Source organism: Manduca sexta, chromosome 1 (assembly GCF_014839805.1).
Source record: "Manduca sexta isolate Smith_Timp_Sample1 chromosome 1, JHU_Msex_v1.0, whole genome shotgun sequence".
NCBI classification, from domain to species: Eukaryota; Metazoa; Arthropoda; class Insecta; order Lepidoptera; family Sphingidae; genus Manduca; species Manduca sexta.
In genome coordinates, this window is record NC_051115.1 from 5370696 (window position 1) to 5609000 (window position 238305).

The 238305-nt window shown below is 37.5% G+C and overlaps 11 protein-coding genes and 2 long non-coding RNA genes across 15 annotated transcripts in view; 6 read left to right on the forward strand and 7 right to left on the reverse strand.

Annotated features, from left to right (window-relative positions):
• Window positions 1-539: 539 nt before the first annotated feature.
• On the reverse strand, window positions 540-12522 carry LOC115452393 (zinc finger protein 2 homolog). Its single transcript, XM_030180907.2, has 11 exons — window positions 12306-12522; window positions 10302-10436; window positions 8987-9661; window positions 8253-8380; window positions 6914-6988; window positions 6385-6514; window positions 5067-5267; window positions 3707-3832; window positions 3110-3211; window positions 2409-2504; window positions 540-2233 (listed from the first exon to the last, which is right to left on the reverse strand). The coding sequence occupies exons 1-11, from the start codon at window positions 12423-12425 to the stop codon at window positions 2180-2182; spliced, it is 1842 nt and encodes a 613-aa protein (XP_030036767.1). The 5' UTR covers window positions 12426-12522; the 3' UTR covers window positions 540-2179.
• A 2187-nt stretch (window positions 12523-14709) lies between these two features.
• Window positions 14710-23816, reverse strand: LOC115452395 (gastrula zinc finger protein XlCGF26.1). 2 transcript variants are annotated; one of them, XM_030180910.2, is made up of 11 exons: window positions 23615-23816; window positions 23318-23443; window positions 22548-23051; window positions 21331-21458; window positions 20709-20783; window positions 20333-20462; window positions 18331-18534; window positions 17427-17543; window positions 16417-16518; window positions 15744-15839; window positions 14710-14927 (listed from the first exon to the last, which is right to left on the reverse strand). In XM_030180910.2, exons 2-11 carry the CDS (start codon window positions 23318-23320, stop codon window positions 14850-14852), a joined length of 1437 nt encoding a protein of 478 aa, XP_030036770.1. In that variant the 5' UTR covers window positions 23321-23443; window positions 23615-23816; the 3' UTR covers window positions 14710-14849. The 2 variants fall into 2 exon arrangements, with proteins under 2 accessions (XP_030036770.1, XP_030036769.1); XM_030180909.2 differs by having other exon boundaries at window positions 23610-23816.
• A 5029-nt stretch (window positions 23817-28845) lies between these two features.
• On the reverse strand, window positions 28846-136486 carry LOC115452390 (igLON family member 5). Its single transcript, XM_037436390.1, has 12 exons — window positions 136285-136486; window positions 128059-128090; window positions 46061-46166; window positions 39789-39878; window positions 38891-39018; window positions 35079-35273; window positions 34604-34745; window positions 33439-33536; window positions 32491-32612; window positions 31284-31464; window positions 30709-30876; window positions 28846-29899 (listed from the first exon to the last, which is right to left on the reverse strand). Exons 3-12 carry the CDS (start codon window positions 46122-46124, stop codon window positions 29726-29728), a joined length of 1362 nt encoding a protein of 453 aa, XP_037292287.1. The 5' UTR covers window positions 46125-46166; window positions 128059-128090; window positions 136285-136486; the 3' UTR covers window positions 28846-29725.
• Window positions 83080-84167, forward strand: LOC115452840. Its single transcript, XR_003939520.1, has 2 exons — window positions 83080-83121; window positions 83943-84167. It is a non-coding gene; the product is annotated as an uncharacterized LOC115452840 (long non-coding RNA).
• On the reverse strand, window positions 86072-87108 carry LOC115452833 (small proline-rich protein 2H). Its single transcript, XM_037436570.1, has 2 exons — window positions 87000-87108; window positions 86072-86643 (listed from the first exon to the last, which is right to left on the reverse strand). Exons 1-2 carry the CDS (start codon window positions 87025-87027, stop codon window positions 86195-86197), a joined length of 477 nt encoding a protein of 158 aa, XP_037292467.1. The 5' UTR covers window positions 87028-87108; the 3' UTR covers window positions 86072-86194.
• LOC115452839 (36.4 kDa proline-rich protein) lies at window positions 88370-93157 on the forward strand. The gene is made up of 3 exons (XM_030181448.2): window positions 88370-88466; window positions 89560-89706; window positions 91182-93157. The coding sequence occupies exons 1-3, from the start codon at window positions 88409-88411 to the stop codon at window positions 91799-91801; spliced, it is 825 nt and encodes a 274-aa protein (XP_030037308.2). The 5' UTR covers window positions 88370-88408; the 3' UTR covers window positions 91802-93157.
• Window positions 97797-102989, forward strand: LOC115452838 (pollen-specific leucine-rich repeat extensin-like protein 3). The gene is made up of 4 exons (XM_030181447.1): window positions 97797-97904; window positions 99501-99803; window positions 100799-101079; window positions 102511-102989. Exons 1-4 carry the CDS (start codon window positions 97874-97876, stop codon window positions 102925-102927), a joined length of 1032 nt encoding a protein of 343 aa, XP_030037307.1. The 5' UTR covers window positions 97797-97873; the 3' UTR covers window positions 102928-102989.
• On the reverse strand, window positions 104856-107004 carry LOC115452837 (elastin). The gene is made up of 2 exons (XM_030181446.1): window positions 106909-107004; window positions 104856-106721 (listed from the first exon to the last, which is right to left on the reverse strand). The coding sequence occupies exons 1-2, from the start codon at window positions 106934-106936 to the stop codon at window positions 105835-105837; spliced, it is 915 nt and encodes a 304-aa protein (XP_030037306.1). The 5' UTR covers window positions 106937-107004; the 3' UTR covers window positions 104856-105834.
• On the forward strand, window positions 107226-111613 carry LOC115452836. Its single transcript, XR_003939518.1, has 2 exons — window positions 107226-107342; window positions 111407-111613. It is a non-coding gene; the product is annotated as an uncharacterized LOC115452836 (long non-coding RNA).
• On the forward strand, window positions 113299-116243 carry LOC115452835. The gene is made up of 3 exons (XM_030181445.2): window positions 113299-113455; window positions 115535-115654; window positions 116024-116243. The coding sequence occupies exons 1-3, from the start codon at window positions 113428-113430 to the stop codon at window positions 116179-116181; spliced, it is 306 nt and encodes a 101-aa protein (XP_030037305.1). The 5' UTR covers window positions 113299-113427; the 3' UTR covers window positions 116182-116243.
• A 20477-nt stretch (window positions 136487-156963) lies between the features above and the next one.
• LOC115451560 (cytoplasmic aconitate hydratase) lies at window positions 156964-211869 on the reverse strand. The gene is made up of 22 exons (XM_037439947.1): window positions 211729-211869; window positions 208298-208393; window positions 198369-198535; window positions 197693-197838; window positions 196570-196639; window positions 195947-196009; window positions 193923-194049; window positions 192457-192587; window positions 190521-190692; window positions 190068-190168; window positions 188947-189063; window positions 166932-167094; window positions 166161-166261; window positions 164942-165061; window positions 163930-164086; window positions 162937-163043; window positions 162713-162841; window positions 162111-162247; window positions 160422-160595; window positions 159172-159268; window positions 158506-158688; window positions 156964-157269 (listed from the first exon to the last, which is right to left on the reverse strand). The coding sequence occupies exons 1-22, from the start codon at window positions 211733-211735 to the stop codon at window positions 157159-157161; spliced, it is 2676 nt and encodes an 891-aa protein (XP_037295844.1). The 5' UTR covers window positions 211736-211869; the 3' UTR covers window positions 156964-157158.
• Window positions 211870-213278: 1409 nt separating this feature from the next.
• LOC115454354 (ran GTPase-activating protein 1) lies at window positions 213279-229416 on the forward strand. Of its 2 annotated transcripts, XM_037447445.1 has the most exons (13): window positions 213279-213530; window positions 214147-214334; window positions 216104-216238; window positions 219326-219478; window positions 220049-220218; window positions 220889-220991; window positions 223953-224064; window positions 225436-225531; window positions 225947-226081; window positions 226512-226621; window positions 227516-227704; window positions 228370-228479; window positions 229317-229416. In XM_037447445.1, exons 1-13 carry the CDS (start codon window positions 213419-213421, stop codon window positions 229396-229398), a joined length of 1695 nt encoding a protein of 564 aa, XP_037303342.1. In that variant the 5' UTR covers window positions 213279-213418; the 3' UTR covers window positions 229399-229416. The 2 variants fall into 2 exon arrangements, with proteins under 2 accessions (XP_037303342.1, XP_037303339.1); XM_037447442.1 differs by lacking the exons at window positions 213279-213530; window positions 214147-214334; window positions 216104-216238 and adding an exon at window positions 217475-218119.
• Window positions 229417-235912: 6496 nt separating this feature from the next.
• LOC115454456 overlaps window positions 235913-238305 on the reverse strand; it is a 10154-nt gene continuing 7761 nt past the window's right edge. The window contains exon 3 of the mRNA XM_037445827.1: window positions 235913-237151. Coding sequence (XP_037301724.1) covers window positions 236397-237151 — 755 coding nt within the window. The 3' untranslated portion in view covers window positions 235913-236396. The remainder of the gene's footprint in view (window positions 237152-238305) is intronic.

Sequence of the window (238305 nt, forward strand, 5' to 3'; positions counted from 1 at the left end):
CAGATCATTCACTCGTTCGGTCAGATCATTAACTCGTTCGGTCAGATCATTCACTCGTTCGGTCAGACCATTACTCGTTTGGTCAGATCATTCTTTCGTTCGGACAAATCATTCACTAATTCTGTCAGATCATTGTCTCGTTCGGTCAGATCATTCTCTCGTTCGGTCAGATCATTCACTCGTACGGTCAGATCATTCACTCAATCGGTTTGATCATTCATTCGTTCGGTCAGACCATTTGTATTCTTCAGTCATTCGGCCATATCGTTCGGTCACACACTTGCGCAGTTAAATGAAAAGGGTCTGGGGAAGTTTTACTAGACCTTGGGTATCAAATCCAGGACATGCCGGGTTAATCTCAAACTAAAACAAACAGTCGAAGTGAACAGCCATACCAGAAAAATAAGTAACCACGTCACATGATAACATATGAAAGAAACTTCTTGTACTAGAACATTAACTTTAAAACGAAAAACCTAAAGTGGCGCCATCAAACATTTAATTCATTTTTCTCCTCCGATCATTAATAAAACGAAACAGTTTGATAATAATTTATTCGTCACATTTTATCGAATCTATACAATATAGGCCATATATCTACAATAATTAGCTTACTAAAATCATTCTGTACTGTACACGAGTAAACAGCTCGTCTGATACGACCATAAACTTCAACATACAGAACATTGTATTACAAACTGCGCGACACTCCACTACACTCCTCATGGGATATAAGTAGTCTTATATACCTTGTAATATTTACAATAGGGTACCGGACTCATTTTTGTTTTTTACTAGTATCAAATATTTACATAATATAAATTATAACACAGAAGGAATTATTAAAATCCGGTAAAAAATCAACAAGTTATAAGTCTTTGAATTTTGGCGGAAGGGGTAATTAACAAGAAACAGAAAAGAGACGAAATACCCACATGTGACGTCATCGGGAATTACGACGCGTGCGAAAAAAAGAGATGAAGCGATATCCCCACATCGCGCCCACTACTGCACATTACAATATTTTAAATATCAATTACTCGCTCATCTTTTAACCAATTTTTATGCAGTTTTCGCAGGAGTGCTTCATTTTCGTATTATTAACCATTACATATAGAATAATGTACAAAATCAAGCATAGGCCGGTCCCCTATTTTCATCGGCAATGTTTCCGATGTCAGGAATAGGGTGAAGTAGAAGAAAAATGTAAAGCTGACCCCAGCATCATGTGAGAAGTAGTCAGGAAGAGATTTTGCTATAAGGGAAGTGGACAATTAATATTTCCAACTCCTCCCTATCTATTTGATTATCGTTGCGGGATAATGACAAGTGTTCCCTGAGACAGGTTCACCGCTCGGTGTCAAATGCCACTGCTGATATGCGTGCCACTGCTGGTCCTTACAGGAGTTGTAGTGTGAGGGCGGGAATGTCTATCCAGGAAGAGAGGGTTCTTAGTGGAATAGCAATTCGCGGGAATTGTGATTGTGATTCGAAAGAATGTGCGGACATTCCTTGTTTAACATCGCCCTACGTTTGTTACCCTGGCAAGGGTCGGCTTGTACAAACACCGACGTAGTGTGAGCGCTGTAGTCGCTCACAATCTGAACATGAAGCAAGCTGAGGGGAACTAACGGGGCACGAACCTCGACTCTCGGGCACTGGGAGGATGAGACATCAACAATAGGGGACCGGACTTTTGTTCTTTATTATTATCAAATATTTACGTTATATAAATTATAACACAGAAAGAATTCTTTAAATCCGGTAAAAAATCAACAAGTTATAAGACTTTCAATTTCGGTAGGAGTAAGTAACAAGAAACAGAAAAGAGGCGCAATACCCACGTGTGACGTCATCGGGCATTACGACGCGTGCGAAAGAAAGAGATGAGGCGATATCCCCATTTCGGCTCATAGTAATATTTTTTAATATGAATTACTGGCTCATTTTTTAACCAATTTTAATGCAGTTTTCGCAGGAGGGTTTCTTTTTCGTATTATTAACCATTACATATAGAATAATGTACAAAATCAAACACAGGACGGTCCCCTATTATGGATGCGTAGTCGTAGCGAAATAACAATGTAACTGTAGCGTCGCACTCTCAAGACATTCTGGCGATACGTACACGAGGACTCCACATCCGAAACCTTTACAGATAGGTCACAAAATATTAACTTCAAATAACGCCATTTCTATTTCTTGAATTCTTCATTTTGCCGCCAGTGTGCATCTGAAAATGAAATTTTATTTTTAATAATTACTAATATATACTGTCCCACTGCTGGGCCTCTTCTACTACTGAGAGGGATTAGGCCTTAGTCCACCACGCTGTAGTGCGGGCAAATTTCACATACCCTCAAAATCCCGATAGAGAACTTCTCAGGTACTTAGTACTTTGTACTCACATATTCGTGTCCACGTAAGGCCGAAGGTCCTTTGAACGTCTTGGGACAATATTTACACGCGTAGGGACGCTCGTTCGAGTGCACACGAGAGTGGGACTGCGAACAAAATTGTACCATGCCATTAATAATATAATAATATCAGCCCTGTATTATATACTTGCTCACTGCTGAGCACGGGCCTCCTCTACTACTGAGAGGGATTAGGCCTTACTCCACCACGCTGTAGTGCGGATTGGTAGACTTCACACACCTTCGAAATTCCTATAGAGAACTTCTCAGATGTGCAGGTTTCCTAACGATGTTTTCCTTCACCGTTAAAGCGAACGATAAATTTACAAAGAATACGCACATGATTTTTGAAAAGCCAGAGGTGTGTGCCCTTGGGATTTGAACCTGCGGACATTCGTCTCGGCAGTCCGTTCCACAACCAACTAGGCTATCGCCGCTTATTCAATTCAATTTATTGTACTCCATGCTTGTTAAAATATAGGTTTTACAAATTAAGGAAAATACATAATCGTTGACCCTGCAGGGCACGGCAACATAGAAGAGAGGAAGAAACCGACTTCAAAATAAAGGAGGAAGTTCTTAATGTGACTGTTTTTTTTTATATTTTTTTATGTTTCTACTGTTTATAGGTATCGCTTACTATCAGGCGAACGGCAAGCTCGTCTCGTCATTCAAAGCAATAAATATCTCACCCTCAGCAGCTTAGACATGGTGAAGCTTTTTGGACACTGCGGGCACTGGTATGGTCTCTCTCCCGTGTGGATCCTCTGGTGGTACACTAGCCGGGACTTATTCTGGAAACATTACATTGATTTGCTGCCATTTTCAATTAAGACCCTCACGCGAGCAAAGGGCCTTGAGCATTCGTTTCATTCATCAATATATATGATATATAGATTTGGCGTTCCGAACACTCACTCAATTGAACTGCAATCCATTCAAACTGACTTTAGTATGTCAATATTGATAGTTATTTAAAGCGCTTTTACACTGCATGTCTTAAAATCACATATTTCCATCAGGACACAGCAGTTTTTGTCATTTACAAATAATTTATTTTGAATGGTTTGATAGTTAGCGTCTTTCCCAATATCTCGCATATCTTATTAACCTGTGTATGTCAATTTATGTGTCAGAATGTGTCAATGTATGTCAGTATATGTCAATGTGTATGTCAGGATATGTCAGTGTATGTCAGTGTGTCTATGTGTATGTCAGTATGTCTACGTGTATGTCAGTATATGTCAATGTGTTTGTCAGTGTATAATATTTGCTAGTGTTGTACATACCGGTACCGTCTTCCCACATATCTCGCACACCCAGGGCGGTGCCGCGTCGCCCCGAAGCGTGCTCTCCGCGTGCATGCGGCGGTAGTGGGCGCTGTACAACGACTCGCTGCGGAAAATCTTACTGCACTGCAATAATGCGTATATATATTTTAGGCAACCCCACTGCACATGACGGTAAGGGGCCGTTCAAGTATTACGTAACGCAATACTGGGGGGAGGGGGGTCTTGTAAAACGTTACGATGCGTTACAGGGGCGGGGGGTCGTACAAAGCGTTATGTAACATTGGTTTTATTATTTTAAAACAATAACAAAGGTATTTTAGCCAATATTTGGTATTTTGCGTAAAATAATTGTCAATTTTCTAAAAAAAAATCACTTTAGAGTTACATAACTTTTGGAGGGGGGCAGGGGCGTACAGGAAAACGTTACGGCGCGTAACATGGGGGGGGGGGGAAGTGGGGGTCTCAAAAATCTTCAAAAATTGCGGTACGTAATACTTGAACGGACCTTAAGCGGAGTAGGGTCCACACAGTGTTACTGACGAGAGATGATTACCCCTCCCCAGTCGACACAAGCCGTACTGTTTGTAACCGGATACACAGGGTATGCAACTGATGTGGGCCACTATATGTTAGAAAGTGATATTTACATTACATTCCTTAACTAAAAATCATCCATGAATAATGAATATTTACACCTTAAATATCCGTTTCTTTTTTTTTATATTTCTGTTATTTTGTACTAATATGGAGTGGACATGAGTGTGTTTCTAACTGTAAGTATGATGTTGCTGCGACGAATTCTCTTAGAGTAGTAGTGACATTAGAGTGTGTAAAATTTAAATTATTTTTTATTGATAATATTTATTATGTGCAAAACTTACACTTTTTATTTGACATCTATGGTTAAAATTACTTTTGTTAGAGTGTTGCTGTCAATAAGACATATATATGGTTTCATTTATTAACGCAATGTCAAAATGATTACTGGTGGTAGGTCTCTCATATGTGAGAGTCTGTCTGGCTAAGTACCACCGTAATGTCTATTTCTGTCGCCAGCAGTGTGTAGTCACTGTTGTGTTCCGATTTCAAGGACATTGTAGCCAATGTAACTACTGGACATAATAAGACTCAACATCTCATGTCTCAGGATGGCGAGCGCAGTGGAATACCAAACTTTGTAATTTAAGGTGTTGGTGTTTCTACTGTTTATAGGTATCGCTTACCATCAGGCGAACGGCAAGCTCGTCTCGTCATTCAAAGAAATAAAAAGAAATCGTGTATACCCAGACATTTATCCCAAAAAGAGACGCAAACGGAGCTACGAATGATAATTGTATGTGTATAAAAACATACGCACCTTAGTGCAAGAGTAATATTTGTCGACGCCCCGATGTTTTTCAAGCAAATGGTCCTTCAACAAGAGCCTGGTGGGGAAAGCCTGGCCGCAGAGCGAGCAGCACGGCTGTGCGCAGGCGCGGGCGGAGGCGTGGACGCGGAGTGCGATGGGGTTCGTGAACCGGGCGCCGCACCTGCACGCGCAGTCCGACGGGAACTGCAGCTGCGGGGCGACAACAACTAGATATAGTCGATTGGAAGGCTAATTGACTTGAGAGACATTATGTTCCGAAAAATTTAATTAGGTTATAAAATAATTGTTGGAAGACTAATTGACTATTTTGTATCGTCAATTTTTAAGTAGGGTATAAAAACATAGAAAAAAACGTTGATTTAAAATATGTATGAAACTTAGTGTTGCAAAAGTGGGTGCAAAGTATAAAGACGTATCTGCAAAATGATTTACAGGAGAGCGCATAAAAACAAACAACGTGATGTTTGATTTATTTTTCAGTAGAATTTACTGTAACTTTTATCAGTATGTTTATACTGTCGTTTATTTTATAAGTTTTTATATCAACGGTCCCCAAGAACAAAGTCTCATCTGCAAAATGCTCTAGTTGCAGTATGAAGGTTTTAAGTTAAGTGAAAATATAATCAATAATTCATTGCAAAACTATTGATTGTTATCAAAAAATAATGCAATTTTTAATTTGAGATGAGAAATTGATATTTATATTTTCACTTAACTTACCTTCATACTGCAACTAGAGTATTTTGCAGATGAGACTTTGTTCTTGGGGACCGTCGAATTAAATATTTTTATTTTATTTTACTACATATTGCAATTATTCGTATCTTCATCGTATTTTAAATTAAGCCATATGAGTCGACTATACTTAGTCATGTATACGTAGAATTTGATCTCATTTTTAATGATGTTTGCTTTTATTTATAACTAGCTGACCCGACAGACGTTGTCCCGTCTTAACTATGAATTTGCAGCGCGCATTCTGTAAATCGTTGACAGTTATTTCAAACAATTGACAGTTATATAAAATTAATATTTTTAAGTTAAGTTTTCTTAAATTTTCTAATTTTCCGCGTAATTTTTTGAATTTTTTCTTTCATAAGAACCTTCTCCTGGCAATAACAAACACAACAACAAAAAAATAGTGAAATCGGTCCAGCCCTTCACGCGTGATGGCGTGACCAAGGGAAATAGGGATTCATTTTTATATATATAGATAATAATGCTGAATGCCTCAAATATTTTAACATGTAAAACATGACAACCTATTATCAATATATTTTATATAAGCAAAAACTTCACGACTTACGTCACGATGAGCCCTCTTCTTGTGCCCGTTGAGTCCAAACTCGCCGATGAACGGCTCACCGCAGAGGTCGCACCACACCAACTCCGCGGGGTGGTGGATGCGCATGTGCGTGAGGTACGTCGACAACTTCCTGCGAAATACACTGCGTTTGCAGGAACAGTGTCTCTGGTCTGTCACATATTTAGTTCATAACGCTTAAATAAGATAATCATTACATTGAAATAAAACTATTTTACTCTGTTACTGCCTATATTTTGTCCATGACATTTATGAAAAGAATTTACTTTTTTTTGTATAATTGTAAAATTTAGATATTATAAGTTTCACTTGCGGATGACCAACACTTCAGTCCCCCCGTGACCACGAAGGCTGCAGACTTCGAAACGTCGTAATAAAAAACACGATAAAATCCGAAAATTACATTCATTTGGATATCTAACATAAGGAAGCTTAAAAAAATATATAAACGACCTCAATGACCCCTCCTTCACCACGTATCTTCCCTAGATTAGAATTGGCTGATACTCACTCGTAACATTTTCCACAATCTTTGCATTCGTGCAAGTAACCACGGTGCATCTTGAAGTGCTCTTTAGCATTGTAACTGAAACAATGAAATTTTAAATAAACTGTGGATAGAGTTGTAGTCTGTACACTTATGTTAATGATACAGTATCATCGGTACGTAAATTTTGTTGTGTAGCTGTTTGTTATCCCAAAATAAATAAATAACGTCACGGGTTTCGGGTTTGAATTCCTAGTCGGGCAGTGATTTTGGCTTTATCTGCTCATTAGCCCTGAGTTCGCATTTATTTTATCGGTGCTCGGCATAGTGGCTACACTGCACCTCATATTAAGCGAAGTGAAGCCCAATGTGACTTCACTGCACCTGATGTTAAGCGTAGTGAAGCCCAAAGTGACTTCACTACACCTCATATTGAGCGAAGTGAAGCCCAATGTGACTTCACTGCACCTGATGTTAAGCGAAGTGAAACCCAAAGTGGCTTCACTGCACCTGATGTTAAGCTAAGTGAAGCCCAAAGTAGCTTCAATGCACCTGATGTTAAGCTAAGTGAAGCCCAAAGTAGCTTCAATGCACCTGATGTTAAGCGAAGTGAAACCCAAAGTGGCTTCACTGCACCTGATGTTAAGCGAAGTGAAACCCAAAGTGGCTTCACTGCACCTGATGTTAAGCTAAGTGAAGCCCAAAGTAGCTTCAATGCACCTGATGTTAAGCTAAGTGAAGCCCAAAGTAGGTTCACTGCACCTGATGTTAAGCGAAGTGAATCACGAAGAAAGTGCCGACCGGCCAAAGATACAAGCATCCCCGGACGGTCGGCACGGTCATGCTTGCATAAGTGTTTCTTCACGCTCTTCTTGAAGTACCCCAAGTTATAGGAAGGAACACGTATTTCTGTTCGATATAGCGATAATATACATACACAGGATGATCCCGAATCACTTACATGAGCCACTATGGGTATTAAAACCTTGTGTGCGGTCGCAATCCGGGCGGATATAATATATCCTACCTAACTAGTGAAAGGCTAGTAGGTTAGCTAGGTTAGGGCTCATGTCCTCGCCGGTGAGGATCGCGACGCGTTTTCCTTCTATTTCCCCCTACCTGCCAGCCCGAGCTGGTTACTTCGGTTTGTACCTTGTTTTCATTATAAATTTTATCCATAATTTAAAATGTCCATAGTTATATAAGTAATTTTAATAGTTGTTTAGAAATAATTATAATTATTCTTATGCTTTGTTTTGACGTATCATGAGTGCAACTTTGTTCGCCTACGTGATAAATAAAGTATTTTATTTTATTTTTATTTTACCCCCAGCATATCTTGGCTGGTATGCTCAATACTCACGTAGTCCTGGACACGTATTTGCACTGTCTGCACACGAACTTCAATCTGTGGCTCTTGAGGTGTTGGTTGAGGCCGCGCTTGTCCTTGTATCTGTATTGGCAGAACTCGCAAGTCACGTCGCCGCGGCTCTAGGGAAAAATATTTATTAATGAAACTTCATAATTTCAGCCGAGAATCGTCCACCGCTGGATATAGGCCTCATTGAGCGCCACAGGGACCGGTTCTCGCGCCCTCATCCATCGGACTACGGCGATCCTCACCAGTCGTCGGTCCATCTCGTGGGGGACCTGCTTAATGAAACTTAATACAATGTTTTGACTTTGGTACTAAATGCAATACGTATTCATAATTTTCGTATAAGTTTTCGCCTTTTTTGTAACATTTTTCATAATTGCTCCGCTGCTGTCTTAGCGTGATGTTATATAGCCATTGATAAATGGGCTATCCAACACTAAAAGAATTTCACATCGATTAGCGACCAACGTATTAACTAGCGGACCTCGTCCCCCACCCCTCCCCGTCACACCAATTAACTATCGGGCTCGGATTCGAATCCCATGCCAGACAAAGAAATATACTTTCTTTTCAGTATAAATCGGGAGTTTGGAATATGTGTTCGATGTGGCGATAGGCTCGACCCCTATCACATCATGGGACGGTACATAGGTGAAAGTGTGCCCTGAATACACCTTTACCTATCCCTTCGATAAAGTCGTATTGAAAAATATACTTACAGGATCATGCTGAGCTTTGAAATGTTTTTTCAAATTATCTTCATCGATAAATCCTTTGTAACAATACTGGCATTTGAACGGGCTATTTAAATAATTGTGACTACTTTTCCTTTCTAATAAATCGTTCAGTTGTTGTTCTTTAGTCAGAATAACTATTTCAACATCGTACATGCTTTCGAAATTAGTCATATTTTCCTTAGTTTCAAAATACTTTCCTTTTATCTTGTTGACTTTCGCTGCTCTTTTAAATTTTGATTTCTTAACATCTACATCTTTTTCAATTTTACACTTTTTATCTTTTTCTATATTATGTTTAGCTTTTTTTATTTTAGATTCTATGTCGTTTTCATTAAACACTTCTGTATTGGCTTCAACCCCATTTTCATTAAAATCTTCTGTTTTAGTTTCAATCAACTGTTTGTCAAATTGAATTTCTTCATTCTTCACATTATCTATATACAATTGGTGACAACCGTTCAAAGAATACTCATTGACCTTCATAGAAGAATCTAAACATTCAAAACCATTCTTAATATTTTCCACCTCATTAATATCTAAGCTTTTTCTGATGTCTTTTATTTTTACATCTGTTTGAGGGTATGTTGTAATTTTGGTTATAGTTTGAGAATATTTTCTGCATACTTTTAGGTTTTTGGAGATTGAATTTGATGTGATCTGGAATTAGAACTTTTATTCTTAAATTTAATGTGAGTATGAACAATATAGTTTATGTGGTGCAATACATATAACAATTGTACATTTGATGGCTCCAATGTAAAGTATCGTAACTGGAAAAATAGCGATATTAACTTTTTTAACGTTTCGTTATCAAGGTCAAGGTTTACCGATGGTAGGTCTCTCATATGTGAGAGTCCGTCTGGGTAGGTACCACCGCAATTTCTATTTCTACCGCGAACCAACAGTGTGTAGTCACTGTTGTGATACGATTTAACGGATATTGTAGCCAGTGTAACTACTGGACATAATAAGACTTAACATCTCATGTCTCAGGATGGCGAGCGCAGTGGAATAACAAACAATACTTTGTAATACGAGGAGTTGGATGGTGTTTCTGTGTATGGGCGGTCGTATCGCTTACCATCAAGACTTACGAACGACAAGCTCGTCTCTTCTTTCAAAGTATTAAAAAAAAAACATTAAAAACCATTTACTAAAAAAATCACAAGGGGAGTTTGGGTTTTGAACCTGCAAACAAGTCTCGGCAGTCCGTTTCGCTCCAAACTAGGTTATCGGCAGTTTCTTGCATATACATAATAAAAAAGAAAGAATTATATTGCTTTTATTAAGAACTTACCGCATGCTGTTTTTCCTTAATATTATCTAGTATTATTTGCGCTTTTAGGCACTGGTTCTTGAATTCAGTGAGTTTAAGTAGCATAGTACAGCATACAGCACAGAGATTTTGTGGCATATTGTCACAAGGCAACACCTGGAATAAATAAAGAGATCATTATCATCATCCTCAGCCGCTGGATGTCCACTGCTGAACATGGGCCTCCCCCAAAGATTTCCAGATCGCCCTTTTGGAAGCAGCCCGCATCCAGCGATCTCCTGCGACTCTTATGAGGTCATCTGTTCACCGCGTGGGTGGACGTCCGACACTGCGCTTGCCAGTTCGTGGCCTCCACTCCAGAACCTTCTTGCCCCAATTCTTCTTTCTCTATGTGATCGAATTAGTAATGAAGATCCGTAGAAGAACGAAAGTCACCGACATATCCCATCGGATTAGCAAGCTAAAGTGGCAGTGGGCACATAGTTCGCAGAAATGATGGCAGACGGGGCAAGAATAAAGAGATCATTACTTATCAAATAGTATTAATTGGACTGAGTTATATAAAGACATTAAACAGTATAGGTAGTTATAGACCAGACGTCAGGACCAAATTTGTACTCCAAAACTGTACTAACTACTGTTTAAAACACTTGGAAATTGTTATATCTTACAACTAGATTATTGTATGTATAAAAACAATAGTGTGAATTATTTAATAATAATGTTTGAAAATCATTCATATTATATATAAAAGAAATAAATATTTACACAAAAAAATAAAAATATATCTAAGTACTATGAAAAGGTAATGAAAATAATTTATAATATGTATATGAATTTGTCAGATTTTTCTGTACTATAAAATTATTTAAAATTTGTTAGTTACACATATTTTTTGTGTTACATATAAATCGATCTTGGCATGTTTTGCTGAACAGTAAAGTACAACATTTGGATTAGTTGCATGTTACATATATATCTTATTTTTGGATAATTTGTGGGTACATTTTGGCACAACTGGCACCGATTATTAAATTGTACAAGTTAATATTAGTTATCGAGGATAGAAATACAATAAAACTAAGAAACAAATTTAGAGAGTGTATAACAATATTTCTACGGATTCTTTCTCCACTGAGACGTGCAATTTCCAAATCTATATTCATTTTGACATATTTATTAAAACATACACAGCTTATTCTCCTAACTGATGCAATCATAAACTCGGTGAGTTTTTCCATGCATCATATCATCAACAGTAATTGTATTTTTTATGATTGTTATGTACAGGGTTAATTAAGAATCATTGTTTATTTATTTATCGTATATGTATCGGTATACAGTACAACCAGTGTCAATCAGAGCTGGTGGTCAATTAGACTTAATAAATGAGACCATATACTTGTCTTTTTAAAAAGTTAATTAATAGATGTAAAAATATATATAAGTCTGAAACAAACTAATATTAATAAAAAGTACTTTAAATTTTATATACCCTAAGGCCACTATATAAAAAGAGTTTGTCAGAGCAGCATTATCCTTTCAGCCAAAAAAACGGACCAAACTGCAAAATTATTAATACAAAACTATAACAAGCATTTAAGTGAAAATATTCACTATTTATGGATGAGTTTTGGAATAGTAGCAGAGGTAAAGTCGAATAAGTGATTTAGTTTAGCAAAAAAGTTTAGTTTAGTAAAAATTAACCTGTTTTATACAAAAATATATGTTAAGTTCAATGTAGCCTGTTTTAAGCTTGGGTAAGAAACTGAACTTTATAGAGAGGTTCAAATATCAAGCTAAAGCTTAAAAATAATCCTGGAATTGTGTCTGAGTTAATGTTATCCAGATCGTGACAGAACAAATGCTATAATGGGATGTGTAAAGAAAATATGTGGTATCTTGAGGAAGAAAAGTATTTTTAAGGCATACTCAAATAGCAGAGGAAGTGCAAGTTTTGCGACAACGTTAATTTAACAAGGAGTTTAAGTTATGTACTGCGAAAAGTTCTCGTTATTTACTTACCTTATCTCCTATTAGCTGGTTGTATATATCAGCAAGTTGATATTCGTAGATATTGTACAGGCGACCGGAGCCGAGACAGGCGCGGCAAATTAACTCACAAAACTCTTTACATTCATTCATTTTTATGGAAAATGTTGGTCAAATGTATATTGTTTCGTCGATATATTTTGTTTATTTTGAAAAAAAGAGAAAAGAAATTGTTGTTTATCGTTTGTCTTTGTCTAAAATTATTTATAAATAGTGACATTTATAGGCAAAGAAACATGAATTAGAGAACCAAAATAATTTACCTATTTTTCTTAGTTCTTTCTTTTTTTAACGAACTTTTAGTATTTTATGTAATAAAATTATAATAAATATTGAATTTATATATAATCTTAAAAAGAAATCATAGCATTTAATATTAATCGGTTAGTCGATTATTGTTGTCTATAGATAAAAGGCCATTATTGTGTGAATTATTCTTTGCAATAGATATTTTTTTTTGGCGGGAAAAGATATTTTAGGCTACATTCATAATAGTCATTTTGCAAGTTGCATATTTATTTTAATGCAAATCGTTGATATCGGATGAATTGAAAATAATTTATTTCTATTTAAATACCTTTGTATTTAACCTAAAGGCTCGTAGGTATAGGAATCCTGTGGGACAGTGACTCAAAATGTACCTAATTGATACTTAGATTATTATATAATTTATAGATACTGAAATATTATGCTTTTTCTATAATATGTGTAAACACCTAAATACACGAGAACTTAGTTGGGAATGCAACGGACTGCCGAGAGTAATGCCCGCACCTTCGATTTCGAAGTAGTGTTCATTATTAACAATTATCGCTCGATTAAACGGTGAAGAAAACCTCGTGTAGTAACTTATAGAAATAAGAATTCTACAATAAAATTTCGAGAAATGTGAAGTCTGCAAGTGCCAACCCGCACTCAACATAGTGGGCTAAGACCTAAACCCTCTCAGTAGAGGAAGCCTATGCTCCGCAGTGGGTTATTAGGTCAATATCATAATCCATTAGAATGTTATGTAAGCAGAACTTTCGTATTTTTTAACTCATCCGTCCCTTTTGGCAGCAAAAGTAAGGTAAGTTCTTACCACCCTCTCATGCTTACGTACAGAGGTTACCTATTGTGCAGAGTGTGCGTCGCACACGGGCGCAGTGTGTTAGGGGGCGCCAGAAACCTTCAAAGAGACATGCGTCGCTCGTGACACTGGCGCTCTGAAACAACCTGCAGCCGCGCTAAGGCCGGCGAGCGGCTTCTTTACTTTACACAATAACTTTTGATTTAATATTATCAAAATTAAAGATTACATTGTCTCCTAGGGGGCGTTAAGGAATTTTTTGCACACAGGCGGCACATGAGCTAGAGCCGCTTCTGCTTACGTAAGTACAAGAACGCCGCCAGTCAATGGCCTAGGGCAGGGCAAGTTGATATGGAGAACAAGAAAAGTATGAATTGTAGGTAAAGTTCAGAGCACATGTACCTCACTCCCCGTCCCCGCTTTAACTGAACTAAACTGGTGAGTTTATTCGAGTTTACGGGAATGATTAATCAAGCAAGTCAAATCAAAGATTTAGGACTTGGTTGCTTTACATTTGGAAACTTTTATAGAATCTCTGGGGGGAGCTGCCCCTACCTTCACCCATTTGGCGACGCGCTTGCGTAAGTATAGGAATTACAAAATCTGTTCAAACTTTATTGTTGTTCATTAATTTAGAAATAAACCACATTGAATAAACATTGCCGACATAAGCATCATTTAGACCCCCCCCCCCCGCGCCCCTAATGTCATCGAAAATAAGCAAAGCACAGACTTCTAAACTCCCCTTTGGCACTTATGGAATTCTCAAACGTATCTACATGCTTACAGGGCTGGCATTATATTTATTCTGTAGAAATAAAACTACAATAATATAATATTCTATATTTAATAAATATAGAATATTATATTATTGTAGTAAACATACCATATTTACATTTTCTTACATCATGGTTAGTTTTATTCTAAGCATGTACCTTTGGCGCCGAAACAAGAATTGCTTATGTAATTTTTTTTATTATTATAGTCTGACCAGAAAAATAAAAAACCTCGCTATATAGCGGTACAATCAGGAACTTAATTTCTTGTGCTAACATTAAAATATAATATTATGTCTCCACTGGTTCTGTAGCCTCAACAAGGGGTCGTTCATGTATTATGTAATACGTTTTCTGTAATATTCACAATTATTTTAAGTAACAAACCGGAAAGTGGCTAAAATACCTTTGTTATTGATTTAAAATAAAAAAAATAACAATGTTACAATAAGCTCAATTTTATAGCGACTTCAAAAAAAGGTAGCAAACAAAAATTTGTTTTCCGACGACGACGACAAATTAACAATGTTGAAATAGGTCATTATTTTATTAAGAGAGCGTAATGTATAAAGTGTGTGACAACCAGTGTGTGCAATGAGTTTTTCTTACAGAAGTGTTAAAATTGGGCAGTAAGCATATGGCACGTCAGTTTTAGATACTCTTGGATATATTTTAATTCCAAAAAGTAGTATCTATTACGTATGGAACTTTCTTTTTCCGCCGCACTGGAGGCTTGATTCCTGTGTGTACCTGGGGAAATAAAGATTTCGATTTTTAACCGACTTCAAAAAAAGGAGGTTCTCAATTCGACTGAATTTTTTTGTTTTCTCAGAACTATTGACTGGCTGAACTGATTGTGATGATTATTTTTTTTTTAAAACTGGTACTTCCCCTGTTCCATATAAATTTAATTGATGTTGGACCCTTGGCTTCGGAGATACATCAGAAAACTCTTAAAATGATGTCGTCAATGTATACTGATTTCTACTAACACCGAAAAGTAAAAATAGAATTTTATTAACAAAAAATTATACCGCCTTAAAAAAACAACGAAAAACAAAAAAAAAATCCATTACCTATATACTGGTTATCATTTTTGGTTTTTAGTGCTTTTGGAAGGCGGTATAATTTTTTATTTAAAAGTTTTATTAAATGTATCAATCCAAATTAGAGTCAACAACATTTTTGGTGCAAGGGGCACCCTGTCCTTCCCAAATTACAATAAAAATAACTGAATGACAATGGGAACTATCAACCACAAAGTTTTTATTATAGCTTAGCATATGCAAATAACCTCACGGTATTTATTAAAAACAAAAAAAAACAATATTATGTAGTAGGTACCTACTTATGCAGATGCACTTCCCCTAAAAGTAATGTTGGCGGCGACCATGACCTTAAGATGCAGTTTTTAACTTGAGAGCGTCTCAGCTGATCACGCTTGACAGCGAGATTGAGTTGCTCTTTTAGACCGCTATACTCGAGTTACCGCCACACTCGTCATATTTTTCACACAAGTTACTTTGTAAATGTAAAAATTGATCATTAAGGGAGAAATATACTTACATATTGATGACCGCTGAGCGCTGCGGGACCTTTGAACGTTTTCGGACACAACTTGCACGCGAATGGACGCTCTGTTGAGTGCACGCGCATGTGAGCCTGCGACAAATAATGTTTTTTTTTTCTTAAGGCCACTGATTGAGCAAACGCCTTTGAGAATTCATTCCATACATTGATATATAAGAAATATTTACTACGTACTAGATATGGCGTTCCGAACATTCCTTGTGTTCAATTGAATTGAACTGCAATCTATTAAACCTGACTTTAGTATGGTCAATATTGACAGCTTGTGGTTGTGTACGGAGTGGCGCTCATGATATAAGAACTCGAGTCTAAATGTAAACTTCGATATGAATAAAACATATTATTAGAATTATTTGTTGTTCAAGTGAATAAATAGGTTATAACAGTGACGTTTTGCCATTTTAGTTCAGTTGAACAAATAGTTTATATGGACGTTCGTGTCTATAGAATATACGTCCCCACATCCCATCACCTTTCCTCAACCCTTTCTCTATTCACCACATATAAGGGGCCGTTTAAGTATTACGTAGCGCAATTTCTGAAGAGTTTTGACTCCCCGACCCCCCACATGTAACGCGCCGTAACGTTTTACAAGTCCCCCCTCTCCCCAAATTGCATTACGTAATACTTGAAAGGCCCCTTAGAGTACCTTCATAAAGGCCCTTTTGATGAAGCTCTTCGGACAGTGAGGGCACGCGAACGGCCTCTCTCCGGTGTGCGTCCGTTGATGATATCGTAGCTCACACTTATTCTGCGGACAAAGGTCTAGGTCACATGAAAAGGCCAGGGTCGCACAAAGGTCAAGGTCATCCAGAAAGGTCAAGGTCACACGAAAAGGTCAAGCTCACAAACTCAATTATGATAGACAGGGTTACAAAGTTATTTTTTCACTTTTTAATATACACTGTGATTTTATAGTCGTTTCGGAAACGAAAATTTTAAATTCTGTATCAATAATAGAGTTTAAAAAAATACCAATGTAATATTTTGTTAAAAACATTAAAATTAATGTTTACGTATAATAAATAAGAACTCGTGGTAATGCAACTAAATCTCACGTACTACGATCACTTGTCGCGACCTTACTATCATTATCAAACTCGAACGAATGAATAATAATATCAAGAACTATATATTTTTAATTACCACCTACAATTAATTCACTTTTTTTGATCCTACAAATTGTTCTAGTTAACCACAATTTAGATCCAAAACGACTATAAAATCACGGTGTATAAGAATTCATGCTCCAAGGTCAAGGTCAAAGTAATATACACAAATAAATTACACTATAATAATCTCTACCATGTTTTATAAGATACAATATTAAATAATATCAGAGTCTCCTCTACTACTGAGAGGGATAAGGTCTTAGTCCACCACGCTGTAGTGCGGGCAGACTTCACACATCCTCGAAAATTCCTATAGAGAACTTCTCAGGTATGCAGGTTTCCTCACGCTGTTTTCCTTCACCGTTAAAGCGATAATTCACAAATACACTCATAATTTTAGAAAAGTCCGAGGTGCGTTTGGGTTTTGAACCTGCGGACATTCGTCTCGATAGTCCGTTTCACACCCAACTAGGCTATCACCAATTCGTGTATAAGATACACCCTTTCAAATAACTCAAGGTCACATCTCAAGGTCAAGGTCACTCACCGGCAGCGCCTTCCCGCACAGTTCGCACATGAACTGCTTCCTCTTGCGGCTGGAGTCGGCATGCACTCGCCTGTAGTGCGCACTGTACAGGTTCTGACGCGGGAATGTTTTGTTGCACTACGAGTAATAATTAAATATCAGTGGCGATCCATATAATTTGATTCATACCGCCTTCCTTTCGTAATTTGAGAGACTTTCCCGCCTTTACACCCACTACAACTCCTGTAAGGATTAGCAGTGGCATTTGACACCGCGCGGTGAAGCTCGCCGAGTCTCAGGGAACACTTGTCATTATCCCGCAACGAAATTAATCAAATAGATAGGGAGGAGTTGGAAATATTAATTGTCCACTTCCCTCCATAGCAATGTGGGTGACAAAATCATGATCTAAGGAGGTGTTTTAACCTCAAGGGACATTTACAACTAGATAAGCTAGTTATAAAGCACCACGGATAAAAATAAAAGTAATTGAAAGTAAATGAAAAATCTAATTATCGTTACAACGATTTCTAGGCTGCATTTTGGCATATTATTAGCACGTGTAAGTTGTGTCGGCTTCCCATTCGGAAATGTTTTACCTCCGCCACTGTTGAATATACGAATATATTTTTTTATTCAAATATTGCTACGTGCAGCAGTGGGCGTGGAGTGGGGATATCGCTCCATCTTTTTCTTTCACACGCGTCGTAGTGCCTGGTGACGTCACAATGCAAATATTTCGTTTTTTCTAGTTTTTGACATTCATCCTTACTACTTAATGGCTTATAACATGTGGATTTTTATCCAGATTTCAATAATATCTGTTTTAGAAAATACGACGTACATATATTATAAAAGTTTAAATAAAAATATGTCATGTACCCTATACAACGACACCGAGGAAGTAGAATACAAAATTCCTTACCTTAACACAAGGAAAGTTACCAACAACAGTTGTCGGTCTGTGTGTCGTCAGGTGATCTTTCAATAATAATCTAGTTGTAAAGCCCTCTCCACAGTGGACGCAGCTCGCGATTTCGCAATCCGCGTCTGCGTGCCGCCTTAGAGCTTCTGTTGTCATGAATTGCGTGTTGCATTTGGAGCAGGTCGTGTTGGGTGGGTATTTGAGCTAGAAATAAAATTGACAACATTTCAGAATTAAAATGTGCCTAAAACAAAATTACCGTTTCTTATTTTTTCTACTCTGAGTACGATTATGAATTTTTAATACTTAATTTCGAAGAAAAAAATTAATAACCAAAAATGCTTGACTTCACACGTACGATTGAATGAAATAGTTCCTTGGTCCACCTTACTATTTATTTTAAAAAACTAAGACACCGACGTATGTCCATATCAAATGTCAAAATTACAATAGATACGTTACAACTGTCACTTTCAAAGACAGAGAGAAACAAAAAAAAACTGTCACTTCACTTCTTTTTTACTGCAAAGCAAAGATCACTACGCCTTGAGCCGTAGATGTGACGTCATTAATGCTTACGTCGTTTTAAAATAAAACAAAATCAAAGTGAAAATATCTGAGTTTTGAAAAAAGAAAAAATATTGGTCTCATAATTTTAGATCTAGTTTCATAAAATATAAACATTTGAGTGTGTTGAACAAATGAAATATTCCCAATTTTGATCCTTTACGTGCACAGGAAAGAGACTCCACTACACCTGATGGTAAGTTTGGTCCAATAGTGTCGACTGACGAGAGATGATTACCCCTCAGTCGACACAATTATGTTGGCACCGGATATACACTGATCCCGGAACGCGACACACGTGAGCCACTATAAGTTTTAACAGCTTGTGTACGGTCGCTATCCGGGCTGATATAAAATATACCATCATATCTTGTTAAAAAGTATCGTGCCGTCGATTATATTGTATTGCCATTGCTTTATTTACCGCTCAATAGTCATAGATAATACTAGACCTATAACAAATGACCGCAACTTTTCCTACTTTCAACTTTGACATTGGCAAAATCATCGTCTGCCAATGATGGAGCCACAATCTAAAGGTGCCTTTCCATGCTTGCCAAGGCTTGACAAGCGTCCACAAACACAAGCGTGCAAAGAGGGTGTTTGGCTTGGCTTGCGTGAGCTTGTGGACGCTTGTATCCGATCCGGTCTAGTGTCGGTTTTTGGACACAGATCAAAGGGCGCTTGCGGCAAGCGCTTGCGACGCGTTCACATGTTGGCGCGCGCTTAGTAGCCGTTGTGATCTCCTGGTACGATTTCTATGAATCTTTATCATCCACCATCTTCGTGGTCGTCGGGGTTTCCTTGCTTTTGTTTTATTTTGCTATTATTTAAAATAAAAGTACGTTAAACCAAACGTAATAGCCGATACAAGTTCGGTGTCCGTCATGCTTGGATGTATGTAGCACACTGACGCATTCACAAGCGTGTAACCGACTTCCAAATGCCAAGCGAGATTTGTGGACGCTTGTGCCTTGTGGATGCTTGTCAAGCCTTGGCAAGCATGGAAATGCACCTTAAAAATTGAATTGAATTGATTCCCAAACATTTTGAGTTAACAATCACCATGGTTACACGATTTACTATCCAAAAGGCGCGATGTTCACTCCGTATTATAGTATCAAATACGCTTACAGTTCTTTTTATTTTATTGCCTTGAATGACGAGACGAGCTTGCCGTTCGGATGGTAAGCGATACCTATAAACAGTAGAAACACCAACACCTTGAATAACTAAGTGTTCGGTATTCCACTGCGCTCGCTATCCTGAGACATTAGTTAAGCCTTATGTCCAGTAGTTACACTGGCTACAATGTTCAAACCGGAACACAACAGTGACTACATACTTGGCGGCAGAAATAGACATTGCGGTGGTACCTACCCAGAAAGACACTCATATGGGAGACCTACCAGTCAAATTAAATAAAATAACTCACCTCTTTATGCGCCTGTTTCTTGTGCCCGTTGAGTCCAAAATTGGAGACGAAGGACTCCCCGCAGAGCTCGCACCAGATAAGGGCTGATGGATGGACCACGCGCATGTGGGTTAGGTAGGTAGACTGCTTCCTACGATATGGTTTTATATTGGTAGAATATTTTGTCTAAGCGACACTTGCAAAGCAATCATACCTATGGTTGCCAACTGTACTATAATATATAGTATTGTATTGTATTTGGGGTCTGCGTACTATATACTATTCAAGAAATATATAGTACGCAGGCCCCAAATACAATAAAATAACCGATTAGCAGGGTGGAACTGTGAACAAAAGCATACCATAAACCTTACAGATTAAAGTTGAAAGTACTCACTCATAAGTTTTCCCACAATGATCACATCTATACAACTGTCCTCCGTGCATTTTGAAATGTTCCATTGCTTTTGAACTGTAAATTCAATGCTTAGAATGTAATAAACACGACACGACTCTAGTTTTATTGTGATTGGTTGATGAACTAACACGTGACGCATTGTTCTCTCGGCCAATCACAAACATCGAAGTTAAACGACATCGACTTACTCATTTTTAATTAATTTCTTATTCTTATATACTAGCGACCCGCCCCGGCTTCGCACGGGTGCAATGCTGATACTAAATACACTACAGAAAAACTGTGAACGTTGTATATAAAAACATAGCGGCCCGCTCTGGCTTCGCACGGGTATAACAAAATAACAGAATTTCTCCACTATTTAATGGATGTTATTATACATATAAACCTTCCTCTTGAATCACTCTATCTATTAAAAAACCGCATCAAAATCCGTTGCGTAGTTTTAAAGATTTAAGCTTATAAAGGGACATAGGGACAGAGAAAGCGACTTTGTTTTATACTATGTAGTGATGATATTATATTACCTACTTATGCAGATACACCTTCCTAATAATCTTGGTGTCGCTTATGCTTTAGAACCGCCGATATAAATACTCACGTGTTCTTACAGACGTGGTTGCATTGCCTGCATGTGAACTTAAGTCGATGACTTTTTAGATGTCGGTTGAGATCCCGTTTGTCTTTGTACCGGATTTTACACACATCGCATACGGCAGCGCCTCGACTCTGGCAAGAGAAGGCGTGAGGGCAATAGCGTGTTTTTTATTAAAATGGCGTCAGGACAAGAACGGTATATATAGGCGGTGGAAAGGTTAATTGACGTAAGCAACATTTTTTTCGAAAAAATTTAAATAGCTTAAAAAATGTAGAATAAAGTGCTGTTTTTAAATATGTATGAAACTAACATACACATATACACAACATCACGCATTTATCACCGAAGGGGTATGTAGACGCGCAACCTAGGCACCTATTTTCGCCAATAGTGCTCTGTCTCAGGATGTGATACGAGCCTATCGCCATATCGGGCACAAATTCCAGACTCCGGGCTGATATTGAGCAGAAAAACCCAAATATCATTTTGGCCGTCTCAGGATTCGAACCTGAGAGTGCTGTCATACCGCGCATGCAGTACAATTACGCCACCGAGGCAGTCATGAAACTTAGGGTTGCAAAAAATGTCGTTTAAGTCAATTACCCTTTCAACCGACGATATGTATCATTAAAAGCATTACTTTTCAAAGTGGAGGGCGCTATCCGTAGGAAGAGCGAAGGACCAGCGTGATTTCATCAATTGCTATGGCTCGGGAACACTACCTACTTTTATTATGATATGTTTTTTTCTGTACCCCAGACAACATAGGTATTTATTAGGCTTTTTTGTGAGGGCCTGCGAGGTCACGCAGAGCCCCCATATTGTAAAAAAAAATGCCATTAAAAAGTACATGAAGGGACGGGGGTACAAATAATGGATATATAACTTTCGAGAATTAGCGTGCCTCCAAAAAGAAATGACATAAAAGGCCTGGGTATATTTTTCATGTACTGTTAATCAATTAATGTGTAAAAATGTAACAAAAAACCTTATATCAAACTTTCGCATTTAATATTTAATATAAGAAGAATTGAATTCAAGCGATGGACAATTAAACAGGCCTATACCATAATGTAATTGTAGTACTGGCTGGTAAGTTTTTGTTTAATGTTTTTTTTTAGTGAAATGTCAGTTTATAAATAAATGGATTTCAAGTGAACCAACTGAATATTATTTCCTGTTTTTCTAATATTCTACAGTAATAACTATAAATTTCTCACCACATCATGCCATGACAAATTATGTTTTGTCAAATTTGCTTCATCCATAAACCCTTTGAAGCAATCTCCACATCTGTATGGGTAATTAAACCCATCTCTCCTCTCCTTAATATCTTGAACCTGCTCCTCTTTACTCAATACTTTAATATCACAGTCAAATATCCTTTGAAAGTTGGTCATGTTTTCTTTAGTTTCAAAATATCGTCCTTTTTGCTTAAACCTTACGGGTTCATCATTTTTTTCTTTTTCCTCTGATTCCATTTTTAAAATTCTTTTACTTTTTTTAATTTTTTCTTTATGTTTCTTTTTCTTTACTTTTGGTGGATCTACTATGTCCGTATTGATTTCTAGTTTTATTTCTTCTTCAGGTATTACATCTGTCTCAGTTTTGACTGACGGACTGTCAGTTTTGCAGTCAAGCATGACCTCTAGTATGCTAGGTTCAGGCTCAGGGTATTCTGTGATGTACATTTCCGATTTTTTATATGGATGTGTTTGATTTACCTGGAATTTTATTTTATATATGGGAGGAAATGAATAAAATAATGAACCTAGTAATAATGATTTGCTAACAGTGGAATATATTTAATATCTGCCCTAGTGGGTAATGTGTGTCACATTCCGGGTTCAGCCTGTGTACTCTAAGATGCTGAATTGTGTTGACTGGTGTAATCATCTCTCATCAGCCAACACTATTTGGATTCCACAGCGCTTACCATTAGGTGTAGTGAGGTCACTATGCTACGCCTGTACTATAAAAGTTATATTACCATATTATGTCCCGTTGCACTTTCTAGTAAAATCTTTGTATCTCTGCATCTATTTCTAAAAGCTGCATATTTGAGGAGTAAAGTTGAGCATATGTAGCAAAGACTTGAAGATGTGTCTGGGGGTATCTGGAAAGAAAAAATGAATTAGTTTTTTTTTTAAACTGCAAAGCATCGTTTACACTATAACCTTGCGATATTTGATGTTAAAATCCAATGATACTTTGTAATAATTTATTTAAATTTGCTAGGCTTTTGTTGCTATTAAATATACGATTCAATTAAAAATACGAACCGTACATCCAATAAGAAGTTGGTACGCCTCAACAAGATGATATTCCTGCATATTATATAGTTTCTGTGTGCCAAGGCATCCAAGGCAAATAGGCCGATCTTTTCTTATTGTATTCTCCATTATTTAATTTATTATTTAGATAAAAATGGGCAATATTTACAATCCAATAACATTGGAACTTTGTTTTTAAATCGGGGTTTAGGGATGCGCAATTTTTGTTGATGTCAGTTGTCACTTGCTTAGTCGATTATTAGGATCGATTCTCAATATTCTTATCCATATTTACATGGTTTGTGATAAGAATATTGTTTCGCATTGTAAAATATATTATATTATTCAATATAATGAATTAACATTAACTCCGTAAAATATTAATTTTAATTAGACTGGATGAATAATTTGCCGTTTTCGTATTTTTATAAAATAGCGGGAATTACGAAAGTAATGTGGCTATCGGGTAACGCCGAATGTTACAACAACGCAGTCTTTTAATACATGTTTTCTAAAAATTGGATTTATATTAGAATTACTTTTGGGATTAGTTATAACTTATAATAATTGAATAAAACCCAATTTATAATAAACTTACACGTTTATTTACTACTTACAGGATTCACTTTTATTTTTGTTTTTCAAATAAAAAGGCATTATTTCTACAGCCCATCGAATTTTTACATTTTTTCACTCGAACTATTTTAAATATATTTTCCTAAAAAAAGTTACGTCTAGTTTTCGTAAAAGATTCAAATTATGGCCGATTATTTCTTAAAACTCATTCGTATTTTGAGAAACAACATCTATATGTGTTGGGACGGGGCAGAAAAACTGAAAAAAAATATTTTTTTTTTTATTGATTTACCATTAGCTTTTTATTTATTATAAGATTTAACAAAAATACTTTGGCAGTGATAGTATTTTGCAGGTCTAAGAACGACGAGAGTAATAATTCGAATATTACATCGAATATCAAATTATTATTTCTCAGCTTTATAGTCAGTTTCATAATTAAGGGAATTGCAAAATTAAATTCTACCTATTACAAATAAAAAGGACCGTTAATATGAATCTCCTTGGAAGAATTTAATGTGCAATTCAATTATCTATTCTTTTTTATATTATGGCTTTCACCGTTTGTCTTTCGGTAGTTTCACCAATAACGGTTATCAAATAAAAAGCGACTAAAAAACATGTCGCCATTTTTTTTTTAATTAACATAAATATTTAATTATAGTAATAAAAATAGCAATGGAAATCGGTCTATAGCAGAATCCACTGTAGAACATCTATAAGTACTGGGTAAGGTAGGTATGTTTAAAATACGCGGGAACCCGTTTCTGTCATCTAATAATGGTATTTTAAAATATTTCAAATTGTAGTAAGGTATTGTTGTTTCTCAAAATACGTCATTTATATTACATTAGAACTAACGGGGGAAAATATAAAAGAACAGATAATTTCAGAGATTTAAAATGTTTTGAGGTAAATTTTGGATTCCAACACGATTTTTAATAACAGAAATTAAATACAATTCTTATACTTTGTACAAATTCTTTGTTGAATAGTTCTTGAATAGTTATTGTGAGAATATAAATACGCCTAATGTAGCCATTTTATAATGATACTGAGTATATTTAAGAAGTGGGTAAAGAACTTTTGTAAATAGTACATAACTCAATGTAAAATTGAAATTAATAAAAAAGAATGTTCGTTTAAATACAAAATTACCGCTCAAAATTATCAAGTTTTAAATATAGATTTACTGAATTAAATATTGAGCTTTTAAGCCGCATACAAAAAATGTTGCCAATCCACGAATCCAAAAACTACCTCAATCAAACAAACGTTTCAAAAATACATTATAGAAATATCAGACGATTCTTACATTATTATCTTTGTATATAAATAAAATAGTATTCGTATAAAATAATTACAAAAGTTTTACAAAAATCTTATAGATGCGATACTGATGTGTGTATTATTGCTTATAAATTTCTTTTTTTAAATTAATATTGCACCTAAAGTTGGCGACGATTGATTCAAATTTAGAACATTTTCGTTCCGTGAAGTTTTTGATTAAGATTTTCGATTACTTGAGTTTCCGAAGATATCAGCAATTATTTTAAATTTAAATTCGTCATTGAAGTTGTGTAATAAATATAAAACCATACTACTATATTATATTACCAGATGAATGTAGCATTTGTATTTTGTTATTAATGGCAAGACGCATACATTCGAGACTTCTAGTGACGGCTCTGAGGTAAATTAAAAAACACGCTTGTATTTGCAAAATTATAAGATAAATGGACACGTCAACTTTAAAACTTTCCGATTTAGACAATCACTAATAATTACCTTTTACATTTTTGCATATCGTTGAAAATTGAATACTTCATAACATAGAGCAAACAGTATTTCAAATTGGCTCCACTCATTCAAATTTGAATCAATCGTGCCTAAAACAAATAGAAATAAGTAGAAAACGCCTTAACTAAACATTTAGGTAGGTACAAGGTTATTATTCTAGATAGCTGTATCACTAACACACATTATTGCTTAATATTAAATACCTACGTAATAAATTCATTTATACGGATGTTTTAAAAAAGTAATGACTAGTGTACCAAAGGTACGTTACATGGCAATACTAAACGTCTAATAAATGGCGCCAATTATTTGAATTTCGAAAGTGGTGGGGTAACACATCAATTAACTTTTTTATTGATTACTAACTTTTACTTTTCAGATGAACAGAGTACACAGATTAAAAACCCAAACACACCTCTTACTTTTCTAAAGTTATGTGTGAAAGAAAACTGAAGAAACCTGCATACCTGAGAAGTTCTCTATAGGAATTTCGAGGGTGTGTGAAGTGCGCCCATACTAGGGCAGCGTAGTGGACTAAGGCCTAATCCCTCTGGGTAATAGAGGAGGCCCGTGCCCAACACTGGAACAGTATACAATACTGGGCTATATTTATATGCGACACTACCACCCATTACAACCAATAGAAACACCACACGAATTTTGAAAATTAAATCACTCCACATTTTACTAAGCTCATTAAACTGAGATTATATGTTAGTTCTCATATGCCCAGTAATCTATACATATTATAAAACAAAGTCCTCCAAATCTGTCTGTCTGTTTCTCAAAATATACTAAACGGATTTATGTAAAATTGTTACTAAAAAATTTCATTTCTCGAGCAAGGTTTAGGTTAAAAGTACATTACGGTTTTTGTAAATTGACTGAAATATAACGATTACTGTTGAAGAGGTTGTAAAAACTGTCGTGGGTCGGGATTTACGCGGGAAAACTTTGTGGCACATTGATTTTCACGGGAAAACCCGCGTTTACAGATAGTTATTAATACATTTCTTATATAAAATATGAATGTATGTAAGGATGTTTTATCAATGAAGCCCCATATTTTCAAACTCGCTACTACTCGCAAGGGAATCAAAACCTAAAGGGTACTTCCAGTCGACCTAGAATCTTGAAACTTGGCATGAAGCAGTGTTTTATAGCACATATAAAGAACAAATTCCAAAAACCTCTTTTTTATAACTTTGTCTTTAATTTATGCTTCTCCAGCTTTCCATATTGTAATGTTATGGATTTCATTTTGCAATAAAAATACCATAACTATGACTCGATTGTCGTGATGGGTGATCTTTTACTTATATACCTACAGGTTTGCATGGAACCCTCGGTGCGCGAGTCCTCCTCGCACTTGGCCGGTTTTAAAAGAACTTGTATATTGTGTTACCCCACAATACTTCCAAAAGACATAATTCTTCACGCTTGATAGTCTACGTTCAAAATCAGCTGGAGATTAAGAAAATCTCTGTAATATTAAGACCACAATATTTATTAACCGATTGACGTAGAAAACAAAAGAATTTTCAGGAAATTTGGATCACCACACGTAATAGTTTGGTCAGGAAAGGAAATGTGGTAACTAAACTAGGAATTAACGTTACGATATCTTATTACAGATTTTTTCTGCTATAAATGTAATATTCATATAGGGGCCGTTCAAGTATTACGTAACCCAGTTTAGGGGGGGGGGGGGTGTCTTGTAAAACGTTACGATGCGTTACAGGGGCGGGAGGGGGGTCTCCAAAAAGCGTTATGTAACATTGTTTTTTTTTAATTTTAAAACAATAAAAAAGGTATTTTGCGTAAAATAATTGTGAATATTAGAAAAAAACTTTACGAGTTACATAACTTTTGGAGCGAGGATGGGGGGTTAAAAAATCTTCAAAAATTGCGTTACGTAATACTTGAACGGCCCCTTAAGAAAAAAATAGTCTTAAATCTGCTGGAAAACCTATTACACAGGGTCATTTTGACATTGAGTTCCTAAATGAAACCACATAATGGTCTTCACCTTTGCTGACATTTTGTCAAAAATTATCGGGTATTCTTACGAAATATCCTCGTTTTAGTTTTTTGATTTTTTCATCATTTTGTAGTTTAATACGAATATGGCTAGCAGTGAGTGTATTTCTGACTGAATGTATGATGTTGCCGCTGTAATGAATTATCCTAGAGTAGTAGTAGTGGCATTAGGGCGCATAAAATTTAAATTACTTTCTGTTAATATTTATTTTGTTGGAAACTTACACTTTTTTATTTTACATCTACGACTCAAGCAACTTATTGTAGTGTTATTTCCAAGTATATAAGTATGTGGTTTCATTCAGTAACGCGATGTCAAGATGACCCTGTATAAATGTGTCCCCAATATTGTAACATTTCTAACCTTTCCTGATATATTGTATAACGTGTGGTGATATTACCAAAACAATCTGTTACAAAGCGAACGGAGACGCTCCTATATTGTACATGAACCAAATTATTCTAGTAAGTTTAAGGAAAATAATTCTGCAGCAATGTGTATGAGGTATCGTTCGAGGCAGATGACATTTTAAATAATATCAAATGTTAGTCGAAAACAACACGGTTTTACTCACGTATAAAAAGTAGTCGGAATCGCCGATCAGTTTCGACCTATTAAGTTAATATCAAATGTGTTTGATGCTTTTTATGTTTGCGAATGTTTGATATCGAAATAAAATGTCGGATTTTATTGTGTTTTTTAAAATTTACTACCGTTTTGATTGAGGTCGGATGATCAACACCTCAGTCCTCGTGACCATGAAGGCTGCAGTCTTCGAAACGTCGGGGGAAAATTATAATATACAAAACTGGGATAAAATCCGAAAAAAATGTTTTATTACGTTTATAATAAATTATGACGCAGTATGAAGGAAGGTTAAATTTTATGTTCAATACCTAAATATAGTCACATTATATGATAAAGCAACGTAAAAGATCTTCCAAGAAGTCATATTTAAACTGTAATGGTATGAAATAATTTTTAGTATTGGGAATAGGGTATATTCCTACGTTTGATTTTGTATATTTTCTATATGTTACAGCAAATAACACAAAAAATGGAGCCCCGTCTGTTAAAACTGCATCAAAATTGGTTAAGAAATAAGCCAGTAATTCATATTTCAAATAATGCAATGTGCGTGGTGGGGATATCGCTCCATCTCATTCTTTCACGCGCGCATAATTTCCGATGACGTCACTTGTGCATATTGCGCTTCTTTTCAAGTTTCTTGACACACCTTCTACCGAAGCTCAAAAGCTTATAACTTGTTGATTTTTAACCGGATGTTAATAATTCTTTTTGTTTAGAATTAATATGATATAAATTTTTATAAAAGAACAAAATGAGTCAAATAGCCCATAACGGCTATTTTCATCATTACTTAGAAACATTAAGACTTCATAGAGGACTCTAACATAGGGAATCGTCAACCTATTCAAACTACGCGACGTCATTTGTTATTTATTTTTGAATGATATTCGATAAAATCTATTTATGTCCAGTAAAGCTTTGTAATACTAATATTTCAGAACATCTGCCTCGAACAATCAACATGTCATATCAGCTAGGGAAACAGTCTATAAACGCTGTCACAACACTTCAAAAGCTTATAATAAAACATCATTGGTGTTACAATCGTTTTACGATTAAATTACCAAATGGTAGTATGGTAGAAAGTTTTTCGAATGGCAACACAAGTAAGCTATTATTAAATTTGGAACGCTGGTTGGCTGTGAAGGCGGGAGACGACGGCATAAATAGCTAGAACACAGGTGAGGGACGTCAGTTGGATTTTGGGCGCGGCGGAGAACATTGGGGTGAGCTCGTCCGCGTGCGCCGAGTGTGGGCCGCCTAGCGTGTGGAACTGGAAGATATCGCTGACCTGTGAACAAGAGGCGTAGGTTATAACTCACAAACAGTGATGTAACATTATCGCGATATGATATTAATTTAGTATTAAAATCAGTAACAGTGGCCGTCATTTTAAATTTCTTTGTTTTAAGGCCTTTCAATATTGATATCTGAGCGTGTTTGTCTTCACAAAAGACATTCTGACTTTGGATTCGTCATATTAATCAATTTTGAATTATATCAATTTTGAAGTCAATGCGCCCTAATACAAAAACATTCAAAATGGCGCAATTTTTTTATTTTTCATTGGATCTGTCCTTTGTGACCATTGGCACATTGATATATCGATTTTGAAGCCAATTGGCCTTAAAACAAAGAAATTCAAAATGGCGGCCGCCTTTGTCAATTCTAACACGTGTTTTACATAATTTAGGTACCATTGATCCATGATGAAAAAATAAATAATATCAAAATTCGTCATCATCATCAGCCTATATCTTTGTCCACTGCTGGAGATAGGTCTCCTCCAATATGCACCATTTCACCCTGTCTTCGACCTGTCGCATCCAGTTCTTACCAGCGACAGCAGATCGTCACTCCACCTCGCTGGAGGGCGTCCTACACTACGTTCGCAAAAAAAAACAATTTTTCAATATTCGTACTAAAATAATTTTAATAATAATAATAATATCAGCCCTGTATTATATACTGTCCCACTGTTGGGCACGGGCCTCCTCTACTACTGAGAGGCAATAGGCCTTAGTCCACCACGCTGGCCAAGTGCGGTAAAATAATTTTAAGGTGTAAAATTGTATTTAATTGTATTTTCGCTCCACCCACCTCATTCCACCCGTATCTGTTCTTGGCCTGCACGATGGCCTCGTACACAGCGGCGGGCTGCAGCCCACGCAGCTCGTGCGCCACGCGGTGCGTCAGCGCGCCGCGCGACTCCGGCGGCGGCAGCACCACGTCGTGCCACCGCCCCGGCTGCTGGAACGTCTCGTTCATCTGCGATGGAGGGGAAATTTAGGCCCGTATCCACTGGTATTAAGGTGGTACTTATGGTGCAGGCAACCAAAACAATTCGGTGAGTCTTTGAGGATCGTAGGTACGGAAGAGACAACTGCCCGCAGGATACGGCTTAACATACGTTCGAATTCTGCCTAGCTTGGGATGAAGAGCGCAGCGCTATCAGATCAATTGTCGGAGACTTCTCGCTGGTAGCTGTAGTCGCTTCCATAGTTACGAGAAATTAGACTATGAAGGTTACAGTCTTCGAAATATCAGCCGAAAATTAAAATATATAAAAACCGCGTTAAAATTCGTAAAATAGTCAAAAATATGTTTTATGAAGATATTTTTTATTTAGAATGCCCTTTTGCCATCATCTGTGCAATTTCAGCTGAATATCTCACCGCCAACTGCCGGTACAGCAGCCGCAGCTCGTCCAGCGGCGGGTAGCTGTCCACGGCGAAGGCCAGCGTGTAGACGGTGTTGGAGCGCGCTAGCGGAGGCGAGGTAAAGCGCGCAGGCCCGGGCCGGCCTGACACCTCCACGTGCTGCCGCGCGCGACCCAGGCTGTTGTCCGCCACGCAGCTGCAAACAAGACAATTTAAATCATTTAAAGACTCCAAGTCCACGATAGCTAGTTGGGAATGGAGCGGTCTGTCTAGACAGATGTCTGGCGGATCAAAACCAAGCAACGACTCCTCGAAGTAAGAGCGTCGCTGCTGATATCACACTTAAGAAAGAAATTGAGTGTCATCTATTGGTACGGCCCAATGGTCGTAGGACATCTTGACTGCGACCAGTTCCGAGTTCCGACTAATGATTTCTACCTAGCCGAATTTCAGCCACGGCGACCAATCTCAAAGTGATCAAGTGTGGGCGCAATATACAGGTGCACTCTCTGTTCCTTCTTATAGTTCGATGAGACGGCTTGACATGACCGGAGAGAGATCAGGCGCAGGACCAACGGCTTTACGTGCATGAGGCACGGGGGTATCACCGCCTACTTCCTGACTCCGAGCTGGGACTGATCAATTTTTAAGATGGAAAAACCCAGTCCCTTTTTTGACCGAAATCCTATCTCAGGACCTCAGCGCGGTCATACTCGTAGAACTACGCCACCAAGGCAGTCCAATTAATATAAAGGGAAGTATAGCTAACTCGATAAGTGTGTAGGTTGAAGTAGCAATGGGCTGGCTATATATGTTGCAGAACAGATAACCGCTTGAATAAGCGTATTCTGGAATGGAGACTTCGTCTTGGCAAACGTAGCGTGGGACGCCCTCGGCCAGATGGCGGGACGAATTACACAAGAGGGCAGCGACTGGATGCATAAAGCAGCAGACCGGGCTCTGGCGTACCTTGGGAGAGGCTTATGTAGCGACAGCGTCGCACATGGTATCACGTAGGTGCTTGGCTGAGTATTAACTCACGTACGACACGTACCACATCAGTATATAAGCACCATTTGTACATAGAATAAACCAAATACCAGCTCGTGTTTCTTACGAGTGTCTCATTCCGTCTTGCTACTCAATTAATGGCAAAGCTTATGTCCAGCAGTGGACTGCGAAGGGCTGATGACGATGATAGTCAATCCAATATGTCCCTTACCTGTAATTGCCGAAGTCTTCAGGCTGCACATTGGCTATGAGCAGCGTGTGGTTGTTCCCCCGGGCCGACATGGTGACGCGCTCCGACGCGCTCAGAGGAAACGAGTTCTGGTACCACGATACCTTGGAAAACATATACTATGTATAAGCGATACAATATTAATTAACGTGATTTTATGGGTTGTATTAATACAAATCTTATTTTTGAGTATGTTCTTAAGTGGAAATTTAACGTATTGAATTATACAATAAAAAAAACTTGAGCTTTCACTTGAGCGCCTGTAGTCAGCTGAGACAGCGCTTCTTAAAACAAACTCGCTGTCAAAAAGTTGTGACTTGACATATCACATGAATTGTATTTTTAACAACCAGATTCTTAGCAGTAAATCACAATCTAGTCTATAAGACTAATAAGCAATACAATTCTAAGTTAATTTTCCAGGCTTTAAGCTTACTACAACTAAGAATAATGTTCTAGGCACTTTTTTAGAGTCTGGTAACATAAAAATAAACTCTTTGTTATATATAATTAGGACTAACACTATTATTTGATAATTTTAATTGTTTTTAATACGTGTTTATTAAACAGAGACCATCTTAAGATGTTGATTTTAACCTAATAGCGTCTTAGTTGATATCGCACCTCAGAGCGAAACTGAGGACGCCATATCGTATTGGATTGGATCTATTAAAAATTGATATTTTATAAACTAGACAATGCTCGCAAATGCGCGTGCGTGAAATATTTTTCTTGATATAAATAAAATAGTTTTATTGACAAATCTTTGGTATTTAAATTATCAAGGATCAATCTCTGCTTGAGTATTTCGAAGATACGCGAATTCGCTCACACTTGGTCAGCGTGGACTAAGGCCTAAGCCTTCTTAGTCGAGATGTCCCGAGACCAATAGGACAGTATATGATACAGGGCTGATATTATATTTGTTACCTCTGCTGGGGGATCTGCAAGCACAGTACAAAGAAGCTCAGCTCTGAATCCTTCTCCGGTGTGCACCCAGGACCTCTCCACTGTGATCTCTGGCGGGTCTGGAAAAGTATGGAATATAATTTTTTTTTTTTTTTTTAAATAGTGTAGTAGTTAATACTTAGCGGCGATAGCCTAGTTGGGTGTGGAACGGACTGCCGAGACGAATATCCGCAGGTTCAAATCACAAGGGCACACACCTCTGACTTCTAAAAAAAATCATGTGTGTATTCTTTGTGAATTTATCGTTCGCTTTAACGGTGAAGGAAAACATCGTGAGGAAACCTGCACATCTGAGAAGTTCTCTATAGGAATTTCGAGGGTGTGTGAAGTCTACCAATCCGCACTACGGCGTGGTGGACTAAGGCCTAATCCCTCTCAGTAGTAGAGGAGGCCCGTGCTCAGCAGTGGGCAAGTATATAATACAGGGCTGATATTATTATTATTATTAATACTTAAACTCTAGCTCTTGGTATAAAATACAATTTTTTTCATAAAATAAGGGAGTATCTGTAGCCGAACTAGGAAGAGCCTGTTTTTTGTTCTTCAGCGATTTTTCCTGGATATATTTATCTAATAGTGACAAATTTAATAACTATTTCATTATAAAAACTCACTTGTGTACAAGTTAAATTGGAGTGTATGTGGGGTAAAATCTTTGGTGGTAGACATCTTTGTGATCCAATGTTTTGTGTTTATCAACAGTTTATGGGCAGGTGAGACGCAAACAATGAGAATAGAGTTTGAGAAAAATCAAAAAAAAATTGATATTACTAATAGAGTTTTAGTTCGGACCCAACGAATTCGCCTCAATTTTTCCCAACGGTGTTGAAATCTCTTTTTGGGAAATCAGTTCAACGGTTCATCAGGACATCGTCAGACAGAATTACTTTCGAATTAATTAGATGTAAATATACTCACATAACGGTGAAGAAAAACATCGTGAGGAAACCTGCACATCTGAGAAGTTCTCTATAGGAATTTTGAAGGTGTGTGAAGTCTACCAATCCGCACTAGACAAGCGTGGTGGACTAAGACCTAATCCCTCTCAGTAGTAGAGGAGGCCCGTGCTCAGCAGTGAGCAAGTATATAATACAGGGATGATATTATTATATATTATTATACTCACAAAGCACTTGCAGCTGAAACTCCGTCACCACCGGGGGGCCGACCCCATTGTCAACAGTACACGCGTACACTCCGCTGTGGTGCCGCTCCAGGCGGGAGAGCTGGAGCTGAGGACCTTCGCCCAGCCGCGTACTGCTGTCATTCTGGAAGTAAAGCTTCTTGGCATTTATTGGATGCTATTGGGCATGTTGGAGAGGAAGGATGGGCGAGATATGTACGTGATGCATAGAGAATGAAGACGAAAGACAAAAGAGTAGTTGACTTTTCTTAAATAGATTTGAAAATGATATTCATCCAAATCTATCGAAAAGAATTTTCAAAGCAATAATAAATGAGAAAATTTAATAATGAATTATTCACTATCAATAGACCTAGTAGTAAATATTATGATTTACCCTAATACTAATAGTATAGCGTACCTTATCGAAATCAGATAACACACAACACTACCGCCATCTATTATTAAAAACACTAACCAGTTTGTGCCAAGTGACAGACGGCACGGGATTGCCGGCCGCGCGACATTCGAGCACAGTGGCGCCGCCGCGGCGCGCGGTTGCATGCCGAGATTCGGGGGACGCGCGAACACTTGGAGGCACGAGCACCTCTACCGTATGCACTTGGTCTCTTGCCACTCGATCTGATATTTGACAGACGTAATCTCCTGCATCCTGGAAGAAAGAGTTTTTATATTAAGCATTTTATACGAGCATGTTTTTATTACATAGATACGTTGTCCGAGCTCAATACTGGCAAGACGAAAGCAAGGTAATTGCCCGACATTCACTTATTCAACCTCCAAACAATGTCGCGGCTAGTCGGCTTACTAACTTTTTGTATTTATATAATTAAAATGCCTTCCTGTGATTTTAGACGATGTACAAATTATACTCCAATTGTGAATGAACAAACGTGTCACTTCATACGTTAGTCAAAGTGTACACTATTTAACTTATTTTTTAACTAATAAATGCATTTCATTCGACTGTCGTGGCGACGGGGCGGTTGACCCTCGGGCCCACTCGGGATCACTCGGGCCATATCAATGCGAGCTGCTAGGGCTGTACATGTGACTATAGTAAATACTGCGCTGTTTTTATATGCAATTTTGTTAGTGTATGACGCGTCTATTTGTAAATCGTCATTGGATCCCACTGCACCTTATGGTAAGTGGAGTTGACTCTAATAGAATGTCGAATGACAAGACATGATAACCCCTCGGCAGTCGACACAATTATGCCGGCATGTTGGAAACGTATACACAGGCTGATCCCGGAACGCGACACAATTACGCGGGTCACTATGGCGGGTTTTAAAGTTAAAGTTAAAGTTACGCAACAAACATGTATGATGGAATTATTCCTTTCAAAAAGTTCTAAAAAATCACTACATAGTATAAATATATTATAGAACAAAGTCCTCCTTCGCATCGATCTGCCTGTCTAAACGCAATTAACTTAACATTTTATTTATTTATTTGAAGTACTTCTACTATAAGTTTATAGTCATTATTAAACAAATACTTTGTATATTTGTTTCGAAAAATAAGCGCTGATAGCCTAGTTGCTTGTGGAACGGACTGCCGAGACGAATGTCCGCAGGTGCAAGTCCCAAGGGCACACACCTCTGACTTTTCTAAAAAAAATTGTGTGTATTCTTTGCGAATTATCGCTTGCTTTAACGGTGAAGGAAAACATCGTGAGGAAACCTGCATACCTGAGAAGTTCTCTATAGGAATTTCGAGGGTGTGTGAAGTCTACCAATCCGCACTACAGCGTGGTGGACTAAGGCCTAATCCCTCTCAGTAGTAGAGGAGGCCCGTGCCCAACAATGCTACAGTATATAATACAGGGCTGATGATGATGAAACAAATACTTTGTATATTTGTTTTGAAAAGTTAAAATTGATGAAGGCGAAGGAAGATAGAGAAGTATGCCAAAATCGTGCAAAGATGCAATACATATCCTGCCTACCCCTATGGAATAGAGGCGTGATACTATGTGTGTATTTTGTCACAACACAATGAATTATAAAAACTGTAAAGTCTATAATGGTATTTAACTTTTAAAAAGGAACCTCATTTCTGTTTCAAATAAAGTAGTCAGATCCGAAAATTTATTTTAAAAGGATAATGCTTCCAATTGCCATAATAACATTAGGTGGGGGCAGGGAGGGATTTGGCGCGCGTTGTGGGGGTCATGACCGCTCTAAGTCTAGTTTTAGTTCACAAGTCTTTTAATTATGAGTTATATAAAGCACTATTTTGTTGCTAGTAAGATATATGTTATATCCATTCGGATAGCGACCACTGTACACAAGATAAACCTCGCCATAATGGCTCACGTAAGTGTGTCGCGTTCCGAAAACAGCCTGTGTATATCCAGTTCCAACAGGCCGGCACAATTGTGTCGACTGTCGAGGGGTGACCATCTCTCGTCATTTCTATTGCACAGTTTCAAGGTGTTGGTTTTTCTACTGTTTATTAGTCGTATCGCTTACAATCAGACGAACGGCGGGCAGGTTCGTCATTTAAAGCAATAAAAAAAGGCTTGGAGGCAGTTATAAATCAGTTTATTTGTATTTTAAGCATAAATATTAGTTTTAATGTAAATTAGGTTGCTGTCCCTCTTAATGAGTGGTGATTTGAGATATGAGAGCATAGTTGGAATAGGTTAGATTAGGTTATAGCCAGTATAAATTAGCACATTTCATATTAATTTTACTAATCTTTGAAATTAACCTAGAGCGTTTGTTTATAATATACTAGCTTTTAACTACGAGTCCGCCCGCAAAAAAAGTATTTCTCGGTAACACTCAAGAGTAATATTATTGAAAAAAATTACCAATTAGTGAAAAAAAAATATGTAAAGTGCCACGCAGTTTGTATTGTTGTGTTTCACATCCTCCACTACAACTCCTGTAAGCCAGGATCAGAAGTAGCACGCATTTTATGACACCGAGCGATGAAGCTCGGCGAGTCTTAGGGAAAACTAATATGTCATTATCCCGCAACGAAATTAATCAAATAAAAAGATAGGGAGTTGGAAATGTCCTCTTCCCTCCATAGCAATGCGGGTGACAAAATAATGATCTAAGGAGGCGTTTTAACCTCAAGGATAGGGACGTTTACAACTAGATAAGCTAGTTATAAAGCACCACGGATAAAATTAAAAGAAAGAGTTCTATAACATCACACTCAACAAAAGTAAAAAAGTGGACACAAGAGTTTTATTATAACATTTCTTGCTTGAATTGTCTTAATATCTATAACAAATGACCCCCAAAACCACCCAACGCCGTCCCATCGTATAAAATTTTTCTAAGCCGTCAGAAATGCTAAACACCACCCTAAAAGCTAATTGTCCGTTGACTTACGGTAATGGCGGAGTGCTCGTTATTTTTTATAACCTCAAATACCAAGATTTCGCGCCTTTTTCATGTACGTTTGGCGGGAATTTTGTAATTTTATAACACGCTAGAATTTATGTGGGAACTTGGTAACGTTATGTGGTGTTTTAAAGTTATTTGGTGTTATTGCTTGACTAGGATAAACAATCATTCGTTGTTCGTTGAAATATGGAAATTATTTCTTGTACATACAATGCGGAAAGTGGGTGAACCCAATGACGTTTTACAAATAGACGCGTCATAGACTAACAAAATTGTATATAAAAACAGCGCACTATTTACTATAGTCACATACCTGTACAGCCCTAGCAGCTCGCATTGATACGGCCCGAGCGTCGACTGCCGTGAACATCTAGTTTATTGATCTCTGGTCACCATGACAGTCGAATAAAATGCATTTATTAGTTAAAAATAAGTTAGTAAGCGGACTAGCCGTGACAGTGGTTGGAGGTTGATTTAGTGAATGTCGGGTAATTACCTTGCTTTCGTCTTGCCAATATTTAGCTGGGACAACGTATCTATGTAATAAAAACATCTTAAGGTGCACCAGCTCCGCCTCTGCCTACCACTTCGGAAAAAAAGACGGGAGTGTACATTCTATACATATAAAACTAAGTCTCCAATGATCGATTTTCTCAAAATTTACTAAACGGATTTTTGTACGGTTTACTAAAAGATAGTGCCATTCTTGATGAAGGTTCAGGTTAATAGTACATTACGGTTTTATGTAAATTGAAATATAACGATTAATATTGAAGAGGTCGCGTGTTTGTAAAAAATCTCGTGGGTTTTACGCGGGATAAATGTTTGACACACTGATTTTAACGAGAAGCCACGGGCATGGCTATATAAGGTTACAAATAGTTTGCAGTTTACGTACCTGCGGCCCGACGTCTGTGATCTGCAAGTTGTAACCATCAACCAGCCTGAATCTCTCGTCCCTCGTCACCATGAGGCTCGCAGCCGTGAGCACTGCAGGACCTCTCCTCCACAGCAACACCAGCGAACCTGCACAATGAATTAGCAATGAGTTTATGATTTGTTCTTTCGAAATTGAACTAGTTTTTGGATTTTATTTGGGTTTTTTATAATTTTCTATCGATTTTTCGAAGATTGTAGCTTGCGTGGTCGCGGAGCGGACTGTGATTTTATTTATTTATTGAACCAACAAAGTGAACATCATTACAGTCATAAAAAACAATACTCCAAGTTACATATGGTAGATGCCACCTCAATTATAGGTACAAATGACAAGCTTATACAGACAGCAGCCAAAAAATAAATATAATAAAATTGAGCCAAGATTAAGAAAGAAATAATACACCATAATTGTTACTGTTAAGCTTAAAGTACAATTACATATTCTGTTCCTACCATAATTTTAGATAAAATAAATTTAATTAGTCACATCGAATACAAGGTGAGTAGGCCTTACCGATTATCAATTTCAAGTTGATTTTAAAACTGTAAAGACTATTCGAAAATATATCAATTTAATTTTCGTCGTGCACCTACATGTTACAGTTATAATTTATTTTAAAAGGATAAATAAAAACACAAAGCAATAACTAAAGCTATTTAGAAGCCATGGTAAAATAGCTACATTATTACTATATTATCTTATGGCTTGGATAAGGTGACAGAAAGAGATGCATACTTATTCACGCATTAGAAATTTATAAGGTTGTCGCCAGTTGACGCCACTTATTTATTCTAGTAATATCTCATATGCGCGGTGACCTTCCCACGCGTATGAGATTCAACACCAATGAACTTACCCAGGTTCTGCACCTGACATGGCAGCAGCAGTGTGTCTCCAACAACAGTCCTGAACGAATGTCCCCGAGACAGGAATCTAGGGCCGTCATCTGTAACAAACAAGGATGATGAAAATCTTTTAATTATTTTTTGTTAACAAGCGCTAATACCTGGCATTGATATTGTTTTTTTTTTGTATTACGAGAATTTCCCGCCCTCACACCCACTACAACTCCTGGAGGATCAGCAGTGGCACGCATGACATCGAGCGGTGAAGCTCGCCGAGTCTCAGGGAACACTTGTCATTATCCCGCAACGAAATTAATCAAATACAAAGATAAGGAGGAGTTGGAAATATTAATTGTCCACTTCCCTCCATAGCAATGCGGGTGACAAAATCATGGTCTAAGGAGGCGTTGTAACCTCAAGGATAGGGACGTTTACAACTAGATAAGCTAGTTATAAAGCACCACGGATAAAATTAAAAGAAAGAGTCCTATCACATTATTTTTTTTTTGTATTAGTCCGGAGTCTGGAATTGCGCTAGAGAGGCGATAGGCTCGCCCCCTATCACATCATGGGAAAGAACACATGAGTCGAAGAGTATTCCATGATTGCGCCTCTGCCTACCCACTTAGGAAAAAGGCGAAATATTCACCATGGCCGAATTCATTCTGCGAGGATCATCAATCTAAACATTAATAAATAAGTTTTAAAATTTGTGAATACGGCTGTCAGTTTATGGAATACAAAACTAAAGTCGGTTTTAAAGTAATATTTTTTACTTTATTCCGATCCACATTTCTCTGTCAGATGCATGCAGAAGTTTTTGAGAGATGGTATTGTTTGAAAAACTTGGTGAAACTCAGCCCGTTCTTTAGCTGGCTTATTCAATTTTTTTAATACTAGCTTCCGCCCGCAACTTCGCCCGCGTGGATTTCGGACTTCAAAAATGGAGGAGGTGCTCAATTTGTCGGGATATTTTTTTAATGTATGGTGGTATGCAGGTGGTGCGATTGTCCGGTTACTGTTTGATGATGGGATCCTGGTGAAATCGAAGGAACTCCTCTAATATTAAAGGCAAACCTATAACGACTTCGGTATTTTATATAGCATAGCTGTTGTCCGCGACTTCGTCCGCATTTCCGTCGTTTTTCGTAAAAAAAAGTAGCCTATGTCCTTCCTCACGGTTCAGTGGTTTTGATGTAACAGAAAGATTAACTTTCGTATTTTAGTAGGGAAATATAATATGTCAATCTACAATACTGTTGAAAATATCGCAATACGGAACCGCACAATATTATTGTTAATAGCTGTGCCCGCGACTCTGTCAGCGTGTAATTTCTTGCTTTTAATTCTTAAAATTCTTCTTGATACTTCTTCTTGATTATACATAAGGTACACTCTAGGTGCCAAGCAAGCCGCCTGCCTGTGCGTTCGCGACCTTATATATATACAAAAATAATCCTTATAGCATGATTCAGTATTCACGCGTGATGGCTTATTATTAGCGTATTTCATGTATAACTTTGGTGTTTCTATACCGATTTCTATGATTCTTTTTTATGGAGTATTTAATAATGTTAACTTTTTTAATTAGGGATGACTGAGAGTGTTATAAACGTAAGAGTAGACAAATATAATGAGAAAGCTTCGAACTGCTAAGCTATCGGGAGTTACACGTGTTATTGTGAGTCAACCATAAAAGATAGACATATGCTGTCGTGGGATATTTTTTACATAATTTTAAGGAGATCATTTCCGTCATACATGATTTCTGTGTAGCTTTAACCATTAAGGTTGCACACGCGACGGAAGCTTAAAAAATGGAGTAACTTCTCCCGTTTTCCCAACATTTCCCTTCACTGCTCTGCTCCTATTAATTGTAGCGTGATGAAAAGTATACTATAACCAGCACAGGAGTATGACAAATAATTGTACCAAGTTTCGTTAAAATCCGTCGAGTAGTTTTTGTTTCTATAACGGTTATACAGACAGACAGACAGACAGACAGACAGACAAAAATTTTACTAATTGCATTTTTGGCATCAGTATCGATCCCTAATCACCCCCTGATAGTTATTTTGGAAATATATTTCATGTACAGAATTGACCTCTCTACAGATTTATTATAAGTATAGATATAGATAGAAGATAGATATAGATAGATAGATAATATGTTTTTATTGCTTTGAATGATGAGACGAGCTTGCCGTTCGCCTGATGGTAAGCGATACGATCGGGAAACAGTAGAAACACTAACACCTTGAATTACAAAGTGTTTGGTATTCCACTGCACTCGCCATCCTGAGACATGAGATGTTAAGTCTCATTATGTCCAGTAGTTACACTGGCTACAATGTCCTTTAAACCGGAACACAACAGTGACTACTTGGCGGCAGAAATAGACATTGCGGTGGTACCTACTCAGACGGACTCTCACATATGAGAGACCTAGCACCAGTAAGTATGCACACGTTATATTGTCAATCTTTATGAAATATTGTCCGTTGCTCCGCCCGAGTGAAAGAGTTTTCCGGGATAAAAGTCCCGCTATATATTTTCCTGGGATAGGAAAAGGTCTATCGTAGTTTTTGAGTTTATCATTCAGACAGGCAAACAGATGTGGCGGGGGATATTTTTTTAATTTTAAGAGAAACAATTCTGTCATACTTGATTGTTGAGACTGGCAAGAGATGATTACCTCTCGGTAGTCGACAATATTATGCCGGTTTGTTCGAACCGGATACACAGACTGATCTCAAACCGCATTACATGGCATTTCTTTAGTAAATTTTTCAATTCGAATACTGGCAACACTCTTATCTGTAGTTTGTACAAATCTCAACCACCTTATTTTTTTCCGCCCCAAGTTTAATCTACAAAGAAATATCTTTATTAATAAATTAATAGAAGCAGAATCAAATTTTCCTAAATCAGTACCAGAATTATTGAAGAAGATATTTTATCGACCAATGTTCCAGTACGTGCGATCTACGATCGAAGAATTGTAATTTTTAGTTTAAAATTAGAAAACTTGCAACATGAATAATTCTAAGAAATTGTATTTTATGTAAGACAGGCTCAATGGACTTGTTTTCAGAGCCGTAATAAATAAATAAAAAAAAATAGTTCGTGCAAGAACGTGTCGCCGCCATGTTTGATTTGTAGTTCAACTAGATTTTCATACTTACACTTTTATATATGTATAACACTATATTTAATATGAATATATTTTTTAGGCTTGTTTCGTGTAACCAAAACCAAGATAAAATGGGGGACAGATGAATCATTCACAGTTTGTGGCATGATTTCCAAATGAAATATAAATAATGTTCAGATCGTTAGTGGTACTATATACTTGACAGTGTTGTTTAAGGCGATACCTCAAGGTCCATTTTCATACATTTTGTTTCGGCTTTAATCTGGGTAACTAAACAAGTATTGGCAAGTAAAGAATTTAAATTCACGTCTAGTTAGTGATTAGTTCTCGCAGTTGAAAGAAAAACGTAAAAATAATTAATAATCATGGATATTTCGGCCTTTAAAATTTAATATGACGAAATTTTAAAGGCAGAAATATCCATGATCCATGATTTTACATTTTTCTTTCAACTGCGAGAACTAATCACTAACTAGACGTGAATTTAAATTCTTTACTTGCCAATACTTGTTTAGTTACCCAGATTAAAGCCGAAACAAAATGTATGAAAATGGACCTTGAGGTATCGCCTTAAAAGTCCTTATTTTCTCCCATAAACATTTATTAGTTTAAGGACCTCCAACGAAGGATACACGGCATATAATAAATACAATGTCGTAGCATTTGTACAATTAGCAATGTGACGTGCCTCTTCAATTATACAGCACGCAAATTATATATTGGTACAGCGGCAAAAATAATAATATTAGTTATTAATATTATTTAGATATATAAGTAGAAACTTAAAACAGACATGTTATGCAAAAGAGCGTCATATTCTTCACTACATAGTATAAAACAAAGTCGCTTTCTCTGTCCCTATGTGTGCTTAAAAATTTAAGACTACGCAACGGATTTTGATGCGATTTTTTTAATAGATAGAGTGATTCAAGAGGAAGGTTTATATGTACAATAATAACATCCATTAAATAGTGAAGAAATACTGTTATTTTGTTATGTTATACCCGTGCGAAGCCAGAGCGGGCCGCTATGTTTTTATATACAACGTTCACAGTTTTTCTGTAGTGTATTTAGTATCAGCATTGCACCCGTGCGAAGCCGGGGCGGGTCGCTAGTCAGTAATAAAGTTTTAAATCAAATCAGTAATTTTAGCGTTGCCAACATTTTAGTCTATTTTATTTACTGCTTACAACTGTACTTTTACACATAACTCATCCACTACAGAAAACAAACGAAGTCAGCCGCGCGCAGTTCCGCCCCGGAGACGGTAAATTACTTGCGCCCCGGCGGGATGTAGGGGGTTGCGGAGGGAGCTGGTTCGTTTCCGACTGTGCCGCGATAATTGCTTATTGTTGTTTTATTGTACGGATTCGGTTAGCCACGCGAAATGTGCCATTTTCCACGCTTTTTTTTGGACAAGTGTGGTGTCAAATTATGCATACATAGACCAGAGTTTATATTTTTTTCCATAGACTCTTTTCAAGGTTCTTATGTCAAGTTAAGCTTTGTTTATTAAAGTTCAATACATTAAATGTATGTATACTGGTGATAGCCTAGTTGGTTGTGGAACGGACTGCCGAGACGAATGTCCGCAGGTTCAAACATACCTTTGAGTTTTCTAAAATTATGTGTGTATTTATAAATGAACGCTTGCTTTCGGTGAAGGAAAACATCGTGAGGAAACCTGCATACCTGAGAAGTTCTGAATAAGAAATTCGAGGGTGTGTAGTCTACCAATCCGCACTACAGCGTGTTGGACTAAGACCTAATCCCTCAGTAGTAGAGGAGGCCCGTGCAATAGTGGGACAGTATATACAGGGCTGATATTATTAACTTCCTATGTTTAAAAATCACGAGTTTTTAGTAAAAGAATTTAATTTGATCCGAATGCAGTTAATTATTATTTTCTGTTCCTCCATTACCGATAGGAAACCGCCATCTTGACTTAATGTAAACATATGGCCGCCACAAAATGGCGGGGGCTTACAGTTATGATTTACTAGACGTTTCTTTCATTTTGTGTTTGGATATCTAGTTATTAAAGTTTGGGAGTTTTGATAGTTTGGTATTGTTTGTCGAATAAATATATCGTGGGTATTACGAGATTTATTTACGGATATTCACAATAAACGATTATATTGTGAGTTCTTTTTTTAATTTATTTATTTTATTATGGCTCTGGAAACAAGTCCATTGAGCCCATCTTCCATAATTATATTGTGAGTATTAGGTAGTATTGCCAGACGTCCTGTATTTAACGAGACGTCCCGTATTTTAGGCACATTTTAAAACGTCCTGGCGGAACAGACTCTGTCCCGTAAATCGATCGATCTACGATTGACAAATACTCACGCACGCAACGTTCGCTTTTTCACATACATATCAATACGACTCGGTTTTTAATTATGATTATAATTGTATTGATTGTTACTAATATGTTAAAACGAATATTATGTTATAACTAATTCGATCCTCGGTAAATATAAAAAATAAATAAAAATGTCACAAAATAATTTTGTCTCTTATTTGTCCCGGGTAAAAAACTGAAGTCCCGTATTTTTTGCCCATTTAAGCATCTGTCCCTTATACACTCAAAAAAAAAACTGGCAACCCTAAGAGATTTTCAATAAACGATCAAAGTACCTTTTTCTATCGGGAATGTTGAACAATCAAAACAAACTTTTTTGCCATATTTACAAATTAAATATTTTGATTGGTGTATTCTCGGGGTTAAAAGCGATGATAGCCTAGTTGATTGTGGAACGCACTACCGAGACGAATGTCCGCAGATTCAGAACCCAAACACAACTCTGACATTTATAAATTATGTGTGTATTCTTTGTGAATTATCGCTTGCTTTAACGAAGGAAAACATCGTAAGGAAACCTGCATACCTTGAGAAATTCTCTATTAGGAATTTTCGAGGGTGTGTGAAGTCTATCAATCCGCACTAGGCCAGCGTGGTGGACTAAGGCCTATTCCCTCTCAGTAGTAGAGGCCCGTGCCCAACAGTAGGACAATATATAATACAGGGCTGATATTATTCTCGGGATCGAATCTTTCCATGTGCCCAAAGCAAAGGTAACATCCAACGTTTTAAATTTATGGCTGACGTATTATGGCACTTACTCCTGTTGTTCTGCGCCTTCGCGGCCGCCAACACAGCCGCCAGGAGCAGCCACCAGCACTCCATGGTCGCTCAGCCAGCGCACCAGCTCGCGTCACACCGCCGCATCTGTAGACAAGAGCTGGAGTCAGAAAAGTTCTTTGGTGTTTTCAGAGTATTAGGCACGGATAGTAATAATCATAATCATATGTTAGCATATACATAGACTGCCTCGGTGGCGTAGTTGTATTGCATGTCCGGTACAATAGCGCTCTGAGGTCCTGGGTTCGAATCCCGGGTCGGGCAAAGTGATATTTGGGTTTTTCTGCTCAGTATCAGCCCGGAGTCTGGAATTTGTGCCCGATATGGCGATAGGCTCGCCCTCTATCACATCATGGGACGGAATATACTTGGCGAAAAGTGGGTGCCCTAGTGGCGCCTCTGCATACCCCTTCGGGGATAAAATGCGTGATGTTATGTATGTATGTATGTTAGCATAAAAATATTTTTGTGAGGGTATTTGGGACATATTTTGCTATAACAGACTGGGGCAGGTGGTGGTTGACAGACGTCCTGGTCGGTTGGTTGGTGAGATATTTATGAAAGTGTTTCTAAAAGTGTATTTGTTATTTTTTTTACCAAAGTCGCTTCAGTATCGTAATACATAATAATCATCATAACCATAACCATAATAATCATAATCAGTTATTTGTTAAAAAGGAAAAACATAAAATAATAATGCAAAAGTCAAAGAGAGATATATATTTTTTTTTGGGTATCGGACCTCTCAGCCAACACCGGGAGAATCGACTTAGTGACTGCAGGGTCCTGGAGAAAAGTTGGGAGGGGACAGCTGGGAAGGAAGTGTAGGGGAAAGAAAAGGAGACCTCTTAGGATGGGAGGAGGGGATAAGCCTAGGAATTGTTCTCGAGCCCTTATAGGCCTCAATGTGTACTTACAACCATGAGGTATACACACTGAACTATGTGCCTAGGGCCGCGACAAATGTCCCCTTTGAGAGCATGAGGTGTGTAGACCGAGTACACAGGAACTGCCTCGGGGGGAAGATAAATATAAGGTACAATAGTAAATTAGGTGTTAATATATTCAAAATAGCTTTTCTCTGATGCTCCACCCGTATGAAAAATATTTTTTTAAGACAAAAAGGGGCCTATAATACTCAGAAATAAAGCAGCTTCCTATTAGTGAAAAAATAATCAAAATCGGTTCAGTAGTTCCTGAGATTAGCGCGTTCTAACAAACTCTTCAGCTTTATACAGGTTCATGTTGACTTTGCTTTACTAAATGAAACCACATACTCGTCTTCACCTTTGCTGACATTGTACCAAAAATCATCCAATAATAATTAACATTTTCACGAAAAATCCTGGTTTTAGTTTTCAGATTTTTTGATCATTTTGTAGTTTAATGCGAATATGGCTTGTGAGTGTATTTCTGACTGAAAGTATGTTGTTGCATCTGCAACGAATTCTCTTAGAGTAGTAGTAGTGGCAATAAGGCGCGTAAAATTAAAACAACTTTTTGTTAGTATTTATTTTGTTCGAAACTTACATTTTTTATTTTACATCTATGGCTCAAGTAACTTATTGTAGTGTTATTTCCAAGTAGATAAGTACGTGGTTTCATTTAGTAACGCGATGTACAAATTACCCTATATAATAGTATAGGATATAAAAAATATATATGTTTTATCTTTTTAAATATTTTTTCATTTACAATTTCCGAGAAACAAAACGAAAATCGAATGCAATACACGTTCAGCCAAATCAATATCTACTCACGAAATATCCCTAGGCATTAGCAAATTAAAAAAAAAACAATGCATCATACTTGTCCAATAGAAGTCATAAATTTTCAATAGGTTAGCGCTATAATTGGCGGGCACCCTAGCTCCGCTCGATTGATTCCAAGGGTGGTTAAGGGGAAGAATGAATTGTAAGTAGAATTGGGATGTGCGTAATGCCTGCTCAGGATAAAGGCAGTTTGCTTTTGTACATTATTTTATATGTAACAGAAAATAATACGAAAAAGATTTTCTGCGAAGTCAGAATTCAAATTGGTTGAAAAATAAGCCTCTTATTCATATGAAATGGGTGTAAATGTTGAGTCGTGGTTTATCGTGCTGTCTTTTTCTCATGCACGCAGCATTATGGCCGGTGACAGTCAGTGACGTCACAGTTTGCTATTACTGTCATTTGCCAGCTACACTTTCCACCAAATTTCAATATAACTTATTATTGCGTGGATTTTGAGAAATTTCTTTCCGTTAGATGACATGCATGTATTTAAAAAGAAGTATTCAATTACCCTATTGTTTTTTATGGAATGACGAGACGAGTTTACCACTGTCCTTATGGTAAGCGATATGACCGTCACTAAGCAGTAACATACGGAAATTTGTATTACAAACTGCGCGATACTCCATTACGTTCCTCATCAGACATAAGATGTTACCCAGATTTTTTTATTATAATATAAAGAATAATGTATGATACAACCATTATGTTTCTGTAGAATTACGTAATTAGCGTACCGTTGTTTTTGACTATTACTTTTCTTTGAAACATTTCAGTATTGCATGTGATATTTAACGAGCCTTGAGTTTTTATCTAAATTTATGTGTCGAATAAATCTTTATTTCTTTCACTCTGCTTTCTTATTATTTTCATTTAAATTATAAAAAGATTAGATTCTACATAATAATTTCTTATGTTTACGCGAATGTTAGACATTGAAATAAAACTGTTTTACGGATTCTATCGCGGTTTTTATATAATAATTTTCGTTTCAAAGACATTACAGCCTCTGTGGTCACGGAGCGGACTGCGTAGCCTGCAGTCTTCAAAACTATTTTAATTGTACCAAACATAACTAAAAATTCCCGCCATTTTTATATTCGCTTTAACAGTCAATTCCGCACGGTTGCGTCGCCGAATGAAGGGAGCAGGGGTCGCACGCACTGTTTGTCTGACAAACATATTAAATTCCTCGGAATTTAACATGACTTGCTTTCATTTAACATTACTTCTAACTATGGCAGACGTCAGCTTGTTGCCAAAAGACATTAGGAGGCGTTTTAATTGATGCAACTGGGGTTCTCTATTGGTTCTTCTTTTTAACAGATATGAAATAAAGTATATGTACCTGTAAAATGTTATACATTATTTAGATTTTTTTTATTACTTTGATTGACGAGACGAGCTTGCCGTTCACCTGATGGTAAGCGATACGACCGATAAGCAAAAGAAACATCATCACCTTGAATTACAAAGTATTGTTTGGTATTCCACTGCGCTCATCATCCTGAGACATGAGATGTTTTCTAAAGTTATGTGTGTATTGTTTGTGAATTATCGCTCGCTATGGTGAAGGAAAACATCTTGAGGAAACCTGCATACTTGACAAGTTCCTTATAGCAATTTTGAGGGTGTGTATAGTCTACCCGCACTACAGCGTGGTTGACTAAGGCCTAATCCCTCTCAGTAGAGGAGGCCCAGCAGTGGGGCAGTATATACAGGGCTGATATTATAATATATTATTTACATTGTACACATTGCAGCTAACTTCACATTCGTCAACAAGTTTAGGGACGGTTCCTTGCAGCTATCTCAGTGCAACAAGATACTTTGAGGCCGACCCGTATGCGGCGAAAGCCACTGCGGGACGGCCTATATACATATACCTATATAACAGCGCTGATATCTTATATATATAAAAATGAATCCCTATTTCGCTTGGTCATGCCGTCACGCGTGAACGGCTGGACCGATTTCACAATTTTTTTGTTGTGTTTATTATTGTCAGGAGAAGGTTCTTATGAAAGAAAAAATTCAAAAAATTGCGCGGAAAATTAAAAAAGTTAAGAAAACTTAACGAAAATATTAATTTTATATAACTGTCAATTGTTTGAAATAACTGTCAGCAATTGACAATGCGCGCTGCAAAATCATAGTTAAGACGGGACAACGTCTGTCGGGTCAGATAGTTATAATATAAATGTCTACCTGAAATCTAACTCAAATTTGAGGTTGATTTATTGATTCGCCTCTTAATATTTAATACACATAATTAGTTTTTCAACCTTTTCCAACCCTCAGTTTACGAATGCACTCAGAGGGGGCGGTAAACGCGCTCCCGCGGTTAAACAGATTAAATTGGAGGCAAAAGTTACTGTCGGATCAAATTGGGGACGAAAAGAATTATTGACATTGAAAAATAAATAGGTATTAATGGTTTTTGGTCCCTTAGTTGTTTTTTTCTCGCCCCTTTGGCTTTTCATAGCTTCTGCTCGCGGGTCCGCGCGCCATTCATTACATCACGCCTTTGTCCCCGCAGTGATAAGCAGAGAAGAAGCTAGTGTACCTATTTTCTCATTGTATATCGTCCTATGATATAGAGGGCGAGGATATCGCCATATATAATTATAATAATATCAGCCTTGTATTATATACTGTCGTTCTGCCGCACGGACCTCCTCTACTGAGAGAGATTAGACCTTAGTCCACCACGCTGTAGTGCGGGCAGACTTCACACACCCTCAAAATTCTTAGAGAATTTCGCAGATATGCAAGTTGACTCGCGATGTTTTACTTCACCGTTAAAACAAGAGGTAATTCACAAAGTATACATAACTTTAGAAAAGTCAAAGATGAGTGAGTACACTTAGTTCCTTTTTTTTTACCTGCGATCTTTCTCCTCGGCAGTACGTTTCATTCACAACTAAGCTATCTCCGCCTATTGCCATATCGGGCACTAATTCCAGATTTACGGATAATACTAAATACATAAATTCAATATGCCCACCATTTCCGGGATAAAGATTGAGTTATGTAGATTGTAACGATTTTTCAAAATCAGTCAAATAGTTTAAAAGTAATAAAAAATAATAATAATAATAATAATCTTTTAAATTCAAAATTTACTAATAGCAAGTAAATTATGCATGCTGTAGTTTACTGTAAGCAGAGACACCTAGCTATCTTCTGCCGTTATACTGCTATATGTGAAAATAATGTAATGTGTGTTCTCTGTTGTGAACTCTCAAAATAAATATATAAGTAGTTTTTGACTTCAGTTATAAACATACAAAAAATATTATTATGTATTGTTTTGTATTCTACTGCGCTCGCCATCCTGAGACGTGAGATGTTAATATCTAAAGGCGCTGTGACATCTTGTGATGGAAATTTCAAATAAGACAGCGACTTATTACCAACTAGCTTTTGCTCGCGGTTTCGTCCGCATGAAGGAGTGTTCCGGGATAAAAGTCCCGCTATATATTTTCCCGGGATAGTAGCTTATAACCTCCCCAGTGTCTTATACTATCTCCATTCCAAATTTTGTTTTCTTATACCACGTCTGATGTCACGTCCCGTTCCGGATAAAAAGTATCCTATGTCCGTTTCCTGGTTCTAAGCTACCTCTCCACCAATTTTCAGCCAAATCGGTTCATCCGTTCTAGAGTTATAAATAGTGTAACTAACATCACTTTACATACTATACTGCTTAATGTATTTGATTATTAGGAACTACAATACTTTTGAGTAATATAGGTTACTTTTGTCCTAGAATATGTTATGTTTTGTCACTTCTTATTATGTTTTATCCTTTTTTGTCTGTTTTAAGTTTTTACTTATATATCTAAATAATATTAATAACATTTTTTTTTGCCGCTGTACCAATAAGTATATAAATTTGCATGCTGTGGTCTCCTATAATTGAAGAGGCACGTCACATTGCTAATTGTAAAAATGCTACGACGTTGTTTTTATTATATGCCGTGTATCCTTCGTTGGGGGTCCTCAAATAAAGAAATAATATAAAGAGGACTTTGAACCGTTAATCTTTTTTACGTAAGCAGAGTTTCGAACAAAAGCTATCTCGTACACAAGTTCGGTTGGGTAGCAATGTCTATTTCTACCACCAAGTAGTGCATGCACTTTTTTTGAACACATTCATTCTATATATTATTTGATAGATCGCATGTATTAACGCATAAAGACAGATGAGACAAAAAACATCTTAACAACTTGTGGGGAAATATATCGGTCATTAAATAAAACATTTTTATACGATTGCAGATAATATAATAAATAAAAATACAAATGTAAAAACAACAATAATATTCAGATTCTCTTTGTCCTTTTTTGAATATTTGAATGCATTGTAGCCAGTATAACTACTGGTCATAATAAGACTTAACATCTCATGGCTCAGACGAGCGCAGTGGAATACCAAACAATACTTTGTAATTCAAGGTGTTGGTGTTTCTACTGTTTATCGGTCGTATCGCTTACCATCAGGCGGACGGCAAGCTCGTCTCGTCATTTAAAGCAATAAAAAAAAAATTAAACCGGCCAGCCTGCCTCAAAAGTATGACTAACCTCTTCCCCATAAACTATTTTGTTATGTAGATTCATTTTTTCTGAGTGATAGGCACCAGTACCAAACTTGTTCGTCTCATTAAAAAGATACCATTTCTACAAATACTCTAACAATAAAAACACATTTACCCTTGGACATGGTATCCTTGATAAGTCGGATACGTGCCATGCGCGTGGCGGACGCGTGTCGGCCACGTGGACGGGAAGTGTCAGAGATATTTCATGTTAAATTGTTAGGGACACGACGATCGGGCGGGGTGTTTTACAAATTTTTAATTAAACTTTGAAATCTGGCTGTTGGATAGATGTGTTCTGATGTCATGTTTTTTAACCGACTTTAATAATAATAATACATTTATTTTAGAATAGTATACACCCATAGTGTTAGTAAAAAAGGAGGTTCTCAATTCGACTGTTTTATGTTTGTTACCTCAGAACTTTTGACTGGGTGAACTGATTTTGACGATTCGTTTTTATTTAGAAACTGGTGCTTCTTGTGGTCTTATATTATTTTATTGTTGCTACATGACTTAAGAAATATTTCAGAAAACTCTTAATATTATGTCAACTATAATGTTATCAACGTATACTGATTTGTACTAACATAAAATGTACAAAAACAATGTTTAATTTTAATTAGTCATCAACTCCAAAATTGTTAACCAATATATGTAATGTTAAATTATTTTTAGTTTTTTAATTTCTTTACATGGCTGAGGAAGTGATGAATAAGCAAATGATGAATAATATCAGCCCTCTATTATATACTGTCCTACTCCTGCATCGGCCTCCACTACTATTGAGAGGAATTAGGCCTTAGTCCACCACGCTGGCCCAGTGCGGATTGGTAGACTTCACACACCCTCGAAAATTCCTATAGAGAATTCCTCAGGTGTACAGGTTTCCTCACTATGTTTTCCTTGACCGTTAAAGCAAGCGATAATTCACAAAAAAAACACACATAATTTTCTTAGAAAAGTCAGAGATGTGTGCCTTTGCGATTTGAACATGCGGACATTCGTCTCGGCAGTCCGTTCCACAACCAACTAGGCTATCGCCGCTTCAAAATGATGAATAATAAAATTTATTAGTCTCGTACTCCGAATGACAATCCAATATTCCTTCAAGGATAAATGCTTCATGTGTACTTCCAGCGTAAAAGAAGTAACTTAGGAGTATTGTTAAACAAATTCCAATAACGTCAAAATTCCACACCCAATAACAAGCAGCGGCTTATCACTACGAATGGCCTTTGATCCCCCGTCGCCATATTGGCATAATGTCAAACACATTCGCCCCTCATTTGAACTGTGATCTTTATGCTGTTCCCACGATGAGTAAAATTGTATGCAGTATGTCGTTTGAGTGAAATTTTGGGGTAGATCATAAAAATGTTTTATTTGGTTGTTTGTAGTGACCTACTGGTGGTAGGTCATGTGAGAGTCCGCCTGGATACGTACCACGGCAATGTCTATTTCTACCGCAACAGTGTGTAGGTACTGTTACAGTACCTACACACTGTTGTGTTGCCGTTTGCAGGACATTGTAGCCAGTGTAATTACTAGACATAATAAGACATGAACATCTCATGTCTCAGGATGGCGAGCGCAGTGGAATAACAAACAATGCTTTATAATGCAAGGTGCTGGTGTTTCTACTGATTGTGAGCGGTCGTATCGCTTACCATCAAGCGAACGGCAAGCTCGTCTCGTCATTCAAAGCAATAAACAAGGAAATCACTTTCACTCTCTAACTCGGTGACGAATTTGTATTGTAGTATGATTGTCGTAATAATGTCTGTATATCAGAGCATTCAATTCTGTTGGATGCAATGATAAATACGAGTGTTTTTTATTGTTGCACAGTGGCAACCCTGGCTGTATAGTTTATTTGTCGTTGATTTGTATCTTCCTTTTCCTCTTCCATGAGTGGCTGATGTAGTTTGGGTGCCTTTAATTAAAAACTAGCAGTATAGTGTAGTATAAGTGTTTTATTTACAGTAGAAGACACCAGCAAACAAACTTTTACAACAAATTCCATGTTTTCAATTTCATTTTTCAAAGTTTTTACGTGATGCGTGTGGAAACTACAAACATACAGCCTAACAAACTTTTTAAAGACTATTGTTTTGACTTCTGTTGCCACATAAAAACATATTAGTTTTACTTTAATATCTATAGTGTACGAAAAAAGTCCCCTTTTCTGTCTGTATGTTATAGATTTTCTCAAAATCTACTGAACGGATTTTTATGAAATTTCGTATGGAGATAGTTTAAGACACTGGGAAGGTTATAGGGTTCCTATCCTGGGGAAATATATAGCGGAACTTTTATCCCCTTCACGCAAGCGAAGCCGCTAGCACAAGCTAGTTTTATTTTAAAGAACCTTCTAAACTACAAAAATCATCCTTAAATTAAATGTCCTCATTAAAACAAATTCTTTTATACCTTTTCAACATCACAAGTTTTTAAGTTTTGTGGTTCTAATTAGAAGCATTTTAATTTCGTCACCCCTCGTGCGAAGGGCGATTTCTTTACACCCCTCAGAGTTTCTATTATTGCGTACGTCATGCAATTCAGGGCTTTATTTTGCTAGATGGGCTTCTAGTTGGAGCATTTGCATCTATTTCCACCATGCTGTGTGCAATGTTTTAATCTGTTTTTTTTTTGTGTAGAGACTTTCCGCCCTCACACACCCACTACAACTCCTGTGAGGATCATCAGTGGCACGCATGACACCGAGCGGTGAAGCTCGCCGAGTCTCAGGGAACACTTGTCATTATCCCGCAACGAAATAAATCAAATAGATAGGAAGGTAAAGTTTTTATTGTGTAGTCTATAATGTGTAATATCAAATGTAGAAATATTTCATCAAACAATATCGTCTTTGCTGATATTTCAGAGCAAAATTGAGATGCATATTAATACAGCGACAAGTAAACAGCGAAATAAACAAAAACACAAACTTGTTATCATTTACAACCACCGCCACACGCATCCAGCGAACAATTACCTCGTCGCGTCAATCGCAAAAAAGGGTTGCTAGTTCCCACGGGTCGATTTAATTGTAGAAAGGATTATGAGAAACGACAATAGCTATTTACTGTCAAACAAATTAGCATACAATTGAGGATTATTTTGGGGTCAACACCATCCCACGGGCCAATTAATCCGATTACCAGAGGGTAATATTATTGATTTTTTCATGTAAATGACACATATTCGCAGAGGCGGCGGAATGCGTGGTCGACGTGGGTTATTGCCTACGCCATCGCATTCCTAGGGCCCTCGCACGAAGGAAGTACATTTTTTTTGTGAGACTTTCCCGCCCTCACACCCACTACAACTCCTGTGAGGATCAGCAGTAGCACGCATGACACCGAGCGGTGAAGCGTCGAGTCTCAGGGAACACTCGTCATTATCCCCCAACGGAATTAATCAAATAGATAGGAAGGAGTTGGAAATATTAATATAAAAATAATATATGTACAGAAAATATTCTAATATGCGCATTAAAAATATACAAATAAGATGTAGAAGCAATATGAAGTATTTTACATTGATGTTTTGCTATTTCACGGTAGATTATATAACCATAACATAAGCGTAAAAATTTTGCATGACAATCTTCCCAATGTCCGCTTTATATGTTAGAACTCTTTGCTAATAATGAAATAAAAAAAAAGGGAAAAATGATTGGATATTTGTTACAAATAAACGCCAACACCGGCCACCGAGCGAACTTAGTAAACGTAGTGCGTTCGGCTAATTTCGGACGGTTTTTCGGTGTGTTGCGAGGAGTCTCGGTAATATTTTTTTTTCGCATAAAATATTTAAGCGGTACCGGCATTTCATACATGAAACTGGTTATTAATGCTACTTTATGTGATAATTTAATCATCTTCCAATTCTTACTGTGTAAGCTTAAAAATAGATGATAATATCAGTATAGAAATTTAAAACCCTTAGAAAAGATCGGACCTTCGCGGGGTAAGTTCGGACATCGTTCTAATAACGCTTCTAATTCTAGTATGATAAGGTCCACAAAATCAAGCAGAAGCCTCAAAAATGTTAATAAGAGCGAAATCCACCTTTTTCGTTTCAATGCACATAGCGCACCCGTTCTTGATCGTAGCATCAACTGTGGTATATAAGGCGGGGCAAAAAGAGACAGCGTAATTCTGTCAGATCCAGAGGACGATATAACTCTGGCAATACGTAGAAAGCACGAGCTGCTTAAAAAGCTCAAACACTCAACACGACCGCTGCTCCGTCCTCGCCGTCGAGGACCTCGCCGCGTCCCCCGTCCTCCTGACCCTTCTGATAATTCCGGCCCGGACGCCGATGTAACCATGTTAGATTGTTAGGTCGTTCTTTCGCACCTCTCGCGTTTCCATAAACGTTGATGTCCCCAAAACATCTTCTCTCAGTGGCCGTCCTGAGCCGAGGTCGTGACCCTTTAGAGGGTCGCCCTCAGCATGGTCACTTAAGGGCTCGCAGTGCCTAAAGCACGCACCCGTAAGACCGGTGTGTTTGTATAAGCCGGCCCTTGCCAGGCTAACAAACGTAAGACAGTAAAAAAAAAAAAAAAGACAGCGTAACCGCCTATGTAGCTTAAACTAAAAAATAAACATAGATTCGTGGTATTTTTTTGTTATACGATCTTACCCGAACGCACCTGCAATAATATAAATTAAATTTACGTATAAAAATAATTTTAAGTGTTATAATTGTCATAATATCACGCAATGTCAACATTATAATGGATTAGATCGTAAAGTGTAAACAGAGGAATAAAAATAAGTGGTTTATGATTTAATATAATTAGGGTAAATGCCTGTTAGACATTTACTGTTGGAAATACCCCATTTACTCTATTATACATTATCTATAAGTATTATAAAACAAAGTCCCCAAAACCTGTCAGTATGTGATCGATTTTCTCAAAATCTACTGAACGGATTTTTGTACGGTTTTACGAAAACATAGTGCAATTCTTCAGGAAGGTTAAAAGTACATTACGGTTTTAATTAAATTGACTGAAATATAACGATTACATCCGAAACTATATAATTAGAATTATCTCCGACTAAAAGCTATTTTGATTATATTTAGGGTAAAATTGTATGTTGACCAGTGATATTACTGAAAGCTTAATCCTGCGAAATGACTCCCGATAAGTTCCTTAGCACTATGTTTAATGGATTTCCAGTTATAACTGTATACCACGCGTCTGACATTTAAAATGAGAGTCGCAAAACTGCTGGTGCATAGAGTGGAAGAATCGCCACTATGATATGTGCAATATTTATATGTTTAAAATTATTCTATAATATATACATAATATTATTATTTTTATTCATATGCATTTAATAAAATTATTTGTTTCACTATATATAGATGCTCCTACCTTATTTAACTCTAAGCTACCCTAAGGTCGACTGGTAAAAAATACCTCTGGCATTAAGTCTGCCTATATACTTTTCTGTATAAATAAATATATAGTACTTAAACATAGTCATACTAAATTCTAAAATTTTACCCCTAAAACTCATTCACAATTACCGTAATTCATTAAAACGTACATCAAACTCACACCTTTAAAAAGTGAAAATTACTATTATTTAACTGATAAAACCTAGTTATACCCCAAATTGAATTCTATACACTTATAATAAAGTTACAATTTTATTTCCAGCTCAATGTCTTTGAAACCTAACCTTTATCAGAGAGTTATGGGGTATGTTCCCGAACAGATAGTGGACATCACGCGATTAGTTTAATGGCGGGAAAACACGTCATTGGGGTAGAATCGTTAAATATTTATAAAACGGGGTACATTGAAAAGCAAATAATGGGTCAGATCGATATGTTTTTATCTGACTGCTTTAATGACGTGGTTGTATTGCATGCGCTAAGACAGCGCTTTATATCAGGTTCAAATTCCGAGTCGTGAAAGATTATTTGATTTTGCTATTCAGTCCGTAGTATTGAATTCGTGTCCGATATGGCTTGCGACTTATCGTATCATGAGATGGTGAAAAGCAGGTGCCTTGGTTACGTACGTCTTTGGGGATATATGCGGGAATTCTGGGTGTATTTTATATAATAAATTAGAAATTGGTTGCTGGTGCTAGTATATTTATATCCACTCAAATAATGAGCACTATATACTAGGTTTAAAATCCGCCATAGTGGCACACTTAAGTTGTGACGTTGGCTTTTCAAACGACCAAAACCTGAGTTCGCCTCCTTACCATAAAGGCTGCAAAGTCCCCGAAACATCGGAAGAAAATTGTAATATAAAAACTGCCATAAAATCTAAAAAAAGAGATTTATTTCGATATTTGACATTCGCGTAAACATAAGAAATAATGCTTTTTTGGATCATCAAACTTAACAAGTGCGCGTTAGTTACTTGTGTGTGTTAAAACGACACAAAATTAAAAAAAATGATACTTTTTATTATTTTACCTTCCTCGTAACCTCTTTTAATTGTTTTAACTTAATTTAGTGCTTTCATGATAACATTGTAATAACGCCATCTAGCGGCGCGATTTGAAACGTCAGATAAACTGACGTAGATTTATTGCACCAACGTCAGATCAGATAAGAAGCGGTTATTATGGAATATTTAATTTTAGACACTTTTAGTGCGAAAAATGGTTGAAGTGGAGCTAGCAATTATATTTTAATGCATGTTTTCATTAAATAGAACTTGTATTGTAAAAACCTTTTATGTAATACTTTACAAGGAACTTGAATAAATGAATAGGGGTGAATAGAAATGCGATATTAATAGAGAAAAAAATGTAAATGTTGAACTAACTTCACATATAAATTGACATTTATTGCTCGGTTAGTGATTTTTTTACAAAGTTTGACTACAAGTAAGTTACATTATATAATAGAAATTTCTTCGATGTATTTTTATAATTTTAATAGTTATTAACAAAGACGTTAAACTATATAGTTAGTTATAGACCGAACACCAGGACAAAATTTTTGCTCCAAAAGTTATTAAACAAAGAATACACACATGATTTTCAGAAAAGTCAGAGGTATGCTTGGGTTTTGAACCTGCGGACATTCGTCTTGGCAGTCCGTTCCACACCCAACTAGGCTATCGCCGCTTCCAAAAGTTAAGTATTACTAATCTATATATCTTCTATACTTATAATAAATCTGTAGAGAGGTCAATTCTGTACATGAAATATATTTCCAAAATAACTATCAGGGGGTGATTAGGGATCGATACTGATGCCAAAAATGCAATTAGTAAAATTTTTGTCTGTCTGTCTGTCTGTCTGTCTGTCTGTCTGTCTGTATAACCGTTATAGAAACAAAAACTACTCGACGGATTTTAATGAAACTTGGTACAATTATTTGTCATACTCCTGTGCTGGTTATAGTATACTTTTCATCACGCTACAATTAATAGGAGCAGAGCAGTGAAGGGAAATGTTGGGAAAACGGGAGAAGTTACTCCATTTTTTAAGCTTCCGGCGCGTGTGCAACCTTAATGGTTAAAGCTACACAGAAATCATGTATGACGGAAATGTTCTCCTTAAAATTATGTAAAAAATATCCCACGATAGCATATGTCTATCTTCTATGGTTGACTCACAATAACACGTGTAACTCCCGATAGCTTAGCAGTTCGAAGCTTTCTCATTATATTTGTCTACTCTTACGTTTATAACACTCTCAGTCATCCCTAATTAAAAAAGTTGACATTATTAAATATTCCATAAAAAAGAATCATAGAAATCGGTATAGAAACACCAAAGTTATACATGAAATACGCTAATAATAAGCCATAATGCGTGAATACTGAATCATGCTATAAGGATTATTTTTGTATATGTATAAGGTCGCGAACGCACAGGCAGGCGGCTTACTTGGCACCTAGAGGCTAGCGAATCACCTAGCGAGTAGCTTCGTAAAACGAACATTCTCGAACGTTCGCGACCGGCTCCATTTTTGAAGTCCGAAATCCACGCGGGCGAAGCTGCGAGCGGAAGCTAGTTGGTAATAAGTCGCTGTCTTATTTAAAATGTCCGTGTGACAAGAACAGTGTCCTTAGATATTAATACAAAATAGCAAATTTACATAATATAATCCCAATATAATGTTATTATGCGCATTAAAAATGTGCAAGTCACGATACGGTAATAAAGTATTTTACATTGATGTTTTGCTATTTCTCTGTAGATTGAGTAACCATCACAAGAGTGCAAAATTTTTGGATGACTTGTCTTGCCGATGTCCCCTCCATATATTTTTAGAACTATGATTATTAATAAAAATATCAGTTAATGGGTATTTACCTCCTGCATGTTCACTTACCCCACTTTACCATTTATCTTTCATATAAAGCGTTATGTAACATTGTTTTTTTACTCTTAAAACAATAACAAAGGTATTTTATCGACTTTCTGGTATTTTGCGTAAAATAATTGTAAATATTTATTAACGTTACGTAATACTTGAACGGCCCCTAAGTGAAACAAAACAATTGGGGTAATTTTACTTATTTTGTATACTAAATGATGAATCGCATATCTACCTAAAAACAATCTAAATAAATAAAACTATATTCTACTAATATTATAAATGCGAAAGTTTGTGAGGATGGATGACCTGTGTGAAGTTAGCAAGTGAGTTTAAAATATATATTTTTTTATATTGCCAAAGGATTGTACTAGGTTAGTACCGGATTGTACCGTTTTTTATTTTGTTTGTACCTTATAGGGCTAGGAGATATGGTGTACTGAAAGTTTTGTCAATCAACGCCTTGAGTATAGTAACATAAACTCGCGGCATTTGCAAACCAAGCATCATTTTAATGATTTTATAACTGAATGTAATGAAGGAATACGTCTCTCAGTGGTAAAATACCTCTCTAACATGGTACAATCCGAAATGAGGGAGTACAACCGGCGGAAATGCACGAAATTCGTAGAAAATTATTATTTATAAATAAAGTACGGCCATTTTCAAATAAATAATCATTGTGATGATTTTATAGCTGAAAATGATTGACGAATACATCTTTCAGAGGTACAATCCCTCTCTAGCAGACGACAATCTGAAATGAGGTAGTACAAACGACGGAAATGCACGAAATTCGTAGAAAATTATTATTTATAAATAAAGTACGGCCATTTTCAAATAAATAATCATTGTGATTATTTTATAGCTGAATATGATGGACAAATACGTCTGTCAGAGGTACAATCCCTCTCTAATAGAGTACAATCCAAAATGAGGGAGTACAAACGACGGAAATGCACGAAATTCGTAGAAAATTATGATTTTTTTCCAAGTACGGCCATTTTGAAAAAAATCACCCTTGTGATGATTTTATCGCTGAATGTGATGGATGAATATGTCTTACAGAGGTACAATCCCTCTCTAACAGAGTACAATACGAAATGAGGGAGAAAATTTATAAATAATAATTTTGTACCAATTTCGTGCATTTCAGTCGTTTGTACTACCTCATTTTGGATTGTACTCTATTAGAGAGGGATTGTACCTCTGACAGACGTATTTGTCCATCATATCCAGCTCTAAAATAATCACAATGATTATTTATTTGAAAATGGCCGTACTTTATTTATAAATAATAATTTTCTACGAAATTCGTGCATTTCCGTCGTTTGCACTCCCTCATTTCGGGTTGTACTCTATTAGAGAGGGATTGTACCTCTGAAAGAGGTATTCGTCAATCATTTTCAGCTATAAAATCATCACAATGATTATTTATTTGAAAATGGCCGTACTTTATTTATAAATAATAATTTTCTACGAATTTCGTGCATTTCCGTCGTTTGTACTCCCTCATTTCGGATTGTACTCTGTTAGAGAGGGATTGTACCTCTGTAAGACATATTCATCCATCACATTCAGCGATAAAATCATCACAAGGGTGATTTTTTTCAAAATGGCCGTACTTGGAAAGAAATCATAATTTTCTACGAATTTCATGCATTTCCGTCGTTTGTACTACCTCATTTCAGATTGTCGTCTGTTAGAGAGGGATTGTACCTCTGAAAGAGGTATTCGTCAATCATTTTCAGCTATAAAATCATTACAATGATTATTTATTTGAAAATGGCCGTACTTTATTTATAAATAATAATTTTCTACCAATTTCGTGCATTTCCGTCGTTTGTACTCCCTCATTTCGGATTGTACTCTGTTAGAGAGGGATTGTACCTCTGAAAGACATATTCATCCATCACATTCAGCGATAAAATCATCACAAGGGTGATTTTTTTCAAAATGGCCGTACTTGGAAAAAAATCATAATTTTCTACGAATTTCGTACATTTCCGTCGTTTGTACTCCCTCATTTCGGATTGTACTCTGTTAGAGAGGGATTGTACCTCTGAAGGACATATTCATCCATCACATTCAGCGATAAAATCATCACAAGGGTGATTTTTTTCAAAATGGCCGTACTTGGAAAAAAATCATAATTTTCTACGAATTTCGTGCATTTCCGTCGTTTGTACTCCCTCATTTTGGATTGTACTCTATTAGAGAGGGATTGTACCTCTGACAGACGTATTTGTCCATCATATCCAGCTCTAAAATAATCACAATGATTATTTATTTGAAAATGGCCGTACTTTATTTATAAATAATAATTTTCTACCAATTTCGTGCATTTCCGTCGTTTGTACTCCCTCATTTCGGATTGTACTCTGTTAGAGAGGGATTGTACCTCTGAAAGACATATTCATCCATCACATTCAGCGATAAAATCATCACAAGGGTGATTTTTTTCAAAATGGCCGTACTTGGAAAAAAATCATAATTTTCTACGAATTTCGTGCATTTCCGTCGTTTGTACTCCCTCATTTTGGATTGTACTCTATTAGAGAGGGATTGTACCTCTGACAGACGTATTTGTCCATCATATCCAGCTATAAAATAATCACAATGATTATTTATTTGAAAATGGCCGTACTTTATTTATAAATAATAATTTTCTACGAAATTCGTGCATTTCCGTCGTTTGCACTCCCTCATTTCGGGTTGTACTCTGTTAGAGAGGGATTGTACCTCTGAAAGAGGTATTCGTCAATCATTTTCAGCTATAAAATCATCACAATGATTATTTATTTGAAAATGGCCGTACTTTATTTATAAATAATAATTTTCTACGAATTTCGTGCATTTCCGTCGTTTGTACTCCCTCATTTCGGATTGTACTCTGTTAGAGAGGGATTGTACCTCTGAAAGAGGTATTCGTTAATCATTTTCAGCTATAAAATCATCACAATGATTATTTATTTGAAAATGGCCGTGCTTTATTTATAAATAATAATTTTCTACGAATTTCGTGCATTTCCGTCGTTTGTACTCCCTCATTTCGGATTGTACTCTGTTAGAGAGGGATTGTACCTCTGAAGGACATATTCATCCATCACATTCAGCGATCAAATCATCACAAGGGTGATTTTTTTCAAAATGGCCGTACTTGGAAAAAAATCATAATTTTCTACGAATTTCGTGCATTTCTGTCGTTTGTACTCCCTCATTTTGGATTGTACTCTATTAGAGAGGGATTGTACCTCTGACAGACGTATTTGTCCATCATATCCAGCTATAAAATAATCACAATGATTATTTATTTGAAAATGGCCGTACTTTATTTATAAATAATAATTTTCTACGAATTTCGTGCATTTCCGTCGTTTGTACTACCTCATTTCAGATTGTCGTCTGCTAGAGAGGGATTGTACCTCTGAAAGAGGTATTTGTCAATCATTTTCAGCTATAAAATCATCACAATGATTATTTATTTGAAAATGGCCGTACTTTATTTATAAATAATAATTTTCTACCAATTTCGTGCATTTCCGTCGTTTGTACTCCCTCATTTCGGATTGTACTCTGTTAGAGAGGGATTGTACCTCTGAAAGACATATTCATCCATCACATTCAGCGATAAAATCATCACAAGGGTGATTTTTTTCAAAATGGCCGTACTTGGAAAAAAATCATAATTTTCTACGAATTTCGTGCATTTCCGTCGTTTGTACTCCCTCATTTCGGATTGTACTCTGTTAGAGAGGGATTGTACCTCTGAAAGACGTATTCGTTAATCATTTTCAGCTATAAAATCATCACAATGATTATTTATTTGAAAATGGCCGTGCTTTATTTATAAATAATAATTTTCTACGAATTTCGTGCATTTCCGTCGTTTGTACTCCCTCATTTCGGATTGTACTCTGTTAGAGAGAGATTGTACCTCTGTAAGACATATTCATCCATCACATTCAGCGATAAAATCATCACAAGGGTGATTTTTTTCAAAATGGCCGTACTTGGAAAAAAATCATAATTTTCTACGAATTTCGTACATTTCCGTCGTTTGTACTCCCTCATTTCGGATTGTACTCTGTTAGAGAGGGATTGTACCTCTGAAGGACATATTCATCCATCACATTCAGCGATAAAATCATCACAAGGGTGATTTTTTTCAAAATGGCCGTACTTGGAAAAAAATCATAATTTTCTACGAATTTCGTGCATTTCCGTCGTTTGTACTCCCTCATTTTGGATTGTACTCTATTAGAGAGGGATTGTACCTCTGACAGACGTATTTGTCCATCATATCCAGCTATAAAATAATCACAATGATTATTTATTTGAAAATGGCCGTACTTTATTTATAAATAATAATTTTCTACGAATTTCGTGCATTTCCGTCGTTTGTACTACCTCATTTCGGATTGTCGTCTGTTAGAGAGGGATTGTACCTCTGAAAGAGGTATTCGTCAATCATTTTCAGCTATAAAATCATCACAATGATTATTTATTTGAAAATGGCCGTACTTTATTTATAAATAATAATTTTCTACGAATTTCGTGCATTTCCGTCGTTTGTACTCCCTCATTTCGGATTGTACTCTGTTAGAGAGGGATTGTACCTCTGAAAGAGGTATTCGTCAATCATTTTCAGCTATAAAATCATCACAATGATTATTTATTTGAAAATGGCCGTACTTTATTTATAAATAATAATTTTCTACCAATTTCGTGCATTTCCGTCGTTTGTACTCCCTCATTTCGGATTGTACTCTGTTAGAGAGGGATTGTACCTCTGAAAGAGGTATTCGTCAATCATTTTCAGCTATAAAATCATCACAATGATTATTTATTTGAAAATGGCCGTACTTTATTTATAAATAATAATTTTCTACCAATTTCGTGCATTTCCGTCGTTTGTACTACCCTCATTTCGTATTTTACTCTGTTAGAGAGGGATTGTACCTCTGAAAGAGGTATTCATCCATCACATTCAGCTATAAAATCATCAGAATGATTATTTATTTGAAAATGGCCGTACTTGGAAAGAAATCATAATTTTCTACGAATTTCGTGCATTTCCGCCGGTTGTACTCCCTCATTTCGGATTGTACTCTGTTAGAGAGGGATTGTACCTCTGAAAGAGGTATTCGTCAATCATTTTCAGCTATAAAATAATCACAATGATTATTTATTTGAAAATGGCCGTACTTTATTTATAAATAATAATTTTCTACCAATTTCGTGCATTTCCGTCGTTTGTACTCCCTCATTTCGGATTGTACTCTGTTAGAGAGGGATTGTACCTCTGAAAGACATATTCATCCATCACATTCAGCGATAAAATCATCACAATGTTTATTTATTTCAAAATGGCCGTACTTGGAAAAATCATAATTTTCTACCAATTTCGTGCATTTCCGTCGTTTGTACTCCCTCATTTCGGGTTGTACTCTGTTAGAGAGGGATTGTACCTCTGAAAGAGGTATTCGTCAATCATTTTCAGCTATAAAATCATCACAATGATTATTTATTTGAAAATGGCCGTGCTTTATTTATAAATAATAATTTTCTACGAATTTCGTGCATTTCCGTCGTTTGTACTCCCTCATTTCGGATTGTACTCTGTTAGAGAGGGATTGTACCTCTGAAGGACATATTCATCCATCACATTCAGCTATAAAATCATCAGAATGATTATTTATTTGAAAATGGCCGTACTTGGAAAGAAATCATAATTTTCTACGAATTTCGTGCATTTCCGCCGGTTGTACTCCCTCATTTCGGATTGTACTCTGTTAGAGAGGGATTGTACCTCTGAAAGAGGTATTCGTCAATCATTTTCAGCTATAAAATCATCACAATGATTATTTATTTGAAAATGGCCGTGCTTTATTTATAAATAATAATTTTCTACGAATTTCGTGCATTTCCGTCGTTTGTACTCCCTCATTTCGGATTGTACTCTGTTAGAGAGGGATTGTACCTCTGAAGGACATATTCATCCATCACATTCAGCGATCAAATCATCACAAGGGTGATTTTTTTCAAAATGGCCGTACTTGGAAAAAAATCATAATTTTCTACGAATTTCGTGCATTTCCGTCGTTTGTACTACCTCATTTCGGATTGTCGTCTGTTAGAGAGGGATTGTACCTCTGAAAGAGGTATTCGTCAATCATTTTCAGCTATAAAATCATCACAATGATTATTTATTTGAAAATGGCCGTACTTTATTTATAAATAATAATTTTCTACGAAATTCGTGCATTTCCGTCGTTTGCACTCCCTCATTTCGGGTTGTACTCTGTTAGAGAGGGATTGTACCTCTGAAAGAGGTATTCGTCAATCATTTTCAGCTATAAAATCATCACAATGATTATTTATTTGAAAATGGCCGTACTTTATTTATAAATAATAATTTTCTACGAATTTCGTGCATTTCCGTCGTTTGTACTCACCTCATTTCGGATTGTACTCTGTTAGAGAGGGATTGTACCTCTGTAAAGACATATTCATCCATCATTCAGCGATAAAATCATCACAAGGGTGATTTTTTTCAAAATGGCCGTACTTGGAAAAAAATCATAATTTTCTACGAATTTCGTGCATTTCAGTCGTTTGTACTCCCTCATTTCGGATTGTACCATGTTACAGAGATATTTTACCACTGAGAGATGTATTCCTTCATTATATTCAGTTATAAAATCATTAAAATGATGCTTGGTTTGCAAATGCCGCGAGTTTATGTTACTATACTCAAGGCGTTGATTGACAAAACTTTCAGTACACCATATCTCCTAGCCCTACAAGGTACAAACAAAATAAAAAACGGTACAATCCGGTACTAACCTAGTACAATCCTTTGGCAATATAAAAAAAATTATATATTAAACTCACTTGCTAACTTCACACAGGTGGATGGATGTATGTTTGTTCCTCGTTCACGAAAAAACTACTGAACGGATTGGGATGAAACTTTACAGTAATATTGGTTATACATCAGAATAACACATAGGCTACGATTTATAATGATTTTGTGTAATGTAGTAATAATATTACGATACATATCAAGTAAGTAAAAAAAAAAAGCTAATAGGTTTATAAGTTTAACAAAACACCGTCGCCAAATTTTACAATTTCTGCTCACCCTCAGTGACAAGGGTGATATATCACCGGACTTCAATAGACCAACCTAATAATAAAATTCCGTCTTAGAACTTAGACAATAAATCCACTTGACTTTAGAAAGCGTTCGAGGGAGCAAATTCTTTAGAAACTTTTAAATGTTTGAATCTTGCTTTAGGGCGACGTCAGTTTGTAAAATAATTTGTATTGAAGTATGTCGCGCTAAAGAGTGGGCTAAGCATACATTATAAAAGGTGAAACAGATTGTTGATGGTAGAATATATTATATATCCGCCCGAATAGTGACCGTACACAAGGAGTTAAAACCCGCCATAGTGGCCCACGGTTGTCGCGTTCCGGGATCAGTGTATATTCGGTTCCAGCAGGCCGACATAATTGTGTCGACTGCCGAGGGGTAATCATCTCTCGTCAGTCGACATTCTATTGGACCCCACTTACCATCAGGTGCAGTGGGGTCACTTTGCCTTGCACACATAAAAAAGATATAACTATAATTTGATAAATAAAAATAAACGTGTATTTACATGTCTGTAGGTTTAAATCACAAGGGTACACACCTCTGACTTTTAAAAATCATATGTGTATTCTTTGTGAATTATCGCTTGCTTTAACGGTGAAGGAAAAAATCGTGAGGAAACCTGCATACCTGAGAAGTTCTCTACAGGAAATTTGAGAATGTGTGAAGTCTACCCGCACTACAGCGTGGTGGACTAAGGCCTAATCCCTCTTAGTAGTAGAGGAGGTCCGTGCAGCAGTAGGACAGTATATAATACAAGGCTGATATTATTATTTTTCTGTTTATATATGTCCCGTATGGACTGCTAAACAATTTTAATAAAATTAAGTACTCTTAACCCGGCGCATTTTGTGAATTCTTGTGCCGATCAGACCACCAGTCATCTGGTTATAAATATATAAGTACATATCATTAGTGCTTGGCACGGAGCCGGGTGATTAGAGCTGGTCTTCAAGATCCAAGCTGTCTGAGAAATTTTGAGTAAAACATTTATTTACATCACAAACTATATAAAAATAAAATACTGTAATATTTTTTAACATAGACACGTAGGAACTAATTCGCTATTAGCCAATAATAATATAAAAATACATTAGGTACATACTCACAGCAAATATATAGTCTTAAATCGTCATTTAATATTTGAAACGTGTAAATTGTTATTTAATAAAAAAAATGTCCACAATAAAACAGTTTAATTCATACTAACACTTTCAATACCATTAAAAATACAATCACATAACACTTTTCACTTTGTATGTTTCTTTGGTAAAATTTGTATATGATAAATTATAGATAAACATTCAGACACTTTACCCCGTAAAAATAGTCCTTTGACAATAACATGTAAAATTATATTGGAACAAATAAGCTCAGAACAAAAAACACGTTTATTATTTTATAACGTCAATTACAATTCCTATTTTATATTCACTATTCGAGATCGCTACGTACTTATTACCCCGTAACAGGGGTATAATCGACCGTCCACACGGACAGACAAACTACTACTAAGCGAGGTTACTAGGGGAGAAAATGAATTAGCAGAGCGGATTTCATAAAAAAATATGGGGTAAAAACTGCGAAGGGGTAACTCACTTTTTATCGGTTAAGGTTCGATTTATAAATACGTAAGTTTGTAGATGTTTCTGTTATAGGACCTTTTAGGTCTAATAAAATTTAAAAATATAAATATCTTATAATAGCGGCGATAGCCTAGTAGGGTGTGGAACGGACTGCCAAGACGAATGTCCGCAGGTTCAAAACTCAAACACACCTCTGACTTTTCTAAAATCATGTGTGTATCCTTTGTGAATTTATCGTTCGCTTTAACGGTGAAGGAAAACATCGTGAGGAAACCTGCGCATCTGAGAAGTTCTCTATAGGAATTTCGAAGGTGTGTGAAGTCTACCAATCCGCACTAGGCCAGCGTGGTGGACTAAGGCCTAATCCCTCTCAGTAGTAGAGGAGGCCCGTGCTCAGCAGTGTGTCAGTGTATAATACAGGGCTGATATTATTATTATTATTATACAAATATCTTAGGTGAAGTCGTTTCCCCCCACCTGCCAGCCTGAGCTGGTTATTTCGGTTTGTACTACCTTGTCTTTATTATAAATTTTATTTCTAATTTAAAATGTCCATAGTTATATAAGTAATTTTAATAGTTGTTTAGAAATAATAATAATTATTCTTATTCATTGTTTTGACGTATTATAAGTGCAACTTTGTTCGCCTACGTGATAAATAAAGTATATTATTTTATTTTTATTTTATTTTTAAAACAAGTGCTCAATAATAAATCATTCTTTGGACTTATCCGTATTATTCACGTATAGTATTTTCATTGTTCTTACTAAAGTCGGTGTCTGTTAATGCATCAACTGCCGAACAGATTTGAGTGAAATTTAGCATATAGAGACTTTCCCGCCTTCACACCCATCACTACAAAACTAACCAGGATCAGCAGTGGCACCATCGACATATATATATACTACGTAATAGATTTGGCGTTCCCAACATTCACTGTGTTCAACTGAATTGAACTGTCATCCATTCAAACTGATTTTAGTGTGGTCAATATTGATGCTTGTGGTTGTGTACGGAGTGGCGCTCATAATATAAAAACGCGAGTCTAAGTGTAAACCTGCATTTGAATAAAAAATATTAGCTAAATAAGTAAAATTATTTGTTGTTCAAGGGAATAAATAGGTTATAACAGTGACTTTTTGGTTGCTATTTTGTTCAGATTTTGAACAAATAGTTTATATGGTTGTATCTATAGAATATACGTCAATGAGTGGCACGAAATTGCCACCAATCGGTAAAGCTCGACGAGTCTCAGGGAACACTAATCTGTTTTTATCCCGCAACGAAATTATTGAAATAGAAAGATAGGGAAGAGTTGGAAACATTAATTGTCCACTTGTCTAATAGCAATGCGGGAGACAAAATAATGAACTAAGGAGACATTTTAACCTCAAGTATAAGGACGGTATCATATCCTGTATTTAATTTCGGTTACTTTTTGTCCGGGGAGCGCAAAGTGGAGCTTTTACAAAGGTCATTACGTCGAAGCCTTGACGAACATTTTGTAATAAATATCAATAAAAAATTATCCAACCTTAATATCAATAAACAATCATGATTAATGTTACACCGAACATGGGGTAGAAATGTTGATACCCCTGAGGAATTCGCGCCCCTGAGGTAATGGGTTTGTTGGTAAAATCTACGGGGTAAATTTTTTGGGGTAAAAATGTTTTTGTTCTACCGACGTACGCGTATTCATACGTACTTTAATGTTGGTAGTTCTCTCATATGTGAGAGTCCGACTGAGTAGGTACCGCCGCAATGTCTAGTTCTGCCGCCAAGCAGCAGTGTGTTGTTACTGTTGTGTTCCGATTTGAAGAACATTGTAGCCAGTGTAACTACTGGACATAATAATTAACATCTCATGTCTCAGACGAGCGCAGTTGTATACCAAACACTTCGTAATTCAAGGTGTTGGTGTTTCTGCTGTTTATAGGTATCGCTGGCAAGCTCGTATCGTCATTCAAAGCAATAAAAAAATATTCATTTTTTGTTACAGAGAAAACATGAACCATAAAGATGTACTAGACTACTTTTCCATTCTATCATACGGTCCACGCAAAGCCGCGAGCCGAACTAGTGTGTAATGTAGGGTAAATATTACCTGATATTGATGTGAGGGAAGATATCAATCATCAGGTAATACGCAATGAGTGCGCACAATTTGTCGGTACATGATTGATTGCCCCATTATTCTCTGATTAAAAATGGCGTATTTATCATGGGGTAACGGAGAAATATACATGCTTTGCTTTAATTAAAATACAAATTTATATATAATAGAACAAAGTCTCCAAAAGCTGTATGTATATGATCGATTTTCCCAAAATCTACTGAACGGATTTTTGCTAAGGTGTTTTTATTACATAGATACGTTGTCCGAGCCCAACACTGGCAAGACGAAAGCAAGCTAATTGCCCGACATTCACTTAGTCAACCTTCAACCACTGTCGCGGCTAGTCGGCTTACTAACTTTTTGTATTTTTATAAATGTGTTTTTAGACGATGTACAAATTATACTCCAACTGTGAATGAAAAAAACGTTTCATTTCATACGTTAGTAATAAGTATGCACTATTTAACTTATTTTTTAACTAATAAATGCATTTTAATCGACTGTCATGGCGACGGGGCGGTCGACGCTCGGACCCGTTCGGGCACACTCGGGCCCACTCGGGCCGTATCAATGCGAGCCGCTAGGGCTGTGACTATAGTAAATAATGCGCTGTTTTTATGTGCAATTTTGTTAGTGTATGACGCGTCTATTTGTAAAACGTGATTTTTGTACGAATTTTACTGAAAGATAGTGCAATGCCTGAGGAACGTTTAGGTAAGAACATTACGGTTTTATGTAAATTTATTGAAATATAATGATTACTGTTGGTTTCCGCATCTGTCTGCCTGAACACGATAAACTCAAAATCTAAACGTATTTCGATGAAACTTGGTATGGAGATTGAGACCCTAGTAAGGATATAGGGTTTTTATCCCTGAACTATATATCGGGACTTTTATCACGGAAAACTCTTGCACGCAGGCGAAGCCGCGAGCAAAAGCTAGCTATAAATTTATAAATTTATTTAAAACTAGCTTTTGCCCGCGGCTCCGCCCGCGTTATAAAGTTTTTCAGGCTAAAGTTTTCCGTTATAAAAGTAGTAGTTTCCCGGGAGCCTCTCAAACTGTCTCCATACCAAATTTCATCTTAATACGTTGGGTAGTTTTTGAGTTTAACACGTTCAGGCAGACAGATGCAGCGGGGACTTTGTTTTATAATATATTTTTAGAACTTTTAAGAGGAATAATCCCGTCATACATCATTGTTGCATAACTTTAATCGTTTACGCAGCGCACGCAACGGAAGCTCTCAAAACTAATAATTTTTCCCCGTTTTTGCAACATGTTTCATTACTGCTCCGCTCCTATTAGTCATAGCGTGATGATATATAGCCTATAGCACTCCAGGAACAAAGTGCTATCCAACACAAAAATATTTTTTTCAGTTCGATCTGATAGTTCCTGAGATTAGCCATTTCTGATCCGCTCCTATTGGTCATAGCGTGATGATACATACCCCATAGTACTCCACGAACAAAGAACTATCCAACACAAAAATATTTTTTCAGTTTGAACCGGTAGTTCCTGAGATTAGCCATTACTGCTCCGCTCCTATTGGTCATAGCGTGATGATATATAGCCTATAGCACTACACTAATAAAGAGCTATCCAACACAAAAAGAATTTTTCAGTTCGAACCGGTAGTTCCTGAGATTAGTCATTACTGCTCCGCTCCTATTGGTCATAGCGTGATGATATATAGCCTATAGCACTACAGTAATAAAGAGCTATCCAACACAAAAATAATTTTCCAGTTCGAACCGGTAGTTCCTGAGATTAGTCATTACTGCTCCGCTCCTATTGGTCATAGCGTGATGATATATAGCCTATAGTACTCCACAAACAAAGGGCTATCCAATGCAAAAAGAATTTTTCAATTTGGACTGGTAGTTCCTGAGATTAGCGCGTTCAAACAGACAAACAAACAAACTCTTCAGCTTTATATAATAGTATAGATATCGTATACAAAATGTTTTTAAATCGTATATTTGAAATATAAAATGCGAAATATAGTATTTTAACTAAAAACACCAACTCTTTGAATTACAATTTGGTATTCCACTGCGCTCGCTAGCCTGAGACATGATATGTTAAGTCTTATTATGTCCAGTTACACTCGCTATAACAGCTACATCAAAATAAACCGACTAAATGTCTCAAGTTTGAAGTAACCGAATAGTAATGTAATTCAAAGTTGTTATTTACCGACTCATCAGGCCGTCTCATTTATAAAAACGGTCATTTAAATGTTTGGGTTCTCTAGAACTGGTTTAATTAAAAAGTTCGCGTCAATTAGATAGCGCAGTGGCTCTCAAACTTTGAGGTCATATTCCATCTATACATATAAAAATGAATCCCTATTTCCCTTGGTCACGCCATCACGCGTGAACGGCTGGACTGATTTCACTATTTTTTTTGTTGTGTTTGTTATGGTCAGGAGAAGGTTCTTATGAATGAAAAAGATCAAAAAAATGCGCGGAATATTAGAAAATTAAAAAAACAACGAAAATATTAATTTTATATAACTGTCAATTATTTGAAATAACTGTCAGCGATTGACAGAATGTGCGCTGCAAATTCATAGTTAGAACGGGACAACGTCTGTCGGGTCAGCTGGTCAATAGTAAAATCGGTAATTTCGGTAGACATCGGCTTATGTGTGGCCCTGGTATCGCCGAGTCCATGAGCAGCTTACCATTAGGGCGGGGTGCTAGCTGGTCTGCCTATTCTTCTTCTTGCGTGGATGTCCTCAATGCTGGGTCGTGACCTCCTACACGGATCATTTTATTCCGGACTATACTGCGCTAATGGTGCCGGTTCTCTGTAACGTGGATTGCTTCGTACATGTTGCTGTCAAGAGCGGAGCGGATTTGGTCCGACCAGTGCATCGGGTTTTGCCATCGAGACCTTTTACCCTGCCTATAATGGCACATAAAAAAATGAGTACACACAGTGCGCCCGAACACATAGTGTAAGCAATGTCATAGATTTCTCTGAAACGAAATGAAATGATTTATTTGAACCTGTCAAATGTTATACATAATTTAGATTCCGTTAATATTAACTCTACCTGTTCGTGCAGTTCTCGCCAGAGAACGGGCAAGGACTCTGGTGCTGCTCTTTTCAAAATCAGTTTAAGCTAAAAATACATGATAAGGAGAGGAGAAAAAATACAATTGGTTTATTATTTTTGAGAGCAGTTCATTTATATGCTCGTAAAATTAAAGTTAATTAATAAGACTATTTAAAGTTTAGTACATTTTACTTTACTAATAACAAGACCAATTTAGTCTTGGACGTGAGGACTTTAATCTAAATTAACGTACATTTAAACCAAGTCCGTGGGGTATAAACGGTTCTGTATGCAAACGTATGTGAAGCCGCAATATCCTGAGGGATTAAATCCTGAAATAACGAATCCTTTGAACCACTTTAAACTAATAAATAAAAACTGAATTTGTTGGTATATTCTAGATGTTTGGGTTAGGTTAAGAACAGCATTTTACACGGGATTGACAACTCATTTCGTCAGCTAAGTTAGATCTCAAGAGAATGAAAATCCTAGCCGAATTTCGGCTACGGCGGCTAATTTCAACGAAGATCAGCCACGCAGGAGATATTATAGTACACGAGTGTGCAATACACAAGCATTCTCTGTTCCTTCTCATAGTCCGGTGAGACATGACCGGAGAGAGATCAGCAGGACCAATGGCTTTAAATGCTTAGATCTCAAGTATTAGATAACGAAATTATTACCGGGTACAATTCCAGACTCAGACCTGGGCCCTTATTCTGTATGATAGTGTAAACGCGTAACGCGGCCGTGTCATGTTATCTTCGAGAATTGTGCGTGGAATGGTATTCTGTAAGCCAAATTTCTATAGTCCTAAACGTGATGCGTTGTGTTACGTGCTTGTTACGGACTGTTTAAATAACGTGCGGGATAGAGAATAAGGCCCCTGATACTAACCGAGCAACGTGGCGCGCTCTGGGGAGGCCTATGTTCAGCAGTGGACAGTTGTAGGCTGATGAGATACTGTGTAGAAAAACCCAATATTAGTTCACTGAACCATGACTGAAAACATCAACAAGGTATTTGTACCGCGAGATACAACTAAGAACGAACCAATGAAATAACTGTGTATTAATTGGCGTAGCTACGTATTTTATTAGGGGCGGGAGGGGGGTGGAGTTAACTAGCGGTAGCAAAATATCTATGCCCATATGTCACACTAACAGCGTTATATAAAATTAATAAATGTTGTTTAGCGCCATCTAGTGAAAAATTGTTGAACTCAGCAACTGTAAATGTGACAGCGGCCATTTTTTCCGATTAGTACAATACAACGTCGTTGCAACCTAAGAAGTTCTCTATAAAAATTTTGAGGTTATGTGAAAGCCTAATCCCTCTCAGTAGTAGAGGACGGCCGCATCCAGTAGTGGGACAATATATAGCACAGGGATGATATGATATACTCGTTATTCATGGAAAATTTTAGCACAATATTAGCAGAGGTAAATAAGAACGCGATTTCATTAATGAAATGTTAAATCCGCCATATTGTCTATGGAAAATAAACGAGTGATCATAGACAAAGTTTGGGAACCGCCGAGCAGAACGGACTGTAAATGAAGTATAACCACCATTCACTATTTCGTTTGAAAAGTTTATTATAAAACTTTCATGAATAAATGGGAAATATTTTATGAAAAGACACAAAAGAAATATTTTTGGAAGATTTTAATGGTATTTAAAACGGGCATGTTTAAGAGTCTAGTTTACGGGGTAAGTCTATTTACAGGTCATTGCATAAATTAAACCTAGTGGCGAGACTCCGCTTCGGATAAATTCCGATAAATATATTTTTGGATCCAATAACGTTTTACAAACAGACGCGTCATAGACTAACAAAATTGCACATAAAAACAGCGCAGTATTTACTATAGTCACATGTACCGCCCTAGCAGCTCGCATTGATACGGCCCGAGTGGGCCCGAGTGTGCCCGAGTGGGCCCGAGCATCGACCGCCGCCTCGCCTTGACAGTCGAGTAAAATGCATTTATTAGTTAAAAAAATAAGTTAAATAGTGTATACTTATTTCTAACATATGAAATGAAACGTTTTTTTCATTCACAGTTGGAGTATAATTTGTACATTGTCTAAAAACACAGGAAGGTATTTTATTTATATAAATACCAAAGTTAGTAAGCCGACTACCCGCGACAGTGATTGGAGGTTGACTAAGTGAATGTCGGGCAATTACCTGCCTTGCTTTCGTCTTGCCAGTATTGAGCTCGGACAACGTATCTATGTAATAAAAACATCTTAGTATGGATCATTCCCAAGAAGTCGAAAACAACTAATATTTACCGGCATTAGTTAGTTATTTCTTATTAAGTTACATTAATACTATTTTCTTGTTTGATTTTAACTATACACTACTCAATAGTTCTAATTTTATCTTAGTCCCCATTTAAGTAATTAAGTCCCCATTTAAGTAATTAACTAGTATATGAGCGCGAAAGAAACACAATCGAGTTTCATGTTTGTATATTTTATATTTTTTTATTGTTTATGATTGTAATCTGTTTTGTGTCTTAATTATCATATAAATGTTTATTTTAAATAAATAAACATTTTGTGCGCGCAGACTCCTCGAATTGTTCCGACTATGGTGTCAGGGAAGATGTGTCATGTTTTGTCGGTTGCTGCGTCGGAAGGGTTTTAGTAAAAACATATTTTGATATCGTGAAGTGAGTGACCCGCGAATGCGGACGTACGGGGCGAAATGGTAGTTAAATTTAGTCCAAGGTCTTTAAAAAAAGATTTAAGCAAATTAAACCATATACTCGTCATTACCTCTGCAATACTAAACCAAAGATCGTCAATGAATGGCGAATATTTTCACTAAAAATCTCAGTTTTACTTTTCTGATCTTACGAATATGGCGTTTGCGTGAGTGTATTACTGAAATTGTGAAGTCGATGCGACGAATTCTCTAAGAGTAGTGGCATTAGGGCGTGTAAAATTAAAATTATTTTTTATTGATATACTAGTTGTCCCGTCTTAACTATGAATTTGCAGCGCGCATTCTGTCAATCGCTGACAGTTATTTCAAACAATTGACAGTTATATAAAATTAATATTTTGTTCGAAACTTACATTTTTTTATTTTATATCGACCACCACAGACGTTAACCATAAACAAAAGAGTGGCAAATATACGGTAGTGTAAAGTTATTTTTTTAAATTTAATTTATTTCTAATGCGTGTTATAAAACTATCATCTTTCTACACTTCTTCTCCATAATAATATCAGCCCTGTATTATATACTTGCCCACTGCTGAGCACGGGCCTCCTCTACTACTGAGAGGGATTAGGCCTTAGTCCACCACGCTGGCCTAGTGCGGATTGGTAGACTTCACACACCTTCGAAATTCCTATAGAGAACTTCTCAGATGTGCAGGTTTCCTCACGATGTTTTCCTTCACCGTTAAAGCGAACGATAAATTCACAAAGAACTTCTTCTCCATATTCTACTAATTTTATAAATGCGAAAGTTTGTGAAGATGGATGTATGGATGTAGGTATGTATATTTGTTCCTCTTTCATGAAAAAACTACGGAACGGATTTGGATGAAACTTTACAGTAATATTGGTTATACATCAGAATAACACATAGGCTACAATTTGGAATGATTCTGTGTAATGGGTGGGTTATGTAGCGTGTTTGCAAGACGATCGCTGGACAAAAAGAATGACGACATGGACCGGGCCAGGCAAACGCTACAGAGGAAGACCGCTTACGAGGTGGCAAGATGAGATTATCAGGACAGCGGGTCATGATTGGATACAGAAAGCTCAGATTAGAGAGCGCTGGAAATCTTTGGGGGAGGCTTTTACCCGTGGCCCCTCCACGGAAAACCCATAATAAATAAAAAATTTAATACTAAGCGTAACCTAACTTAATAAATCATAAATATTAGTAAATAAGTTATAATTTAAAAACTGTATATTAGGTAATAATAGCTTAAGTTAAAACAAAAATTCTTAACTGTTCTTATCTTTTCTAGGAATAAAAAGCTTTTTTATTTCTATTTTATTTATCTGTGTAATTTGGTCATAATATAACGATACATATCAAGTTAATCGGAAAAAAATTGCTAATAAATCGTTTTTCTTTCTAAACTATAACTGTGGAAATTTCATACTTCATCCGTGTTATTTTCGTTAAAAAGGTACAAAGTATTTGTTTCACGTAGTAATAAGAAATTGTTAAGTAATCTTGAAAAACCAGCGGGTGATCCTCTGAAGGTTGGAAGCGATTGGACCACCAACCTGGCTAAACATAGTGCCCCGAAGCAAGGTTATAATGATAGTCCATATATATAAAAATGAATCCCATTTCCCTTGGTCACGCCACGCGTGAACGACTGGACCGAATTCACTATTTTTTTTTTGCTGTGTTTGTTATTGTCAGGAGAAGGTTCTTATGAAAGAAAATATTCAAAAAATTGCTAATTGAAAATTTAAGAAAACTTAGTGATGGTATTAATTTTATATAACTGTCAATTTTTTTAACATCTTATGTCTGAAGATGGCGAGCGCAGTGGAATACTAAACAATACTTTGTAACTCAAGGTGTTGGTGTTTCTACTGTATATGCAGTATTCAGGCGAACGGCAAGCTCGTCTCGTCAGTCATACAAAGCAATAAAAAAAAATACAACGATGCACTCATGGTACAATTTTGAAAGCTGCATGTCTGATATAAAATCACGAATGCTCAAACATATAACAGAAGAAAGGTGGTAGGATATATTTTTATCCGCTCAGACAGCGACCGTACTTCCTTCCTTCCTTGCGTCGATTAACCTCAATGCTGAGGGTCGTGACCTTGCTGAAGAACTTTTGTTCGGACTATGTTTCGCCACCTTGTCCTATCTTCGGCGGCGCGAACGGCTCCGCAAACTGTGGTGTCTAACGTGGACCGGAACTGGTCATACCAACGCATTGGGTTTCTGCCCCGGGGTCGTTTGCCAGCCACCTTGCCAGTCAGCAGCAATTTTTCAAAATTGTCTCCACTTTTCCTGGCAATGTGGCCGAAGTATTCTAAACTTACACAAGCGACCATACACAAGGTGTTAAAAACCACCATAGTGGCACACGTGAGTCGCGTGATCTATGTATATCCTGTTCCAACATAATTGTGTCGACTGAGGGGTAATCATCTCTCGTCAGTCGACGTTCTATTGGACCTACTTACCATCAGGTACAGTCGGGTCATTTACCATGAACATATAGTAGAATATCCTTTATTCCCGTTTTGTAAATTTCTTGCCAGCCCGAGCTAGTTTCTTTGTTTACCTTATAATCTTTCATTTATTTTATGTTCAATATAAATTGTCTTTAGGTAAATAAGCTACTTTATATAAGTAATAATTAAGTATTCTCATGTACCTTGACTTATAAACGCAACTATGTTCGCCTGCGTGATGAATAAAGCATTTTATTTTATTTTAAGTCACATACATTTTGATCTAGTTGGCTCTGACATCCCAACTTTCGAACAAGATAAATACAGAATCGTTAACAGCAATCAGTCAATGTCTGTAAAATGCTGACGCTACTATTTAGATAGTGCTAGCCTTGCTGATAGATCTTTAGTGACGTAGTAGATTAGACATATAAGAACTTGTGGTACAATTAGTGTACACCGCCATCTCGTCGACATCAATGGAACTACGTGGAGATGGTATTGAAAAAATTGTAATGATAACGCACAACAATCACGCTAGATGGCGAGAGACGATACTGACTTGCGATAGCAGAGTTAGCGCGACGCGTAGCATGTATACCACCTTATTCTAAACACAGCAGCGATAGCCTAGTTGGTTGTGGAACGGACTGCCGAGACGAATGTTCGCAGGTTCAAATCCCAAGGACAAACACGTCTGACTTATCTAAAAAAAAAATATGTGTGTATTCTTTGTGAATTATCGCTTGCTTTAACGGTGAAGGAAAACATCGCGAGGAAACCTGCATACCTGAGAAATTCTCTATAGGAAATTTGAGGGTGTGTGAAGTCTACCAATCCGCACTAGGCCAGCGTGGTGGACTAAGGCCTAATCCCTCTCAGTAGTAGAGGAGGCCCGTGCCCAACAGTGGGACAGTATATAATACAGGGCTGATATTATTTATTCTAAACAGATTTTCAGGTTTTGACAACCATAATCGTTGATATCTCATTCTCTCCCAGTGACCGACCGCTTAACAACAAAATGAAAGTTTTGACAGATGCACAAATAATTTAGAGAAGAATATAAACTATATTTCATTAACGGATGTAGCAAAAAAGGTGTCCACGCGTTCGAAATTGCGATCACTTTTAAATATTTAATTTATATGTGTCGCATTCCAGGATCTGTGTATATCCGGTTCCAACATAATTGTGTCGACTGAGGGGTAATCGTCTCTCATCAGTCGACATTCTATTGGAACGTACTCCATATACCATCAGGTAAGGGTCACTTTCCTTTCATGTATAAAAAAACGAAAGTTCGAGTAAATGTTTGGATATTTGTTAATGTAAACGCGGGAATTTCTGAACGGATTGTTTTGGCGCACGGGTAAACGATGTTCTGGAATAATACGGGCTACTTATACTGTTAATATTTATTAAAATTAAACTACTTTTCGGATTCTATCGCGGTTTATTATATTTTAGTTTTCTCCCGACGTTTCGAAGACTTCAAGACACTGTGAGCCCATTCTGTGTAGATAAAATTTAAAAAAAGTTGTATAGTTGTAAAATGTAGGTAGATATTGTAACTTTGACTTTGCGGATGAAGAACACCTCAGTCCCCCCCGTGACCACGAAGGCTGCAAAGTCTTCGAAACATCGGGAGAAAACTAAAATATAAAAAATACCACGATAGAATCCTAAAAGTAGTTTAATTTTAATGTCTAACATTCGCGTAATCATAAGAAATCATTATGTTAATATTTAGTTTAAGAATTTTTGCTGTGCAACTATAAAAAAATCATAGTAAGTTATCTTATTGTTATAGGAAAGTTCTTCCACGTACTGATCGTTGAAACTTCGCAATCACACAGCAAATCCGATTTGAAGGACTTTGCAAAACTTTTCCACACGTCTGGTCTCCGTAGTTCGTAAACAGCGTTGAAACAGATTGATTTTGCAATCCTCTTAATAAAAAATCGTTGGAATTCAATCGTATTTGGTTTTTAAACTATGGTTATAGTAGGGTCCATTTTTTATTGCTTTGAATGACGAGACGAGCTTGCCGTTCGCCTGATGGTAAAGGATACGACCGATAAACAAAAGAAACTCCAACACCTTGAATTACAAAGTGTTTGGTATTCCACTGCGCTCGCCATCCTGAGACATGAGATGTTAAGTATCATCATGTCCAGTAGTTAGCGGCTACAATGTCCTTCAAACCGAAACACAACAGTGACTACACATTTATGTAAAATTAGTGTCGGCTTTCAAGACGGACCATAAAGAATTTTGTTTTTAATTTACGATAAAAAATATAATAATAACATATTAAATATATATAAATAGAAAAAAAGTTGTGTAAATTTATCACGATAAATCTAAATGAATGATAATCAGTTACCACTGCGTCTGATGGTAAGTGGAGTGGGGTCCAATAGAATGTCGACTGACGAGAGATGATTACCCCTCAGTCGACACAATTATGCCGGCCTGTTGTTACTGGTTATACACAGGCTGATCCCGTAACGCGACACTTTGGCCACTATGGCGGGTTTTAACACCTTGTGTGCGATCGCTATCCGGACGGATATAAAACATATACTACCACTAGCAAAATTATATTAGCCACGTTGGTGTTGTGGCAGCTCTTATGGCTCATACTTTGATAGTATTAAAAAAAACAACGGCCACGTTTAAATTTAACAATGCACTATACAAGGCTTATTCAACCAATAAGATACCGATAAAGATTTGTAGCGACGCGAAGGTAAACGCCACTGTAGAGGAACAGATGGTTGCGTTCCTCTACGGACGGGGAAGATCTCCAGTCAGGCAGATGTTTGTGACCGGCCGCGGCACCTCCGACGGTCCCTATTCGGAGATAGTATATATACTGCGCGTTTCTAGTATTATATATCAGACTATGACTGCACGTCGCGAAAATTCTGCTATCGCTAGTCAGAATCATTTATCGCCATCTAGTCTGATTATTGAGCATTATTTCCTAATTTTGACAATATTAATCTTACAGTTCCAGAGATTTTGACTAGATGGCGTTATGTACACTAATTGTACCACATACTAAAACAATGTGGATTGTGTAAGCGTACATTGTAACAAGCAAGACTGAGTGCTTTCTGTAGCAAGATTAGTTTATAAGTAGGTGAGAGTTAATTTTTAATACATTTGACGGTGAATTTTGGAATATGTCTGTGTTGGAAATGTTAATATTATGTGAGTATTTTTAAAATAAAATTAAATACTTTATTTATCACGTAGGCGAACAAAGTTGCACTTATGATACGTCAAAACAAAGCATAAGGATAATTATTATTATTTCTAAACAACTATTCAAATTACTTATATAACTATGGACATTTTAAATTAGGGAAAAATTTAAAATAAAGACAAGGTACAAACCTAAGTAACCAGCTCGGGCTGGTAAGTAGGGGGAAATAGAAGGGTAACGCGTCGCGATCCTCACCGGCGAGGACATGAGCCCTAACCTAGCTAACCTACCAGCCTTTCACTAGCTAGCGAGCACTAGCTTTCTTTTGCGTTTTATACAAAATAAGACAGGGGAGGGAAAAGCAACTAAATTTAGACCGAAGTGATTACTTACTAGATTTTATGAGGGATTACTAAGGGTTCATACTGTAGGGGTATGATTGCTAGTGGTAGGATATATTTTATATCCGCCCGATAGCGACCATCTCTGACGCGAACGAAGCCGCGAGCAAAAACTATAAAATATTTATTCTATTAAATATTTCAAGAGGTAAAAAAAGTAGTCATCAAGACCCAGACTAGAGGAGGGAGATAACCCCCCTTTTCCCTCTTTTAGGTCTGCCTTTGAATATAAAAAACGAATAACATAGTACAAGTCTATTTTCCATCATCATCAGCCATATAAAGACCACTGAACAAAGGCCTCTTCCAAAGTTTTCCAGACGGACCTGTCGAAAGCGGCCTGCATCTATCGTGTTCCTGCGACCTCTATCTTCCATCTTACTACATACTTTTTTGTTGGTTTTTAATTGGCATTTTGTTTACAGTGTCCCTGATGGCTCTCGTGCAGTGTGCCCCACCGGAGGAATGTGATAGGAACAACCCATTCTCGTCTGTACTTGGATTTCCACTGCAGTTCCCCATGAATATGTTGAACGGTGTCATGAAGAATCAATAAAGATATAAATTAATTTTTCCAATCGGCTTTGTAATTTATGCAGGTTCATTTTGACGTGTTAATAAATGAAATTATATTTGTCCATAAAACAATACTATCCTAAGTTAATTTAATAATCGATGTTAAAAATATAACACTCGTATTCATAAACGTTATTTATCTAAGGACGGAGCATTGCTGTGATAACAAGTCTGTTTCTCAGCGTTGTTTATCTGATAGCCAACTAGATTCAAATCGTATCTCAATATCAACCAATCACAACGGCCCTATGTCTACGCACTCCGAAGGCTGTCATGCCGTCAGCACTGAGAAACAGACTTGTTATCACAGCAATGCCCCGTCCTTAGATAAATACGTTTATGAATATGGGCTTAAGTTTCAAACAAAATAAATTTAATTATGAAACAATTTACGGATTTTATCGCGGTTTTCATATTATTTTTTCCCGACGTTTCGAAGACTGTAGTTTTCATGGTCACGAATTTTAATAGGGAAGATGGTTAGAAGCTTGCATAAGTGTAGGATCCTGTTCTACATTTAATTAAATCAGAACCCAAAAGACCGGCTGCCAGACTTCAAGACACTGTGAGCTCATTGTGAATAAATCGGACCGTCAACAATTAAATTTAAAAAACAAAATTGTATAATTGTAAAATGTTGGTAAATATTGTAACTTTGATTTTTCGGATGAGCAACACTGCATCCGCAGTGACTACGAGTGAGCCGGGAGAAACTTATAATATAAAAAACCGTAATAACATCGGTACCTCCGCCCCTGAATACCCAAAGCGATATTATATAAATAATGTATTAACAATTGATTTCAATACACCTGTGGATCACTTTTGTGAATTGTGGTGGCAAACAAATATGTCCGCGTTCTCCAAAATAATGTTCAGGAATCATATGGTCCGCGACATAAGCGTAAATATAAATACATTTGTTGCCCCCGAGACAGTTCTTGTGCGCTTGATCTTCACACCTCGTGCCCGCACGGGGGACATTTGTCGCTCTAGGCACATAGTTCAGTGTGTACGCCTCATGGTTACCAGTACACATTGAGGCCTATAAGAAAGGACTGCACATACTTAGGAAGGGTCCTGTCCACCCATCCATTCTTCTCTAAATTCCCTCTTTTCCCAGTTGTACCCCACAACTACTATAATTGTGCTTGTATAAAAAAATATTGTCGGATACATCACGGTCACAAGCTGTAATTATTTTTATTGATTAAATAAACAAGCAGTCCGCCTTATAGCAGTGCCGGATTTAAATTTTTTATGAGTGTAGGCCATTTTATTTCCGCCGCCCCATATAGGTAGGTTTATATATGTAGGTTTCTAAAATACTTAATTATTTTCCATTTGTTTGTATTTTGGAAGGCACTAAAGTTAAATAAACGAATGATTAATTCAATCGAGTGAGCGTCCTCTGAAATCTGCCGCCCCTAAGAGGCTGCCGCCCATAGCCCGCGGCCCATACGGCCTATTTACAAATCCAGGACTGCTTTATAATAAGCAGCACCTGTCGCCAATAAAATTTCGCAGTACTTGAGGCATAGCCAAGCCCACCTACGGACTAAGAGCTTGTTTTCAGCTGAATCGGCGTTGTACAATCAAGAAAAATTTGGTTAGAAAAAATCCGTCGCATATTGTAACTTAGATATTATTTTAGCTGATGTTAATATACTGCCGTGTTAAGCGTAGAAGCGGTATGTCAGGGAAACCTTATTTCGAGATAATCTAAGTTTTGTAAATATAGTCTTGTATGTAAAACTGAGACGGAGAAATTATTTTAAGGTTTTTAACAAGTTCTAAACAAGATACCGTAATTTAGGTACGTTCATTGGATGTGTATTTCTTTAAGTTATCTGACAACATGAAAACCTGGAAATTACTTAATGTTTTTATAATATGTAAATCTTACAAATGCATATTTTGCCCTAAAAATGCTCGAACCTAGATTAAAGGAGAAAATAAATATAAAAAAAAAACAAAATCCAAATAAATAATTTATTTCCAATTAATTACAGACGAATACCACAATTTCCGAAACAAAAATTTTCGATATAAATTTAACTCCTCTGTGTCCGAAGCCACAATTGAAATTATTCTTCAGATTTCAATTTAATAGCATGGCTGGCAAGGTGCCACGCAAGGGGGGCATGGTGGTAAGCATGGGGGGCATGGTGGTAGACACGGGGGGCATGGTGGCAAACATGGGGGGCATGGTGGTAGACACGGGGGGCATGGTGGCAGACAAGGGGGCATGGTGGTAAACACGGGGGCATGGTGGCAGACAAGGGGGGCATGGTGGTAAACAGGGGGGGCATGGTGGCAAACATGGGGGGCATGGTGGTAGACACGGGGGGCATGGCGGCAGACAAGGATCACACGGTATACATGCTGGCGTATAGACAGTGGCGGGGCATGCGCATGGTGTCGGCTGGCATGGAACGCAGATCTGTGGAGGGCAGACGCAGGGTTGCCCCTCCCTGCCTATACAAACAGTGCTGCCATCAGCGGTGTTGTAGCAGCGCCATGGTGCTGCAGCTGCGAAGCTGATCAGTGCTGGAAATTAGAACAGATGTTGTATTCCGATTAGAAGGACATTGTAGCCAGACTTCTGACGATAATGTACTAGATCTAGCGGATATAGACTCTCTACAAAGCATATTCAATGTATGTATTTGTGAATAAATAAAAAGGAATTATAAAAGTTTTTACTGGCAGTAGTCAGTGTAACTACTGGACATAATAATTAACATCTCATGTCCCAGACGTGCGCAGTGGAATACCAAACACTGTGTAATTCAAGGTGTTGGTGTTTCTACTGTTTATCGGTATCGCTTACCATCGGAACGGCAAGCTCGTCTCGTCATTCAAAGCAATAAAAAAAATTAGAAATCATTATTAATAACACTCACCCAAAGTCAGAACTATTTGTCGCCACATTTTTGCCGCTAATGCAGCCTTACATTGAGTTAGGCACTTATATACCAAACTTTAGTCTAATTTACGCTCAGTGAAGAAGTTAAACGTAACAAATTGATGTTTTAGATTTCTTATGTTTACGCGAATTAAAAAAAGCGGCGATGGCTTAGTTGGGAGTGCGACGGAGTGCCTAGACGGATATTCGCAGGTTCAAAACCCAAAAGCATCTGACTTGTAAAGTTATGTGTGTTGTCCAGCCCATGAAAGCAAAGTCTTCGAAACGTCAGGAGAAAATAATAAATAACCACGATAATATCCGTCAAGTTTTATTTCAATGTATTTTTTTACACAACTTTGAAAGAAAACATCGTGAAACCGCATGCATGAGAAGTTGCCTATAGGAATTTTGAGGGTGTGTGAAGTCTGCCCGCACTAGGCCACTAGACTAAATTTCTCAGTAGTAGAGGAGGCCCATGCCTAGCAGAGGGACAGTATATAATACAGGGCTGATATTATGATTATACAGGGTCATTTTGACATCGCGTTACTAAATGAATCCACATACTTATCTACTTGGAAATAACACTTTACAACAAGTTACTTGAGCCGTAGATGTAAAATCAAAAAGTGTAAGTTACGAACAAAATAAATATTAATAAAAAGCAATTTTAATTTTACGCGCCCTAAAGCCACTACTACTACTCTAAGAGAAATTGTTGCAGTGGCAACATCATACTTTCTGTCAGAAATACACCCAGGAATATGCCATATTCACATTAAACTACAAAATGATCAAGAGAACTGAAAACTAAAACCAGGATTTTTCGTGAAAATATTAGTAATTAATGGATGATTTCTGGTACAACATCAGTAAAGATGAATACGATTATGTGGTTTCTGTATACTAGATATTCCTCGCGGTTTCGCCCGCGTGAAAGAGTTTTCTGGGACAAAGGTCCTGCTATATATTTTCCAGAGAAAATAGCCCATGTCCTCCCCAAGATCACAAATTATCTCCATAGCAAATTTCATTGAAATCTGTTAGATAGTTTTTGAGTTTATGGCATTCAGACAGGCAGGTATGTATATTAGAATTACAATGACGTAAGTGCAAAAAAAAAACATTAAATTGACTTTATAATCCAAAAGATTTCAAAAGTGCCAAAATACGCGGCCGGTCGGACTCAACATTTGCTTGACTTGAGATCTTCCCTTTCCTTAGAGGAAGAATAGTTTCCTTCAGTCACAACTATACGTAGTTACAATATAAAATCAATATCCAATGTTATTTAAATTGATTGTGTAAGTGGAACAAATTAAATTAAAATGAAGAGACGTTATTTTCACATTAAATCAAACGTGAATTATTGAAAACATTATTTTTGTATATAAATGGTGGGAAATGGTCTCAAACCCAGAAGGGACCGAGATGGGGCGACTAACGGCATTGGGTATAATAGGTAACTATAAATTTAACCATCATGATAATTAATCATCATTTAATCAGTATGATAATGAATCGTTAATTTAACCATCATGATAATTAATGATAATTTAACCAGTATGATAATAAATCATCACGATCATTAAACTAGATTAGTCACTATAATATTACAACTATTCAAAATAATTCTCTATTATTATATGGATACACTATTTGAAAAAACATTGTTTTTTTAATAATGCACTCTTTGTAAAAATATGTATTTATTTATATAAAGTACAGTGATAAAAAAATGAGAAATAATCTTAGTGATACTAATCAGTATGATAGTAATAATTATATCAGCCCTATATACAGAGTTCTCTATATTAATTTTAAGAGTGTGTGAAGTCTGCCAATCCGCACTAGGCCAACGTGGTAGATTAAGGCCTAAACTCTCAGTAGAGTAGGCCCGTGCAGCAGTGGGACAGTATATACACGTATTATTTAAAGAGTTCTAATATTATATAGAGCGGATTGGAAAGATTATCATACAAAAAATTTGCGCTCATGCGATGGTTACTCAATCTACGGAGAAATAGCAAAACTTCAATGTAAAATACTTTATATTTTTTCCATATCGTGATGCTCATTTTTAATTCGTATATTAGCATATTTTCTATAATAATATATATAAAAATAATATGAGCCCTGTATTATATATCTACTGTTCCACTGCTGGGTACCGGCCTTCTCTACTACTGAGAGGGAATAGGCCTTAGTCCACCACGCTGGCCTAGTGCGGATTGGTAAACTTCACACACCCTCGAAAATTCCCAATAGAGAATTTCTCAGGTATGCAGGTTTCCTCACGATGTTTTCCTTCACCGTTAAAGCAAGTGATAATTCACAAAGAATACACACATAATTTTTTAGAAAAGTCAGAGGTGTGTGCCCTTGGGATTTGAACCTGCGGACATTCGTCTCGGCAGTCCGTTCCACAACCAACTAGGCTATCGCCGCTTATATAAATTTTCTATAACCTTACTACAAATAAATTTTTGAGCGCAAATTTGGTCCTGATTGTTTATAACTATGCTGTTTAATGTCTTTGATTGTTTCTTTTACAGCATTGATAGCCACAGCGGCATCGGCGCCGGCGCCTCAGTACATGCCATGCATGCCGTGCCCGGAACCTTCGCCGTGCATGCCGTACCCACCAGGGCCTCCACCACCATGCCCCCCACCACCACCCTGTAATCCCTGCATGCCGGCGAGTGAGTTCATTTTTTAATATTCAAACAGTTCATAATGATTTTTTATGTTTACGCGAATGTTAGACATTAAAATTAAACTACTTTTCGGATCGTTTCGCGGTTTTTTATAAGTTAGTTTTCTCCCGACGATGACACTGTGCTCATTCTGCGTAGATCGGTCCACCAAAAGCTAAAATTTCATTATTAATTATATAATTGTAAAATGTAGGTAGATATTGTAACTTTCACTTTGCGGATGAACAACACCTCAGTCCTCCCCGTGACCATGAAGGCTGCAAAGTCTTCGAAACGTCGGAAGAAAACTAAAATATAAAAAAACCGCGATAGAATCCGAAAAGTAGTTTAATTTTAATGAATAGTCCATGATTGATTTTTTTTTTGGAGTACTGCCATGGTTATCTCCGGGGGTACCCTGCGAACGGTGTACAAGCGATCCCCCGGATTAGCAACCACGGCAGTCCCTGTGAGGAGTTGGTGGGCCCGTTATCACCGAGGGTGCCAGCGGACAGGACGCTGGCGACCCACGGCTATCCGGTCTCAGGGCCCGGGAGGGAGAAGGGAGGGGATGGAAGGATCGAAGAGAAAAGGAAGGAGAAGGAGGTTTTTTAGGGAGGTTGGAAGGGAGAGGAAGGGGAAATATTCGCGAACTCTTATAATCCTCAATGTGTATTTAGCAACCATGAGGTATACACACTGAATTGTGTGCCTAGGGTCGCGGCAAACGTGCTCCCATGCATGGGCGTACTTTTGGTGTGGAGACTCAGCGCACAAGAATTGCCTTTGGGTCCATGAATGATTGTACTTTTACACATTGGCACACGTCTCGTACATTTTCATTTATACAATTCCAGAGAAAAAGTTTAATACTTCGCTAATCACCAAGTTTACGCGAATAAGCGTCGTAGTAGATTTGTTTAATTTAATTATGACGAATTTCACGTGACCTACTATTCAACTACATTTGAAACTAAAGAAAAATTATGTTTATAATAAACACAGGTTTTATTTATTTTTGAAGTCTCACAACAGATTTTAATATGTATTTGATATGTTTAGTAGAGGTGATTAAACTGTTTCATACATTTCAATGTGGAAACGAGCTTGCTGCTCGTGTGATAATAAACGACTATCCTTAACATTAGGTAGCAACCATGGGCGCCGCCAAAATTACTTTTAGTTAGGTGCATTGCATCTATGCATTATACTACATAGTATATAAGTTAATTTTTTTTTTCAAATATAAATTCCACGAGTATTTGAACATGCTTTACCATAACAAAACCTCTGTGGTTGATAATTCTCATTGTCATTTTGATTGTTTTAGACAGGGGGTGCACGTGCTCTCCCTTGCACTCTCCTTCCGACATGCCCATGGTAGCAACGCCATCCGAATTTGAATTCTAAAGCACGACTATTGCTGCGCGCGTCGTAGTGAAGTATTGACAACTATAATCAAACTTAAACCCTTTTTCCAGCTCCCTGCGGCGATGGTCCAGTTCGTGTGATGGTGCAACGCAACTGCATTCCTGAACGACTTACGCAAGTCGGCTTCCAAGAGGTCAAAGTGCCAGGAGGGAGCATCTACTTCGCTCCATCCCCCGACGTGGTCATCCAGCCGCCCGCGATCCTCCTCCGACCACCGCGACAGCCGCCCATCACGCCCCCAGCGATAACCGTTCAACCCCCGCCAATGCTTCCCCTAACCCCACGGCCGATTGTGGTCAGGCCTCCTCCACTACCATGTATAACTCCGCCTCCAGTTCTGGCCAGGCCTAATCCCTTACCACCTATCCAGCCCGCAGCTGTAGTGGTCAGGCCTCCGAAACCAGCTCCTATTCAGCCCCCACCGGTTACTGTTACCCAGCCAACTCCTCAGCCGTTGAATCCACCTCCAATTATGGTCAGGCAGAGGTTACTCCCCAATTTACAAGGACCGACGATCTGTGTGTCAACTTCAGCCATCCAGGGTGGAAGGCAACCCATTCTCCCACCCTGTGTGCCCCCTTGTCTACCACCCTGTGTGCCTCCCTGTCTGGCCCCCTGTCTGCCACCCTGTCTGCCCCCTTGTTCGCCCCTGCCTTCCACCCTGCCCTGAACCTTGTATGGCCTACTAACTCACACAGATAGAAGTTGCTAATTAGAATTAGACCATCTTGGTGGGTATTATATTTGTAAGTTTTATTTACGTAAGTTGTAATGTAAGCCGTGACTATAACTACGAAGTTACGCTAACAAATTCTCAGTTAGTCACTTGAATAAAACTTGCGAATATAAGAACTGCCTAAAATAAGACCTATAAGAGAAACCGCCTTCCTAATAACACATCCGCCATTTACAACTTTGTCTTGCTTCATATGACGAATGTCTAAACGTAAACTAAATAAATAACGATGTATAGAACTTTGCTGTTTACTAGGAAGATTTGGAAACTTGTATAAAGAAGATATAACTTGATAAAACCTCGATAAGTAGTATAAATATGATGTCGATGAACAGTGGCGGTCCTAAACGACGCCAAGCTCCAAGCGAAAGCAAAAAGAAACAGACGCGAGGCCCGGGCAGAGTAAAAAAACGTTCCCCTGTTTTAACAGTTTCGACGGTAAGAACGTAAAAAAGGTCCTGCGAGGCACCACGCGAGGCCTCTATAAGCGCGAAGCCACGGGCGGTTTCCCGGTTCGCCTCCCCCAAAGGCCGCCTCTGTCGATCAACATTCCTTGTGTGGTCAGCATGCGTAACTCACTGTACGTACATTCGTTAAATACGAGGAATAACGACCTAAACGTTTACCATATGGTTCTCTTTGGAACCAAACATACCAACAAGCTTTGTAATGATAGAAACACAACAGCACGAATGGAGGGCACTAGCTTGAACTTGGTATTCTATGTTAAGAAAAATGTCCTTATGTAATAACTAAGTAAACAGAAAGAGGAAGACACTATAAGATCACTTAAAACTCTAATCGTAAAGAGAAAAGAACTGATGGAGTTATTGTCTTCTAGATGTTCAAAGCTGAAGCCATCGTTTGAAAACCACCAGCCATATTCACAAACAGTACTATCGGGACTTACAGTGTTTGAACTCCGTGTCCACAATTCTTTGACTATTCCAGTAATGTCAGAATATATCTACTCCAACTATGGCCCCTATCACACATGCATTGCAATTTTCATAGGGAAAGAACTGAACAGACTTCATTGTAGTACTATTAGGTAATGTTTGTGAACATGGTCGTCTTATCAGAGGTTATTTGAGTCCTTGTCTTCAGAAAGGCGTTTCGTACGGCCTCTGTAAGGTCAAACTTCTTGGTTCTCATATTATGCTTGATTAGCGACTTCTTTATTCCCAGATCTCTCAACGAAATACTAGTTATAGGTACCCGTATAATTCATACCTCAGTGTGCATGTACAAATGTGTATATATAAATATATTTAATAAAATTATAATGTGTATTGTGTTATTTTGTTTGTTTTATTACCCCTGTGTTTTTAGTCCCTTCCGTGACCACAAAGTGTCTGTGTCTCGTGGCTGCAAAGTCTTCGAAACGTCGGGAGAAAACTAAAATAGTTAAAACCGCGATAAGATTCGTAAAAAAGTTTAATTTTAATGTTTTATTTACACTTTGATTTGAAAAGGCATCTAATAGTTATATGTTATGTTTACTGATATTAGTGAATCATACTATGCTATTAATTTTATGTTAGTTTGTAAGCATTGGAGTGAAAAACGCTGTTAAGCCTAATTAATAAAAATAAAATATATTAGCCTAGTTGGGAGTGAAACGGACTGCCGAGATGTCCGACGGTTCAAATTCTAAAGGCACAGACCTTTGACTTTTCTAAAATTATGTTTGTATTCTTTGTGAATTATCAGTTGCTTTAACGGTGAAGGAAAACATCGTGTATACTTGAGAAGTTCTCTATAGGAATTTTGAGGGTGTGTGCAATCTACCAATCCGCATTACAGCGTGGTGAACTAAAGCCTAATCCTTCTCAGGAGGCCCGTGCACCAGTGGGACAGTATATAATACAAGACTGATATTATAAAGTTATTTCTTTATAGATCACAATAACATAAGTTACTTTTATAAGATTTATTATAGAAGTTAATTACACACGAAAACCTTACTAATGCAAATTTTGTATACCAGTGACAGTAAAGTACTTATATTTACTCAGTTACAACCGTGTTCACAAACAATACTATGAGGACGCAGTGCGCCTGAACACTGTCGGCTGTCATAGTTATCTGTGGCTATGTTCAGCTTTGTTTATCGACAGCCGACTGGAGTGAAGTTGTGTCAATATTAGCCAATCACAGCGCCATGTGTACGCACTGCGACTATCGTGACGAAAGTACAGACTTATTATCACAGCATTGCTCCGTACTTAGCTAAGTAACGTTTGTGAATACGGACTTTAGATATTACGTAAATGAAACTTATTCAACGAGACCCGTCTTTTACAGAATACTTCGCCAAAATCATATAAGCGGCCGTTCAAATATTACGTTACGCAATTTTTTAAGAATTTTGACCCTCCACCCCCCACAATGTAACGCGCCGTAACGTTTTCCTGTACGCCCCCGCACCCCCTCCAAAAGTTATGTAACTCTAAAATTACATTTTTTTCGCAAAGTACCGGAATATCTATAAAATAACTTTGTTATGGTTTTAAAATAAAAAATCTTTTGTTATATAAGACGTTGTACGAAAATCTTGATTTAGACTTCTAAGCTATCCGCCAAAAAGCGGCGATAGCCTAGTTGGGTGTGGAACGGACTGCCGAGACGAATGTCCGCAGGTTCAAATTCCAAGGGCACACACCTCTGACTTTTCTAAAAAATCATGTGTGTATTCTTTGTGAATTTATCGTTCGCTTTAACGGTGAAGGAAAACATCGTGAGGAAACCTGTAGGAAGTTCTCTATAGGAATTTCAAAGGTGTGTGAAGTCTACCAATCCGCACTAGGCCAGCGTGGTGGACTAAGGCCTAATCCCTCTCAGTAGTAGAGGAGGCCCGTGCTTAGCAGTGGGCAAGCATATAATACAGGGCTGATATTATTATTATTAAGCTATCCGCCATACAACTGACGAATATACTGATTGTCTGTCGTTCAACTTATATCTTTTAGTTGTGCTACATATTTCTGTACGTGCGGATGTATTTTATTCTGTTTTTAATTGTGAAGACGATTTCGAATAATTTTAGACACGATTTTAACTTTAGTGAAAACTACTTTTTTTTATAAGCATTTTGACTATTAAAAGACTTTTAAAAGTCAAAATGCTAATAAATAACTTACTTACGACAACTTCAACACAAAATTATTAGCTATTCTTACAATAAGAGAGGTTAGAAATAATAATAATACTAGCAGGCAGATGTTCTTTTGTTCCCTAATGGTCCCTTGGGTATTTGGGTATTAAAGAGAGTACAAAAAAAGTATTATGAACCTTATAAACACACGTTCTGATGACGTTGCAATGGACATTGCTTAACATTGAATTTCTTAACATTTTCGCTTATAACTTTTTATTTATAGTTCTACGACAAAAGTTACTGCACCAAAGTTGTAGAGAATTTAATTTGCAACAAAAATGTTTATACATTTTTTTATCAGATAAATAGTTTAAGAGATACATCGTAAAACCATTTCAACCCCTATTTTCAAGATGGCGGCCGTGGGACAAGGGTGGCGACCCCACAAACTTGGTTTTAGCTTTAGACTGACCCCCCCTACACTCCAAAAAAATAAAATGCGTCCTCTAAAAAACGCAACCTCAAATGTAACTTTTCAATGGACTAACTGTGTCGCGCAAATTTTGCTATCGCAAGCTAGTATCCTGTATCGCCATCTAGCGTGATTGCTGTACGTTATCACTGCGATTATGTCAATACTACATATCATCTTGCAGTTCCGTTGATGTTGACGAAATGGCGTTATATATTAATTGTGCCACCACATATTATAGTGCACGTGTGTGCAATACACAAGAACTCTGTTCCTTCTCATAGTCCGGTGAGACGACATGACCGGAGAGAGATCGGCAAGACCAACGGCTGTACGTGCACGAAGCACGGGGGTACACACCGTAAACTCCTTCCGAGCTTCTGTTGCATATGTTGTACTGCAGTTAATTTCAAAAATATCCAACGACTATGAAATGAAAATTTTCTATCATCTTATGAACATATCCCTTTATTCATAAACGTTATTTATCTAGGGACGGAGCATTGCTGTGATAACAAGTCTGTTTCATCAGCTTTGTTTATCTGACAGCCAACTAGATTCAAGTTGTATCTCAATATTAGCCAATCACAACGGCCCTATGTCTACGCACTGCGAAGGCTGCCATGCCGTAAGCACTGAGAAACAGATTTGGTATTACAGCAATGCTCCGTCCTTAGATAAATAACGTCTATGAATAAGGGGGTTAATATATAATTTAAAGAGTGAAGATTAGTTTTCAGGCAGTGTTTGTGTAATGCGCACACACTTGTGCACTATATCTCCTGCGTACTTGGTTGATCTCCGCGAAGATTGGTCACTGCGGCCGAAATTCGACTAGGAGGGATCCAATATGGGGCAGGCTTCCAGACTCCGAATTGATTCTATGGCAATTAACATGCTCGTAATTGATTAATTAGCATACGTTGAAGATGCGAGGTAGAATATAAGCTACGTTGGTGACTTATCAGACCGATTGTGATGAATCCGGATTGATGATAATATAATAATATAATAATAACAGCCCTGTATTATATACTGTCCCGCTGTTGGGCACGGGCCTCCTCTACTACTGAGAGGGTCCACCACGCTGGCCTAGTGTGGGTTGGTAGACTTCATACCCTCGAAAATTCCTAATAGAGACTTTATCAGGTATGCAGGTTTCCTCACGATGTTTTCCTTCACCGTTAAGCAAGTGATAATTTACTAAGAATACACACATAATTTTTTAGAAGAGTCAGAGGTGTGTGCCCTTGGGATTTGAACCTGCGCACTTTCGTCTCGGCAGTCCGTTCCACACCCTACTAGGCTATCGCCGCGTTACTGATTGGTACTGAATAGAAAAACCTATTATTTGTGCAACCAAGGATTCGCGAGTCTTCTAATACCCCTGTGGCGAAGGGTGAATTATTTGAAAGGGAATTCGACATAGAATATAAAAACAATAAGTATAAATGTGGTTTGCAGATGGTTGTAATGATAATTAGATTTTTTTTAGATTTAGAAATGGAAGACAGCAGGAATTGGATTATATGGAACTTTCGCCACTTATAGCCTTCTGGATTAATTAAAAGATATTACGCTGTTACCAAATAACAGATGAGCCCTCTCATACGGCACTAAGTTTTTTTGCTAGTGGTAGGATATATTTTATATCCGCCAGTACCGACCGTACACAAGATGTTAAAACCCGCCATACTGACCTAGTAGTCGTTCAAGTATTACGTAACGCAATTTTTGAAGTTTTTTGATCCCCCATACCAATTCCAAAAGTTATGTAACTCTAAAGTTACAATTCTTTCTGATATTCACTATTATTTTACGCGAACTACCAGAAAGTCGCTAAAATACCTTTACTATCCATTTAAAATAAAAAAAAACAATGTTACGTAACGCTTTGTACGTCCCCAATCCCCTCCCGCACCTGTAACGCATCGTAACATTTTAAAAGACTCCCCAAATTGCGTTACGTAATACTTGAACGGCCCCTACGTGTGTCGCGTTCTGGGATCAGTGTATATCCGGTTCCAACATAATTGTGTCCACTGAGGGGTAATCATCTCTCGTCAGTCGACATTCTATTGGACAGCTCCACTTACCATCAGATGCGGCGCACACTTTGCAGTACACGTATAAGAAAAATTACATCTGCAACAGATTGATTTTTCACAGTTTCACAAATAATTTGCTGACAATCCGCAACCAAAAGCATTAATTGACGCAAATCAACTCCGTAAAATATAGGAATAATATTTCAAATAATTACTCAACTATATCAAAACTTTAATTGTTTTCATTTAGCAATTAGTGATATTTAAAAACAAAAGTTATTCACGGATAGCAATTTTAATTTTGTTTTGATTTTTTCAATGGCAATACTAAATATTGCTAGATATATAAAACGCGGGTAAATTTACGATTACTAGACGTCTGGAAGATGGCGAAGGGCAAAGTCATATGGATATCTGGTAACGTATAATATAATTTAATAGCATTTTACGAAAAATAAGTAATAAATAAAAAGAAAATTGGTAGACTTAAATATCAACATCATCAGCCCTGTATCACTTAATACTGTCTCACTGCTGCACGGGCCACCTCTACTACTGAGAGGGATTAGGCCTTAGTCCACCACGCTGGCCTAGTGCGGATTGGTAGACTTCACATACTCTCAAAATTCCTTACGATTTTTTCCTTCACCGTTACAGCAATAATTCACATACTGAAGGGACTAAGATTCTGCGTAGATCGGACCACCAACAGCTAAAAAAATTATTAGTTGTATAATTGTAAAATGTAGGTAGATACTGTAACTTTGACTTTACGGATGACGAAAAACTCAGTTCCCCCCGTGTCCATGAAGGCTGTAAAGTCTTCGAAACGTCGGGAGAAAACTAAAATAATTAAAACCGCGATAAAATCCGAAAAATAGTTTAATTTTAATGTCTAACTTTCGCGTAAACATAAAAATCATTTAAAAAACTATTAAGTCACTACATAGTACAAAACAAAGTCGCTTTCTCTGTCCCTATGTCCCTTTGTATGCTTAAATCTTTAAAACTACGCAACGGATTTTGATGCGTTTTTTTTTTAATAGATAGAGTGATTCAAGAGGAAGGTTTATATGTATAATAACATCCATTAAATAGTGGAGAAATATTGCACCCGTGCGAAGCCGGGGCGGGTCGCTAGTATTTTATAAAATACAATTAATTTGACAGCCATCGTCACAAATTAACATGAAAATACTCGTAGAACTACTGTTTAACTGTCGGTAAAATTTTGTCCGTTCTATCCTCGACGAGTTAATTTACATAGGACTGGTTCAAATTTAAGTTAAAAACTATAGTTTTCGTTTGTTTTGAGACATTACGACGAATGTAATGCTTGGATATTGTTATTCAACATGTCCGTTGTTGTTACGTTGAAATTTTATTTGAATAGACAAAGATTTTTAAGAATATAAACTACTATCTGACCCGAAAGACGTTGTCCCGTCTTAACTATGAACTTGCAGCGCGCATTCTGTCAATCGCTGACAGTTATTTCAAACAATTGACAGTAATATAACATAAATATGTTCGTTAAGTTTTCTTAAATTATCTAATTTGCCGCGCAATTTTTTAAATTTTTTCTTTCATAAGAACCTTCTCCTCACAACAACAAAAATTAGTGAAATCGGTCCAGCCGTTCACGCGTGATGGCGTGACCAAGCAAAATAGGGATTAATTTTTATATATTTACATATTCAACCATTTCTTTTAGTTCCTAAAACATGATTCATTAGTAGGGTAGGTCCATTTCTATCAATGAGACAGTATTTTTTTTTATACTGGCACAAAAAAGTGTCCTCACTGCCTGATGGTAAGTGGGGTCCAATAGTGTCGACTGACGAGAGATGATTACCTCTCAGTCGACACAATTATGTTGGAACCGGATATACATTGATCCCAGAACGCGACACACTTGAGCCACTATGGCGGGTATTAATATCTTGTGTACGGTCGCTATCTGGGCGGATTCTACACCAGCAAAAAATATAATACAGAATCTATTTATTTCAGTTCTCATCTTGGGCACGGCGTTCGCGCAGCCCCTGCCAAATCCGCAATACCCATTCGAACCCTGCCTGCCCCCGTGCCCATCCTACGACCCGTGCGCCCCCTGTGATCCCTGTGCACCCTGCGACCCCTGCGCCCCTTGCGACCCCTGTGATCCCTGCGTTCCGTACAACCCCTGCGTGGACCCCTGCCCGCCGCCATGCCCGTCTCCCTGCGACCCATGCCCGGACCCCAGTGTGGTGCAAGTTGGACCCTGCAATCCTTGTGGGCCGGCTGTGAATTATATGTACGGGCAAGCGCCAGCAGGTATGTCTTACAGGAATGGTATTATTTTATTCCCATTGACGTATATTCTATAGACATGAACGTCGATATAAAATATTTGTTCAAAATCTGAACTAAAATGGCAAGACGTCACTGTTATAACCTGTTCACTTGAACAAATAATTTTAATTATTTGACTAATATTTGTTATTCAAATCCAGGTTAATACTTAGACTCTAGTTGAGTGCTCCGTACACAACCACAAGCTGACAATATTGACCATACTAATGTCAGTTTGAATGGATTGCAGTTCATTTCAGTTGAACACAGTTAATGTTCGGAACGTCAAATCTAGTACGTAGTACATATATATATCGATGTTTTTTCCCTTGTACGGGATAACAAATTGAATCAACATTTCGTCAGCCAATTTGTCTGGAATATTGGCCCATTACCAGTCTACACTTACTGTATTCAAGAAACCCTCATGCTGACGCTACTGAGTTGTTCCAATAGCTTCGTTTTCATAGATAAATAGGTGATATTTTGAATCTCTTACGTAAACCATTCCAACTGCTCCCTATCTTTGTATTTGATTAATTTCGTTGCGGGATAATGACAAATTATTTTTCCTGACATTCGCCGAGCTTCACTGCTCGGTGTCATGCGTGCCACTGCTGATCCTGGCTTACAGGAGTTGATTGGCGAGTGTGAGGGTGATAAAGTCTCTTACCTATACGGCTATCGAAGCTGTCCATCGAAAAAAACGCCTGTAGTTGCAAAAAGACGAAACGAATTTACCTCCACAGACGGAATACGGCTCCCTGACCTTAGTATTAAGTTATATAATACTACGTGAGATTAAGAAAGCCATCATGAGGATTTGAATTAAAGTTGCTCAATTGAAGAGGTTATAATCATGTAAAATAATAATACTGTTACATTGCTATTTAAGGATAAAAATCAATGCAGCTTAACATCTTTCTACATCACAAATCGAAAATACCAACGCAATAATCCTGAATTTTTCTCTCAAGGTTCCATAATCGTGAAACCTGGCCAGCTGAACTTCCCTCCACCGCAGCCGATACTGGTGAAACCGGGCAGGATCAACCTCCCCCCTCCTGCAGCAGTCTGGGTGCGTCCAGCAGTGATCCAGCCCCCCACGCCTCCTCCGATCATGGTCCGACCTCCGCCAATAAATCCTCCGACGCCTCCACCGTTCTACGTGAGGGTACCGCCTGTGAGGCCACCGATTCCTCCTCCTATTGTGGTTAGGCCACCACCCGTGTGTGTGCCAAGACCTCCTCCACTCAGGGTAAGTTCTTTACACTTTATCCCCGAACGATTAGAGAAAGATGCAGTAGAGTATTTGGCTTATTTTATAACTTTCATAAGATATGTACGTCATATAAATTCTGAAACAAGAAATCATTGATGCAAAAGCCACAAGTTATAAGCCATTGAAGTTTGTTAGTAGAGGTGTCTAATGCAGAAAAGAAACGAAATCGTTGCATGTGACGTCGGCGGACATTACGATGCCTGTGAAAGAAAGAGATGGAGAGATATCCCCATTTCTGCACTAAGCAATATTTAAAATTTGAATTACTACCTCATTTCTTATCCAAATTTAATCCTGTTTTCACAGAAGGACTTCATATTAAAAAAAATCTTAAAAATCAAACATAGTCAAATAACCTATTAATTTAGACTTCGCCGTGGTCCCCAGGCTATTGGGCACAAATCCCAGGACTAAAAGATACTGAGCAGGAACACTCAATATCTCTTTGCTCTACCTCAAGATTGAATGCGAGACAACATGTTACTCACAACGCAATGTAAATTGTATCAAAGACAGATAAATATTAAAGACGAAGGTTTCTAATAAAATAAAAACTAAACAGCATGGTTTAATATTTGCATTTTAATAAACATTCTAATTCGAACAAAGGTCATTGAATCAACTATAGGTCCACTCTTGAACACAGGCCTCCGTTAAAAATCCAGAATGACGTTTTTGTGTAACCAAACTTTATCATTATCTGACTAAAAACTCCACGTGGCCCTCTTCGGCGCGTTAGGAATGGCTGCGGGCTTCTTCTGACGGAAGTGTTTAAATTGTCGTCCGCAGCCGTCAGTCGCCGACAACAACAGCATGAGGCCTACCTTCGACATACTGCCGCCTATTGCGGAGTTCACCATAATATACAAAAGGTGTACACACACTAATGGCGGACAGCTCTCTGCCGCCCGCCCACGACACCTTGATGACCTGTATTAGTCACTTCTTACGATAGGCCGGTTAATAATATATATAATATCAGCCCTGTATTATATACTTGCCCACTGCTGAGCACGGGCCTCCTCTACTACTGAGAGGGAATAGGCTCTAGTCCACCACGCTGGCCTAGTGCGGGTTGGTAGACTTCACACACCCTCGAAAATTCCTATAGAGAATTTCTCAGGTATGCAGGTTTCCTCACGATGTTTTCCTGTACCGTTAAAGCAAGCGATAATTCACAAAGAATATACACATATTTTTTTTAGAAAAGTATGAAGTGTCCTTGGAATTTGAACCAGCAGACATTCGTCTCGGCGGTCCGTTCCACAACCAACTAGGCTATCGTTGCTTTGACAGCAGGCAGGGGGATACCGTAGTGGAATTCTCCAAATGCCACCAATACACAGCTTAGGAGGTACATCTTCTAACCCTGCACTATAACCTATAACAATACATTTGCATCTCCAGGTACAACCGCCACCAGTCCTGCCGCCAGTACCAGACGCGATAGTCATCCGACCAGCGAAGATCATCGTCCCATCACCACCTACCATCTGCTTCCGTCCGAACCCGCCCATATGCTTCAGGACATTCGGCAGCGCTTGTATCTGCCGTCCAGGGCCTGCTGGCGTGAACGGAGTAGGAGAAGGAGCAAACGCCCCTGAACCTTTCGGCCCGTGTGACCCTTGCAATCCCTGCGGCCCTTACGGTCCCTGCGACCCCTACGCCCCCTGCGACCCTTGCGCGCCCTGCGACCCCTATGCTCCCTGTGACCCTTACGCCCCCTGCGACCCCAGCATCCCCTGCGACCCTAGCAGTCCATGCGTTCCCTGTCCGGGGATACGCGTTCCCGGCGTACCTTGCAATCCATTCCTTCCTGCTTAATGAATTATTATAATTAAACATTTGTACGTGTGTGTGGTTGAATATACGGGTATTTGCATGTGTTTGGTAGTTTTATTTAGTAAACTCGTAGACTATCTACAAAGGATGGGTTATGTGCTTTTTGTGACAATAAATCACTTTCAATATAACTACTACATATAAGCAACACACTTAAGGCTGTATAATTTTTTGTTAAAAAGGTTTTATTTTTTGCTTTTTTGTGCTAGCAAAAATCAGTATAAGTTGACATTATAGTTGACGACATCATTTTAAGAGTTTTGTAAAGTATTCGAAGTCAAGGGTCCAACAACAATTCAATTTATATGGGACCAGACGGAAAGCACCAGTTTTCAAATAAATAAAGTAACCTCCGCCCTTTTTTTTAAGTCGGTTAAATAGCACTTTGTCCGTGTGTTATATATACTTAGCATTGAGACTTATTTGTTCAGTGTAATTACACTACATTAGTTCGAAAGGCTTAGTTCTTTTTCGTCTTCGCACAAAGTTGTAGATATCCAACTCAAAGATGAAATAAATTTAATAATACATCTTTCAAAATATGCTAGAAATGCTGATAATAGCTTCTACCATTATTTACATCAATTTAAAACGTTATACATAAGTATTTAGTAATTAACTTGAACAGCTGTTTTCGGCCATTTTGTTGCGCCGCCATTTTGGCGGGAATTTTCTTTTGTAAATCATTTTAAGGGGCGATTAAGGTTCCTAATCTAATCTTAAGTTGTTTATGAATATTACGTGAATAAATAGTTATTGTTTGTAGAATTTGCTGTAAGGTATTCGTTTATTTGATCATCAATGCGATGATTCGTATGCAATAATTATTTAGCCAGATGTATTTTTTTTATTACTTTGAATGACGAGACGAGCTTGCCATTCGCCTTATGGTAAGTCTGATTGCCAATAAACAGTAGAAACAGCATCCAACACCTTCAATTAAGTACTATTATTGTTTGGTATTCCACTGCGTTCGCCAACATGAGATTTTAAGTCTTACGGGTTAAGTTGCACTGGCTACAATATCCTTCAAACCTACACACTGCCGCTTGGCGGCAGAAATAGACGTGGTGGTGGTACTTGCCCAGGCGGACTCCCACATATAAAAGACTTACCACCAATAATAATTTTAGGTAAAAATATAAAAGAAAGCGGCTTGCATTCCTTATTTTCTTTCTTAGCTTAGATTAATATTATAAGTCTGTCGGTACTTAAAAAAAAATGAAAGAAATGACCCAAACATTACTAAATATATATTTGAAATTATCATACCTATCTCTCTATATGTATTAAAATGAATAAACTATTTCCCTTGGTCACGCCATCACGCGTGAACGGGTGGAACAATTTCACTATTTTTTTTTGTTGTGTTTGTTATTGTCAGAAGGTTCTTATGAAAGAAAGAATTAAAGAAGTTAAGCGGAACATTAGAAAATTTAAGAAAACTTAACGAGAATATTAATTTTATATAACTGTCAATTGTTTGAAATAACTGTCAGCGATTGACAGAATGCGCGCTGCAAATTCATAGTTAAGACGGGACAACGTCTGTCGGGTCAGCTAGTATATATATAAAAATTAATAATCTATTTCCCTTGGTCACGCCATCACGCGTGAACGGCTGGACCGATTTCACTATTTTTTTTTGTTATGTTTGTTATTGTCAGGAGACGGTTCTTATGAAAGAAAGAATAAAGGAAGTTGAGTGGAACATTAGAAAATTTAAAGAAAATGTTATAAATAAAAAACAAAACACATAAAATACATACAATTTATTTAATCCAAATACATATTTAAATTTTGATTTTTTTTTATCTACGTATACAAAGTTTTTGAAAATGAGATCGGTGTTTTTATTTTTATACCAAAAACACTTATTTTGTACGCGTAGAAGTTTTTTTATTAATACATTTTTATTATTGACAAAATTTCCGATATTGAAAATCACAATAACGGAAATAAGTCATCCAAAAAACAGCAAATACTTTATGTTTTGTTATTAATATTCATGATGTTTCATCATTGATGGAATTAAACAAATTTAGACTTAAATCGATGGAATCGAGGCGCATTTCCTGGTAAGAACAGGGCAAAAACTATATTTTATCAAAATGTATGACATGCGAAATTCGTTTACGAAACGATGAACAGGGCAAAAACTATACTTTTCAAACAATTGTGTGCAATCCGCTTGGAAGTGATATGATACTGCAAGAGATTTTTTTTATTGTTTTCAAAGGCAGACGACCTGACAGCCCACTTGATGATAAGTGGTCCCCTTTGCCCACGTTGACAGTGGCAGGAGTACAGCCAAGCTTGTCACCGTAAATTTTTTAAACCTCAGTTGAAGAAGGCTAAGTCATCGAGAAAACTCTTTGGAAAGTTCACCAGAGCTCACAAGTTCGTGGTGCAAAAAGAATCTCTGACAGTAGTGTTGGCTTCAGCTGGAGTTGTTGATTTCACAGCACTTCCAAGTATTGCGCATCACTGCAGTTATCTTAGAATCGATGAGTTAAATCTCTTACTGCTCATTGATAATATTAACTACATGAAATTCACAAGTATACCTACAGCATTGCCTTAATAACTCTAGCTATTGAAAATTAAACTAACAAATGTTAATGTGATCTGATAATTACTTTATAAACCTTAAAGCCAGAGGTATAGCGTTTAATTTTAAACAAACGATGGGATTTCTTGTAAGAGATTTGGAAAATCATTTACTAACAACAAAACATACAGCACAAGTCCGCGACATAGCCAGGGTCTACAAGCCAAAAGATACTCTATTATTATTATAAGATTTGAAATCATTTTGGCTTGTATAGGGAGAAATCGAACTTCCAACTACCGTCTTTGAGGAATGAGAGGCAGTGGAAGTCGAGGAATTTATAAAAAAGGACGGGGGCAAGGGAATCCGTAAGGCAGACAGGGGACATTCGGAGCTGTCTCACAGACCGTGGTGGCTCCTAGACCATTGATCCCAAGACCTAAGCCAGGGAAGTAACCCATACCTAGCATATTCGGGTTGGTTTCACACACTGTTGTTGATCCCAGGGCGTTAGCTCCAATACCGTATCCAGGGAGACAACCCAGACCCAAAACATTAGGACTTGTCTCGCAAACCGTTGTAGATCCGAGAGCATTCGCTCCCAAACCTACTCCAGGCCATCCCAAGCCCAAAACGTTCGGGCTTGTCTCGCAAACAGTTGAAGCTCCCAGTCCTGAGTACGGCATTGGATACCCCACTCCTAAAGGAAGACCGTAAGGACAGCCGCCATATCCAGATAAACCAAGACCAAGACCTAATCCTCCCCACCCTAGTACATTAGGCGTCGTCTCACACACAGTCACAGGGGGTAGACCGTAATTATAACCTAGCAAGTTAGGCGCTACAGGTGTTGATTCACAGACTGTGGTAGATCCGAGAGGTGCCACTGGCATGCCATACCCCAGTCCTAGAACATTAGGGGTCGTCTCGCAAACCGTGGCGGTACCAATGGGAGAAGCGATCGAGCTGTAAGGTAGGCCATAACCCAAGCCGTATAGATTGGGCGTGGTTTCGCAAACCGTGGTGCCAAGTCCGCCAATCCCACCGAGTGCGCCAAGACCGCCAAGTGGGCTAAGACCGCCATATCCGTACGGCATGTAGGGGAGGACGTTCGGGGTTGTTTCACAGACGGTGCCATAGCCGGGAAGGAGGCTAGGAAGCAAGCCTGGTGTTTCGCAGACCGTCGTCTGACCAAGGGGGTTGGACTTGGCCGTGCATAGCAGGGCTGCAAACAAAAAAATCAATAGAAAAAATGTCGTACTTGAAGTCGTATTAAGAAAAATTAAGCTCCTGTTTCGACCAACAAAATCGCTGATCGTATTTATTTTGTTTTTTTGGGACTATATGTATTTATTGTTAGGTAGGTATAATAAAAAAAATGAAGATTATTTAAAATTATTAAATTCACTTACCAATGAAGTAAAAGATCCTGGATGCCATGTTGACTTGCTTCCACGTCTCGGTCTATGCATTTTCAGCGACAATTTCACTTTTTATACCAAAGAAACTAATCAACACGTGTTATTGTCTGATCTATCACGCAACAATGGGAATCGGCGTGAAAAAAAATAAAAATTAATTTAAAAATGGAAAAGGAATTCGTAAAATAAAATTTAATTTAAAAATGGAACGTATAGTGTAAAAAAAGTAAACAAAACTCTTAATTAAAATATGTTTTTTTAAAAATCGAATATTTTGTCGTGTCTGATCTAACACGGTTCGGTGGACGCGTGACATTTTTTAAACATTTCCGAGGTTATAATAGCAAGTAAAGTGATTTATGGAAACAGTATTATTTTAAAGTTACATCTGTTGACACTGCTGACGAGAATTACAAAAAAATAGGGTAATATAGTTTTTCTTTTTTATTCGAACGCAAAGACAGTAGTAAAAATATCCCAGTTTTTACTAGCGAGAGTTATAATAAAAATTTAAGTGCAGATCAAAGATTTGTCGAATTATACTTCCACTACTTTATTATATATCGCTTGCGACTTCACCCTCGTTTAAAGCCTTTATCGCTACGAAAGTCTTTAAAACAATGTACGACGCCAGTACCACCTATTTAAAAAAATCATTATGTACCATGCGAGCAAAGTACCTGAATAATAAAAATAATTTTAACAAAAAATTAAACCGCCTTCAAAAAATACTCAAAACCAAAAAATAATTTCACCTAAGAGGTATATATTGGATACCAATTTTGGAGTCGGTGCCTAATTAAAATTGCTAGTTAAGCTAGATAAATACATCAACGAATATACGAAAACAATGTGCTGCCAGCGTACAAAGTCAGCAAGTCAGATCGTCACCGGAGATGAATACACCGCCGCATTTCGTTCACTTGGACGACATAATTATTCTAGTTTTTTTAGTTTTAAAACCAAACTATTGAAGCGATGTTGAAAAAAAATTATGGGACCAATCTGGAGAGATATTCTTTCGAATAAAAAAAGAATTTTCAAATCGGTTCATAAATGAGCGAGATCTGATGTAACATACATACAAAAAAAAAATCACGTCGAATTGATAACCTCCTCCTTTTTTTTAAGTCGGTTAAGAAGAGTGTGTCCATGATATTATGATCAATGTGTGTGTCAAATTTCATCAAAATCTATTTAGATATTACTGCGTTTACTTCCAACAAACATCCAAACATTTTCACAAACTTACGCATTTATAGTACTAGTGAGATAAAAAAAAATGATTATACTATCCGTATTGAGAAATTTGTTCGGGTTGTTAATTATTTCGTGCATCAGTATTAACCCAATGTACTTTATCACATTCTGTAACTGAATACTACGACTTCTTTTAAGAAGGATTAAGACCTAGCTCCGGTAAAACGGCGCACTAACCGTATTTAGAAGCTATCTACTCGAAATTTATAAATTATATAGAAAAAATTAACTATATATTTCTACTATATATGGTCTTAACTTTGGTAGTGTAAACTTTTCATAATGTGGATATTATGTCACTAATTTTTTAATAAAAATGCCACTAAAATTTTTAATTTCGTGCATCTCCTAAAGTAGATAAAAGAACATAATTTTAATTTGAAAGTGTTATATATGTAGTTATAAGTATAGCGTGCTGCGTACACGCCCTTGTCGATGGGCTAATAAATTAGTGCGTTACGAGCCAGCGTTTGTTTCACTCGTGTCCCGTATTGCATACTTAACAGAAACCAATACTATTAAATAGACCATTTAATAAAGAATATTTTGGTAATTTAAATATTCAAAAAGACCTAAATTTGATTTTTTAAGCAATTATTCATAATTTTTTGCATATTTCCGCCGTTACTCGTGCTTCGAAGATGTATGTAAGGAATCCGCAAGGCCATTTGCTCAGTCGAGGGTCTTAAACAAGATTAATCTACAATGAAATATATACTTACTCAAATTACTTGCACTCATACTCTTACCTGGAAACAAACAAAAAGCTTAATACAGGCCATCGATATATATGTACTACGTACTAGATTTGGCGTTTCGAATATTCACTGACTTTAGTATGGTCAATATTGACAGCTTGTGGTTGTGTACGGAGCGCTCATGATATAAGAACACGAAACTAAGTGTAAACCTGTATTTGAATAAAAAATATTAGTCAAATAAGTGAAATTATTTGTTGTTCAAGTGAATAAATAGGTTATAACAGTGACGTTTTGGTTGCCATTTTGATTCAGATTTTGAACAAATAGTTTATATGGACGTTCGTGTCTATAGAATATACGTCAATGATACAGGCATTTTATTTTTTAAAGTGTCTCAACTGGTCTCTTAAAGAAATTATACCGCCTTGAAAAACCACTAAAACCCACTAACATTAGTTATAAAATTGCTAGTTAAGCTACATAAATACATGAACAAACGTACGAAAACAATGTTTGATTGTTATTAGGTGCTGACTCCAAAATTAGTACCCATTATTATATACCCAAAATTATATAGCTAATGTTAAATTATTTTTTGTTTTTAGTGGTTTTGAAGGCGGTATAATTTTTTGTTAATAAAATTTAATTTTTTGCCTTTTTTATTTATCATAAAAAGCAGTACACTTTCAGGATATCATTGTTGACGACATCATTTTAAATGTTTTCTGATGTATCTCCGAAGTCAAGGTCCAACAACAATGAAATTTATATGGAACCACACAGGAAGCACCAGCTTTAGAATAAAAAAAGAATCATTAACATCGGTTCTCCTAGTCAAAAGTTTTTACGTAACAAACGTAAAAAAAACAAAATACAGTCGATATGAGAACCTTCTCTTTTTTTAAGTTGGTTAAAAAGACAAAACTAACCCCTTTATTCATAAACGTTATTGATCTAAGGACGGAGCATTGCTATGATAACAAATCTGTTTCTCAGCTTTGTTAATCTGTCGGCTTGCTGTTTGTTCAGCTTTGTTTATCTGACAGCCAACTAGATTAGTTGTATCTCAATATTAGTCAATCACAACGGCCCTCTGTCTACGTACTGCGAAGGCTGCCATGCCGTCTGCACTGAGAAACAGACTTGTTATCACAGCAATGCTCTGTCCTTAGATAAATAATGTTTATGAATAAGGGGTAAAATTTTACAAATCACATTATAATAGGGTCGGGAAGCTCTTGAAAAAGAGAAACACTAGATATTTAAAACCTCATTAACTTGTTTAGATGGGGTCGGGAAGCTGAGTTTTTATTCTTAGTGAGGTATATGCAGAAATGATTTTACCAGCAAGCTATGTCGGAACCTAGTAAGATTTTAGGGACGGCGAAATGAAAATTATTATTTTTTAATTTCTTTATCATTTTCATAAACCTTAAGAAAAAAAAACAAGGATTTTGATTTAAATAAATAGTTTAAATTACGTAGTTTCATTCTTTTTGCATTTCCAAACGGGAATAATTTCTATCTACCTAAGAAAAATGTTGAATTTTTACGTAGTAAAGTCGACCTTCGTCGTCCACTATAATAGGAACGCTAGCTCCATAACCCTAACTTATCTTGATAGATCATCTTACACTGGATAATTTAATTAAAAACGTGATAAAGAATAATATTCCTAATCGAGCGTGAAGATTTTACAAAATATTTTCTAAACACGCTGCCATGGGATAATGCACTTTGCGTTACAGTATTACGATGTGTTTTTAATTGCCATGGTTTTTAAAAATATTCTCAAATTCACGTATAAAAGGAAAGGAAACTGATTTCATAAAAAAAAATGTTTTTTATAATACTTTTGCTAATATTAGGTAATTTATTTAATTATAGTATTCTATAAATTAGCTACAGATTTCATCAGCGGCGTAGTTATACGGACTGCAATGCTGCGGTCTAGGGTTCGATCTCCGGGCAAAAAGGTTTTTCTATTTAGTATCAGCCCGGACTCTGGAATTTGCGCCCGATATAGCGATAGGCTCGTATCACATCATGGGACGGAACACTTGGCGAAAAGTGGGTGGTCTGGTTGCGCCTTTGGGAATAAATGCGTGATGTGTGTGTGTATTCTCATTTACCTTGACTTAAAAAGCGGTGATAGCCTAGTTGGTTGTGGAACGGACTGCCGAGACAAATGTCCGCAGGTACAATTCCCAAGGGCACACACCTCTGACTTTTCTAAAACATTATGTGTGTACTTTTTGTGAATTATCGCTTGCTTTAACGGTGAAGGAAAACACCGTGAGGAAACCTGCATACCCGAGAAATTCTCTATAGGAATTTTCGAGGGTGTGTGAAGTATATCAACCCGCACTAGGCCAGCGTGGTGGACTAAGGCCTAATCCCTCTCAGTAGTAGAGGATGCCCGTGCCCAGCAGTGGGACAGTATATAATACAGGGCTGATATTATTATTATTACCTTGACTTATAACGCAACTATGTTCGCCTACGTGATGAATTAAGCATTTTTTCAGGAGCAGTGACGTCAACCCTCTCTCTTCCCAGCCTGGGAATGACGGTTGATAAAGACTCGGGCAATATGGTGTTAAAGTACAGCCTATTACCTAAACTACCTACATTCAAGACATCTGACGATAATGTACTAGATCTTGCGAATGTAGACTCTCTACAAAGCATATTTAATGGATGTATTTGTGAATAAATGAAAAGCAATTACAAAAGTTTTTTTTTAATCTATATTGCAATGGATTACCCTATTATATACTAACAGTAGCCAGTGTAACTACTGGACATAATGAGACATCTCATGTCTCAGGATGGCGAGCGCATTGGAATATCAAAACTATGTAATTCAAGGTGTTGGTGTTTCTACTGTTTATAGGTATCGCTTACCATCAGAACGGCAAGCTCGTCTCGTCATTCAAAGCAATAAAAAAAATAACAAAGTTAATTTTATGGAGGTAATGTTATTTATTTCTGTGATGCCATAATGCTATGTTTATATAAAAAAATAGCAGAGCTCGCTGCCTCGCTCGCGTGGAAATCAGAGTAACAAAGTTTTTACCACGTAAATCCCGACCCAAAAGATTTTTTACAACCCTCTTTAACAGTAATTGTTATATTTCAGTCAATTTACATACAACCGTAATGTATAACCTAAACCTTCCTCAAGAATTGCATTAACTTTTAGAAAAAAACCGTATAATAATCCGTTCAAAAGATTTCTTTTTTCGTATGCATGAAAACAAGTCAAAAAATTGCGCGGAATATTTAAAAATCTAAGCAAACTTAACGACAATATTAATTTTACATAACTGTCAGAGGTTTGAAACAACTGTCAGCGATCGACAGAATGCGCGCGTGCATACATAGTTAAGACGGGACAACGTCTGTCGGGTCAGCTAGTATAATATAAATTTCTATTTAATACCACAATGAGGAAAGAGGAGGAAAATAGTCTTGATAAACAGACAAACAGATGTACAACAAAATGATCCTAAAAGGGTTCTTTTTGAGGTACGAAACATAAAAAAAAATACAGTGATAAATGAAACTGCTCTAAACAACAATAAAAAAAAAACAATTGTATTTTTTTCTCTATATGTACTGTAATTTATACCCTGAACAGATTTCGAAAAGATCAACAGCAGAGTTCTTGCCCGTTCTCTGGTGAGAACTGCACGAACTGGTGGTAGAGTTAACGGAATCTAAATAATGTATAACATTTTACAGGTTCAAATAAATTATTTCATTTCATATAACAATTTGATCAAATTGCACCGTATAGAGTAGGAAAATTTGTTTTCAAAATACAAAGTAACCTTGAAAATGTATAATGCTTACTTTTGATTACTAATCGAGCATGATTCATGTCAAGAATTAAAATAATATTTATGTATGAAGAAGTAAATCTTATAATTAATTGTTTAATGCAATGTCTGTCCGTATCAGTGGAATCCGAATTTTTCAAGAGTACCCGACAAAAATATAGGTGCTAATATGCAAAAATGATAAGGGACGATAGCCTAGTTGGTTGTGGAACGGACTGCCGAGACGAATATCCGCATGTTCAAAATCCAAACACACCTTTGACTTTTCTAAAATTATGTGTGTAATCTTTGTGAATTATCGCTTAACGGTGAAGGAAAACATCGTAAGGAAACCTGCATACCTGAGAAGTTATCTATAGGAGTTTTGAGGGTGCGTGAAGTCTACCAATCCGCACTATTTCGTGGTGAACTAACGGCTAATCCCTCTCAGTAGTTGAGGAGGCCCGTGACCAGCAGTAGGACAGTATATAATACAGGGTTGATATTATTATACATTAAATGCCGTGTATGGCGTGACTAAGATATCGCGCTGACGTCAAATTGCAGAGACACTACCAGGAAATGATAGTAAAGTTGTCAGTTTAAGCAGAGTTAAAATAATTATTTCACTTAAACGAAGTCACGATGAATAGTTAGTGTCCAATGTATAAATTCACTTGAAATTATTAATTATTACTACTATAAGCAATTCGTTTGGAAAAGTCATGTATTTTCTGACATTATTTTTAATTGGTAAGGCTATTTTAACTGGCTTTTAATGAATGAATGAGTGAGTGAGTAAATGAATGAATGAGTGAATGAGTGAGTGAATGAATGAGTGATTGAATAAAGAAATTAATGAACGAAAACGATTTGTATTTCAATTACGATTTACAGTATTTCAAATACTGCCAAAGCACTGCGGACATCAATATAATACAATGGACGCATTACACAAGTGTGAATTTTAAAGAAGCAATAGCATCTGCTTTTGAAGCTGATAGAGTTTTATAATCTACATTTAAGTCTCATTTAGTTTATACCAGCGTACTAGTTTTTGTAGCTTATTTATTAATAGATTAAAGAAATGGCTCATAGCTAAATGTTTCTATACAATTAAAGAATTTTTGGCATGTAAAGATATATAGTAATATAATAGTAACCCCCAGATAAACATGGGTTTTATAGTTAGATATAATATAATAATATTATGTATAGAAAATCATGTAATTTGTATGAGTAAACTACACCTAAAAGGGAATAGATATATTAATAATAGGTAATTTGCCTAACTACGTTCTCTAATTATAAGTACGTATATAATTTTGCATACCGTTGAAACGGTGAAACATGTTGCACATGTAAGATATTTAACATCATAATTTATACCATGTTTTATGTAAAATAAATTGATTTGATTTGATAGCATTTCCCAATATACAAATTAAGTCTATTGTACTGCATTCGGACGGTAATATTTCGTAATAAATTCATCCATTGGTTAATCGTGGTAGGATATATTTTATATCCGTGATAGCGACCGTACACAAGCTGTTAAAACTTATAGTGGCCCACGTGTCTTCGAGCCAAGGAGTAATGATATTTCGTCCGTTGATATTCTATTGGATACAACTCCACTCACCATTAGGTGCAGTAGGAGCACTTTTACGTTTTTGTAAAAAAAAATATATATTATAATATACTAGCGTATTACTTTTTGCAATTTATAAGCGGCGATAGCCTAGTTGGGTGTGGAACGGACTGCCGAGACGAATGTCCGCAGGTTCAAATCCCAAGGGCACACACCTCTGACTTTTCTAAAAAATCATGTGTGTATTCTTTGTGAATTTATCGTTCGCTTTAAAACATAGTGAGGAAACCTGCACATCTCAGAAGTTCTCTATAGGAATTTCGAAGGTGTGTGAAGTCTACCAATCCGCACTGGGCCAACGTGGTGGACTTAAGGCCTAATCCCTCTCAGTAGTAAAGGAGGCCCGTGCTCAGCAGTGGGCAAGTATATAACACAGGGCTGATATTATTATTATTACTTTTTGCAGCATTTTCCGAACTACATTTTAATTTAATATAGTGTGTTCGGACAATTATATTTCCTACGAAAATGCACCCATTGGTTAATGTAATTGGTCTTTTCATTGATATACAACTATTTACGGATTTTATTGCGGTTATTTTTATTATTACTAGCTTTTGCGTGAAGCAATTTTCCGGGATATTTTTTTTCCGACTTACTTGATATGTATCGTTATATTATGACCAAATTACACAAAATCATTATAAATTTTAGCCTATGTGTTATTCTGATTTATAACCAATATTACTGTAAAGTTTCATCCAAGTCCGTTCAGTAGTTTTTTCGTGAAAGAGGAACAAACATACATCCATCCTCACAAACTTTCGCATTTATAATATTAGTAGGATTTTCTCCAGACGTTTTGACTTTGCAGCTTTCATGGTCACGGGGTAGATAAAATCCGTAAATATTATTATAATGTCTAACATTCGCGTAAACATAAGAAATAAAAACTGGTGGTAAGTCTTTCGTATATGAGAGTCCATAGGGGAAGGTACCACGGCAATGTGTATTTCTACCAAGCAGTGTGTACTCACTTGTGTTCCGGTTTGAACATTGTAGCCAGTGTAACTACAGGACATAATAATTAACATCTCATGTCTCAGACGAGCGCAGTGGAATACCAAACACTTTGTAAAAATTGTTGGTGTTTCTACTGTTTATAGGTATCGCTTATCATCAGAACGGCAAGCTCGTCTCGTCATTCAAAGCTATAAAAAGCATTGTCTTTTCATTCATAGGTGGAGCTCTGTGTAAGCCATATGATGGGTACTACTGCATGCCATACCAAGCTCCCTATCCATGCCAGAACTATTACCAACAAGATTATTACAACCAACAACCTTTTGTGATGAAACCTGGTGAGTGATCTGAGTATAAAGTCATATTGACATTGCGTTAATAAATCATTGATTCCTATTATATATTAATTGTAAATGAAATTATATGTTCATTTTCATATAATATTCTCTTATTACAATGATACACTTGAATCAAACATCTATTTACTTTTCATTGGCCATAAAGTGGCCATGAACACAACAATTCCCAAAGTGGTGCCAGTGGAGCGGTCCACGGAAGACTTGACTGGGGAGATTACACATATTTTTTTAGAAAAATCAGAAGTGTGTGCTCTTGGGATTTGAACCTGCGGACATCCGTCTTGGCAGTTCGGTTTCTCCATGAATAACATTTTCATTAAAATCCGGTTTTCCTTTTCTGATTTCCAGACAGTCCAGGAATTAAAGAAGAACCAGAGATTCCACCACCCAGGCCCGTTGACCCTGTCCCTACTCCTCGGAAGAAGACGAAACGTGTTCTCACCAGGATCTTCTCTATTCCAGGTGCATTAGCTGACTCTTTCCTTAGCGGAGAAATATCTGTTTAAATTTATTTTATGTTATGAAGAATAAAGAGTGGAACGGAACGTAAAATCGACCTTTTTAAAAAGGATTTTTTTTTCTTTTGTGGCTTTGGCGTTTAGTTCCTTCAGCCAATGTCGTTATTTTTTTCTTTATTTATCACGTAGGCGAACATAGTTGCACTTATGATACGTCAAAACAGTTTATAAGAATAATTATTATTTCTTTGTCCAATTCAATAAGCACATGGCGCGTCTTTCCTAGATGTTGCTATCCACATCTAAAAATAATCAAAACACATTGACGTACCTACATTCTATAGACATGAACGTCCATATAAACTATTCTTTCAAAATCTGAACTAAAATGGTAAAACGTCACTGTTATAACCTATTTTTTCGCTTGAACAAATAATTTTACTTATTTGACTAGTATTTTTTATTCAAATCCAGGTTTACACTTAGACTCGAGTTCTTATATCATGAGCGCTCCGTACACAACCACAAGCCGTTAATATTGACCATACTAAAGTCAGTTTGAATGGATTGTAGTTCAATTTAGAACACAGTGAATGTTCGGAACGCCAAATCTAGTATGTAATACAAATATATCTATGTAAAAACACAAATGAAACATCGAGAAGTAACTTTTAATTAAAATTAGTATTTCATTTCAATTAAAATAATATCAGAAAATACTTCATACAGATGATTTACGCGCGAAATCGCACACAATGGCAAAACAAGATGGCCGCCCAAGTTCACTACATTAGGAAATTGTAACAAATTAGTTTCGTTTGTTAATAGCTAAAGTATGAGAATAGATTTGTCGTTCATTATCTTTAAATTATGTTTTTGGTTGTTGTTTAGTAATTATACGAAGCTAAATACAATTATGTACTATGGGCCTATTTAATTTCGATTTTTATATACTGCTGCTAGGTCTCTCATATGTGAGTTCGCCTGGGTACCACCGCAATGTCTATTTCTGTCAAGCAGCAGTGTGTAGTCACTGTTGTGTTCCGGTTTGAAGAACATTGTAGCCATTGTAACTACGGACAGAGGACTTAATAAAACTTAATATCTCATGTCTCAGGATGGCGAGCGCAGGGGTATACCAAACAATGCTTTGTAATTCAAGGAGTTGTATAGTATTTCTACTGTTTATGGGAGGTCGTATCGCTTAACATCAGGTGAATGACAAGCTCGTCTCTCGTAATTGGTAAATACGGATCTATGTAAAACGTAAACCAATGAAAATGCCATCAGCAGTTTAAGTAATTACTAAATATGATTGATTCCTTCCTAGCCGAATTTCGGCCACGGCGGCCAATGTCAACAGAGATCGCAAAAGATATTATAGTGCACGAGTGTGTGCAATACACAAGCACTCTCTGTTCCTTCTCACAGTCCGGTGAGACGACATGACCGGAGAGAGATCAGCAGGAGATATTATAGTGCTCGAGTGTGTGCAATACACAAGCACTCTCTGTTCCTTCTCATAGTCCGGTGAGACATGACCGGAGAGAGTTCAGCAGGAGATATTATAGTGCACGAGTGTGCAATACACAAGCACTCTCTGTTCCTTCTCATAGTCCGGTGAGACGACATGACCGGGGAGAGATCAGCAGGAGATATTATAGTGCACGAGTGTGCAATACACACGCACTCTCTGTTCCTTCTCATAGTCCGGTGAGACATGACCGGGGAGAGATCAGCAGGAGATATTATAGTGCACGAGTGTGTGCAATACACAAGCACTCTCTGTTCCTTCTCATAGTCCGGTGAGACATGACCGGGGAGAGATCAGCAGGAGATATTATAGTGCACGAGTGTGTGCAATACACAAGCACTCTCTGTTCCTTCTCATAGTCCGGTGAGACATGACCGGGGAGAGATCAGCAGGAGATATTATAGTGCACGAGTGTGTGCAATACACACGCACTCTCTGTTCCTTCTCATAGTCCGGTGAGACATGACCGGGGAGAGATCAGCAGGAGATATTATAGTGCACGAGTGTGTGCAATACACACGCACTCTCTGTTCCTGCTCATAGTCCGGTGAGACATGACCGGAGAGAAATCAGGACCAACGGCTTTACGTATTTGGCAACGGGGGTATCACACCAACTTCCTGACTCCGAGCTGCGAATGCGTTATTTTTAAAATGCTAAAACCCAGTCATAATCATTTTTTCCTCAAATCAGAACCCAGGACCTCAGCGCGGTCATACTTGTACGCATGCGCATTACAACTATACCATCGAGGAAGTTAATCAGACTCTTAAGCGTGGTTTAAGATCAAAGAATTCTAAGATTATATAGAGCGGACATTAGAAAAATTGTCATACAATAATGTTGCGCTCCTGCGATGGTTATTCAATCTACTGTGAAATAGCAAAACAATGTAAAATACTTCATATTTTCACCATATTGTGATTTGCACATTCTTAATGCCTGTACTAATATACAGGGTCATTTTGACATCGCATTTCTAAATGAAACCACATAGTTATCTACTTGGAAATAACACTACAATAAGTTACTTGAGCCGTAGATGGAAAATATAAAGTGTAAGTTTCTAACAAAATAAATATTAATAAAAAGTAATTTTTATTTTACGCGCCCTAATGCCACTACTACTACTCTAAGAGAATTCGTCGCAGCGACAACATACTTTCACTCAGAAATATACAAACGCACACGCCATATTCATATTAAACTACAAAATGATTAAAAAAATAGAAAACTAAAACTTGGATTTTTCGCGAAAATATTCGTTATTAATGTATGATTTTTGTCACAATATCAGCAAAGGTGAAGACGAGTATGTGGTTTCATTTAGTAACGCAATCAAAATGTCCCAGTATATTCTGTTAATATGTTATTTTTGTATTAATATCTAAGGACGCTGTTTTTGTCACACGGACATTTCAAATAAGACGACTTATTACCAATTAATAAGTTTTGGAGCACAATTTTACAACTTATTACCAATCGGTAATAACTTTAGGAGCAGGTCCTTGTGGCGGTACAGTTAGTGCACATACAGCCATCTTGTCAACATCGCCGGAACTGCAAGAGTATCGATGCAGTGACACAACTACAGTGATATCACACAGCAATCACGATAGATGGCGACATCGATCCTGAATCTCGCTTGCACAATTTGCGCGACGTGCAGCATATATACCACCTCCGAATAGGAACCGTCGGAGGGGCCGCGGCCGGTCAGGCGCATCATCTGCCTGACTGGAAATCTTCCCCTTCCATAAATCCTCATGTCCGGTCTATAACTATACTGTTTAAAATCTTTGTTTAAGATACATTTGACAAAGCCCCGCTGAACACAAAGTCGATAAACTCCAAAGGCGGACCCACTTCGAAAGCAAATAATTTATTAAAACCCAGCATCGGGAAATCAATGATTTATTCCAAAAGGTTTCTTATGAATTCTTTAATGTTCCAGAGTGTAGTTTACTAAGAATTTAATGTTTTTGGGTGCTTTTAAAGGTTTAAACTTAAGTTTTTAAATCTAAAGTAACTGCATTGACAATGGTGTCCTGTATACCATAGGGGATTAGACTTGTTTTTATTTATAACTTTTATAAAATACTAGCGACCCGCCCCGGCTTCGCACGGGTGCAATATTTCTCCACTATTTAATGGATGTTATTATACATATAAACCTTCCTCTTGAATCACTCTATCTATTAAAAGAAGCCGCATCAAAATCCGTTGCGTAGTTTTAAAGATTTAAGCATACATAGATAGGGACAGAGAAAGCGACTTTGTTTTATACTATGTAGTGATGTACGTCGTATAAATTCTAAAACAGAAATCATTGAAATCTGAAAATGAAAATTATAAGCCATTGAAATTAGCTAGTAGAGGTATGTGGCAAAAAACAGAATAGGGACGAAATATTTGCATATGACGTCATCGGGAATTACGATGCATGCGAAAGAACGAGATGGAGCGATATCCCCACTCCACGCCCACTCCTGCACGTAGCAATATTTGAAATATGAATTACTGCCTCATTTCTTATTGAATTTTAACGTTGTTTTCACAGAAGGATTTCTTTTTTGTACTGATTGCTGTTGTTGCTGTAAAAATGTACAAAATCAAACAGGCAAATACGCTATTGTTAAATGCAATGAAGTGTATCACGTGCTTGTTATGAACTGTCAAAATAAGAGACAGAGAATCAGGCTTAGAATGTAGTAAAACACGACACGAATCTCGTTTTATTGGTTGACTAGCTGACCCGACAGACGTTGTCCCGTCTTAACTATGAATTTGCAGCGCGCATTCTGTCACAGTTACTTCAAACAATTGACAGTTATATAAAAATAATATTTTCGTTAAGTTTTCTTAAATTTTCCGCGCATTTTTTTCTTTCATATGAACCTTCTCCTGACAATAACAAACACAACAAAAAAGAAGAGTGAAATCGGTCCAGCCGTTTACGCGTGATAGCGTGACCAAGGGAAATAGGGATTCACTTTTATATATATAGATAAATAAACTAACACGTGACGCATTGGTTTCTCGGCCAATCACAAACATCAAAATTAAAAATCGAATTACGAGTCGCGTTATGGTCATTCTATAGAACTGTTCGTTTACCGACGTCAATAAACACAGCAAGTAAAGATAATAATCTTGCATGAACTCGCAAATTGATTGTTAATAACTCGTGGTCATACACCCGGGCTTTTCCGTAGTGCAGTTTTTTTTTCTCCTTGTTTTGCTCTGTTTTGTTGGTGTGTGTGTCGCTGAGGAGTAAGTGTTGTATGCGTGTAAGCCGTTGGGGGGGGGGGGGGGTTGGTCTTCGGTGTAATGCAAGCCCCCAGTGGCGAAGCGTCCATACAAGCCGATTCCCACCGGCTTCCCTTTTAGGTTTTCGGTGATACTAAACAATATATTTAATAGGCAAATATAAATTTACAACATATCAGACAATGGACAATAATTATAATAGCTAAACTTATTAATTATAATTGATAACTTAATAATGACATCTATCGGCCATTAGCCCGTTGTTTGTTAATTTAATCGATATCAATTACTTATTTTAAATGACGTTAGATGGCGCACCTTGTATTTAGTTCCCCAGAAATTCCGTTACCTAAGTGAAATTGTGACGCCCCTTGAAGCCCCCCTCTCCTACTGCCGGCTAATTATGTATTATAGTTAGGGATGACAAGTTCCTAAAAATAAAAATAGTTTTCACCTTGTAATGTAAGCTTCCTATTATATACTGTCTCACTACTGGGCCTTCTCTACTGAGGGGGTGCCTTAGTCCGCTACGCTGTAGCGCGAGCAGACTTCACATACCCTCAAAACTCATACAAAGAACTTCAAAAGTATGCAGGTTTCCTCACGTTGTTATCCTTCACTCTAAAAGCACTCTGTGTGTGATCAATTGGAGGCACCGACTCCAAAATTGATAACCAGTATATAGATAATGTTAAATTATTTTTTGGTTTTTGAAGGCGGTTTTATTTTTTGTTAAAAAGTTTTTATTTTTTGCTTTTTTGTGTTAGTAATAATCATGAGACCAAATGGTAAACGTCCTTTCAAACATAAAATGGATTTACTAAATCATTCGATGCCTTTTCGAGTTCCTCCTTACTGTTAAGGAGTTGTACCTCCCACCATCAGCTCAGCTACCTACGATGATGATTTCTATACGCAAGTACTTAAGTTACTTCATAAAATTTGCGAAAAAGGATGTGTGGGTCTATAAATTTTGAAGGTTGCCCACGATTTCTCCAGGGTCCAATCATCAGATCCTGACTTGGTAATTATAGGACCACCACAGAAGTATCTCCATACGAAAAAAAAAAGAATTTTGAAAATTTTTCCACAAGGCGGAGTAGTGTAACAAACACAATAAAAAAAACAATCACAGTCGAATTGAGAACCTCCTCCTTTTTTAAAGTCGCTTAATAACAAACAAAACGTCACCGTTATAACCTATTTATTCACTTGAACAACAAATAATTTGACTAATATTTTTTATTCGCATCCAGATTTACACTTAGACTTAAGTTCTTATATTATGAGCGCCACTCCGTACACAACGACACGCTGTCAATGTTGAAAACACACTAAAGTCAGGTGTACGGATTGCAGTACATTTAAGTCGAAAACAATGAATACGGAACGCCAGATCTAGTACGTAGTACATATGTATCGATGATTCCAAACATTTTGTTTTACGCACACTACAATGTTTTTATAAACTTTGGCAGAAAAAACCAAGCCGTGGCTTTTTCTCGCTCGTAAATAAATAAAACGAATACCGATATGACGGCTTTTAAAACTTATACAACGCGGTAATGGCGGCCGTGATGGCGTTTGAACAAACCATATGATTACCCGACATTACCTATTCCAAAACAGTCATTGCGAAACAAAGAAATTCTTGTGAAACAACATTTGTTAGTTTGAAAGTTGAAATACAAACTTAATAATTAACGTATGCAGGGTTATTTGACATTTCGTTACTGAATGAAACCACATACTTATATACTGGGAAATAACACTTTACAATAAGTTATTTGAGCCTTAGATGATAAATAAAAAGTGTAAGTTTCGAACAAAATAAATATTATTAAAAAGTAATTTAATTTTACGCGCCCTAAAGCCACTACTACTACTTTAAGAGAATTCGTCACGACAACATCATACTTACAGTGAGAAATACACTTGCAAACGCCATATTCGCATTAAACTACAAAATGATAAAAAAAAACGCAAAACTAAAACCAGGATTTATTGTGAAAATATTCGTTATTATTGGATGATTTTTGGCACAATGTCAGCAAAGGTGAAGACGAGTATGTGGATTCATTCAGTAACGCAATGTCAACATGACCCTGTATACAATGAGTGTAATTTGTTTAATTAACATTAACCGCCATTTTGAGTGATCGCTTTTTTCGGTCTATATAAAAAATGGACCAATCAGAATAAAGTATTTTTGACATTACAAATGAGTTATTGTGATTGGTTCAGTCTCGGAATCGTATTTATTTATTTATTAAAAGGTACAACTCACAAAACATACATCGACACCTTTAATACAAAGTTTCAAACATAAAGCTAAATGTTGTTTCAATTACGAATCGTCACAGCATGCACATGATACAAAACGAGTGAATGGATAAGACAGAGTACAATTTATTGTACGATTGAAAATTGGAATGGTTTATTAAAAAGGCCGTAAAAGACACGAAAAGTTAGTGTCTAATTTGGCAATAGATGCTATAGACCGCGGTCTATACGCGGGAGTAGCTTAGGGCACGGCACATTTTTGAAATAGTGACAACAGTACAACGCGGCTCGTAACGGTGACCCCAACATAACCGCTCAGTCAACCCCCCCCCCCCCTCTCCCGCACTCACGAACGCTGGACGGGAGTAATAAAGCACTACCTCCGCGAAACTTTAAAACTAGCTTATCTAGTTGTAAACGTCCCTATCCTGGAGGTTAAAACGCCTTAGATCATGATTTTGTCACCCGCATTGCTATGGAAGGAAGTGGACAATTAATATTTCCAACTCCTCCCTATCTTTCTATTTTATTAATTTCGTTGCAGGATAATGATACATTAGTGTTCCCTGAGACTCGGCGAGCTTCACTGCTCGGTGTCATACAATGCCACTGCTGATCCTGGCTTACAGAAGTTGTAGTGGTGGGTGTGAGGGCGGGAAGTCTCGTACCTCCGCGAAATAAAAAAAGGGAGTACAGAAGAATATATGATGCTTTTAATCCAAAAAACAAATTGTTCCTGAGGTGTAAAATTTCTTTTCATGCATGTACCACGATTATCTCAGCACCACCCTAAGGTTGAATGATAGAGAATGCCGATGGCATTTGTTAAAAGAATGTTAAACATAATGTATGTGGCATAATGTTTTTGTTTCCTTTGTCATGTGAATATAGTTTATTGTTTTACTCATTGATAATGGCTGTTTAGAATTTAAATTTAAAAAGTTTTGTTGTTTTTTGTTCGTATAATAAAACAGTTCGTTTGTTTGGTATCCGTGTATAATTACAACAACATTAAATCCGCCTGTATACTTTTGTATATTAAGTGCTAAATAAATAAATAATTATTGATACCGACGCCTACACATGTCCCTGAAGCCTTGAAAAGCATTGACCTACCACATCTGATTTCCACTACCTATTTTTAGCTTTAATAGTTATCATAAATAACCAAATTTTATGTTAGATTTAGCTTTTACCAACAATTAAAAATGAATAATTGCTTTCTTTAATTTGAGGACGGATTCAGAGTTTGTTCTGTGGTTATAATCATTAAAAATGTGTGGTAAAGATGACGGTTGTATGACGTCACCACCACAATGTACGGTTTGACGTATAAGTCTAAGTTTTGATGTGAAACATCTATATATATATATAAAAATTAATCTCTATTTCCCTTGGTCATCGCATCACGCGTGAACGGATCGAACAATTTCGCTAATTCTTTTTTTTTGTGTTAATTATTGTCAGGAGAAGGTTTTTGTGAAAGAAAAAATTAAAGAAGTTAAACGGAAAACTTAACATTATTAACGGACAGTTAATTCAAACAATTTCCAGTTATATAAAATTAATATTATTGTTAAGTTTTCTTAAATTTTCTAATTTTCCGCGCAATTTTTAGACTTTTTTCTTCTTTCATAAGAACCTTCTCCTGACAATAACAAACACAACAAAAAAATATATTGAAATCGGTCCAGCCGTTCACGCGTGATGGCGTGACCAAGGGAAATAGAGATTCATTTTTATATATATAGATTTAGTAGGTGTTGTAATCTTGTCTTAGGTATATTGTACGAACACGATGTTTCACATCTACCAGAAGTCACGTGACGTGATTTTTTTGTTTCTCTAACGATCATAAAAATAAATAAAATTGTAGACGATTTCTCTATGTCTTATCTACTCCGACGTTGGCGCAAAACATTGTCAAACACATTTATCTTTGGTTTTTACCGTCGTCTGCTTGCAACGTCAAATACCTCTGGGAGAATGCAATGTCAAGCAAATCGTCTCAGAAATCTTCGGCATTCAGTTCGCCTTTACACATTGATGTATAAAAAGTGAGTAAATAAATAAAATTATAAACATGTGTGTACTTATGTAACGTTTGTAAGAAGTTATACTTTGGCGTAAGGTAAAAATCTTTCTAAAACTGTTATCCTTCGCGTTGTCCTGCTTGTAGAGAAAACGACACTAATGATAGAAAAGAAGGTATTTAATACATTTGCAGTTTTATTATAACGCATTATGTATTTAATACATTGAAAGCAAGTTTTATTATAACGAATTGTCTAGTTAAATAAATATTATTTAAATATTTAAAAAATATTTCATGTTTCCGGACTTTAATAATTATTATTTGTATCTATTATTAATTTATTTGTACACATATTACATAATAAATAATCTAATAATTTAACTAATGACTAGTTAATTTCGAGCGGTGTCTTGGAGGACTCCAAGGCACCGCACGAGGCCTTTTTTTATCTGCCTTCAGTTCAAACCACACCTTCCCCATAGCCACTTTGTATGTTTATTTGTATAGGATAAACAGAAAACTTCTTAGCTGGTGGTAGGATATATTTTATATCCGCACAGATAGCGACCACCTGCCATAGTGGGTCACGTAAGTGTAGCGTTCCGGGATCTGTGTATAACCGGTTCCAAGAGGCCGGCATAATTGTGTCGACTGAGGAGTAATCATCTCTCGTCAGTCGACATTCTATTGGTCCCCACTTCACTTATCAGGTGTATTGGGGACACTTTTCCTTTCACGTAAAAAAAATATATTTTGAACATTTATTTCTTAACCTACATTACCTTTAATCGTAGGCTAGTTATATCCAAGAAGTAGTATAAATGCAGGCGGGACTGCGTGCAAAAGTCAGTGTAACAAACATTCAAAAAGATTTTGAGCTTTTATTTTGTTAGTTATATTACTCCTAAATCATAGGCTAGTTATATCCATGAATTGGCATAAACGCGGGCGGAACTGCTAAAGTTAGTGTCAACCTGGTAAACAGCCAAAAAAACATAAGTATTTATAAATAGCATTTCATGTAAGTATTTGATCACATGGGCGGTATGACCCCCCGAATCAGTCCTAAATCCGTCCCTGCTTGTGGGCAGCACTGATATAAAACCAACACTTCCTGTCATAACGAACAAAAAACCTAATGTATTATATTGATATATTGTTTCGTATCACGCGAATGTAAACTCAAAATAGCATTGATTTATGTCTGTTTTTACAATGTAAAGTAAATTTTATCCACCAGGTAACACAGTAAGGATTTACGGCAAAAAAACTCCACTACAGATATAAAGAATTCTGAAAATCAGGCATTCTAGGCAGCTATTCCACCATTTGTAAATGGTAACCTCTACTCAATTACTGATAGGTCTCTTGTATGTGAGAGTCCGCCTGGGTAGGTACCACCACAATGTCTGCATCAAGCAGTGTGTAGTCACTGTTGTGTTCCGGTTTGTAGGCCATAGTAGCCATTAACCACTGGACATAATAATTAACATCTCATGTCTCAGACGAGCGCAGTGGAATACCAAACACTTTGTAAAAGTTGTTGGTGTTTCTACTGTTTATAGGTATCGCTTACCATCAGAACGGCTAGCTCGTCTCGTCATTCAAAGCAAAAAAAACAATTCTAATCATTAATAGAATGTATTTATCTACGTTTCTCACAGAGACGACAAAAACTCTACAATAAAAAAGTCTTAACTTCACACTGCAGAACATTACTGTGAAATATATACGATAAATCAACAGTAAATCCCTCAGGAAACCCTTTATCCAGGTGGGCCGGCCATTACTGTTTCATCCTTAGGGATCGTTCGAAGTAATTTGTTTAGATTTGTTTAGAAACAAGGCGTGAGGCGTCAATTGTCATATGGTTTGGGTTATAATAATATATAATAATATCAGCCCTGTATTATATACTGTCCCACTGCTGCACGGGCCTCCTCTACTACTGAGAGGGATTAGGCCTTAGTTCACCGCGCTGTAGTGCGGGTAGACTTCATACACCCTCAAAATTCCTATAGAGAACTCCTCAGGCATGCAGGTTTCCTCTCGATGTTTCCCTTCACCGTTACGTTACGTCACGTCCGTTTGGGTGTGGAACGGACTGCTGAGACGAATGTCTGCAGATTCAAAACCAAGGGCACATACATCTGACTTTTCTGAAGTTATGTGTGTATTCTTTGTGAATTATCGCTTGCTATGGTGAAGAAAAAGATCGTGTGGATACCTGCATACCTGAGAAGTTCTGTATAGGAAATTCGAGGGTATGTGAAGTCTACCAACCCGCACTAGGCCAGCGTGATGGACTAAGGCCTAATCCCTCTCAGTAGTAGAGGAGGCCCGTGCCATAGCATATATTGCACTGTGCTGAGCCTCAATTATTACTCAATTTTCTTGCCTAACAGTGGTGGATATTATATTATTTTTAGTATGAAATTAATTTGTCGACAATCATTAGCACAATCCACTTCACAATTTTTTTACATATGTTATATCTTATCCAAAAATCATATTAAAATTTCGTCAAGTTGGTTGTTTTTGTATTAATAATAATTCGGCGCATGTCGGTCGCTCCCTGATACCTACTATTACAACCAGTTACAAGCACACCCTTCCTCACCCCGCGGCCCCGCACACGTCCCGCTCGCTCCGTACGGGCGGTGAGCTTGATCTATCAATTCCGCATGAGTTTTCATTGTTATTATTATTTTTGTATTGTTAAGTGATTGTTTACATCAAAATCAAATTTAGGTGTTTTAGATTTGTATACAAATATTAATCGTGTATAAAAAGATAATCTTACCTTTTATTAGTCGAAAAGTTTCTCGAACAAATCTGAAATCAAAATATAACATGTAATATTTCGTTTTCCGTGTCTACTTAGTATGGAGAATGAGAAAAGCATATAGCATATGCATTGTAGGTAAAGTCGAGAGCACATGTTCCTCTCCGCCCCCCCCCCCCTCCCTTCCACTTTAACAATAACATAGAGCAAGGCGTAGTTGAGCGTACAGAATATTAGGTAGGGAATTGGTAAATCCATTCGAGTTTTAGAACCTCGGGGGAGGGGGGGAGCTACCCCTCCCTGCCCACCTTGGCGCCGCACTTGGGTTAAGGTCCTTCGCCAATCAACATTTTCCTTGGACCCCAGTACACTTAACTTCAAATGCAGTGAGAATAAATTGCTGAGCCAAAACAAAACAGATACAATGACAGGGAACTAGCAGTACTAGGTTATAGCAATTGGAATCGTATTTTTTTTTATTGCTTTAAATGACGAGACGAGCTTGCCGTTCGCCTGATGGTAAGCGATACCTATAAACAGTAGAAACACTAATTGAATTACAAAGTGTTTGCTATTCCACTGCGCTCGCCATCCTGACACATGACATAAGTCTTATTATGTCCATTAGTTACACTGGCTAAAAGGAAACGAGGCCTGTACGGCGTGGGACGGGCTTAATTAAATGTTTGGAGATAGGGAAGAGAGACTAAGGATTTAACGTTGGTGTAGTAGTTGTAATGCATACGCGGTACGAGTACGAACTACCGCGCTGAGGTCCTGGGTACGAATCCCGGGTCGAGCCAAAATTGTGACTGGGTTTTTCCATCTTAAAATTATTCAGTCGCAGTTCGAAGGCAGGACGTTGGCGGTATTATACCCCTGTGCCAAGCACGTAAGGCCGTTGGTCCTGATCTCTCTCCGGTCATGTCGTCTCACCGGACTATGAGAAGGAACAGAGAGTGCTTGTGTATTGCACACACTCGTGTACTATAATATCTCCTGCTGATCTCTGTTGAGATTGACTGCCGTGGCTGTTATTCGGGTAAAAAGAATTCAGATTACCCTATTACGTTAATTCTATACCCCAAAAGTACAACAGGATTCTTACTCCTGGCCTGAATATAGCCATGAGAAACACTTAGTAAATAAATTTATAAACAGAAGTTAATTTAGATCTCCTCAGTGGCGTATTAAGTTAGTTTCCTTAGTTTATTATTTTATATATAACAGAAAAGAGTATTATAATATAATAATATCAGCCCTGTATTATATACTGTCCCACTGCTGCACGGCCTCCTCTACTACTGAGAGGGATTAGGCCTTAGTCCACCACGCTGTAGTGCGAGCAGACTTCACACACCCTCCAAATTCCTATAGAGAACTTTTCAGGTATGCAGGTTTCCTCACGATGTTTTCCTTCACTGTTAAAACAACCGATAATTGACAAAGAATATACACATAATTTTAGAAAAGTCAGAGGTATGTGCCCTTTGGATTTGAATCTGCAAACATTCGTCTCGGCAGTCCGTTCCACAACCAACTAGGCTATCGCCACTTTTTTGTATATGGCATAGAATACGACATAAAGTATTTTAGTTGCGGCTCTGCCTACCTTTTAAGTTTGAAGGTGTGAGTATATGAAGTTACTTCACCAACCAATAAAATGCTTTTAGAATACTATCAGCCCTCAAACGAGGGACTTCACTGATTGAATTTCCCGACGCGGGGTCCCACGGGATGCATAAACGGATAGCGACTTTGACATGTCCAAAACTAATTTTCTCTTAAAAGATTTATATAGGAGTCAAATTTGAGGTCTTATACTTAGTCATTTTGACATTGCGTTACTAAGTGGAGCCATATACTTATCAACTTGGAAATAACACTTTACAATAAGTTACTTGAGTCATAGATGTAAAATAAAAAGTGTAAGTTTCGATCAAGATGAATATTAATAAAAATAATTTTAATTTTACGCGCCCGAATACCACTACTACTACTCTGAGATAATTCGTCGCAGCAACATCATACTTTCAGTCAGAAATACACTCACACACGCCATATTCACATTAAACTACAAAATGATAAAAAAACAGAAAACTGACACCAGGAATTTTGGTGAAAATATTCGTTATTAATGGATGATTTTTGGCACAATGTCAGCAAAGGTGAAGACGAGTATGGGGTTTCATTTAGTAACGCAATGTCAACACGACCCTGTATAGGTAGCGAAGTTTAGGGCGCGATAGTCTTGTTATCGCGGGGATAAACTGCTTTATTGCTATCTCTAAGGGTTGAGTGGAACGGTTGTGTTGGCTTCATCGGTCTTACGGCCCAATGTTACTTGGGAGTATAGCATCCGAGCGAGCATTGGACCGAGTCCCTAACCCTTATATACCACCGGCATACCAACCAAAACAGGCGGCCTTCTTCGGCGCATACAGGATGGCGAGGTATCTTGTTGCACTAAGATAGCTGCGTGAAACCGTTCCTGGAAGTGCGCTATAGCCTATCAGATACCTATCCAATACAATATGTGAGAGTCTGGGTAGGCACCACCGCAATGTCTATTTCTGTCAAGCAGTGTGTAGTCACTGTTGTGTTTCGGTTTGAACATTATAGCCAAACTACTGGACATAATAAGACTTAACATTTCATGTCTCAGGATGGCGAGCGCAGTGGAATACTAAACACTTTGTAATTTAAAATGTTAGTGTTTCTAAAGTTTATAGGTATCGCTTACCATTAGGCGAACGGCAAGCTCGTCTCGTCATTCAAAGCAATAAAAAAAAGAATTTAAGAATTAAAAGTCATGCATTTAACCGACTCGCACCTTTTGTTAAATGTTTCCAAAGTTATATTTAAAAATTATAAAATATACGTCCTTTCCTTGAGGTTTTCGTATGTCATTTGTTAAACTTAAACATCGCCTAAGACTTACAAAAACAGCTAAATCTGTATGGTAATCAGATATAACCAGAAAAAAATTTCAACAAAATTTTAAATAATGATTTCTTATGTTTACGCGAATGTTAGACATTTAATTTAAATAATTTTACGGATTTTACAACTTTTTAAAATTATTAGCTGTTCTGTTTAAATATTCTGCGTAAATCGGATAAAAGCTAAAAATTAAAAAAAGTTGTATATTTATAAAATGTAGGTAGATATTGTAACTGACTTTGCGGGTGAACAACACCTCAGTCCTCCCCGTGACCATGAAGGCTGCAAAGTCTTCGAAACGTCGGGAGAAAAATATTCAAACCGAGATAAAATCCGTAAAATAGTTTAATTAAAAAAAAAATTGTTCTCAAACATTTAATGTCCATCAGCTCTCAGTCTAAAAACACTCCCAAACAAAATCAATACACTTATCTAAAATCTTTCATTTAAATTTTCAATATCATATCCAATAACCTTTGACAATCGATTTGAAACTTAAAACACTGGCTTTAAAGTTTGTTATTGGGGAGCACGCCACCCCTCCATAACTTAAATAGATTTTGACAAATACATCTCAAAACGAAGGGTGGGGTTCAAAAGCTTATGCCAAATGTCATTAGCTGTGATAAAGATTGTGTACGACATTTATCTCTACACTAGTTTTAGCTCGCGGCTTTGCCCATCTGCAAGTTTACCTTGATAAAAGTCCCGATATATAATGTCCAGAGATAAAGCCCTGGAAATCAGGACGTCTACTAACAGGTTCACTTTCAAATGTAAAGTTCGGATGCTCCTCGCCAATAGTGTAGCAGATTCTCAAGTCTCCGGAAATTATTTTATTTTATATCAAGTATATATTTTATAGTATACTAGCGACCCGCCCTGGCTTCGCACGGGTGCAATGCTGATACTAAATACACTACAGAAAAACTGTGAACGTTGTATATAAAAACATAGCGGCCCGCTCTGGCTTCGCACGGGTATAACATAACAAAATAACAGTATTTGTCTACTATTTAATGCATGTTATTATACACTAGCTTTTGCCCGCGGCTCCGCCCGCGTTATAAAGTTTTTCAGGCTAAAGTTTTCCGTTATAAAAGTAGTAGTTTCCCGGGACCCTATGTTCTTCCCGGGGTCTCAAACTGTCTCCATACCAAATTTCATCTTAATACGTTGGGTAGTTTTTGAGTTCAACACGTTCAGGCAGACAGATGCAGCGGGGGACTTTGTTTTATAATATATTTTTAGAACTTTTTAAGAGGAACAATCCCGTTATACATCATTGTTGCATAACTTTAACCGTTTACGCAGCGCACGCAACGGAAGCTCTCAAAACTAATAAATTGTCCCCGTTTTTGCAACATGTTTCATTATTGCTCCGTTCCTATTGGTCATAGCGTGATGATATATAACTAAGAGCACTCCACAAACAAAGGGCTATTCAACACAAAAAGAATTTTTCAGTTCGAATCGGTAGTTCCTGAGATTAGCCATGACTGCTCCGCTCCTATTAGGTATAGCGTGATGATATATAGCCTATAGCACTCCACGAACAAAGGGCTATCCAACGCAAAAAGAATTTTTCAGTTCGGACCGGTAGTTCCTGAGATCAGCCATTACTGCTCCGCTCCTATTGGGTATAGCGTTATGATATATAGCCTATAGCACTCCACGAACAAAGGGCTATCCAACGCAAAAAGAATTTTTCAGTTTGGATCGGTAGTTCCTGAGATTAGCGCGTTCAAACAAACAAACAAACAAACAAACAAACAAACAAACAAACAAACAAACAAACTCTTCAGCTTTATATAATAGTATAGATAATATTATTATACATATAAACCTTCCTCTTGAATCACTCTATTAAAAAAACCGCATCAAAATCCGTTGCGTAGTTTTAAAGATTTAAGCACACATAGGGACAGAGAAAGCCACTTTGTTTTCTACTATGTAGTGATATCTATTGTCTTATTTATTTTTATATACTTACACCCACATTGTCTCATCTCTGCATCAAAGGTTGACTGTTAGAAAATGCCTCAGGCATTGAGTCCACCTGTATACATTTACTGTATATAAAGTTGAAATAAATAAATACTGTATAAATAAAAACCCTATATCCTTAAGATCTCAATCTCCATACCAAATTTCATCGAAATACGTTTACAGTTTGAGTATATCACATTCAGACTGATGCAGAGACCAACAGTAAGCGTTATATTTCTACTTACATAAAACCGTAATGTACTAACCTAAACGTTCCTCAAGAATTGTACTATCTTAGTAAAAACCGTATAAAAATTAGTAGATTGTGAGAAAATCGATTACATGGACAGCTTTTGGTGACTTTGTTTTATAACATATATATAGAGTCATTTTGACATCGCGTTACTAAATGAAACCACATACTTATCTACTTTAATAACACTACAATAAGTTACTTGAGCCGTAGATGTAAAAAAAGTGTAAGTTTCGAGCAAAATAAATATTAATAAAAAGTAATTTTAATTTTACGCGCCCTAATACTACTACTACTACTCTAAGAGAATTCGTCGCAGCAACATCATACTTTCAGTCAGAAATACACTTACGCACGCCATATTCGTATTAAACTAAAAAATGATCAAATAGTCAGAAAATTAAAATCCGGATTTTTGTTGAAAATATTCTTTATTAATGAATGATTTTTGGCGCAATGTCAGCAAAGGTGAAGACGAGTATTTGGTTTCATTTAGTAACGCAATGTCAAAATGTTCGTGTATAAATAGATACAATCACGTCTTCTATCTCTTTGACTATAGATCGCGAACCTTTAATGGTTAATGTGCCATGTTATTAAAAAAAATGTAACGTGCTATCCAGGAGCGGTTTTATCTATCAGAGTGCTCCTTTTTAGCCAATTTTTTATGACCTATGTTGTTTTATTGGGGCTTGGTAATGTCTGCACGATGTTAAGCGAAGTGAATTAAAGAAAGATGCATATACCGCTCTTATAATAAAATAATGACCTATTCAAAAACTGTTAATTTGTGGGAATCGTCAAAGAAAGGAATTTGTGTTTGCGACCTTTTTTTTTTAATAATATCAGCCCTGTATTATATACTGTCCCACTGTTGGGCACGGGCCTCCTCTACTACTGAGAGGAATTAGGCCTTATTCCACCACGCTGGCCTAGTGCGGGTAGACTTCACACACCCTCAAAAATTCCTAATAGAGAATTTCTCAGGTATGCGTTTCCTCGCGATGTTTTCCTTCACCATTAAAGCAAGCGATAATTCACAAAGAATACACACATAATTTTTTTTTTAGAAAATTCTGAGGTGTTTGCCCTTGGGGTTTAAACCTGCGGACATTCGTCTCGGCAGTCCGTTCCACAACCAACTAGGCTATCGCCGCATCCATGTAATAAAATAAAATAATTTGTTACTCACGTAAACGAACATAGTTGCATTTTCAATTTATATATGACTAGCGACGCGCCCCGGCTTCGCACGGGTGCAATGCTGACTATTTAATGGATGTTATTATTATACATATAAACCTTCCTCTTGAATCACTCTATCTATTAAAAAAAAACGCATCAAAATCCGTTGCGTAGTTTTAAAGATTTAAGCATACATATATAGGGACAGAGAAAGCGACTTTGTTTTATACTAGGTAGTGATAATAGATACCCCGGGCCTGTACCGTATGCGTCGAAAGCCACCGCGGGATTTGGTTGGTATGCCGGTGTGGGGTAGACAGAGGTTAACCCAAGACCTCAGCGTGGTAGTCGTACGCGTATCGTGTACTACAACTACGCTAGTAAGGCACTAAAGTCAATAATAACATATCTATACACTACTTTCGAGGACTGAATATAATATTTACCAAAATAAACACGAAACATGAAAAAAATCTAATAATTCAAGACACAAATAAGCTGTAATATAATAGTTACAGTAAAAAAAATCTTAATGATTTTTTTTCCTAAAACACAACACACTGGTTTTAATTCATGGTCATTGGAAAGGCCTACAATTTTGTTGGAATAAAAAAACCACAAATGTAAACTAGTGGCAAAGGGTGCATATACGATTCCTGCTTCTCTTTATGTAGAATATAATAATAATATCAGCCCTGTACTATATACTGTCCCACTGTTGGGCACAGGCCTCCTCTACCACTGAGAGGGATTAGGCATTAGTCCACCACGCTGTAGTGCAGGTAGACTTCACACAGCCTCAAAAATTCCTATAGAGAATTTCTCAGGTATGCAAGGTTTCCTCACGATGTTTTCCTTCACCGTTGAAACAAGCGATAATTCACAAAGAATACACACATGATTTTAGAAAAGTCAGAGGTGTGTTGGGTTTTGAACCTGCGGACATTCGTCTCGGCAGTCCGTTCCACAACCAACTAGGCTATCGCCTCTTAGTACACTTATACCTAGAAAATTATGTTAGAATTGTATTGCTTATTCGTCTTATAGACTAGATTGTAATTTACTGCTAAGAATCTGGTTCTTACAAAAAGGGAAAAAAAAATATGCATATGTGTTGTGTCGTTCCCGTTCGAAAAATTTCATCTTCTTCATCTTTCGCCACTGAAGACCCAAATACTTCGCTTTAACTACTTTATTGGTAGGTTGACTTTTACAAAAAATCTACACAAGTCTAAATAAGTTGAACTAACATTTCTGATCAATATACATGGAAGTTAAATCAATGCACGTCGAGGTCCTCTATCGACTGCGGTTGGACAGTCGATCTTATTTTTTATTGCTTTGAATGACGAGACGAGCTTGCCGTTCTGATGGTAAGCGATACCTATAAACAGTAGAAACACCAACTCCTTGAATCACAAAGTGTTTGGTATTCCACTGCGCTCGCCATCCTGAGACATGAGATGTTAAGTCTTATGTCCAGTTACACTGGCTACAATGTTCTTCTAACTGTGACTACACACTGCTTGACGGCAGAAATAGACATTGCGGTGGTACCCAGGCAGACTCACGTATGACAGTAACCAGTAAAATACAAGGCGTTACACCCTATATAATATCACCCATGTATACTGTCCCTCTTTGCACAGGCCTTTACTGAGAGGATTTAGACCTTAGTAATGTGACGGACAGACTTCACACACCTTCGAAATTCTATAGCAGATATCTTCCAGTATAACATAGTGAACGCCCTTTATAAAAAATAAATCTAGAGGCCCTAAAGTTAATCTAGCTTTATCACCTTACTTTAGAAAATATATTAAATATAATGAACGTGTAACAAAACTATATTTTTTATTATTCAAGCTCCATACCTCAATTCCTTAGAACAATTTCACTTTACACTCATCAGCCATGTTGGATTATGAAGGAATGTTTTAAACACTAAAATCACATGGTTTGTGTAATTTTTTCACTGTTATAACACTAATGGTTGTTAGTTAATGGTTTTTTGTGATATTTTTCACAGTTTTATGTGTTTTTCTGTGGAAAAGCGAGGTGTTTGAAGGGAGTGCGCGCGCCTACAGTGCGATGGCGTACCGTTCGATCAACGCTCATGGATGCACGAAAGTTGGATACGATGAGTTGAGTATATCTGTCTCTTTCTTTTGGTTTTAATGTCTAATATAATAATAATATCGGCTCTGTATTTGTATACTCTCCCATTACTGGGCACAGGACTTCTCTACTACTGAGACGGATTGGGTCTTAGTCCACCACGCTGTAGTGTGGATTGGTAGACTTCACGCAACCTCAAAATTCGTATAGAGTATTTTTCAGGTATGCAGGTCTCTTCGTAATGTTATCCTTCACCGCTAAAGAAAGCAATAATTCATAAAGAATATATATCATTTTAGAAAAGTCAGAGGTGTGTGCCTTTCTGATTTAAACCTGCCGACATTCGTCTCGGCAGTCCGTTCCGCACCCAACTAGGCTATCACTTCTTAATGTCAAATAAATATTAATTTATTTCGTAATAAAATTAGTTTTAGGGTTTCGCGTTTGTTTTTCCTGACGTTTCAAAAGCTGCGGGCTTTTGTTAAGTGTAACATTAAGCAAAAAATACACATCACGCATTTATCCCCGAAAGGGTATGCAGAGGCGCAACCAGGGCACCTACTTTTCCGTCCCATGATGTGATAGGAGGCGTGTCTATCGCCATATCGGGCTCAAATTCCAGACTTCGGGATAACACTGAGCAGTAAACTCAAATATCACTTTGACCGGGGATTCGAACCCAGAGCGCTCTCGTACCGCGCATGCAGTACAACTACGCCACCGAGGCAGTCTTACTATATATGCAATCGTGACAGTATTAAATATTAATAAGTTTACTATATTTAATATGAATTTGTTAGCTTATGATGGTAATGGTGTTCAGTTACTTGGTGAAGTAAATAAGGATCAGAAAAGTTCCTCGTTGTCGTTATTGTATACGGTTTTGATTTTTGTAACGTAATTGTTAGCACCTACTTTATCCGCGAAGGGTAGACAGAGACGCAACTTATAAAAATATATAATACATGATATTTTGACCTTTAACTAAGATACATGTTAATATTTTACATATAATTGAATTATAAGGAACATCTATATAAAATTATTAGCCTCATTTAATTAGTTAAATTCAAATACAATATATAATCAAAAATATAAATAATAACACATAAAAACAGCAAATTGTCATAAAAACACACGCCGCATTAAAGATTTCTTAATTTCAGTAAGGTAAATTGTAACGCATACAGTTTTTAATAAAAAATATATTATAATATACATAAATATAAATAACAACAAAAATATATCAGCAAAATCTCATAAAAAAAAAAAATAACTGCCGCATCGCCGCCTTCTTCTCTCCATGTGAAGGTAGAGAGGTGGTGTGCGAGCGAGACAGCACGCTTCCCGTTCCCAATACCATACCTTTGTTTCGTTCATCCAATTTGTTTTATAAAAGCTTTATTTTTGTGTAAATTCCGTGATTTTTGGAAATCAAGTTTGACAACTATGACTTTTTGGATTATCAGTAAACCAAATATAAGAGATTTAAGGATCATCACCATTGGTCTGTTACATCTATTAAGATGATTTAAGTATAAATATGATAAAAACACGAAATCTTTTCCTACATTTCGCCATCAATTTATAAATTATAAATTGCAATTTATATCCCAGAGGTACTCAAAATACAAAACAATTTACTTCACATTAAACTTGCTTGAATTACGAAAAATAATTGATGTAAAGGAAATAATTTTATTCGAAAACAAAACACATTATTTTTATCTCTGAATAGTTGACAGATATGCAACCAGAGCTGTGGCAAAGAATTCACATAATCCGATTCCTGCTGACTTACCTTTGCTTGAATTCCTCTTGACTTGCAAACCACGTTTATTCATATTAATAATAATATGTTGTGTCTACAAATCCGCACTACAGCGTGGTGGACTAAGGCCTAATCCCTCAGTAGTAGAGGAGGCCTGTGCCCAGCGGTCGGACAGTATACAATACAGATTCCCTTTTGGAGAATGAACTTTCGCCAATGAACAAGAGTGTTCACTTTTTGTCGTGTTTTATCCAATAATGTAGGGGGTGAGCCTAGCCCCATATCGGTCAGTTAGACTCCAGGTTGATAGCACGAAGAAAGACCAAAATATACTGCTTAACCAGGGTTTTGAACCCGGTACCTTACAGCAGTGGTCCTAACAGGCAATACAACTGCACAATTAAGGTCAATTTTGTTAATAATTTTACTGTAGATATCATTTTGATTGTTTACATTAATATTATCCGGGATTTGAACTCAGAGAATCACGATATTTAAATATAAGTTAATCAAGTCGTAACTACCCGGTTCCACTAGGCCGGCATAATTGTGTCGACTGTCGAGGGATAATCATCATCAGTCGATATTTTATTTGACCCCACTCCACTTACCATGCTTTAGAGTTAAAGTGATTCACACTTTGGCGTGATAAAAAAGCTCTATTATATAAAGCTAAGGAGTTTGATTCAATGCGATTATCTCAAGAACTACTCGTTCGAATTGAATAATTATTTTAGTATTAAATAGCTTATTTATCGAAGAAGGCTTTGGGCTATATAACATCACGCTATGACCAATAGGAGCGGAGCAGTAACGAAAAATGTTGCAAAATGAAATATTATTCGTAAACTTACGATAAAAATGTTGACGCAATACTACGAGCGTACTACGGCGTAGTAGCGCTCTTAGCATGTGCTACGGAACACGTAGCATGTAACAACGAATGCAATAAAATTGGAGCATTTAAGGCGATACCTCAAGGTCCATTTTCATACATTTTGTTTCACCTTTAATCTGGGTAACTAAACAAGTATTGGCAAGTAAAGAATTTAAATTCACGTCTAGTTAGTGATTAGTTCTCGCAGTTGAAAGAAAAACGTAAAAATAATTAATAATCATGGATATTTCGGCCTTTAAAATTTAATATGACGAAATTAGTTAATATAGGGATTGCGAGGTCTTTATTAAAGGAACTCAGGTTTAATCAAGAAAAGTTTATAGAATTTTTGTCTACGTGACTCTAGGGCGGTTCCAGTTTTCAAATCAGGGGTCATATTGTTGAGGTCTAGTCTGGACTAATGCCAAAGTGATTACAATAATAAATCTATTTGCAGTGTTTGCGTGTCGTTCACGCGTAAAAAAAAATTATTTAATATATCAATGAGATAAAACACACATCACTCATATCCCCTAAGGGGTATGCAGAGGCGCAACCAGGGATCCAACTTTATGCCAGGTGTGTTCCGTCCCATGATGTGATAGGGGGCGAGCCTATCGCCATATCGGGCACAAATTCCAGACTCCGGGCTGATACTGAGCAGAAAAACCCAAATATCACTTTGCCCGACCCGGGATTCGAGCCCAGGGCCTCAAAGCGCTACCGTACCGATCAATGAGAGTCTTTAAAAAAGTAATCATCTAGACCCAGATCAAGGGGACGGCCATGATCCCAATAACCCCCACCCCCTGAAACCTGCATACCTGAGAAGTTCTCTATAGGTATTTCGAGGGTGTGTGAAGTCTGCCCGCACTACAGCGTGATGGACTAAGGTCTAATCCCTCTCAGTAGAGGAGGCCCAGCAGTGGGACAGTATATAATACAGGGCTAATATTATGTTGTCCCGTCTTAACTATGAATTTGCAGCACGCATTCTGTCAATCGCTGACAGTTATTTCAAACAATTGACAGTTATATAAAATTAAATATTTTCGTTAAGTTTTATTTATTTATTTATTTAAATATGGTTCTCCAACAGTACACACATTTCTTGTTAATAACATAAAGGTAGTAAAGTCACATTCTGATGTGTGTACCAATTATAGGAGTACACAACACTCACTAATTAGTAGGTACGCAATGTTGATATTTTACAAAAAGACAAATTATAGTTTTCTTAAATTTTCTAATTTTCCGCGCAATTTTTTGAATTTTTTCTTTCATAAGAACCTTCCCCTGACAATAACAAACACAACAAAAAAATAGTGAAATCGGTCCAGCCGTTCACGCGTGATGGCGTGACCAAGGGAAATAGGGATTCATTTTCATATATATAGATTATATTATTATCCCGAAAAAATATAAAGTAGGATTTATTCCAGGAAAAAATTCATGAGAGCGAAGCCGCGAGCAAAAGCTAGTTCAATAAAAAAAGGTTTAATTGTTCATTTACCTGGATATTAAAATCAATTGCAACCATTAGGACCCCTACAGGGGGACTTCTAAATGTCGTTGATGGGGCGTCATGTCAAGCGAAGACTTCGGCTATCTTCGGCTAAATTCGGCTCTCGGGAAATCGATTTCATAGCACGAATAGTTTTGATACTTGTTTTATATTTTCAGTGGTAGATTATCAAACAATTATTGGCTTACCTTTTCAAGTTTATTAAATACTATAACTGTCTAAATTATGAATACTATTTATTAAAAATTGCTCGCGGCTTCGCCCGGGTGAAGGAGTTTTCCGGGATAAAAGTCCACTGTATGATAATAGTCTTGCTACATATTTTCCCGGTACCGATAGGTTCAAATTTTATCCCCATGGGGGTTGAATTTATCAAAATCCTATTTAAGCGAACGTCTTCATCATAGTAGCTCGAATCTTTAATTTCAGTTCAATCAGTCGAACATCTAAGAAGATTTATACAATCTTTCATCCCCTATTTTATCCCCTTAGGGGTGGAAATTATCAAAATCCTTTTTTAGGGAATGCCTACGTCATAGTAGCTTTATGCATGCAAAGTCTCAGCCTGATCGGTTTAAAATTGACAAAGTTTCATATAAACTTTCATCCCCTATTTTATCCCCTTGGGTGTAGAATTAATCAAAATCCTTTCATAGCGGATGCCTACGTCATAACATCTACCTGCATGCCAAATTTCAGCCCCATCCGTCCAGTGGTTTGTGCTGTGCGTTGACAGACCACGATGTCAGTCAGGCACCTTTGAGCTATATATATTTAGATAGCTTTTGCTCGTGTTGGGCGCCCGCTTAGTTAAATATAAGCTTGGGGCAAGAACGGCCACAAACCTCAGGGTCCCTGTATAACTGATACGGTGGAGACAGCGATAACTACTTTCCTGCCACGAACGTAAATCATACAGTGACAATGAGTATTTAATTCAACTAATTCGTTTTTAAACATAGTTTTTGGCTAATTCGAAATGAAAGACGAATTTATTTACTGGTGGTGGTCTCTCATATGTGAGAGTCCACTGGGTAGGTACCACCGCAATGTCTATTTCTGTCAAGCAGTGTGTAGTCATTGTTGTGTTCCGGTTTGGAGGACATTGTAGCCAATGTTACTACTGGATATAATAAGACTTAACATATCATGTCTCAGGATGGCGAGCGCAGTGGAATACCAAACACATTGTAATTCAAGGTGTCGGTGTTTCTACTGTTTATAGGTCGTATTACATACCACTTGGCGAACGGCAAGCTCGCATCGTCATTCAAAGCAATAAAAAGTCGTTTTCTTATACTTATACTTGGTTTGCCAAGACAATCTCGTGCAAAATGTCAGCATATTATTTCGAGGGATTTCTATGTTTATATCTAAAAAAATCAAGTAACTCCACGAATGGCATTTTATACATAATTAAAAACATTGAACCTAAGATATTTTTATTACATAGATACGTTGTCCGAGATCAATACTGGCAAGACGAAAGCAAGGTAATTGCCCGACATTCACTTAGTCAACCTCCAACCACTGTCACGGCTAGTCGGTTACTAACTTTTTGTATTTTTATAAATAAAATGCCGTCCTGTGTTTTAGATGATGTACAAATTATAGTCCAACTGTGAATGAAAAAAACGTTTCATTTTATACGTTCGTAATAAGTATACACTATTTAACTTATTTTTTAACTAATAAATGCATTTTATTCGACTTTCGTGGCGACCAGAGACCAATAAATTAGATGGCCACGGCGCGGCGGTCGACGCTCGGCCCCACTCGGGCTCACTCGGGCCGTATCAATGCAAGCTGCTAGGGCTGTACAAGTATGTGACTATAGTAAATACTGCGCTGTTTTATGTGCAATTTTGTTAGTATGACGCGTATATTTGTAAAACGTCATTGCATAGAACAAATAAGATTTATCACTTACTTTACTTTTCTTACATACAAAAAAATAAAGTATCAAGACATAGCTTCTACGTTATAGATTGTCTCTCTCCTTCATATACACCTATCTCTATCACTTGCCACAGATTATAAGCACGTGTAAATACTTGTGTATTTATATAATAATGGATCTTATTTTTAGGTTAATTTTAGTTAATCTAACAACTATTTAGATTTACATGTGTGAGGTCAAAACGACATTAAACGGTATAGTACGTTACACTTTCTATATAGTATTTACATTGATAATAATAATTGACTGCCTCAGTGGCGTAGTTGTAATTGTACACGTTACAAGTACGACTACCGCGCTGAGGTGCTGGGTTCGAATGTCGGGTCGGGCCAAAATAATTGTGACTGAGTTTTTCCATCTTAAAATTACTCAGTCTCAGCTCGGAGTCAGAAAGTTGGCGGTGTGATACCCCCGTGCCTCGCAACGTTAAGCCGTTGGTCCTGCGCCTGATCTCTCTCCGGTCATGTCGGATTGCCGTCTCACCGAACTATAAGAGTGAAGTAAAGCCGTTGGTCTTGCTGATCTCTCTCCGGTCAAGTCGGATTGCCGTCTCACCGGGCTATGAGAGTGAAGGAACAGAGAGTGCTTGTGTATTGCGCATACTTGTGCTCTATAATATGTCCTGCGTGGCTCATCTACGTTCAGATTGGCCGCCGTGGCCGAAATTCGGCCGGGAGAGATTCATTCATTCATTCAATAATAATATCAGTACTGTATTATATACTGTCCCACTGCTGCACGGGCCTCCTCTACTGAGAGGAATTAGGCCTAAGTCCACCACGCTGTAGTGCGGGCAGACTTCACATTCCACAATATTCCTATAGAGAACTTCTGAATTTTGCAGCTTTCCTCACGAAGTTTTTCTTTACCGTTAAAGCAAGCGATAATTCACAAATACACACATATTTTTTTGAAAAGAAATGTTATTATTATGTCCAGTAGTTACATTGTCTGCAATGTTCTTAAAACTGGAACACAACAGTGGCTATTTACGTATATTCTATAGACACGAACGTCCATATAAACTATTTGTTCAATATCTGAACTAAAATGGCAACTAAAGCGTCACTGTTATAACCTATTTATTCACTTGAACAACAAATCATTTTACTTATTTGCCAAATATTTTTTATTCACATCCAGGTTTACACTTAGACTCGAGTTCTTATATCATGAGCGCCTCTCCGTACACAACCACAAGCTGTCAATATTGAAATCATACTAAAGACAAGTGTACGGATTACAGTATCTCTCCTGAACGGATTTTTGTACGGTTTTTACTACGATAGTGCAATTCTTGAGGGAGGTTTAGGTTAGTACATTACGGTTTTACGTAAATTGAAATATAACGATTACTGTTAAAGAGGTCGCGTGTTTGTAAAAAAAATTGTGGATCGGAATTTACGCGGGAAATCTTTGTGAGACACTCATTTCCACGCAGCCGAAGCCGCACGCACAACTAGTAATAAATAAATGAATGTTTTATTAATAATAATAATAATAATAAAAACATTTATTGCACATAATTACAAACATAGTTTTAAAAATAAATGAAAAGGAACGTAACACAATAAAAGAAACAAAGAATAATAATATAAGGTGACAAACGTTAAGTGCATTGTTCCGATTGTATCTTTGTGTGCAAATGGGCCTATTCAGTAAAAAATCTTCCATAGACCCGTAAGGCGATGAGAGCGCACGGACGTGTTGTCGGTTGTATAAATAACGTAATATTAAATAAGTGGTACGCAATATGGACACAAATAATTACAAATTTTAAATAATAATATTATTCACCTTTAAGTATCCGTATGTTTACTAAACAGTGGAATCCCTGCGCCATATTATTACAATTAAAACTGCGAGCTTCAACACTAGATTTATTGTGATTGTTTATCCTTTATCTAGTTAATCTAAAGGTATGAGTTTATACAGGGTCATGTTGACATCGCGTTACTAAATGAAACCACATACTCGTCTTCACTTTTGCTGACATTGTGCTAGAAATCATCCATTAATAACGAATATTTTCACGAAAAATCCTAGTTTAAGTTTTCAGATTTTTTTATATTTATTTAGTCTAATGCGAATATGTCGTGTGCGTGAATATATTTCTGACTGAAAGTATGATGTTGTAGCGACAAATTCTCTTAGAGTAGTAGTAGAGACTTTAGGGCGCGTAAAATTAAAATTGCTTCTTATTTATATTTATTTTGTTCGAAACTTACTCTTTTTTATTTTACATCTACGGCTCAAGTAACTTATTGTAGTGTTATTTCCAAGTAGATAAGTACGTGGTTTCATTTAGTAACGCGATGTCAAAATGAGCCTGTATAACTACTATCTGGTTGTTCTGTCTTAACTATGAATTTCTAGCGCACATTCAGTCAATCGTTGACAGTTATTTCAAACTGATAGTTATGTAAAATGCATATTGTCGTTAAGTTTTCTTATATTTTCTATTGTTCCAGTTCTGTTTTTTGCTTAACAAAAGAGAATTTGCGACATTGTTACTATAAACGCTGTCTGTTGAATAGAACTCCCGTAATAGGGTAGTTTCCTATGTTTGATTTAGTTTATTCTTTTATATGTAATAGAAAATAATATGAAAAAGAAATTCTTCTGTGAAATCAGCATCAAAATTGGTTAAAAAATTAAGCAGTTATTCAAATTTGAAATATTGTTGTGAGCAAGTGGGGGCTAAGTGGGGATGACGTGCTGTTATCCCCACCATGCCCCTTTTCTCACTCACACAGCGTTATGACCGGTGGCACTGTGACGTCACATTTCAACACTACTGTAATTTGACAGCTTCCCTCTCCATCAAATTTCAAAGCTTTATAACGTATTTATTTTATTTTCCGATAGATTTTGGATAAAAATCATTTTTGATAAATGTATTTTAAAAAAGTTGTCAACTACCCTATTGCAAGAAGACGGATTCGCTACAATAGATTAGGGCCCTCTGACCTTACATGGGTGTAATTTTTTTTATTTCTTTGAATGATCAGACGAGCTTGCCGTTCGCCTGATGGTAAGCGATACGATCCATAAACAGTAGAAACACTACTTTACAAAGTATTGTTTGGTATTCCACTGCGCTCTTCTGAGACATGAGATGTTAAATATTATGTTGAGTAGTTACACAGGCTACAATGTCCTTCAAATCAGAAGACTATGACTACACACTCCTTGGCGGCAGAAATAGACATTGCAGTGCATACCCAGGCGGACTCTCACATATGACAGTCCTACCACCACTAAAAGTAGTCAACCAATAGTACTCACCAACAACAGTAACAAAAGACGTTTTTATTCGTAAAAATATTACTTGATGAAAAATCATCAAGTAATCTATACTATTATATAAAGCTGAAGAGTTTGTTTGTTTGTTTGTTTGTTTGTTTGTTTGTTTGTTTGTTTGTTTGTTTGAACGCGCTAATCTCAGGAACTACTGGTTCAAACTGAAAAATTCTTTTTGCGTTGGATAGCCCTATGTTCGTGGAGTGCTATAGGCTATATATCATCACGCTATACCCAATAGGAGCGGAGCAGTAATGCCTAATCTCAGGAACTATCGGTCCGAACTGTAAAAATATTTTTGCGTTGGATAGCCCTTTGTTCGTGGAGTGCTATAGGCTATATATCATCACGCTATACCCAATAGGAGCGGAGCAGTAATGGCTAATCTCAGGAACTACCGGTCCAAACTGAAAAATTCTTTTTGCGTTGGATAGCCTTTTGTTCGTGGAGTGCTATAGGCTATATATCATCACGCTATACCCAATAGGAGCGGAGCAGTAATGGCTAATCTCAGGAACTACCGGTTCGAACTCAAAAAATCATTTTGTATTGGATAGCCCTTTGTTCGTGAAGTGCTATAGGCTATATATCATCACGCTATGACCAATAGGAGCAGAGCAGTAACGGCTAATCTCAGAAACTAGGAGTTTGAACTGAATAATTCTTTTTGTGTTGGATAGCCCTTTGTTCCTGGAATGCTATAGGCTATATATATCATCACGCTATGCCCAATAGGAGCGGAACAGTAATCGCTAATCTCAGGAACTACCGGTTCGAACTGAAAAAATATTTTTGTGTTGGATAGCCCTTTGTTCCTGGAGTGCTATAGGTTATATATCGTCACGCTATGACTAATAGGAGCGGAACAGTAATGAAACATGATGCAAAAACGGGGACAATTTATTAGTTTTGAGAGCTTCTGTTGCGTGCGCTGCGTAAACGGTTAAAGTTATGCAACAATAATGTATGACGGGATTGTTCCTCTTAAAAAGTTCTACAAAAATATATCATAAAACAAAGTCCCCCGCTGCATTGGTCTGCCCGAACGTGTTAAACTCAAAAACTACCCAACGTATTAGGATAAAATTTGGTATGGAGACAGTTTGAGACCCTGGGAAGAACATAGGCTCCCGGGAAACTACTACTTCTATAACGGAAAACTTTAGCCTGAAAAACTTTATAACGCGGGAGGAGCCGCGGGCAAAAGCTAGTATTTAATATTTTTAATCATCGATGAAAACACCAGCAGCGTTTGTGCAAATTGATAGCAGCCCCCCTAATATCACGCCGTAATGATATTATGAACAGATTACACTACAAACCCGTTGGATCACTGATTTGCATTGTACAGTTACAGACAAAAGTGTTTTTTTAATGTTACATACAATAAATTATTTTTATGATGGGAGTAGTGTGGCGGTACAATTAGTATACACCGCCATCTCGTCGACAATAATGGAACTACGAGAATTATTGACATAATTGTAATGATAACTCACAGCAATCACGCTAGATGGCGGTATATAATACTGGCTTGCGATAGCAGAAGTTGTGCAACGCAGCATATATACCACTTCTGAATAGGAACCGTCGGATAGGCCGCGGTCGTTCACAAACATCTGCCTAACTGGAAATCTTCCCTTCCATAGAGGAACGCAACCATCTGTTCCTTTATAGCGGCGGCAAACCAAGTCGCTAAAGAGGTGATCCCGACGTGATTGAGAAGTGAGATATGAGAACGGATTGCCGAGGCAAAGGTCAAAGATTTTAAACCTGCTACCATCACCCCTGGGACTTTAAGTTTCGTGTATTGTTTCAAGAATATATTGATTTAACGGTGAAGGAAAACGTGAGGAAATCTGCATACCATAGAGTGTTTGACTTTAGTGTAATTTTCTATATGTAACAGCAATTAGTACAAAAAAGAAATCCTTCTATGAAAACAGCATCAAAATTCGATAAGAAATGAGGCAGTAATTCAAATTTCAAATATTGCTATGTGCAGGAGTGGGCGTGGTGTGGGGATATCGCTCCATCTCTTTCTTTCGCACGCAGCGTAATGCCTGCTGACGTCACATGCTTGTTGACGTCACATTGCTTCCCCGTTGTTCAGATTTGGAAACGTTTTTTATGTTCTTTCAATAATCGAATGCGAAGCTAAAACATTCCGTGCCGTCTAATTGAGGCTAACTTCATCTCTCTATAATTTACTGGTGGTAGATCTCTCATATGTGAGAGTCCACCTAGGTAGGTGCCACCGCAATGTCTATTTCTGCCGCCAAGATGTGTGTAGTCACCCGTGTTCCGGTTTGAAGGACATTGTAGCCAATGTAACTGCTGGATAATAAGACTTAGCAACTCATGTCTCAGGATGGCGAGCGCAGTGGAATACCAAACAATACTTTGTAGTTCAAGGTGTTGATGTTTCTACTGTTTATGGGCGGTCGTATCACGCACCATCAGGCGAACGGCAAGTTCGTCTCGTCATTCAAAGCTAAAAACAAAAATAATTCAAGTCCTATTATAACCCCATTATCAGGATGAGTAGATTATGAACTTATATAATGAACTCTATGTTAAACATGGTACCATTGACATAATGAACAGCAGGCCGGGCCTGTTTTTAAATAGTACTAGCTTTTGCCCGCGGCTCCGCCCGCGTTATAAAGTTTTTCAGGCTAAAGTTTTCCGTTATAAAAGTAGTAGTTTCCCGGGTGTCTATGTTCTTCCCAGGGTCTCAAACTGTCTCCATACCAAATTTCATCTTAATACGTTGGGTAGTTTTTGAGTTTAACACGTTCAGGCAGACAGATGCAGTGGAGGACTTTGTTTTATAATATATTTTTTAGAACTTTTTAAGAGGAACAATCCCGTCATACATAATTGTTGCATAACTTTAACCGTTTACGCAGCGCACGCAACGGAACCTCTCAAAACTAATAAATTGTCCCCGTTTTTGCAACATGTTTCATTACTGCTCCGCTGCTATTGGTCATAGCGTGATGATATACAGCCTATAGCACTCCACAAATAAAGGGCTATCCAACACAAAACGAATTTTTCAGTTCAAACTGGTAGTTCCTAAGTTTAGACATTACTGCTCTGCTCCTATTGGTCATAGCGTGATGATATATAACTTGGAGCACTCTACAAACAAAGGGCTATTCAACACAAAAATATTTTTTCAGTTCGAATCGGTAGTTCCTGAGATTAGCCATTACTGCTCCGCTCCTATTAGGTATAGCGTGATGATATATAGCATATAGCACTCTACGAACAAAGGGCTATCCAACGCAAAAAGATTTTTTCAGTTTGGACAGGTAGTTCCTGAGATTAGCCATTACTGCTCCGCTCCTATTGGGTATAGCGTGATGATATATAGCCTATAGCACTCCACGAACAAAGGGCTATCCAAGGCAAAAAGAATTTTTCAGTTTGGACTGGTAGTTCCTGAGATTAGCGCGTTCAAACAAACAAACAAACAAACTCTTCAGCTTTATATAATAGTATAGATTCGAAAATTAAGTAGTTTGTAGGTAGTACAATTTAGTTTCCATACAATTTATGTCCACATAACTCAATTAAGTATAAGCAGATGTTTATTTTTGTTAATTGTTTATTGTGTTTTTTGTTTTTGTAGAGTCGTTTCCGTAGTATAATTTCAATTAGGGCATAGGTTTAAGGAATACAATCTAGTCTTAATGTAATTTAGTGCTTAAGTACCTATTCTTTATAATGATTGTGTTCTGTGTTATGCCTTTTGATAAAAAAAAAAAAAAAAAAGTTAAAAAATAATATCTAAAATATACTAGAGGCATTTTCACACGACTGTACTCAGGGTTGCGAGTGAAAGGGTCGCTACCCTTTTTATAATTTTAAAATGACTGACAAGGGACAGGCATGTATTAGGGAATATTTGTAATTTCTTTAAGCACAACAGTGCCCCACTGCACCTGATGGTAAGTGGAATGGGTTCCAATAGAATGTCGACTGACGAGAGATGATTACCCCTCAGTCGACACAGTTACGCCGGCCTGTTGGCTGATCCCAGAACGCGACATACGTGGGCCACTATGCCGCGTTTTAACACCTTGTATACGGTGCTTGCTATTCAGACGGATATAAAATATACCCTACCAGCTTATTTTACTTATAATTGCAGGAGTTAGACTATTTTTAATATAACTTTAATAAAATACTAACACCAGCCATGCATACAGAGTCATGTTGACATTGCGTTAATAAATGAATCCACATATTTCTTTCCTTCTCCTTTGTTGACATTGTGACAACAAAAATCATCCATTTCACCAAAAATCCTGATTTTAATTTTCTGATTATATTTTCATTTTGTAGTTTAATGGCGTGTGCGTGAGTGTATTTCTGCCTGAAAGTACCTTTGATGTTGCCGCTGCGACAAATTCTCTTAGAGTAGTAGTAGTGGCATAAGAGCGCGTAAAATTAAAATTACTTTTTATTAAGTAATATTTATTTTGTTCGAAACTTACAATTTTCATCTTAGATCTACGGCTCAAGTAACTTATTGTTAACTGTTATTTCCAAGTAGATAAGTATGTGGTTTCATTTAGTAACGCAATGACAAAATGACCCTGTATAGTGTCCCACTGCTGGGCATGGGTTTTCTCTACTGCAAGGGTTTCTCTAGTCCACCACGCTGATCTCGTACGGGCAGAGTTCACATACTTATAGAATTCTAAAATGTTTACTTTTAGATTTTTTTTTTGTTTTTCAGTTTACCTACCGAGGTTCTGCTCGCAAGAGAGTGCAGAGAGTGATCAGACACACACCAGAGAAGACGTAAAAGACGTTGGGTGGATGGTTTGACATCCTGTGAACTAAGGGCTTTTGGAGATTATACATTACTCACGTTTTTTATCGCCGAAAGGGTAGGTAGAGGCCCAAAACGTGCATCTAGCTTTCGCCGTGTCTTACCAAGTCTATGATGCGAGAGAAGATGAGCCTATCCATGGGCTCAAATTTGCGAGCATCACATCATGGGACGGAAGCACAAATTCTCGACTCCGGGTTGATATTTATTTATTTAGCACTTTATATACAAAAATATAGGCGGACATAAAGAAATAGGCATTCTCTACCAGTTGATCTTAAGATGGTGCAGAGATAAGCATTTTATGTGTATCAAAGGAAGGTTGATAATACAAAAAATTATATTGAGGAAAAAATGCAAAAATCACTTCACCCGACCCAGTGTCGAACCTCGATACCTCACTGTCGCACAGCAGTACAGTTACGTCTCATTTATTATATTATTATTATTTGTTTTATCCTTTTTTGTCTCTTTTAAGTTTCTACTTATATACTTAAATAATATTAGTAAGAAATATTATTATTTTTGCCGCTGTACCAATATATAAATTTGCATGCTGTGGTCTCCTATAATTGAAGAAACACATCACATTGCCAATTGTAAAAATGCTACATTGTTTTTATTATATGCCGTCTATCCTTCGTTGGAGGTCCTTAAATCTATATACATATATAAAAATGAATCCCTATTTCCCTTGGTCACGCCATCACGCGTGAACGGCTGTACCGATTTCACTATTTTTTTGTTGTGTTTGTTATTGTTAGAAGAAGGTTCTTGTGAAAGAAAAAATCAAAAAATTGCGCGGAAAATTAGAAAATTTAAGCAAACTTAACGAAAATATTAATTTTATATAACTGTCAATTGTTTGAAATAACTGTCAGCGATTGACAGAATGCGCGCTGCAAATTCAGTTAAGACGGGACAACGTCTGTCGGGTCAAATAGTTATTTATAAACAGGTTTTTAATTAGATTGCAGTAGCATCATACAGATTGTGTTATTCATCAGTCTATTCGCATAAATAAATATTAAAACACAGTCCTCACTCCGACTCTGTTATCGTCACCCCACGTCACTAAGCTAAGCCAATTATGGGCGACGCCGCGGCTCGCGCGTGTATGCATCTATACAAAGGGTACATCTATTTTGTGTACTAGTTTTTGTTCGCGGTTCCGCCTGTAGTCTCTTTCACGTGATAGTGAGTTGTGTTTGCGTGTGGAACTTCTTTATGATTTAGGTAAAATGATTTATTTATGCGATTAGACATTAAAATAAAACTAATTTTCGGATTTTATCTTTGTTTTTTCGTATTATTTTTATTTATTTATTTATTTATTACACTTTATTGTACACCTTGGATAAAAATAATATAACAAGAAAAGAGAATAAAGTACAAATGGCGGTCTTATTGCACAAGGCAATCTCTTACAGACAACCATGGGATGGATATAAGAGAAAACGGAATAATAAGGGGCAGCATGAGGTGTACGAAGGATATAATTAAATACTTAGAGAGAAAAAAAATACTATACATACATACAAATACTATACATAAATACAAATACTATACATACATACGTATTATAATTTACTCCTGTTTCGAAGACTTTGAAGCGTTCATGATCATGAGATGTTGCTCGTCCGATAAGTCAGTTTCAATATCTACCTACATTTTACAATTAAACAAAATTTGTTAAGCGTTTCTTTTTGGCAACGGCAAGGGAATCAGGCCACACTGATGGTATGTAAAGAAACATGACCAGCAAGAGATAAACATCTGCGAACGGTCGGCACAGTTATGTCGCCCTGTTTAATTGTTTCTTCACAACACTTGAAGGACTCCAATTTGTAGGAATGAGAGAACACGCAGCTGTGGAGCGGCAGAAAAAAGAGTTATTGAACCTTTTGGTTCAAACCAAAATGAATCCACGAAGCAGTGGTTTCACAAGCGAGCGCCTGTCTGTTAAGAGGATGGAATAAGGTTAAACATTCGTGTAGCTCATGGGTTATCATATTCTCATCCAGTATGTACTCCACGTGTAATAAAAACTTTATGTTCAATATAATAACGTTTATTGGTCAGTCGCAATCATAGAGAACAATATTTAATCAAGTCAATATGTCACATATCGAAACATCGTGTGCCACGCGGGGTTTGCACCGCAGCTCGAGCCAACGCCGATCTCCAATGTGCGCGGCGTAGGCTTGGGCGCGTAATTTGAATTGGTGTTTGCCACACATTCTACAGAGACCCCCTCCCCCCTCCCTAGGCAATTCTTGTGCCTTTGGTCTCCACACCAAATGCGCACGGGGCGAAATTTGTCGCGGCCCTAGGCACACAGTTCAGTGTGTATACCTCATGTTTGCCAAATCATATTGAGCCCTATGAAGGCTATTTCCTAGCCTTCTTCCATTCTAAGGGGTTATCCGAAACTTCCTTTCCAGCTATCCCTTCCCAACTTTCCTCCAGGGCCTTGCAGTCGTAAGTCGGGGATTGCAGTAAAAAAACATTTTTCAGAGCACTTATATTTTTTGTATCTACTTAATTTAATATAAACATATTAATATCAAACCTATTTTCCTTTTCAGGTGTAAGCAGAAGTGTAAAATGTATTTACCATTACACATTCTGCCAATTTTAAATCTTCTATAATGGGGGACGAACTATCATATAGGCTATTTTCCTGTTTGATTTTGTACATTATTCTTTATAAAATAATAGGTGAAAAGAAGAAGTCCTTCTGTAAAAACTGTATTCAAATTGGTTAAGAAATGAACCAGTAATTAATATTTCAAATATTGCTACGTGCAGGAGTGTGCGTAGTGAGGATATCGCTCTATCTCTTTCTTTCACACGCATCCTAATACCGATGACGTCACGTGCGTGTATTGCACCTCTTTTCAGTGCCTTGACACTTACCGAAATTCAATTACTTAATACTGAGTTGACTATAAATAAAAAATGTTTATGAAAAAAAACACAGACATATTATAAACCATTTAATTATCAAAATATACTAATGTACAATAAATAGAACACCATGACCTTATAATAAACGATTTAACGAAAAAGATCCAAACGAAATTGAGGTCAAAATTATTACTAGCATTGCGTAGACTCTCTCGAATTGCGGAGAAATATAACTTTTGAAGACAGCCCCAAGTGTTAACAAATTAAAGATTAAAATCAACAATATTTTATCCATATATATAAAAATGAATCCCTATTTCTCTTGGTCACGCCATCACGCGTGAACGGCTGGACCGATTTCACTATATTTTTGTTGTGTTTGTTATTGTCAGCAGAAGGTTCTTATGAAAGAGAAAAATCAAAAAATTGCGCGGAAAATTAGAAAATTTAAGAAAACTTTACGTAAATATTAATTTTATATAACTGTCAATTGCTTGAAATAACTGTCAGCGATTGACAGAATGCGCCCTACAAATTCATAGTTAAGACGGGACAACGTCTGTCGGGTCAACTAGTTATTAATAAACATCTATTTTTAGTTTTGTAGCGGGAAAGGCTTTCCATACAAAGCCGCTTGGAACACCTAGTATATTTTTTAAACAAAGTCCCCTTTTCTGTCTGTATGTTATCGATTTTCTCAAAATCTGCTGAACGGATTTTTAAGAAATTTTGTATAGAGATAGTTTAAGACCCTGGGAAGGTTATAGGCTACCTTCTATCCAGGAAAACTCCTTCACACGGGCGAAGCCGCGAGCAAAAGCTAGTATATAATTTGGATCATTTTCGTTAATTACTTTCCAGTACCTTCGAATAACACCTTTACCCTTAAACTTATATTTTCTATTGCGAGAGATGAATTCTATAATTCGAATATTGATATAAAAATTATATTATAAAGCATGTTCTATGTGTATTGCCATGAACTAAATGTCTGTTTCAGTAACAGAGTATTTGCTGTATATATTTTATATCCGCCCAGATAGCAACCTTATACAGAGTGTTAAAAACCGCCACTGTGGCCCACATTCGCGTTTCCAGATCACCCTGTATAACTGAAGAGGGAGTGATGCCAGCGCAATACCCGCTTTAGACCTTCTTATTAAAGATCAAATATTTATACAGGATCATTTTAACATCGCGTTACTGAATGAAACCACATACTTATCTACTTGGAAATAACACTACAATAAGTTACTTGAGCCGTAGATGTAAAATAAAAAATGTAACGAACAAAATAAATATTAATAAAAAGTAATTTTAATTTTACCCGCTCTAATGCCATTACTACTCTAAGAGAATTCGTCGCAGCGAGATCATACTTTCAGTCAGAAATACACCCACACGCCATATTCGCATTAAACTACAAAATTATCAAAAATTTAGGAAACTAAAACCAGGATTTTTGGTGAAAATATTAGTTATTAATGAATGATTTTTGTCACAATGTCAGCAAAGAGGAAGACGAGTATGTGGTTTTAGTAACGCGATGTCAACATGACCCCGCATAAAGCTTCAATATTGCCAATGTTTTACAATTATTCAAAGATTATAAACACTATTCCTATTCACCCCTTTGTTTACGGTAGTATATAAAACACATTTGTGACGAAACCCGTTTAATACGAAAATAACCTCAATAATATAAAAATAGTACATCACACATATAAATATAAAATGTTTTGTAAATATATTCACATATATTCACCCGATGATGTAAAAAAAAGGTGGAAAAATCTGTTTTTATAAAAAAAAATTGGGGTCATTTTTTTCCCTGAGTAACAATTAATGCCTATTTTAATACATGGTTCCTTTTTAAAATTCAGGGTCTATTTCTGGCCCCTTAATGTAAATCGGTTATAACGTTGAAGGGACTACCAAATACTCTATATACGATAGTAATTATAAACTGTTATATCGGTGAAGGAAAACATCGTGAGGAAACCTGCACACCTGAGAAGTTCTCTATAGGAATTTCGAAGGTGTGTGAAGTCTACCCGCACTACAGCGTGGTGGACTAAGGCCTGATCCCTCTCAGTAGTAGAGGAGGCCCGTGCAGCAGTCGGACAGTATATAATACAGGGCTGATATTATTATTATTATATACATGTATTCCCCCTTGACATTTCGTTATAAACGATTACTTTCTTCACAACAGTTACAATTCGTTTATTTTAAGCCATTTCTAATATATTCCGATCTCAACCTTCAATCCGATTTCAAGAACCAATCAATATTATTTGTAAGCGTGTCAAAAATATTTGTGATAGCCTAGTTGGTTGTGGAACGGACTGCCGAGACGAATGTCCGCAGGTTCAAATCCCAAACAGCTGACTTTTCTATAATTATGTGTGTATTTGTTAATTATTGCTTGATTTAACGGTGAAGGAAAACATGCAACCTGCATACCTGAGTTCTCTATATTTTGAGGGTGTATGAAGTCTGCACTAAAGCGTGGTGGACTAAGGCCTAATTCTCAGTAGAGGAGGCCCAACAGTGGGACAGTATATACAGGGCTGATTATTATATAAATATGCAAGGCAGAGAAACTTTAACGTTTATTTTTGCCACGGAGAGCGCTGCTCTCTTCTTTTATATTATATCTTCCATTGTTTATTAATCAGTTGTTCAATATCGAATAATAGCAAATACTGATGGTAGATATTTAGGTATATTATTTTGGTAAGGCAGCGCTCTGAGGTCCTGGGTTCGAATCCCGGGTCGGGCAAAGTGATATTTGGGTTTTTCTGCTCAGTATCAGCCCGGAGTCTGGAATTTGTGCCCGATATGGCGATAGGCTCGCCCCCTATCACATCATGGGACGGAACACACTTGGCGAAAAGTGGGTGCCATGGTTGCGCCTCTGCATACCCCTTCGGGGATAAAATGCGTGATGTTGTGTGTGTGTGTGATGGTAGGTCTCTCATATGTGAGAGTCCTGGGTAGGTACCACCGCAATGTCAATTTGTACCAAGCAGAGTTTAGTCACTGTTATGTTTCGGTTTGTGAAGTAGCCAGTGTAACTACTGGACATAATAATTAACATCTCATGTCTCATGGCGAGCGCTGAATACCAAACACTTTGTAATTCAAGGCGTTGGTGTTTCTACTGTTTATAGTTATCGCTTACCATCAGAACGGCAAGCTCGTCTCGTCATTCACAGCAATAAAAAAAATACAGAAAACAAAAAAAATTGTGTTAATGAAAAAAACTCAATTTTGAACATTTCTACATTTAGCATACATCTAGTCTTCTCTCTGGTCTATGACTAAGTCTTGCATTATACTTTTCATTTAAAATACTTTGATCTGATTGGTCCATTGAGATACAAAAAGTCGTTAATTCAAAATGGCGGTTAGTTAATTCTAAATTTAAAATTAGAGCATTTTCCTAATCATGTAGTTGAGGATGCCTCCGTTCCTGAAGTAGGTGAGGTCCACTTCAGTATCGAATCTTACTTTCACCTGGAATGACTTGCCGGTGTCCACCTGGAAAAAAAAATAGTGTCAGTCATCGATATATATGTGGAAATGCTAGCTGTTCAACCGAATTGTACTGCAATCCATTCAAACTGACTAGAATGGTGTCAATAAAAACATGAGTGTCAATTATCGATACGTATGTACGAACACTCCCTGTTCAACTGAATTGTACTGCAATCAATACAAACTGACTAGAATGGTGTCAATAGTGGACTGTCTAGTACATCATCAGTAAAGTCCACTGAACACATCGATATATATGTACTACGTACTAGATTTGGCGTTCTAAACATTTACTGTTTTCAACTGAATTGAACTGCAATCCATTCAAACTGACGAGTATGGTCAATACTGACAGCTTGTGGTTGTGTACGGAGTGGCGCTCATGATATAAGAACTCGAGTCTAAGTGTACACTTGGATTTGAATAAAAAATATTAATCAAATAAGTAGAATCATTTGTTGTTAAACTGAATAAATAGGTTACAACAGTGACGTTTTGTTATTTTAGTTCAGATTTTGAACAAATAGTTTATATGGACGTTCGTGTCTATAGAATATACATCGTATGTATGACGTCATCAAATATTTTTGTTACAAGTATCAAAAAAATATAAAAAATACATAATCGAACTCAGAGTAGAAAAATTAAGAAACTGTATTTTTGTTTTAGGCGCGTTTACATTTTGAAATGTTGTCAATTGTGTCGACTGAGGGCTAATCATCTCATCAGTCGACACTATTGGACCCTACTTACCATCAGGCAGTGGGGACACTTTACAATGTACGTTTAAGAAAACATTCAGTATACTAAACATCTCTGGTAGCTCTCTCATATGTGAGAGTCCGTCTGGGTACCACCGCAATGTCTATTTCTACCGCCAAGTATGTAGTCACTTGTGTTCCGGTTTGAACTTTATAGCCAGTGTAACTGGACATAATAATTAACATCTCATGTCTCAGACGAGCGCAGTGGAATACCAAACACTTTGTAATTCAAATGTCTTTAGTATAAATTTTATCCCTAATTTAAAATGTCCATAGTTATATGAGTAATTTTAATAGTTGTTTACAAATAATAATAATTATTCTTATGCTTTGTTTTGACGTATCATAAGTGCAACTTTGTTGGACTACGTGATAAATAAAGTATTTTTTTTAATGTGTTAGTGTTTCTCGGTCGTATCGCTTACCATCAGAACGGCTAGCTTGTCTCATCATTCACAGCAATAAAGATCCTCACCTGCACATCAATAACCTCTCCAGGCGCGACGTTCTCTGGTACATTGATGGTGAACCGCTCGCTTCCAGTCAAGCCCAGGGTCTCGGCATTCTCCCCCATAAACTGCAGCGGTATGATGCCCATCCCCACCAGGTTGGAGCGATGGATGCGTTCGAAGGATTCGGCTATCACCGCTTTTATACCCTGGATGGAAGATGGCCAGGGGTGAGTAGAGGAACGCTGGTTACAGAACGTAAGGTTATTACATAGGTATGAGTCACGGGTGATCCACGGTTATGTGTCACGGGTGACTCTCGTTCATGAGTCACATGTAAGGCTGCTATCACCTCAATTTCCGATGTCGGATAAACACGACAAAAATCCCGGATATATGGGCGAAATATGTTTTTTTTCCCGGACAGTTCTAAACATATTTTTGCAAGGCGCGCGGGCAGAGATGGGAGTGTTCGACCGTCGACTATTTTGCCTTGCCTTCTTGTATGTGGGTTATGAATGAATTTGAACTAAGATTTATTTCAATTTACCGCTTATCTATAGCAATATATTTGACACATTTCCTGATAACATTTTTTTTAAAACCCTCGGGATTGCTCACGGTTCCCGAAAAAATGTTCGGGAACGTCTACTCTACTCCATGCCATACTCCTTTCCCTATTCTTAACTTACCAACAAGTAAGGTCCCTTAGCGGCCCAGTCCCTGCTGGACCCTGACCCGTAGTCCTTCCCCACCACTGCTATTAGGGGCACGTTCTCTGCTGCGTACCTGAGGGTCAAATTTTACGAATAATATGTTTATGATGTGATATTACAAGCTTAGTCATACTAGGTTCTATGGGCCGTATTATTATAATGTGCATTTCAAGTTCGCTCTCAAGTGCGACATTGCTGATACGCTGTCGAATTAAAGTCAACATCTTAAGTTCAACGCTATTCAATAAACAAATAATAACATTCCAAATGTCATTTTAAGTCACAAATGTCATTTTAAGTCAAACATTTCAAGTCACAAAATTAGACGGATTTTGACAGTTGAGTTTTGTTTATTAAATGCTAACTCAGCTGAGAATACGCTCTTAAATAACAACTTAAGCTAGATAACTTCTTATGTTTACGCGAATGTTAGACATTAAAATGAGGTGGAAAAACTAAAATATTAAAATCGCGATAAAATATGAAAAATAGTTTAACTTGTTTATTAAATAGCTCAATACATTTACGCGTGCATTCGTAAACGTTATTTATCTAAGGAGCATTGCTGTGATAACAAGTCTGTTTCTCAGCTTTGTTTATCTGACAGCCAACTAGATTCAGGTTGTATCTCAATATTAGCCAATCGCAACGGCCCTATGTCTACGCACTGCGAAGGTTGCCATGCCGTCAGCACTGAGAAATAATAACGCCTATTCTTAACTGGTTAATTATAGACTCATCGTCAACAGCCCCTTTATATTTTTACTTAAACGACACCATAACGTATACTATAATGTACAAATTCGTGTTAAGGTCACCTGGGACTCACCTATACATATCTCAAAACAGTCTCCTTTTCTGTCTGTATGTTATTTTCTCAAAATCTACTGAACGGATTTTTATGAAATTTGGCATGGAGATAGTTTAAGACCCTGGGAAGGTTATGGGCTCCTTTCTATCCCGGGAAACTCTCTCACACGGGCGAAGCCGCGAGCAAAAGCTAATGTATTTACAAAATTATAAACCACTAGCGACCCGCCCCGGCTTCGCACGGGTGCAATATTTCTCCACTATTTAATGTTATTATTATACATATAAACCTTCCTCTTGAATCACTCTATCTATTAAAAAAAACGCATCAAAATCCGTTGCGTAGTTTTAAACATTTAAGCATACAAAGGGACAGAGAAAGCGACTTCGTTTTATACTATGTAGTGATTACAAACCTGTCAGCAGCATCGAATATGTCCATGACATCTCCGCTGGGATGGTGCGTGGTCCTCGGCCCAACCGTGGGCGACATCTTGTTGACGATGCGGATGTTGGCGAACGTGCCGCGCGACATCACCGCGTCGTTGCCGCGACGCGACCCGTATGAGTTGAATTCGCGCGGCGTGAGGCTGCGGAATTTATAATAATAATATAATAATATCAGCCCTGTATTATATACTTGCCCACTGCTGAGCACGGGCCTCCTCTACTACTGAGAGGGATTAGGCCTTAGTCCACCACGCTGTAGTGATTGGTAGACTTCACACACCTTCGAAATTCCTATAGAGAACTTCTCAGATGTGCAGGTTTCCTCACGATGTTTTCCTTTACCGTTAAAGCGAACGATAAATGTGGGATTTAAATTGTTTTATTGCATTTGAATGGAATTGACTGTCTCGGTGGCGTAGTTGTACTGCACTTTTATCCCGAAAAAGTTCTTTACGCATGCGAAGTCGCGACAAAAAGCTAGTATAACGCTAAATTCCGGCTAAAACACAAATTTAAAATGATTATAATGATAATTATGATGTTGATTATGATGATTATAATAATGATTCTTAATATGCCGAGTATAATAACTATTACATTATGAGCGAAATTGTATAAATTATTCAGTAATACTAGTAATTATTTTGCTTATGACTATTACCACGATGTTAGTGATAATATGCTAAATAATCATAAAATTATATTACTCTTATTAACATTATTAATATAATTTTAATTATGATAATAGTAATGATGACCGATTAGCTATAATCACAATAATTATATGAAAAGGGTTAAATTTATTCTGAAAATTATGTCACTTATGATTATAATTATATTGATTATAATGATTCTAATAATGATAACCATAATGATCATGTCTAACATGATACATACTATAAGGAGATGAGCTACGTATGAAATAGCGAAACCTGATGACACAGCGTCACCATTGAAAGCCCTGTATTCATTTGTACTTAAATATATGACAATTTTATAAAATAATTTAATAAATAAGAACAAAATATTTGGTCAGAGCTCCCTGTTCCGTTTACAAGGTCTATCCATCTTTTTGCAATTACTGGCTTTTTATTTGAAGAACATATCCCTGTAGATGGAATAGGGCTCTCTGATCATCGGATTCGCCCCTATAGTAGTCCCTGACGACGTATCTCGCTTCTCACCTCCTTGGGGCGAGATATCTAGCTGCAGGCGAGTTATCCCCCATATAGATAGAATAGGGCCCTCATATCTCGCTACTCACCCCCTAGCGGCGACGTATCGCCCCTATAGATAGAATAGGGCCCCCATATCTCGCTACTCACCCCCTAGCGGCGAATTATCTGGCTGCAGGCGTGTTATCACCCCTATAGGTCCTATGTCTTTACATATCTCGCTAATCACCCGGTACGGCGGCGCTCTGAGGTCCTGGGTTCGAATCCCGGGTCGGGCAAAGTGATATTTGGGTTTTTCTGCTCAGTATCAGCCCGAAGTCTGGAATTTCTGCCCGATATGATAGGCTCGCTATATCACATCATGAGACGGAATACACTTGGCGAAAAGTGGGTGCCCTGGTTGCGCCTCTGCATAGCCCTTCGGGGATGAAATGCGTGATGTTGTGTGTGTGTGTATGTGTGTGTGTGTGTGCTACTCACCCCCTAGCGGCGAGGTATCTGGCTGCAGGCGAGTTGCGGGCGATCGAGCCGGCGGGGGAGATGTGATCGGTCGTCACCGAGTCGCCGAGCAGCAGCAGGCAGCGGGCGTTGTCTATACTCTTTATGGAGGGGAGGGACTGGAAAAAAATGACAATTTTATATTTATGTTTACATGAATGAGACATTGATGTAAAACTATTTTAAAGATTTATCGAGGTTTTTTTTATAATTTTCTCCTGTTTCGAAGACTGCCTTCGTGGTCTCGGAGGGAGTGTGATGTTAGTCCAAAGAGTCAAAGTTACAATATCTACCTGAATTTAACAATGTTATTTTTTAGCTGATTACGGTCCGATCTACTCAGAATGAGCTCACAGTGCATGAAGCCTGGCAGGCGAACTTTTGAGTTCATTTTTTATTACTGCTCTATGTAATTGCATTTTTCATTATTGCTCTATGTAATTGCATTTTTTATTATTGCTCTATGTAATTGCGAAGTTCTAGTTACATGTCATTCAAATTGCAATTAGTCCAGTATTTTTTTACACCTTTTTTTTATAATTTTATCGGCAAAAATAAAAAAATATGTATCTAAATGAACTCACCCTGGTCATTCCGTCAAAGAACGGTGGCTTCTTTATGTAAGTGGAGTTAGGATCCCACCCATACAGCTTCCCTTGTGGCACTGACAACGACTGCCATGATGGGGAGCCCAGCTCTATCTTCTCGTACACCTGGAAACATTAATTCTATTTATCCCATTCCCAGACGGTCGACTAAGGTCTAAAACCCTCTCAACAGAGGTACATTAATAATAAAGGAGTTTTACCTCTTTGAACATGCCAGGGATGACGTATTTGTTCTCCACTTCCTGTATTTCGGATCTGGTTGGCCATATATCGCGTAAGTACACCGCACTGCCGTCCGATCTCTTACCTGTATACATATATTATAGTCATTTTAAACATTTAACCCGTGACATATCTTGAATGTTTGCCGGCAAACATTGACAGCTACATGACATTACGCGTGTCACGGAAAAATAACCTTATTATGTAGTATGTAAGGTTATAATTCCGTGACACACGTAAATTTCATGTAGCTGTCAGGTTTGCCGGCAAACCAAGAGAGCCCAGGAGAATGTGCCTGCCTCGGTGGCGTAGTTGTACTGCATGCGCGGTACGGCAGCGCTTTGAGGTCCTGGGTTCGAATCCAGGGTCGGGCAAATGATATTTGGGTTTTCCTGCTCAGTATCAGCTCAGTCTGGAATTTGTGCCCGATATGGCGATAGGCTCGTATCACATCATGGGACGGAACATACTTGGCGAAAAGTGGTTGCCGTGGTTGCGCCTCTGCATACCCCTTCGGGGATAAATGCGTGATGATGTGTGTGTGTGTAAAATGTGCATCATGGCGTGGTTGGACGTGGAATGGACTGCAGTGAGGGATGTCAGGATCCAAACCCAAACACGTCTGACTTCGAAGTTATGTGTTTATGGAGCATCGCTCGCCTTAACGGTGACTTACTGACTCCAAAATTGGTAACCAGTGTATAGGTAATATATATTTTTTTCCTTTTTGTGTTAGTAAAAATCAGTATACGTTGTGGACATCATAGTCGACACCATTTTAAGGGATTTCTGATTTATCTCCGAAGTTAAGGGTCCAACAATAACTATATGGGACCACACGGGAAGTACAAATTTTCAAATAAAAAACATCATCAAAATCGGATCACCAGTCAAGAGTTCTGAAGTTACAAACACAAAAACATACAGTCTAACTGAGAACCTCCTTTTTTGTAAAGTCGGTTAAAACTTACCCAACGGCTGCGTCTCGAAGTCAATGTCCACGGTGCCGGCGAGAGCGTACGCTATGACCAGCAGTGGGGAGGCGAGGTAGTTAGCTCTCGTGTTCGGATGGATCCGACCCTCGAAGTTGCGGTTACCGGAGAGCACTCCGCAGCAAACTAGCTCGTTCTGGAGATTATTTAGGTTTAAAATTATTTTTCGCGATTGCGCCATGGAATTCGTGTGCGTATATTGTTACAGTAGTAAACTATTCTTTCATGTTATACACGTGCTAAGATATGTTATACACTCATCAGCTGCATTATACCCTACTCCAGATACAGCATACACTCATTCAGATGCAATAGACACTCATTCAGCTACATTACACACTCATTCAATTACATTACACACTCGTTCAGCTATATTACACACTCATTCGGATACATTATACACTCATTCAGCTACATTACACACTCAATCAGCTACATTACACACTCATTCAGCTACATTATAAAATAATGTCCCCAAAAGCTGTCAGTATGTGATCGATTTTTTCAAAATCTACCGAACGGATTTTTGTACGGTTTTTACTGAAAGATAGTGCAATTCTTGAGGAAGGTTTAGGTTAATAGTACATTATGGTTTTATGTAAATTGACTGAAATATAACGATTATTGTTGAAGAGATCGCATGTTGGGTAAAAAATCTCGTGGGTCGAGATATACGTGGGAAATACTTTGTGACATACTGATTTGACGCGGTTAAAGCTGCGGGCACAGCTACTTCAGACATATTACATACTCGTTCAGCTATATAACACACAAATTTTAATGCATTACACACTCATTCAGATACATTACACACTCATTCGGCTACATAAAATACTCATTCGGATACATTATACACTCATTCAGCTACATTTCACACTCATTCTAATACATTACACACTCATACAGCTACATTACACACTCATTCAGCTACAATCCACACTCATTCAGCTACATTATACGCTGATTTATGGCCTCAACTGAAATAATTTACCTTCTCAATAGTGTTAGCGATGTTGTCGTCTATTGGTCCAGAGTTGCCGATGCAAGTCATACACCCATAGCCGACGATGTTGAATCCAAGTTTCTCCAGGTACGGGACTACGCCAGACTCCTGCAAATATGGGGAACGTAAGAAATTAGTAATGAAAGAAATTATAGACCGACGACTTGAAAAAGTCGGGATGGATTGCGGCTGCCTGTGTTTTTTTTATTATTTTGAATGACGAGACGAGCTTGCAGTTCGCCTAATGGTAAGCGATACGACCGATAAATAGAAACATCAACACCTTAAATTACAAAGTGTTTGGTATTCTATTGCGCTTGCCATCCTGAGACATGAGATGTTTATTATGTCCAGTAGTTACACTGGCTACAATTTTCAAACCAGAACACAACAGTGAGTACACATTGCTGCTTGGCGGCAGACACTACGGTGGTACCTACCCAAGCGGACTCTCACATATGGACAGACCTACCACCTATCCAGGATGGTTGGCGCTTTCTTATAGAGGCCTCGTTTCGCACTGGACGACATACTAGTTGATTCATTGAGGATGTAAGTACGTAGTTTTTCGCCTCTGTGGTCAGGACGTCGACGTCGGACAATACTTGTGGATTTTTAACACGGTTTTACCGTAAGAATTTAATTAAAGCGTGTCAAAATTTCCCTGTATAACTTGATCTTCAGCCACAGGATGTCCACTGCTGAACATGGGCCTCTCCCAAAGATTTTCAGATTGACCTATTGTACGCTGTATGCTGTAGCAGCGATAGCCTAGTTGGTTGTGGAACGGTCTGCCGAGACAAATGTCCGCAGGTTCAAATCCCAAGGGCACACAACTTTGACTTTTCTAATAAAAAAAAATTATGTATGTATTCTTTGTGAATTATCGCTTGCTTTAACGGTGAAGGAAAACATCGTGAGGAAACCTGTATACCTGAGAAATTCTCTATTAAGAATTTTCGAAGGTGTGTGAAGTCTATAAACCCGCACTAGGCCAGCGTGGTGGACTAGGGCCTAATCCCTCTCAGTAGTAGAGGAGGCCCGTGCTCAGCAGTGGGCAAGTATATAATACAGGGCTGATATTATTAATATTATTATGTCATAATTTCCCTGTATGACTTGATCATCAGCCACAGGATGTCCTCTGCTGAACATGGGCCTCTCCCAAAGATTTTCAAATTGGCGAATTATAAGCTGTATAACTTACCCTCAAATAATATGTGACCACTCCGGACCCTGGAGATAGTGACGTCTTGATGTACGGAAGAACGCTCAGGCCGTTCTCTACTGCCTTTTTAGCCAGAAGACCTAGAACAAATAAATAAATTAGTTTTATTATATATTTTAAAATAGATGTTTCGATGACTGCAGCCTTCATGGTCATGTGGTGGAGGAATGGAGACAATTTAAATACAAAAAAAAAACGCGATAGAATCAGAAAATTGTTTTTTTCTATAGCTTTTTTCCAAAATAAAGGAAGAAATTTTATTTTTTTTTCTAAATTATATAATGCACTAGCTGACCCGACAGACGTTGTCCCGTCTTAACTATGAATTTGCAGCGCGCATTCTGTCAATCGCTGACAGTTATTTCAACAAAATAAATTTATATTTTCGTTAAGTTTTCTTAAATTTTCCAATTCTCCGCGCAATTTTTTGAATTTTTTTCCTTTCATAAGAACCTTCTCTCTTATAATTGCATCTTTAGAACTATACAGTATCTATTACTAAGTAATATTAGTTTGCTGGTGGTAAGAGATATTTTATGTCCGCCCGGATAGCGACCGTATACAAGTTAAAACCCGCCATAGTGGCCCACGTGTCGCGTTCCGTTGTATATCCTGTTCCAACAGGCATAATTGTGGCAACTATCAAGGGGTAATCATCTCTGGTCAGTCGACATTCTATTGGACCCCACTCCACTTACCATCAGATGCAGTGACGTCACCTTCCCATGCCTAAAAAGAAAAGTCACTCACCGGCGCCGAGCATCACGCTCGGATTTGACGTGTTGGTGCACGACGTGATCGCCGCGATGATGACTGAGCCGTGCGTGATGCTGTACGTGTTGCCGTCGGAGAACGTGAAGTCGCCTGATGACGATAATTGGGCGGGGGACAGGCCGTATCCTTTGAATCCGATCTGGAGACAAATAAGATAGCTCTTAGCAGTTTTAACAATGGCATAACTTGAGAGGCAGCTGAAATTGCCCACCTCTCCCCTAACCACGTGTTTTCTTTCGGAGAAAACGCGATACCGCCACTGGTGGGCGAGTGGTACGGTTATGTTGATTTCACCGGTCTTACAGACCAATGTCACTCGGGAGTATATCACATCTGGAGTATTTTGTCCCATGATGTGATAGGCTCGCCTCCTATCAGACAACACACGGCGGAAAATGAGTGCAACAGTTGCGCCTCTACCTACCCCTTGGGGATCCCCCCGAGGCAATTCTTGTGCCCTCGGTCTTCACACCTCGTGCCCGCACGGGCGACTTTTGTCGCTCTAGGCACACAGTTGTGTGTATACCTCATGGTTGCCAATTCACATTGAGGCCTATGAGGGCTCGCGAACAATTCCTAGCCTTCTGCCCTCCTCCCGTCCTAAGAGGTTTCCTTATCATTCCCCCACACTTCCTTCCAACTTTCCTCCAGGACCCTACAGTCGCTAAGCCGGGGGTCCAGTATTCCATTCGCGGCATACCCCAGTGTTGTTACCCAGAAAAGAACCCCTTCGGCATAAAAGACGTATGTGTACGACATTTTATAAATAGCAATTCAGGCAAATGAAAATTCATTACTTAGTGTTGATTTTGTTTACAATCATTATAGTGTCAAGGTTACGTTCAATTGTCTGTTTATCACGTCTTGGGTAATACTCGACTTTAGGATAAGATGTAAATTGATCATATAATAAGACATTAAAGCTAAAATGTTTTTATTACATAGATACGTTGTCCGAGCTCAATACTGGTAAGACGAAAGCAAGGTAATTGCCCGACATTCACTTAGTCCACCTCCAACCACTGTCGCGGCTAGTCTGCTTACTAACTTTTTATATTTTTATAGATAAAATGCCTTCCTGTGTTTTTAGACGATGTACAAATTATACTCCAACTTCCAACTAAAAAAATCGTTTCATTTCATACGTTAGTAATAAGTATACACTTTTTAACTTATTTTTTAAACTAATAAATGCATTTTATTTGACTGTCATGGCGACGGGGCGGTCGACGTTCGGGCCCATTCGGAAACACTCGGGTCCAGTCGGGCCGTATCGATGCGAGCCGCTAGGGCTGTGACTATAGTAAATACTGCGCTGTTTTTATGTGCAATTTTGTTAGTCTATGACGCGTCTATTTGTAAAACGTCATTGCATTAAACTATATAGTTAGTTATAGATCGAACATCAGGTATTTTTGCTCCAAATGTTATTACCATTTAGTAATAAGTCGTCTTATTTGAAATGTCCGCGAGATATTTATACAAAAATAATATATTTACATCAAATATGCTAATAATCGCATTACAAAACGTGCAAATCCATGGAAACATTATGAAGTATTTTACATTGTTTTGCTATTTCACTGTAGATTGAGTAACCATCACACAAGCGCAAGATTTTTGTATGACAATCTTTCCAATGTCCGTTCTATATAATACTAGCGACCCGTCCCGGCTTCGCACGGATGCAATGTTGATACGAAATACACTACAGAAAAACTGTGAACGTTGTATATAAAACATAGCGGCCCGCTCTGGCTTCGCACGGGTATAACATAACACAATAACAGTATTTCTCCACTATTTAATGGATGTTATTATACATACAAACCTTCCTCTTGAATCACTCTATCTATTAAAAAAACCGCATCAAAATCCGTTGCGTAGTTTTAAAGATTTAAGCACACATAGGGACAGAGAAAGCGACTTTGTTTTATACTATGTAGTGATTACAACTCTGATCATATACTAAAATCCATGTTCACAATACTATGACACAGAATGCCAGAACACATTGTCCGCAATGACTGCTATTGGGCCGTAAGACCGGTGAAACCAAAATAACCGTTCCACAACCCCCCTTCTTTCCCCCCATTACCCACTGATGGTAGCGATAAAGCGTTTATTGCCCGCGAAAAATACGCTGATCCCGGCACGCTCATATGGACCTTTAGAGGATCATACCTTGTAATAATAATAATATCAGCCCTCTATTATATACTTGCCCACTGCTGAGCACGGGCATCCTCTACTACTGAGAGGGATTAGGCCTTAGTCCACCACGCTGTAGTGCGGATTGGTAGACTTCACACACCTTCGAAATTCCTATAGAGAACTTCTCAGATGTGCAGGTTTCCTCACGATGTTTTCCTTCACCGTTAAAGCGAACGATAAATTCACAAAGAATACACACATGAGTTTAGAAAAGTCAGAGGTGTGTGCACTTGGGATTTGAACCTGCGGACATTCGTTGTGGCAGTCCGTTCCATAACCAACTAGGCTATCACCGCTGTCATACCTTGTATACGATCGCTATCCGGGAATATTCTACCAGTGTTTAGTTCCCAACAGACTGAAACGTGTCAAAATAACAACGAATAAAAAGATAGTATCGTTTTTAATATAAATGCTTTCTTCGTTATTGCGCGAACGTTTCCGCTTCGTACGCAAAATTGTAACCTTGCTGTTTCAACATTTATGTTACACTTATTTGGTTGTTTATGCAATAATTATTGCTCGCGTCTTCGCTCGCGTTAAATTTGGTTGTATTAAACTAACATTTGCTCTCGTCTTCGCTCGGACGAAATGGGGTGCCGGACTTATTTTCGTTCTTTACTATTATCAAATGTTTACATAATATAAATTATAATACAGAAGGAATTATTAAAATCCGGTAAAAAATCAACTAGTTATTAGTCTGAATTTCGGTGGAAGGGGTAATTAACAAGAAACAGGAAAGAGACGAAATACCCACGTGTGACGTCATCGGGAATTACGACGCGTGCGAAAAAAAGAGATGAAGCGATATCCCCACATCGCGCCCACTTCTGCACATTACAATATTTTAAATATGAATTATAAGCTCATTTTTAACCAATTTTTATGCAGTTTTCGCAGGAGTGCTTCTTTTTCGTATTATTAACCATTACATATAGAATAATGTACAAAACCAAGCATAGGCCGGTCCCCTATTTTCATTATGTATAACAAATTTTTGTCCGCGTCTTCGCTCAGGCGAAATTTCCATTATGTACAACTAACATTTGCCCGCGAGTTCCTCCACGTAGAACATTCAAAAACACAGAAACGTATTCTTTTCCAGATTACTAAAACTCAATTGCAACCCGAAGGTCCCATTTATTTCGGGATAAACAGTCCATATTGTTTTAATCCAGGACATGATCTATCCGTTCCCGGTTCCCGCGTTCTTAACATTTATAATATAACTAGCTTTTGTCTGCGACTCCGATCGCGTGACGAAGTTCTATCGGGATAAAAGTAGCCTATAGCAACTCACGACTAAAAAAAACATTATCAAGATCTGTTCAGTAGTTTTTAAGATTAGTTTGTTCAAACAAACTCTTCACCTTTATATATAAGTATAAAATACAAAAATAAGGAACTGAATCGCTGAGCATGTATTATTTTTCAATAAATATATTGACCTGGCGTTAAGACGATTCAGTAGTGTTTCCGTGGTGCGTGATTAAATGTGAATTGATTACTAGCGACTTCTAGTGCGGTTTCGGGAGCATATCAAACCAAATAACCTGGCTAGCAGTGGTGAAGTGTTTATACAACCAGGTTCCTACCGGCTTCCCTTTTAAATTTATATACGTTGGAGTGTGTTTTCTGTTAAACGCGGTATGTTAAGGTACTATTTTTTTTATCTCGAATTACCTTGTGAAAAAAATCACTGCTAGCTACTGGATTTTATCGAAATGAAACTAGTTTTGGGTAACTATTTTTTACGTTTGCGAATGTTGGATATTGATAATATCAGCCCTGTATTATATATTTGCCCACTGCTGCACGGGCCTCCTCTACTACTGAGACGGATTAGGCCTTAGTCCACCACGCTGTAGTGCGGGTAGACTTCACACACCCTCGAAATTCCTATAGAGAACTTCTGTTAGATATTGAAATAAATTTGTTTTACGGATTTTCCTTTTATAATTTTCTCCTGAAGTTTTGAAGACTGCAAGCGTTCATGGTCACGGCGGAGTGAGGTGTTGGTCATCTGATATCAAAGTTACAATATATACGTATATTTTACAATTATTTTTTGTTATATAATTTCATATAAAAAATCGCGATATAACCACGAAAAACAGTCTCATTTCAATGGTTTTTGGATTTTATCGCGGTATTTTGTATTTTAATTATTCCACAGCTAATTTAACTACTTAATGCTTGACATGTTAGCCGGCTAACATGCCAGTTACATGACATTACGCGCGTCACGGAAATATAACCTTATTATTTATTACATAGTAAGGTTATTTTTCCGTGACACGCGTAATGTCATGTAGCTGTCATGTTAGCCGGCTAACATTCCGATGACAAATAGGTTAAATAAAATATCTAATTCTAAATGTAGGTAGATAGAAGCTAACTTCGAACAACCAACTGCCAGTCAGCCGTGACCATAAAGACGGAAATCTTCAAAATGGCAGAAAGTTAAAATAGAAAAAACAGCGATTTTAACCGAAAACAAGTTTTATTCCGATGTCTTACGGTCGAACTCGAGAAATCACATTATATTCGGACCCCTAATCTTCAGAACAAGACTAGCTGGTAGTCTAATGGTGAAATATTTGAAAATAAAAGCGGGTTTCAGGTAAGTTTCTTTTCTTTTATAAGAAGAAACATTTTCTTCTTCCTCGGCGGCGTAGTTGTACACACTGCGAGTAAAACTACAGCGCTGAGGTTCTGGGTTCGAATCCCGGGTCGGTCAAAAATAATTGTGACTGGGTTTTTCCATCTTAAAACACAGTCGCAACTCGGAAGTTGGCTGTGTGATATCCCCGTAAGCACGTAAAGCCGTTGGTCCTGATCTGTCCCCGGTCATGTCTCACCGGACTATGAGAAGGAACAGAGAGCTTGTGTATTGCACACACTCGTGCACTATAATATCTCCTGCTGATCTCTCTCCGGTCATGTCTCACCGGACTATGAGAAGGAACAGAGAGTGCTTGTGTATTGCACACACTCGTGCACTATAATATCTCCTGCTGATCTCTCTCCGGTCATGTCTCACCGGACTATGAGAAGGAACAGAGAGTGCTTGCGTATTGCACACACTCGTGCACTATAATATCTCCTGCTGATCTCTCTCCGGTCATGTCGTCTCACCGGACTATGAGAAGGAACAGAGAGCTTGTGTATTGCACACACTCGTGCACTATAATATCTCCTGCTGATCTCTCTCCGGTCATGTCTCACCGGACTATGAGAAGGAACAGAGTGCTTGTGTATTGCACACACTCGTGCACTATAATATCCTGCGTGGCTGATCTCGGTTGAGATTTATCGCTATGGGCGAAATTCGCTTAGGAAAGAATCACTCGTATAATAAAATTGTTACAGGCCGATGTCTACATTATAGATATTGAAAAAAAACGAATATGGAGGTCATTATTAGACTAATAGAAGACAAAACAATAGTTTTTAGAATCTGTATGTTTGTACACGCGTCACGCAATAACTCTTACATGGAATTAAATGCAGTTTTCACCGATCTATTGCTAGCGGTCTAACTTAAAATATGGACTTCATATTATCTAGGGAAAATATAAAGCGCGACTTTTGTCGCGAGAAAACTTCTCTTAGAGTAATTGTAGTGTCGTTACGGCTCGTAAAATAAAATTACTTTTTATAGATATTTATTTTGTTCGTTACATTTTTTATTTTACATCTACGGCTCAAGTAACTTATTGTAGTGTTATCAAGTAGATAAGTATGTGGTTTCATTTAGTAACACAATGTCAAAACTACTCTACAGTTAACGGAAAGCATGTAGCTCTTAGGAATAATATGTATTTGGAGTTTTTAGAAAAGAAAAATCCAAAAGTATTTTTAATTTCGCCTCGCGCCCACTAAGGCCGCCAATGTCTGTCTGTATGTAATCGATTTTCTCAAAATCTACTGAACGGATTTTTTATGAAATTTAGTATGGAAATAGTTTAGGTCCCTGGGAAGGTTATAGGCTACTTACTATCCGAAAATTTATAGCGGGACTTTGATCCCGGAAAACTTCTTTACGCGGGCGAAGCCGTGAGAAAAACTAGTAAATTATGAGGCTTTAGTATTAGATAGGTATCAAGACAGTAATAGGAAACTGTGACGTCACCAAGTGGCACCATAACGCTGAGTGCGTGAGAGAGATAGCATGATAACCACACCACGTCCCCACCTCCGCTCACAAATATGTTAAATATGAATAACTGCTTTATTTTTTATTTATGCTTCACACCAACTTAGTGCCCGTACGTCATTGAAAATCAGCGCTACAGTATCAGTCATGCTGGTACTGCAGCAAGAAGCTGAATGGGGGTTCCCATTGTTGGCACAATGGGTATAATTTTGTATTTTTTCTTTAAGTATATGTTTTGTTTGTCTCTCCTTATATTGTACATGTTATACTGTTATTGATCCAATAATAAATCTTTCTTTCTATTTTTCAACCAATTTAGATGCCGATTTCACAAACGAATTTCTTTTATTAATTATTTTTTATTACATATAAAATAATGTACAAAATGAAACAAAGGAACCTTTTTGTAGAAATAAAAAATACCTAGAACATTTCAATAATAATTTACGAAGAAACATTAATTTATCATTAAGTTTGCGGTTAAATGATAGATTTTTGATAACTTTATACAGAATGTTTGTTTTAATAACTCTCTGGAATAATGAATTTTTACGTTTACGCGAATGTTAGACTTTAAATTTAACTATATGTCGGATATTGAAATTAAACTACTTTTCGCATTCTATCGCGGAGTTTTATGTTAGTTTTCTCTCGACGTTTCGAAGACTCTACAGCCTTCATGGTCACGGGGGGGACTGAGGTGTTGTTCATCCGTAAAGTTAAAGTTACAATATCTACCTACATTCTGCGTGGATCGGACCACCAACAGCTAAAATTTTAAAAAGTTTTATAATTTTAAAATGTTGGTATATATTGTAACTTTGACTTTACGGATGAACAACACCTCAGTCCCCCCCGTGGCCATGAAGGCTGCAAAATCTTCAAGCAAAAAATCGCGATAGAATCCGAAAAGTAGTTTAAATTCAATGTCTAACATTCGCGTAAACATAAGAAATCGTTATATTTCGGATTTTATCGCGGTATTTATATATAATTCTCCCGACGTTTCGAAGACTACAGCTTTCGTGGTCACTGGGCGGTCGAAATCCGCTAAATAATATAATTAATCTCTCTGGAAAAATATTTATTGTGTTCTTTAAACTGATAAACCAAACAAGCAAACCTTTTTAGTCACTCGGGGTAGAAGTGTGAGTGGAACGGTTATGTTTTCACCGGTAAGGCCCAATGTCACTCTGGAGTATAGGATCGAGTCTCTAACTCCTGTATACCCCTCACTGGCTCCAACCAAAACCCGCGGTGTCCTTCGGCGCATACGTGACGGCCCAGAGGTATCTATTATCATGTATTAGCACCACTTGACCATTAGAACGGTTATGTTACCGGTCCTACGGCCCAATGTCATACCGAAGTAATGCAACCGAGCGAGCATTCGACCGAGTCCCTAACCATAATTTTAGTAACTAGGTATTTTCGCTTACCCTAAGCCAAGTTTGAAGTATCATGTTTAAAAGTCATTTTCGCTGGTGGTAGGATTTATATCCGCCTAGATAGCGACCGTCCGCAAGGTATTAAAACCCGCCATAGTGGCCCATGTAAGTGTCGCGTTCCGGGATCAGCATGGGTATATCCGATTGCAACATGCATAATTGTGATGACTGTGGAAGGGTCATCAGTTGACTGATGAGAGATTCTTTCACTGGTAGCAGGGCTCTCATATGTGACTCCGCCTGGGTAGTTAGCACCGCATTGTTTATTTCTGCTGCCAGCAGTGTGTAGTCACTGTTGTCCTGTTTGAAGGACATTGTAGCCAGTGTAAGTACTGGACATAAGACTTAACATCTCATGTCTCATGACGAGCGCAGTGGAATACCAAACACTTTGTAATTCAGGTTGGTGTTTCTACTGTTTATAGGTATCGCTTACCATCAGAGGAACGGCAAGCTCGTCTCGTCAAAGCAATAAAAATACGTATTGATAAATAAACGCCCTATATATACAAATGTGGTTAAAACTAGATAGCGGTCAATTGATAACTATATATAAGCTTGGTAGAGAAATATGACTATAATTTGTATACGTAAGTGTCATTTGTGAACGTAAAATTTACAATTAGTTATATTTGTCAGTGTTATTTTTATTTACGCGAATTTTGGACTATTGTGGTACTAGGTATTTGCAAATTGGTAAAAAAATTTGGTACTTGAATATTTGTCAAAATAAATGTACGTTACGAAATATAATCGAGTGGCGGTGACCTAATTCTGCACGCGCGGTACGGCAGCGTTCTGGGTTCGAATCCCGGGTCGGGTAATCTTTGGATTTTTCCGCTCAATATCAGCTCGGAGTCTGGAATTTGTGTCCGATACGGCGATAGACTCCTATCACATCATGGGATGGAACACACTTGGCGAAAAGTGGGTGTTCTGGTTGCGCCTTTGCATACCTCTTCGGGGATAAATGCGTGATGTGTGTGATATTATGACGATTTTTCTGTCTTAATACTTTCATTATAACAAAAAATATAATGGATTGAATACTTTTTTTCGAAAGGTTTCTTTTTAATATCATACGTAGCGGACTACCGAGACGAATGTCTGCAGGTTCAAATCACAAACACACCTCTGTCTTTTCTAAAGTTATGTGTGTATTCTTTGTGAATTATCGATTGCTTTAACGGTGAAGGAAAACATCGTGAGGAAACCTGCATACCTGAGAAGTTCTCTATAGGAATTTCGAGGGTGTGTGAAGTCTGCCCGCACTACAGCGTGGTGGACTAAGGCCTAATCCCTCTCAGTATAGGAGGCTTAGCAGTGGGAAAGAATATACATAGCCGATATAATTATTATATATTGTACGTGAGTAAACCCTGCCCATTTAATGCTTATTAATCACATGCCATTTACGTTCCTATGCAAATGTATATTATAGTCAGAATAGAATGTATTTAGATTTCTTCTAACTCGAACCTGTACAAGACTGGAAGAAACCCAGCCGTTATAGAGATATTTGGTGACTTAGCTTTGGAGTGATATTTATCATAAAGCTAAATCACTGGATAGTTCTGTGCGGCGATGCTTCGAGAACATTCTAGAAGATTCCCAAGAAGATTTTTAGATAATAAGACTTATCATCTCATATCTCAGGTTGGCGAGCGCAGTGGAATACCAAACAGTACTTTGTAATTCAAGGTGTTGGTTTTTCCACTATTTATCGGTCGTATCGCTTACCATCAGGCGAACAAGCTTGTCTCTAAAAAAATAAATGTAATTGGCAATAAAGGCAAGTATGCGAGGTGCAGTAATCACTTCCCCAGGAGATGTCAAGTCATCACTGGGATCGTGATGACTGCTCCTCGTGGTACACTGCTGAAGATAACAAGAGGATCCATTATAAACCAAATATTTTGGAAAATCTGCTACCCAGTGGAGCTAAGTATATATATAAAAATGAATCCCTATTTCCCTTGGTCACGCCATCACGCGTGAACGCCTGGACCTTATATTTTTTTTTGATGTGTTTGTTATTGTCAGGAAGGTTCTTATGAAAGAAAAAATTCAAAAAATTGCGCGGGAAATCAGTAAATTTACGAAAATATTAATTTTATATAACTGTCAATTGTTTGAAATAACTGTCAGCGATTGACAGAATGTGCGCTGCAAATTCATAGTTAAGACGGGACAACGTCTGTCGGGTCAGCTAGTTTAAAATAATTATTTAAGTTGATTTTGTACTTTTTGATTAAGTTATGTAACTGGCATGTAGAAGTCTTCAAAATAAATAAAGGAAATAAAATTCTAACCATTTTTTTGTTTCTTTTATGTTTTTAATTATAGAATACAATATACTAGCTGTTGTGGCTTCGCCCGCGTGAAGGAGTTTTGGGCATAAAAGTTCCGCTATATATTTTCCCGGGATAGAAAGTAGCCTATAACCTTCCCAGGGTCTTAAACTATCTCCATACCAAATTACATCAAAATCCGTTCAGTAGATTTTGAGAAAATCGATCACATACAGACAGAGAGAAAAGGCGGACTTCGTTTTATAATACATATAGTATTATTATTATTTCCAGTGTCGAAATTTTACTGTCAATATATTTGAAACACAAACATAAATTTTATTTTTCTGCCCTTCTCTAAACTGAGTCATTTGATATTGCCTTACTAAATGAAACTACATACTCATCATCTTGAATATAACTTTACAATGAGTTTCTCGAATTGTAGATTTAAAAAAAAATTAACAAAAAATTAAACCGCCTTCAAAAACCACTCAAAACCAAAAAATAATTTCTCATAACAGGTTTATACTGTATACCGATTTTAGAGTCGCTGCCTAATTAAAAAAAAAGAGAACATTCACGTCGAATTGATAACCTCCTCCTTTTTTGAAGGCGGTTAAAAAAGTTTAAGTTTTGAACAAGATAAATATCAATTAAAAGTAATTTTAATTTTACACGTAATGCCACTACTACTACTCCAAGAGAATTCGTCACGACATCAAACCAGTCAAAAATATACTCACGCACACTATATTAGCATTTAACGACAAAATTAAATAAAACAGTAAAATAAAACCGAATTTTTTGATGTAACATTTGTTATTCATGAACATACTTTTTAAATAAGCTATTGAATACTTAAAACAAAAAAAAAATCGTGATAAATCCAATATTATTAAAATAAAACTACTTTTTTGTTTTATTTTTTATGTTAAGAAGCCGCAAAACCTTGCCATAGAACACTGATTTCCTGCCTAGGATGATTCGTGAGGCTATTGAAATTAAAAAAAAACATCCTTATTTCAATTGAGAAGTTGGTTGGAAGCTTAAACAAGCCTGAGATCTTGTTCTATATTTAATTTAATTGTAACCCAAAAGCGGCGATAGCCTAGTTGGTTGTAGAACGGACTGCCGAGACGAATGACCGCAGGTTCAAATACCAAACACACTTCTGACTTTTCTAAAAAATCATGTGTGTATTCTTTGTGAATTATCGCTTGCTTTAACGGTGAAGGAAAACATCGTGAGGAAACCTGCATACTTGAGAAATTCTCTATAGGAATTTTCGAGGGTGTGTGAAGTCTACCAATCCGCACTAGGCCAGCGTGGTGGATAAAGGCCTAATTCCTCTCAGTAGAGGAGGCCCGTGTCCAACAGTGGGACAGTATATAATACAGGGCTGATATTATTTAATATTAACACAAAAGACCGGCTGCCAGACTTCAAGACACTGAACTCATTCTGCGTAGATTGGACTTTCAACAGCTAAATTTAAAGAATTTGTAGTATAATTGTTAAATGTAGGTAGATATTGTAATTGACTTTTCGGATGACCAACATCTCCTCCGTGACCATGAAGACTGTAAGTCGAAACAGGAGAAAATTAATAATAATAAAATCCGAAAAATAGTTTACATCAATATCTAGCATTCGCGTAAACAGAAATCATTATGTACATTAAAAACTAATTATATTATTCATTACGTAATTATGTACATACCAAGAAATCTAATGGTTTTGAATTATTAATCATTTGCAGCATTTATTAGCCATTAATTAATTAGAACTAATAATTGTGACTTAAATTAGTCATCTCTTATCTATTACATTAGAGTTGAGTAACTCATAGACTTCTTCGATAAATGAGCTATCGAACAGTAAAATATTTTTTCAATTCGAACCAGTTCTTGAGATACGCGCAATCAAACAAACAAAAAAATAAACAAACTCTTCAAGCTATATGTATTTTGTTTTTTTATTGCTTTGAATGACGAGACGAGCTTGCCGTTCTGATGGTAAGCGATACGATAAACAGTAAACACCAACACCTTGAATTACAATGTGTTTGGTATTCCACTGCGCTCTCCTGACACATGAGATGTTTATGTCCAGTAGTTACACTGGCTACGATGTTCAAACCGGGACACAACAGTGACTATACACTGCTTGGTAGTAATAGACATTGCGGTGGCACCTACCCAGGCGGATTCTTACATATGAGAGACCTACCACCAGTATAATAGTATAGATATAGGTTTGATAATGAAATATTAATTTTACATATATTTAATGTTATTTTACAAATTATTTTCGATTGAATGATCAATCAATACTTGTTTAATGTTGTTATTTTATTTTTACGTAAACAATATTTGTTCAACTTTATCAAAACAGACAGAGAAATAATTATAATATCAGCCCTGTATTATATACTGTCCCACTGCTGCACGGGCCTCCTCTACTACTGAGAGGGAATAGGCCTTGGTCCACCACGCTGTAGTGCGGGCAGACTTCACACACCCTCAAAAATTCCTAACAGAGAATTTCTCAGGTATGCAGGTTTCCTCACAATGTTTTCCTTCACCGTTAGAGAAATACAAAACACTTAAACCTTTTAATGATGCTACGTTGTTAAACAAGTTGAATAAACCAGTCCAATGTTTTCTGCATTTATTGTTTACAAATATAATGAACTTGCCAATTTATAATAGTAATATGAAGGCAGTGCTGCCATCCATGCACTATTGACGCATGTGCAGCGTGTGCTCAATGCTTTGTCCAACTTGATTGATATATTTTAATGCTATGACGAAATTCACAACGGTCGGTTATGTAAGCAATAATACTAAAATAGCCTCTATTGTACTACACTTTTGAAAGAAAGAAAGAAATTATTAAGTTGTGATATAGAAAGCGGCGATAGCCTAGTTGGTTGTAGAACATACTGCCGAGACGAATGTCCGCAGGTTCAGAACCCAAACACACCTCTGACTTTTCTAAAATTATTTGGATATTCTTTGTGAATTATCGCTTGCTTTAACGGTGAAGGAAAACATCGTGAGGAAACCTGCATTAGTTAAAAATTAAGTTAAATAGTGTATACTTATTACTAACGTATGACATGAAACGTTTTTTCATTCGCAGTTGAAGTATAATTTGTACATCGTCTAAAAACACAGGACGGCATTTTATTTATAAAAATACAAAAAGTTAGTAAGCCGACTAGCCGCGACAGTGGTTGGAGGTTGACTAAGTGAATGTCGGGCAATTACCTTGCTTTCGTCTTGCCAGTATTGAGCTCGGACAACGTATCTATGTAATAAAAATATCTAAGGTCTTGAAGCTATTTATTCAAATTGTAATACGTGATATAGAAAAACAAATTAAGCATCATATTCCAAATATATGTTATTTTTTCTTTGGTTGTTTCAAATTTTTATGATGTTGATATTGTTTAATTAATTGTTGTTATTCTATTTTTAAGTAAACATCTATTACACTTGCCAAAACAAACAAGTACAACACAAACAATTTTAATCCCTAATTAATGGTGCGTAAGTAAAAATGCTGAGTAAACAATAAACAAAGTTATGTTGACAGAAATATAATGTGATAGTATTGCTCTGTATTATAATATACTGTCCCGCTACATGAGCCTCCTCTACTGAGAGGGAATAGGCCTTAGTCCACCGCGCTGTACTGCGGGTAGACTTCACACACCTATTCCTATAGAGAGCTTCTCAGGTATACAGGTTTCCTCACGATGTTTTCCTTCACCGTTAAAATAAGCGATAATTCACAAAGAATACACACTTAACTTTAGATAAGTCAGAGGTCTGTTTGGATTTTGAACATGCGGACATTCGTCTCGGCAGTTCGTTCCACACCCAACTGGGCTATCGCCGCTCATCTACATATATAAAAATGAATCCCTATTTCCCTTGGTCACGCTATCACGCGTGGACGGCTGGACCGATTTCACTATTTTTTTGTTGTGTTTGTTATGATCAGAAGGATCTTATGAGAGAAAAAATTAAGAAAGTTGAGCGGAACGTTAGAAAATTTAAGAAAAGTTACTTTCAGCGATTCACAGAATGCGCTGCAAATTCATTGTTAAGACGGGACAACGTCTCTCGGGTGAACTAGTCAATGAATAAATATGACATCGCTTATATATATATTTATAATCCAAGACCTGAAGTACATACCGTCTTACTGCTAAGGACCTTCTCTACTACTGATAAGGTTTTGTATTGAAAACTATCTGATGAATTTATTTAACTAGAAAATTAGTTTTAAGACACTATCAAGCGATCTCAGGCCTTTATTCACAAACGTTACTTAGCTAAGTACGGAGCAAAGCTGTGATAAGTTTGTACTTTCGTCATGACAGTCTCAGTGCGTACACATGGCGCTGTGATCAGCTAATATTAGCAACTTCACTTCAGTCAGCTGTCCGATAAACAAAGCTGAACATAGCCATAGATAAATATTACATTGCTTCTTGCTAAAGAGTTCTAGATTATATAGAGTGGATATTGGGAAGATTGTCATACAAAAATTTTGCGCTCATTTTGATCACTCAATCTACCTTGAAATAGCAAAAGTCAATGTAAAATGCTTAACATTTTTCTATATCATGATTTGCACCATTTTAATGCGAATATTAGCATATTTTGTGTCAATATATTATTTTGTAATAATATCTAAGGACGCTGTTCTTGTCACACGGACATTTCGAATAAGACTACTATTGCCAATTGGTAATAACTTTTGGAGCAAAAATTTGGCCCTGACGGTCTATAACTAACTATATAGTTTAATGTATTTTCTTCTTGCCAAATTTCGTGATTCCAGTTCAACAGAATGTACTCATATCACTACATAGTATAAAACAAAGTCGCGTTCTCTGTCCCTATGTCCCTTTGTATGCTTAAATCTTTAAAACGACGCGACGGATTTTGATGCGGTTTTTTTTTAATGGATAGAGTGATTCAAGGGGAAGGTATATATGTATGATAACATCCATTAAATAGTGGAGAAATACTGTTATTTTGTTATGTTATACCCGTGCGAAGCCAGAGCGGGCTGCTATGTTTTTATATACAACGTTCACAGTTTTTCTGTAGTGTAGCCGGGGCGGGTCGCTAGTATACTATATACCCAATTAAATCAACACCATCTCAATACACAATGAAAATTATTTTACCCGTAAGAGATTAACTAATTACTTAATTATATTACCTGCTAATCACATCATTAAGGAAGAGGGGATGCAGCTATCCTTAAATTAATATAAATAGTTAACTATTAGGGCAAATAGATCAGTAACTTCCTATCATTCGTGTGATAAGTACTATGGTTACATAGTATTTAACATCGACTTAGAAAATAAGTAAAATAAAATTCTCATATAATTAGATTTGTTATTATACAGAGTGTGAAAAGTGCTTCGACAAGACAAAATGCGAAAAGCTGTTGAATCAATAATTAGGTTTCAATCAATAATCAATAATTAAGTGCCATTGCTTTATAATCTTGTCTATTTTATTGTAGTTGTCATTGGCTCAGTAGACATGTTTATAATTCTGTCACTGGGTGTGTGATGACTACAGTGAGTGGACAGTGTCATCGTGTCATCATCAACATCATCATTACGTCTATTCTATTGTAGTTGTCACTGACTCAGTAGACATGTTTACAATTCTGTCACTGGGTGTGTGATGACTACAGTGAGTGGACCGTGTCATCGTGTCATCATCATCATCAACATTATGTCTATTTTATTGTAGTTGTCATTGACTCAGTAGACATGTTTACAATTCTGTCACTGGGTGTGTGATGACTACAGTGAGTGGACAGTGTCATCGTGTCATCATCATCATCATCAACATTATGTCTATTTTATTGTAGTTGTCATTGACCTAGTAGACATGTTTTAATTCTGTCACTGGGTGTGTGATGACTACAGTGAGTGGACAGTGTCATCGTGTCATTATCATTATGTCTATCTTATTATAGTTGTCATTGACCTAGTAGACATGTTTTAATTCTGTCACTGGGTGTGTGATGACTACAGTGAGTGGACAGTGTCATCGTGTCATCATCATTATCATTACGTCTATTCTATTGTAGTTGTCACTGACTCAGTAGACATGTTTACAATTCTGTCACTGGGTGTGTGATGACTACAGTGAGTGGACAGTGTCATCGTGTCATCATCAACATCATCATTACGTCTATTTTATTGTAGTTGTCATTGACTCAGTAGACATGTTTACAATTCTGTCACTGGGTGTGTGATGACTACAGTGAGTGGACAGTGTCATCATGTCATCATCAACATCATCATTACGTCTATTCTATTGTAGTTGTCACTGACTCAGTAGACATGTTTACAATTCTGTCACTGGGTGTGTGATGACTACAGTGAGTGGACAGTGTCATCGTGTCATCATCAACATCATCATTACGTCTATTCTATTGTAGTTGTCACTGACTCAGTAGACATGTTTACAATTCTGTCACTGGGTGTGTGATGACTACAGTGAGTGGACAGTGTCATCGTGTCATCATCAACATCATTACGTCTATTCTATTGTAGTTGTCATTGACTCAGTAGACATGTTTACAATTCTGTCACTGGGTGTATGATGACTACAGTGAGTGGACAGTGTCATCGTGTCATCATCAACATCATCATTACGTCTATTCTATTGTAGTTGTCATTGACTCAGTAGACATGTTTACAATTCTGTCACTGGGTGTGTGATGACTACAGTGAGTGGACAGTGTCATCATGTCATCATCAACATCATCATTACGTCTATTCTATTGTAGTTGTCACTGACTCAGTAGACATGTTTACAATTCTGTCACTGGGTGTGTGATGACTACAGTGAGTGGACAGTGTCATCGTGTCATCATCAACATCATCATTACGTCTATTCTATTGTAGTTGTCACTGACTCAGTAGACATGTTTACAATTCTGTCACTGGGTGTGTGATGACTACAGTGAGTGGACAGTGTCATCGTGTCATCATCAACATCATTACGTCTATTCTATTGTAGTTGTCATTGACTCAGTAGACATGTTTACAATTCTGTCACTGGGTGTATGATGACTACAGTGAGTGGACAGTGTCATCGTGTCATCATCAACATCATCATTACGTCTATTCTATTGTAGTTGTCATTGACTCAGTAGACATGTTTACAATTCTGTCACTGGGTGTGTGATGACTACAGTGAGTGGACAGTGTCATCGTGTCATCATCAACATCATCATTACGTCTATTCTATTGTAGTTGTCATTGACCTAGTAGACATGTTTTAATTCTGTCACTGGGTGTGTGATGACTACAATGAGTGGACAGTGTCATCGTGTCATCATCATCATCAACATTATGTCTATTTTATTGTAGTTGTCATTGACTCAGTAGACATGTTTACAATTCTGTCACTGGGTGTGTGATGACTACAGTGAGTGGACAGTGTCATCGTGTCATCATCAACATCATCATTACGTCTATTCTATTGTAGTTGTCACTGACTCAGTAGACATGTTTACAATTCTGTCACTGGGTGTGTGATGACTACAGTGAGTGGACAGTGTCATCGTGTCATCATCAACATCATCATTACGTCTATTCTATTGTAGTTGTCACTGACTCAGTAGACATGTTTACAATTCTATCACTGGGTGTGTGATGACTACAGTGAGTGGACAGTGTCATCGTGTCATCATCAACATCATCATTACGTCTATTCTATTGTAGTTGTCACTGACTCAGTAGACATGTTTACAATTCTGTCACTGGGTGTGTGATGACTACAGTGAGTGGACAGTGTCATCGTGTCATCATCAACATCATCATTACGTCTATTCTATTGTAGTTGTCACTGACTCAGTAGACATGTTTACAATTCTGTCACTGGGTGTGTGATGACTACAGTGAGTGGACAGTGTCATCGTGTCATCATCAACATCATCATTACGTCTATTCTATTGTAGTTGTCACTGACTCAGTAGACATGTTTACAATTCTATCACTGGGTGTGTGATGACTACAGTGAGTGGACAGTGTCATCGTGTCATCATCAACATCATCATTACGTCTATTCTATTGTAGTTGTCACTGACTCAGTAGACATGTTTACAATTCTGTCACTGGGTGTGTGATGACTACAGTGAGTGGACAGTGTCATCGTGTCATCATCATTATCATTACGTCTATTCTATTGTAGTTGTCACTGACTCAGTAGACATGTTTACAATTCTGTCACTGGGTGTATGATGACTACAGTGAGTGGACCGTGTCATCGTGTCATCATCATCATCAACATTATGTCTATTTTATTGTAGTTGTCATTGACTCAGTAGACATGTTTACAATTCTGTCACTGGGTGTGTGATGACTACAGTGAGTGGACAGTGTCATCGTGTCATCATCATCATCAACATTATGTCTATTTTATTGTAGTTGTCATTGACCTAGTAGACATGTTTTAATTCTGTCACTGGGTGTGTGATGACTACAGTGAGTGGACAGTGTCATCGTGTCATTATCATTATGTCTATCTTATTATAGTTGTCATTGACCTAGTAGACATGTTTTAATTCTGTCACTGGGTGTGTGATGACTACAGTGAGTGGACAGTGTCATCGTGTCATCATCAACATCATCATTACGTCTATTCTATTGTAGTTGTCACTGACTCAGTAGACATGTTTACAATTCTGTCACTGGGTGTGTGATGACTACAGTGAGTGGACAGTGTCATCGTGTCATCATCATTATCATTACGTCTATTCTATTGTAGTTGTCACTGACTCAGTAGACATGTTTACAATTCTGTCACTGGGTGTATGATGACTACAGTGAGTGGACCGTGTCATCGTGTCATCATCATCATCAACATTATGTCTATTTTATTGTAGTTGTCATTGACTCAGTAGACATGTTTACAATTCTGTCACTGGGTGTGTGATGACTACAGTGAGTGGACAGTGTCATCGTGTCATCATCATCATCAACATTATGTCTATTTTATTGTAGTTGTCATTGACCTAGTAGACATGTTTTAATTCTGTCACTGGGTGTGTGATGACTACAGTGAGTGGACAGTGTCATCGTGTCATTATCATTATGTCTATCTTATTATAGTTGTCATTGACCTAGTAGACATGTTTTAATTCTGTCACTGGGTGTGTGATGACTACAGTGAGTGGACAGTGTCATCGTGTCATCATCAACATCATCATTACGTCTATTCTATTGTAGTTGTCACTGACTCAGTAGACATGTTTACAATTCTGTCACTGGGTGTGTGATGACTACAGTGAGTGGACAGTGTCATCGTGTCATCATCAACATCATCATTACGTCTATTCTATTGTAGTTGTCATTGACTCAGTAGACATGTTTACAATTCTGTCACTGGGTGTGTCATGACTACAGTGAGTGGACAGTGTCATCGTGTCATCATCAACATCATCATTACGTCTATTCTATTGTAGTTGTCATTGACTCAGTAGACATGTTTACGATTCTGTCACTGGGTGTGTGATGACTACAGTGAGTGGACAGTGTCATCGTGTCATCATCAACATCATCATTACGTCTATTCTATTGTAGTTGTCATTGACTCAGTAGACATGTTTACAATTCTGTCACTGGGTGTGTGATGACTACAGTGAGTGGACAGTGTCATCGTGTCATCATCAACATCATCATTACGTCTATTCTATTGTAGTTGTCATTGACTCAGTAGACATGTTTACGATTCTGTCACTGGGTGTGTGATGACTACAGTGAGTGGACAGTGTCATCGTGTCATCATCAACATCATCATTACGTCTATTCTATTGTAGTTGTCATTGACTCAGTAGACATGTTTACAATTCTGTCACTGGGTGTGTGATGACTACAGTGAGTGGACAGTGTCATCGTGTCATCATCAACATCATCATTACGTCTATTCTATTGTAGTTGTCATTGACTCAGTAGACATGTTTACAATTCTGTCACTGGGTGTGTGATGACTACAGTGAGTGGACAGTGTCATCGTGTCATCATCAACATCATCATTACGTCTATTCTATTGTAGTTGTCATTGACTCAGTAGACATGTTTACGATTCTGTCACTGGGTGTGTGATGACTACAGTGAGTGGACAGTGTCATCGTGTCATCATCAACATCATCATTACGTCTATTCTATTGTAGTTGTCATTGACTCAGTAGACATGTTTACAATTCTGTCACTGGGTGTGTGATGACTACAGTGAGTGGACAGTGTCATCGTGTCATCATCAACATCATCATTACGTCTATTCTACTGTAGTTGTCATTGACTCAGTAGACATGTTTACAATTCTGTCACTGGGTGTGTGATGACTACAGTGAGTAGACAGTGTCATCGTGTCATCATCAACATCATCATTACGTCTATTCTATTGTAGTTGTCATTGACTCAGTAGACATGTTTACAATTCTGTCACTGGGTGTGTGATGACTACAGTGAGTGGACAGTGTCATCGTGTCATCATCAACATCATCATTACGTCTATTCTATTGTAGTTGTCATTGACTCAGTAGACATGTTTACGATTCTGTCACTGGGTGTGTGATGACTACAGTGAGTGGACAGTGTCATCGTGTCATCATCAACATCATCATTACGTCTATTCTATTGTAGTTGTCATTGACTCAGTAGACATGTTTACAATTCTGTCACTGGGTGTGTGATGACTACAGTGAGTGGACAGTGTCATCGTGTCATCATCAACATCATCATTACGTCTATTCTATTGTAGTTGTCATTGACTCAGTAGACATGTTTACGATTCTGTCACTGGGTGTGTGATGACTACAGTGAGTGGACAGTGTCATCGTGTCATCATCAACATCATCATTACGTCTATTCTATTGTAGTTGTCATTGACTCAGTAGACATGTTTACGATTCTGTCACTGGGTGTGTGATGACTACAGTGAGTGGACAGTGTCATCGTGTCATCATCAACATCATCATTACGTCTATTCTATTGTAGTTGTCATTGACTCAGTAGACATGTTTACGATTCTGTCACTGGGTGTGTGATGACTACAGTGAATGGACAGACACGTCGGTCAGCATCATCGTTTTAATCATGATCAGTATTTCTACGTGTTGTAATTATCACAAAATTAGTTAATATATTAAATATGTAAATATTGTAAAATGCCTAACAGCTCATGTGATAGGACCCTTTCTTTTAATTTTATCCGTGGTGCTTTATAACTTATCTAGTTGTAAACGTCCCTATCCTTGAGCTTAAAACTGTTGTATTATGCAAATATTATAATCTATTACTAAATCATACGTGCGCCATCTATTATATTTCAAAAGAAATAATTGTCTTTGACCTCCTCCATGTTCTTCCTTTTGTCAATATGTCGTTAACAAATGTCGTTGATTTATATCCTTAATAATAAAATTGTGTTTAACAAAAACTATCCACAAGTTTTCCTGCATTCCTGCATTAACTATCCTAACAAAAACGCCTCCTTGGTTCATGATTTAGTCACCCGCATTGCTATGGAGGGAAGTGGAATCATATTTCCAACTTCTCCCTATCTTTCTATTTGATTAATTTCGTTGCGGGATAATGACAAGTGTTCCCTGAGACTCTGAGCTTCACCGCTCGGTGTCATGCGCGCCACTGCTGATCCTCACAGGAGTTGTAGTGGTGGGTGTGAGGGCAGGAAAGTCTCTTCCTTACCTATACGGCTATCGAAGCTGTCATATAGAAAGCCCGTAATTTCAAAAAACCAGATTCGCCCCTATAGGCCGAATAGGGCTCCTTCACCTTACTTAAATAACCTTACCTTATTAGTAAGACATTCCTGGAAGTCCTTCTTCATGATCGCGACGGACACCCGGTCTTGCGGCCGCTTGGGCCCGCTCACTGAAGTCACCACTGTGGATAAATCTAACTCCACCACCTGGAATGAAGAGAAATGGTAAGGGACAATAGCCAAGATGATTTTCTTCAATAGCTAACCGTGATGTTGGCATAATAATATCAGCCCCGTATGATATACTTGCCCACTGCTAAGCACGGGCCTCCTCTACTACTGAGAGGGATTAGGCCTTAGTCCACCACGCTGGAGTGCGAATTGGTAGACTTCACACACCCTCAAAATTCCTATAGAGAACTGAGATGTGCAGGTTTCCTCACGACGTTTTCCTTCATTAAAGCGAACGATAAATTCACAAAGAATACACACATGATTTTAGAAAAGTCAGAGGTGTGTGCCCTTGGGATGTGAACCTGCGGACATTCGTCTTGGCAGTCCGTTCCACACCCAACAAGGCTATCGCCGCTTATCCTATAAGAATGGCATATCCTAGCATATTTATTTTTTTGTATGTGCACGGCGCCACCCACTGCACCTGATGGTAAATAGAGTGTGCATTGACGTATATTCTATAGACACGAACGTCCATATAAACTATTTGTTCAAAATCTGATCTAAAATGGCAAAACGTCACTGTTATAACCTATTTATTCACTTGAACAACAAATAATTTTATTTATTTGACTAATATTTTTTATTCACATCCAGTTTTACACTTGGATTCGAGTTTTTATATTATTAGCGCCACGCTATATATGTATTACGTACTAGATCTGGCGTTCCGAACACTCATTGTGTACGACTCAACTGTACTGCAATCAGTACACCTGACTTTAGTATGGACAATATTGACAGCTTTTGGTTGTGTACGGAGTGGCGCTCATAATATAAGAACTTGAGTCTAAGTGTAAACCTGGATGTGAATTAAAAATATTAGTCAAATAAGTAAAATTATTTGTTGTTCGAGTGAATAAATATGTTATAACAGTGACGTCTTGCCATTTTAGTTCAGATTTTGAACAAATAGTTTATATGAACGTTCGTGTCTATAGAATATACGTCAATGACTATAAACATAGTGACCATACCTCTGAAAACACAGGGTCCACTGCCGGGTCGCTGTAGTTCCTGAACTGTTTGGAAGCGCGGAGGTACGCTTCTATGACGTCGATCTTCTCCTTAGAACGGTCTGGAACGTGAAGAGTTTCATCGTTTTGAATACAGTCAGAGCAGTTTGAGAAGGGTATGAGGCGAAAGTCGAATTTGTTACGGAATATTTACAAAATACATGTTTTGTTTGTCCTTGGTGTACAGAAAGCCCCTTCCGAGAAAAACGAACATATCCTTAGCGGTCAAATAGCAATACCGTTTTTTTTGGAAACCGGAATCGCTATAGGAAAAATAGGATTTTTAAGAAACCGGAATCACATTAACACCGGGAACACGTATCGCTACTGGTCAAATAGTATTTCCGGATTTTTTTGGAAACCGGACTTTTTTCCCGGTAAAAGATTTGTACCGGAACATAAAAATGATCTCACTGGTCTGGTAGAGGTACTGTAGCGAGCGCTCGTCCACCGGGAAATGCGCCAGCGTCGCGCCGAACTCCGGACACATGTTCGCGACCGTGGCTCTGTCCGCGATACTAAGGGCGGACACTCCGGGGCCGAAGAATTCCACGAACTTGCCCACCACGCCGAGAGAGCGGAGGTGCTGAAAATAAATAAAAAAAAAACATAACAAAAAAATCTCGCATTTCATTTTTATTTTAATCCTCACTTTTTTTTACTTAGAGTAATTCTATAAAAAAAAAAATCACGAAAAAAAACATTAAATATTTGTACAATATCGAACTTTCGGCTGCGTTCATTGTCTGTAGTTTTTTGGAGTCTGTACCGCAAACAAAATAATCATGAAAAAAAAAATTTTTTTTCAATTTCTAACGAACGTACGAAACTATTATAAAATAAAGTTTACGGACGAGAGGAGACAGCTACTAAAGGCGCCGTTACAAAGATATTTTATTTAGTTTTTAGACTATTTGAAAATGTTATAAACATTTTCCATTGATGCTCCGCTCCTATTGGTCATAGCGTGATGGTATATAGCCTATAGCCTTCCTCGACAAATGGGCTATCTAACACTTAAACATTTTTTCAATTCAAACCAATAGTTCTTGACATTAACGCGTTCAAACAAACAAACACTTTAGCTTCATATAATAGTATAGATAGCTCTGGTGATATTGCTAGACCTTTCCAGTTTTAACTTATTACCTTAGTAATAATTTAAAACAACATATCGTCGCTGTAGGTGGACAACTAAATAACTCAAAATTTCTAGTTTCGAGATAAACGCAACTGTTTTTTTTCGTTATTTTTAAGCATTACTAAAAAACTATAAATAATTTTAATGTCGGTATTTTTATATATCTTGGGTCTTATTATCTATTATATTATGCATTAACAAAAAAAACTCTGGCCTGAAGAATAAAAATATAAAAAAATAAAAACTTCTTATAAAATCTTATAAGATAAACTAAATAACTCGTATAGTTATTTAGTTTTGCCACACTTGAAACCATATGGTAAAGTAATTATAAGGTTAAATAATTACAATTATAGAGTTTAGTAAAGTGAATACCATTAGGATTTTCAATGTCTAAATTAAACAAATCAAGTTGTTTAATTCTTCTACACACTTGATTCATTTTGTTAAACAATAGACTCGAGGAAGAATTAAACAACTCATTTTATTTAATTTCTTTACTATTGAACAGATTATAAGTCGCAGTTTATTGGTTTTATTATTTAAACATTTACTTTTTTCTTCAACAAAATATATATTATTTGAATATATTTATTTCTCCACTTTTAACATAAAAAAGCTACAATTTCGAAACGGGATAAGATAATGAAATGCTTGTTAGGCCAAAATATGCGCCATGTTTTGGGCAACACAAAAGTGATGAAAGTCCAAAATGGCCAAAATCCGAGTTATTTAGTTCTCCACCTACAACGACGATATAATCAACGTGTAGGGAGAATTATTGTTTTTCAACCTCATTGTTCATTAATAAGCTTGATTAAAGAATTCAATGGATAAAATAAAATAAAATAACTTCAATAACACAATATTTACACTAAGTACTTACTGCATAAGTATGTTCAATTTGGAAGCTGACGGAATCAGCAACCAGATAATCTTTCTTTGTCATTCAGTTGCTTAAGTATACTTTTATATTTCTTACTAGCGACCCGCCCCGGCTTCGCACGGGTGCAATGCTGACTATTTAATGGATGTTATTATTATACATATAAACCTTCCTCTTGAATCACTCTATCTATTAAAAAAACCGCATCAAAATCCGTTACGTAGTTTTAAAGATTTAAACACACATAGGGACAGAGAAAGCGACTTTGTTTTATACTATGTAGTAAAGTATTCTTCATTTAAGTATACTTTTATACTTATTACCTTAGTGATGGTCAACACGAGGTCGGTGGAGGTGACCAGCGGGTCCAGCTCGCCAACAAGCTTGTACCCCACCACCTTGGGGAGCAGCATGCTTATCGCTTGACCGAGCATCACGGCTTCCGCTTCGATACCTAAAAGAAGGCACATTTTATAACTTAATATTATATTTTAAACTTTTACATGTGGTAGGTGTCTTATATGCGAGAGTCCACCTGGGTACCACCGCAATGTCTATTTCTGTCGAGCAGTGTGTACTCACTGTTGTGTTCCGGTTTGAACATTGTAGCCAGTGTAACTACTGGACGTAATAATTAACATCTCATGTCTCAGACGAGCGCAGTGGAATAATTCATTCACTTTGTAATTCAAAGTGTTAGTGTTGCCGGTCGTATCGCTTACCATCTGACGAACGGTAAGCTCGTCTCGTCATTTAAAGAAGTAAAAAAAATATATATTATTAAACTCATAAGAAACCAATATATACAAATGGAGGTTTTCTGTTCGTGTGTATATATTTTTATGTATTTAAACCGATTACTGTTCATTATGGGGGAGGGGGGGGCTACTTCTTTAATTCTCTTCCGACTTAAAAAAAGGAGAAGGTTAACAATTACACATTTTTTGTTATGTATTGGCGGTAATGTGTGTGTTTGTACGTGTGTGCGTATTCCGGTACCCGCGTATTCATGAACGTTTACTTACAATAGGGTACCGGACTCATTTTCGTTCTTTACTATTATCAAATATATACGTTATATAAATTATAACACAGAAGGAATTATTAAAATCCGGTAAAAAATCAACAAGTTATAAGTCTTTGAATATCAGTGGAAGGGGTAATTAACAAGAAACTGAAGTGAGACGCAATACCCAAATTTGACGTCATCGAGAATTACGACGCGTGCGAAAGAAAGAGATGAAGCGATACTCCCACATCGCGCCCACTGCTACTTATTACAATATTTGAAATATGAATTACTCGCTCATTTTTTAACTAACTTTTATGCAGTTTTCGCAGGAGTGCTTCTTTTTCGTGTTATTAACTATTACATATAGAATAATGTACAAAATCGGATATAGGATGGTCCCCTATTGGATACTTCATTTTATTATTTTATGTTACAGAAAAATACAAAAAATAATTTATTTTGTGGAGTCAGCATCAATATTTATTAGGAAATAAGGCGTTATTCATATATAAAATATTGTGAGCAACAGTGGGGGCGTGGTGGGGTTAACGCGCTATCTTTTTCTCACGCACGCAGCGTTATGGCCAGTGACTCTGTGACGTCACAGTTTGCTATTTCCGTCTGACAGTTACCCCTTCCAACAAACTTCAAATCTATTATTTATTAGGTAAATGTTGAAAATAATTTATCCGTTAAATTTTGCATGCATTTTAAAAAATATACTTATAAAAAAAATCTCATATACCAAAAAAAATATATCACGTGTGCGCATCTTACCTCCAACGCCCCAACCGACAACTCCAAGCCCGTTGATCATGGTGGTGTGGCTGTCGGTGCCCACCACGGAGTCAGGATACAGAAGCTCTCCAGTGAAGACCACGCGCGCTAAATATTCCAAATTCACCTGGAAAAGAGATAGCATTTATATAATATCAGCCCTGTATACTGTCCCACTGCTGGGCCTCCTCTACTGAAGGATTAGGCCTTAGTCCACCACGCTGTAGTGCGGGTAGACTTCACACACCCTCGAAAATTCCTAATAGAGAATATCTCAGGTATGCATAGTTCCTTACGATGTATTTCTTCACCGTTAAGCAAGTGATAATTCACAAAGACTACACACATATTTTTTTAGAAAAGACAGAGGTGTATGCCCTTTGGGATTTGAACCTGCGGACATTCGTGTCGGCAGTCCGTTCCACACCCAACTAGGCTATCGCCGCAAAGATGTTTTACTTTAGTAGTTCATTATTTATAGAGATTTCTGCAGTTATTATTATTATTATTTGTTTTAATTTCTTTTCGTAACCTTGAGACTTCGAATTAGTTTGACAAATTCAATTATTGTTACTGGTGTGTTAAGGATACGCGATACAAGTTTTAAACTTAGTGCGCATCCTCAATTGTAATTACCCATATGATGTAAGTGCTATGATTTGTAAATAAATAAAAATAAATATAAGTTCAAACTTGACAAGCTTAACTTTAAAAATACAAAAAGAACACCGGTTTATACAGGGTCATGTCGACATTGTGTTACTAAATGAAACCACATGCTCGTCTTCACCTTTGCTGACATTGTGACAAAAATCATACATTAATCTATATATATAAAAATCAATTGCTGTTCGTTAGTCTCGCTAAAACTCGAGAACGGCTGAACGGATTCATCTTATCTTGGTCTTGAATTATTCGTGGAGGTCTAGGGAAGATTTAAAAGGTGAGAAAAATTCGAATAATTGCCGGGAAAATCCTCAAAACAGCATTTTTCTATTTCCCATACAAACGTTTTCTAAATAAAATGGAGAGTCAATTTGTAATTTATTACCGCTGCATAAAGTTCAAATTCGCGTGCGCGTTGGAGGATCTAATATCGCGTTCTGAAACTCAACAAAAGTGAAAGTGAATCGCGAACGCGACAAAATTGCATAGTCTCAAAATACATAGTACATAAATAGTGGTCGGCTTCGAGAAACTCAATTTTAGCTAACTTCAGTTGTTAATATAATATATAACTCAAAGGTGACTGACAGTGATATATCAAGGAACAGCCCAAACCATTGGACGGATCGGGCTAAGACTTTACATGCATAAAGCTACTATGACGTAGGCATCCCCTAAGAAAGGATTTTGATAAATTCTACCCTTAAGGGGATAAAATAGGGGATGAAAGTTTGTATAAATGTTCTTAGATTTTCGACTGATTGAACTGAAATTATAGATTGGGGATAAAATTAGTTTGAACCTATAAGTACCGGGAAAATATGTAGCAAGACTTTTATCAAACAGTGGAATTTTATCCTGGAAAACACCTTCACGCGGGCGAAGCCGCGAGCAAAAGCTAGTAACTAATATATTCACCATAAATCCTGGTTTTATTTTTCTGATTTTTTAATATTTTATTTGGTCTAATGCAAATATGTCGTGTGTGTGTGTATTTCTGACTGTAAGTATGATGTCGTTGCGACGAATTCTTAGAGTAGTAGTAGTGGCATTAGGGCGCGTAAACATAAAATGACTTTTTATTCATATTTATTTCGTTTAAAACTTACTTTTTTATTTTACATCTACGGCTCAAGTAACTTATTGTAGTGTTATTTCCAAGTAGATAAGTATGTGGTTTCATTTAGTAACGCGATGTCAAAATGACCCTGTATAAACATTTGATCTTTAATAAAAAGGCGTAAAGCGGGTACCGGGGTGGCATCACTTTCCTCCCCTTTAGTTACACAGGATGATCCCAGAAATGTGGGCCACTATGGCAGGTTTAAACATCCTGTATAAGGTCGCTACGTTCTTACCTGATGCACAATACCGGAGCCGGGCGGCACTATCAGCATGTTGTCGAAGGCTTGGGCGCCCCACTGTCAACCAGAAATATATTACCATTATTACATAAAATAAAATTCATCACGTAAGCGAATATAGCGCTTATAAGTCAAGGTTTCTTTTAATTTTATCCGTGGTGCTTTTTAACTAGCTTATCTAGTTGTAAACGTCCCTATCCTTGAGGTTAAAACGGCTTAGATCATGATTTTGTCACATTGCTATGGAGGGAAGTGGACAATTAATATTTCCACCTCCCTATCTATTTGATTATCGTTGCGGGATAATGACAAGTGTTCCCTGAGACTCTGAGCTTCACCGCTCGGTGTCATGCGTGCCACTGCTGATCCTCCAGGAGTTGTAGTGGTGTGAGGACGGGAAATTGTCAGGAGAAGGTTCTTATGAAAGAAAAAATTCTAAAAAATGTTCGGAAAATTAGAAAATTTAAGAAAACTTAACGAAAATATTAATTTTATATAACTGTCAATTGTTTGAAATAACTGTCAGCGATTGACAGAATGCGCGCTGCAAAATCATAGTTAAGACGGGACAACGTCTGTCGGGTCAACTAGTCAATTATAAAAATCAAATTACTCACTTTCAAAAACTGGAACCTCTCCTTGTTCCTTTCGAATTCTAACTCCTGGTTCTTGTTTAGCGCGTCTGGGCTGCAAAATTAGATATAGTTACACTCATCGATATATATGTACTACGCACTAAATTTGGCGTTCCGAATATTCGCTCTGTTCAACTGATTTGAACTGCAATCCATTCAAACTGACTTTAGATGGTCAACATTGGCAGCTTGTGGTTGTGTACGGAGCGCTCATGATATAAGAAATCGAGTCTAAGTGTAAATCTGGATTTTAAATAAAAAATATAAGTCAAATAAGTAAAATTATTTGTTGGTCAAGTGAATAAATAGGTTATAACAGTGACGTTTTGGTTGCCATTTTAGTTCAGACTTTGAACAAAGTTAATATGGACGTCCGTGTCTATAGAATAAACATCAATGGTTATACTTGTATTCACAAACAATAATATGAGGACAAGTGCGCCCGAACAGTGTCGGCTGTCATAGTTATCTGTGGCTATGTTCAGGTTTGTTTATCGACAGCCGACTGAAGTGAAGTTGTGTCAATATTAGCCAATCACAGCGGCCCTATGTGCACGCACTGCGACTGTTATGTCGAAAGTACAATCCTCAGCCAAATGACAAGCATAGAAGTAATACTAAGCCATTTGAGTGTACACTGTCTTAGGAACATGATTACAAAACAGGCAAACAATTTTGACAAGCACTGACTATAACGTAACTAAATTGTGTGGGCGCGTTGCAAGTTGTAACATTTGAAATGAATTTGCTTTTTTACCATCGTAAAGACAACCAAGGAGGACGAGTATGTGGTTTCAATTAGTAACGCAATGTCAACATGACCCTGTATATGAAATATACGTTCTAACGAAGCTTGTTTAAAAATTATTCGCCTTAGTTTCGACTCTGCGTCGACTTAGCCCCGCAGCCTCTATTTGTAATAGTTACGTTTTTGGTGTTAAATGGCTTAAATTTCACAATTCGCCTTACTTTCGACTCAATGTCGACTTAGCCTACCCCCCACCCCTGACCGTATGTACTTAAAAATTGCATTCTAGCAATGCTCAAAATTATCAATTCGACTTAAAATCAACTCTGCATCGACTTAATCTACCAGCCTACTTACGTTCTAGCGAAGTCGACCTGCACTGAGTGATCGATCACCAAATCAGCTGGACATATCGGGTTGATCTTCTGGGGATCGCCGCCCAAGTCTTTCACAGCATCTCTCATCGCTGCGAAGTCGACTACCGCTGGAACTCCTGTGAGATCCTGGAACAAAGTTATACCATCGCTTTTTATCTTTAGAGGCCGTTCAAGTATTATGTAACACAATTTTTGAAGATTGTTTAGCCCAATGTAACGCGCCGTAACATTTTAGTGTATGTCCCCCACCCCTCCAAAAGTTACGTAACTCGAAAGTTTCATTTTTTCTAATATTTACAATTATGTCACGCAAAGTACCGGAAAGTCGCTAAAATACCTTTGTTATTTTAAAATAAAATAATCAATGTTACATGACGCGTTGTACGAACCCCCCCTGCCGCCTGTAACGCATCGTAACGTTTCATGAGTTCCCGCACCCCTCCAAATTACGTTATGTAAACCTTGAACGGCCCCTTAGCAGAGTTATCAGGTTGCTTATGGTAGCATTGTATTCATATAGATACAAGGTGTAAAGCTGGAATTAATAACCGGTTTTGAACAGGCCGGCATAATTATTGCGATTATCTATTCTATCTATATAATTTCGCTTACGTCAATTAGCCTTTCAACCATCGATGTTATGAAATAAGACGTACCTGTAATATCACCCTGGCGGGTTTAAAAGCGATCTCCACGCCCCCCTCCACGGCCTGGTTCTGTTCCCAATCGAGGACATTCTGCACATCCTTGGACAGCACCTGGAACTCGTCGCAGTTCCTCACGCACGACTCCAGGAGTACTCTGATGCTGTAGGGGAGACGATCTGTGGAGTAACAGTATTGGTTAGAGAAAACACTAATGAATGAAAAATGAAATAATAATAATAATAATATCAGCCCTGTATTATATACTTGCCCACTGCTGAGCGCGGGCCTCCTCTACTACTGAGAGGGATTAGGCCTTAGTCCACCACGCTGTAGTGCGGATTGGTAGACTTCACACACCTTCGAAATTCCTATAGAGAACTTCTCAGATGTGCAGGTTTCCTCACGATGTTTTCCTTCACCGTTAAAGCGAACGATAAATTCACAAAGAATACACACATGATTTTTTAGAAAAGCCAGAGGTGTGTGCCCTTGGGATTTGAACCTGCGGACATTCGTCTCGGCAGTCCGTTCTACACCCAACTAGGCTATCGCCGCTATAAGATTCAGAAAAATGAAAATTTACACCGAAATCAAGAGGTGATAAGGACACAAATGGGAGAAAATTAACAGATTCTTTAAATAGCTGGTGGTGGGATATTTATATACGCCCGGATAGCGACCGTACACAAGCTAAAACCCGCCATAGTGGCTCACGTGAGTCGCGTGATCAGCCTATGTATATCCTGTTCAAACATAATTGTGTCGACTGAGGGGTAATCATCTCTCGTCAGTCGACACTATTGGAGCTCTTACCATCAGGTACAGTAGGGTCACTTAGCCGGGGCGGTTGAAGAAAAAAGATAGCGCTGACGTCATGCAGTGATTTAAGGTCTACTTCGAAGAACGAACGTCGAAACGTAGATCCAAAACGAAGAACACGAACTATGGATTTAACTTTACTACCAAATTACTTCGCTGTCACCGTTCTGTAGCTTACCTTAGTGGTAGCATCAATTTCCCGTATATTTCTGAGAAAGCAGAGGAACTATATCCTCGCAGGTGGTTTTAAAAATGGATAGCGAAACCCTACAAGTTCTTACAAATTCCATGTCTGAAATATTGCGATGAACGGATCCGATCCGTACTTCGTAGTAACAAAACGTGAGATCCCTCATCCGAAACTACGGATTTCGGAAGTAGACCCTCTGATGTAACGGGAAAGGAATTACTCGCGGGCAATGGCGTCCAAAACACCTACTATCACAGAAACTTTTATAGTAACAAGGCTGAATGCTTTATAATCTTAATCTAAATTACTTGTTTATTATTGGAGCGATAATTTCCCAACTGGTTTTAAACGCCTCAAGCGTTACATTTCTTGCATCATTATAATCGGAAAGTCAAAATATGTTTGTCAATCATACTTCCTCGAGGCCATTCTTGTTTATTTCACTATTTATCACTACATAGTATAAAACAAAGTCGCTTTCTCTGTCCCTATATCCTTTTGTATGCTTAAATCTTTAAAACTACGCAACGGATTTTAATGCGGTTTTTTTAATAGATAGAGTGATTCAAGAGGAAGGTTTATATGTATAATAATAACATCCATTAAATAATCAGCATTGCACCCGTGCGAAGCCGGGGCGGGTCGCTAGTACAACTATATAAAGCTGAAGAGTTTGTATGTTTGAACGCGTTAATCTCAGGAAGTATTGGTTCCAATTGAAAAAATCTTTTAGAGTTGGATAGCCCTGTGTTTGTGGAAGGCTATAGGCTATATATCATCACGCTAAGACCAATGGGAGCGGAGCAGTAATGAAAAATGTTGCAAAAAGAGGGAAAATTTATTAGTTTTGAGAGCTTCGGTTGCGTGCGCTGCGTAAACGGTTAAAGTTACGTAAGGAATATGTATGACGGAATTGTTTCTTTTGAAATGTTCTAAATAATATATTATAAAACAAAGTTCCCCGCTGCATCTGTATGCTTGTACGCGTTAAACTCAAAAACAAACCAACAGATTTAGATGAAATTTGGTATGGAGATAGTTGGAGACTCTTTTTTTTTTTTTTGTTTTCGCGGAGAAAGTGTCTTATGACTACCGCTCAGCCTTCGTGGGGGGCGACTGAGCGGTTATATTGGGGTCACCGTGCCTTACGACCCGGCATTGCGCCGCCCGGATTTGATGTAGACCTTCTTCAGGCGACCGCCGGGCCAAGTCCCTAACCTATATACAACGCACGGCATACCAACTAAAACTCCGCGGTGGCTCTCTTCGGCGCATTAGGGACGACTGCGAGCTTCCTCTGACGGAAATGTCTAAGTCTGCTTCCACAGCCGCCCCTGCGTAGTTGGAGACTCTGGGAAGAACATTAGCTTTTCTACCCCGGGAATGTATATGTCCGTTTGTAACACAAAAGTTTACCCCGGAAAAAGTAACACGCGGGCGGAGCCGCGGGCAGAAGCTAGTTATTATATATTCATAAAAAAAATAAAACAGATTTTGTAACATGCCTAATACGTACTCCTGGGAGAGGGGACAAGAGCTTTACTTTGGCTGCCAAGGAGACCAAAATACTATCACTACATAGTATTAAAACAAAGTCGCTTTCTCTGTCCCTATGTCCCTTTGTATGCATAAATCTTTAAAACTACGCAACGGATTTTGATGCGGTTTTTTTTTTAATAGATAGAGTGATTCAAGAGGAAGGTTTATATGTATAATAATAACATCCATAGTCAGCATAGCACCCGTGCGAAGCCGGGGCGGGTCGCTAGTTATGCATAATACTTGAACAGGCCGCTATAACTGCATTTACTCGAGTAAAAAACAACACGTTCAATGAAGTTGTTTTAGATAAAACTGACAAGATATGATAAAAAAACAGAGTTGTAAGATTATATAGAGCGAATATTGGGAAGATTGTCATAAAAAAATGTTGCGCTAATGCTATGGTTACTCAATCTAAAACTGAAGCGAGTTGATTAAAAAATAAAAATAACTATCGCTGGCTACAGAAATACTTTCGACTGTCTACTACTTTACGACTGTCCACGACCAACTGCCTTAGGTCTGTCTTTTTTTTTTTATTGACTACTGCTGATAGCCTGAGACGCGAGTCGGCTCACCGGTCTCCCGGGTGAGCGCTTTAGGCGCTCCAGCCCGCTAAGCCCCGGTCCGTCGAACGCTCAGTGATTTTATAGCAAAAGATACCCTCACAATATTTTTTATTGTAACAATACTTTATATTTTTTTCCATATCATGATTCGCACGTTTTAATGCGAATATTAGCATATTTCCTGTAAACATATTTTTTTATCAATATCTCACGGACATTTCAAATAAGACGTCTTATTGCCAATTGGTAACAACTTTATGAGCAAAAATTTGACTCAGGTCCAGTCTAGGGTAAAAGGTCTCAAAGGCGAAATCCAATGAGCTGGTCGGACCAGTCCGCTCCGCTCTCGACAGCAACATGTACGAAGCAATCCACGTTGCAGAGAACCGGCACCATTGGGGCAGTATAGTCCGGAATAAAATGATCCGTGTAGGAGGTCTTCCAGCATTAAGGATATCCACGCAAGAAGGAGGTTCGGTCCATAACTAATTATATAGTTTAATGCTTTTAATAAAAAATAAGTATAATAATATAATGGGCCTCCTCTACTGAGAGGGATTAGGTCTTGGTCCACCACGCTGTAGTGCGGGCATACTTCACACACCTTTGAAATTCCTATAGAGAACTTCTCAGGTATGCAGGTTTCCTCACGATGTACTCCTTCACCGTTAAACCAAGCGATAATTTAGAAAAAATACACACATAATTTTAGAAAAGTCAGAGGTGTGTGCCCTTGGGATTTGAACCTGCGGACATTCGTCTCGGCAGTCCGTTCCACAACCAACTAGGCAATCGCCGCTTCGATAAAAAATTAGTATTTGATAGATAACCTTTTTTTTACCTAAACACTAACTATTGCCTGCGGCCCCGTACACGTGAAATAGTTTTCCCGAAATAAAAAGTAGCCTACAGGACTAACGTAAATTCCTATTAGTGAAAATAAAATCAAAATCGGTATGGTTCCTGAGATTAGCGCGTTCAAACTGTCCAGTTTTATATAAGTAACTAGCGACCCGCCCCGGCTTCGCACGGGTGCAATGCTGATACTAAATACACTACAGAAAAACTGTGAACGTTGTATATAAAAACATAGCGGCCCGCTCTGGCTTCGCACGGGTATAACATAACAAAATAACAGTATTTCTCCACTATTTAATGGATGTTATTATACATATAAACCTTCCTCTTGAATCACTCTATCTATTAAAAAAAACCGCATCAAAATCCGTTGCGTAGTTTTAAAGATTTAAGCATACATAGATAGGGACAGGGAAAGCGACTTTGTTTTATACTATGTAGTGAAGATGACGAGCCTTCAACTAGCACACATCGCATTATTCTTTTTAGATGTTGACTAGCTGTGCTCGCCGCTTCGCCCGCATGAAAAACAATGTCACAAAGTGTTTCCCGGGTAAATCCCGACCCACGAGAGTTTCTATAACCACGTGACCTCATCAACAGTAATCGTTATATTTCAGTCAATTTACATAAAACCGTAATTTACTAATCTAATCTTCCTCAGGAATTGCGCTTAGTAAAAACCGTACAAAAATCCGTTCAGTAGATTTTGAGTAAATCGATAACATACAGACAGCTTTATGGGACTTCGTTTTATAACAGATATAGATATGTCGTCATCGAGTTGATTTTTAAATAGAACAACGCCATCTTATGGCGTTCGACAGAATCTTCGCTAAACAATGCAATAAGGAGGTCAAACGATATCAAGAAGGCCGGAAAGCTGGCAGTCAAAGAGAATGACAAGCCTATGAAAAATTTGCAAATTAGCTGAAGTCACATCGTCTGCCAACGATGGAGCCACAGTTTAAAAATTGAATTGAATTGAAGCTGAAGTTAAAATGAATTATTATTTGGATCAAATAATCGAATAATATTATTGGAGAGTAGTGCTTTGAGTGCGTGGAAACTGTCTCGCGTTCCGTAGTAGTTTGTGTTGTTGGAATTACAATTGTTTTGGGACAAAAACTACAACTACTAAAATCTGACTTCGGTTATTGTGATCCGACGTATCCCCACATACGCCCACGATACTTAGTAGTAACAAGCTATGGAAGACGATAACGAGCATACACTACGCCTGCCTGAAAATATAGGTTTAAATAAGAAAATAGAATCAATAGTTTATGAGAAAATCGCACATATACAAACGTAACGATAAAACACATAACCTCCTTTTTAAGTCGGTTAAAAAGCAACCATACACATCTTCTACTCACCTCTATTCACCCCCAGCAGTAAATACATAATGTAAACATCAGTTATGCGTTAAATACATGCTGATAAGGAGGTTAGATAACGTGTCTAGAGAATATATTACATTCCTTATTATTCACGAATGGGTAGGTAGAGACTTAGGCACCCAGTTGTCTCTTAGAAGGGGGGGGGGGGGTTGTTCATTGTGGGGCAATGCCCTACCTTAAAATACTAATGTCCTACCTTAATAATCAACTAAATTTTACATAACTCTATCAAAATATTTGGAGCAGCGAGTTTTTTATTTCATGATTTGGAAGTTGGTCCCATAGTAAGTTATTCGTATTGATGAGTGGAATAATCTTTTTTCGAGATTTGAGGGTATTTTGTTACAATCTGTACATTACCCTAACAATTGTGGAAGCATTAACTTGACTCATTCACAAGTAAAGAAAGCCAAAAATCGTTTGACCAGTTCAGATCTAGTAACACTTTACTTCTGCCCTACTTGTAACAACAGCTGCCCTACCTTAATTCAAGTCTAGCTACGGCCCTGCGCGTATATTCCATTGCATAATAGACGGCGAGCCCGCCCTCTGGTGGTAGGTCTTATATGTGAGAGTCCTGGGTAGGTACCACCGCAATGTCTGCATCAAGCAGTGCGTAGTCACTTGTGTTCCGGTTTTAACATTGTAGCCAGTGTTACTGGACATAATAATTAACATCTCATGTCTCAGACGAGCGCAGTGAAATACCAAACACTTGTAATTCAAGGTTACTGTTTATCGGTCGTATCGTTTACCATCAGGCGAACGGCAAGCTCGTCTCATCATACATACATACATACATAACATCACGCATTTTATCCCCGAAGGGGTATGCAGAGGCGCAACTAGGGCAACCACTTTTCGCCAAGTATGTTCCGTCCCATGATGTGATAGGGGGCGAGCCTATCGCCATATCGGGCACAAATTCCAGACTCCAGGCTGATACTGAGCAGAAAAACCCAAATATCACTTTGCCCGACCCGGGATTCGAACCCAGGACCTCAGAGCGCTATTGTACTGGACGTGCAATACAACTACGCCACCGAGGCATCATTACAAGCAATAAAAAAAATGGACGAACTATTGAGTAAGAGATGACGTACATCATGTATTGTCGAATTGTGTGGTGTAATCCTCATACTTTGAGCTTCAACATGGGCAGTATAAATACTTTTTTGTCGATTCCTGTATCGAAAGGGGCTTTATTAAAATAATATTTTGATATGAAAAGTGAGTGGGCAAAAGCGGACGTACGGAACGACATTGTAACAACCAAACTCCTTAAATGAAGATACAAAAAAAACTTATGATACCCCTGCTTTAAGTAATCAGATAAATACGTACTTGATAACATAATATTTTCACGTTAATTCAAGTGTTCTTGACCTTACGAATTTTATTACCGAGGTCGCGTCAGATATCGGATTTACATAAGTATAAGTTATGTAAATCTTTAAAAATTTAAATTTATAATTGTAAATGAAATTGTCGTTAATGTTAGAAGTAAATGCAGTAACTATTAAACGGGTTTTGATGTTTGTAAGATAAAAAACTTTTGGATTTTGCAGAGATCCTAGATAAGGTATGATCCCTAATCGAATTTTGGCCATGGTGTCCAATCTCAACGGAGATAAGCAGGAGATATTATAGTGCACGAGTGTGTGCAATACACAAGCACTCTCTGTTCCTTCTCATAGTCCGGTGAGACGACATGACCGGAGAGAGATCAGCAGGAGATATTATAGTGCACGAGTGTGTGCAATACACAAGCACTCTCTGTTCCTACTCATAGTCCGCTGAGACGACATGACCGGAGAGAGATCAGCAGGAGATATTATAGTGCACGAGTGTGTGCAATACACAAGCACTCTCTGCTCGTTCTCATAGTCTGCTGAGACATGACCTGAGAAAGATCAGGACCAACGGCTTTACGTGCTTGACGCGGGTGTATCACACCGCAAACTTGCCAACTCCGAACGACTAAGTCATTTTTAAGATGGCGACCCTTAATTATTTTGGCTTTGGATTGGAACCCAGGACCTCTACGCGTTAGTCTTATTCGTACAATTACTACGCCACCGAGGCAGTCAAGAGAACGTACACTGATGAAAAGCTTATCTAGTTGTAAACGTCCCTATCCTTGAGGTTAAAACGTCTCCTTAGACCATGATTTTGTCACATTGCTATGGAGGGAAGTGGACAATTAATATTTCCAACTCCTCCCTATTTATTTGATTATCGTTGCGGGATAATGACAAGTGTTCCCTGAGACTCGGCGAGCTTCACCGCTCGGTGCCACGCGTGCCACTGCTGATCCTTACAGGAGCTGTAGTGGTGGATGTGAGGGCGGGAAAGTCTCTAATGAAATGAATGATCTCTGAAAAGAGCAGGTCAGGAGTTTTAACTGGGTAAAATTTATGAGAATTACGAATGTAGGCGAAAGACACGTGACATGTGATACTCTATAGTCTCTGCTTACCCCTGGATGAGGGTTTGAGTGTGTATATGGGGAACATACAACGCCATCTGATCATCACTGGAACTACCAGATGAAGTAGATAAGATCTAACCACCCATCATCGACATAAATCTACATATATAAAAATGAATCCCTATTTCCCTTGGTCACGCCATCACGCGTGAACGGCTGAACCGATTTCACTATTTTTTTTGTTGTTGTGTTTGTTATTGTCAGGAGAAGGTTCTTATGAAAGAAAAAATTAAAAAAATTGCGCGGTAAATTAGAAAATTTAAGAAAACTTAACGAAAATGTTAATTTTATATAACTGTGAATTGTTCGAAATAACTGTCAGCGATTGACAGAATTCGCGCTGCAAATTCATAGTTAAGAACAACGTCTGTCGGGGCAGCTAGTTCTAAATGAAGGAAAGCCGGTTAGCCGGTGGTAGGTCTCATATGTAATAGTCCTGGGTAGGTAACACCGCAATGTCTATTTCTGCCGCCAAGCAGCAGTGTGTAGTCACTGTTGTATTCCGGTTAGAACATTGTATCCAGTATAAGTACTGAACATAATAATTAACATCTCATGTCTCAGTATGGCGAACGCAGTGAAATACCAAACACTTTGTAATTCAGGATGGTAGGTGGTGTTTCTACTGTTTATGGGCGGTCGTATCGCTTACGAACAGGCGAACGACGAGCTCGTCTCGTCTTTGAAAACAATCAAAAATAAATAAAAAAGCCGACAGGAATCTGGTTACATGGACGATACGGCACTAAGAGTCACAATCCTAAAATTGGTACAATTTTGATAAGATACCGATAGCCTTTATATCCTACTTCAATAGAATTAAAAATAATAAACACGTGCTGCAATTATACTCTCAAAACAGATTAAAAGTGAAACAAATTAATCTTCATAAGGTTATCGTAATCAATACAATAATATTGACAGTTTGGCTTGACGCGGCTGATTGTAGTAAAAATAAATTTTACTGCGAAGTTTTATGCAGTTAGCAATAAAAGTTTTTGAAGAAATGCAAAACTTTAAAACGATTTTTCTTTATCTATACTAATATACCGATGACCTCATAAAAATAGCAGGCGCCCTCTGGATTCGAATCGCAGAGGATAGAGATCGCTGGTCATCTCTGGAGGAGGCCTTTACCGTCCGTTGAGAGGGATTCCTGCAGTCTTACTTTTAAACCCAAATTACCTGTTAAAACTTAACTTTAAAAGTATGATTTAATTTGAACTTTTTTATACAAAACGAATTGCTATTTAAAACATGTGTTAGGCATAATTATACATGTACTTACTTTATATTTTAAATATCTTATTGTCAAACATTACTCATAAAAAGAAATAAAAGGCTTTTTTATTATTTTTTTTAATGTTTATTTTTATTTATTTATTTATACTAATATACTGAAGGGCTTGTTTGAACGAGGTACAACTACTAAACAGATTTCGATTGTTTTATTCACTAATCGGCAGCTATGAAACTCCTCAGTACTATAGGCTGATGCCCGTATTCATAAAAGTTATTTATCTAAGGACGGAGCATTGCTGTGATAACAAGTTTGTTTCTCAGCTTTGATTATCTGACAGCCAACTAGATTCAAGTTGTATCTCAATATTAGCCAATCACAACGGCCCTATGTCTACGCTGCGAAGGCTGTCATGCCGTCAGCACTAAGAAACAGACTTATTATCAGAGCAACGCACTAAAACACGTCTATGAATACGAGGGTAAGATTTTGACCGAAAATTTTTTACACGTGACCGGAGACGCAGGCCCAAGCTAGTCTAAAATAAAGTAAGTCCTTTGGAATTTAATATTATTTTTGATTGAAATTTTACGATTTCTTGTATGAAGGTGTAGTCAGCCTTAAAAGTGGCTGAACAAATTCAAAATTTCAAATCTCTTAAACTTTGGTGTCTTTATCAAAATAAGTATTTTCTACGGAAAAAAACTTTGAAGGAGTTTATTTTAATTTGTATAAAAAAAAAGAATATTTCAATCAAAGTTAACGTATAAAAGTTATAAAGTTCAGTTGCTTTTGCGGCTGACTGTACGCTTATTACAAAACTCACCATATTTAGGTCCAAGTGCGGCCAGGTCAAAGTAGTTGTATGACTTTCCATTGATGTCAATTGACTTCAGAAGATTCTGGTATGGGTTTGATTTGGCTGAAACAAATATTATATAGTTCAATTAGGGGCCGTTCAAGTATTACGTAATGCAATTTTTGAAGATGATTGAACCCCTACCCATGTGACGCGTCGTAAGACGTAACGTTTTCCTGTACGACCCCTCCCCCCCCCCCCCCTCCAAAAGTTATGTAACCCTTAAGTTTTTTTTTCTAATATTCACATTTTTTCTACGCAAAATACCGGAAAGTCGCTAAAATATTTTTATTGTTTTAAGATTAAAAAACAAACCCCCCTCCCGCCCCTGTAACGCATCGTAACGTTTTACAAGACACCCCCCCCCCAAATTGCGTTACTTAACACTTGAACGGCCCCTTATAATATTGTTACACTAAAATACAAAAATCTTTCCAAATTCTTTCATAAATGACCCTAGCAGATCTAGGTAAAAAACAGAAAAAAATATATTTAAACTTTCTATAATAGTTTGCTTCGAATATAAAGATATTGCCGTGAATAAAAACTGCTTGCACATTCAATGTAATAAAAAAAAAAAAAACAAAAAAAATATGTACTCTCTTTAGTGAATCATAGTTTCATACTATTTTGTGTTGTTATTTTTTATCATTTTGATTAGTGTTTACTTTTACTAATCTTCCAAATAAAACAGTAAAATATATAAATAAATAAATAATCAAAGACCAGTCTTCGAAACAATGGGAGATAATTGTAATATTAAACTGCAATAAAATCCGCAAAATATAATTGTTTAAAACAAAATCAGTTTCGAAATCATTGACTTATATTTTATAGACACAAACGTCCATATAAACTATTTGTTCAAAATCTGAACGAAAATGGCAAATCGTCACTGTTATAACCTATTTATTCACTTGAACAACAAATAATTTCACTTATTTGACTAATATTTTTTATTCACATCCAAGTTTACACTTAGACTCGAGTTCTTATATTATGAATGGCACTCCATACACAACCACACACTGTTATTGTTGAAATCATACTAAAGTCATGTGTATGGATTGCAGTACAGTTGAGTCAAACACAATTAGTGTATGGAATGCCAGATCTAGTACATATATATTGATATAAGAAATCATACAATTTGCATATCAAACGGTTATTGTCATTGCAATAGGCAAAAATTTTATCATTTAATTACTTTAGCTAGATGTAATTTTACAAATAAAGTTAATTATTATGACATAATAATTTCTCATATTTACATGAATGTTACATTGAAATAAAACTATTATTCAGATTTTATTATGTTTTTTTTTATAATTTTCTCTACTTTCGAAGGGTTTGTAGCAATGGGGAAAGGTGAAATGTTCAAAAGGGAAGATGAATTTTAGACAAAAATAAATGATATAAAAAAAAAATTCAGATTTTATCATGATTTTTTTTTATAATTTTCTCTTGTTTCAAAGGCTTTGTAGCAGCGGCGAAAGGTGAAATTTTCCAATTTTTGGGAACCCAAAAAAACATGTAGGTACTAATATGCACAAATGACTGCAAATCATTCTAATGATAATTAGATTCTACATAAAAGGACGCCAACAGGAACCCAGTTATATGGACCGTTGGCCACTTTGTAGCCATCATGGTCACATGGGATTAAGTCATACATAAGTTTTATTTCTATTATGAGATATATCATCTTACGCTTGTCTCTGCTTGGAAATGCTCGGAAAGATTATAATTATACTTTTCCATGGTAAAAATGGTGTTTCTTAATCCATAAATTATGTTTACCCCATCAATATTTTTGTACTATGTACTAGATTTGGTGTTCTGAAATCAGTGTACAACTGAAGTGTACTGCAATCCGGTATTGATTGCTATTTTACTTATACTCTATTTAAAGCGCTTAAGCACTGTTTAAAGTTTGGTTAGATTGATGTTTTAGCACTGCAGTGAACAATTTTAAACCAATAGTTTATATGGATGTTCAAGTCTATAGTATACCAGTGGCGAAGCGTCCATACAAGCCGATTCCCATCGGGTTACCTTTTGTAAATTAATCAAAAATAATAAAAGAAAAACGTAACAATATAACTAGAATAATAATAGTATATTCAAACAAGTCATCTCATATTTATTAAATTAAATCAATACTTCAATGATATCTGTCATTCATATCAATTCGTTAAATCGTAACTCGCGCGCAGTGCTCGCGCCTTATAGTGTTCGAAGTGAACCCGGCCGCGCATAGCTTCCCTCGCGATATTGTTGTCTCTTTCACACGCAGCGCGGTGTCTTTGTCTAATCTTTTGGAAGTGACGTAAAAATACATGTGTGCGTGCGTGTCGGTGTATTTCAGGGTAACCCGAGAATTTGCGGCTTCATGTTGAGCTATTGGCGCGAAATATTTTTAATAATTTAGAATGTATAATTAGTGTTTGTGCGTTATTAATTCTTGTTGGACTCTTTTAAGTACCTATATTCAAAATATATGATTATTTTGTAAATTTAGTGACTAGCCATAATTTTTATGTTAGAAGGAAATTATTAAGGTTTAAGATATTTAACAGATTTTAATTTATTGTGAACAGTTTATTTAAATTTATTATGTTAACTGTAGAAAAAATATTTTGCCGGGTTCCCTTTTGAAAATTTTCACCCTTCGCCACTGTAGTATACATCAATGGTTTATCCTTTCCGAGTTGCTATTAAGTTTATTACTATACACTAGGATGTTTTAAATGCAATCATATTATCAATTAGTAAACTTTCAAGTAAAGCTATATCAAGTATTGATTTAAATGAGAAAATTGATAAGAACTGTTTACATTTTTAAAAATAGAGTTTAATAATATAAAAATTGTCCTAGAGATGAAAAACCTATATCAGAAGACACTGAAAAATCCAGAGAGATCCAAAATATTACAGAATATATTATAGATAACTTATTTTGGGTATAATTGTTGTTTAGATATGTTTGCCTCACAAGTATCTTGTTAGAATTGAAGTCCAATTAGAATACATAAATTGCTAATATTTTACAAAGGTGGTGAAATATTACACCTCTAGCTACCCCTGAGAAGCTTGATGGTATGTCAAATGCTAAACACACCGTTAACCTAACAGGAATTCTATGCACACCTTTCTCTTCTAAATAAATCTATATTTCATTTCATTGAATTTTCAAGTTAAGTTTGCTTTCTATATCAACTTAAGTTGACACTTAATTGAAGTTTGGACTTCTACATAACTTAACAGTTAAAGTAAATATTCATTAGATCAAAGGTTAGTTAAGAATAGGTAAAACTTCCGGTAAAATGGTAACATTTTAAACATATTTAAAAACTTGTTCGTAAATCGGATTTTTTTAAATTTGGAATAATACACACCCGCCATGGCTAGCCTCTGCGAAGTCACGTAGGTTTTCTGACGTTTCCCGAATTTATTACTGCGATTTAATTTCGCGTCACTGCCGAGACGAGCCTACGACTTCGCGTCATCAGAGATCGACTGACAGAAAATTGACAAAGATTGACAGTTGGCGATAGTACCTATCTCTTATCAAAAGTTGCGTTCAATTTATTCACTTTGTACAAGTACATACGTACCTACTGAAAATATAAAAAGATATAATAAAGAAAATATTTTACAACATAATATTGTCAGTAAAATTTTTATTCTATTTTTAAATAATATTTTATTTAACTTGATTTTTTCTGATATTCGAAATAATAATATAGTAACATGCAATTAACAATAACAACGGGTTAACTATTAACAATAAAAAATACGGATTGCTTTTATTTATATATTTTGCAATATAAAAGCTGCTTAAATATAAATAAGTAGATAACATTCTAATTTACGTTGGTTACGCTTCGAAAATTAATAAAATGTGACAAGATTAATTCAATCCAAACGGAATCAAATAAAAAATTTGCTTGAATTGACTTTACATGATTATATTCATAAGGTTAATGCCTACCTTTTTAGCTACATTTTCGCCATGGTTGGCGGCTAGAGGTCCTGCCGAGCGATAGCCTCCTTCTGCGAGTACGTCACTTCGTGAAAGGAGAGTGCCGAGCGGGATCGTGAGCAGCATGATCGGGGGGCTGCCGCTCGACTACAGTAATTCCGAGGTGGACGACAGTGCGGGTAGTCAGTCTCTCGATATCGTAGACTCTAAAGGCGTCCTTTAGCGTGCTGGGCCATCTTAGCCCATTCGATTAGAAAGGTGCCGCAATGCGGTATCGCGCTTGGACGGTTTCGCGCAACTATCTCAGTGCAACAAGATACCACGGGACCGTCCCGTTTGCGCCGAAGAAGGCCACCGCGGGTTTTGATTGGTATGCCGTAGTAGGGTATACAAGAGTTAGGGACTCAGTCCAATGTTCGCTCGAATGCTATACTCCCGAGTGACGACATTGGGTCGTAAGACCGGTGAAACCAATATAACCGATCCCCAAATAGTGGTAGCGAAAATTTGTTTTTCAACGCGAAAAAAATGGGGTTGGGACCATGTTAAAATAAATATTTAAGTATTGTCGATAGAATTTTTGTCAATTATTAAAATATATTTGGGTAGATTATTTATGAAACTGATATGACCGAGTATATTCTGAAGAAATCAACAGTAATAATATATTAAAAGTGTATATTCGTATGTTTAAGAATTTCGTTCGGTGCCACTTCCCAAGACGGTACAGAATTAAATTCATACTTACTCTTATAATAATTTATAGAAAAATCTACAATCTTAGTTAACGTAATCATTTTGGGTGAACAAAGCCGCGAGGCAAACGTTGTTTATTTATAATGCGCATAATTTTATAATTATATTTATGAACGCAGTCAAACATCGACTTGTTCCAGATCTACGCAATTGCCTAATTTGAGACGAAAATGTAGCATTATGAAGTCACGTTTCTCTTTCATTTCTACTACAACTGATAGAGATAGCGATATTAAATTTTCATACGAACTGAAACTCCATCTAAGGAAAATAAAAAAAAGCCGTTGGGGTGATTGTTTTCTTGTTTACACGCTTCAATTATTTATTGTTATTCTTTTTAATCAAGAATGGCCACTTTTAATTTTAATTCGATTAATGCTGCGCTCACTGATCCAAATCAGCCTGAAAGTGGAGTAGATTTTTCTGGAAAGTCGTTAAAATTGGACACGGAAAAAGATGGTAAGTTCTCGGGTATTTACTACTTTTATTTCATATTTACACACATTTATATACTTTATGATCCGTTTTTGATCAATATTAATATTATAATATCGAACTACATTATTAACCATAACTTTTTTATGCATGACAAACATAACCTCCAAGTTTAATTTTTGTAATTTATTTACAAAATCTCCATTTTTAATTTTTTAAGACTAGCAAAGATATTAAAATCAAACATCCTAATATGACAAATATACACATTCAAAACTTTATAAATAATTTCCATTGTTAAACCATTGGATATGGATTTTTCTCTAGAAGTTTCCTAAGGAAAACTATAAAATATATTAATTCACCCATTATCCTATATGTGTTGTATACATTTGCTTTACTTTGCAAAGTATTCCCATTGGTCTTATGTCAGTTATACATGGCTATCAAAAATCCAAGTCTAATATTTAAAATTTGTATAACATATATTTGAACCGAAAGCGTCACCGGTTTCTTTTTTAAACCTTATTAAGAGGCAAGATAGCTTGACTTACACCTGATCAAGTAAATTTGTGTATTAACTAAGCATAGCTTTACGATTTTTTTACAAGTAAGACTGAGTGTTAAAACTGAATTCCAGCCCAGCCAATCATCGATGCAATTAACAAATGCCCCAACCTGGTATACCTAACCCTCACTGGGAACACATTGGGCGTGAAAGCCGCCCAGGCCATAGCGAAGGCGTTAGAGAACCACCCTGAGCTGAAGGTGGCTCGGTTCTCGGATATGTTCACAGGGAGGATGAAGACTGAGATACCACCAGCTTTGGTAAGAAACCTTTCTTAATTTTTGGGGAAAATTAAAAAGTTAATAAAGTTTTATGCGCCCTAATGCTACTACTACTACTCGAAGAGAATTTGTTGAAGTGAAATCACCTACAGCCAGAAATACACTCATACATCATATAAATACTAAACTGCAAAATGATCCGAAAAACAGAAAAATAAAAAACATTTTTAGGAAAAATATATTTTATTCATGGATTTATGATACAATGATATTAGAAGTAAAGATGTATATTTGGTTTCATTAATAATGAAATGTCAAAATTAACCTGTATGTGCTAATGCTTGTATGATCTTTATTGCAAATCTTAAAACTAATGCTCATGCAATCAATTATAGCAATTACTATTTCTAGCCTGGAGTTTCTTTCTGCCTTTCTTCTTCCGGTAGATCACTTAGGTAGCTAGTGAAAGGCTGGTAGGCTAGGCTAGGGCTCACATCCTCACCGGTGAGGATCGTGACGTTTTAACCTTATATTTCTCCTACATGCCAGCCCGTGCTGGCTACTTTGTTTTACTTTATGTCTTGTATTCCTTAAAATTTTATCTCTAATTCAAAATGTCTGTAGTTATATAAGGGATTTTAATTGTTATTTAGAAATATAATAATTATTCTTATAAATTACTTTCACGCACATATCCCCTAAGGGGAATGCAGAAGCACAACCAGGGCACTTTTCGCCAAGTGTGTTCTGTCCCTGATGTGATAGGGGGCAAGCTTATCGCCATATCGGGCACAAATTCCAGACTCCGGGCTGATACTCAGCAGAAAAACCCAAATATCACTTTGCCCGACCCGGGATTCGAACCCAGGACCTCAAAGGGCTTTCGTACCGCGCATGCAGTACAACTACGCCACCAAGGCGTTTTTTTGACATAATTAAAATTCATATATGCAACTTTGTCTAAGTGATAAACAAAGTATTTTATTTTATTTATTATTTATTCTAGTATTTGCAAAGAGAAGTGTTAAGGTTTATTATTGAGTACATTAATAATGACACAAAACCTCTATTAGTTATAAGAACTTAATTTATTGTTCACAACAAATTGCACATGGGGCATCCTTTCCTAATGGTCTAAACCAGAAGTGCCCGAACTTTTTATCTCAAAGATCATTTTCAAAATTTTGCTGGTTCCAATGGACCCCTGCAGCTAAATTTGTTATATTCCCCAGAATATGCAAGTGTTTACATGTAACAGTCGATGAGCTTCTTAAAACATTATCTGCTTACATTTATAGTCAAGTCAACATTTTAGTTATTTACTATTAACCCCAGATAAATTTCGTGGACCCCCAATTTATTGCTCACGCCAACGTAGACCGTCGAGTCCCTCGTGGACTCCTGGGGGCTCCTGGAGGGCCCATGGACCACTGTCTGCCTACATTTATAGTTTTAGCGGCGTAAATGCTCCACGTCGCGCAAATTGTGCAAGCGTGATTCAGGATCGATGTCGCCATCTATCGTGATTGCTCTGTGATTATCACTCCAGTTGTGTCACTGTATCGATCCTCTTGCAGTTCCGCGATGTTGACAAGATGGCGGTATATGCACTAACTGTACCGCCACATAGTCAAGTCAATATTTTAGTTCTTTACTATCAAAACCAAATCAATTTTCGTGGATTCCCATTGTTTGGTCACGCCAACGTAGACCGTCGAGTGTCTTGTGAACCCCTGGACCACTTTGGGGAATCAGCGGTCCAGGTAAACACTCCACAACCAACCAACATGTTTAAACTTTAATGCCAGATGGCGCTGGGTGACGGTATGATTGCGGCGGGCGCTCGCCTCACAGTACTGGACCTCAGTGACAACGCGTTTGGACCAATCGGCGTGGAGGGGCTGGCGAAGTTACTGCAGAGTGACGTGTGCAGTGAAATTGAGGTAAGATTTGGATATAATATTGGGTTGTTACATATTATGACATTGGAAGTTTGTATGGGAGGTATATAAAGTCGCTTTTTTTTTTAAACAAAAAGGTGGAATTCTTAACCAAAGAGGAGATATGTCAGATCAAAGTGGCCAGTACGACAAAACGTTTTCATAAAATTAACTTTCGTATGACAACTTAGTTGGGAGTGGAACGGACTGCCGAGACGAATGTGCGCAGGTTCAATAATTTGTTACAGAGATACATTAATTATATAAGTCACCTCTAAATTATATCACATCTAGAATTATATTAAAATTCATAATTAAAAAACTATATTCCGTTGTGACCAGGAAAGCGCGAAAGTCTCAAAATGTCGGGAGAAGATTATAATATAAAAACTGCGATTAAATTCGAAAAATAATTTTATTTCAATGTAGCATTATTGTCTTCGCGTAATTTTTAATACATGAGATTATTTTGCCAAATTGGATTCGAATTCTTTGATAAACATTATCGTTTGATATCTCATAGGCCAAGGACTTTTGTCATAATATCTTTGAATGTTTAACATTCGGTTGTTTCGCTGTAAATAAATCGATAAATATAGTGATTGAATGAAAGTAAAAGTGTATTAGTTATTAAGTATAAAAATATAGTACGTGAATACATAGTTCATGACAAAATAACATAAAGTTAAATATTGTGAGAGTTCAGTGATAATATTGCATAGATAATTAAATATGAATGATAATTAAATTAACTTGCGCGATAGCCTAGTTGTGTGTGGAACGGAATGCCGAGACGAATGTCCGCAGGTTCAAATCCCAAACACACCTCTGACCTGTGGTTGTGTACAGAGTGGCGATCGTGATATAATAACTCGAGTCTAAGTGTTAACTTGGATTTGAATAAAAAACATCAGTCAAATAAGTAAATTTGTTTTTTTTTTTTTTTTTTTTTTTTTTTTTTTTTTTTTTTTTTCAAGTGAATAAATAGTTTATAACAGTGACGTTTTGGTTGCCATCTCAGTTCAGATTTTGAACTAATAGTTAATACGGACGTTCGTGTCTATAGAAAATACGTTAATGCAGTGGAGTCATTTGACCTTAAGAGCCAAACAATTAATCTATACTATTATATAAAGCTGAAGAGTTTGAACGCGCAAAGCTCAGGAACTACTGGTACGAATTGAGAAATTCTTTTAGTGTTGGATAGCTCATTTATCGAGGAAGGCTATAGGTTATATAACATCACGCTATGACCAATAGAAGCGGAGCATCATCGATCGAAATAAAATGTCTTCAAATATGTGTTCAGAAGATTACAAAACTACAACAACTAATACTGTAAATATTTCCACCGACATTCATAGCATAAAGCAAGAATTGTCAAATATCAAACAAGAATTAAATGTATTCAAAATGTACGTACACTCGATATATCAAAAGATAGAAGATTTTGAACGTAGAATCATTTACTTAGAGAATGAACTTTTGTTAAAAGCTGATTATTTGAATGATAATAATGAACCGAAGAAAACTGCGAATATGAGAGATATTTATAATGAATTCGATTTGCTGCGTGGACATGAAATTGATTCTTTAAACGCATTAGATGCAACGGGAAAGCAAATCCGGAATCTGCAAGTTGTGCCCGATGTGGCAATAGGCTTGCCGTTTAACACAGAAAGAATACATACGAAATGTATTAGTAGTGCCTTTGCTTACCCCTTGGGGGACAAAATGGAATGCGTGGAAAAAAACAATGTCAATGAAAGTGAAATAGACGAAACTCAAACAAATGTGGATGATTTATCAGTAGATTGTATGGAACGAGGTTCAATAGTGTTTATGTATGCAGGGGGAATATGGGACTATCTCAAAGCAACAGAGGTGAGATCGGTGGATGAAATATCAAATACCTTATCACTCAGGCGAACAAATTTGCATTTATGATACGTGATAACAAATTATAATAATACTAGCTGACACGACAGACGTTGTCCTGTCTTAACTATGTGTGCACGCGCGCATTCTGTCGATCGCTGACAATTATTTCAAACCACTGACAGTTATATAAAGTTAATATCGTCGTTAAGTTTTCTTAAATTTTCTGATTTTCCGCACAATTTTTAGAATTTTTTCTTTTATAAGATTCTTCTCCTGACAATAATTAGTACAACAAAATAAGAATTAGCGAAATTGTTCCACCCGTTCACGCGTGATGCGATGACTAAGGGAAATAGAGATTCATTTTTATATATATAGATTTATTATTACCAATTCACATTTAAATCAATTATGGGGCCCTATTTCATTTACAAGAGTACCTATATTCGTCTTTTTGCAATTGACAACATTTCAAAATCTAAACATGGCTGTTCTCACCGGTGAGGATCGCGACGCGTTATCCTTCTATTTCTCCCTACCTGCCCGAGCTGGCTACTTTGGTTTAGGGGCCCTTCAAAAGTATTACGTAACGCAATTTTTGAAGATTTTTGACCCCCCCATGTAACACGCCGTAATGTTTTCCTGTACGCCCCCGCACCCCTTAAAAAGTTACGTAACTAAATTTACATATTTTTTTTTTGCTAATATTCACATTTATTTTACGCAAAACGCCAGAAAGTCGCTAAAATACCTTTGTTGTTGTTTTAAATTAAAAAACAAACAATGTTACATAACGCTTTGTACGAGAAACCATGGCATGGCATGGCAGCCTTCGCAGTGCGTAGACATAGGGCCGTTGTGATTGGCTAATATTGAGATACTACTTGAATCTAGTTGTCTGTCAGATAAACAAAGCTGAGAAACAGACTTGTTATCACAGCAATGCTCCGTCCTTAGATACATAACTTCCATGAATATGGGCGTTAGTGTTCTTTATTTACTTAATACTTCTGTGTGTTGTGTCCGTGACAAATAAAATAATTTTCTTTCTTTCTTTTTTTCTTTTCTTTCTTTTCTTTTCTTTCTTTTCTTTTCTTTCTTTTCTTTTCTTTCTTTTCTTTCTTTTCTTTCTTTTCTTTCTTTTCTTTCTTTTTTTCTTTTCTATCTTTTCTTTCTTTCAAATAATCGTGGTAAAATTCATGTGTACAGGAGCTTCGTCTGAACAACAACGGTCTGGGCATAACGGGAGGGCGACTCCTCGCCAGTGCCCTGAAGCAGCGCAGGCGCAGGTTGAAAATCTTCGTCGCTGGACGGAACAGACTCGAGAATGACGGGGCGAAGGCGCTCGCGCAAGTGTTTCAGGTAATATTGTATTAATACTCATGAAACAGCAGTTTTACACAATCTAGTTATAGCTCATTCTATAATATTATAAATGCGAAAGTTTGTGAGGATGTATGCATGTTTGTTCGTCTTTCCCGAAAAAACTACTGAACGGATTTGGGTGAAACTCTACAGAAATATTGGTTATACATCGGAATAACACATAGGCTACAATTTATAATGATTCAAGGTGTTGGTGTTTCTACTGTTTATCGGTCGTATCGCTTACCATCAGGCGAACGGCAAGCTAGGCTCGCCATTCAAAGCAATAAAAAGAAATCGCTCTCTTAATAAAATAATGACCCATTCCAAAATTGCCAATTTGTATGAAACGTCAAACAACCAATTTCTGTTTGCGACCTTTTAGTGTTTTCCTTTTTTTTTCATGCTATAGGTTTCAGTTTTTACCTATCTTTAATAAACTCAATTTTATAGCAACTTCAAAAAAAGGTAGCAAACAAAAATTAGTTTTCCGACGACTGCCACAAATTAACAATTTTGAAATAGGTCATTATTTTATTAAGAGTGCGAAATATGTTTTGTGAATAGGAAATGGGCACACTAGAAGAGGTGGCGATGCCCCAAAACGGCATATACCACGTGGGCATATCGGCGCTGTCGACCGCGTTCAAGTCGAACCCGCGCCTCAGCAGATTGAACCTTAACGACAACACAATAGGGGCGAAGGGAGCGCGCGCCGTCGCCGACGCTCTGCCACAGTAAGTGATTATGGAACTAATATCAGTATGGAGTCAGGTATAAGCTGCGATAGTCTAGTTGGTTGTGGAACGGACTGCCGAGACGAATGTCCGCAGGTTCAAAACCCAAACAGCTGACTTTTTTAAAATTTTCTGTGTATTTGTGAATTATCGTTTTAACGGTGAAGGAGAACATTGTGAGGAAACCTGCACACCTGAGACGTTATCTATAGGAATTTTGAGGGTGTGTGAAGTCTGCTCGCACTACAGCGTAGTGGACTAAGGCCTAATCCCTCTCAGTAGTAGAGGAGGCCCGTGCAGCAGTGGGACAGTATATAATACAGGGCTGTTATTTTTTTTTTATTATGGTGTCATGTATTCGGTATTTTATACTGTCCCACTGCTGGGCCTCCTCTACTACAGAGGGATTAGACTTTAGTCCACCACGCTGTAGTGCGGGTAGACTTCACACACCTTCGAAAATCCTATAGAGAACTTCTCAGGTATGCAGGTTTCCTCACGATGTTTTACTTCACCGTTAAAGCAAGCGATAATTCACAAATACACACATAATTTTAAAAAAGTCAGCTGTTTGGGATTTGAACCTGCGGACATTCGTCTCGACAGTCCGTTCCACACCCAACTAGGCTATCACCACTTTAAATATATAAATAAATAAATTTGTTTACAGTCTGAAGAATCTCCGGTGCATTAACTTCGGCGACTGCTTGTTGAAGAGCAAGGGCGCGTGCGCACTGGCGAAGGCTTTAAAGGACAATTCGCCTTTATTAGAGGTAACTATATATATGATCCCAAAAGATAGACCAAATTTTCAGTGCGTTGAATATTTGCATTCATACAGCATTTCATCAGGCAGAAGACCGAAGGAGAAATATCACATTGAAGATAATTGAGTCACGATCCTCAATGAAGAACCGACTGGAGAGAGAGATATATATAAATCTAACCAACGCATGGGCACACACACATCACGCATTTTATCCCCGAAGGGGTATGCAGAGGCGCTACCAGAGCATACACTTTTTGCTAACTGTGTTCCGTCCCATGATGTGATACGAGCCTATCGCCATATCGGGCACAATTCCAGAATCCGGCCTGATAAAAAAAACAAATATTACTGCCCGACCCGGGATTCGAACCCAGGACCTCAGAGCGCTGTCGTACCGCGCATGCAGTACAACAGCGCCACCGAGACAGTCTCACACGCTCTAAAGTTTGCAAATAACTGATGTTTGACATACTAATGTAACTTGACTTCTAATGTAGTTGTGGAGTTGTAATGTGCACGCGGACGAGTACGACTACAGCGCTGAGCTCCTGGGTTCAAATCCCGGATCGAGTCAAATATAATTGTGACTGGGTTTTTTTTTACTTAAAATTTCTCAGTCGCTCGAGCTCAGCTCAGGAGCTCGGAGTCAGGAAGTTGGCGGTGAACTCAACGGAAAGCACGTAAAGCCGTTGGTCCTAATCTCTCTCCGGTCATGTCTCACCGGACTATGAGAAGGAACAGAGAGTGCTTGTGTATTGCACACACTCGTGCACTATAATATCTCCTGCTGATCTCTCTCCGGTCATGTCTCACCGGACTATGAGAAAGAACAGAGAGTGCTTGTGTATTGCACACACTCGTGCACTATAATATCTCCTGCTGATCTCTCTCCGGTCATGTCGTCTCACCGGACTATGAGAAGGAACAGAGAGTGCTTGTGTATTGCACACACTCGTGCATTATAATATCTCCTGCTGATCTCTCTCCGGTCATGTCTCACCGGACTATGAGAAGGAACAGAGAGTGCTTGTGTATTGAACACACTCGTGCACTATAATATCTCCTGCTGATCTCTCTCCGGTCATGTCGTCTCACCGGACTATGAGAAGGAACAGAGAGTGCTTGTGTATTGCACACACTCGTGCATTATAATATCTCCTGCTGATCTCTCTCCGGTCATGTCTCACCGGACTATGAGAAGGAACAGAGAGTGCTTGTGTATTGAACACACTCGTGCACTATAATATCTCCTGCTGATCTCTCTCCGGTCATGTCGTCTCACCGGACTATGAGAAGGAACAGAGAGTGCTTGTGTATTGCACACACTCGTGCATTATAATATCTCCTGCTGATCTCTCTCCGGTCATGTCTCACCGGACTATGAGAAGGAACAGAGAGTGCTTGTGTATTGAACACACTCGTGCACTATAATATCTCCTGCTGATCTCTCTCCGGTCATGTCGTCTCACCGGACTATGAGAAGGAACAGAGAGTGCTTGTGTATTGCACACACTCGTGCATTATAATATCTCCTGCTGATCTCTCTCCGGTCATGTCTCACCGGACTATGAGAAGGAACAGAGAGTGCTTGTGTATTGAACACACTCGTGCACTATAATATCTCCTGCTGATCTCTCTCCGGTCATGTCGTCTCACCGGACTATGAGAAGGAACAGAGAGTGCTTGTGTATTGAACACACTCGTGCACTATAATATCTCCTGCTGATCTCTCTCCGGTCATGTCGTCTCACCGGACTATGAGAAGGAACAGAGAGTGCTTGTGTATTGCACACACTCGTGCATTATAATATCTCCTGCTGATCTCTCTCCGGTCATGTCTCACCGGACTATGAGAAGGAACAGAGAGTGCTTGTGTATTGAACACACTCGTGCACTATAATATCTCCTGCTGATCTCTCTCCGGTCATGTCGTCTCACCGGACTATGAGAAGGAACAGAGAGTGCTTGTGTATTGCACACACTCGTGCATTATAATATCTCCTGCTGATCTCTCTCCGGTCATGTCTCACCGGACTATGAGAAGGAACAGAGAGTGCTTGTGTATTGAACACACTCGTGCACTATAATATCTCCTGCTGATCTCTCTCCGGTCATGTCGTCTCACCGGACTATGAGAAGGAACAGAGAGTGCTTATGTATTGCGAAAACTATTAATATATGTATCTCTTTTGTTCACATATCTATTTCCTGAGCGAGAAGTAATCAATAATTAGTTGTTATAGGATTTTTCAAGGGTGTGTGAAGTCTGCCCGTACTACAGCGTGGTAGACTAAGGCCTAATCCCTCTCAGTAGAGGAGGCCCAGCAGTGGGACAGTATACAGGGTCATTTTGATATTGCGTTACTAAATTAAACCACGTACTCGTCTTCACCTTTGCTCACATTGTGCCAAAAATCAGCCATTTATAACTAATATTTTCCCCAAAAATCCTAGTTTTAGTTTTTCTGATTTTTTGATCATTTTGTAGTTAATTGCGAATATGGCGTACGCGTTGGTGTTTTTTTGACTGAAAGTTGCCGCTGCAAAGAATTCTCTTAGAGTAGTAGTAGTGGCATTAAGGCGCGTAAAATTAAAATTACTTTTTATTAATATTTATTTTGTAATTACACTTTTTTATTTTACATCTACGGCTCAAGTAACTTATTGTAGTGTTATTAAAATAGATAAGTATGTGGTTACATTTAGTAACGCGATGTCAAAATGGCCCTGCATCCAGGGCTGGTATTATATATAACAACTACTGACCCGCCCCGGCTTCGCACGGGTGCAATATTTCTCCACTATTTAATGGATGTTATTATACATATAAACCTTCCTCTTGAATCACTCTCTATTAAAAAAACCGCATCAAAATCCGTCGCGTAGTTTTAAAGATTTAAGCACACATAGGGACAGAGAAAGCGACTTTGTTTTATATTATGTAGTTATATACGTATTTTTCCAGTCACTAGATCTGAGTCACAACGAGATCGGACGCGCTGCGTGTCTGGAGGTGGTGGAGGCGCTGACGGTGCTGCCGGACAGCGGCGAGAGGCTGTCGAGGGTCGTGCTCGCTGGTGAGACTTGGAAGCCGTCCAAGTGTTACGTAACTCAATTTGGAGGGGGGGGGGGTGTAAAATGTTACGATACGTTACAAGCGCGGGGGGGTTCGTACAAAGCGTTACGTAACATTGCTTTTTTTATTTTAAAACAATAACGAAGGTGTTCTTGCGATTTTCCGGTATTTTTCGTAAAGTAATTACAAAAAAAATGTCAAGTTAGAGTTACGTAACTTTTGGAGGGGTGGCGGGGGCGTACGATAAAACGTTACGGCGCGTTGCGTGGAGGGGGGGAGGGGGGGGGTCAAAAATCTTCAAAAATTGCTTTACGTAATACTTGAACATGTTTATTTCAGTTGAATGGTACGCCTGATGGCAAGCGATACGAGCGTCCTGTGTTTTTATTCTGCACCTGATGGTAAGAGTGGGATCCAATTGGGTACCGGACTAATTTTTGTTCTTTACTATTATCAAATATTTACATAATATAAATTATAACACAGAAGGAATTATTAAAATCCGGTAAAAAATCAACAAGTTATAAGTCTTTGAATTTCGGTGGAAGGGGTGATTAACAAGAAACAGAAAAGAGACGAAATATCCACATGTGACGTCATCGGGAATTACGACGCGTGCGAAAAAAAGAGATGAAGCGATATCCCCACAACGCGTCCACTTCTGCACGTTACAATATTTTAAATATGAATTACTCGCTCATTTTTTAACCAATTGTGATGCAGTTTTCGCAGCAGTGCTTCTTTTTCGTATTATTAACCATTACATATAGAATAATGTACAAAATCAAGCATAGGCCGGGCCCCTATTGTGTCGACTGACGAGAGATGATTACCCCTCAGTCGACACAATTATGTTGGAACTGGATATACACAGATCCCGGAACGCGTCTCACGTGTGCCACTATGGGATTTAACAGCTTGTGTACAGTCGCTGTCCGGACGGATATAAATATATCCTACCGCCAGCTTTTCACTTCACATCATTAGATGCCATTATTTATTTATTTCATAGTAGTACAGTCATTGACGTATATTCTATAGACACGTATGTCCATATAAACTATTTGTTCAAAATGTGAACTAAAATGGCAAAACGTCACTGTTGTAACCTATTTATTCACTTGAACAACAAATAATTTCACTTATTTGACTAATATTTATTCAAATCCAGGTTTACACTTAGACTCGAGTTCTTATACCATGAGCATCGCTCCATACCCAACCACAAGCTTTCAATATTGACACCATACTAAAATCAGTTTGAATGGATTGCAGTTCAATTCAGTTGAACACAGTGAATGTTCGGAACGCCAAATCAAGCACGTAGCACATATATATCGATGTTCTCATTGCTATAATTTGCACATTTCAGGCAACAGTCTCGGCGGATCTGCAGACAAGAAGGTGTTGAGGGACAAACTCGGCGCCTGCGCAGAGCTCAGCGACGGAGAGGGAAGCGATAACGAATGTGAGTGTGCGACAGTTTTTTTTTTCCACCCATGCTTGACATGTTAGCCGGTTAACATGACAGTTACGCTTATCGTGGAAAATTAACCTTATTATAATAATAAATAATGAGGTTATTATCTACTTCAAAAAAAGGAGGAGTGCTTGTGTATTGCACACACTCGTGCACTATAATATCTCCTGCGGATCTCCGTTGAGATTGGCCGCCGGGGCCGAAATTCGGCTAGGAGAGACTAATATAACCCTTAGAACAAAAATCCAATACCCCGAAATACGTTATCTAACTTTTCTGTTTGGGGGGGGGGGACGAATTAAGTCTCAAATAACGGAACCTCGCCCCTTTGCGAAACACACGCGAATCACGAAAAGCAAACAGAGAAAAATTGGGAAAAAAAACTACCTAACTTTTTTCACAGACGTGACAGATTCGGACGAGGACAATTCAGAAGCTGAGGAGGATACGGAGGGCGAATCTGAAGACAGCGCCACGGAGGACGCTCAGCATCAAGACACCTCCGTGGATGTCAAAGAGCTGATTCTGGATACGTCAGGTAATGTACACTGGGTAGGGGAAAATGCAAAAGACAATCTGACATCGCGTTACTAAATTAAACCACGTACTTATCTACTTGGAAATAACACTTCAATAAGTTACTTGAGCCGTAGATGTAAAATAAAAAGTGTAACGAACAAAATAATTATGAATAAAAAGTGATTTTAATTTTACGCGCCCTAATGCCACTACTACTACTCTAAGAGAATTCGTCGCAGCGGCAACATACTTACAATCAGAAATACACACACGCACACCATATTTACATTAAACTACAAAATGATCAAAATGTTTTCACAGAATAATGTATTTTTCATATCTGTTAAATATAAAATAATTAACTAAATCAAAAATACGAAACTATCCTATTATTTTACCACAACTGGAACTCGTGCTAATAGTTTCATTCCTTTTCCTTCATCCCACAGGATCAGACGACGTCCAGGACTCTGTGGAGAGGTTCCTGCTGAATCCCACCATCGAGAACTTCGATAGGATTGGAGATAACGCGGCCGAAGTCATTGACGCTTACTTACAGGTAAATTGAACAATCCTAGGCTATTTCTAATACGTGCAAAATGACCCCAAGGGATCTGATGATAAGTAGAGATAGAATGTCGACTGACGATATGATTACTCCTCAGTCGAATTTTATCCGTGGTGCTTTATAGTTATAAAGCACCACGATAAACTAGTTAGTTTATCTAGTAAACGTCCCTATCCTTGAGGTTAAAACGGCTTAGATCATGATTTTGTCACCCGCATTGCTATGGAGGGAAGTGAACAATTAATATTTCCAACTCCTCCCTATCTATTTGATTATCGTTGCGGGATAATGACAAGTGTTCCCTGAGACTCGGCGAGCTTCACCGCTCGGTGCCACGCGTGCCACTGCTGATCCTCACAGGAGTTGTAGTGGTGTGAGGGCGGGAAAGTCTTTACTCCACAGTCGACACAATTATGCCTTTGAAGTGAATATACACAGGCTGATTTCGGAACGCAAGCACGTGGGTTACCATGATGGGTTTTAACACCTTGTGTACGGTTGCTATCCAAGCGGATATAAATTATATCATACTACTAGCAAGTTTCGAAGACTTTGTACCATTATAGTCCCCGTAGTCCATTCCATGAAGGCTGCAAAGTCTGAAACGTCGGGAGAAATTAAAATATAAAGAAACCGCGACAAAATCCGAAAAATAGTTTTATTTAATTATTTGCTTAACCCATTTACCAGCGGAATGTTTGCCGGCAAACATGACAGCTACATGACATTACGCGTGTCATGGGAATATAATCTTATTATACACTACATAATAAGGTTATTTTCCCGTGACACGCGTAATGTCATGTAGCTGTCAATGTTTGCCGGCAAACATTCAAGATATGTCACGGGTATCGAAGTGAGCATATTTGACACGGTGTGTTGCAGCGCACGTGCGAGGCGGCGTCGCTGCCGCGGCAGTACGCGTGCGCGGCGCTGGCGGCGGGGTCGCTGGCGCGGCGCAGCGCGGGCGCGCGGGCGGCGGCGCGGGCGCTGCTGGCGCGGCTCACGCGCAGCGCCGGCGAGCTGCGGTGGCCGGTGGCGGACGCGCTGCTCGTGGGACTCGGCCTTATCAAGGTACCGCCATACCTTCCTCACAACACGGACCAATGTTATCACACCTCTATCCTATAGGGTGACGGTGAAGGAAAACATCGTGAGGAAACCTGCACATCTGAGAACTTCTCTGTAGGAATTTCGAAGGTGTGTGAAGTCCACCCGCACTACAGCGTGGTGGACTAAGGGCTAATCCCTCTCAGTATTAGAGGAGGTCCGTGCAGCAGTGGGACAGTATATAATACAGGACTGATATTATTATTTTTTTTATTCCATAGGGGTAGGCAGAGAATATGGATTGCGACTTTGCACGATTGTTTCTCCGCCTTCATCAATCTTTTCTTTCCCGCCGGTTCAGGGTACTTTTGACCTGTCCTTTATTAAGAATGTCAGCTGCCATTCGAAGGTTCGGTGCGGTCGCCCACTAATTCGACTTATACATCCTCTTTGTCAATCTCCTATCATACATTCTCTCCAAATGCTCAAACCACCTTAACATACCTTTCTCAATTTTGGTAACAGACCAATGTGATAGTATCTCTCAGTACTTTCATGCTATGCTAAAACGCGAGACACGTGCGCCACTATGATGGGTTTTAACAACTTGTGTTCGGTCGATATCCTACCACCAGCAAGAGAGTTTATTCTAACCGGCCATGATTTTAGAACCACAATTTTGATTGCAGAGTGAGAACAAAGATTTCAAGATACGCTGGTCGGTGGGCGAGTGCTACTCCTCCGTGGCGGAGGTGCTGCAGGAGCCATACTTCCCGGCGTCCGTGCGGGACACGCTCAGGTAACGGTGATTCATAACGTGACTCATAGGTGACTCATGGGTCGGTTTGTATGGGAATATGGATGGGACTGGCACGTGGACCCACCGGTAAGTCAGGATAATGTGACTCATACGTAACGTGACCAGACGTCCCGTTTTAAACGGGACCGTCCCTTTTTTCGGTAATTGTCCCGGTGTCCCCACAAAAATCTCGGGGACACAAAATTGTCCCATTTTTCGAAATCGTACGTAAATTTAAGAGCCGACCGGGCCGCTTCTTGGCTACAACGCCTACGAATCTTTTCTCTAATGAATAAAATGTGTGTAATGATGAGATGAGTAATTAGTAGAAATTTCATTTTTGTTGTTCGGGAAAACGAGATTTTACTAATTTTCATCCGTTCAACGCGCGGCCGTCGAAGAACAAATTTTCTAAAGAGCGTGTTTTGTATTTTTTTCTTTGAGAACCTATACTTGACGTAAATAAACCGATGTCCCGTTTTGAGACGAAAAATAAATGGTCACGGTACTCATAGGTGACTCATAGGTGACTCATGCTTTATTGCTTAATTTAAAGCTGGTTTGCGCCCCTATGTGTTGGTAAATCAAGTTATAACGTCTAGCATCAGTACTAGACGAGTTATGGAGTATGGACGCATACTTTACTTATGGGAAGGGGTGCCTTATGCGGTAGTGTGATTAAGGATCGGATTGAAGTTACTGGGTGACTCATACGTGTTCCCGTGACTCACGAGACCGAATTGGCTTTTTTGTTCGTAAGTCTGTGAATCATGAACGTTTAAAATGTATAAAAGAATAGTTACTAAGAAAATATTATTAATTGCCATCTCTACGCAGGTACTTTATCGCCAGCAAGTTGCCAACACTTCCGGCGGATGTGCGAGAGGAGATACAACGGCATCCGGCGCTATTCTCGTAATAAAGATGTTTGTTTGTTTGTATGAGTTTTATTTAAGTATACGATTTTTTTGTCGTACGATTAATCGGTCCGATTTTGTGCACACGATTAATCGGTTCGATTATTTACATAACTTTCCTGAAGTTTTTCGTGTGATTTTTGGTTGTTTTTTATTTAATTAGAATCGGTTTTAAGATGGTAACTGTACCTGTACAGTGTATAAGCTTGTGTGGGTGCTTCAAAGCGAATCTGAGTTGGAATTATTAGCCCAGCCCTAGGTCTATTGGTGGTAGAATATATTTATATCCGGATAGTGACCACCGTACACAAGGTGTTAAAACCATCTTTAGTGACCTCTATAGTGTTCCGGGATCAGTGTATATCTAGTTCCAACAGGCCGGCATAACAGGGCATCAGTGGCGAAGCGTCCATACAACTCGATTCCTACCGGCTTCCCTTTCAGATTTATTTACGTTTGTCTTAGTCTTTGTATTATTAGATGGGCTGTGATATGTTAACTAAAGAAGTATTTTTGCCTTTGGTTACCTTTTGGAAAATTTCACCCTACGCCACTGTAGGGTATTACACTCTTTTTTTAAGTGTCTCAAATTAATCTTAAGGTAATAAAAAACCACTAGAAATTTTATAAAATATATTCAATCAATAAGTGCATTAAAATACATTTAAATATTACATTTTAAATTTTCCCGCGTAAATAAACGAAAACGCTAGAGGCCACGTTGCTGACGTCATCTTGACAGTAAACATCAAGTAACAACGTGCATGGAGAAGGAGGAAATTATTACAATTCAAATAAGCTACTATCCTTATCATTGGTGTGTATTTCCTGAATGTAAGAATACTTGTGTGAAAACGCCGAAAAAATTGTGGATTCTAGTGCCAACTGATATAACTATGAGGAAAACTTGGTTTAACTTGCGAGAGATCCAAATTTATTGTCCGAAAAATTTGTCTATTTCGATAAATTAGAAATAGTGAACGCGTATTGACACTAAGTAGTTTACTGTCTTGATGACGTCATGTCATGGCGGCACTCGTTTCGCATATTTGTAAAACAGATAAGTCAAAACTTTGAACTGAATTTAAAAATTTATAAATTTATGAACTGAAACTACTATTTTCCGATTGTTTTTTGATTGAACTATCTTATGTATTTCTGGCTTTTTCTCAGACACTAAAATACCCTATTGTGTCGACTGTGGGGTAATCATCTCTCGTCAGTCGACATTCTACTGGACCCCACTCCAGTTTTCCGTGCACTTTTAAAAAGGCTCGCTCCTATTACGGGACGGAACACAACGAAAAGTGGGATACCTGGTTGCGCCTGCCACATTGGGGATAAGAGACTTGTGTATAATTTGCTTTATCCTAAGAATGGAAAACTAACAAAGTCGCGTTCGATAGTAAATAACCATAAAACATTATGAAATAATTCGTATTAATATCAGTCGCCATGACTCAAAGCACGTTAACATATGCATTCTGAAGAGGCGATCGACTAGTGGAAGTTTTATGCAATTATATCCAACTGATATATAAACAATGTACAGATACAAATAATATGATATAATAATAATATCAGCCCTGTATTATATACTGTCTCACTGCTGCACGGGCCTCCTTTACTACTGAGAGGGTTTAGGCTTTAGTCCACCACGCTGGCCCAATGCGGATTGGTAGACTTTACAAACCCTAAAAATTGATAAAGAGAATCGTTAAAGCAAGTGATAATTCACAAATAATACACACGTAATTTTCAGTAAAGTCAAAGGTGTGTGTCCTTGCGTATTGAACCTGCGGATATTCGTCTCGGCAGTCCGTTCCACACACAACTAGGCTATCGCTGGTTGTCAGCCACAAAACTAGCTAAAAAACTAAATAAGAATCAAATCGATTATAATCTTTTCTCATTCGGTATCAAGAATCGTTTTTTCTTTACTAAAATAAAACTTCAAAGGGTTTACTTTATTTTAGACTAGCGGCCCGCTCTGGCTTCGCAAGGGTATAACATAACAAAATAACAGTATTTCTCCACTATTTAATGGATGTTATTATACATATAAAACTTCCTCTCGAATCACTCTATCTATTATAAAAAACCGCATCAAAATCCGTTGCGTAGTTTTAAAGATTTAAGCATACAAAGGGACATAGGAACAGAGAAAGCGACTTTGTTTTATACTATGTAGTGATAAAGGAAAAAAATATATCGAGTTAATTTGTAGAAGCTACTATTCTATCTGACTATACATCGTTTATATATCAGCTGGATATTATTGCATAAAACTTCCAGTCGATCTTCTCTTTAGAATGCGTGATATGTTAAAGTGCCCTGTGTGAGTCATGGCCACTAATATCAATCAAAATAAGCCTATATCTTTGTCCATTGCTGAACATAGGCCTCCTCCAATATGCGCCATTGTACTCTATCTTCGGCCTGTCGCATCCAGTTCTTGCTAGCGACCTTTCGCAGATCGTCACTCCACCTAGCTGAAGGGCGTCCTACGCTTCGATTGCCGAGCCGTGGTCTCCACTCAAGAACTCGTTTATCTCATCGGGTATCGGTTCTTCTACAGATATGCCCGTACCTACTGCCACTTCAGTTTGCTAATCCTATGTGCTATGTCGGTGACTTTGGTACCCTGACGGATGACCTATTAACGAAGTTTATCCTTCAGAGAAACTCCGAGCATAGCAGGTGTGGCGGTACAATCGATGCATACACCGCCATCTTGTCAACATCGCCGGAACTGCAAGAGGATCGATGCAGTGACACAACTGGAGTGATAATCACACAGCAATCACGATAGATGGCGACATCGATCCTGAATCACGCTTGCACAATTTGCGCGACGTGCAGCATATATACCACCTCCAAATAGGAACTGTCGGAGGGGCCGCGGCCGGTCAGGCGCAACATCTGCCTGACTGGAAATCTTCCCCTCTATAGAGGAACGCAACCATCTGTTCCTCTACAGTGGCGTTAACCTTTACGCCGCTAAAGCAGGTTCTATAGCTCGCTGAGCAACTTTGAACTGGTGAACGAGCCGTACTGTGAGCGTCCACGTCTCGGCTAATATAAATACGAGTTATTTCATAATGTTTTATGGTTATTGACTACTTTCGAACGCGGCTTTGTCTGAGTAAATGTCCATTCTTGGGACAACATTTCACACGACAAACAATTATCCTTAATGAGGCAGGTGCAACCGGATATCCCACTTTTCGCAATGTATTCTGTATCAACAGGGGCGAGCCTATCGCCATTTCATCAGGTTCAAAACCAAGGGCACCTCTTACTTTTCTAAAGTATGTGTGTATTCTTTGTGAATTATCTCTTGCTCTAAACCTGCATACCTGAGAAGTTCTCTACAGGAATTTCGAGGGTGTGTGAAGTCTGCCCGCACTACAGCGTGGTGGAGTAAGGCCTAATCTCTCTCAGTAGTAGAGGAGGCCCGTGCAGCAGTGGGACAGTATATAATACAGGGTGTATTATTTTTATTATCATATTAAACTTTTTAATCATTGCCAAAAATACTCTTTAAATTTCGATTATAAGATTTGTATAAATAAAGGACGAGTTTAAGAAATAAGACACTACAGTAGCTACTGATTTTTTATTTTATCATAGAAAATATAATTATAATGTCATTTTGACATTGCGATATAAGATACCACAATATACTCTTCTTGTTACAATATTCTATCATGTTATTAAAAAAAGTGTAAGTATCGAACAAAATAAATAATACATACATACACATACATAACATCACGCATTTTATCCCAGAAGGGGTATGCAGAGGCGCAACTAGGGCACCCACTTTTCGCCAAGTATGTTCCGTCCCATGATGTGATAGGCCTATCGCCATATCGGGCACAAATTCCAGACTCCGGGCTGATATTGAGCAGAAAAACCCAAATATCACTTTGCCCGACCCGGGATTCGAACCCAGGACCTCAGAGCGCTATTGTACCGGACGTGCAATACAACTACGCCACGGAGGCAGTCCCAATAATAAAAAGTAATTTTAATTTTATAACCTAATGCCACTCTTACTATAAGAAAATTCGTCACAGCAACAACACTTCCAGTCAGAAATACATATGCACACGCATATTCTTTGTCAATACACAATGGTGGCGAAGGTAAAGAATATATTATGGTACTAGCTTTTGCCCGCGGCTCCGCCCGCGTTATAAAGTTTTCAGACTAAAGTTTTCCGTTATAAAAGTAGTAGTTTCCCGGGAGCCTATGTTCTTCCCGGGGTCTCAGACTGTCTCCATACCAAATTTCATCTTAATACGTTGGGTAGTTTTTGAGTTTAACACGTTCAGGTAGACAGATGCAGCGGGGGACTTTTGTTTTTATAATATGTTTTTAGAACATTTTAAGTGGAACAATCCCGTCATACATCATTGTTGCATAATTTTAACCGTTTACGCAGCGAAGGCAATGGAAGCTCTCAAAACTAATAATTTTCCCCGTTTTTGCAACATGTTTCATTACTGCTTCGCTCCTATTGGTCATAACGTGATGATATATAGCCTATAGCACTCCAGAAACAAAGGGCTATCCAACACAAAAAGATTTTTCAGTTCAAACCGGTAGTTCCTGAGATTAGCCATTACTGCTCCGCTCCTATAGGTCATAGCGTGATGATATATAGCCTATAGCGGTCCACAAATAAAGGGCTATCCAACACAAAACGAATTTTTCAGTTGAAACTGTTAGTTCCTGAGATTAGCTATTACTGCTCCGCTCCTATTGGTCATAGCGTGATGATATATAACTTTGAGCACTCCACAAATAAGGGACCATTCAACACAAAAGATTTTTTCAGTTCGAATCGGTAGTTCCTGAGATTAGCCATTACTGCTCCACTCCTATTGGGTATAGCGTGATGATATATAGCCTATAGCACTCCACGAACAAAGGGCTATCCAACGCAAAAAGAATTTTTCAGTTTGGACCGGTAGTTCCTGAGATTAGCCATTACTGCTCCGCTCCTATTGGGTATAGCGTGATGATATATAGCCTATAGCACTCCACGAACCAAGGGCTATCCAACGCAAAAAGATTTTTTCAGTTTGGACCGGTAGTTCCTGAGATTAGCGCGTTCAAACAAACAAACAAACTCTTCAGCTTTATATAATAGTATAGAAGTATAGATTAACAACTGAAGTTAGCTAAAATTGAGTTTCTCGAAGCCGACCACTATTTATGTACTATGTATTTTGAGACTATGCAATTTTGTCGCGTTCGCGATTCACTTTCACTTTTGTTGAGTTTCAGAACGCGATATTAGATCCTCCAACGCGCACGCGAATTTGAACTTTATGCAGCGGTAATAAATTACAAATTGACTCTCCATTTTATTTAGAAAACGTTTGTATGGGAAATAGAAAAATGCTGTTTTGAGGATTTTCCCGGCAATTATTCGAATTTTTCTCACCTTTTAAATCTTCCCTAGACCTCCACGAATAATTCAAGACCAAGATAAGATAAATCCGTTCAGCCGTTCTCGAGTTTTAGCGAGACTAACGAACAGCAATTGATTTTTATATATATAGATAATCTTATAACACAATGTCAAAATGACCTTGACCTTCACATTATAATATGACTCCGTCACAACACATCGTATACTTAGTACAAAAATAAAGACATCCAAAATAGACCATATTAAATGTAATCTAAATATTTGATTTTATTTTTAATCTTAACTCTTATTATATTTAATACTAGCTTTTGCCCGCGGCTCCTATTTTCCCGGGAGCCTATGTTCTTTCCAGGGTCTTAAACTGTCTCCATACCAAATTTCATCTTAATACGTTGGGTAGTTTTTGAGTTTAACACGTTCAGGCAGACAGATGCAGCGGGGGACTTTGTTTTATAATATATTTTTGTAGAACTTTTTAAGAGGAACAATCGCGTCATACATCATTGTTGCTAACTTTAACCGTTTACGCAGCGCACGCAACGGAAGCTCTCAAAACTAATAATTTTTCCCCGTTTTTGCAACATGTTTTATTACTGCTCTGCTCCTATTGGTCATAGCGTGATGATATATAGCCTATAGCACTCCACGAACAAAGGGCTATCCAACACAAAAATAATTTTTCAGTTTGGACCGGTAGTTCCTGAGATTAGCGCGTTCAAACAAACAAACAAACTCTTCAGCTTTATATAATAGTATAGATTAATTTACAAAAAAAGCGGCGATAGCCTAGTTGGGTGTGGAACGGACTACCGAGACGAATGTCCGCAGATTCAAATCCCAAGGGCACACACCTCTGATTTTTCTAAAAAAATATGTATGTATTCTTTGTGAATTTATCGTTCGCTTTAACGGTGAAGGAAAACGTTGTGAGGCAACCTGCATACCTGAGAAGTTCTCTATAGGAATTTCGAGGGTGTGTGAAGTCTACCCGCACTCCAGCGTGGTGGACTAAGGCCTAATCCCTCTCAGTAGTAGAGGAGGCCCGTGCAGCAGTGGGACAGTATATAATACAGGGCTGATATTATTATTTATATAATATTCTACTGCTAATGCGGTAGGTGAGGGTTCCTCAATCTTTAGGCTTCACGAACCCCTGTAAAAGTTGTCAGATAACTGCGAACCCATTAAGTAATTATATCATATACCCATTAACTAGTTACATATCAAATAGCAGAACCTCGCCACTCTCATGAGAACACACAAACAATTATTAGTTTTATCACTGTCAGATTAAATATAAAAACCCATTGTTAATTCATTTAAGTTTCGACGTACGGGAATAATCGATCAAGCAAGTCAAGTCAGACTTAGGACTTTGGTTGCTTTACACTTGGCAACTTTTTTAGAATCTCTTGGGCACATTCCCTCCCACCAGGGGGGACTTTACGCGTATCTCAATTGAGAAACCCTGCCAGGTGACCACTAAATGGCACTTCAGGCTTAAGAATATCGGGTTACCAATTGATGAGGGTCCTTCACCTGCAAGCACTCCCATTATCCCTGTGTGTAGCTTTTCGTGGTCGTACGCCGCCTTATTTCCTGCAGTTTCTGGCGTACGCATTCGTTCAAGTATTGAATATCGACGTCACCCCACTTCCTCTGACTTCCGACATTACCCACATACTTAAACATAGCATAGATCGCTTCCATATCTAATTGACTCTTCTTTCTTGTCAAAGTACAGATAGACAGAGCTTCCTCGGTGAAAACGAGAGAGAGAAGTGTACGAACGAGGTTCCTGCTTGTTGCTGCTGCCGCCGTATACCTTCGGAGCTGGTCGCCATTCACGTACACTTTACTGTTATCGCAGAGTTCCACGAGCCCCGGGCCTGGACGCGGATGTCTCAGCGTCCACCTCGTGCCTTCGTGATCTGGATCACTGGACATCATATTCGATTCGTTCATTTTTACCGTTTTGCCTACGTACTCATCAATTTTTGTTTGCTGCTTTAAGGCAATATTTGGACCTTCTTTCTTTGCAGTGTTACAGGCACTGCCAGGTTTTGTGTACTCATTGGCTAAGTCCAGCAGTTGCGTTGGTACTTGAAGGTTACACACGAAATCTCCGATGGGAATGAAGAAGTTCACCATAGGTCCAACGACGTGTGGTGATGGATTCACTATCGTCCCACATTGAGGTTCGGTGATTGATTGTGCGGAGGTGTGGGCATTATTAATGGTAGGACGTTTTGACTGCTTTGGAGCGGAGTTTGACGAAAGTGTGCATCTTCGCTTCTCTCCCTTCACACCTGCGGACAAAATACAGTAAAGGCTTATGTAAGCCATATACGTTACGGTCTACCGGAGAGGTCATCTGTGCAGGTATGCCTGCGCAGGTATCAATTGAAAGAATTGATTTCCGATCCTCAGTCCGCCAGTCGCCTGCACAGGCTCAAAAATCTGCACAGGTCTATTCCCACACACATTTCGGTCTACCGGCGCAGGCATACCTGCACCGGTGGACCTTTCCGATGGACCGTATGGCAGCCATTAGGGGCTGTTTAAGTATTACGATTTTTGACACCCCATGTACGCGCCGTAACATTTTCCTGTACGCCCCCGCACCCCGTCAAAAAGTTATGTAAACCTAAAATTAGGTTTTTTTTTCGCAAAGTACTAGAAAATCGCTAAAATACCTTTGTTATTTTTTATTGGTTTTTTTAAATAAAAAATCCAATGTTACATAACGCGTTGTACGAACCCCCCCTCCCGCGCCTGTAACGCATCGTAACGTTTTACAAGATCCCCGCTCCAAATTGCGTTAAGTAATACTTGAACGACCCCTTATTCAAAAACAAATCAACTGATGTCCTGTGATATTTTTTATTACTTTAAATGACGAGACGAGCTTGCCGTTCTGATAGTAAGCGATACCTATAAACAGTAGAAACACCAACACTTTGAATTAAAATGTGTTCGGTATTCCATTGCGCTCGCCATCTTGAGACATGAGCTGTTGAGTGGTACTATGTCCAGTAGTTACACGGGCTTCTATACTTGTAAAACCAAAACACAACAGTGACTACACACTGCTGCTTGGCGGCAGACATTGTGGTGGTACCTACCCAGGCAGACTCTCACATATAAGACCTACCACCAGTAAGGAATTTGTATATGTTCTAACCTTTTTGGTGTTTCTTAAAAAGAAAAAAGTGTATTGTCAGTACTAAGTGGTTCTCAATGAAATGGTTTTTCCTTGCGCAATTAATACGATATTTGACTTATATTTATTTGTATCTTTAATAAAATATGTACGTCGTATAAATTCTAAAACAGAAGAAATCACTGAAATAAAACATCTACAAGTTATAAGCCATTAGGTAGAAGGAGTTTTAAACAACAGAAAAGGAACGAAATACTTGCGTGTGACGTCGCCACGCATTGCGACGCGCGAAAGAAAGAG

Coding starts and splice junctions, on each gene's coding strand:
- LOC115452393 (XM_030180907.2), bottom strand. CDS start 12,425: ATGAATGAATGTAAAGAGTTTTGTGAGTTAATTTGCCGCGCCTGTCTC. Junction 5,268..6,384: donor AGAAGAGGGCTCATCGTGAC/GTAAGTCGTGAA, acceptor GTCGCCCCGCAG/CTGCAGTTCCCGTCGGACTG. Junction 3,212..3,706: donor TATGTGGGAAGACGGTACCG/GTATGTACAACA, acceptor TAATGTTTCCAG/AATAAGTCCCGGCTAGTGTA.
- LOC115451560 (XM_037439947.1), bottom strand. Junction 196,640..197,692: donor CAGGTCGACTTCGCTAGAAC/GTAAGTAGGCTG, acceptor CTAATTTTGCAG/CCCAGACGCGCTAAACAAGA. Junction 160,596..162,110: donor AGATACCTCGCCGCTAGGGG/GTGAGTAGCACA, acceptor TAAATTCCGCAG/CCTCACGCCGCGCGAATTCA.
- LOC115452838 (XM_030181447.1), top strand. CDS start 97,874: ATGGCGAAGGGCAAAGTCATATGGATATCTG. Junction 97,905..99,500: donor CAAAGTCATATGGATATCTG/GTAACGTATAAT, acceptor TATTTATTTCAG/TTCTCATCTTGGGCACGGCG. Junction 101,080..102,510: donor CAAGACCTCCTCCACTCAGG/GTAAGTTCTTTA, acceptor TTGCATCTCCAG/GTACAACCGCCACCAGTCCT.
- LOC115452395 (XM_030180909.2), bottom strand. CDS start 23,729: ATGGAGAATACAATAAGAAAAGATCGGCCTATTTGCCTTGGATGCCTT. Junction 23,052..23,317: donor GTGCAACGGGACATAATATG/GTAATATAACTT, acceptor ATAAAATTCCAG/GTAAATCAAACACATCCATA. Junction 21,459..22,547: donor ATTTGTCATGGCATGATGTG/GTGAGAAATTTA, acceptor TTCTCTTGCCAG/AGTCGAGGCGCTGCCGTATG.
- LOC115452390 (XM_037436390.1), bottom strand. CDS start 46,124: ATGGAGTGCTGGTGGCTGCTCCTGGCGGCTGTGTTGGCGGCCGCGAAG. Junction 39,019..39,788: donor ATGTCAGGTGCAGAACCTGG/GTAAGTTCATTG, acceptor TTCATTGTGCAG/GTTCGCTGGTGTTGCTGTGG. Junction 31,465..32,490: donor GAAGACTTCGGCAATTACAG/GTAAGGGACATA, acceptor TCTTGTTTGCAG/CTGCGTGGCGGACAACAGCC.
- LOC115452837 (XM_030181446.1), bottom strand. CDS start 106,936: ATGGCATCCAGGATCTTTTACTTCATTG. Junction 106,722..106,908: donor CAGGATCTTTTACTTCATTG/GTAAGTGAATTT, acceptor TTTTGTTTGCAG/CCCTGCTATGCACGGCCAAG.
- LOC115452839 (XM_030181448.2), top strand. CDS start 88,409: ATGGTCTCAAACCCAGAAGGGACCGAGATGGGGCGACTAACGGCATTG. Junction 88,467..89,559: donor AACGGCATTGGGTATAATAG/GTAACTATAAAT, acceptor TTTCTTTTACAG/CATTGATAGCCACAGCGGCA. Junction 89,707..91,181: donor TAATCCCTGCATGCCGGCGA/GTGAGTTCATTT, acceptor CCCTTTTTCCAG/CTCCCTGCGGCGATGGTCCA.
- LOC115452835 (XM_030181445.2), top strand. CDS start 113,428: ATGTATTTTCTGACATTATTTTTAATTG. Junction 113,456..115,534: donor TCTGACATTATTTTTAATTG/GTAAGGCTATTT, acceptor TTTCATTCATAG/GTGGAGCTCTGTGTAAGCCA. Junction 115,655..116,023: donor ACCTTTTGTGATGAAACCTG/GTGAGTGATCTG, acceptor TCTGATTTCCAG/ACAGTCCAGGAATTAAAGAA.
- LOC115452833 (XM_037436570.1), bottom strand. CDS start 87,027: ATGTGGCGACAAATAGTTCTGACTTTGG. Junction 86,644..86,999: donor ACAAATAGTTCTGACTTTGG/GTGAGTGTTATT, acceptor TCTAATTTCCAG/CACTGATCAGCTTCGCAGCT.
- LOC115454354 (XM_037447442.1), top strand. CDS start 217,523: ATGTCTTCAAATATGTGTTCAGAAGATTACAAAACTACAACAACTAAT. Junction 219,479..220,048: donor CGCTCGCGCAAGTGTTTCAG/GTAATATTGTAT, acceptor TTTTGTGAATAG/GAAATGGGCACACTAGAAGA. Junction 226,082..226,511: donor GCTGATTCTGGATACGTCAG/GTAATGTACACT, acceptor TTCATCCCACAG/GATCAGACGACGTCCAGGAC.